The sequence below is a fragment of the Budorcas taxicolor genome, chromosome 12 (assembly GCF_023091745.1).
Source record: "Budorcas taxicolor isolate Tak-1 chromosome 12, Takin1.1, whole genome shotgun sequence".
NCBI lineage: Eukaryota > Metazoa > Chordata > Mammalia > Artiodactyla > Bovidae > Budorcas > Budorcas taxicolor.
In genome coordinates this window covers 69,290,523-69,578,880 of record NC_068921.1, presented here as the reverse complement: position 1 = coordinate 69,578,880, position 288,358 = coordinate 69,290,523, and the positions used below count along the sequence as shown (strand labels likewise).

Sequence of the window (288,358 nt, the reverse complement as noted above, 5' to 3'; positions counted from 1 at the left end):
TCTTCCCAACAGCTACTCTGTGCCCATTAAACAAGAGCTCGCCATCATCCAGCCCCTGGCAACCACCCTTCTCCTTTCTGTCTCGAATCTGACTACTCTAGGACCTCATTTAAGTGACACACACAATATTCATCCTTTTGTGACTTGCTTATTTCACTCAGTGTAATGTCCTCAAGTTCATTCATGTTACAGCAGGTGTCAGAGCTTCCTTCCTTTTTAAGGCCCAATAAATACTGTATTGTATGTAATAAATGAAACCACATTTCGTTTATCCATCCATCTGTCAATGGACAGTTGGTTGCTTTCATATTTTGGCCACTGTGAATATAGCTGCTATGAACACAAGTGTACCAATATCTGCTGGAGTCCCTGCTTTCAGTTCTTTGGAGTATATTCCCAGAAGTGGAATTGCTGAATCATCTGGTAGTTCCATGTGTGTTTCATTTTTGGAGGAAATTTTTAGCTGTTTTATTTATTCTGTATAATATACTATTAGAAAGTGGACCTAAGTTGGAGTTTTCACAAGCTAAGCACTATGTAACTAGGACACAAGGGTTGTCAAGATGATTCATTTCCTCATTCAGCAGATATTTATGAAGTGCTTACTTTGTGCAGGGTATTGTGAACAAGACAGATAAAACCTCTCCTGGAGTGAAATTAGTAAACATGCCTGAAAAGCAAGCACGGGCTCTTGGCTCATAATTGGTACCCCGTAACTGCTCACAGTTTGCTCTCTCCCCTCCCCAACCTACTCCTAGTCACTGCTATCATACAAGCAGCCTCATCTCTACCTTCTTCAAGTGAGATCCCATCCGACTGGTAGATCAGAGAGGGCACCAGGGTCAGATGAACACAGAGCAACCCAGGCAACGTCTCCTCTTGATAAGCGTCGGAGCTGCAGACCGGTAGCATACGTGTTCATGTTATTCCGTTAGAAAAGGAAAGGAAGGAAACAGCTAGAGATCTCTGTCGTCACCTCAAATAAAGCGCTGATGTGCCCCAGACTGGGCTTCCCTAGTGGCTCAGCAGTAAAGAATCACAAAGAGTCTGACACAAGTGACCAATTGAGCGTGCACGCACGGGTCCCAAATACAGTAAGTGCAGTGTTGATCCCGACAGTTGCCTCTTTGGCCACCAGGTGGCGCCATACACAAGTAAGAGGCCATGGCTACCGCGGCACAGGCTCCGCTGCAGGCTTGGATCCCAGGAAGGGCTGGTGGTCCACAGCATGGATCATTAATAGATCCCTTTCCCATTTTAAAATTAAGTTTTCAATGGAACAATTGGGCTGAGATAAAGGGGCACAGAATGAGGAACCGTAGGAAGTGAGTGAAGGCTAAGAACGTGGAGGCAGTGCAGAGCAGAGGCAGGAAATGTAGATTCTGGGATCAAATGGCTCCTTTCCGAGTCCCTACTCGGACTCCCCCACCTTCCTAGCCCCTGGCCTCGGGTATCTTAGTTATAGATTCTCATTGAAAAACTGAGAAGACCGGCTCAGGGTAGGTCATTCAGTGAGGGAAAACATGGAATAATGTTGTGGAGCACCAAGCACAGCATCCAGAACTTAGCAGTCACACAGCACTCATCTGGGGCTGCAACAAGGCAGAAATTCAAGACTGTATTACAGTTGTTAAGGGGAAAACACTAATGCAAATTGCATACACAAAGTGATATCAGTTTTCTCTAATATTTCTCATTTTCCACAAAGGGGAAACAAGAGCCTAATCCACTGAAAGGATACATGCACACTTAGTTGCTCTGAAAGTGAAGTCGCTCAGTCGTGTCCGACTCTTTGCAACCCGTGGACTATAGCCCACCAAGCTACTCCATCCATGGGATTCTCCAGGCAAGAATACTGGAGTGGGTTGCCATTTCCTTCTCCAGGGAATCTTCCCAACCCAGGGATCGAACCCAGGTCTCCCACATTGCAGGCAGATGCTTTTAACCTCTGCACCACCAGGGAAGCCCTTGAGTTGCTCAGTTGTGCCCAACTCTTTGCGACCTCCTGGACTGTAGCCCGCCAGGTTCCTCTGTCCATGGGATTCTCCAGGCAAGAATACTGGAGTGGGTGGCCATTTCCTTCTCCAGGAGATATTCTCGACCGAGGGATCAATCCCGCATCTTCTGCATCTCCTGCCTTGCAGGCAGATTCTTTACTGAGAAGGGCGGACAGGATGAAATGGTTGGATGGTGTCGCCAACTCCATGCACATGAGTCTGAGCAAATTCCAAGAGATAATGAAAGACAAGGAAGCCTGGCGTGCTGCAGTCCATGGGGTTGCAAACAGTCAGACATGACTGAGGGACCGAACGATAACAACATGCTCTTGAAAGTACCCCCTCCCCTCCTTCCTCTCTGTCTCCTTCCATCCTCAGCAACACAGCTGGGAAAGCACTGCCAGGGTGGGGTGTTTTATTTTCCAGGAGCAGACTCCGGTTCCTGACGACTGGGTTTCACTCCTCTCTCCCCAACCAATGTGATACTGATTAATCTCTTTTTAAAAGGAGTAAAGAATTATTGGTGGGGGAGTGTCTTGGGTTATCTGTTTAATGATTTATTTGTTTTGAAGAAGAGGAAAGAAAAGAACTGAGGAAGTTCATGAGTAATGCCTGGCACAACACTATTTTTTCTTTCCTTTCCTTCTTTCTATATGTATATGAAAGCAAATACGCAATCGCCTTCACAGCATGGATCATTAATAGATCCTTTTCTCATTTTAAAATTAAGTTTTCAACGCTTTGGTGCACCATTAACAATGGAACAATTGGGCAGAGATAAAGATTTCTAAGAAAAACTAATGGTTGAATTAGAGCTGTGGTTTTGGAAAGACTTTCCTAGTGGCTCAGTGGTTGACTCCACGCTTCCGCTTCTAGGGGCATGGGTTGATCCCTGGACAGGGAATTAAGATCCCACATGCCTGGAGGTGTGGCCAGAAAAAAAAAGTAACAATGTTTATATTTCAAGATGCTTATTCCAGGGTAAATTCAGTTCAGTTGATCAATCGTGTCTGACCTTTTGAGACCCCGTGGACTGCAGCACGCCAGGCCTCCCTGTCCATCAACCAGCTCCTGGAGTTTACTCAAACTCACGTCCATTGAGTTGATGATGCCATCCAACCATCTCATCCTCCAACCATCTCATCCTCTGTCGTCCCCTTCTCCTCCTGCCTTCAATCTTTCCCAGCATCAGGATCTTTTCAAATGAGTCAGTTCTTCATATCAGGTGTCCAAAGTATTGGGATTCCAAGGTAAAGTAATGAATAAATGTTCTTGGAAATTTTTTTTACTTAATTAGAAATACTACAGCGCCAAGTTGGATGCTAGACGCTTTCTGGTGTGTCTGGTGGAGCCAGTAGAAAAGGGGTATAAAATTACAGTAATTTATATGGAAAAGAAAATAAATCTTCCCCTTCCACACTTTGCCATCATCTCCAAGGGTACTCTGGGTTTTGCCCAAGAATTACCTGGAGGTCAGGGCACAAGTGGATGACAAGCCCTCCGCTCTCTAGTTTGCCCTGTAGCCTGAGGGTCACCTGGAGCCAGAACCCCAAGGCCTCTTTTGGGGGACATGTGTCCCCACCACCACCAGATCACCCAGTAAAGCCCCAAACTACTTCCTCTCCTTCCAGTCCAGCACACCCAGAATCATCTCTCTTACAGAGTTGGTTCAATGAAAACCACACCAGTAACAGCCGGCTGTGTGTGTGTGTGTGTGCACTCAAAATATGTTTTTTGGTTTTTTTTTCTTTAAACAAGGTTTTCTTTAAAAAAAAGAAATGTTACAGGAGAATTTTTTTTCAATTAGTTCTTCATACAGTACAATCCTTTTGTTGAACAAAAGTTACACTGGTAACGAGCATTTACAGAGTGAAAACAGACTCGAGCTTCAGACATAAAAAATGTTAACATTCATTCTAGTTCCGCGATTAGTCGCAGAAATTAAACGTCTGCCCAGATTTACACGATTCAGTAAAAACAACACAGGCTCTCACCGACAGGGCATCTCCCGGGCCTGCGCCCTTCCCGGTGGAGGCCCCGGGCTTCCAGACAGGGCCCGCCTCGGCTCCTGGCGGCCGCCCGCAGCACATGGTCAGTTTTCATCTCCCTTTCTCCTTGGAAGGGACTCAAACCGAGCCACGCGGCTGAAGACAGCAAGTCCGCTCCCCGCAGGGCCCCCGCCCCGGGCTTGGGGGCACACGCTGAGCACACAGTGGCCCCCGGCAACACCCCCAGGTGTCGCCCCCGCAGTCGTCCTGGACCCAGTCCAGGGCCCACCTTGCCTGCCTCGGGCCCGGAGGGGGTCCCCACTGGCTGTGGACCCTCACCCAGCCCCTGAGACTCGGTCGACCTGCGCTGACCAGGGTCCAAAGCCCAGGCTGAGGGTAGGCTCCGCCTAAGTCTGTTCAAGGTCGACCTGCAGAATCACAAGATCCCAGCGCCAGGGGGACGGGGAGCCAGGCTGGCCCCGCACGTACAGTCTGGACCAGGGCATGTGCTTTGGGAGCTGGTGGGGGAGGCTCCCTGTGGGGGCAGGGGACCCCTCTGGGGGTGTGACCTGAGCAAGGCCACCATGTCACTCACCCAACCAGCAAATTAGGAGCAAAGGTAAAAATCACATCTGAAAAATGATACAAAAATAAGAAAAACAGCTTGCTCTCTGTAAAAAATATAATCTTCTGTTTCTTCAAAAAACAACAATCCCAGTGACACCCGGGGATGCGGGACAAGCTGAGGGCCGGTGGGGCCCGTGGTTGGGCCCGTGGTTGGAAGTGTGCTCAGCGGCTCGGCGTGTCCATCCCCGAGGCCTCGGGCCAGTCCTGACGCCTTGCGGGCTTCTGATGCCAGCCTGCGAGGACCCCACTCCCCTCCGCCTGGGGGCGCCCGGGTGCGGGCCGGCCTCTGGGCTCTGCTCTGTGCTGCTGCCAACGCCAGGCAGGCTCAGCACCTCTCAGAACCCGCCTTGGGGGGCCCGGGGCGCCCCCGTCCTTCCTGCTCCAGCCCAGGAGCCCCTCAGCCAGCTGGCCCTGCAGCCTGGGAGCCGGCACGAGCCCCGAAGCCCGGAGCCCCCCAAGCGGCTGTCGTCCTTGGCCTCTCCGCATCCCCCCGAGGCCGATCGCGGGCCCCCGAGCGGCTGGCCGGCATCGTGCTCCCAACACACGCGCGGGGGCCTCTTTGAAGGGCTGGCCCGTTCACGGAGGCTGGCAGGGGTCCCCCTCACACGTCGCGGGCGTCCCTCTCCACGGGCAGGCCCTGCGTGCTCCTCCTATGGCTTTGGTGCAGAAGAGCCGCTGGCACCTGGGACTGGGCAGGGCGGTCTCTGCCCCACCGGGACCGAGGGGGCCCGGCCGTGCCTGGCGGCGGGGCCCGTATGTCATCGTCCTTCCCGGTGGCCCCCGCATCCACGGGACGAGCCCTCGAGAGCCCCGACCCCTGCATGAAGGGGTCTACAAAACGCAGGGTCAACACAATGGAAATCACACATCCGGGGGGATTATTGCAAAAGATCATGAGGATGTCCGATTTTTTTTTCCCACTACCAAACTGTTAAGAGAAAAGAAAAAGAAATCTCCCAGCGGCGTGTGTGTGTGTGTGCACTCAAAATATGTTTTTAAAGGAGATTAACTGAGAACCCTTGAATAAAGGAAAACTGTATTTAATCCTTCCTTCCTTCAAATCACAAATTCCAAATAATGATATTATTGTAAGGGCTTCAAATTCTGGCCAAAACAAATCTCTTGGGGTTTTCAAAATCCTCTTTCACTGGTAATGAAATAAGCCTGTTTACAGAAGGCTGTTGTAGTTCTGTGGGCAGAAGATGGCCGCCTACATGGGTGGAGGCAACAGACAGTCAAGAAACTGTGGGGAGGACGTTTGGACTTGGAAACCGGCTGGAGGAGATGGGGGAGCGTGCAGGCGGTGTCATAATGTTAATAATTACAGGGTTTGGGGAATGCGGATCTGGGCATGCGGCAGTACCCTTACTGACAGGAGGGAAATGGCAGAGAACGAGTTCCAGAGGGGTGTTCAAGGGCTCAGATGAGAACCGAAGTGAGGAGCAGAGAGCGTCTCAGTGGACCCCGTCAGCAGTGGCATCAGATGCCATGGAGAGGCCAGCGCATGAGGACTGAAAATGCCTCCTGGACGTAGAACAGGGAGGTTCCTGGTGATCTCCTCAAGCATGAGTTTTATGGCATCATGGAGAGGCAGGCAGACCCAGACAGGTTACTGAATGAATATATGCTGGAGTAGAAAGAGTAAGAGGACAAGATTTTTTAAAGATGCTTTTCTTGGAAAAGAAACAAAGGGCAGTAACTAGAGAGGGTTGAGAGTTTAAAGGAATTTTTTTTTTTAATTCTTTTTGTTTGTTTGTTTTGCTTTTTGTTGAGATATAGTTGACATATGACATTGTATTAGTTTCAGAGGCTTCCCTGATGGCTCAGTGGGAGAACTGAGAACCCGCCTGCCAATGCAGGAGACGGCGGTTTGATTCCTGATCCAGGAAGATCCCACATTCCTTGGAGCGACTGAGTCCTTGGATCACAACTCCTGAGCCTGTGCTTTAGAGCTCAGTGCCTAGAGTCTGTGCTTCACAGCGAGACAAGCCCACGCACCAGAACTAGAGAGTAGGCCCTGCTCTCCGCAGCTACACAAGAGCCCACACAGCAACGAAGACACAGCATAGCCGAATAAATAAATAAACTTCTTTTAAAAAAAATAAAGAAAAAAACTTCAGTTTCTGGATGCAACATAATGATGTAATGTGTATATATAAGGAAATCAGTCCTGAATATTCATTGGAAGGATTGATGCTGAAGCTGAAACTCCAATACTTTGGCCACCTGATGCAAAGAACTGATTCATTGAAAACAACCCTGATGCTCGGAAAGATTAAGGGCAAGAGGAAATGGGGACGACAGAGGATGAGATGGTTGGATGGCATCACCAATTCAATGGACATGAGTTTGAGTAAATTCCAGGAGTTGGTGATGGACAGGGAGGCCTGGTGTGCTGCAGTCCATAGGGTCGCAAAGAGTCGGACACGACTGAGTGACTGAACTGAATTGAACTAACATCCATCACCACACAGCTTCAATACTGTTTTCTTGTAATGAAAATTTTCAAGACTAAATCTCTTAGCAACTGTCAAATACGCAATACAGTATTGGTAACTATAGTCACCTTAACCATGTTTATTATATCCCCAGGGCTTATTTATCTTATAACTGCAAGTCTGTACCTTCTGACCACCTTCACACCTTTCACCGACGTCCCACCCCCCAACTCCTTGCCTCAGGCCACCACCAATCTGTCCTCGGTGTCTATGAGCTTGATTTTCTGTGTGTTTTTTTTAGATTTCATGTGTAAGGGAAATCATACGATATTTGTCTTTCTCTGTCTGACTTCTTTCACTTACCATAATGCCCTCAAGGTCCAGGTTTTTGTTTTGAAGATGAGAAAAGCAGCTGCATTTATGTTTAAGTGATGATGGGAAAGATTCTGTAAAAAGGAAGCGTTTGATGATGCAGAAGAGAGATTGGGAAAAACTGCAGAAGCCAAGCTTTGAAAAGGCTCAAAGGAATGAGAGTCCCAGTGGGCACATACATGGAGCTATCGGCCTTTGTCGGGGAGTCTGGGGTGCACAGCTTGGGCTCTTTGGCTGGACAAGGGGAGCTGTCAAAGAATCCACATCCCCACAGCCTCACTACAAAGTCAGGGTTAAACCAGCTTCACCCAGAGATATTTATTAGGCCGAGTTATCAGCACAGAAGACACAATACTGTTCATGCTACCAGACCTGCAGGCTCGACCCACTGCCAGTTCTCCAGCCTCTCAGGGTTGGTAGGTTGTGTCTGTGTCCATGTTCCCCATCCCTGACCCAGCAGCCTGGGGCCTGGCCATGTGGTTTGCTCGGGCCAATGAAAGGTGGAGCTGGAGAAGACTCTTGAGAGTCCCTTGGACTGCAAGGAGATCCAACCAGTCAATCCTAAAGGAAATCAACCCCGAATACTCATTGAAAGGACTGATGCTAAAGCTGAAACTCCAATACTTTGGCCACTGGGTGTGAAGAGCTGACTCACTGGAAAAGACCCTGATGCTGGGAAAGATTGAAGGCAGAAGGAGAAAGGGAAGACAGAGGATGAGATGACTGGAAGGCATCACCGATTCAATGGATATGAACTTGGGCAAACTCCGGGAGATGGTGAGGGACAGGGAGGCCTGGTGTGCTGCAGTCCATGGGGTCGCAGAATAAGACAGGACTTGGCGACTGAATAATAACAGTAAAAGGGAAGTAGAAGTGATGTGTGTCATTTCCAAGTAGAAGCTGTAAGATCCTCCCCCTTGGTCCTACCATCATTCTCTGCCCCCTGCCTTGAGACCAGCATATCCCACGAGGGGCTGCTGCCTCAACCTCACGGGATGAAGAAGACCATAGACCAGGGCCTCAGGCAACCTTCGGCTAACATGCCGGGGGAATCAGGACACTGTTACTGTAGCTAAGCTGATACACAGGATCTCCAGCCTACTTTTTTGTATGTGTGCACTAAGTCGCTTCAGTCGTGTCCCACTGTTTGCAACCACATGGACTGTAGCCTGCCACGCTCCTCCATCCATGGAATTCTCCAGGCAAGAATACTGGAGTGGGTTCCCACTCTATAAAGGATTCACTTGGACATCTTTCCCAAGACAACATTCTGCACCCTCTTTCTGATACCAGTTGGTCAGAAATTTCTCTAGGAGAAGGAAATGGCAACCCACTCCAGTATTCTTGCCTGAGAAATCCCATGGACAGAGGAGCCTTGTGGACTTCAGTCCATGGGGTCTCAAAAGAGTCAGACGTGACTCTGTGGCTAAACAGCAACCATGGTATGTCTTCCACGAATTATGTTATGGGATGTCTTCAAGTCCTCACTAAAAGGTACCGAGTCTAACTGTTCCGTAATATTGTTGCCTACTTTATCTGGATGGGGAATGGATCTGTAACTCTACCCCTGGGTTTCACCCTCATAACTGTGAGAAACGTTTGACCCAAGTGGTAGATATCAAGAAACCCCAAAAAGATTGTCAGCATCTCTAGAGAGTTTCTGAGCAGTTTTGCCAAATCCTGCTCTTTTCGTTCACACTGAGCTCCAGCCAGTTCCAGATAATGTCAGATTCATTCTGGCAGCTTTCCACGGCTTTAGCTGAATAAGCAAAGATATGTCAATGGCAATGAGTAATACATCTCGACCTTTGTAACGGACCAAGTTTGTGTTTCCTAAAAAGATGTATTGAAGTCCAAACACCCATTATCGCAGAACATGACCTTATTTGGAAACGAGATAGTTGTGGGTGCAATTAAGGATAAGATGAGGTCATCTTGGGTTTCCCAGATGGCACAGGGGTAAAGAATCCACCTGCCAAGGCAGGAGACGCAGGAGATGTGGGTTAGATCCCTGAGTGGGGAGGATCCCCTGGAGGAGAAAATGGCAATCCATTCTTCTATTCCTCCGTGAAAATTCCATGGCCAGAGGAGCCTGGAGTGCTACAGGCCATGCAGTCACAGAGTCAGACCTGACTGAGTGCACGCGCACACACACACACACACACACAAGGCGGTCACGTTGGAACTGGAGAGGAGAGCTCAACCCAAAATTACTGGTTTCCTCAAAGGGAGGAAACGTGGACACATACAAGCACAGAGGGAAGGTGATGCAGAGAGACACAGGAAGAAGGGACCCTGTGAAGCTGGAGGAGGGACCGGAGTGATTCATCTAAAGGCAAGGAGCATGGAGCTGCCAGAAACCAGACGGCGCGAGAGAGGGGACTTCCCACCAGGCTCCGGAGGGCGCAGGGCCTCGCCGTCACCTAGAGTCCAGACTTCCAGCCTCCAGGGCCAGGGGAAAATAAATTTCCCTTCTTTCTAGCCATCCAAATTTTCCATACAATTTTCAAGCGGGCCTAGGAAACTGATGCCACCTTCATTTATCTGCGAAGACTTTGGTCTCTGCAGTCTGTCGTCCTCCTAAACCTTCAGATCAGTAGGAAGCCCACTCAGAGGGATGCACAGAGAGAGAAAGAGGGGATGGGGAGGTCCAAGGGTGAAAATCCTCCAGGAGATGGGCGGACCCACCATAAACCTCGGGGACCCAAGGGGGGATGTGGAGGCGCTGGAGGGCTTTGAGGTCCTGAGGCTGGGCCCCCTCCCAGCGGACAACACGGCTGTGCATCTGCATGTGTCCTGTGTCCACCTCAGCCCACCTCCCCACGCCCACCTTGCAAGAGGACATGTTATTAACCGTGCTTAGAATGAGAGCTGAAACAGATAAGCATACAGCTAAGATCACACTAATTACACTGAAGTTTTAAAACGTGAATTGCAGACACCATGATTGGGTAGGCAGGGCTGTGTGTATGTCTTGGAGCCCTATATCAAGGTCACGGGTATGGAGCTCTGTACTAATGTTATAGGATAAAAATCTCTGGAACTGACCGAGCCCCATGGTAACTGTTGCCATGAGCCTCATGATCTAAACCAGCCAGTTCCCTTACCCCATATTAGGTAAGATACCCACCCTAGTATCCACCCTATAGTATTCTAAGTGTTCACTGTTCAGTCGTGTCCCACTCTTTGCGATCCCGCGGACTGTAGTCCGCCAGGCCTCTCTCTCCATGGAATTTTCCAGGCAAGAATACTGGAGTAGGTTGCCATTTCTTTCTCCAGGGGATCTTCCTGACTCAAGGATCGAACCTGGGTCTGCCACATTGCATGCAGATTCTTTACCATCGGAGCTACCAGGGAAGCCCAGAGAATACCACCATTCAAGTAGGAATTTTATCTGTCTTGAGACTATGAAAATTGATTCAGTTCAGTTCAGTCGCTCAGTCGTGTCCGACTCTTTGCAACCCCATGAATCGCAGCACGCCAGGCATCCCTGTCCACCACCATCTCCCGGAGTTCACTCAAACTCATGTCCATCGAGTCTGTGATGCCATCCAGCCATCTCATCCTCTGTCATCCCCTTCTCCTCCTCCCAGCATCAGAGTCTTTTCCAATGAGTTAACTCTTCACATGAGGTGGCCAAAGTACTGGAGTTTCAGCTTTAGCATCATTCCTTCCAAAGAAATCCCAGGGCTGATCTCCTTCAGAATAGACTGGTTGGATCTCCTTGCAGTCCAAGGGACTCTCAAGAGTCTTCTCCAGCACCACAGTTCAAAAGCATCAATTCTTCGGCGCTCAGCCTTCTTCACAGTCCAACTCTCACATCCATACATGACCACAGGAAAAACCATAGCCTTGACTAGACAGACCTTAGTCGGCAAAGTAATGTCTCTGCTTTTGAATATACTATCTCGGTTGGTCATAACTTTTCTTTCAAGGAGTAAGCGTCTTTTAATATCATGGCTGCAGTCACCATCTGCAGTGATTTTGGAGCCCCAAAATATAAAGTCTGACACTGTTTCCACTGTTTCCCTATCTATTTCCCATGGAGCTATGGGACCAGATGCCATGATCTTCGTTTTCTGAATGTTGAGCTTTAAGCCAACTTTTTCGCTTTCCTCTTTCACTTTCATCAAGAGGCTTTTTAGTTCCTCTTCACTTTCTGCCATAAGGGTGGTGTCATCTGCATACCTAAGGTTATTGATATTTCTCCCAGCAATCTTGATTCCAGCTTGTGCTTCTTCCAGTCCAGCGTTTCTCATGATGTACTCTGCATAGAAGTTAAATAAGCAGGGTGACAATACACAGCATTGACATACTCCTTTTCCTATTTGGAACCAGTCTGTTGTTCCATGTCCAGTTCTAACTGTTGCTTCCTGACCTGCATACAGATTTCTCAAGAGGCAGGTCAGGTGGTCTGGTATTCCCATCTCTTGAAGAATTTTCCACAGTTTCTTGTGATCCACACAGTCAAAGGCTTTGGCATAGTCAATAAAGCAGAAATAGATGTTTTTCTGGAACTGCTGACTTTTCCAAACTTGCTGGCATATTGAATGCAGCACTTTCACAGCATCATCGTTCAGGATTTGAAATAGCTCAACTGGAATGCCATCACCTCCACTAGCTTTGTTCATAGTGATGCTTTCTAAGGCCCACTTGACTTCACATTCCAAGATGTCTGGTTCTAGATTAGTGATCACATCATCATGATTATCTGGGTCGTGAAGATCTTTTTTGTACAGTTCTTCCGTGTATTCTTGCCACCTCTTCTTAATATCTTCTGCTTCTGTTAGGTCCATACCATTTCTATCCTTTATCGACCTCATGTTTGTATGAGATGTTCCCTTGGTATCTCTAATTTTCTTGGAGAGATCTCTGGTCTTTCCCATTTTGTCGTTTTCCTCTATTTCTTTGCATTGATCGCTGAAGAAGGCTTTCTTATCTCTTCTTGCTATTCTTTGGAACTCTGCATTCAGATGCTTATATCTTTCCTTTTCTCCTTTGCTTTTCGTTTCTCTTCTTTTCACAGCTATTTGTAAAGCCTCCCCAGACAGCCATTTTGCTTTTTTGCATTTGCAAAGGGGCTCTGCTCTCCCTTGAGCCAGCCCCCTGTTCTAACAGCGTCTCCCACTCCAATAAACCTTATTCTCCTCTCATTTTGCCTCATGTCTGGAAATTCTTTTCCAACCCATGCATGGACCACGATATGTGCATATGTGTGTGTGTGTGTGTTTGTGTTTGAAGGCTTGAGGGGAGAAGAAAAGGCCTGAGGGAGTTATTTTAGAGAGTGGGGAAGTGACCTTATTAGTAAGATTTCTTGCTGCTTAAAGTCTATGTGAAATTTGTGATCACATCTCTAATAAGGTCAGTCTGCCCAGGTGGGTGATTCCTCAGGAGTGCCCAGTGGCAGGTGTGGAGCAGGTGGGGCTGCCACGATCTAGGACTTGGTTTTTTCCAGATGATATAGCTGACGGAAGGAGCTGGCATTGTAGATGTTTACCAGAATTTATAATTCTGGGTCGTGGAATTCTGGCTGGACGTGAGATGATGGCATCTGTGGGGAGGGGTCTCCAGGAGGCTGAAGAGTTGTTCCCATGGGGATCCTAGAGCTAATAGGCAGGAAGGGTGGGGGATGATTTGGAGAAGAGGGTGTCTGAATTGTGAGATTCCAGAGGTGTCACACTTGCTGGTGATGACAAGATCCAGGGCTTGGGATTGGAATTGGGTTGCTGAGAAGAACTGAGTGGAGGAAATGGTTCTTGTGAATGGATGGTTATGGAAAGAAGAGGCCAGCATATAAATGCTGATGGAGTTATAGTTGTATCTTAATTGCTAAGTCCAATTCTTTTGAATATGGAGTGAAAAGACTTCCTCTTAAGTGACTGCAGGGCAGGGAGTAGGAAGTTGCTTGAAAGCAGAGAAAAAGTGACTGGGGAGAGTGGGATGGTCTCATGGTCTGGGTGTCAGGGGAGCTGGGATCATTTGCTGTTGCTCAGTCGCTCAGATGTGTCCAACTCTTTGCGACCCCCTGGGCTGCAGCACGCCAGCTTTCCTGTCCTCCACCATCTCCCAGAGGTTGCTCAACTCATGTCCACTGAATCAGTGATGCCATCCAACCATCTCATCCTCTTCTTGGCAAAAAGGAAAAGGAGAAAGGTCTGGAAGGCAAGGACAAAGGCACAAAACCCAACTTGGGATCTGAGATAAGCAGTGTGTGTGTGTGTGTGTGTGTGTGTGTGTGTGAAAATGAAGAGAAACTGCAGAAGCCATTGGGGGAAGCCCCTGTTAGGGAAAGAAGGTGGGAGAAGAGATGGGACTGTAGGGAGCTTCTCTAGACAAAGAGCGGTGTTCCTGGGAACTCAATGGATGTTTGGAGCTATGTACATGAAGAGCTGGATCAATCAGAGCACGTACCGGGCAGTTTGGGGATGACATCGTCATGTCCTGCTCTAGGACATGCTACAGGCTCTAGGAGTGGAGTCCTGACTTCTTTCTAACCTGATTGTTCAAAGATTTTCCTAGAGCCATGGTGGCATCGAGGGGCAGGGATTCCATTCCATCCCAGGGCAGGTGATGAGGAAGACTCCCCCTCCAAGTTTTCTGGGGGACATGGTGGCCAGTTTCCCCTCCAGGTGCCGTGTCCGACTCTTTGCGACCCCATGGACTGTAGCCTATCAGGCTCCTCCATCCATAGGATTTTCCAGACAAGAGTGCTGGAGTGGATTGCCATTTCCTTCTCCAGGGGGTCTTCCCGACCCAGGGATAGAACCTGGGTCTCCCGCATTGCAGGCAGACGCTTTACTGTCTGAGCCACCAGGGAAGCCTCCAGGTGCTGCAGGGAGAAGCCAATTCTGACCCCATATTGGAAACTGTTTGTTTGACTTGCTTTTCATTGCTTTTGTTACTATGCTGCTAAGTAGCTTCAGTCATGTCTGACTCTGTGCAACCCCATAGGCAGCAGCTCACTAGGCTCCCCGTCCCTGGGATTCTCCAGGCAAGAACACTGGAGTGGGTTGCCATTTCCTTCTCCAATGCATGAAAATGAAAAGTGAACGTGAAGTCTCTCAGTCATGTCCCACTACTAGCGACCCCATGGACTGCAGCCCACCAGGCTCCTCCGCCCATGTGATTTTCCAGGCAAGAGCACTGGAGTAGGATCTTAAACAGCTTGTTTCAGAAGACCCTGCCCCTCTGCCTGACCATAAACTAAAGCGCTCTTAGAGCTCTTGGAGAGATAATCTGCCCAGCCCACCTGTGAATAGAAGAGATTAACGCTCGCATTCCAAAGGCTGGCCATCCCCTTGGAGATGTTTTACAAGACTGAAGACCCTTTCATTTCACTTCCCCACTGCCTCTTTCTATTCTGCCTTTTGACTTTAGTTCCTCATTGCTTCTTTCTCTCTGACTCTACAAAACAACCTGGCATCCAGACCCCACAAGATGGTCATTTTGAGGCGCTAACCTGCCAACTTCTCAGTCAGCCAGCTCAACAAGACAAGTCCCTTCCTTGTCTTAACCCCTCGTCTCTCAGATTTATTGACCTGCCTTGAGGCAAACAGAGTGAGCCTGGACTCAATGCTGTCAGTCCCAAGTATACTGCTTTGCTACTTTCTCTCCTTCCCATGGCTGCCGTTGACTGATTGTACAACAATATGAATGTACTTCACACAACTGAACTGTATGCTTAGAAATGGTTTTGATAGTAAATCTCATGTGTTTTACCATCATTAAAAAGATTTAAAAAATCTGTGGAGGTTCTCCCAAAAGCCTAGATTGGGTGATTTACACATGGCAGAGAAAATGCCAAATAGCAGGAAGAAAACAAGTTATAGACCCCCATTCTGTTCACTCAAATCACCTACGTGTCCCACTTGGTAGTTCCTGGTTCAGAGATTATCCAGTTTGAAGCTAGGACACCCACAAAGCCAGATTCTAAGGTCAGAAAGACCAGCATTCAACAGCAAGTATATTTCAAAGAAGTTATTAAGAGTGCTAGCTTTTTTTTTTTTTTTTTTTGTCTTTTGCAAAGATGTCTTTTCTCCCCTGCTTCTTTTTTCAGATCAGGAAAGTTTGCCAAGATAAAATAATCAGGTAATTAAGAACTGGTGTTGTTAACCAGCCACTTCTGTTTTCATTCATAATAAGAGACCTTCCAATTTCCCTATGGAAAAGAGGTCTTGATCGCAATGATAAACCCAGAACATGGAAAGGATAGGATTCACTGAAGTCCCCTTTGGCCTTTGTCCAAGCTGGCTCTGGGAAATTTGGCAAGGCATGGGACATCACTTGGAAAACTCAGATTAGACAAAAAGCCATAGAGGACAGCTCCCTGGGGAAGTGGATCAAATGGATGAAGAACTTGGCCTACAGGGGACAGGGGTACCTGCCAGGGACATTGCCTGCAGATGCTTCCCAAGCCTAGAATGGAGAGAAGAGACTCCCTACAGACCTCTCTAGGGGCTGTGTTTAACTTTGGGTGCTCATCGCTGTGCATTCATTTACAACTATGCTTTTTAAACAGAGATGTAGCAAATTCTTCACTCACCTACCCAAGCAGAGTGGGCCTGGGGCCAAGAGAAGGCTTGTTGTGTCTGCATCACCAGTCCCCTGACTGTTAAGTGAGCCGATGACTGACAGGTGGGGAGGAGGGTGAGATGTATGAGTGGCCCCACAGCGAGTCCTCCCTGCATGAGCCCCCACCTCCTCCCTTCTGTTCCCTCTGGCCTTGTACCTGCCCTTGGATTTTCCCTCCCATCCATTCAGGTCTTCCCAGAGTTCTGTCTCAGAGCTGAAATCTTCCTTAAGCCAACCTCTCTATTGTTTAAAAGCTTATCCCTTGATATTTGAGTGGCTTTACTCAGAAGCACAAGGAGGTGAGGGTGATGATAATAAAGGCTGGAGGGTCTGAGATATTGATTAATTTCTTCTCTCAGCTTCCAAACTAGGGTACGGGGGAATATAATACACAGGAAAGGCAAATATCACAGCATTTTCACCAGGTCCTCTACAACAGTGACGGGGAAGAAAATGTACCTTTGTAGGTCACAACCTCCATGAGGCAGCCCCTCCCACCACTCTGACTGTGTTAGTTGCTCAGTTGTGTCCAACTCTTTGCAACCCAATGGACTGCAGCCCGCCAGGCTCCTCTGTCCATGGAATTCTCCTGGTAAGAATACTGGAGTCGGTAGCCATTCCCTTCTCCAGGGATCTTCCCGACCAGCAATCGAACCTGGGTCTCTGGCATTGCAGGCAGATTTTTTACCATCTGAGCCACCAGAGAGGTGGCACCCTGCCTCAGAATCATATTTCTGATTTTGAGTGTTGAATGGAAAATTATCTTACTAGCTTATTGCATCAGTTCAGTTCAATTCAGTCGCTCAGTCATGTCCGACTCTGCGACCCCATGGACTGCAGCACGCCAGGCTTCCCTATCTGTCACCAACTCCTGGAGCTTGCTCAAACTCATGTTTATCGAGTCGGTGATGCCATCCAACCATCTCATCCTCTGTCGTCCCTTTCTCTTCCTGCCTTCAATCTTCCCCAGCATCAGGGTCTTTTCCAGTGAGTCAGTTCTTCACATCAGGTAGCCAAAGTATTGGAGTTTCAGCTTCAGCATCAGTCCTTGCAATCAGCACTTATTGCATAATCAGTGCTTATTGTATAATAATGACAAAAGAAAAGGAGTGGTGCCTAGATAAGGCTGAAGATCTTTATCTAATGTTTCAAAGGGAAGAAATGAATCATTCTGGAAACTGCCATCATGTAAAATTCCAAAGTGCAGTAGCAAACCAATGGCTTGCGATGATTTTGAAAAGGAAGCAGTGATCACTGAACCGACCTCTCAGGTTCAATAAATAAAAAAATAGAATGCCGAAGTAAATGCATATGCTTTTAAAGACTGATGGATCTGAAGAAAACTGTAGGGAGATCTTGTACAAAGATTTCATCAGGCATCTGACAAAGTTTCCTAAGATGTCCTTGATACAGACATACACAAACATGCACACATATAGATATTTGATTTGGTTAAGGTGATTATGTTAGGGAAAGAACACTGAATGAAACCAACCACTCTGGCCAGGTACCACAGTAACCATTTTCGTGAGTTATTTTATGACAGGAGGTCTTGGTAAGGAACACGAAACTCATAAGCCACCACCAATGGGAAGAATTCAGGAAAGGTCAAAAGGTGATGCCATGTGTCCTAACACCTCCCAGAATCCTTCTCACTGGCATCCATCTTGGCTGAGCAAAGCATGTGCCACCAGGAAGGACATTAAGTCATAACGATTGGCCAACAACCCAGAAACTAATCTCATCACCATAAAACCCAAGACTGTGAGCCTCATGGCAGAGCAGTTCTCCTGGGTCCCCTTACCCTACTGCCCTCTGCCCGGGCACCCTTTCCCAATAAAGCCTCTTGCTTTGTCAGCACATGTGTCTCCTTGGATAATTCGTTTCTGAGTCTTAGACAAGAACCCACTCTCTGGCCCTGGAAGGGGTCCCCCTTCCAGTAACAATTAGCTGACTCAGCTGGGAAAGAACCCTCCTGGCCAATCCAGGAGACACAAGTGATGCGGATTCAATCCCTCGGTCGGGAAGAGCCCTGGAGAAGGAAATGGCAACCCGCTCCAATATTCTCACCTGGGAAATCCCGTGGACAGAGGAGACTGGGGGCTACAGTCCACGGGTTAGAAAACAGGTGGACACATCTGAGCAACTGAACAACTGAGCACGTGCCACAATGGCACAAAGCGCCATTTCATATAAGCAGAGTCATGTGCTATTTGTCTTGTGCCTGGCTTATTTAGCATGTCCTCAGGTTCACCCATGTGCTTACGTGTTTTTGCCTAAGAAGGTGTCCCTGTCCTTCATACATGTAAAGATCCTTTCATTCTCTCCTCAAAAACAAGGTACATTTCCAACAGTCCTCGTCTCTCTCTTGTTTATGTTAGTGTTTATCTAGTTCAGTCACAGTCACTCTGGACTAATCTGTTGCCTAAAGAATAAATCATAAATTTAAATACCATTGAAAATCCTCACATAAATATCATGTACAGAATAACAACGTAGAAAACATGCCTAGCTGCTGTAGATTTTTTCCTATTACCCACTCCATCTTGCCTTTAGCCTCAACCAGAAACTCAGCAGGTTGGGATTGTTTACCTGCTGTTGTGACCTAAATCTTGATTACTGAAGGATCAGAATCCTGCCTTAACTGGATTCATACAGTCATTCTCTTAAGCTTAACTACTGGACTTCAGGGTATGAAGAGGCATTCCAGGGAGCCCCCGGTTTGACCTAGTCTTACCTGCCACCCCAGCCACCGCCGATGTAGTAGCAACCCTACATCCTCTTATAATGGGAATGAATTACTCCAGTCTGTAATTTACCTTCTTCTTTGCATATTGATTTAATGGCAAGGGAAGCCTCCAAAACCAGTTCACCTGGAACCATTGGTAGACTCAGTCTCCCCTCAGAAATGAAGAAAGCCCACTAAAACTGCAGGCGTTAAAAATGCAGGAATGGGAAGCAAATTTTAGGTATACGAGAGCAGCTATTCTAACTTCTGCCACCTGAATCCTGGACCAGAGTCTGACTGTGGGAGAAATATTAATTTCATTTCTGAACCAAAGCATATACCTTATCCTATAGAACAGAACTCCAACTTAACAAGGTGCTTTCAACCAGGGAAAGGAATCTCCCTGGACACGAACAGAGGGAATCCACTTGTAACGGTGACTTAGGGACCTTGGCGTCAAAATCATTGATGTGTTCAAATCCACATGAATGTCCCCGTTTCAATTCTCAGCATCCTAGTGTTTAATTAAGGCCCTATGGTTTATGCCAGAAAAGTAGAGAGACTGCTAAATCAGTTTCTCTTGAAATTCTTCAGCCCAAATCATCCAGATGTGGGTCTCTATCAGTTCTGTGTTTATAAAGGATTAGTGATTTTCCTAGGGCCAGCATCAAAGTTCTTGGGTTCTCTGGTGGCCTGAAAGTGAAAGTGAAAGTGAAGTCGTGTCTGACTCTTTGTGACCCCGTGAACTGAAGCCCACCAGGCTCCTCTGTCCTTGGGATTCTCCAGGAAAGAATACTGGAGTGGTTTGCCATTTCCTTCTCCAGGGGAACTTCCCGACCCAGGGATCGAACCCAGGTCTCCCGCATTGCAGGCAGATGCTTTAACCTCTGAGCCACCAGGGACAGTATTTAATGTTCTGGGTTTGTCATTTTCTCTTTTTAATGCTCTTTGGTATAGTCATGAGCAGTTATCCAACCTCACAGTCCTTGCACCATCATTCCCAAGGAAACGCTAAATACCACAACTGCTCAGTGTCCCATAGCCTTGTCTTTGAAAGGCAGTTCATCCTAGGCAATCACAGGCCATAATTCACACACCTCTTTTGCTGCTTATACCATACCCTACCCTCGTCCTAGTTTCCACTGGCCATATGGTTGTCATTATCCTCTAGCCCCAACAATTTGATGACCAATCTCAGATTCTCATCTTAAGGATCTGGGTGTGTGTGTGTGTGTGTGTGTGTGTGTGTGTGTGTGTGTGTGTGATCCTGTCCTAGTATCAAATATTGCAACAGTCAGTCTCCGGTCCAGAGAAATACGACTCTCAAAAAGCATTCTTCTGCACTGAGGAAGACTGAGTTTAAGACCCAGGTTTCATAAACACAGTGGGTAGGGGAGCATATATAAAGATCCTCCAAGGAGAGAGGGAAATGCTGAATTTTTATGAATAAGGCATGTGCGTACTTGAGTGTTTTGTTTCAAAAATGAAAGTGTGGTGACTCTGCTTGTACTAGAACTAGATGAAGCAGGTCATACTGAAGGGCTTACATGACCATTTTCTTAAACTGAAGGCCAGGGACTTCCCTCATGGTCCAGTGGCTAAGATTTTTGAGCTCCCAATGGAAGGGGCTGGAGTTTGATTCCTGGTCAGGGAACTAGATCCCACACGCTGGAACTAAGACCCAGCACAGTCAGATAAAAAAATAAATACCTGAAGACCAAGGCTCCTTCATGTAAATTTCCCCTGCTCTTTCCATCTCTTCCAGCTTTTGGTACCTCACCCATGATTATTTTTCTGTGAACATATTCTACCACCTCAATGAGATTTCAAGCTCTAATGACACAACCAGAAATTATTTTCTTTCCTAGATGCGTAACCTTAAAACAGTGATGCCTGAAGAGACAGGAAGAGGTGAACTCCTTCACCCTGTCAGTCATCCCTTTGATCTCAGAGAACTAAAATAATCGATTAAAAACATTAAGTAATAGAAGTCACAAAATAGTAAATGATTAGCACAAAGAAAGTCTTAAATGTATTACCAAAATCAAACCAGACAAGGTTTTTTGTTTGAAAAGTGGAAGTCTCAATTTTCATCTATTTTTGTATTTACTCAGTTTCCAATTAATATTGCACAATTGGTCTTCATGTACCCAGTTTCTATTTGCTAAACCATTACACAGATAATTTCCATAACTTAACTCTTGTAATGGCAGAAACAATAAAAATGTTAAATATTAGAGGTAAGGGATCAGTGTCAATTCATTTTACAATTACGGAGTAATGATTTCATTATCTGGGAGAAGAATGCAGAGTTTAAGTTCCAACCCCTTTACATTTTATTCTCAAAGCAATGTAACTGAGCAGATTTGTGTTTGTAGCTAGAAATAGGAGCAAATGAAACCAGAAACATCAGGTGATTTGGCCAAGGTTTCCTCTGCCCATGTGAGAGTCTCTGTGATTTACCTAGACTGATTGGATAGATAGATGCAACTGTCAAATGTGTGTCTGAGGCCTCTAATAGAATAATATATAGTCCCATATGAGATAGATGATGGTAACAGTGTAACTCTAGATATGGGAAGAAGCAACAAGAGGGAATATTTTCCTGGACCAAGAGGCTAGTAAGACAGGTGGTCCAGAGAATTTTGGATACTGTTTTATGGCCTAGTCCAGTAACAGCACATTGAGTGGCCTGTCAACAAAATCTTTGCCAAACCTGAGAATGGACATTCTCAGCACCATGGGATAAAATGGTCTTGAAATGCCCCCCTCAAAATCATGGTCAAGTTTATGAGCCAAAGGGGCTCTGCCAACTGAAGACTGACACTCGCCATCTGCATCTACAAAGATTAAACCATGGCCGCTGCAACTGCTGACTTTCAACGTCCCTGAAAGGAGTCCAGGGTGAAAATCAGGAATGAGGCACTCTGTGCTCTGGGAAAAACTGGCATAACAGGCCTTCAGATAGTTAGATCTTTTCAGGAGAAGATTTTCTGAGTCCCAATTCTTGCATCTTCTCAAACCTAGAGAAACACTGATGTCATTAATGGTGAAATCTGCTTTGGCTATTAAGGAAAAGTTTACAATTAAAAGTCAAAATAGAGTAGTTATGGTTCAGATATCCTGGGAAATAACTAGGTGATGCTATAGGTGTACTTTCAGATTAGACCTTGTATCGCTAAACACTTGAGTTTTCTGAGTCGTGTCAGGCTTGGATGCCACCATTCTCAAAACAATATCTGCTGGCAGCTAGTTAACTGCAACCTTACTTTTTATAAAACTAGGCAACTGGCTACCTGGCTACAAGTCTCCCTGAAGTGCCAGGTCCAGACTGGGTTTCAGGCCTGTTCTAAACAGAAATGAGATTTATTTTGTCTACTAAGTTCCAGTTATCACTCCTCCAACTACTTCTAATTGGGTCTGTTACACCAAAATGGCAGACCAAGGGATTGAGATTTTAATCATACAAGACTCAAATCTAGAACTTGGAACTCAGAAATACTTCCAATTCAGTGTCTATACTCCCAGCTGAGGCAGTCCTATGCTCCATTTTGACAGAAAGTTATCACAGTCATAGTTGCCTAGTTCCCTAAATTAAAACTGAGTAGAACTCTGTGGGGCTCTAGGGTAGAGATCTGTTCTGTGCTCTCCATTTCTTGTCTGTAGGATATAGGCTTCCTTCAGCCTCCTTGAACTTCCCTGAGTTCCAAAGGGTGGATTCAAGCAACTGCTAATCAGGGAAGGGAGGGGATACAGAAACTGGAGAAACAATCAAAGGTTGCTACAGCCTCCAGAGTCCTGGTTCCTACTCAAAGAAATATGCATAACAATGTCTTGGAGCCCCCACCCAGGTGGAGGATGGTAACTTCAGACTGAACACAAGATTCCTGGAGCACAGCTCTGTTGCCTCACCACCAACCAATCAAGAAGGATGACAAACCCTGCAACCCTCACCCCAAATGTTGCCTCCTGTTTCTGGGGACCAGAGATGACCATCCTGTTAGGTCTCCTGTTTGGCCCCTATCTATTTCATCTCTGAGAAGGGCCAACAGTTTCAAACTAAATTGCTGTTATTACAAGGGTGAATGCTGGTTTCAGGCAAAAAAAAAAAAAAAAACAAACCTTGGCTTAGATCTGGTAGAGAGAGACTGCTGCTCTGCCAGGCAGGCCTACGCCCATGCACAGCAGGAAGAAGTTACAGAAAAAAGAGACCTCCGCCCCAATTCCCAAGAAGTATCTTGAGTATGAAGTCTCTCAGCGGGGAGGTGTTAGGGGAAGCACACTGATTGAAACCGCCCACCCTGGCCAGGCACCACAGTAACCATTTGCAAGAGTTGTTTTATGACAAGAGATCCTGATAAGGAATACAGAACTAATAAGCCACCACCAACCGGAAGAGTTCGGGAAAGGTCTAAAGGAGACACCACATGTCCGTCCACTTCCCAGAACCCCTCTCGCTAGCATCCATCTTGGCTGAGCAAGGCATGTGCCACCAGGAAAGACTGAATTAGAATGATTGGCCAAAGACCACCCAGAAACTAATCCCATCACCATAAAACCCGACATTGCGAGCCACGCAGCAGAGCAGTTCTCCTGAGTTCCCTTACCCTACTGCTCTCCACCCGGGTGCCCTTTCCAATAAAATCTCTTGCTCTGTCAGCAGATGTGTCTCCTCGGACAATTCATTTCCGAGTGTTAGACAAGAGCCCAGTTTCGGGCCCTGGAATGGGTCCACCTTCCTGCAACAAGACCACCTGACCTGCCTCCTGAGAAATCTGTATGCAGGTCAGGAAGCAGTTAGAACTGGATATGGAACAACAGACTGTTGCCGAATAGGGAAAGGAGTACGTCTAAGCTGTATATTGTCACCCTGGTTATTTAAATTATATACAGAATACATCATGAGAAATGCTGGGCTGGAAGAAGCACAAGCTGTAGTCAAGATTGCTGGGAGAAATATCAATAACCTCAGATATGCAGGTGACACCACACTTACAGCAGAAAGTGAAGAAGAACTAAAGGGCCTCTTGATGAAAGCGAAAGAGGAGAGCGAAAAAGTTGCCTTAAAGCTCAACATTCAGAAAACTAAGATCATGGCATCTGGTCCCATCACTTCGTGGCAAATAGATAGGGAAACAGTGACATACTTTATTTTGAGGGGCTCCAAAATCACTGCAGATGGTGATTGCAGCTGTGAAATTAAAAGATGCTTGCTCCTTGGAAGGAAAGCTATGACCAACATAGACAGCATAACAAAAAGCAGAGACATTACTTTGCCAACAAAGGTCCATCTAGTCAAAGCTATGGCTTTTCCAGTAGTCATGTATGGATATGAGAGTTGTACTATAAAGAAAACTGAGTGCCAAAAAATTGATGCTTTGAACTGTGGTGTTGGAGAAGATTCTTGACAGTCCCTTGGACTACAAGGAGATCCAACCAGTCCATCCTAAAGGAAATCAGTCCTGAATATTCATTGGAAAAACTGATGTTAAAGCTGAAACTCCAGTGCTTTGGCCATCTGATGCAAAAAAACTGACTCATTTGGAAAGACCCTGATGCTGGGAAAGATTGAAGGCCGAAGGAGAAGGGGACGACAGAGGATGAGATGGTTGGATGGCATCACTGACTTAATAGTCATGAGTTTGAGTAAACTCTTGGAGTTGGTGATGGAGAGGGAGGCTTGGCATGCTGCAGTCCATGGGGTCGCAAAGAGTCGGACATGACTGAGCAACTGAACGGGACTGAGAGGGGCACAGCCATTCCGTTTGATTATAATAACAAAAGCAATAACTAGCAAGTCAAAGAAGCAGTTCCAACATAGAATCAGAATTGGCTTCTTCTCTGCAATGGAAGGACCTAACAATTTTTAATATTAATGCCCTGAATATCAGTTTCAAAAATCCATGAAAGCAAAACCTGATAGAACTGCAAAGAAAAATAGATAAATCCACAATTGTCAGAGATTTCAAATCTTCCAGTAATTGACAGAATATGTAGACAGAAGATCAGCAAGAATACAGCAGATCTGAGCAACATGATTAGCCAATGTGACCTAACTGACAAATTATAGAACCCCACAGGACATTAACCAAGATAGACCATAAAATAAGCCTCAGTGAATTCAAAAGGATTCAAGTCATATCAGAAATATTCTCTGACCATGATGGAACTGAATTAGAAATCAGTAATAAAAAGATATCAGGAAAATCTTCAAATACTTGGAAATAAAAGAGTATACTTTTAAATAAATTTTGGATCAGAGAGGAAATCAAGAGGAAATGAGAAAATATTTTGAGCTGATTGAAAGTGAGAACAGAGTATGTTGGAATTTGTAGAATGCCAGCAAATCAGCCCTTGAGAAGTTACGGCATTATATTAGAATGGAAAAAAGGCCCCAAATAATCAGCCTCAAATTTTTCTTTAAGAAACTAGAAAAAGGGCCTTCCCTAGTGGTTCAGTGGTTAAGAATTTATGCTTCCATTTCCAGGGGCATAGGTTCGATCCTATGATTAGGGAAGTAAGATTCCCCCAAGCTGCAAAGTACACCAAAAAATAAAAATAAAAAAGAAACTAGAAAAGATACAGCAGTCAACCCAAATTAAGGAAGGAAATAATTAAGATCAAAGTATAAGTTGATGAAATAGCAAACAGCAAAACAAGTGTGAAAATGAATCCAAAAGCTGACTCTTTGAGAAGATCAACAAAATTTTTAAATATCTAGTGAAACATTCTTGTGTACCATTTCCAATATCTCATAAATTGTTTCGAGGTCTAGTGAGATAATTTTGTGAAAAATAATAACAAGATATAACTACAGGGAATTTCCTGACAGTCCAGTGATTAAGAATCAGTGCCTTCACTGCCGTGTGAGACCAGGTTCAATCCCTGGTCACAGAACTAGGATCCCATGCAGAGTAGCCAAAAACACAGATATGACTAGAGACTTCCCCGGTGGTCCAGTGGTTAAGTATTGCCCTTCCAATGCAAGGAACAAGGGTTCAATTCCTGGTCAGGGACTTAATATTCCACATACCTTGGGACAAGTAAGCCCATGAGCTGAAGACCCAGTACAACCAAAAAAAAAGTATGACTATAAGATTATAGAGCTTCCCAGGTGGTGCTAGTGGTAAAGAACCCACCTGCCAATGCAGGAGACATAAGAGATGCAGGTTCAATCACTGGGTCAGGAAGATTCCCCTGGAGAAGGGCATGGCAACCCAGTCCAGTATTCTTGCCTGGATAATCCCATGGACAGAGGATCCTAGCAGGCTACATAGAGTCCATAGGGTCACACAGAGTTGGATATGACTGAAGCTACTTAGCATAGTATAGCACAGCATAAGATTATAAGATCATTTCTAAATGTCTATTAGCCTATGGTGCTGCATTTAATTCTGTAAATTGCTTAATGCATTGAAATTGTAGAAACCTGATAGTCAAGGCAAAGTGCATTCATTGGTCAATTCTGTTAGAATTCACAGAACTCGTTCAACAAGGAGAAAAATGGGATGTTTGGCCCCAGAATATGTCCATCTTGTCTCCTTGATGCCAGATCACCTCTGTGGAGATTTCAGAAGAGAAGTCTGTTGCTCCCCATCCCAGAAAACTACAAATGGCAAAGCTAAAGCAAATATCCTACAATCCAAAATGGGATGAGCATTAAACATATCCAGTAAGCTCATACTGCATGATACCATGTGACTGATATAAGAGAACAGATTCTGAAACTAGAGTTCTGTGTTCAAAGTCTAGCTGTGTCCTTCACTTGAAAAACTTTACTTAACCTTCAGGGTTTCACTGTCACTATCTGAATAGTTTAGATAACACTGGATCACAGTGCAAAATATATTTCTAACTATGGGTCCCAGTCCAATATGTTGAAAGCCATTGATGTAGTGGCTAAGAGTCTAAGATCTAGTCAGGTCTTCCACTTGCATCTGAATACTCCTTTGGCAGTTCATGTCATAAACGTTTGGGGAATTTACTCAAGCTCTCCATGCTCAATTTCCTAATCTCTATAAAGGGAAGAATCATAATAACTGACTCAAAGGTTGTGAACTATATTTATAACACAAACTAACTTTTATTAATCACTTAAGTCATTACCAGAGATAGAGTAAATGAGCTTTAGCACAGGAACTTTTTTGCCTCAGTTGGTTGGTAGGTTTCAGCGGGTACTTCCTTCTTTGACGAAAGACTTGAGGATCACAGGGAGTAAGTGTCCCATCAAAGCACTGATCAGCAAAAATACTTCAAACAAGCACACACAAAAAAAATTTTTTAAGGCAACACATTCAATATCTATTCTATAGAAACTAACATCTTTTAAGTTTTGCCCAAAACACACAATGATAACTTGCTGACAAGGACTAAATCTTACATTTACTTTTATCTCTGCAGCTAGCATGATGTTCATATGTAGACTGTTAGTTAAATCCAACTTCAAGAGCTTAAAATACAGCAGTGTCCAGGGCACAGGAAAAGAGTTGGATGTAAAGACTTGCAAGTGAAGTGAAAGTCGCTCAGTCATGTCTGCCTCTTTGCGACCCCATGGACTATACAGTCCATGGAATTCTCCAGGCCAGAATAGTGGAGTGGGTAGCCTTCTCTTCTCCAGGGGATCTTCCCAACCCAGGGACTGAACCCAGGTCTCCTGCATTGCAGGCAGATTCTTTACCAGCTGAGCCACAAGGGAAGCCCAAGAATACTGGAGTGGGTAGCCTATCCCTTCTCCAGGGGATCTTCCTGACCTAGGAATCAAACTGGGGTCTCCTGCATAGCAGGTGGATTCTTTACCAACTGAGTTATCAGGGAAGCCCAAAGAATTGCAAAGGGGGTAATAAACAGACTACTTGCTTAACTAAATTAGGGAGAAGGGAGAAGCATGTGTCAAAGATGACTACTACAGAATTAGGAGGGCAGCTCAGCAAGGGATAGAAAAAGGGAGAGACAGGAAGAGAGACAGAGAGGGAAGGAAAGGTAGAGGGAAAGAGAGGAGGAGAAAGACAAGTTTTTTCAGAATGCCAGCAGGGACTTCCTGGCAGTCCAGTGTTCCCAATGCCAGGCTCCCTGTTCCCAACGCAGGGGGCACAGATTTGACCCCTGGTCGGGGAACTAAGATCCCTAGTCGGGGAACTAAGATCCCTAATGCTACACGATGCAGCCAAAAATTGAAAAAAACACTTTTAAAAAAGAAAGGCCTGCAATACTAATGAGGACAGGCAACGCTACTCAGTACTCTGGAATGGTCTCCATGGGAAAAGAATCTTAAAAGAGTAGGTATATGTATACATATAACCAAATCACTTTGCTATGCACCTAAAATTAGCACAACATTGTAAATCAACTATGCTCCAATAAAAAATTAGAACATTTAAATAATTAAGAAGAATGGCCTGCATTTTGGTGGTAGGAAAGCCAGTTCAGAAGTTTAAGATGTCTACAACAGGGAGGAGAATGCCTGATCTTCTCCTCACAGTGTGAATTGTAAAGTCCAAAAGAAATGACACCTTCTAGCAAGTTAACCACATGGTCTTGCTCCCACAGTTAGGATTCTTACAGGTATCCCGGAGTTTAGGGATAAGCCAGTGCCTGATGCTAGCATCGTTTTGGAAGCATGTTCTCTTGTAAACTTCCTGGAACTTTGGTACTGGCACCTCCAGCACCAAAGGCTGGGATCACTGGGCACCATTATAGAGAGATAATGAAACTACGAGATGGGAGAGGGTACAGGGCACCCAAGGCTCACTTAGCTGAGTAAAGTTTCCAGTCATGTTGACTCAGGGACAAAGTAAGAGCATGGAAACCTGGCAGCAGTCCCCAGCCCAGCCCCCAATTATGAAATCAATGGAGCCTCCCTATGCCAAGTTTCAGCAGGTGCCCCTGGGCAGCCTCTCTTGCGTTCATGAGCAGTTGTGCTCTCTTCATGTGGTTAAGAGGTAAGCTGAAAACACCACATGTCTCTCAGGGGTGTGGTGTTTGTTGTTCTTCCAGGACAACAGCTCCAGGGAAATCTCACTCAAGGGTGGGGAGAACCACTGTCCTGTCAGTGCACTGGGCACCGAGAGAAGTCACTCCAGAGGGGCTTTCCTGGTGCTTCCAGGCAGTTCAGTTCAGTTCAGTTGCTCAGTCGTGTCCGACTCTTTGCGACCCCATGAACCACAGCACGCCAGGCCTCACTGTCCATCACCAACTCCTGGAGTTCACGCAAACCCATGTCCATTGAGTCGGTGATACCATCCAACCATCTCATCTTCTGTCATCCCCCTTCTCCTCCTGCTCTCAATCTTCCCCAGCATCAGGGTTTTTTCCAGTGAGTCAGCTCTTCACATCAGGCGGCCAAAATATTGGAGTTTCAGCTTCAACATCAGTCCTTCCAATGAACACCTAGGACTGATCTCCTATAGGATGGATTGGTTGGATCTCCTTGCAATCCAAGGGACTCTCAAGAGTCTTCTCCAACACCACAGTTCAAAAGCATCAATTTTTCGGCACTCAGCTTTCTTTATAGTCCAACTCTCACATCCATACATGACCACAGGGAAAACCATAGCCTTGACTAGACGGGCGTTTGTTGCAGTGTGGCCCTCTAGTTCCCGTGTCAGTTCAGCTTTCCAGGAACCAGACCAAGGTACTAATCAGTGTGCTGGAGTACTTCCTGCACGTCACACCCCTCTCAAAGTAGAGGTGATAGAAAGGCAAATACATAACACAGCTAGGAGGGCAGGTCTCTGAACCTTCCCACAGAAGGGTGAGGACAGGGGTGTTTTCAGTCAACAGGAGGAATCAGGTTTACTCTGTGGCCCAAGGTTAATCCCAGCCCTGGAGACCTCTCCTGGGCCCCTTTAGTGACTCAGAAATACCTGGCTTTATTTCCAGGCATTTAAGAATTCGCAGTTCATGGAACCTGTAAGACAGTCTTGCTAACATCTTAGAACACTGCTTGTAGTTTACATCCCTATTTATACACTTGATATCAGGCCACAGCTTGTCTTCTGCCTATACTTTGTAGAGGACACGGATTTAAATCTATAACTAAATAAATAAATTTGCATCACTCATACTAAAAAAAAAGGTTGCATCAAAATATTTTTGCTAAGTCATCCTTACCTTTGAATTCTGAAAGGGAACACAAACTACATCTTGACTCAACTTGGTTGTTTCCAAATTCCAAGTCGGATGAGCTCTAGGGCAAAGAATGCACTCTTGTAGCTCAGGGAGTGAGGGCTTGGCCCAGGCGAAAGCCTAACTACTCAGATTCCAATGTACATCTACAATGGTCACAGATGCTATTCAATATACCCCTCCTAGTAAGCTTTTGAGGCTTATCATTTAAAGTCAGACCTTCTTGTTTTTCTCAATTCAGTTTGCAGTCCAAGTTAATAATTGTGAAAGTGAAATCACTCAGTTGTGTCTGATTCTTTGTGACCCCGTGGACTGTAGCCTACCAAGCTCCTCTGTTCATGGGATTCTCCAGGCAAGAATACTGGAGTGGGTTGCCATTTCCTTCTCCAGGGGATCTTCCCCACCCAGGAATTGAACCTGGGTTTCTCGCATCGGAGGCAGACGCTTTAACCTCTGAGCCACCAGGGAAGCCCTTGTCATATTATGCTGAGTGCTAATGTGGTATATATAACAACTGAGAAAGGAATTGGCTTGAAGGTTTCCCATGACTCTAAAAATGCCCAAGTGATCTGACTAGACAAGAGAAATTGGGGCATTGGTCTCGAGCAGAGTTCCTGGGACCTGTGCTGTTCCTAGGTGGATAGGGCTTGATTTCAGCAGCAACACCTAGAGTCAAGGATGTGCCAAAAGGCAATATCTGGAAGGAAACTGAAGTAGAAGACAGACAGTGCCACCCGAGATATCAATCAAAGGGACTAAGAGAAAAGCAGAAAGTGCAGGCCCAATATGAGGTCAGAAACATTCAGAATCAGGCTCAAATAAGAGAGTTCAGGGACCTCCCTGGTGGTCCAGCAGTTTCGACTCAAAAAAAAAACCAAACCAGAGATAGAATGTAACTGAGTGACGGTCCATGCCTTGCCTTGCACTGTTCCCATGGTATTGAGAACTACCCAGGCAGTTGCCTGTGTACAGTTATTAGGGTCTTCTTGGTAGATTCTGTAGTTGCCAAAAGTTGTTAAAAAAAAAAAAGAAAAAAAAAAAGGCTAACTACTCCCCAATAATTTTGCTATATAATTTTTTTAAATTTTTGCTATAGAATTTTAATGAGAGCTGATTTCAGACAGAATTCTGTCACGAGTAGAGTCAGTTATTAGCAAACATTTATGAGCAAGCAAGGGTTTCCCAGGTGGCACAGTGGAAAAGAATCTGCCTGCCAGTGCAGGAGACACAAAAGACGCAAGTTCAATCTCTGGCTCAGAAAGATCCATTGGAGTAGGAAATGGTAGCCCACTCCAGTATTTTTGCCTGGAGAATTCCATGGACAGAGAAGCCTGGCGGGCTAGTGTCTTGAGGTCACAAAGACTCATACACAACTGATTGACTGACCATACACACACACACACATACACAAGCATAAAAACAATTCACATGACTTGTTCTGTAAACTCTGTGAAGTCCTGGCTCCCTGTCCTCATATGTGCTCTAACTGCCCTTATGAAAGGTTTGATTTGAGACTGATACACAGTCTAGAGATAAGACGTAGTTAACCCACTGACATTCAAAATTCTCTGAGGTCATAACTGGGCACACAAGACCATTTTGGAAACATGCCTTGAGATCCAGTCCAAAAGAAGAGGGAGGGGAATCTCTCAAAGTCTTATTTCTACCTTGTTCATGTAAGGTGTGGTTGACAGGATGCCATCTAAAATATTTTAGTATACTCATGTCATTTGAGTGCCACTGAGTCACCAGTGAGGGTCTACATCTACACCCATAAGCCCATTATGAAACATTCATTTCACCAGTAGTTAGAACTCAGGTAAAACTCAGTCCAGTAGTTAGAACTCAGTGCTATCACTGAGGTGGGAACTAAGATCCCACAAGTCATTCTGCATGGCCAAAAAAATAAAATAGAAAGATAAGGTCATACTTGATTAGTGTGGGCCCTAAATCAAGCACTGGTATCCTTAAAAGGAAGCCTCTAATTGCTATATATAGTTCAGCGCTCTCCCTATTATCTGAAGTTATTGTTTGTATTTTCACTTCTTTATATGTTGTCCTCTACTATGCTGGAAAGGACCCTATTTATCTGTTTGTATGTTTTTTTCCTGTATTCCTTTGTGTCTTTAAGAGTGTTTGCTGAATGGTAGAGGCCCAATAAATATTTCTGAAATCAATGAATGAATATGGCTATAGTTTCCTAGGGTTGTTATAATAAATTACCACAAACTGGGTGGTGTGCAACAACCACACCTATAAGAAATAATTCTTTCACAATTCTGGAAGCTAGAAGCAGCACCAGTTCTCAGCGTGAGGGGCAGGGGTAGGGGGTAGAAATATAGATGAAGGTGTTCCCTCTAGGAGGAAGCAAAACCATCAAGTGAAAAAAAGTCTGGTCTGGTTGATGATGGGATAAAACTGGAAGAAAGTCCATGCTGAGGAGGTCAGGACCCTGGGCTCATCAGATCTAATCTAGTGAAACTGATGTAGAGAATTTGCAGCCCCATAGCTCATGCACATGGTTAAGTGCCCTTGATCAGAATCAACTTTGGAGTGGAATGCATGACTTTGTAAAAGGCATTCAGTTAATGCCATAGATGGGGGGCTGGCACTAGCATGGCTCACAAGGAAACCAATTCCAAATCCAGAATGTGTCTATCCCACTACAGACAAGTTGCTGCCCTAATTACACTGCAAAGGTCCAAGGCATCATATTCCAGGAGACAGCTCGGGTGGCTTTATATCTTTTGGTGGTATTGTTAGGTAGTTAGAATAGGAAAAAGGAGTCCAGAATGGCCGTGGCTAAAAGATAAGGAAGGGAAAAGCCAGCAAAAATAGAACAAAGGAAGGTCCGAGGACCAGAGTGAGGACCTCGGGTAAAACAAACAGCAGTCCTGGTTAGCCCAATTTACTTAGGGAAGGCCCAGGGGGAGGAGGAAAAAAACAATAAAAAGAGAGGCCAAAATTGGGCTGGGGGTATCTCTTCTCTTCGTGTCTTTTGGGTCAGCATTTCCTTATGTCTCGAGGAAGTATTTTCCTTTACTTTCTAAATAAAACTGAGTTGTAAGATGGAAATGTAACAGTGGCCTGTCCAAGAGCTGCAACACTGGCCCCTCCAAGGGCTGTAACGCTGGTCCGTCTGGCTCTTCAAATTTTTGTTGCGACAAGACAGAACCGGGGAAATTACACACTCCCCTGACAGTATGGAACCATATTGAGGTTTTGGGGTTGGTTGCTACAGCTGTGGGCAAGCTGGACACTCCATAGTGATAGCAGCCAAGCTAACTTGACGAGAAGGAATCTGTGTTATGGAGTCTAGGCATGGCTTCCATCCCCAGCACCTTCGTCACTTTGTTCATGAACTCATTAAGCATGTCTTAAGGAGGCCGAGCAAAGAGCCGTGGTAGAGTGGAAATACCCGATTTGAAAACACGCTCAGCAGTGAGGGACTCCCAGTGAGCAATCACATGGGACAAAATATTATCTCACTGTGGGATGATGTCAGAGATCCATCCATCCATTCATTCATACGTCTCTTCTCTAGAATTTGTTACAAATCTTCCAACCAGGTACTTCCCTGGTGGCTCAGTGGTAAAGAATCTGCCTGCCGATGCAGGACACATAGGTTTGATCCCTGATCCGGGAAGATCCCACATATCACAGAGCAACTAAGCCCGTGTGCCACAATTACTGAGCCTGTTCTCTCGAGCCCAGGAGCTGCAACTAGTGAGCCCACATGCTGCAACTACTGAAGCCCAAGCACCCTAGAGCTTGTGATCCACAACAAGAGAAACCACTGCAATGAGAAGTCCCCACTTGCCACAACTAGAGAAAAGCCTGCACAGCAAGGAAGACTGCATATGGCCAAAAATAAATAAATAAATAAATCTATTTTTAAAAAATCTTCCAACCATTAATTCCTACAATCTGGCTAAAACTGCAGCCATGATAGATGGATAGATAAACAGACAGATATGTTAGGCAGGTAGAATAGGAAAATGGTGTCCATACTGGTGGTGGCTAAAAGACAAAGAAAGGAAAAGCCCTCAAAAATAGAACAAAGAAAGTTCAGAGGACAGGAGTGAGAGCCTCAGGTAAAGCAAACAGCTCTCCAGGCGAGCCCAGTTTATACAGGGCAGGCCCAGGGGGAGGAGAAAAAACACATAAGAAGAGGAGCCAAAATTGAGCCTCTGGCCTCTCTTTTCTTCCGTCTTTTGGGTCGCCTGCCCTCATGTCTGGAGGATGTATTTTTCTTTGCTTGCCAAATAAAACAGCTGTAACATTGGTCCATCTGTTGCTTCAAATTTTTGCTATAGCAAGACAGAACCAAGGAAATTATACACTCCCCTGACATACAGATAGATAGATAGAGATAGACAGGAAGGAAGGAGGGAAGGAGGTTAGAAGGAAGAGAGGAAGGGGATATACATTCACGTCTGTTCATCTTTCTCAGGCTATGCCTTCTAGGCAAGGTAGGTAATGAAGTGTACAGACCACTCAAAATTTCGCTAACAGGGACTATTTCACATCAGCTTATATAGTTCTATCCCTGAGTGTGGCTGATACACTACAGCAGGTCACTTCTTCCCGAGATAAGCATTTGATGCAAAGACTACTGCTTCCTACTCTGCAGGCGCTATCAGCAGAGTGTTATCAATGCAGTGGACCAAACAGCTACCCTCTGTAATAAGGAGATGATAAAAGTCACTGCAGACTATTGTGGCAAAATGCCTTCTGTCATTTTATGTCATTCTACATCAAGATAAGTCAACTGTCTATTATGTTCCCTGTTTATTGGGTGAGAGCAAAGAAACTGTCCCCTCAATAGCTACATATCAGGTGGCAGGTGCTATGTCGATTTTCTCTAGGAAAGAATTTAATCTAGAACAGTAGCTATTATTAGAGCTACCATGTGATTAATTTTGACTTCCCTGGTGGCTCAGATGGTAAATAATCTGCCTGCATTGCAGGAGACCACTGTTCGACCCCTGGGTTGGGAATCTCCCCTGGGGAAGGAAATGGCAACCCACTCCAGTATTCTTGCCTGGAGAAACCCCATGGATAGAAGAGCCTGGCAGGCTACAGTCCATGGGGTCACAAAGAGTCAGACACGACTGAATGACTAACACTTCACTTTCACTTTCTGATTAATTTTATAATAAGCCACTTACTTTATTCTAGATCTGACTTCTGCACTGTCTAAACTAGAGGAGTAATAATATTTGCCACCTATAGAAGAGTTTTTAATTTTCCAATGGTTGTTCTTCTCTTATTTCATCATAATAGAACCCTTGTTTCCAGCTTGGCACACGGCCCTTCCAGCTAAGAGTGGCCATGAGACTAAATCCCGGCTGACGGAATATAAGTGGAGGAGTTCTGCACTTATAAGATTTAAGGGTATTTGTTGGGGACCTTATCTCACCCTCCTTTACTGCTGCTGCCTATAAAGAGTGTGTAATCACCGGTCCTCCTACAGCTGAGAGGCCATGGGAATGAATGAGATCATCATGGGTGTCAGTACAGAGGATGAAAAGAAAAGTTAGGATGATGAAAAATCAGAAGAGGTGACTAACTATAAGGTAGGCAGAGAACTGAAAGAGTTAAGCCCCAGAAAGCAAGAGAAGAAAGTGATTCAAAGACAGCTGTTCAACAATATTACATAATGCTTACAGGTTGAGTAAAACTTGGAATGAGAAATGATCACCGAATGTGGCAACAAGCAGTTTCCTGGTGACTTTGGGGCTTGTCCACTGTCTTCTCATGATTAAATTCAGATCACACATTTTTGGCAAGAACACCACAGAAATGATGTTGTGCCCTTCTAGAGAAAAAGAACCAACAGAAGATGAAAAAAGATTCATATTTTATGACAAAACAAGAAAAATTTAAATTTCTCTATGCATGTTTGAGCCGCCTCCCTCCCCTTTAGTGTATATCATGCAGACCTCCTTAGGAGACAACCTGCCTTCTTAATCTTATAAAGAGTCAGGATGACCTGCAACTTTGTACCAGCAGATTTGGATTGTGTAACTGTCAATACATCATCTGATAAATTGCCCTTGGCCTCAAACACACACATAACTGTGCATTGATCTCTAATGGGGCAGAAGAGTCCTCATTGTTTTCTAGAAGACTGTCTTCCAGGGTTATAATACCCAAGTTGGCACCAATAGAATTTTCCAGTTCTTTCTTGAATCAACTACTGATCTATGTTTCATTGGCATATACCTATATGTGCATAGACCTTTATAAAGAAGATTATGAAGAGTTGGCTTACATGATTATGAGGGCTGAGAAATCCCACTATCTGCCATCTGCAAACTGGAGACCCAAGAAAGCCAGTAGCGTGATTCAGTCCAAGTTCCAAGAAGGCCTAAGAACCAGAGAAGGCAAAGGTGTAAATATCAGTCCAAGGACCGAGAAGATGAGATGAGACATCCATTCAAGTGGTAAGGTAGGGAAAAAAAAGGAGGGAATTCCTCTGTCTTCTGCCCTGCTTCTATTCAGGCCCTTAACAGGTCAGACGATGGCAACCCACACTGGGGAGGGTAATCTACTTTACAGAGGTCACTTATTCAAATGCTGATCATCCAGAAGTCCTCCACAGACTCACCCAGAAATGTGTAATCTGGGCACTCTGTAGCCAGTCGAGCTGACATCTTATTGGAAATACATGATGTTTCAACATAGTGTTGTTAACTCGATCACAGGTTTCTCCACTATAAATGTCCAGTTTCCCTTTCAACTTACTAAGGGACTTGTGGGGCTGTGTTAATACTTTAAGACTCTGCAGATATCCTGTTTCTCATCTGTTTTTTGCCTATTAATTTTAGCATTTATTCTTACTTGTAATTATTACTACTTTGATGCTTACCACATAGTAATTTTTTAAATTTCTGCCAACCCATCTAATTTATTACTGTAATTAACATAATGTAACTTATTAATATAATATAATTATTAGTGTAATTGAAGAGTCTTCTGCTTACTTCTAAGTGAGAATTGGTAGGACTCTGTCCTGACTACTGGCTGTGTGGTTTCTGGTGATGGTTCATGGTCTCCTTTGTCCAGGAGAAAAATTGGGGGGTGGAAGGAAAGGCACCAGCCTTCTGACCATGAAGAAAAGAATTGACTTTCAGTTCTTCATATTCTTCTCTAAATTTTATGTGATTATGTTTTCATGAACTTAAAAATCACACTTTACAGTAAAATAGACCGTAACATGACTGATGACCTTCTGGGTGACTACATTCATTAAGTCAGAAAGGAAAGAGTGGGAAGAGGGTAGAAATGAAATAAAAATTTCTCATTCAATTTCCTCTGCATGTGAGAAGCAGAGAAAGGACAGACTTCTCAAGCTCAGCGTAAATGATATGATGACCTTTATAAACCCCGGATGCTTTAGATAACCTAACAAAGCCTTTTCATGGACTTGGCTGGAGGCTCAGGAGACCCTGTTGACTCAAGAAAGATGCTTTAATTTGAAAGGGGTTTTGGTTTCTATTTTTCCTTACAAGAGCAGAAAATACAACCTTTCGTCTCCTACAGAAAACTGTACTCTCTTGGTGGAAAAATCAGGGCAGGGTCTTTTATCAGATGAATTCCAACTGTTTTAGGCTTGGCAACTCACTGTTCCTCACAATGCTTCCTTACAAACAGGCACAGGATAGAGAATTATTAGTCTTTGTGTAAAAACCAAAGGGAGGAGGGCACTGCTGTAATAAAAAAGGACACGCTGGCCTCTGCAGACAGGTGGGCTGATGGCTGGAACACTGAATGACTGCAGCTCTCACTGCCGAGGTTTGCTGCCAGGGCGTCACACAAGTTCATTTCAGAGTCCTCTCTCGACTGTCTCGTGGTTTGCTCTCCAAATATCTAGACTCCCCTCATTCAGAATAACCCTGGAAACGCCCTGCCTTCCTGATCTTCAATCAATTCCTTGATCAGACTTTGACCCTACGTAAGTCTTGTATCCACAAACGACAAAGGAGTGAAAATGAATTTTATATCTCACATGTTATCCTTTTGCCCTCTGACTATGAGTATTTCCCGACACAAACAAGACCAGATTGTTTTCTCTGAGCAGCAAGAACATTGAACGAGGCAAATAGAGAGGAGATGGAGGACTGGTTCATGAAAAAAAAGAGGGGGTGGGGATTGAGGTCTGTCCACCCAAATACTAATGCGGTGATCTTAAATCTCTAATCCCATCTGCTCATTCTCAGCTCCACCTCCATCATCCAATCCCAGGTGATAAGTATTTCTCTCTTGGAAGACACAGTCATAGTGAACAAAAGAGCCCTGAATTCACTCCAGCCCAGTGATTCTCAATAAGAAGTTGGCTTCCCCAAGGATATCTGGCAAAATCTGGACACATTTTTAGTTGTCACAACTAAGCGCCAGGTAGGCAAAGACTGCAGAGGTTAAAGACACGGCTACACATCTTACAATGTATAGAATAGCTCCCACCACTGATAATGAATTATCTAATTCAAAATGTCAGTGGTGCTGAGGTTGAGAAAGCCTGCATTCAGTCTCTCTGAAAAACCTCAAAAACTTAACCATGCTCATTTTTTAAAAGGCAACTTGTATCATGTCATGCCATTCCTTAAAACTGTTTAATCTTTCCCATTTTTTCCTGTTAAGATTAACCAAAAAATCCTCCACTCCTTGAACCTGCATGACCTGGCACCCACCCTTCCTCCTTTCTTGTGTTCTGTGCAGTAACCAAACTAACTTTATTCTTGTTTTTCTAGAAAGTGTCGTGTTTCTTCCTACCTCACAGGGTCTTAGCACCTGCTATTCCCTCATATGTCATTTCCTCCCTCTTACCAGCCACTCCCCCCTTACCCTGCTCACTGCAGCCTTCGAATCCTTTAGGAGACCTCAGCTCACAGGTGACTCCATCAGAGACTCCCTCCCTGACCTCTGAGCTGTCAGCAGTCTGAGGTGAGAGGCCCTGTGGGGAGAGAACCCAAGTCACCCCAGCTCTTGCAGCTGTCCCGGCTCAGCCCACGGTGGAAATGAGGCCCGTCTGGACACCCAGTGCCAGCAGGGCCCCCGGCTGTGGGCAGGCCTGTGAGTGAGCCCAGGAGGGCAGCAACAACCCTGCCTCATCAGCCTCACAACTGTGCTGAGTAATGAATAAGTGACCACTGCTTTAGGCCGCTTATGTCTCAGGTTGTTTATGTAGTGACAGACAGCAGATTCATTCTCCCTGGTGTTCCTGAGCTGTGCACTAAGAAAAGCTCCCTGCTACTGTGGGGAATTCCCCCCTCACCTCCTGCTCTGTCCCTTTCACAGGACTGCTCTCAGGACCTGAGTTTCTGAGTCACGGTCCACTTGACAGGATGACGCTCTCTCCCCAGTAGGTCAGTGAGTGTAGTTGGGGAGACTGTTCCCCTTCCCGTCTCACCATCCTGTCCATCAGCTGCCCTGGAACTGCAGCCCTGCACTGGGCCAGGGTGTTCTCCTTTAGTTAACTCAAGAGCTGGAGTAAAGTCAAAAGGGTATTTATTTCACTGCGGAAGGGAAAGGGCTTAAGTTTTTCACAACTTTTCTTTTCCCAGGTTCTGAAAGGGAAATCACATAAACAGTTGGTCATTTAGCAGAAAAGAACCCCTACATGGGAACGCCTCAGGGCAACACCATCCCTCTTGCCCTTGTTTTTTTTACTGAGAGCCCCCTTCCACTCTGTTCACATGAATCTCTGTCTCCTACAGGAGACCAATCTTCATGGGAAAACTTCATCCCCATAAAGGTGTCATCTCCTGAATCAAGCTCCATTCCCCTGCCCAGTCACCAGTCTTGAGTCTAAATTACTCAGTTGAGTGACAGGGGTGTTTCCTGGGGCTCAGGTCAGTAGGGTGGGAGTGTCTGAAGGAGAAATCATCTGATACAGTTGGCTCCTGGCTCTAGTGTGAGCCTGGGTCTCCCAGACAAAGGATTTCCTTCCAAGAATCCCACCTCTAAATACAAAAAACAAACAAAAAAAGAATCCCATCTCGGAGAGGTCCCTGAGTGTCAGGTTCTTGATAGAAGGTCTATAATCCTCACCTGCCTTCTATCAGGAGGGGAGGCATGAATTTCCCAAAGTAAATATCACTTTCAAAGGGGCCGATGCAGACCACACTCGTATCAAGAAATTATTTTCTTAGCTATTCCAGCATGTTTCCCTTCTCTAGTTCTCAAGGAGACTAACACACCATTACTGGGCAGAAGAGGGTTTGATTTCTTTCTGCTTTGTTACTGACCCTCCTGAGTCAGACATCAACAGAGTTCCTTCCACTGTTTCCCACAGAAGAATCAGATGAGATGCACAGCAAAGTTTCAGTCATTGATAAGAAAAGGAGGGGGAGAGTTTACCCTTTAGCACACTCCCCCTGAAGGCAGGCTTCCCTGGTGGCTCAGACAGTAAAGAATCCACCTACAATGCAGGAGACCCTTGTTCAATCCCTAGGATGGGAAGACACGTTGGAGAAGGGAATGATCAGCCCACTCCAATATTCTTACCTGGAGAATCTCATGGACAGAGAAGCTGGGCAGGCTATATATAGCCCATGGGGTTGGAAAGAGTTGGACACGACTGAGCAACTCACACTTTCACTTTCATTCCCCCTGAAGGCACTTGGACTCGCTGCTTTATTTGGTTCCAGTCCGCAAAGAGGCAGTTGGAGCTCTTGTGGGTCAAGCACACGTGTGCACCCGCGGCTTCCCACAGCTCCAAGTTGCACTGCCAGGGGCAGCATCTCTGCACACGGGCCCTGGACACCATCTCGAATCACAGTGCGAGTGCAGTGACTCTGCACATGGCCCCCTCGCTGCCCTATCGAATTACAGTGATGGGTGCAGCGCCTCTGCACACACTTGGCATCCCTAGATGCCAATTTGAATTACAGTGCAGGACCCAATGTTTCTGCATACAGCCCACCAAGCCAAGCTGCAAGCATTTCACACCAGGGACTCTGGTCTGAAGGGCTAGGTACAAAGCCTCTGCTTTGAACAGGAACCTCCTCAAAGCACAAAGGAAAAGAAAAAAGTCTAGATTTTATTTATGACCAGAATCTATGTTTACTCCCTGGGAACTGTTGATGGGCTTTGCAGGTAACATGTCCCTCCTGTGTTTCCCGCCCTGAGGTCGCTGAGGGGGAAGGTCTGGCTCCTGCAGCTTCCTGTGAGTGTGGGGTCCTCAGGACCCTGGGGAGGGGCAGGACTTCTCCCGCCTCCTGGAGACGGGTCAAGGTGGTGGTTACTGTTTTTATGGTGACAGTGCTATGTATGGTTCCCCCAGCCAAGGTCACTGGCCACCCTCTGAGCACAATGATTTCTACACTTACTCTGCTCTTTCAGGCAACACTTTTGTTGCTTTTGGGAAGAGAGGCTTCGGGTCAGAGAGTGGTTCACACCAGTACTCAAGGGGATCTGTTTACCCAGGTTGTCTCCCCACAGGTTGGGGCTCAGGGCCCCTTTCACTCGAGTGTGGTGTCCCCACAGAGTGATCCCCTGGAGCTTCAGGGCAGATGGGTGGTTGGCATCACTAAGTGGGATCCCTTCCTCTTAGGAATAACTCGCCTTGCAGGCTCCAGGCTTGCCATGTTTCTAAGATATTTCTGGTCTCCTGGCCAAAAGGGGTGGAGGGCAGGTTGAGGGAGGGCAGCACATGGTTACCATGGCTTCTCCTACCTGGAGGGCATATTTCAAGGGGGTTAAAGGGTCCCTTCTCTTGGGCTTGGGGAATGGGTCTAACCATACATGAGTTCACATACTGCTTAATTTATCCCTCGGGGCTAACCACATGCTGAGTAATGTGTGTGTGTGTGTGTGTGTGTGTGTGTGTGTGTGTGTGCTCAGCCATTCAGCTATGTCTGACTCTTTTGGGACCCCACAAACTGTAGGCTGCCAGGCTCCTCTGTCCATGGGATTTCCCAGGCAAGAATACTATATTGGGTTGCCATTTCCTTCTCCAGGGGATCTTTCTGACCCAGGCTTTGAACCCTCGTCTCCTCCATTGGCTGGCGGATTGTTTACTACTGAGCCACCAGGGAAGTCCTCGTTGTTGTTGTTCAGTCGCTCAGTGGTGTCCTACTCTTTGCAACCCCATGGACTACAGCATGCCAGGCCTCCCTGTCTTCCACTATTTTCCAGAGATTGCTCAAACTCATGTCCACGGAGTAAGTGATGCCATCCAACCATCTCATCCTCTTTCACCCCCTTCTCCTCTTGCCCTTAATCTTTCCCAGCATCAGGGTCTTTTCAAATAAGTCAGCTCTTTGAATCAGGTGGCCAAAGTACTGGAGTTTCAGCTTCAGCAGCAGTCCTTCCAATGAACATTCAGAACTGATTTCTTTTAGGATTGACTGGTTGGGTATCCTTGCAGTCCAAGGGATTCTTAAGAATCTTCTCCAACACCACAGTTCAAAAGCATCAATTCTTTGGCGCTCAGCTGTCTTTATAGTCCAACTCTCATATCCATACATGATGACTGGAAAAAACATAGCTTTGACTAGATGGACCTTTGTTGACAAAGTAATGTCTCTGCTCTTTAATATGCTGTCTAGGTTGCTCATAACTTCTCTTCCAAGGAGTAAGTGTCTTTTAATTTCATGGCTGCAGTCACCATCTGCAGTGATTTTGGAGTCCCCTGAAATAACGTCTGTCACTGTTTCCACTGTTTCCCCATCTATTTGCCATGAAGTAATGGGACAGATGCCATGATCTTAGTTTTCTGAATGTTGAGCTTTAAGGCAACTTTTTCACTCTCCTCTTTCACTTTCATCAAGAGGCCCTTTAGTTCTTCTTTGCTTTCTGCCAATAAGAGTGGTGTCATCTGCATATCTGAGGTTATTGATATTTTTGCAAGCAATCTTCATTCCAGCTGGTGCTTCATCCAGCCCGGCATTTTGCATGATGTACTCTGCATATAAGTTAAATAAGCAGGGTGACAATATACAGCCTTGACGTACTTCTTTCCCTATTTGGAACCAGTCTGTAGTTCCATGTCCAGTTCTAACTGTTGCTTCCTGACCTGCATACAGATTTCTCAAGAGGCAGGTCCGGTGGTCTGGTATGCCCATCTCTTGAAGAGTTTTCCACAGTTTATTGTAATCCACACAGTCAATGGCTTTGGCATAGTCAATAAAGCAGAAGTAGATGTTTTTTGGAACCCTCTGGCTTTTTCGATGATCCAATGGTGGAGGAGGTAACTTCAGGCTGAACACTAGATTCCCGGAGCACCTCCCTGTTGCCTTACCACCAACCAATCAGAAGAAACCCACACAACCGGCAGTCTTTCCCCCCAGATTTTGCCTACAGAAAATTTCCCCTTAAGAAACCATCCAGGAGTAAGGGTTTTAGAGCACCAGCCACCTGTCCTTCTTGTATTGGTACCTTTATAAGAAAGCTTCTGTCGACTAGAAAGATGCCCAACATGGAGAGTTGTCAGCTAAGTTTTATTTGGGTCAAAATGAGGACTGCAGCCCAGGAGACAGCACCTCAAATAGCTCTGAGAGGCTGCTCCAAAGAGGCAGTGAGGGATTTCCTTCAGGGAATGTCAAAGTTCAGTAGGCAGCAGGCCAGGGCAAATGCTCTTGGCAAGTGCCAATTCATAGTTGACCACAGAAATCCCTCTGTTCTTCAGGAAAATGGAGCTGGGATGAAAAACAGGGATGCTGACCTCCAAACCCCTCCTTTCTCAGTGAATATTCTGCCCCTTATTTGTTTGCCCCTCAGATCCAGCTTGCCAGAGACCCAGGGCCACATATCCTCACCTGTCTGCCTGCTCTCAGCATATCCTTGCTTAAATAAGCTTTCACTTTACTTTCTTAACCTCTCTGCTTTATCTGAGAATTCTTTCGGGGCTAATAAAGAACCTCAAATGTGCCGGCAACACTACCAACCTCCCAGAATCCTCCTCGCTGGAATCCATCTTAGCTGAGTGATGTGTGCACCAGCAGGAAGGAGCCTGAGTCAGAATGATTGGCCAGAGACAACCCAGAAACTAATCCCCTCACCATAAAACCCAAGACTGTGAGTCATGTGGCAGAGCAGTTCTCCTAGGTTCCCTTACCAGCCTACTCTCCACCCGGGCGCCCCTTCCCAATAAATTCTCTTGCATTATCAGCACAAGTGTCTCTTTGGACAGTTCATTTCCAAGTGTTAGACAAGAGCTTGGACCCTGGAAGGGGGTCCTACAACAGTTTCACTTTCTTATTTTTTCCCAAGTGGGAAGTGAGAGTTTTCTACTTCACTCGTAACACAGGCTGATGGCATGGGAATCTCCTCTACAAAGCTGCCAACTCACCTGGCTTCTAGCAGGAGGTAAGGCATTAGCCATACTTGAAGGGGTTTCTATCGTATTGTTAGGTAGTTAGAATAGGGAAAACGAGTACAGAATGGCGGTGGCTAAAAGATAAGGAAGAGAAAAGCGCGCGAAAATAGAACAAAGGAAGGTCCGAGGACCGGAGTGAGGACCTCAGGTAAAACAAACAACACTCCTGGCTGGCCCAATTTGCATAGGACAGGCCCAGGGAGAGAAAAATGTATAGAACTATCATACGGTCCATTCGAGACCTGAGAGCTATAATGCAGTCTGTCCAAGACCCGAGAGCTGTGACACGTCGAGGGGGCTTAATGTCCGTCACTCCCAATCTTTGTTGTGATGAGACAAAAACCGAGGAGCGTACATTCGCCTGACAGTATCCTGTATCCCCTTTACTTTGAGGATGGTGACCACTGGGGACAGAGATCTCCAACTCTCTGCCTCTTGTTCCCAGACCTTTGCTCTCCTCTGACTTGCGTTTCCATCTCTCTTCTGTGGAGGATAACTTGGTTGCCTAAGTCTTCTTGAAGACTGTGCTCTTTTTGCCAGCACCAGTGCCTTCCGTGCTGAAAACTCCAGGAATTCCATTCCTTCCTTCCTTTTGTACTTCGTGTGGTCTCCTATTTCTTCCATGCCAAGTGTCAAAGGAGGAAGGGCTGCACTATAACAAAGGCATTACAGGGGTGCAAAAATGACATCGTGCAGTTATGTAAGAGTGACTGTCTTACAAAAGTTTCCGACACCAGACCATTCCCTTTGTTGCTCCAGAAGACAAGAGGGATTATAAAGATGAATGTGTGACACACGGAATCAGACAACAGGCCCCAAGGACTTCACAAGCTGTTCAAGGGGGCAGAAGATCTCATCTGAAACCATTGAAGGGGAAGAGGAATCCTCGGATACAACAGGCACATAATAGGGAGGAGTTAAGAAGCTGCCAAACAGGATTTAACTCACAAAGAGCTTTAAAGTCCACCTCCGGAGTTTTCCTATCCTACACTGCAGCAAAAGAGGCCAAGCTTTGAAATTACCATGGGAACCTAATTTTGCTTTACAAATGCTGGCTCCTGGCCTGATTTCTGAAGATCAAGTAAACAAAGGTTTTCTTTATCAGCTGAAGTTCTCAGATTCCTATGCTAATAAGTACTATCAATCTAAGCGGGAGACTGATAACCATAAAGAAAGAGAGAGATTTAAAAAATGTATTGAGTATATTCTAAACAAACTAAGACATCCTAGAAGCAAGAAGAAAGTGTTAAGTCACTATTTTACTTTTTGGAGCATTTTTTTAAAATTCAATTGAAATAATGATTGAAGGCAGATTGAATGCTCTATACTTTGGTGGCCCATGAATCAACAGCAGCAGCATCACATGGGAGAATGGAAGAAATACAAGTCCTCAGGAGTCCCCTGGTGGTCCAGCGGTTAAGACTCAGGGCTCTCACTGCCAAGGGCCTAGGTTCAATCCTTGGTTGGGGAATTAAGATCCCATAAACCATGCAGCATGGTTAACAAAACAAAGGAAAGAGAGAGAAAGAAAAAAAAAATACAAGTTCTCAGGCTTCAACCCAAACCTGCTGAACTGTAATCAACATTCTAACAAGATTCCCAGGTCATGTGAACATTAAAGCTTGTGAAGCATTGTGTATGTAACTTTTAAATTATTATACATAATAAAGGCACGTATCTGTTCCTGACAGCATCTTTGGAACAATGCAATTAATACATTTAAATAATACCTATTTCATATAAGATACAACTGATACTGTTAATATTACAAAATTGTTCTTCTTAGATCTTGCATAACTTAGATTTTTTAGATACCCATTTACTTTTACTTTGAAATAATTTATGTGTTAGGAAAATTAGCAAAACCAAGTCACTTTGAATTTTCAGATCTTCATTTTGAAGGAAGATTTAAAAGCTTTTTTTGGCCGCACCCTTGGTTTGTGGGGTTTTTTGTCCCTGACCAGGGATTGAACTTTGGTCCTTGGCAATGAGAGCCTGGAGTCCTAACTACTGGACCGACTAAGTGAGAGTAAAATCAAGGATTCTGAGGGTCTTGAAGTTCAATGAGCAACACCAAGAGCATCATGGTAGGCAGTTGTGTTCAGTTCAGTTCAGTTCAGTGGCTCAGTCGTGTCCAACTCATTGCGACCCCATGAGTTGCAGCATGCCAGGCCTCCCTGTTCATCACCAACTCCCGGAGTTCACTCAGACTCACGTCCATCAAGTCGGTGATGCCATCCAGACATCTCATCCTCTGTCATCCCCTTCTCCTCCTGCCCCCAATCCCTCCCAGCATCAGCCTTTTCCAATGAGTCAACTCTTCTCATGAGGTGGCCAAGGTACTGGAGTTTCAGCTTTAGCATCATTCGTGTGGATCCCCCCCAAAAAAGAGTTGGGGCAGCTCCAAACTTTTCTATCACTTTCTTTGGCAAAGAGAACAAACTCACAGCAGTATTGCAGATCTCAGCATGTGCAGTGATATGTTAGAGCTATTTACAGTGACTTGACTCTTGCGATGGTATTATATGATTCTTTGGTCCAGGCTTCTGAGTCGCTTCCATGAAGAATGAGGACATTTCTGGCACTCAAAGCTCCACATGAGTATTTGCCAGATGTCTGTGCCTGATAGCAGCTCTAAACAGTTTATTCAAAGCCTGGTCTTGTGACTTCCACAGTGTTAGGAACTATTAATATCTTTTTCCATGTAGTTCCTCTAGAGTAGAAGGAATAAAGGGAATTGGGTGTGTGTGTGGTAGGGGTGCGAATAGAGCAGATGGAGAACTGAAACAAGGAGATACACTGCTCTGATTACCAGGATTGGCCAAGATAGCAAAATGATGATGGAGTAAATGGATTTGAGCTCTACATGTAGGTAACTTCAAAGGAAAGTCTACCTCCTGGCAGCACCAATAGGGGCCTGAGCCCAGGAAGCAGTTGCAGGAGGGATCTTCAGACCCACAGCTCTGCTCCTGTAGCATACGCAGGCATCCTTGCCCCCTCACCACACTCTAACTCATAAAAGTCTCCAGGGGTCTGAAGGCTTTTAGACCATTCCGTGACCATTTCACATGGGTATTTCTTCTCAGGTGTATGGTTGCCTCATACTCTTAGGAAGTTCACTCAAGATAACCTGAGGATGCCAAGTCAAGACTGCAACCTATAATACACACGAATACCAATGGCCAGTGGAGATTTCTACCCTGTTCTGTTCTGAGTATGTTATCTGTAGTCTGCATACACTGTATCATATTCGTCGACAGCATCCAAACACTAACGGATTCATCATATCCTGAATGTCCCCCAATAACCCATTTGTTAGTACCGGGCAACCATATCTTCGCTGAATGGGTGGATGTGATGATGGAACTTGGCTTGATTACGAAATAGGAAAAGACTGTCTTTCATCCATTGTGGAGCTATCTCTTTCAGCATGGAGCCTCCCGCTCCCACCTTTCCAGGAAGTTCCCTGAGAAGCCGCCCTCAAAGAGAGGGAGGGAGGAGCATTATACAAATCATGAGGAAGGAGTTGTCTTGCTCAGTGAACCAGGCCACTCCTTCATTTGCAAGATTTAAAGCAACTCCCAAGGAAGCACAATTGAAGATTCTGAGTTCAGTTTTGGGTCATTCAAGTGAGAAAATCTAAGATGAAACTGAAGATTTCCTGGACAAATAAGCTGTAAATTGGGTTTCCCAGGTGGCGCTGGTGGTAAAGAACCCACCTGCCAATGCAGGAGACGTATGAGATGCAGGTTTGATCCCTGGGTTGGGAAGATCCCTTGAACGAGGGCACCGCAACCCACTCCAGTATTCTTGCCTGGAGAATCCCATGGACAGAGGAGCCTGATAGGCTACGGTCCATAGAGTCTCTAAGAATCAAACATGACTGAAGCACCTCAGCAAGCAAGCATGCACAGAATCTATAAATTAGCACCAGTGAAATGAAATTCACTTGTGTATCTGAATTCTGCATGGTGTTATCACATATGGTTATATGACTTAAGCCCTCAGAAAGGGACAGATGATCAGGTTCAGATCTATAAGAAATAGAATCCAACCTACTAAACTGTGAAAAATTCTGAAAGAGATGGGAATGCCAGACCACTTGACCTGCCTCTTGAGAAACCTGTACACAGGTTAGGAAGCAACAGTTAGAACTGGACAGAACAACAGACTGGATTCAAATAGGAAAAGGAGTACGTCAATGCTGTATATTGTCACTCTGCTTATTGAACATATATGCAGAGTACATCATGAGAAATGCTGGACTGGAGAAAGCACAAGCTGGAATCAAGATTGCCGGGAGAAATATCAATAACCTCAAATATGCAGATGACATCACCCTTATGACAGAAAGCAAAGAAGAACTAAAGAGCCTCTTGATGAAAGTGAAAGAGGAGAGTGAAAAAGTTGTCTTAAAGCTCAACATTCAAAAAACTAAGATCACGGCATCCAGTCCCATCACTTCATGGCAAATAGATGGGGAAACCGTGGAAACAGTGGCTGACTTTAGTTTTCTGGATTCCAAAATCACTGCAGATGGGATTGCAGATATGAAATTAAAAGATGTTTACTCCTTGGGAGGAAAGTTATGACCAACCAAGACAGCATATTGAAAAGCAGAGACATTACTTTGTCAACAAATGTCTGTCTAGTTAAGGCTATGGTTTTTCCAGTAGTCATGTATGGATGTGGAGAGTTGGACTATAAAGAGAGCTGAGCACCAAAGAATTGATGCTTTTGAACTGTGGTGTTGAAGGCTCTTAAGAGTCCCTTGTACTGCAAGGAGATCCAACCAGTCCATCCTAAAGGAGATCACTCTTCGGTGTTCATTGGTAGGATTGATGCTGAAGCTGAAACTCCAATACTTTGGCCACCTGATGTGAAGAGCTGACTCATTGGAAAAGACCCTGATGCTGGAAGGGATTGGGGGCAGGGGGAGAAGGGGACGACAGAGTATGAGATGGTTGGATGGCATCACCAACTCAATGGACACGGGTTTGAGTGGACTCTGGGAGTTGGTGATGGACACAGAGGCCTGGCGTGCTGCGGTTCATGGGGTCGCAAAGAGTCAGACATGACTGAGCAACTGAAGTCAGTGAGTACTTAATCAGAGGTAAAAGTTACTACAGGCTTTTGCAAATTCACAGACTGTCCAGTAGGGATAAGAACTAGGATTGAAAGCTATGTCCATCAACAGGAAAAATATGTCTGAAATCCTGCCACCAAGCTAAGCTTGTGAGGATGCCCTTGCTACTGCCCCTGGCCACACTTGCTCCAGACCTTGGACCTTGTTATTAGAACCATGACCCCCACATCTCTGGAAACTGACTGTAGTAGTACTACCTAAGCCAGGTAGATTCCGTCTAGGTTGCTCTCTTGGCATCAGTAGTTCCTAGGTCAAACTCTTGTGTGGGTAAGTTCAATTGACAGAGATTAGGTAGGTATCTGGCCAAGTGGGTAGGAGAGAGGGCATTGCTGGGCATGACCCCTTTCCCCTTCTAACCCAGACCAAATTTTGTTCTGATTTCTATACTCCATACCATCCTGTGATTCAGAAAAGATGAATTCAACCACCTCAGGCATTGAATCTAGACATTTCAGGGATGCCATTGCCTTGCCAGTGGACTTGCGATCCAATTTTAACCAGTAAGATGTGAGGATAAGTCTGTTACAAGTAACATAGATACCAAGACACTCAGTTCTAACTTTAGACGAACAAGAGAAGACAAGGCCCTAAATGTCCTCTGTACCAAAGAGAGCTTCATAATCTCATGTGTTTTGTCAGTGTCCTTTACTCTGTGTGTGTGTGTGTGTGTGTGTGTGTGTGTGTGTGTGTGTGTGATGTATCGGGAGAAAGCTGGCCTGCTCTCACAAGGGGACATGAATAGGAGGGGGATCAGAATAGGGGTGGGATCCTTAGTACCATTTCCCCCCATTTTAGTCATAGTACTTTAGTCTTGAGTGTTTCTGGGATACATGCCAATATCTGGGTCTAAAAAACAGTCATCAGCTTCAAAACATCAAAAGACAACAATAATATTGAAACAGTTATTTAATTAAATATTCATAAAAGACAACTAATGATAACTCCTTTCATTGCCAATTTTAATGTTTATAAAAATGTTAGTGAAAGTGATTTGAAAGGCCTGATTTTTTCACCACACAGGAATTTCTAAACATATACACTGTTTGTAAGGATATCTATGGATAGAGATATTAGAGTCAATCAAGGAAATGTTTTGCTTGTAGCCACAAAATTTCACTTCCCTGGTGGCTCAGATGGTAAAGAATATGTCTCCAATGTGGGAGACCTGGATTCAATTCCTGGGTCCGGAAGATTCCTTAAAGGGGGAAATGGCAATCCATTCCAGTATTCTTGTCTGCAGAATCCCAAGGACGGAGGAGCCAGCTGGGCTAAAGCCCATGGGGTCGCAGAGAGTCAGGCACAACTGAGCAACTTTCACATACACACAAAATTTCAAAGCAAAATCCTTTCCCAAATGATTCCAACATTAAATACCTTCAGTAGGATGTGAGTGCATTTTGCATGGAAACTAATGTGGGGTAGGACTCATGAGAAATGTTCAGAGGCAAGGCCAGTTCTGTGGACATGCAACCAGGACATTAGCACAGGGCCCCTATGTTTAGAAGGTGCTTCCCAGGCGGTGCTAGTGGCAAAGAATCCCCTGTCAATGCAGGAGACTCAAGAGACTTGGGTTTGATCCTTGGGTCAGGAAGATCCCTTGGAGCGGGAAATAGCAACCCACTCCAGTATTCTTGCCTGGAAAATCCCATGGACAGAGGAGCCCAGTGGGCTACAATCCATGAGACTGCAAAGAATCAGACCTGACTGAGCACACCTCTTTAGAAGGGCCCTGAGATTGGTTTAATGATTTGCTGTTGTTATCTTGGAAGTCTTGATAATTTTAAAAAAATGAACCTAGTATTTTCACTTGTCACTGGGCCCTACAAATTGTATAGCTGGTCCAGTCCAGAACTTAATAAGATTTCAAAACATCCCTGGGTGGAGCTATGCATCATTCTAAAACAATAAGGCTATTGCTTCCTTTGCTTGCTGTTTTTAAGTACTGTGTTTAATTCATTTGAAAAATGTATGAGATTTTATAGATTTTAAAAGTTGGAAAAATATTAAACTACATGAAAAGACAAAACTCCCACTAATCAGAGACACGGACCAACATCGGAAGGCATTACAAACAGTGCCAAGAATTTACCAAAAAAATAACAGGTGCCTCAAAATTAAATTCAGACTAAGCACTTCAAAAGGGATTGGCGGCCAAATTGCATCTAGGCTGGGAACCAAGAGTGAACAAACATTTACCTCCACAGATTAAATTTTAAGTTGGCTGCAGGACATTTTCAGCTAGTTCAGATAAAGTTGTGATCTAGTTTGTGTTCACAATCCATCAAAGTGCTGTCTAGACAGAGGATGGCATTTTCTGTTTGGGGAAATCAGGGGAGGAAAAACCTCAGGGCCACATCCTGCTGATATTCAAGGGGACTCAATGGCAGGATAAGGCCCTGAGCATTCACTTCACCCTCCCCTTTCCTCCCACGCCCTGAGAAGTCAAGGGCCAGGTGAGGACACTGCCATTTGTAGACATAAAAGGAAAACTCAATCCAGAGACTGGTGAGTGGAGACACACACTCCCTAGGAGTCCCCAGTGCTCTCCAGACAGGATGAGGGGAGGAGAACCAGCGGGAATGGAGTGGTTCATCAGCTTCCTTGTCATTTTATTCACTAAATAAAATTTATATTAATTTGTTGGCCAATTTTTTTTACCCTATAAATAATATCTTCTCATCATGCAACATTTAAAAAACATAGAAAATAATAGAAGAAACCACCTATAATTTCTTTAAGACAAACTATTATTACATCATTAATACTTAGATATCTTTCCCTCTGGTCTCCCACAGTAATGTATATTTTTACGTTTACTGTTTAAAATATAAGTTCATATTGTACATATATAATTTTGTTTCCTTTTTCCTCTTAAACGGCACAACACAATCAGGATAAATAATGTAAAAACTAAGATGATTCAAATTAAGTCCAGATATATCAGTTATTATAGTAAGTTAATAATGATTAGTTTTACAAAATAAGAGAAAGAAAATATCATGTTGGAGGAATAACAAAAGCCAGACCTGTACTGTTTACCAAAAATGAAACTAAACCAGAAAATCTATCAAGTTGAAAGAAAAAAAAAAAAAAGAACATTATCAGATACCAGGTAATACTAGCTAAAAGAAAGTGGTAGTCATAGTCATATATTATACAAAATATCTTTAATCCATAGCATAAGATCTGAATAAAAATGAAAATATTGCCTATTAAATCTCATAGGATGCAGATAAACTGTACTTATCAAGAGTTACATGTTATCTGTATCTGGGGCACCTGTATTTGGTTATCTGTGTCTATTTTACATCACAGTTGTTCCAAATTCCTTTGTTTTCTTGGCATGTAGTTTTGTTGTTTTTTTAAACACTTAAAAATTTTAAACATTTTTATTGAAGTATAGTTGATGTACAGTGATATTATATGTTACAGGTGTGCAATATACTGATACACAGTCTTTAAAGGTTATACTTTATTTACAGTTATCATAAAACATTAATAGTTTATAAAATAGGGATAGGATACCCATTCCAGTGTTCTTGGGCTTCCCTGGTGGCTCAGACAGTAAGAATCTACCTGCAATATGGGAAACCTGCAATATGGGAATCCCTGGATTGGGAAGATCCCCTGAAGGAGGGCATGGCAAACCACTCCAGTATTCTTGCCTGGAGAATCCCCATGGACAGAGGAGCCTGGCGGGGACAGTCCATGGGGTCGCAAAGAGTTGCACACAACTGAGCAACTAAGCATCACTTATTTTTTTACCTGATAGTTTGTACCTCTTACTTTCCGATTCCTCTGCCCCTGTGTTGCCCCCCTTTCCCTCTCACCACCAGTAACCACTAGTTTGTCCTCTGTATCTGTGAGTCAGCTTTTTTGTTGTTGTTGTTGTTATTGCTGTATTCACTAGTTTGTTGCATTTTTTTAGGTTCCACGTTTAGGTGATATCATGCAGTATTTGTCTTTGTCTGACTAATTTCACTTAGCATAACTGGGCATATGTTATTTTTTTGGCAGGGGCTGTGGGGGATCATATGCTCTTACTGCAGCCCATCTCACTGGCCCCAGCTCCCTCCACACACATATTTTTCATACAGACAGGCATGATCAAAATACTTATATTTGGGTAGTTGCTACAAGATGGTTTCAGAAAAACATACTCCCATTTTTTTCTAGATTAAAGAGATTATTCACTTTAGGCCCTTTGTGTGCATCAAGACACTATTGAAGGAAAGGTAAGTTTCCCAGTCATCCTAGACTCCTTGGTAACCCTCTCCAGAGTGGAAACTATTAAATGTCCGCATACATGCAAGGATGATGTACACTACTGAATAATCTTTGATATTAGATAGAGCAAATAGAGCTTTGCTAAGTCGCATCAGTCGTGTTCGACTCTGTGTGACCCCATAGATGGCAGCCCACCAGGCTCCCCCGTCCCTGGGATTCTCCAGGCAAGAACACTGGAGTGGGTTGCCATGTCCTTCTCCAGTGCATGAAAGTGAAAAGTCAAAGTGAAGTCGTTCAGTTGTGTCCGACCCTCAGCGACCCCATGGACTGCAGCCTACCAGGTTCCTCCATCCTTGGGATTTTCCAGGAAAGAGTACTGGAGTGGGGTGCCATTGCCTTCTCCGAGATAGATCTCTACCTCATTCTTTTTGTTTTCCTGGTATTCCACTGTATTAATATAACCAGTCCTCCATTGATAAGCACACATATATCGTTGCAGCCCTTGCTTTTACAATCAATTTTGTGACATCTTTCTTCAGAGATGTCAACACACAGGCATGATCGTAACTTTAGGATATGTCCCTGAAATACATGGCTGTGTTGAAACACATGTCTCTCAAAATTTTTCCAGATTTATTTTTTCATAAAATGTCACCGAGATGTGTAAAGATGCCTCTTTTGACACTCAAGCCAACACATTTTTTTTTATCTTTTGCACTCTGTAAGGTGAAAAATTGCATCTTATTGTTTTGAGTTTCCCTAATTCTGAGCAAGATATTGAGCATCTTATCTGCGGTTCATAAGAAAATTGCATTTTCTCCCTATGATCAGCCTTGATTTTTTGTTCAGTTTCCAGTTGGGCTGTTAGTATTCTTCTTACTGGTTTATCTGATATCATTGTAAATGAAATGAACAATCCCCTTTATCCCTAGCATAGTGATTGCAATTATCTTGTTTTCCTAGCTTGTCATTTTCACTTATGTGATTTTCGCCATACAACAAACTTCTATTTTTAATAAGTCCATTTTAACAGTCTTGTTCTTCATGGTGTCTTGGTGTCTGTGCTTATGACTTTCTTTTTTAAAAAACTATATTTATTTATTTATTTGGCTGCTCTGGGTCTTAGTTGTGGGATGCAGACTCTTTTAGTTGTAGCTTGTGGGATCTAGTTGCCTGACTAGGGATTGAACCAGGCCCCCTGAGTTGGGAGCATGGATTCTTAGTCACTGGACCGCCAGGGAAGTCCCTGAGTTTATGACTTTTAAAGAAAGTTTTCTCTGAGTCAAGATTATTAGAAAGAGATCACCTATGTTTATTTCTATAACCTTTATAGACTCTGCTTTTAAAATATCTAAGTCTTTGACTCATATATATTAAATTTATATGGTGTAAGGTATGACATATGTACCAAATTTTATCTTTTCCAAATAGCCTATTACTTTAATACTATGTATTATTGCTTCTATTTTTTTCCTTTTTAAATTAAAAAAAAAATATTTTTGGCCTTGCCTTGTGGTATCTTAACTCCCTAACTAGGGATTGAACCCAGTTCCTCAGCAGTGAAAGCACTGAGTCCTATCCACTGGACTGCCAGGGAATTCCAATTTAATGCTATTTATTCAGTCCAGTCTGTTATATTTTATTAATTTGCTGGTGCTAAACTTTAATTATTTTGCATTTATTTTCTAAGTTGTCAATTCATGTTTTTTTTGTTTGTTTTTTAACATTTATTTATTTATTTGGCCGTGCTGGGTCTCAGTTGTGGCATGTTGGATCTAGTTCCCTGACCAGGGATCGAACCCAGGTCCCCTTCACTGGGAGTGTGGAGTCTTAGCCACTGGACCACCAGGGAAGTCCTTCAACTTGTATTGAGTTCCTTTCTACTATGTTATCCTTACCCTTACATACATTTATTCCTTATCCTTATCCTTACGTACATTTATTCCTTAAGTCCTTAGATTTCTTCTCGGAACTTTTGTTTCAGACAAGTCATAGTTGTTTTAATGGATTAGTATTTATCTCAAATTTCTTTTTGGATTCCTGACATGTGCTGTCGGAGATTTCTGATGGAGACTTGGCTCTGTAGGGCAAGCCTACTGCTTAGGTAAACAGGTAGGCTCCATTGTCCAGGGGGAAAGATTATTTACCTTGGAATTATCTCCACTGTTTGGGGGAGAGTCACAATTATGTCAGTGTATGGTGAGTAGGCCTCCTATAACATGAGTTATCTTGCTATAACCTTGACTGTTCAGTTTGGAGCCATATAAACGGCTATGTAATGTGAGTAGTCCCATGTGAGGGAATAAATTTTAACTGGACCTTCTCTTTTGAGTGGCTGCAGACCTCTATTGTGAAGGAAATGGGGGAAGGTGGGTCTGGTCTGAGAGGCAAGAGATCAGGACATATCAGACATAGTCCTTCAGAAGCTGGACAGTATTATGGAAAGTGATGGGGGACTTTCCTGGTGGTACAGTGGATGGGAATCTGCCTGCCAATGCAGGGCACACTGGTTTGGTCCCTGGCTCAGGAAGATCCCACTTGCAGTGGAGCAACTAAGCCAGTGTCCCACAACAACTACTGAGCCCATGAGTTTCAACTACTGAGTCCTCCTGCCTTCAGTCTTTCCCAGAATCAGGGTGGTTTCTAATGAGTCAGTTCTTCGCATCAGGTGGCCAAAGTATTGGAGTTTCAGCAGCAGTGCTTCCAATGAATACTCAGGACTGATTTCGTTTAGAATTGACTAGTTTGATCTCCTTGCAGTCCAAGGGACTCTCAGGAGTCTTCTCCAACACCACAGTTCAAAAGCATCAATTCTTCAGTGCTCTGCTTTCTTTATGGTCCAACCCTCACATCCATACATGATGACTGGAAAAACCATAGCTTTGACTAGATGAATCTTTGTCAGCAAAGTAATGTCTCTGCTTTTTAATACACTGTCTAGATTGGTCATAGCTTTTCTTCCAAGGAGCAAGCATCTTTTAATTTCATGGCTGCAGTCACCATCTGTAATGATTTTGGAGCCCAAGAAAGTAAAGTCTGTCATTGTTTCCATTGTTTCCCCATCTATTTGCCATGAAGTGATGGGACCGGATGCCATGATCTTTGCTTTTTGAATGCAGAGTTTTAAGCCAACTTTTTTACTCTCCTCTTTCACTTCATCAAGAGGCTCTTGAGTTCCTCTTTGCCATAAGGGTGGTGTCATCTGCATATCTGAGGTTATTGATGTTTCTCCCAGCAATCTTGATTCCAGCTTGTGCTTCATCCAGTTCAACATTGCTCATGATGTACTCTTCATATAAGTTACATAAACAGGGTGATAATATACAGCCTTGTCGTAATCCTTTCCCAATTTGGAACCAGTCCGTTGTTCCATGTCTAGTTCTAACTGTTGCTTCTTGACCTGCATACAGGTTTCTCAGGAGGCAGGTAAGGTGGTCTGGTATTCCCATCTCTTGAAGAATTTTCCACAGCTTGTTGTGATTCCCCACAGTTAAAAGCTTTAGTGCAGTCAATGAAGCAGAAATAGATGTTTTTCTGGAAATCTCTTGCTTTTTCTATGATCAAATGGATGTTGGTGTCTGATTCCTTTGCCTTTTCTAAATCCATCTCCCAGTAATTTCTCCAATGCATTTAGCTCCCTACAATTTGCATTTCTGGAAAAAAAAAAAAAAAAACCTAATCTCCTTTTCCTTTGTCTTGTAACTTCTCCATGAATCTGTTTCTTTGTTAAGATGCTATACTTATCCTAAGTTCTAAGGACCCATTTGAGTTAACACTGCATTTCTCTCACATGCATGCATGCTGCACCTGTCAATAAAACTGTCTTTCTCTTGTTTATCTGTCTTCTATGAGTTGACCTTCCAGTGCCCCAGTATTTTGGAAGGGTAGAAGAAAAAGCAACTTTCTCCTCCTCTAATTGGTAAAATGTAAATAACATTGAAATTTACCTTACTAGTTTTTAAGTGTGCTGTTCTGTGGCACTGAATACATTCACATTGCTGTACAACTGTCATCAACATCCATCTCCAGAACTTTCTCATCTTCCCAGACTGAAACCCTGTACTGATTAAAACAGCTCCCCACCCATCCCAAACCCCCATCCTCTGGCAAATACCATTCTACTTCCTGTTTCAAATACTGAAATGGGTTGCTATTCCCTTTTCCAGGGGATCTTCCCGACCCAGAGATCGAACCCAGGTCTCCCACATTGCAGGCAGATTCTTTATCATCTGAACCACCAGGGAAGCCCATTCATAAAAATGAAATTATTGCCAAAGACAAATTCATGTGCCCAACACACAGTGAGGCTAAACAAATGTAAACCAGAGTTTAGAGCAGAGAAAGGTTTACTGCAGGGCCAAGAAACAAGAAGATGGCTTGTGCTGAAAAAACACAAAGTCCCTGATGCATTTCAGAGAGAAGTTTTAGTAGGCAAAATTTGAGGTGAGGGCTGCAGGTGGTATGACTTTCTTCTGATTGGTGGGTGGTGAGGTAATAGGAAGGTGCTCCAGGGATCCTGGGTTCAGCCAGAAGCAGCCATCCTCCACTTGGATGGGGGCCCTAGTTCCCCTAGAAGAACTCAAAGATATTATTTTGTATATTCCTTGAGGAGGAACTGGGCTTCTGCTTTAATCTCTGCCTTAGAGTTTTTTGATTGGTCCTCCTGTATTTTTGCATCCCCTTACTCCCTGAATAGTAACTGTTGCCACCTGCTCTTTGGTATTGAGGAAGGCCTAGGTGGCTGAAGTCTTTTTCCTGCAAATAAGAAATGAGGGACAGGGAAAGGGCCACAGCATCCTGCTCCATTTCAGAGTAGTTGTCATTTGGTGACTTTCAATACATCTGCCCCCCCCCCCCCCAAAAAAAAAACTTCAGGCCACCAAATGGTGGTTTTTTTCCCCCACACTAACCAATTCTCCAGAAACCAACATGTTACTCTCTCCATACATCTCACCCTCTCCTCCCCCTTCCCATGTCCACAAGTCTGTAGTTACTTCTTCTATTTTCTGTTCCTCCTTAGAGCAAAATTTCTCACAGGAGCTGTGTACAACCATTGTCTCCACACTTTCAACACCATTCTCTGCTCCACACATCTTATAGGGTTTCTACCAGTGGTCACGTATGGATGTGAAAGTTGGACTGTGAAGAAGGCTGAGCGCTGAATAATTGATGGTTTTGAACTGTGGTGTTGGAGAAGACTCTTGAGAGTCCTTGGACTGCAAGGATATCCAGCCTATAGATCAGTCCTGGGTGTTCATTGGAAGGACTGATGCTGAAGCTGAAACTCCAATACTTTGGGAACCTGACTCAAAGAGCTGGCTGATTTGAAAAGATCCTGATGCTGGGAGGGATTGGGGGCAGGAGGAGAAGGGGATGACAGAGGATGAGATGGCTGGGTGGCATCACTGACTCGATGGACATGAGTTTGGGTAAACTCTGGGAATTGGTGATGGATAGGGAGTCCTGGCATGCTGCGGTTCATGGGGTCGCAAAGAGTCGGACACAACCGAGCGATTGAACTGACTGAACTGACCACTCTCTTTAAAATACTGCTTTTGCTAAATCAACAAATACCTCATCTTTGCCAGATGTAACTGTTACTCTTCTGTCTTCAAATTACTAACCTCTCAGAAGCCTCTCTCAAGCCAAAATAAAGATTGCAGGGAGACAGATCAACAACCTCAGATACGCAGATAATACACTCAAATGGCAGAAACTGAAGAGGAACTAAAGAGCCTCTTGATGAGGGTGAAAGAGGAAAGTGAAAAAGCTGGCTCGAAACTCAATATTAAAAAAATTAAGATCTTGGTAACCAGTTCCATCACTTTATGGAAAATAGAAGGGGAAAAGTGGAAGCAGTGACAGATTTTATTTTCTTGGGCTCCAAAGTCACTGTGGACAGTTACTGCAGTCATGAAATTAGAAGATGCTTGCTCCTTGAAAGAAAATCTAAGACAAATTTAGATAGTGAATTAAAAAGCAGGTATCACTTTGCCAACAACATTTTGTTAATATTGTAACACAGTGAACTTATTTCCATTATTTACATTGTAATGAACGTCTTCATTCAAAGTTTGGACTCTAAGGATGGAAATTGCTCAGTTGTAAGCTCTATGAGAGAGTTGGACTATAAAGAAAGCTAAGCACTGAAGAATTGATGCTTTTCAACTGTGGTGTTGCAGAAGACTCTTGAGAGTCCCTTGGACTGCAAGGAGATCCAACCAGGCAATCCTAAAGGAAGTTCAGTCCTGAACATTCATTGGAAGGAATGATGTTGAAGCTGAAACTTCCACCTGATGCGAAGAACTGACTCACTGGAAAATACCCTGATGCTAGGAAAGATTGAAGGCAGGAGGAGAAGGGGGTGACAGAGGATGAAATAGTTGGATGGCATCACCAACTTGATGGACATGAGTTTGAGCAAGCTCTGGGAGTTGGTGATGGACAAGGAAGCCTGCCATGCTACAATCCATGGGGCAGCAATTCTTTTTATTTATTTGGCTGTGGTCAGTCTTAGTAGCACAGGTGATAGTTACCTGACCAAGGATCAACCTTGGTCCCCTGCATTGGGAGCTCAGAGTCTCAGCCACTGGACTACCAGGGAAGCACCAGCATACATTTCATTTAGATGCAATTTGCTACTTTTACACCTACAGTTGCCCTGAGAGCTCATATCTAAAAGGAACGAAAGGAAGTCTGTTCAGAAAACAAACAAAAATTGTTTAGTTTATTATGTTTGGGAAGAGTGTTTCTGCTTTTAAATCCCTGAATGTTATATATCTGTGCTGTGCTTAGTCTCTCAGTTGTGTCTGATTCTTTGTGACACCATGGACTGTAGCTGACCAGGCTCCTCTGTCCATGGGATTCTCCAGGCAAGAATACTGGAGTGGGTTGCCATGTACTCCTCCAGGGGATTTTTCCGACCCAGGGATGGAACCCAGGTCTTCTGCGTTGCAGGCAGATTCTTTACCATCTGAGCCTATCTATGACTATCGAAAACAAAGATTAAACATTAACACTATGCAATACCAATTAATTTTATAAATATCTTTCTTACCTCAAGTTGTATTTATTTTGGCTTAATATTTAATAAACAAAATAATTTTTAGTGAAGAAAATACGGAACTGATGACGGTAATTTTAAAGGGATGGAAAGCAGACTATGATGATAACTTTGGTAATGTTATATACTGTATTTTAAAAAGTTGACATGAGAAAAGCTAAGTCTGCCCTTCTAATTTTCTTGATTGGTTTCGGAAAAATATATAATGACATTTTCATCATTATTGAATGATACAAGGTATTTTTATTGTCCCAAAATCCTCTCTGCGCCACTATTCATCCCTCATTCCAATCTCCAACCTCTGGCAACCACTGATCTTTTTATTATCTTTTTATTATCTCCACGGTTTGCATTTTTTGTCATATAGTTAGCATTACACAATATGTAGCCTTTTCAGATGAATTTTCACTAAACAAGTCGCTTCAGTCGTGTCTTATTCTTTGGGCCCTATGGACTGTAGCCCACCAGGTTTCTCTGTTCACGGGATTCTCCAGGCAAGAATACTGTAGTGGGTTGCCTTGCTCTCCTCCAGGGGATCTTCCTGATCCAGAGACTGAACCCACATCTCTTATGTCTCCTGCATTGGCAGGTGGGTTATTTGCCACTTGCACCTCTTTCACTTAGTAGTAAGCATTGTCTCCTCCCTTGCATTCATGGTTTGGTGCATGCATGTCCTTTTTGTGCCAAATAATATTCCATTGTCTGGCTGGGCCAATTTATTTATCCATTCATTTACTGAAGGGCTTCTTGCTTATTCCCAAATTTGGGGAGTTATGAATAAAGCTGCTATAGACATTTCACAGATTCAAAAAAATTCTTTTCATTTAAAATTAAACATATAATGAACCAGCTTACTTCCAACATGCATGCAAACCAGATTGAAGAGGCATCTCCTTTCTTCTACTTCATGCTCTCTCCATGTTTGCATTTAATTGCATTGTTAATGTTAGCATACTATTTTCTCCATTTTCCATTCATTTATTTTAGACAATGCAGGAAAATGAAATAAAACCCCCAAATGGATCAAGAAGTGTCATTACGGTAGAGAGATGGCTGTTTTATGAAAATCAAAAAATTGACTTATAGGCAGAGATGGATGGCTCATACTCAAAAGCTCCAAACTCCCAGATGGTTTTGGGGTCGACATTTCTATAGGCAAAATCTGGGGTGAGGGCTGCAGGGTGAATGACTTTCTTCTGATTGGTTGCTGGTGACCTAACAGAGCAGCACTCCAGGAATCCTGTGCTCAGCCTAAAGTAACCATCTTCCAAGTGGGTGGCGGGGGGGCCTTAGTTCTTATGGAAGAACTCAAAGATATTGTTATGTTTATTCCTTGAGGAGGAACCAGGATCCTGCTTTAATCACTGTATTCTGGTTTCTTCCTGTTTCTATTAGCAACTATTTGAATTTGCTTTTTGGAACAGGGAGGTTTAGAAGTCTGAAGATTGTATCGGACAAATTAGAAATGCGGGATAAAAAAAGAAAGGCTTTTGTGCTCAGGAGGCCCCTGCAGAGTTTTGGTTGGTTACAAACTTATTCAACCTGAATAACTGAAGCTAAAAGCTGGGGTTTTGTTTTTTTTTAAGTATGGGACCGGACTGAAGAGACTTAGCACACGTGCACACATTGTTGATTTACAAAGTTGTGTTAAGTCATTATTGATAACAAACATGGGGAATTATCAAAGTGATCTGTTATCAGCATCAAGAGCTTTGATCTTTCTTTGTTTAGGCTGGAAGGGACCAGAAACTGCTGAGCTGGTAAGAAGGCCACACAAATAACTAAACACTTATTGGGAGTCAAAGTTTCTGTTCATTCAGTCCAAGTTACTCATTCAGTGTATTCTAGACACCCATCCACACACACTGTCCATCCACCAGACCAGGCTGAACTATGCATCCAAATCAGAATTCATCATTTATTGATTTTTAAGACCTTGGACAAGTTCTGTCCTTAAGCCTCATTTGTGAAATGGGATGATAATACGTAATTAGGGCATCCTTATAGCTAGAGTTGGCTTTCCAGGTGACTCAGTGGTAAAGAATGGGCCTGCTGATGCAGGAGACCTGGATCCTGACGATCCCCTGAAGGGAATGGCAACTCACTCCAGTAATCTTGCCTGGGTAAAGCCCATTGACAGAGGAGCCTGGAGGGCCGGCTACAATGTAGGAAGCACAGAGTCAGCCCCACCTTTGCGACTAAACGAAAAAAAAGTCAGGTCAGGTCCTCAGAAATGCGAACCACCTTGATATTTTGTGACATACGTCACTGTTAATCCACTAGGAACTGAGTACATGATGAAAGAAATCATAAGTGAGTCTCTCTCTCTGCAGATTCCCTTTTTCCAATCTAAGCGTGTGCTTCAGTCCTGTCCGACAGTGTACCACGGTAAGGACTGTAGCCCCCCAGGCTTCTCTGTCCGCGGGGATTCTCCGGGCAAGAATACTGGCGAACTGGGGGCAACTGGGTTGCTATGCCCTCCTCCAGAGGATCTCCCCCACCCCGGGATCGAACCCCCATCCCCTGCCCGGTCTCTTAGGCCTCCTGCTTCGGCAGGCAGATTCTTTACCAATAGCGCCACCTGGGAATCCCTCACAATCTAAAAGGGCAGCAAAACGCTCGCAGAGGTCCGTCCCTACACAATGCAGCAACACGAGATGCCAACAGCCTGTCCCCAGTGGCAACATTCACTCATCTTCCAAAATCGTTCTGAGTTCTTCTAATCTTGTTACTTTTCTTTGGCTCTTGACGCTCTGCAAACATAATCTGTGCTAAACCGTGCTGTTGTCCGACGTCAAAGGCTTGGCCGCAGGTCGGAGGACTTCCCAGAGGATCGTAGTTCGGTACCCAGACGACAGGGTGCTTGGAGCTCCAACTGTTCACGCCTTCTGCCAGCTTTTCCAGGATATTTGCAAAACCGCAGTCGAAGGGGCGTTTCCGAGCAACGGGGGGCGGGCATTACGGCGCCTCCCCTCTCCATGTTCTGGGGCGGGTGGGCGGGTACCGGGCTGGGAGCAATAACTAAGGCCGCGTTCGCAGCCAGGTGCGAGCACGTGGCCGCCTAGGCGCTGAGCCCCGTGTGCCGGGCGGTGCGTTTACCCTCCTCCCTTCGCCTAGCACCTTCGCCCTCCTCCGGGCAACCTCAGCCCAGGCCAACTTTAGGCGCCGCCGGCGCCCCCGCTCGCGGCCTGTGGCTCTGGGCTCCCGGCGATCCGGCCGCGGAGCTTTGCCGGCGTCCTCCCGGCGGGCCCGGGAGGCGGCGCGGCCTTGGGAGGCGGGGACCCGGCGGGCCGCAGGCGCTCGGCTTCCGGAAGCCAGTGGTTCTCTGGCTCCCGCTGCGCAGACTGGCGCGGCGGCCTGAAGTCCAGCATCCCGGCCAACACCTCCCGGAGCAGCAGGCGGCACCGACGCCTCAGCGGCCGGATCTCAAACCGCGCTCGCCCCGGCCGGCAAGATGCAACCGGTGTACCCGGAGGTGAAGCCCAACCCGCTGCGGAACGCGAACCTCTGCTCGCGCGTGTTCTTCTGGTGAGCGCCCCGCCTGGGCTGTGATAACCCCGCCACCGTGGGGCGGGTACTGATGCCGCCTTCGCCTTTCGTGGCCAGAGGCGCTTTCCGCTCTCCCTCAGGCCGCCCGGCTTCTTGCCGCCGGTGGGGCCGCCCCGCGCCGGCCGCGTGGTCCCCGCCGGCTGGCCGGCTTGTGGGGGTGTGGGGAGCAGGCCGAGGAGGGGGACGTGGTCGCGGGGTCGCCGGCTATCCCAGTATATTTGCTCGCCGCTCTGGCAGCCTCCGGTTCCTGGAGCAGAGGGAGCAGCTGGAGCCGGAGGCGGAGAACCGAGGCTGCCCAGGGGGAGTCACCGCCCAGCCGGAGAATGGACCGGACCCTCCCCCCACCACCCCGCTGCCCCCCTCCACCCTACCCTTAGCCGGCTTCTCCAATACTGCTCTGGGAATTTGCTCTTCCGAGCTAGAGTTGCACTTTTTTTTCGTTTTTTACCCCCGCTAAGCAAGCAGCTTATGAGCAGCTTCCTTTATGTAATTAGTGCCCTGGACCAATTGTCGTCTTCCAATAATGTCTCCATCTTTAACCATATTCCCTATGGGACATCTGCCGGCCAGTTGAACCCGGCTCTCTGTCTGTGACCGTGTCTCTCTCCCTCCCTTCTTCTGTCTGTGTGTGTCTGGTACCTAATTAAGGCAAATTTGTAATGGGTAAAGAAACAATTTTTATGTAATGAATGGGGACACTATTCTTGAACATGTTTTGCATTTGCCTGGGACACACAGCGACGACTGGAGTATGTCTTTTGACCAACCGCTTTCCCTATTGTGAATATTTATTTACCCTTCCACCTTTGAAGAACACTCTGGGGTTGGGGTACCTGAAGTCTGTGGGGTCTTGTCCAGATCTCTAGCCTTCAGAGAAGCGATTTGTTGTTCCTGTAACGTCAGGCAGGGCAAGGAACTCTCCAAGACAGTTTTTGTGGATTTTAAAAATGTATGCATGGAAATGGAAAGTGAGGACCTCATTGATTGTGGTAGACACCCATTTCCAGTTTTCCTGTGGGAGCAGATGGAGCTATTATCTTTTACAGCTGAAGGTACTGAAGCATAGAGGTTGAGGAAGTTGCCTACATCACATGGTGAGTAAGTGGTGGAGTGGGATCCTGAACTAGGCAGTCTGACTTCTGAGTCTGTGATTCCTGTGTGTGTAACTGTAGTTCTGTTAACTGTTCTGTTTAACCTGTAACTGTTGTAACCTGTGTGTAACTTTCTGTTGGTATGCTTGCTGCTGCTACTGCTAAGTCGCTTCAGACGTGTCTGACTCTGTGCGACCCCATAGACGGGGGCCCATTGTCTCTGGGATTCTCCAGGTAAGAACACTGGAGTGGGTTGCCATTTCCTTCTCCAATGCATGAAAGTGAAAAGCGACAGTGAAGTCGCTCAGTCGTGCTGGACTCTTAGCGACCCCATGGACTGCAGCCTACCAGTTGGTATGCTTACTTGTTCCTAAATGCACAAAGAACGCGATTCCAAACACACCTTTGTTCTTGTAGACAATTCAGGTTCTTGCTGTGGGAGATGATGCATGTGAAACATCTATAATCAAGCTTTAGGGCGGCTTTTCTCAAAGTACAGCTCTCAGACCTGCAGCATCCTCCTCACCTGGGAGCCTGTTGTTCAGTCACTCAGTTGTGTCCGACTGTTTGCAACCCCATGGTGTGGAAGCACACCAGGCTTCCCTGTCCATATTCATCTCCCGCAGTTTGCTCACACTCATGCCCATCGAGTTCGTGATGCCATCCAACCATCTCATCCTCTGTCGTCCCTGTCTCCTCCTGCTTTCAATCTTTCCCAGCATCAGGGTCTTTTCTGATGAGTCAGCTCTTCACATCAGGTGGCCAGAGTATTGAAGCTTCAGCTTCACCATCAGTCCTTCCAGTGGATATTCAGGATTGATTTCCTTTAGGATGGCCTGGATTGATCTTCTTGCAGTCCAGGGGACTCTCAAGAATCTTCTTCAACACCACAGTTCAAAAACATCAGTTCTTTGGTGCTCAATCTTCCTTATGGTCCAACTGTCATATCCATACATGACTACTGGAAAACCATAGCTTTGACTATATATGTGGACTTGGGAGCCTGTTAGAAATGCAGTTTTCCTGCACTCATTCTAGATTAGTTCTGTAAAATTAGAAGCTGTGGATGAGGTTTAAAGAAGCGTTCCAGGTGATTCTGGTGGAAGGTTGATGCTGGCAACTTGCTTAAAAATTTTTTTTTTCTGGCAACTGCTTTAAGCCACTCCTCCCACTGGCATTGTTACTTCAGTATAATCTTTTAAAAAGGGGTCCAGACTTCCCTGGCAGACCAGTGGTTAAGACTCTGCTCTTGTAGTACAGGGGGGTGGCGGGTTCCATCCATGGTGGGGAATGACGATCCCGAGGAGAGGGTGTTCAGAGTTTGCAGACTTAGTTGTTGACCATAATAGCTGTCTTGTATTCAAAGCCTGAAGTACCTTAGTGATTTCCTTCTGTACCCAACTTGACTACCAAGGGAATGATGAACTGAGCCCAGCCAGGAAGTTTTGCCCAGAGAGAAGGCTCACCTTGTAGAGAAAAACCGAGTTTTCATGTTCTCCTTGGGTATATACTTTAAATTTCATCTGCGGTTTAGTGTTTCACAACAGTTTGCAGGTAGGGTATAAGGATATACCCTTTACCAATATGGGTGTTGGTAATTGTTGTGGATTTTATAGAAAAATATACATTTTTTTTCTATTTGTGTAAGAAATTTAAAACTATAAGGCAAGAAAAGAATAAGGATTTGTTTTTATTAGCCAAGTACACTTAACTGATATTTTGATTGTTTCTTAGTCTTTCCCCTAGAAATTTTTATGCACACCTGCTTACCCATATTCATTTTTTGTATAAAACAAAATAGTTTTGAATCTTGAAACCTTCTTAATTTTCTTTGGTTAACATTTAATACAAATCTTCAAAACATGGTATTTAATTGCAATTTATGCAGTCTTTCACTTTTGTTTAGCACAGTTTATTGCTGATTATGATGTGATGAATATCCATGATCTTGTATTGTGGTGCATCTTTCCTTTTTCTATATCCTCAGACATAAAATGACCAGTGAAAGGCCAAATTGTTTTCCATGAGGTCGGACCAATTTGCCCTCTTCACAGCTGTTTGTGAGCTTATTTAAGTGTCAACTTTGAATACCTAAATTAATTCTTCTAGGTCTAAGGTTAATATCAAACAGTCTTTGCTTTTTGGTCCTGCCATGAGGCATCCGGGATCTTAGTTCCCTGGCTGGGGATGGAACCTGTGCTCCTTGGCAGTGGAAGAGTAGAGTCTTAACCACTGGACCCCCGGGAAGTCCGATAATATCAAACATTTTTAATTTCAATTTGTTTGATTTGTAAAAATAGAACCTCTTTTTGGTGCCTATTGACCATTTATTTATTTATTTATCGAATTGTGTATTAATAGATTTTTTTCATATGAGGCATTTATATTTTTGAAATAACTTGTAATAGCACTTATAACTTTACAGATTTTCATTTCTCTGAATTTAGAGGTTTTAAATGTTATTAAGTATATCAAGCTATTTGGTTTCTTGCTTTTATAATATGTCTTTGTAAAATCCCAGCATCATTTAAATCTCTGTAGGCATTTTATTTTAATCTTGTTTCATTTCTAACAATAAAGCCAATTAGAATTTCATTTTTTCCTGAAAGAGCCCATTTTCCTGTCATGGTTTATTGAATAATTCTTGCTCATCCCTGTTATTGAAAATAAGGAGCACAGTTAATGAACTGTGTCCAGCTTGGGGACTGGATTCTCCAGTCTGCTGAGACTCTCCCTGGCGGTGTCCCTGCTGTCCTGCACTTCAGCCCCCTGGGGTGTGCTCTGCATTTCTCAACCACTTTCGTCCAAGAGGCCAGCAGGTTGAGGGTTAGTACAGGACCTATCCACAGAGATGAGGGTTGAGTAGGATCTTGGACCACATTCACTTGTTCCATCAGTCAGTCAGTTCAGTCGCTCAGTTGTGTCTGATTCTTTGTGACCCCATGGACTGCAGCACACCAGGCTTCCCTGTCAATCATCTCCCGCAGTTTGCTCAAACTCATGTTCATCGAGTCTGTGATGCCATCCAACCATCTCATCCTCTGTCGTCCTGCCCTCAGTCTTTCCCAGCATCAGGGTCTTTTCTAATGAGTCAGTTCTTTGGATCAGGTGGCCAGGGTATTGGAGTTTCAGCTTCAGCATCAGTCTTTTCAATGAATATTCAGGACTGATTTCCTTTAGGATGGACTTGTTGGACCTCCTTGCAGTCCAAGGGACTCTCACGAGTCTTCTCCAACACCACAGTTCAAAAGCATCAATTCTTTGGTGCTCAGCTTTCTTTATGGTCCAACTCTCACATCCAAACATGACTACTGAAAAAGACATAGCTTTGACTATATGGACCTTTGTCAGCAAAGTAATGTCTCTGCTTTTTAATATGCTGTGTAGGTTTGTCATAGCTCTTCTTCTAAGGAGTAAGCATCTTTTAATGTCATGGCTGCAGTCACTATCTGCAGTGATTTTTGAGCCCAAGAAAGGCAAGTCTGTCACTGTTTCCATTGTTTCCCCTTCTATTTGCCTTGAAGTGATGGGACCAGGTGCCATGACCTTCATTTTTTGAATGTAGAGTTTTATGCCAGCTTTTTCAGTCTCCTCTTTCACTTTCATCAAGAGGCTCCTGAGTTCCTCTTCGTTTTCTGCCATAAGGGTGGTATCATCTGCATATCTCGGGTTATTGATAGTTCTCCCGGCAATGTTGATTCCAGCTTGTGCTTCATCCAGCTTAGCATTTTGCATGATGTACTCTGCACAGAAGTTAAATAAGCAGGGTGAAAACATACAGCCTTGTCATAATCCTTTCCCAATTTGGAACCAGTCTGTTATTCCATGTCTGGTTCTAACTGTTGCTTCTTGACCTGCATACAGATTTCTCAGTAGGCAGGTAAGGTGGTCTGGTATTCCCATCTCTTGAACTTTCCACAGTGTTTTGTGATCCACACAATCAAAGGCTTTGGTGTAGTCAATAAACAGAAGTAGATGTTCTTCTGGAATTCTCTTGTTCTTTTTGATGATCCAGCGGATGTTGGCAACTTTATCTCTGGTGCCTCTGTTTTCTAAATCCAGCTTGAACACCTGGAAGTTTTCGGTTTGTGTACTGTTCAAGCCTAGCTTGGAGAATTTTGCGCATTACTTTGCTAGCGGGAGAGATAAGTACAGTTGTGCAGTAGTTTGAACAGTCTTTGGTATTGCCTTTCTTTGGGATTGGAATGAAAACTAACCTTTTCCAGTCCTGTGGTCAGTGCTGAGTTTTCCAAATTTGTTGGCACATAGAGTGCAGCACTTTCACAGCATCATCTTTTAGGATTTGAAATAGTTTAGCTGGAATTCCATCACATCCACTAGTGTTGTTCATAATGATGCATCGTAAGGCCCACTTGACTTCACAGTCACAGATGTCTGGCTTTAGGTGAATGATCGCACCATCGTGGTTATCTGGGTCATTAAGATGTTTTTTTTGTGTAGTTCTCCTGTGTATTCTTGCCACCTCTTTTTAATATCTTCTACTTCTGTAGGGTCCATACTGTTTCTGTCCTTTATTGTGCCCATCTTTGCAGGAAATGTCCTCTTAGTGTCTCTAATTTTCTTGAAGAGATCTCTAGTCTTTCCCAGTCTATTGTTTTTCTTCTATTTTTTTTATGATTGATCACTTAGGAAGGTTTTCTTATTTCCATGATATTCTGTGGAACTCTGCATTCAGATGGGCATACATCTTTCCTTTTCTTCTTTGCCTTTCATCCTCTTCTTTTCCCAGCTATTTGTAAGGCATCCTCAGACAACCATTTTGCCTTAAATCGTAATTCCCCTGACACTGACCGCATTTCAGTTAGTGAACTGTCCCCTTGCAAAGGGAGTGTGGTTGTGGAAACTGCCATTGATGTCAAGACAGCCTCTCTAGAGACTCTTGCAGAGAATCTGATGACATGAGGGGGATGTGAACTGGCTGAGTGCTGAGATGGTTTAGGGAGGTTGGTTCTGTTAGGTCCTCAGTAACTATCGATGGTGAATACATCGAAATGTTTAATTTCAAACTAGGATTCTTGGCACCATTTTCAGAATGCCACTTGTATGAATCTTGTTCTTCATTAACAGTCAGAAATCCACATGTTGTTGATGGAGTCTGGGTGAGCTCTCTGGGGCTCTTTCTCTGGCTTTGTTCTGTTCCCCCTTTTTAGATACATATATAATTTTTTAAATTAATTAATTTGGCTAAGTTGGATCTTAGTTGGAGCATATGGACTCTTAGTTTGGGTAGGTGGGATCTAATTTCCTGACCAGGGCTTGAACCTGGGTCCTGTGCATTGGGAGTGTGGAGTCTTAGTCACTGAACCCCAGGGAAGTCCTCTTAGGTGTTTAGTTTGATTACTTTTGGTGATTTTATACGATAACTCCAGCTCCAAGGAAGATGCAGAAGGATCACCCTAAAGGTGTATTAAAGTTTACTACTATGTCTTTGGCTTCCCTCATAGCTCAGTCTGTAAAGAATCTGCCTGCAATGCAGGAGAGGCAGGTTCGATTCCTGGGTTGGAAAGATCCCCTGGAGAAGGAAATGGCAACCCATTCCAGTATTCATGCCTGGAGAATCCCATGGATAGAGGAGCCTGGCAGGCTACAGTCCATGGGGTCCCAAGAGTCAGACAAGACTTAGCGACTAAACTACTACTACTACTGCTACTAAGTCCTTACCATGAAATAAACAGTGTAACAGATTTAACTCCTGTAGTTTATTCTTGATATTGGGGTTTTTATACTCCACATCTGGTCAGCCTGAGAGATGTCGACTAGTATCCGTTCAGATGTGTCAAGTGAATAATTTGCTTTTCTGAGTCATCCACGGGTCCCCCAATGTGTTGACTTCCTTCCCTTTGTTGACCTGAAACAGACTGTCAAGATATTTCTCCCGCAAAGATGGGTTTATGTGGGAACAGCAGAGAATTGCAGTTCAGTGTCTGCAGCCGTGGGAAGCCTCGGGCAAGTCTACAGAGGAGGAGGAAGGAGAACTCTTACAGAGGGACAGAAGACTTGGGAGAGTTATTGTAGTGAACAGAATCCATGGCTTTTCATTAGCTGAATCCTTGCCAGGAAAGGAAGATTGTTACTTCTTGCCACTGGGCTCTGCTATTGTTGCAGGCAGGAGAGCTCCCCCTCCTGGTCTCCCAACTATGTAATTGAGGTTTCTCTGTGTTAATTTTTTACACCTGCGTGTCTTTCTCCCAGACTACACTCCTCTGTGATGTGTGGAACATTTTCATCCTAAATCTTGCCTGTAACGTTTCAGTGTAGCCAGAGAACACTGTCCTTCTTACTATGAGGCTGTTACTACGGGTTTGAGTAACATAAACCTCTTTGAGTGTTTTCGGTAATGAGTTTGATCCCTGGGTCAGGAAGATCCCCTGGAGAAGAGAATGGCTATCCACTCTAGTAGTCTTGCCTGGAGAATTCCATGGACAGGGGAACCTGGCAGGCTACAGTCCATGGGGTTACCAAGAGTTGGACCCAACTGAGCAACTAACATTATCTGTTTAACTTGCCAGCGCTGTTCTTACTAGCGAGTATACAGCAGTTTCTCAGCCCTCAATATGATGACTCACCCTGATGGCCCTAAAATTTGAATGCCTGGCCCCTCCCACTTTATATTATTTATTTTTTGAAATCGATAAATTAAGATCTTTTTGTTGGAGTTTTCAATGTCAAACTCTCAAAAATTAATAGAATGAATAGACAGAAAAATAGAAGGATATAGGAGACCCGAAAAGCACTATGAACCAGTTGAACATGGTTAAGATTTATATAATTTTCACACAGCAGCAGGATGCAAATTCTGTTCATGTTCCCATAGATGATAAATCTCTGCAGTGTCGAGGAGACACTGATACATATCCAGGGTCATGAAACAAGGTGCAGAACTTTCATGGTCTAAAGGTATTGAAATCATACAGAGTCTGTTCCCTTATTACTGTGGAATTATGTTAGAAATCAATATCAAAGGATACTTGAAAATAACTTACATATTTTCAAGATCTGCACCGTTTTCAAGTTCCTCTCAAAGCATGAGAGCAGCTGGCTTGTTCACTCTTGTTGGGACTCAACAAGGTACTGGGGAGGAAGGGGGCTTCCTGTGTGCAGAGATAAATATACTTGGTCCCTGACTCCTTGGATAGTAAACCCTTGTTGCACCTGGTTTTGTCTTCCTTTTACCAAAGCAGTACATTGAAGAGCTCAGAGTTAAGTCAAGGTGACAAGTTCCAGAGTATTGGCTATGACCTCTGTTGCTGTGTGTATTTCCTTACCCGGGGCACACAGAATGCCTGGATTGACTGAGCTTATAAGGGTGATTGAGAGGAAATCTCACATTTGTCAACAGAAAGCTCGTGAACATAAAGTTGCTCACTCAATAAGCTGCTTTTATTTTTCAGACCCTTGTTGGTGTGTTTTGTTGGTGAGGATGTGACAGATTATGTGATAAAACCATCTGGCTACTACTTCTACTTCTTCCCTTTCTGTAAAGAGAGAAAGTTGTCTGTCCTGTTTGTTTTTTTTTTTCCTGTTCAGAGAGGAGGTTTAACAATTCCATTTCCAATTACAGTATTTCCCATCAGTTTTAAAAAACTATTTACAGGAAGCATTATTACACTACTTCTACTTTTAAATGCATTAAACACTTCTAAATATCTAGAAAGACTAGATATTTCATATACAAACTTACTTATCCACTATGTACATGGTACTGTTAAAATTGCACACACGAATAACGGTTATAATTTGTGGTATCTTCTAAATACGACCATTTTGGCCTGAACCATTTCCTACCTCACTTCCTTCTCTCTACCACCAATTGTCCTGTTTTTAAACAGAAATTCAATTCAGTTGCTCAGTCATGTCCAACTCTTTGCGACACCACGGACTGCAACACGCCAGGCTTCCCTGTCCATTACCACCTCCCAGAGCTTGCTCGAAAACCCTGGGAGCTTGCTTAAACAGAAGGGAGATGGCTTAAAACTTAAGCCTGGGCCTGTAGGGGTTGGCATATTGGTGCCACAGATTACACAGGTGGCGTTTATATGAGTTCTGAGCGTTCCTTGAGCAACACAGTTTGTTCACTTGTAAAACATGCACAGGTAAGTGTTTGCTGCATATCAAGCCCTCAATAAATGGGGACAGTGAGGATTACTGCAAAACCCTCCTTCCCTCCCTCTCTTTCAGTGGATTTGGTCTTCTCTACTAGGAGCCACTCAGAAAGTAAGTTGAAGTGTTTTTGAAGGGAAATTCCGCAGGTCCGCCTTCTCATCAGCCCCGTTCCTCAGGAGGGATTCCTTTCCTGTAAAGGGGGGAGACCTTCTTAGAAACCCTTCCAGGAAGGATGAAGTGCAGCCGGAAGGAATCCTGCAGAGCCGCCAGCTCACAGACACAAAAGGGGAATCCGTTGCCTTTGATTTCTGGAACTCGCCTCTTTAGTGAGGGCAGAGCAAAGTGAGGAAGTAGTACCTAGTGCTGAACGTGTGGAAAGGGTGGGCCGGGGCGTGGGTGAGGCTCCTGTGGCTGAGACGGAACTCCACCTGCAAAGCGCGGGTGAACCCGAGGCCGGCCTCGCCGTTCTGTGACTCCCAGTCATCTCCGGCTGATTCTTCTGGAAAGTCTTACTCTGAGAAGTTGGTGGCAGGCGAACGGGGTGGGTGGGGTGTCCACACACTGGTTGAATCCAGCTGGCCCAGAGCCACCCAGACAGCCGCTCTGCGGTTTAAAGCCGCAACGTGGTTTCTCCTGCTCACGTGTTTAGGCTGAATTCTGGCAAGAATGTCAAGGCAGGCAGAGGTGAACGCGAGCGCCGCTGCAGCCCCCTGTATGTGGAAGAACCCACCAGCGCAAGCACGGTGGAGCGTATGGGCCTGAGGGAGGGAGGCCCTCCAGGCTGGTGGCTGCCTCCAGGCAGGAAGTGGTCATCCTCCACACTTCCTGCCTCCTTCGTGCTCACTTCCTCCTGCCTCTTTCTGCTTCCTTCCCCTGCCTTCTGTGTTCTGTTTTATTTTGTAGCTTATTTTTAAACTTCTAAATTTATTTTTAAATGTTTCTATCTTTTGGCTGCGCTGTGAGGAATGTGGAGTTTTTAGTTCCCCGGCCAGGGATTGAACACCTGCCCCCCTGCACTGGAAGTGTGGCATTTCAACCCCTGGACCTCCAGGGAAAGTCCCTCTGTTTTGTTTTTTATCTCTGCCGTCCCTCCCTCCTCAGAAAGTCAGCCCCACTTGGTGGTTTCCACAGAAGTCCACGTGCAGTGAGGTTTGGTGATCTTTGAAGATGTGGGTTGAGGATTATCAGTGGAGGGCCTGGCCTGCCTCCCCTCCATTTCCTCTCTCAGCCCCGCTCCCGCTGAAGTAAGAGGCAGGGTCTCCCCTCATTGTGCGCACAGCCACGCTGAGCACTCCTGGACCCGCTGAGATTTTCGAGAATACCTTGCTACCTTAAGCAGATTCTATACTAGCAGGTGGAACGCTACCACAACCATGATTAACGTTTGTATCGATAAAAGACTGGCCAAGCCCAGCCACTTTCTTGGCCTCCAGCTGAAGAAACTGAGGTGCAGAGAGGTTAAAAAGATACCATGTCCAAAGCAACACAAATCTGTAAATGGGGAGGAGGCTGTTAATTTCAGCTTCAGATGTTGAAAGTCAAGTGCCAAAGACCTTTGGAAGGCAGAGGAGGATGAGTTACATACAGCTCCAAGAGTGGTGTGAGCCAAGAAGAGAACAGGTGGTGCTTGTAAAAAAAAAAGCTATATTGTATCTTCATTTATGCAGAAATTCTCTTAAGTCCATCTCCGAAAGCATATTGCACTGCAAATGATGACTTTATTCCTAAACATTTAACAGTCTGGTGTTGATGTTCAGTCTTAAATTTCTGACGTGTCACCTGGTTCCTAATGGATCTTAACGTTTGACTTGATTGTAGAGCAAAGCAGGGTTTGTGTTTCTTATATCCTGGTCTTTTGACAGGCCAGGATCCTAGTATTCTTGCGCTTGCATCTTTTTATTTTATTTATTTTAAAATTTTTGTTTATTTTGTTTATTTTTGGTTTTTTGGCTGGGCCATGCAGCTTATAGGATCTTCGTTCTCTGACCAGAGATCAAACCCTGGCTCACAGCAGTGAGAGTATGGAGTTGTAACCGCTGGGTCGCTAGGAAATCCCTGCATCTTTTTATTTTGGAATGAAATGATATGGTATGGCAGCCTCCCTTCTGCTCCTCTCCCCCACGAAAGGGTGGGGGGAATACCTTGATTTGATATGAAATCAGATTAATAGTAAAATTTTTGATTGCCTGAAGTTGTAGAGCTATTCTCCATCTCTGTTTTCTAAAAATTGCTCCTTTTGGCCTGTTCTAGGTGCCTCAACTCCTGGTTTGCCCAGGACAGTCCTGATTCACATCCTTTAATCACCCTGTAATTATTAACAGCACCCTGTTTTACTCCTAGCAGTATCTTAGGTTGGATGATAAATAATATGGTCGCTCTAACAGAGCTAAGTTCATATTCCATAAAATATGCTCCTCCCTCTCCAGTGGGTTCAGTTCCTGGGTTGGGAAGATCCCCTGGAGAAGGGAATGGTACCCAGTCCAGTGTTCTTGCCTGGAGATCCCATGGGCAGAGGAGCCTGGCAGGCTACAGTCCCTGGGGTCGCAAAATGCCGGACATGACTGAGCAACTAACACACACACACACACACACACACTCCTGTGGAGTATGGGCAGAAACTGTGGACAGAGTTCAGCTAAACGTTGACGTATCTGAGTAAGGACAAGTGAAATCCTGTTACTGTAACCACTTGAGCAGGTATCCTTCTAAGATAATCCCTGACCTGTGATTTGTACATGAGTGATGGCTGTGAAAGCTGCAAGGAGAGTGTGTGCTCCTGGAGGTGGCACGTGGGCATCTGGGTTGCTTGGTCCCTCCTAGCCGTGGGTCCCAGGGGAATGCACAGAGTCACTGGGGCTGGAGGCACAGTGGTCTCCTGAAGGTGTATGCGAGTCCAGCCAGTGAAGGTGCTTATCTCCGGCTGAGCCAGCTGAACAGAAAGCCAAGACGAGGGCACTTTGAGCAGCCAGGCACCAGGGAAGCCCTGGGTCAGGTGGAGAGGCTGGCAGTTCCCCAGATGACCTGCACCTTCACTGTCTTAGGTAGCTAAGATGATAGACTGGTTACAGTGCTTTTGCAGTGGGCTGGAGGAAGAATAGGCCAAGGGTTCCGAGGGGCGTGGGGGCTCCCTTGGGCTCAGCCAAGGCTGAGGAACCCTCTGCCCTGTTGGAAGGACCCCATGTCTGAGGTGAGGCTCAGTAAGTGACTTTGAACTCTGTGCTGACTGTCCTGGCTGGTAACCAGCTGTGTGATCTCAATCTTGGTCCAGATCCAGTCTGAGCCAGTTTCTTTATTCGCCCAATTGAACATGTTAGCATTAGCCCGTGGGTGGATGGAAAAGAGATATTAGATGTCAGCCACCTTTGCTGCTTTCCTCAGGGACCTCAAGCCCAGCTACTATCTCTCCCAGGTTCCCAGGTTCTCTCCCTTCTACAGGACATTCTTTTATGCTCTCTATTGCTCAAGAGGCAAACACTTAGCATCTCAGGATTTTTCTTGAAGTGCTTTAGGCCTTTGGGCTTCTGCCCTGCTGTTCCTTTGGCTTGGAACATGATGAACCACTTGTCCTTTGGGTCTTGGTCCTCACCTGGCCTCCTTGGTGAGCTGTGTTCTTCACTCTGTCTAAAGTGGCCACCCCCACCCTCAGTCGTGTCTCCCTGTTTTATTTTCTGTTTGGTTATTATCATTGTTCTTGATGCTAAAGCTGAAACTCCAGTACTTTGGCCACTTCATGCGAAGACTTGACTCACTGGAAAAGACTCTGATGCTGGGAGGGATTGGGGGCAGGAGGAGAAGGGGACGACAGAGGATGAGATGGCTGGAATGGCATCACTGACTTGACGGACGTGAGTCTGAGTGAACTCCGGGAGTTGGTGATGGAGAGGGAGGCCTGGCGTGCTGTGATTCATGGGGTCACAAAGAGTTGGACACGACTGAGCGACTGAATGGAACTGACCTGTCTTTATAATTTGATTATCATCCCTCTTCTCAAATGTGAACTCTGTAAAAAAAAAAAAAAAAAAAGACCCTGTCTAAGGTCTAGAACCTAGGAAAGTGTCTTACTTAATGGGTGATGAAGATTAATTTGAATTAATGTTATAATTCTGGTTTCCCTATAGTCCTATGGTTGAGATTCCTAGTGAAAAGCTTGTGGGTTGCATCCTTTTTTATTAATAAAGGGGTCAGGCATATCCTATGGCTTGAGGGCTACTTCCCAGGGGATTGAGGGAGAAAGGTCTCATCTGGATATGCCTGTCTTGACGATGGCATTCAGCTCACGGGCTGGTTTAGGGCTGGGAGACAGGACGGCCTGGAGCCAAGGTGACACTTCAGTTCAGTCGACTCTTTGCGACCCCATGGACTGCAGCACACTAGGCCTCCCCGTCCATTACCAGCTCCTGGAGTTTACTCAAACTCATGTCCATTGAGTCACAGGCCATCCATAAAGAATCTCCTGCAGAGCATTCTCCCTGCTGACAAAACCTGTTTCTGTTTTCGGTTGCTTTTTTCCCACCTCTGCAAGCTTTTGTACTAATAGGAACCATTTTTTTAAAAGCAAATGGGAGAATGTACCAAAATTATTAAGGAAGCTGTTTTAGCCTGTCCTCAGATTCTCTACGGAGTTTTCTCTCTCTCTACTTAACTTCCAATCAAATAAGCCCTTTAATAATAGATCACATACAGAGAGGCTTTTCAAAAGATGTTTTTGTTCTTTCTGAATACGCAGTTACCTATTCAAGCTGAGGGTTGTTATGTTCGTAATTGACCTATAATGCTTCAAAGAATGAACTGGTTTAGCTGGAATTTTCCTAAAGTCTGTCCTGTTGACTTTGTATTGCCCAGACAGAAAGTATATGATTTATAATTAGCCTTCCCCCTTTAACTCTGAGTAATAGGCAGAAAGACTATTAGATTTTTAAATTGGTGTTAAATTTTGAACCGCTGTTCTCAATATTGTGTAAAGAATTCCACATTGTCAGTCTGGAGTCTCTGCTGAGAGAGACGAATTGCCTAGAAGACAGACAGACAGGATAGTCTTAAAGAAAGACTGACTTGGTGAGGAAGAGTGGTTTTATAGTCAAAGCCAGTGTAGGCGCTGGGGGTTTTTCCATCACACCCTCTGCCTCAGGGCTGTTGAGCCTTGTCTGTTTTGTTTATGGAGCTTAAGCAATCTTTCAGTTATTAGCTAGTGGTTAATTACCAGAAATATGAACTCAAATCACTGTTAGTTTTTTTTAACCATTTGCATTTTCTCCTAATCATGTAGGTTGGAGACATAGAAATTCAGTGGAAAGGTAGGCTCAACTACTTTACTAGTTATTCTGTTTACTTGGAGGAAAATCAAATTTGTGTTATCAGCTGCGCTTCTTTTCAAACCTCATACCATTTGCCACAAAATATTTTGGATTGTAGGGCAGTGTCGGCCAGGGGCTGAAGTCTGTCAGTGTTCTGCCTTAAATATTAAAAATCAGTTGCAAAAAATATAAATAAATAAAAATTAGTTGCCATACTGTATCGTTCAGTGGTAAAGGATCTGCCTGCCAATGTAAGAGATGCACGTTTGATCCCTGGGTTGGGAAGACCCCCTGGAGGAGGGAATGGCAAACCACTCTAGTATTCTTGCCTAGGAAATCCCATGAACAGAGGAGCCTGGTGGACTAGTCCACGGGGTCTCAGAGTCAGCCATGACTGAGTGAATTAGCAGGTCAGGTCATCTTATAGAAGCATCTGATGCTCATGCCTGAGGAGAAAGACGCTTGGGCAGAAACATGAGGAGCTGAAGTAGGTTGTTAAGAAAACTCTGGAGCCAGTTGGAAGAGGCATTGGAGAGAGCAAGGGGGTCCATGGTGCTGCACCAGAGTCCTCTACCCTCCCAGTGGAACGCAAGGAAATGCATCAGATGCTGCCTCAGTGAACCGGGTGCCTTTTTTGTCAACTTACTGCGTTTTCAGTGACTCTGGGGAATTGAAGGCACAACTTGAGTCTGATAGGTGGACCTGAAGAGTCATGACCCCAGGGGAAGGGACCAGGAACAAAAAAAAGTAGTAACAGAGGGTGTTATTCAGGACTTCACGGCTGAGCCAAGTTGACAGCTACAGAGAGTCTGCGCAAGACAAAATTGCACCCTGAAATTCACTCCTGTGTTGAAGGGGGCCCTTGTTTGTCCCTTCTGAATGAATCATCAGAGAATGAGAATGTCTAAAAATCTGAACTATGCTGTAAGGAGACTTTGGGAGATAGAAGTTTGGAAGTTTGGGGGAAGCTCCAAATAAGTGTTCTGAATAAATTGTATTTGAAATAGAGATAAGGAATTGGAATTGATGCATCTTCTTGGGTTTTTTTTTTTTTTTTTGATGGCAGAGTGTCTGTTTTTCTTCTCCTTTTGGGTGACATAAGATCAGTGGGGTCACATATGAGGCATAGGTTTGTTTTTGTGTTAAGTATTTTGTGCAAGAATGTAGTTCTGCCCAGAATAGACTGTGCAATATGTATTAGGGGATTTGGGGAAATGAAAACAGTAAAGACAGCTTGTGACCTCATGGGGCTTGAACCCTTCACTGAAAGTAGAGAGGGTTCATTTAGATTTCTTATTTAGCTGAAATTTGTGGCAATTCCAATAGCAGAAGGTTTTTCCTAAGTACACGAACAGTGTGAGATGTTGTCTCAGGTCCCTGATATTAAGCAGTCTGCACCTCTTTGAGGTCATCCAATAATTTAGATTTCTCATGCACCCCAATTCGGGCTTCCCAGGTAGCTGAGTGAGTAGTAAAGCATCTCTGCCTGCAAGTGCAGGAGACACAGGTTTGATTCCTGGGTCGGGAAGATCCCCTGGAAGAGGACATGGAAACCGACTCCAGTATTCTTGCCTGGAGAATCCCATGGACAGAGGAGTCTGGTGGGCTACACTCAGTCCATGGGGTCGCAAAGAGTTGGACCTGACTAAGTGACTGTACCTACACACCCATGAATGCCAACTCAGATGGGTTTTTTTTAGGCTTTGTGAGCAGAGGCTTGCGATGAGAGTTCTTGGGGATAGCTGAGGGAAAGCATTGGAGCTTCCTGAATACTACCCAGGCTTTGGTTTAATGGTGATTTTAGGTTGAGGGAATCCTGTTCCCTTCTTCTGGTTTCATGCAAAGCCATGTCATGTTCTGTGCCCTGTTTCTCTTAGTGCTAATATCTGTTGCAAAGGAACATGTTGCAAAGGAACATGAAGTTAAGTAAGCTTCACCTTAAACCTCAAAGAAATTCCATTGCAAACTGGAGCTATCGTGGGAGTTATTGCTAAGTTCTCATCTGCTTCTTGCAAAATTTTGGACAAACAAGGTGATATTTATATGCAGGTCCTATAAACCCCAGACTGCTAGGATGTCTAGGGCTGAGGTGATGCAAATATTTGCCCAGGTTTTATACAGACAGACAGTCTGTTAACCATAGCTGTGGTCTCAGAGAGTAAACAACTTCCACATGAACTTCTGTGCGAGACTGGCATGGCTGGTGGGGCCCGTGTGTGCCCCTTTTGTCCTCTCCTCCTTGGTCAGCTGTCAGTGTTGTGTGCTCTGGAGATCTCACTGTTGACAGCCCTGTCCTCTGACTCAGGGTGGCAGATACGGTTTTTAGTAGAACCCAGCCAACTGCTATCACGTTGCACATTCTAAAGCAATCTGTCTGCAGCTGTCTCTGAATTCACTTGCTAGCTGCACTTTGAGACCAGAATTAATTATAGGGCTGAGTTAAATTCTGTCATGGGTCAGGAGAGAAAGGCCAGCTGGCTATTTCTGGTTGGGTCTATTTTGGCGTGTCTTTTACCGCTCATCATTGGACTGCCATCTCTGAGGCATCAGAAAGGAGAACCTCTCCGGTTGGTGGCTCCGCAGACCAGCAGTATTGCCGTCACCTGGAGCTTGGGCAAAATGTATTCTCAGGTCCTGCCACAGGCTTAGTGAATCAGAATCTGTATTTGACCAAGGTTTCCAGGTGATTCAAATCCATGGGACTAGGCCAGGCTCCTCTTGTCTTCTGCTTCATTGAAGCAGGTTCTGAGGGTGGAAGAGGAGAGTGTGGAGAAGGTGTGCTCATGGTTTTCAGGTCTGTGTCCGGTGTGTGAGTCATACACAGCCCTTTTATCTCCCCCATCACATGGTCTCACCTAGCTTCAGGGGGCCTGAGAAAGAGTCAGACCGTGTAACCAGGAGTAAGTAAAGGAAGGATCAGACTCAGAAATGGGCAAAGCAGTGGATTAGCTGAGCTACGCTGTGGATGGAGTTCAGCTGTAAACATTATGCCCAGCTTTCTTTTTGTTACTCCTATTATTTTTTTTCTTAACTCATTATACTAAAAGATTTTTTTAAAATTATGCTCATTGCTGATGAGAGGAAAAGATTAATTTTATTTCTAAGCTCATATAACATCAATATTATTGTTGGGTGACTCACTTTCATAGAGGAAATAACCCAACATCTACGATTGATGTAAGATGTGGATTTCCCCCTAGTCTTCTCTTCCCTGTCATGATGGAAAATGGCAAGCATATATACAAAGCAGAGGGAGCACCCGTCTGAGTGTCAGCAAGGAGACCGCCTCATGGCAAATCTTGATTCAACTCACTTCTGACTCACTTCCTGTCCTAAACATGAACTGTCTTTTTTTTTTCTTGGCAAGTCTGATGAATAAAGAATGCTGTTATGGGTTGCACTGTGTCCCTGTAAAACTTATGTGTTGAAACCCAAGTGCCCAGGACCTCAGAAAGTGACTGTTGTTTGGACATTGGGCCTTCAAAGAGGTGATTAGGTGAAAATTAAGATGCTAGTGTGGGCGCTAATCCAGTATCACTGGTGTCCTTGTAAGAAGACAACTATTGGGCGCTAGTGATGAATACGCACAGAGGAAAAGGGCCTGTGAAGATCCACAGGGGGTGGCCGTCTGTAAACCAAGGGGAGAGACCTCTGAGGACACCAACTCGGCCAGCGCCTTCGTCTTGGGACTTTTAGCCTCCAGAACTGTGAGCAGCTTCCATAATTTTAAGTCACATAGTCTGTGGCGTTTGTTGTAGCAGCTCTAGAAAACTAATATAGATGGTATACGGAATACAAATGGTACACCTACCGTTGCTGTGTTTCTTTTCCTTTTTAAAGGAAGAGCCCTGTAACCTACTTTTCTTAATAAGTCTTTGTACACATTTGTTTTTTCCTACAAGTCTTTGTAGGAAAGGGTCAATATGATTATATACACTCCTACAGACCTGCTACGTTATCACATTGTATATCATCTCACTTCACATTTTTGTTTTTGCTCTGTGTCATACAACAGGCACAGAATATTATAAAAACGAAGCCATAGCTTTAGAGAATTATTATAAACCTAATACCTTGTAAGTTAACCAGATCATGAAAGAAGGTTCTGCCAGCTCCACTTCCTACCCTCCAGTATTCTATTCCAGTCACAAGCCCTTCCCTTTTCCTCAAAAAGAAAAATCAGCTTCCAACTCTTCAGAGCCTATATTTCTTTAAACTTTTCATCAATGTATCTAATGTATTTTTTTTTGTTTTTGAGTTTTAATTAGTCTGCATGCTATGGGTTCACATTCTGCTTCTTTTTGGAATGCAGTGTAATTTAATACAGCAACACCTTTTGGTAACTAACACAGATCCTATGTTTTAAAAATAGCTCTAAAATATTCTAGCATGTTAACATAATTTAGCAATATATCTGTTGTGGGGCACTTGCAATTTGGCTACTTTCTAAGGAAATCTTTCCAGTATAGTCATCATATCTGGACTGATTCTTTAATTCTGAACCATATAACCCATTCATCCTGAAACTACAGATGAAAATACATATTTCCGCCCCCAGGTGCTGGTCTGCACTGGGGAGGGAAAGTGCTGGCCTTCTCTCCCAAGCTTCAGAGCTTAGCTCTGTGGAGTAATGTCTAAAAGTTAAATGTCTGAGGCAAAGGATACACTGGCTTTGTATTAATAGTTTTAATGAAACCTATCTGGGTGGTTTTAAAGAAAAACTGGATCAATTTGAAATATGCCAATCTTGTAATTGGGTCTATGTTGACTTTGGAGGGAAAAATAAAATTGGGTCTGGCATGGTACCTTCGAATTATTCTGATTCCTAGCAAGGCTGATGTTTCCCCAGCACCGATTACTGTTGGGTTTGCTGAACAGGTTGACTGTTGCTGTCTCTGTTGTGGCCCCTTGGGCTTCCCTGTTGGCTCAGTGGTAAAGGATCTGCCTGCCATTGCAGGAGATGACCCCTGGGGACTCAATCTCTGGGTCAGGAAGATCCCCTGGAGACAGAAGTGACAACCCACTCCAGTATTCTTGCCTGGGAAATCCCATGGACAGCCTTGCGGGCTACAGTCCGTGGGGTCACAAGGAGTCGGACACGACTGAGCGACTCAATAAATGGGGCTCCTTAGCAGTGAGGCAGGTCCCAGTTTGTGACTCCTGACTCAAGTCCTGCCTTCTTCTTACTAGTGTGGCCCCAGGTGCTTGGAATTCGTTCCTCGAAAGCTTTTCTCCTACCTCCTGCCAGTTACTGATGTCCATTTCCACGGTTGTGTGGCGGCTTAGACCTCTTTCACTCCTGAGCTAGTGGTCAGTGGTGGCCGGACTGGTAGACATGAGGGGTCACCAGTGACGGAGCCCTGTGCATCCCCTTTCAGTAGCTGGTCTGCTAGGCAGTATTTTGAATCCTCTGCCCATCCTTTCCTCAGGCATCTGCCACAGGTAGATTCTAAGGTGAGGGAGAGATCTTTGACTTAACCCATTGTAAGCTTTCTCGGGCCAGGTGCCTCAAAGCATGAGTTTTTGCTTCTAGTCAGTCATTTAACTGACCTTGGCATCTTGGGCCTGTTTCCCTCTCTGGGGCTCTTGGACTGCACTAGGTTTCTCCAAAGAGGGTTCTAGCTTTCACCTCCTATGATCTTAATAATCGTTTACCACCACCAATCTTTCCTAGAAAGACAGTTCTCCGTGTGGTTCATGACCAAATCCATGAGGAATGCTTGCTTAAAACGCAGATTCTTCGTCTCCACCCCAGATCTGGGGAGTCGGAACCCCAGTGAATGGGGTCTGTGTTTATTTTGAAGAAGCTTCTCAGGTGATTTCATTGTAGATTAAAATGTGGGAAGTCTATCCTAGAGCCTGTGGCCACCAGGCAAGCGGAGGGAGCTCTTAAAACATTCCTCGTCTCTTCCTTCAGAGTTGGCAGAAGTGTTCATAGTGACAGAAATAGGTCTAGGCCTACAGTTGTGTATCAGCTGAGGGAAGGACAGGGAGGTTGTGGGAGATTGAGGTGGTCAAAGCAGGGGGAGCCAGTTGGTAAGCGGACCTCTTGGCCAGCAGAACGTTTCTTGAGGTGTGAGCTGATAATGTGGGATCGTAAGCTGTAGGGAAGAGTCCCCCTTATGCTGAAGTCTGGCCCCAACTCCATGGAGCCGACCCAAGCCTCACAAGTGAAGGGCGTGGTCCTCCACAAGACTGCCCTCTCATCAGAAACCAGCTCTCAGTCCCAAGGTCCCCAGGACACCCTCACTTTTGACCAACTGGCCACAAATTTAGGGGTTCCCACCACCCCCTCCTTTTAATTAATTCATCAAAACAACCGAACACTGTTGTGTTATGGCAAACATATTCAAATTGGAAGGCTGAGGTTTGAGAGGGTCCCAGTCTCTAGGCTTCCTTGTCTTACCCCGGTGGAAACAGGTCGTGTCACCCTCCCAGCACATCAGTGTGCCTCCGAGATTTGGAATCCAGAGTTTCTACTGGGGATTCATTATGTATGCATCACGAAATGGACCACTGGCTATGTGATTGATCTTGTCTTCAGACCCCCTCTATGAAGGTCAGACTGAAAGCATGTGACTCACAGGCGCAGCCTTCTAATCCCATGGTTGGTCTTGCTGGTATGGCGAGCCCTCATCTTGAGTCATCTGTTAGCATAACCTTTAGGGGCCCAGGCATGAGTCACCTTGTTAGCAAAAATCATCGGAGTTTACACTAATGTTACTTGGAAAATTCCATGGACTTAGAGGAATGAGGACAAGTAGCAGTCACAGTCTTTTTTTTTTTTCTTTTTAGCTTTATTGAAGTAACTTGACAAAATTGTAAGATATTTGCTTTACAGTTTGAGTTGATAAATGTATGCAAGGTGGAAAGATTCCATCAAGTTAACTAATATTGATACATTCATCACCCCATGGTTACTTTTTTGGGTGAAAACATGTTATTTCTACTTTCTTAGCAAATTTCAGTTGTACAATCCACTGTTAGCAACTGTATTCACCATGTTCAATATTAGACTCTCAGACCTTATTCATCTTAGAACTTGAAAGTATGTATACTTTTACCAGCTTTCCCTTTTTATTCCCAGCCTTCCTCCAAGCCCCTGGCAACCACTTTTCTTTTGTTTCTTTAAGTTTGACTTAAAAAAAAGATTCTGCATGCAGTATTTGTCTTTCTCTGACTTATTTCACAAAGAAAACATAATGCCTTCTAGGTGCATCCATGTTGTCACAGATAACAGGATTCCTTTTTTAAAGGCTGAATAATATTCCATTGTTTTTATGTGTGTTGGAGTGTGTGTGTGTATATGTGCGCACATATGCATGCATGCCTATACATGTATATTAGTGTCACAGTTTCTTTATCCATTCATTTGTCACTGGACGTGTAGGTTGTTTCCTTGCCTTGAGTGTTGTGGCTAATGCTGTAGTGAGCATGGGAGTACAGGCATCTCTTTGAGATAAAGATTTCATTTCTTTGGATGTTTACCCCAAAGTAGAATTGCTGGCCTGTATGGTAGTTCTCTATTTTTGACTTTTTGCGGAACCTGCGTACTATTTTCCATAGTGGCTACACCAGTGTACATTCCCACCAACGGTGTATGAGGGTTCCCTTTCCTTTATATACACTCTAACACTTACTTCTCGTCTGTTTTGGTGACAGCCATTCTAACCAGTGTGAGGTGATATCTCAAGGTGGTTTTGATTTGTATTTTCCTAGTGATAGGTGATATTAAGCATCTTTTCATGGGTCTGTTGGCCATCTTTTTACTTTCTTTGGAAAAAATGTCTATTCAGATCCTTCACCTGTTTTTTAATCAAGTTTTTTGTTTGTTTGATATAAGTATAGCTACTCTGCTTTTTTTTGATTTCTGTTTGCATAAAATATCTTTTTCCATTCTTACATTTTTAGGTTGTGTAAGCTGCAGTGACTCTTTTACAGACAACATAAGGATGGGTCTTGTTTTTTATCCATTCAGGTACTGTCTTTTGATTGGAGAATTTAGTCTATTTACATTTATAGGAATTATTTATAGATGTGGGCTTACTGTTGCTAGTTGGTTAATTGCTTTCTGGTTGTTTATGCTTTGTACCTCATTCTCTCACCTTCTTTGTGATTTGATGCTTTCCTGTAGTATCCCTCTGACTGCACACATAACCAGTTTACCCATATAGGCTGTTTTAGGCCCAGGTTCCTGTGTTGTATTTAGTTGTCATATCTCTTTAGTATACTTCAATATGGAATAACTCCAGTCGCTCATGTCCTTGATATTTTTGAAGAATACAGACCATTATGGTATAGACTGTTCTTCAATTTGGGTTTGTCTGATATTTCTTCATAGCAGGAATACTGAGAGAATACAGTACTCCGTAAATCTTATGCACCTGCTATCCACTTGCCTCATTTCTGGATGGTAACTTTTGTCACTTGATTAAGATGGTGTTTGCCAGGTTTCTGCGTGTATTAAATAATTTATCAGCTGAAGCCACTCCCCTCTGCAATGTCATTAGAATATAGTAATGCAGTTGATTTTTTTTTTGGTCTATCCTACAAACCTGACATAATAGTATTGTCTTCAGTCATTGAAAAAGTAGAAAGTAAAAAATTGAAAAAGTAGAAAGTTGGACTTTTTACTCTTGTAAAACTATGTGTATTTGTTACTTCTCTATCTGTTTTTCCCCTCTTTTGTTAGCTGTTTGCATCATTACTAACAGTTCAATGAGCCATCTATTTCTTACATTTTGTTTTAATGAGGATGAACATAATGTGTCTTTTGCTGGTGAGCAGAGTTGCTCATGGATATAGTTTTTTATACATTATTATATAGAACATATATTACAGAGTTTTTAACATATCACTGGCATGCTGATCTTAAGGAATTTAATTAAGAATTAATTTGAGGGCTTCTGGTGGTCCAGCAGTTAAGAATCTGTCTGCCGGTGTTGGGGACATGGGTTCGATCCCTGGTTTGGGACGATTCCATCTACATGCCGTGGAGCAACGAGGCTCATATGCCACAACTCTTGAGCCACTGTGGCAGCTACTGAAACCCATGTGCCTGGAGCCTGTGCTGTGCCACCAGAGAGGCCCAGGTACACAGTGAAAAGTAGCCCCTGCCAGCCACAACTAGGGAAAGCCAGTGTGTAGCAACGAAGACCCACTACAACCAAACTAATGTTTAAAAAAAAGAAATTAATTTGATATAGAGTTACTATTTCAGTTTATTTTACATAGGATAATAAAATAAGTTGCAGTGTTTTTTAATTGATTTGACTTCCTAGGGTTAACTAGTAATAGGATGTTGAATTTTAAACTGATTGTTGATTCACCTGGGTTATCTCTATGGTAGTCTGGTAGAGCTCCAGAATTAGGACCAAGCAGAAGACAACCAGGATTAGTGTTACTATAGGAGAGTAAAGCTTCGACATCAAGTTGAATCTGATTTATTTCAGTGAAGCTACATGAATTAATGAAGTAATTATATTGGTCACATCTACTTAATATTTCAGATTCAATGCCTTCAAAAGCAAGGAGAGTCTACAAAATGGCTTAAAAGATTCCACAATTTCCTGTTACTTTTCCTTGTGGCTCAGCTGGTAAAGAATCTGTCTGCAGTGCAAGAGACCTGAGTTCTATTCTTAGGTAGGGAAGATTTCCTGGAGAAGGGCATGGCAACCCAATCCAGTATTCTTGCCTGGGGAATCCCGTAGACAGAGGAGTCTGGCAGGCGACAGTACATAGGGTCACACAGAATCATAAACAACTGAAGCGATGAAGCATGCATGCACAAAGAGGGGACTTCCGTGGGAGTCCAGTGGTTAAGACGCGAAACTTCAAATGCAGGGGGCATGGGTGTGGTCTCTGGTCAGGGAACTAAGCTATCTACCCCACATGCCATGCAGTGTGGTTAAAAAAAAACACAAAACCCCAAAACCCCATAGAACCTCAGATTTGTTATTGGTTGAAGCCAAAAGAGCAGTAATGACTTCACCTCCCTTCATCCTGTTATACTCCATGCAAATACTTCTCGTGGGTTTTATTTTTCTGGAAAGCTTCTTTCCTTGTCCTCTCGTCTCCTTAGTGAATGCCAAGTGATTCTTCTGGACTTGAGTCGAGCTTTGTTCTCCTGGAAATATTCCCTAACCTCCCTCTAGCAAATGGTTCCCAGACCTGGCTGATGACTGGAACTATCTAGTGGGGTCTTTAAGAAGACCACCCGTTAAGTTCCATCTTGGCTCATTCTGATTCATTCATTTGGGATGGGGCTCTGGATACCTGTTGGTCTTTATTTAAAACTAACCCAGTCTGAGCTTGCGATTTTCACTTCACTGTGGTTGGGACTGTTGGTATAAATACCAGAAGTGTGTCAAAGCACACTCTATGGCAGGGTCTCAAACTTGAGCCAGCATCAGCATCATCTGGAAGGCTTGGTATAGTATGGATGGCTGAGCCTTACTCAGCGTAGGTCATAGTTGGGACTGAGAATTTGTTTTTCTAATGAAGAGTTACAGGATGCTAATCTTGCTACTCTGGGGACCACAGTTTGAGAACCTGTTCTGTACAGAAGATGCTTAAGCTGGGGGGTTGATCCTTTTATCCCTACTGCAAAAGCCAAGAAGCAGATCCTGTGTGCATAGCTCAAAACCTCACTTGCCACTTCATATCTTATTATGTTAATGTTGATCCCTTGTTCCCCAGGCTTAACTGCTGGAGGACAATTGAAAAGTGTTAGTTGCTCAGTTGTGTCCGACTCTTTGCAACCCTATGGACTGTAGCCCACCAGGCTCCTCTGTTCATGGAATTTTCCAGGCAAGAATACTGGAGTGGGTTGCAGTTTCCTTCTGCAGAGGATCTTCCCTACCCTGGGGTCGAACTCCAGTCTCCTTCATTGCAGCCTGATTCTTTATCATCTGAGCCACTACAAATAGTGATGTGTTTATATCATAATCCCTGATTTGTTGGCTAAGGGCCTCCTGCAAGTATCCTGTGGCTACTTTCTGGGGCTACTCCCTGGGGCCAACCTTTGAAGAAAAGTTGTACCCCTTTTCCAGAAAGACAGGCTGGGGCAGTCGTTCTGATCCAGATTTTGCTACCCAGGCCTTGTCACTGTAGGTTGTCACAGTTTGGGGTGAGGAGATACTACTGGCATCTGGAGGAAATAGCCCTGGGATAGTGCTCACCCTCTTACAAAGCACAGAAATGCCTCCCACAACAAAGAACCATGGAGCCTGAGATGTCAGCATTGCTGAGCTGGAGAACTCCTGCCTTAGAGGAAATGGTTCTAGTGAGGTGGTTGGTTTAGCTGGCTAGTTGTGTTTGACTCTTGCAAATCCATGGACTAGCCTCCTGTGTCGATGGGATTTGCCAGGCAAGAATACTGGAGTGGGTTGCCATTTCCTCCTTTGGGGATCTTCCTGACACAGGGATCGAACCAAGGTCTCCAGCATTGCTGTTGGATTCTTTACCCCCTGAGCCACCAGCGTCTTACTGTGAGATCTTTCTGCGTGCCTCTCACCTGTCCCTCGCTCCAGCCCTTGCTGACCCAGGTCTCCCTATTTCTGTAGCCCCTCTGCCTCACCAGCCCTGCCCAGGCTGGGCCACAAAAGCCTCCAGTAAGTAATCAGGGCTGGCAGAAGCTGCAGGGAACATTAACCAGTGGTTAATAATTCGCCACAGCTAAAAGTGCTTTAAAATGCATAATTTGCTCAACAATAAATGACTTACTTGAGTGGGTTGAGGGCACGTGAATGGTTAAACTGGCCTCGGCTGACCTACACATTCCCCTCTCATCAAGAGATGTAGACAGCGTGTGTGAGTGCTCTTCGCCGCTGTTTCTCCACCAGAGGGTCATCCATTCTTTTACTCTGCCGAGTTCTGAGTGACCCACTCAGTGCCAGGCCTAGTGAATTGCCAGGGATTGACTGGGTGCTGCCCTCGAGGAGCTCTTATTCCAGCGAGGAGAGGGACAAAATAAATAAGTGCGTTATTTTTTTCTCTCAACAACAAATAGATTGCAGTAAATGGGTAAAAAGAAAGCTGGAAGAAGGAAATAGAAAAGCTGGATCTGCTTTTGTAGTCAAGGCAGTCCAGGCCTTTCTGTGGAGGCAGCAATTGGCCTGAGACCTGGGAAAGAAAAGGTGTTAAGTAATCATGGGGAAAATGAGTAAAAAAGAGTCTATTCCCAGGAAAGGGCCCAGCAGTCAGGAGCCAGGCGGGCTCTTGGAAACACAACAGGTCAGCGTGGCTGGAACGCTGCATGACACGGCTGGACACTGAGCAAGGTGGGGTGGTGAAAACCTATAAAGGTCATAGCATGTCTTTGCTAATCTTTCCTTTCATTCAGTATTGGTTTTCTTTCTTTCTTTATTTTTTTAAATTATTTTTTAAAATTTATTTATTTTAATAGGAGGCTAATTACTTTGCAGTATTGCAGTGGTTTTTGCCATACACTGACATGAATCCGCCACGGGTATGCATGTGTTCCCCATCCTGAACCCCCCTCCCACCACCCTCCCCACCCCATCCCTCAGGGTCATCCCAGTGCACCAGCCCTGAGCACCCTGTCTGGTTTTCTTTTTCTTTTTTTCAATGCCCCACAAGTTACTGTGATTTCTGGGAAGATGTGCCAATGTTTCTGGGGCTTTGTGTACTCCTAGGGCATCCATGAACCCTCCTGAGAGTGTGGGCCCGCCCAGAGGGGCATTGCCCTTTATAGTTAAAGTACTTGGCTTCTTTTACATGTCACTTCCTTCTCACTCTGGAAAACAGCTGACCTGGAGTGGCCTCCTAGTGTGAGCTGGGGAGGGACGAAAGCCCTCAGAGGAGGTTACCATGTGGCTCACTGTTCACTGAGCTTCACTGTGTCCCAGGGGCCGTGCTGGTCACGGAGTATGTGAAACGTCTGTGAGGCTGTCTGCCCTCGAGGGAGCCCCAGTCTGTTGTGCAGATGGTGGCCCTACGGGCGTTGTGCGCGCAGCGGACACCTGTCCACACCAGTGTTCAGACATAACATTGCAACCCATTAGAGCAGCTGGAAATTAATCAGTTTCAACTGGTATTTCCTTCTTTTTAAAAACAATTTTAAAAATTTGTGGTAAGATATACAACATGATATGTACCACTGTAACCATTTTCAAGGGTACCCTTGAGTGGCAGCAATGATGTTTCACCCCTGTGCAGCTGTCATCAACGTCCACAGGATTCTTTTCATTGGTAACGATGGAATGTACCTATTACTGCAACTACTCATTGCCCTCGCCTGACCCCCTGGTGGTCACCATTCCTGCTGTCTCTCTCATTTTGACTCTTCTGGATACGGCATATAAGTTGAATCATACGGTGTGCTCAGTGTGATGGCTTATTTCACTTAGCATAATATCCTCAAGTTTCAACTATGTTGTAGCCTGTGTCAGAATTTCCTTTTTTCAAGGTTCTGGAATATTCCAACATGGGCTTCCCTGGTGGCTCAGTGGTAAGGAATCCACACCTGCCGATGCAGGCGACCCAGGTTCGATCCCTGGGTCAGGAAGATCCCCTGGAGAAGGAAATGGCAACCCACTCAGTATTCTTGCCTGGAGAATCCCATGGACAGAGGAGCCTGGCAGGCTGCAGTCCAGGAGGTAGCAAAGGAGTCAGATACGACTTGGCTACTAATGAACAAAACAATACTCTAATGTACATGTGTCACGTACCACAAAATGTGTACCACCTTTTGGTACATTCTTTCATCATTGTCCTCTTGGGTCACTTTCACCTTTTGGATACTGTGAGTAATGCTTCTGTCATTATAGGTATACCACCTGGCATTTCTTTTGTAATGAAGTAGGGTAGAATAGAAAATATCAGGGGAAATGTGCCCATAGCATGGGCAGACCCAGAGCACTGATGAAGCCCGAGGTACAGCTTCGCGAGCTCTATGAGCCTACGTTAAGCTAAATACACCAATGTTTATTTCCTACAGACGGATATACTTTGAGCAATCCGTGAAAAGCATCAAGATGACTCTCAGTTCTGTACCCTTGGACGAGGCGGGTCCTTTTAACTAAGAAAATGTGACTTCATGTTCATATATATTTAATTCAGCTTCTGGAATGGTTCTTTGACCTAAATAAGGTAGTTTCTTTCCTATGCTTTGTGGTTTCTCAAATCCCAATGAAGAGCCATCAAAGGCTTGCTTGGGTAGGCAGTCATACTCCTTACTGTCAGCGGGGATACCTGGAACTTGGAACCAAAGCTCTGTTATTCCTCATGGGGGGAGAAGCTGAATAGTTTGGAAGGGAGCGCATTATTGGAACAGGCCCTGAAAGCCTGATATTCAGAGGTAAGTCAGCACCAGGCACTCAGGAGCTCAGGGGGACTTTGGTGATGACGGGAGTCCTGTGTCTAGTGGTGGCCTTTCATGCTGCACTAAGTAGATAAGGTTGATCACCTGCTGGATGTGAGGTCCCTTACTTGTTAGTTCCAACCAGCACTGTTTTAAGCCCTTCAAAACCTTGGGAGGTGGCCAGCGTGAGTAATATTTTACTTGTGATTTCTTGTTTTATTCTCAGTGTTAACTGAATTGTGTCCAAATGTGTCAAAATATATATATATATATATATTTTTTTTTTTTTTTTTTTGAGAAGGGGATTAGGGTAGTTACCCATGCACGATAGTTGTAGATTCTCGGTGTTGGTTATAGTGTGGGAAAAAGTGTTGGGAAGGTATGTGGTGATAAGACAAAGGACACTATGAAGATGCCAAAGGCATGGATTAGCCAGTGGCAAAAAAAGGGAGACAAGAAGGCCAGGGATGAAATAGAAAAGGCCTGGAAGCTGTGAGGCAGGAAGGTTTTGCTAGCCTCACGAGCTGGGAGGACCCTGGTGGGCCCCAGGACAGAGGGTGTGCAGGGAACTGGAGAACCTTGGGGAGGGAGGGTACGCAGCCTGTACTATCACTTAGCTTAGTGCAAGGATGAGAAAATGGATTCTGAGCAAGTTTTAAGAAATGAGGAAAGTTAAAGAAGAAAGTTAAAGAGCCTCTTGATGAAAGTGGAAGAGGAGAGTGAAAAAGTTGGTTTAGAGCTCAACATTCAGAAAACCAAGAACATGGCATCTGGTCACATCACTTCATGGCAAATAAATGGGGAAACAGTGGAAACAGTGATAGACTTTATTTTGGGGGGCTCGAAAATCACTGCAGCCATGAAATTAAAAGATGCTTACTCCTTGGAAGAAAAGTCGTGAGCAACCTAGATAGCGTATTGAAAAGCAGAGACATTACTTTGCCAACAAAGGTCCGTCTAGTCAAAGCTATGGTTTTTCCATTAGCAATGTATGGATGTGAGAGTTGGACTATAAAGAAAGCTGAGTGCTGAAGAATTGATGCTTTTGAACTGTGGTGTTGGAGAAGACTCTTGAGAGTCCCTTGGACTGCAAGGAGAACCAACCAGTCCATCCTAAAAGAAAACAACCCTGACTGTTCATTGGAAGGACTAATGTTGAAGCTGAAACTCCAATTCTTTGGTTACCTTATGTGAAGAACTGACCCATTTGAAAAGACCCTGATACTGGGAAAGATTGAAGGTGGGAGGAGAAGGGGACGACAGAGGATGAGATGGTTGGATGGCTGACTCAATGGTTGGTGATGGACAGGGAGGCCTGACATGCTGCGGTCCATGGGGTCACAAAGAGTTGAACATGACTGAGGAACTGAACTGAAAGAAGAAAGGAGAGAAGGTTCTAGCTTGAGCATTGCCACTCAAGTATGGCTAATTGGATTTGGCCGAGGGCCACTCAGGCAAAGCCAGGGTGATGACCTGTTTTGAAGATAGCTCACCAGCAGCGTGGGTGTTCTGATCCCATTCTGGATGGGTTCCAGTGTTGTCTGTGCCAGGCGCTGTGGCACGCGAGGCTCATGGAGAGTCCATGCAGTGGGTGAGTAGTCATTGCCCTGAAGGAGGTGTGCCCTCTGGGACAGTGAGGAGGAGATGCTGCTGCTGGGTGGAGATGCTGGTGGGAGGGGAGGAACGGGTATCCTGCAGGGGAGGACCGCTCTTGGAGGAACTGGCTTGGAGGGAGGGCTTACTTGGCAGTGATGGGATTGTTGAGCAAATGCTGTCAGTGACAAATTGGAGTCAGGGTGTGAATTGACTCAGGTCTCCCTGTCTAGCTCTTTTGTTCAGGTGGGGACACATACTTTAGCCTCCTGTCAGTCAGCACACCTTGTGATGGTAGTGAAAACCTTCACCCCTTGATGGTACCCAGAGGGCTTGGCTTGGCCTTCTGAGATGTGAGGTGGTGAAGGGCTTGGTTAGGGTCCTTAAATCAAGAACTGTGGGGAAAGAAATCTGCCTAGTTGAGCACCGTCATCTCTTTTTTGCTGGGGCTTACATGGGAATTACTCAAGAGCGTTGCCGTGATGGCTGTTCTTTGTCTGACTGGAGTTGGTTGTGTTCAGAGCATCACTGACCATTTTAGTTGATCCCTCAGCAGCCCAGGTGAGTGTTGTTATCTCCAGATGTTATCCCCATTTGCTGGAGGCCGATGTGGAGAAGTTCTGTGGCTAGTTGAAGCTCCTGCAACCAGAATGTGATACAGTATCATTACATTAAACAAACTTGTGATAAATGCATGCAACATAAAATTTTGCCATCTTCACCATTTTAAAGCATACGGTTCAGTAGTGTGAAATACATTCACATTGTTTTCCGGTTTCCAGAACTCTCTTCATCCTACATTCTTGTGTAATTAAACAATAACTACCCACTCCCATCCTGCCCTTGGCAACCATCGGGCCTCTTGGTTTCTCCCTGAATTTAAGTTCTTCCTGTGAGTGGAATCCTGCAGTATTTGTCCTTTGTGACCACGCTATTTTACACTCCCACCAGCAGTGTGCAAGGGTTCCAGTTTCTCCACATCCTTCCCAACACTTATTTTATTCCACTCTCCTCCCACCTTCCCCTCCTTTCCTTCTAATAGCCATCCTAATACATGTGAGGTCGCATCTCACTGTAATTTTCATTTGCATTTCCCTGACGATTAGTGATATTGAGACGCTTACCCCTGGCAAGCAGAGTTTTAAAGAGGGCCTTTCAGGGTTACGTCCCAGTGCTAATTCCCTGAGCATTTTCTGTAGGGAATGCTGCTGCTGCTAAGTCGCTTTAGTCGTATCCGACTCTGTGCGACCCCATAGACAGCAGCCCACCAGGCTCCCCTGTCCCTGGGATTCTCCAGGCAAGAATACTGGAGTGGGTTGCCATTTCCTTCTCCAATGCATGAAAGTGAAAAGTGAAAGTGAAGTTGCTCAGTCACATCCGACTCTTGGCTACCCCATGGACTGCAGCCTACCAGGCTCCTCCACCCATGGGATTTTCCAGGCAGGAGTACTGGAGTTGGGGTGCCATCGCCTTCTCCGTGTAGGGAATGACTGTAGGTTAAAGGGCCAAGCATGTTTCAAACTTGTGTAGTGGTGATGCTCACAGAACTATACCTTTGTTTTGGAAGTATATTGAGACCTAGAGATATTAAGGGTTATGGAGAAGCTAACTGGAGGGGATGAAGTGGAGTGAGGCCATAGTTGAGATCTGGGGTCTTCAGGACCACTGCTGGGACTGGAATCCTGGACTGGGGTTCATTAGAAATGCCAGGGGGCCAGGGTGAGCAACACCTGAAGCTCAGTCTTTCTTATGGCTTCTTTGATAATTCAAAGACATTTCATTTATTCAACAAAGAATTCTTGAGCATCTCTTCACCTGTATTCTAGGAATAGCGCAATAAATAAGAGAAATGTGGTCTCTGCTTTCATGGGTGATTATCATCTGGCTTTGGAAATTTCCTTACCCTGTCAAAATCAGTAGATGATATTCATCTTTGGGCTGTCTTTGCATATTAATCATTATCATTTAAATGATGCATAATTGGTTTGAATAAGGTTTTTTAGTCTTTTGTACAGTTACTGTTTTTTTCCATCAATAATAAGTAATTTGTAGAGGGATAATTTGAGACTGTAAATATCATGATTCACATTAAACTTTAACACTAGTTTTAACTTCCATTGACCATTTTCTGACTATTGTTCCCTCTATATTTGTTTCTGTTCTAGAATGGAGGCTTTCCCTTCTCCTATTTATGAAGCAGTAAAGAGTCATAGATTTTTTTTCATTATTTAATGGGTTATCACTCATTGACACTTAGTTAATATTCCAGTATCTCAGATTTGGCTAGCAAGAGCACCTCAAGCTGGCTTCTTTGTTCTTTGGACACATCCTTATGATTCCTTGAGCTGTTGTCCCTGGCTTATCTTTCGATGCCTGTTGGTCTCAGCCTATCAGTAGTGATGCTGTTGCTGGGAATGCCTGGGGCTCTGCACACCTGGGCCCATTCTCGTTACAGCAGCCCCCACAGACATTTTCCCCATTGGAGCCCATGCTGTGGCTGGACTTGTCCTTGTGGTTCTTGATTATGACCGTCAGGGAACTTTGAAATGGCAAAGTTTATTATGCACATGTCCTGGAGGGTACACGGCGTGCCTGGGGCCACAGCAAGGTCCTAGGGAGAGAGCGAGATGGATCATGAGCGAACCTGGACCTGTGCTTCTGCCTTGTTGGGGTCAATGGCTGGGTACCTGGGGTTTCCAGTCACTATCTGCTGGTGATTAAAGACATGAGTGAGAATTAAAGTACAGGAATGGAGAAATAAGCAGTCTGTTATCAGAAATAAGATGGTCTGTTAGATCAATCAGAGCTTTCTGAAAAAGGGAACTTCAGGAGTGGGGTGGCCTGGCTCCTTGTCTAGTTGTGTAAGTGGCCTGTGTTTATTCCAGTTGAAGTCTCCAAAGTGGGTGTCTCTAAAGCATAATGTCAGGCGCTTGCATTAGGATCAAAAAAAGCTAATTGTCAGCTGCTAATACATATTGTCAGCTGCTAATATTTTAGTACTTCCCTGGTGGCTCAGTGGTAAAGAATCTACCTGCCAATGCAAGAGACTCAGGTTTGATCCCTGGGTTGGGAAGATTCCCTGAAGAAGGGAATGGCAACCACCCCAGTATTCTCCCTGGAGAATCCCATGGACAGAGGAGCCTGGTGGACTATAGTCTATGGGATCACAGAGAGTCAGACATGACTGAGCGACTAACAGTACCTATTGCAGTAACATTGGAATCAGCCATTGCTTCAGGGAACCCTGGTTCCTCTTAGAAAGAATATTAAAAAGCAAAGGTCTGGGTGAGGGGGCCCAAGAGGCACAAACTTCAGGTGTAAATAAGTCATGGAGACATTCAGCATGGTGACTATTATTGCTAATAAGGTGACACATTTGAAAGTTGCTGAGAGTTGTCCTTAGAAGTTCGTATCAGAAAAGAACAAATCGTAATAATGTATGTTAAAAAAGCAAAACACCAAGATCTGGGGCTTTGAATGATTTTTGGTACCAGTGTGTCATTGTTTCCAGGGTCTCTCACCGTGTAGAGTTAGGGACTTTGTATATATGTGTCTGTGTTTTTCGCCATATTTCTATATATTTAAAACTGAAGGTGACAGTGTTAGTCTTTCAGTTGTGTCTGACTTTTTCTGACCCCCCCCCCCCCCCCCCCAGCCCATGGACTGTAGCCCATCAGACTCCTGTCCATGGAATTCTCCAGGCAAGAAAACTGGAGTGGGTATTCTGTCAGGATTCCCTTCTCCAGGGGATCTTCCCGACCTAGGAATCAAACCTGAGTCTTCCTCATTGCAGGTGGATTCTGAGCCACCTGGGAACCTATTTCTGTAGACGTCTTTTTAAAAACAAACGAACAACAAAGCCTGTCAGAGTAGGATTCTGATTAGACAAAGATGCGTAGTTTGGATATATATCATTCTCCGTTTCTCTTAATTTTTCACAGGTGGCTAAACCCCTTGTTTAAAATTGGTCACAAACGGAGACTAGAAGAAGATGACATGTACTCAGTGCTTCCAGAAGATCGCTCCCAGCACCTTGGAGAAGAGCTGCAAGGGTGAGCACAGACAGCAGGGAGAAGGGGAGGGGCAGTGAGAATTTCCACGTGTGGCTGAAGGTGTGTGTGGGGGGGGCTCTTTGCCTTCCTCTGGGTTCTTCTGAGCCTCCTCTCCTGACACTGCACACTCACCCCCTCAGGCTGACCCTGAGCTTACCCCACATTGAAGGGCTGACCCCTGTGCGTTTGTGGACATGGAGGGAGCCCACAGTCATGGCCCTGCAGGCCGATCTCTGTCCCTGGAGGTGGGGTCCCTGGAGGGGAGGGGTTCTGCCCTCTTGAGCTGCTCATGGTGCGGAGAACTTGGCAGGAACTTGTTTCCCAAGACTGGGCCTCTCCCCTCAAGGTGTGTTTTTGTGGTGCTTCAGTCTGTACCGCTCATCTTTCAGGAGCCCTGTGAGCAACTTGTCCGCATCCGTGGGGCAGCCACAGAGCGCCCTGTGGTAAAGGCTTATCTTCCACTCTGCCCCTCCCCTATTTTCCCTATGGTGGACACCTGTTCTTTATTGTGTTTGTTTCTCATCGCAGGTACTGGGATCAAGAGGTTTTGAAAGCTGAGAAAGATGCACGGGAGCCTTCTTTAACAAAAGCAATCATAAAGTGTTACTGGAAATCCTATGTAGTTTTGGGAATTTTTACATTAATTGAGGTAAAAGCTTTTACATACAGTGCATTGCTTTTCAGGGTATGTAGTTCAGTACTGAGATGGATGAGACCTGTGGGGAGAGAGGTCAGAGGATACAATGTGTTTATGAAACCTTGTCTGTGATGTAGCTCAGTGCTTGATTTATCTTTAGAATAGACAGATGCTTAAACTACTGGACAGATGCTTAAACTACTGGACCTCCGGGGATTATTATTTTCCTTTTAACTGATTAAAACAGTGTTATGGAAGGATGACACTGAAAAGGAGAATTTTGTGCCATGTTAGAGTGTTCTTGGTGTTCAGTATGAATGCTAAGAGTGGTCCTTGATCAAAAGAAGATCCTACAGCCTCAAAGAATGTGTACCCTGTGGTTTTGAGGAAGTAAACTTGGATCCGAGCCCAGAATGCATGCGTGTGCACTCAGTTGCTGAGTCATGTCTGACTCTTTGGGGAAACTTTGGCCTAGTAGCCCGCCAGGCGCCTGTGTCCATGGAATTCTCCAGGCAAGAGTACTAGAGTGAGTTGCCGTTTCCTTCTCGGGGGATCTTCCTGACCCAGGAGTCGAACCCACATCTCTTGCATTACAGGCAGATTCTTTACCACTGAGCCACTTGGGAAGCCTTGAGCCTAAAAGACATTTTACAGGCGCTCAGCAAATGATTGTTAACTTGCCCAGGTCACATCTGATAAATGGTTTCCTAAGAAGGGATTGTCGCCTCTCCTCTTCCTGTGGAACAGAACCCAGGGCCCTGTATCTGGCAGGAGCTGCCAGAGCTTCCAAGAGCACCGTCTTCCCCGGGAGGGTGCCCCCTCCCTGTGGGCCCCGTCACCCAGGTCAGATCCCCACTGTGGGGAGGAGCTCCAGCTTCACCATGAATTCTGTGCACCTTCCATGCTCTTTTCTGTCCGTGACTGGGGCTGGTCTGCTGGTTGAAGGGGGATTCTGGTAGCCTGACATTGGCAGAGGGTTGTGGAAGGGATGTGCAGGGCAAACCAGAGTAGAAAGTCATTAGGTCAGTGACTTCCGTGACCCTAAAAATCCTGGGTCAAGATCCTCCAGTGAGACAGTTCATCTGGGGACACAGTGCCGTCAGCCCCCTGTTCTGGCTGAGCCTGCTAGGGGTCTGCTGCAGACCCCCCTTAGTGGCTCATGCTCTCCGTGGTCCCTTGGGACTGCCTTAGGGACACGGGCGGCCTGTGAGTGTGTGAGGGCAGGAGGGGTGGAAGCATTTTAGGTGGAGAAGGTGTGAGTTCTCCTCAGTCCATCGTGTTGGGGTGAGGTGATGGGCAAGGTGGCAGGTGGGCAGCGTGGCTCCTGTTTAAAGGGTGTGTTGTACTGAAGGGCACTGCGGGCAGTGGGCAATTGTATAGAAAAAGTCCACCCCACACAACTGGAGAGACAGAATCTGTCAGCTCCCAGGTAACCGGGTGGTCCTGGGAGGTGTAATTCTTGATGACCAAAGGTGGGTTGGCCTTTGCTACAAGTAAATGAGCTTGTGACTGTTCTGATGATTTAAGTTCTAAACATCCATCCACGCTGTTATGAAACCATTCCAGATCGGCTCCTTGAGTTGGACCAGGGGAAAGACGGTAGGTCATGGATAGTGGCTATGTTAGGACATTGATAATCCGCACAGAGGTGGAATCTTCTATATTGATTTTTTACTACATGTGCCAAGTTGCTTGCTGAAAGCTGACATCCCGTTGAACCTGGGAATGCATCTGTTCAGTGAGAGTGAGAACCCCAGGTCAGTTACCGGAGTGTGGAGCAGTTCTCCTGTTCTCGTGTCTGAATACACTTTCCCACATGGAGGGTGTGTCCTAGGCCCGAGGTCTTAGGGTGGGAACCAGCCAATCCCTGGGAGGGTAGCAGATTAATCAGGTGAAACTGGGCTTTCTCCCAGGAGGGAGGTTTCTTGATCTTGCTGTGTTGAGACCTTGGTGGTTTAAACATGAAACTAGACAGTGGCCTGTATTCCCTTGGTGACTGTTCCTATATTCCTAGGTGACTGGCATACAGTGCTAACTCCAAATCTGTGTCCTTAGGACACTGGTAGAACTGGTAGAACTCTTAGTTCTGATGCATTGGAATTCAGGGACTTCAGGGCCATTGAAGCTCAAGAAGTAAACCTTGAATTTTTTTTTTGTTGTTGTTGCCGGCAGTCAAAAAAAGTTTGAAATCCAGCACAAACACTCCTCTTTTCCTTGACTTGGCTTTTGACACACTGCTGTTTTGGAGAAATTAGAAAACATTTCTTCCGACGAAGCTAGTAAGGATCTGATTTTAGAACACATTTTCAGGTACTCTTGGGTTTTAAGTGATTAAAGCTATTGAGAAAAGTGCAATGAATATTAAATAATTGATTTTATGAATCACCTTTCCATTTTTTGATCTATCTATGCTGCTTGCTGGTCTTTGTTAGATACTGGAAGATCTAAACTCAGCCCAGGATTCTCTAAAATGTGAACATGTTTCCTGTGTGACCTGCAGCCCTCTTTTGGTTCATCTGGTGCACAGAGTGCTGCATGGATCATCCATGATTCCCACGCAGTGTGCTCTGATCAGCCACAACACAGGCAGGGCCTTCCCTTGAACTACCGGGCAGCAGCACCAGTGGGAAGAGGCAGGGTGATGCCAGTCCAGGGCGAGGCATTTAGGGTTAGGATTTCAAAACCATGAAACTTTCTCTCCTGTAAGTATTAGGAGTGACTTTAGGGTTCGAGGAGCTCTTGGAGGCTGATGCTAATTAGAACAGAACAGAATAGCCAATGAGATCCCAGCACGCCTGGCCTCTGTGTGTACCTTCTTGGGGACTGCGGGTGGGGAGGACAGGTCTCTGCCTGCCCAGGGCCCTCAGGGTGGAAAGGAGGAGCCTGAAACCTCTGCCTGGACCAGAGACACAGAGACCATCTTCCTAGGTCATCAGGGCTTCGCTCTGAGAGGTGAAGTCTCCACTGCTGGTGTGTAAGTGGGGTGACCTCAGAGAGCCATAGTCAGTTCACGCAGTCCCTTCCCCTGAGAGGGGAGGAGTGGCCAGGGCTTCTCTTTCTGGGAATCTTAGAAATGGCCTGGCCTTGTCCTGTCACTTGGTCTTTGTTCAAGGCCATTTTTGCTGGTTGCCTCTGTGTTAGGTGGAAGCTGTAGGAACACGCACAGATTTGTGTATGTTTTCACTTTGGAGCTCAGCTGATGGGCAGGAAGTAACCAGAATCCTCTGCGTCCCACAGTGGGCTTTGTGCCTCAACTCAGGGTTGGTTCCCCAAGAGCTGAGTGATCTTTGCATTTATTTCCCAACCCTCCTTCCATGTGTCCCTCACTTCTGCTCCACCCAGGAGTCTGAGGAGTGGCTGCTGCTGGCAAAGAAACTGTGGGCCTGGAGTAACCCCTGAGGACCACACAGCAAGAGAGAGGAGGGAGGGGGCCTTGAGCAAAGCGAGACAGGAACCTGCAGAGCAGACCTGCTGTGTGCGCCCTGCAGGTTCTTAAGAGCATCGTGAAAGTCGCACAGTCGTGTCTGACTCTGCGACCCCACGGACTATACAGTCCATGGAATTCTCCAGGCCAGAATACTGGAGTGGATAGCCTTTCCATTCTCCAGGGGATCTTCCCAACCAAGGGATCAAACACAGGTCTCCCACACTGCAGGTAGATTGCTTACCAGCTGAGCCACAAGGAAAGCCCATTAATACTGGATTGGGTAGCCGGTCCCTTCTCCAGCGGGTCTTCCCGACCCAGAAATTGAACCAGAGTCTCCTACATTGCATGCCGATTCTTTACCAACTGAGCTATCAGGGAAGCCCCTCTTAAGAGCATAGCGCTAGCCATTACGTGTTAGTAATATCCACAGTGATGACCTTGAGGCACAAATGAGGGGAATGCTTTTCAATCGTTTTCATTTTTAAAAGCCTATGTTAATTTTTATTATAACAATTAAATTTTTTTTCAATTTCAGAATGGTAGACGTACAGTATTAGTTTCATGTATATAACATGGTGATTAAACATTTCTGTACGTTACAGAATGCTCACCCTATTAAGTCTAGTTACCCTCTATCACCATACAGAGCTATTCCAATATTATTGACTGTAGTTTCTATGCTGTACATTACATTCTCTTGCCTTTTTTATTTTACACCTGTAAGATTGTACCATTTAATTTCCATCACCTATTCCACACATCCCCTCAATCTGTTTTCTGTTTGAAGTCAGGAAGTAGGTAACTCATTTTTACAAGACTGCATTTATAATGGATCAGATTTCAAAAATCTGGCTAGAACTAATATTTTTCATTACTGTCCATAAGAGTGAGCTTTTATGAATGCCTTTTTCTCAAGAGTTCTGGTTCTGCTATGATCACCTGTGAGCAGTGACGATTTGTCCAAGCTCTTTGTGAAACCAGCCTCTGCTGTTAAGAATACAATAGGTCTCTTCCTGGAAGTTTTGTACAGTAAAGTGATCGTAGCTTATATTTGTTTTGATGCTAGTTTCAGAGCACTCTGAGCTGTTGTAACTTATTTAGTTATCCCAGGATTCCCCCAAGGGAGGCAAGGCAGGTATTTCCATTGTTGAGGACCTGGGGGTGCAGGAGGGCCCAAGAGGGGCCTGGGGCCATGTGACCCGCAGGTGGCCGACCTGGTTTTTGAAGGACAGTGTTTTAATTCCTAGACCAGTATTCTCTGTGTTCTGTCCTGAGATTTCCTCTCCTTACACAGCCTCCACTGAAGAGTCACAGGTTTAGTTGCTAAGTCGTGTTGTACTCTTGCAACCACATGGACTGTAGCCCTGTAGGCTCCTCTGTCCATGGGATTTCCCAGGCAAGACTGGAGGGGTTGCCATTTCCTTCTCCAGGGGAGTGAACACAGGTCTCCTGCATGGTAGGCGGATTCTTAACTGATTGAGCCACCAGATCACAGAGCCAAGACTTTTTTCTGACAACAGCTTTGTACTCCTCTTTCTGCTGCTTCCTGCAGTGTGGGGTTTTCTTTTTCCCTGAAGATTTTAAGGAACATTTCAAAAATAGAAGACTAGAACAAGGTAGCAGAATCCATTACCCTAGAATCTGCGTTTTTGGAGTAAAGACAATTTTGAGCTGCCTGTTTTTTGAGAAGTAGACACAGGAAGGAAATCTCCATTTGTAAGGGCTTCTTCTGCTCTGTACCTGAAAGAGAATGTTGGCCCTGAAACACAAAAGCTTTTTGTCAGTGGAGAATGGATTTGCATAATGAATCCAACTCTTTCTTGCTTTGTTTACTCTGGGTTGCCTATTAACCTCTCCTGAGCCCCCCCTCCTGCACCCCACCCTTTAGCTGGAATGTCAGGACTTGGGTTCATATGGGTTTTTCTTGGAAGTATGATAGATCTCATGGAATTCTAATTAAAACCCTTTGTGGTCCTTGTAAATCATTCACAACAGGTCTGTCATCCCCCCAGGCTTAGCTGCCTTGACAGTGTAGGACAGGAGGATCGCAGATGCTTACTTGAGGTTAGTTTCTGCATCCAGAATCTTCCAGGGAGAGAGGACTTCAGTCTCCATCCCTAATTTGTTGTGAGTTTTGGGGGGCTTTCCTGAAAGCTCAGTTGGTAAAGAATCAGCCTGCAATGCTGGAGACCCCAGTTTGATTACTGGGTTGGGAAGATCTGCTGGAGAAGGGATTGGCTACCTTCTCCAGTATTCTTGGGTTTCCCTTGTAACTCAGCTGGTAAAGAATCTGCCTGCAGTGAGGGAGACCTGGGTTTGATCCCTAAGTTGGGAAAATCCCCTGGAGAAGGGAACGGCTGGTCCCACTCCAGTGTTCTGGCCTGAAGAATTCATGGACTCTATAGTCCATGGGGCCGAAAAGGGGCAGACACGACTGAGCAACTTTAACTCACTCAAACCAGTTTCTAGGGGCCGGGCCTCAGTGCTCTCAGCTCCTCTCGAGTGATGCACCCAGGATGAGGTCCAAAACTGATAGACCGGAACAATTTCCCCAGATTCACTGCTTTCCCTCTTAGCTCTGGATCTTTCTCAAGTCTAACATTGTCATCTCTTCTCCGGTTTCTAAAGATTAGCTGCCTGTTCATTTTCCCATAAGTTCACCCGCTTATTTCCTTCTCTGTTCGATGGTTTCTAGTTCCTGTGTTTTTTTTTTTTTCCCTCATGAATCAGAGATAACAGTTGGGCAACAAATGTTTAAAGCAGCACATGTGGAATCATAGATGAGGAACTACCCACTGGGGAATTTCTAGCATAAAGCTGTGTAAGAAGTTCCCCTAAAAACAAGAGATAGGGTCACATGGGAGGTGTTCTCCGGAGGCTGAATACCAAGGACTCCACCAAGCAATATCTGCCTCAGGGACTCGAATCTTGAACCATGGGGTATTGTGGTATTATATTGGGATCTTGTAAAAATCCTTTTTGGCTTTGCAGTTGTGAAGAATTCTTGTGAAGGAATAAAAACTATCTTCTCAGTTGGTTTGTGGAGTTGTAGTTTGGGTGTCAAATATGAAGGGATTATAGGAGTAATTTTGACCTTGTTCCTGTTTATCTGGAAAGTTTTCATTTGGCTACTTTCAACTTTGATACTGAATGTTTTCTCAGTTGTTTTATTTCTCACTCAGTTGAGGGTTAGGGTCAAGAACAGACAGAAGTGTGGACACTTTGGGTCATGGACCAGATATACTGCTTAATGAGACTGTTTGATCAACTGAGTTATTCAAGTGGTGGCCTCAGTGAAAAAAATCAAGGTGCTAAGGCAGTAGTGATCCTTATTTTACAAAAACTCATTTTTGCTGAATTTGTTACTTCTGTTGGTATTCTCTTTGGTGGGTTTTCAATGTTAGGCTCAAGTGGAGAGCTGAGTCACAGACGACAGGGATTCCAGAGCTAATCATAAGTTTTAGGAAAGTTTGGGATGGCGGCTGTTACCACTGGTGCAGAGCTCCAGGTTTGTAGGCTGCAGCTGTGGACTGCTCTGGGTCATACCTGGCCTGGGACTGCCTTTGTGTACAGTTTGACATTCTTGCTTCTCTGTGTAAGCCTTCTTCAGACTTCTATCTCAGTAAACTATAAACAGTGTGTTTTGCAATATACGATGTGAGGGGCCTTTTAAATAAGCTCTTCATGCCCCTTGGGATGAATCATGGGACTTGCTGGAAATGTAACGAGCCTTCGTGTTTTTGGGAAATCTTACTCTCATGATCATCTTACTCATAAATATTCAGCTAAACAGCATTCACCTTCTTTTCCCTACTAGATGAAACCTTCCATGACCTTGTGGAAGGCAAGGCAGTCAGTGAATGTGTGGGTTTGTGTATGCGGAGCAAGACATGAGTGTTGGGCTTCCGTGTTGCATTCCTTTGAAAAACGGAGACAGCTTTCTGTGAATAATCTGATCAGGCATTAGTTGACTGAGCAGAAAATATGTGTTAGTTTTGTTTGCTGATTGAAGTATTTGATTCTCCTTGCCTTCCTCCTGCATGTGGCTTCTTCGGCTTTGGACAGACAGACAGAGTTATCAAAAGCAAACCCATCAATTATTTACCCTGTCTATATTATTAAGGAGGGATTGCTTAAAAGGAAAAACTGAATTCTGGAAAGATTTCCAAACTTTTGGCATTTTGTCCTTGGAGAATTCTGGAGGAAACGATGTCGAGGGCCAAGGTGTTTACTTTTGGTGACTTGGACTTCTTGAGTGTTTGGTTTTCTTGGTGAGAGAGAAGGGGACCTTCAAGGGGCGACAAGGGGGCAGAAGTAGGTTGTGGGGTGGAGTGTCCGTTTGGCAGAGTGGGCAAGTGTTGCAGTTTTTTTGACGTTAGCTTTGGGAAAGAAAATTGTCTTCCCTGTGCCATACTTAAGATATAAGTCCTAATGCTTCCCATTGGTTTAGAATTGTAGTTTTTGCCTTGGGGAAAAGAAGATTGGTAATATGTATTCTAAACCAGTACCTGTAGTGTTTGGCAGATGAAGAACCATGGATGACATCATTTTTTTAGCTTGGTGTCTGCTGTATTTAATTTTTGGCTCCAAGGAATATCCCAGCTTCTGGGGTGAAGAGACAGTGATACAGTGTACCCTGGGGCTGGGATCCTGGGAACCTCCCAAGCCTGCTTTCTTTGAGAAACTCCAACAGAAGCTGGACTCCATTCTCTTGATCCCTATATGTGTAGAGTTGAGGGTCGGAAAGAGGGGATCTGTGTTCATGCCAATGTCTCAGTTCATAAAGGCTCTTGATGAGTTGTTGTTGTTTTTGTTTTAATATTTATTTATTTGGCTTCTGCAGCAGGTCTCAGTTGTGGTATATAGGATCTTTAGTTGTTCAGACTCTTAGTTGTGGGATCTTTTTCTTTGACCAGGGATCGAACCTGAGCCCCCTGCATTGGGAACATGTGGTCTTAGCCACTGGATCACCAGGGTAGTCCCTCTTGATGAGTTTTTGATGTATTTGTGGGGAGGCTGACGATCTCCCTGTCTTACTCCTGTGCCGTTGTCTTCAGCTTCGCCTCCATAAAGGCTCTTAAAGCTGACAGATGGCAAGAATGGTCCTCCTGTGTGTGAATGACCTTGAATTTCTGCTGGGCTGGGACACTGAGAATACAGGGGACCAGGAGCAGGCTGCCAAAAGGGCTTGTTCATATGGAAACAAATTTCTTGCCTTTCTTATGCTCTTCTGAAGCCAGGAGTCACTTGGTATTTTGCCAAATGTGTTCTAAAGCACTGGTTATAATATTTATTGAGCATCCACAATGTACTAATCACAGTGTACTAAGGCTTTATTGTATTTATCACATTTTTGCTTAGGTTAAAACTGTTGTCTGCTTGTCTTATAGAAGATAGTGGATCCGTGGATTTTTTCTTTAGGTTAACTAGGAATGTTGCATTTTGTCAAGATGCCTTTTTAACAAGTAATAATAAAAGTAAAGCATGTGTTAAGAAAACCTGGTTTGGGGCTTCCCAGGCGGTGCTAGTGGTGAAGAACCCGCCTGCCAATGCAGGAGACCTAAGAGACCTGGGTTCGATCCCTGGGTCGGGAAAATCCCCTGGAAAAGCACATAGCAACCCATGGCCTGGAGAATCCCATGCACAGAGGAGCCTGGCGGGCTACAGTACATGGGGTCGCAAAGAGTTGGACATGACTGAAGCAACTTAGCACCCACGAATCCAATTAGCTTCAATCTTCCAACTAGATTTTATGATTTAAGGTTTGAGGGCTGAATAAAGTCTTTACTCTGTCGACTGAAAAAAAGAAAAAAAAACCCAACAAACCAAAGCCTAAAAGAAAACCTGATTTGGCTTGTATGTCTAATGAAGATTTTTTAAAATTTGTTTTTAGGAAAGTACCAGAGTAGTTCAGCCCATAATTTTGGGGAAAATTATTGGTTATTTTGAAAACTACGATCCCTCTGATTCTGCTGCTTTGTACGAAGCCCATGGCTATGCCGGGGTGCTGAGCGCCTGCACGCTTGTCTTGGCCATTCTGCACCACTTGTATTTCTACCACGTCCAGTGTGCGGGGATGAGGCTGAGAGTAGCCATGTGCCACATGATTTACCGCAAGGTAAGTGTCACTCGGGACCAAAGTGTGTACCTCTCGTGAAGTACCAGAAGCATGTTGGAGAGGTTCTCTGTCAACTACAGATTTTTTAACTAGTGAAAATCGTGAGTCACTGTTGTACACATGTAACATATAACATTGCACATCAAGTATTCTTCAGTAAAAAAGTAAGACACATTGTACCCAAGAAGAGCATTTTCTTTTAATGATTATGCTCATTTACACTATGCTACGGAAGTTTGCTCTTTGCATCCAGCTGATATTGTTTAAGAAAACGTTAGGAAAACATAATGAAGAGATTTGTATTGAGATCAGGTCAGTACAGCTTTTGATAATGTTTATTCACAGGCTCTTCTATACTATTCAGTAAATTTATAAAGAAGTCTATAAGCATCAGAGATTTGAAGTTAAATGTTTTCATGCCGAAATCACATAGTGGTATTAATGGAAATTTTGTTGTTCTGAAAACCTTTATTTACACAAAGTTGTATTTACTAGAAAGCTTCTGTAGTTGGATCTATAAAATAAAATCTAGGAGAAAAGAATGTATTTGAGAAAGGGAAGGCTTATTTTTTTCAAACCGATGTAATCGTATTCATTATAATTATGTTTACTAAAATATAAATGGAATCCATGCCACATATAGACACACTCATTGTGTTATATAGTTGTGATTGTTCATAACAGTAGTAAAGACAATAGATGTTTGTATAAAACTTGAAAATTTTCATTGTTTTTAGTAATTTTGGAAAGAATTTGTTGGTTGCCATTCATTTTTTCATAATAGATTTCCTTTTTTTCTTTAGTAAGCATTATAGCAGTTTTAGTATGACCTGGTTTGATGTTTTTAGTGCTTTTGTGCTGAGAAATACCCATAAAATTACTCCATAGGTTACCCTGGTCTTTACTGTAAAGGGAGTGAGGATTTCAGGTGGATTTATAGAGAAATTGCCAGTGTCAGGAGCTGAAGTGCCCTTTATAAACTTGATCCTGGTATCTCTGCCCTGTTTACTTTTCTAAGAACTTTCATTTGACTGTATTATATACTTTGAAATTTACTGAGATAGCAGACACACACAAAAAGGACAACAACATTGTCAATGTGTTAAGTGGCTTTACTATAGTAAATTTTGTATCAGAGGGTCACATTGTACACCTTAAATATATACAATTTGTATTACAAAACAATTAAAATTGTGATTGAAGTCTAAAGCCAAACAGTTTAAATTGAAATTATCACTTCTTTCATCTACTTGCTACAAATTTTAGACTTCTGCTTCCTGGGGGTACATTTGTTGGCAAAATGTGACTTGTCTCCTTATTCTCCCTTGAGCGGAGTCTTGTTAATCTCAGGGGCCTGGCATCTCACTGTCTGTATTTCGCTGCAGCATCTGAGCCAGTTTCCTCCTGGGTGATGTGGAAATGGCCGTGGTGCCCCTACACTCTGGTCAGGGCTCTTCCTTTTCTACCATCAATCACGTTCCTTGATATTCTATGATACCGTCTACTATTTAAGAGATAGACACTCTGATTCCCAAAATTTGGCTAGATGTTTGTCTTTCCAGATCATGCTTAGCTCCCGTAAATAAATAGGAAATTTCACCAGACCCACATTGTAAAAATCTTTTGTTAGGTCTAATGGTTCAGTGAAATAAAGCTCTCTCTTTGCTGCACAGGTGAGCCAGGGTCCACCTGTTTTCTTCCTCTTGGCACTGACATTTTGGAACATTGCCTTTGGGAAATCCGATCTGGCCCTGGCACGTTTGCTTAGATGAATGTAAACATCTCCCAAAGCCATTAATTTGCTGGCTTGATTAGGCTAAGAGAATTGTCCCTTTACGAAGTCAGGGATTGTTGGGGTAAACCACAGACATAACCAGAAATTCCAGAAACGTGAGAAAGAACTGTTTCCTCCTGCACAGCCTTGCACCTAGGATCCCACTGGGGTGGAAAAATTCAACACTTCTTCGCAGGTTACCGGCGGACTGATTCCTTAGAGCAAAAGCTGGTGCTTCTGAACAGCTCTGAAAGGCCCCTTGGAACGGTTGTGGTTCATGCTCAGGCCCCACCTCCTGATCTCTGGTCCTGGAAAGAAATCAGCTTGGGTGTTATAAATTGTTGCTAAGTCACAGTTGTAACTTTGATCCTTTGGGATATATCCTATATAAGGGTGACTTATTTATTTACCTTTTGACTGCTTTGGTAAAATGACTTTTGATCATTGCTACAATTTTTTAAAAAATTGTAGTAAAATATACACAACATCCAGTTTACCATTTTAACTTCTTTTTTAAAAATTAATATATTTATTTGGCTGCACCAGGTCTTAGTTGCAGCATGTGTGATCTAGTTTCCTAACCAGGGTTCATTGGGAGCGCATAGTTAATAGCTACTGCACCACCAGGGAAGCCCCCATTTTGACATTAGGTTCATTCACGTTTTTGTTGCAGCCATCAATGCTATTCATCTTCAGAACTTCTTCAGCATCCCAGACTGAAACTCTGTATCCATTAAACACTGACTCCCCAGCCCCTCACCACCATTCTATTGCTCTGAATTTAATGACTCTACATGACTCAGGTGTCAGAATTCAATTTCTTTTAAAGGCTGAATAACATTCCATTACAGATCTATACAACATTCTGTGCATCCTTTCATCTGTTATTGGACATTTTGGCTGTTCCTACATTTTGGCTGTTGTGAATAATGCTGCTGTGAACGTGGGTGTACCAGTATTTGTTCAAGTCTGTGCTTTCAGTTCTTTTGAGTGCATCCCCAGAAAGTTGAATTGCTATATATACTATATGCTAATTTTATCTTTAGTATTTTAAGGAACTTCCAGACTCTATTTTATTGTGATGACATTATTTTACATTCACACTTGATCATTGATCTTTCTGTTTGACTTGAGGACTAAATGAAAAGTTTTTATGAACATGACATTTCATTTGGATTAGTGACTCCAGTTGGTGGTCTGTTGAAGCAGCTCAGGGTGTCTATTCAGATTCCTCAGATCTCTGGGGCATTTTTTTTTCGAACTTCTTACCAAATCCTGGGATTATGCAACATGGGTTGTGTGTTTTTGTGAAGTCAGCTAACTGGCATTAAGAACACAGATCCGTCAAAGGAATAGTGTTTTAAACTTTGTTGCATCTATCCATTCACTGAAACTACTAGTACTGTACCTTTAAAGGAATGATGCTTTGTACCAAAAAGAGAAAGATGTAGTACATTGAAAGGTAATACCTTAAAGTTGGTCATGTATGGATGTGAGAGGTGGACTGTGAAGGAGGCTGAGCACCAAAGAATTGATGCTTTTGAGCTGTGGTGTTGGAGAAGACTCTTGAGAGTCCCTTGGACTGCAAGGAGATCCAACCAGTCCATTCTGAAGGAGATCAACCCTGGGATTTCTTTGGAAGGAATGATGCTAAAGCTGAAACTCCAGTACTTTGGCCACCTCATGCGAAGAGCTGACTCATTGAAATCGACTCTGATGCTGGGAGGGATTGGGGGCAGGAGGAGAAGGGGATGACAGAGGATGAGATGGCTGGATGGCATCACTGACTTGATGGACATGAGTCTGAGTGAACTCTGGGAGTTGGTGATGGACAGGGAGGCCTGGCGTGCTGCGATTCACGGGGTCGCAAAGAGTCGGACACGACTGAGCAACTGAATTGAATGGGGCCGGATGACATGATCTTAGTTTTCTTAGTGTTTAGTCTTAAGCTGGCTCTTTCCCTCTCGTCCTTCACCTTCATGAAGAGGTTCTTTACTTCCTCTTCACTTTCTGCCATTACAGTGGTATCATCTGCATGTCTAAGGTTGTTGATGTTTCTCCCTCCTATCTTGATTCCAGCTTGTAACTCATCCAGCCAAGTGTTTCTCATGATGTGCTCAGCATATAGATTAAATGAACAGGGTTTAAACCTTATACTGTCTCATTTTAGAAAATTGCCGGGAGTCCCTGGTGATATTCCCAGCATGAGTCACTTATCACCTTTACAGTGAGACCAGTGTCTTAATTCCTGTCTGTTTATGGTTGGAACACAGAAGAAGTACTCCCCCAGCTTCAAATCTCAAAGGGTAATAACTCCCCAAGCTTAGAGCGTGGGAGGTGGATCTGGAATGGGGAAAGATGAAAACTTAAAGCAAGCTGAGCCTGCATTGAAGATAGTTGTCCAGCCCAAGTCAGTAGTGACAATGTCTCTTCCATTTGCCAGTCCTGTCCTTGTCTTCATGCCTGAATGCTATGGATGTTTAGACCTGGAGCAGGTAGCATGACAGTGTCACTAATCAGTATGGTGTAATCCTATGGCTCAGAGATTTTAAGAAGCATGCTTTCCCACAATGAGTCCTGATAATGGGATGGTTTGCTTCCAGTGCCAGGTAAAGCCAGAGCAGACAGTCAGGGAGGTCACTGAGTGTTCTCTGCTGCCTGTTACCCAGGGCAGATTTACCTGCAGAATCTGATCAGTTTGCCAGACTTCTTAATGTGACTGATATCTCATCCTAATTCTCTTTAGTGTTTGTTACCCAAAGGGTGGTTTGCAGGAGATATTCGTCATTCGTTGCTTCAGCTTCTAAGATGATTTGATTCCCTGCAAACATCCCAATTTCCCTTTATCTTCTGTTGTAGATCTGTAGGGCTTTCCTGCAGGCTCCATGGTAAAGAACCCACCTGCCAGTGCAGGACGGGTTCAGTTCCTGGGTAGGGAAGATTCCCTGAAGAAATGACAACCCACTCCAGTATTCTTGACTGGGAAATCCCATGGACAGAGAAGCCTGGCAGGCTGTAGTCCTAGGGGTACAGTCCATGGGGGTACTTGACATAGTGTTTGAAAAACAAAAGTATTCCTGAATATTCGTATATTCTGTATTTAGAAATTTGCCTACTCGCTAACATTTATATGTAATTCTAAAAATCATTCTAAATTTTACTTATAATTCTAAAAATCATTTAAAAAATTGGGATACTTTCCTGGTCTTCTGCCCATGTTGATACAGTCCCTTAAATTTCTTGTCATCTGACGTGCATATTCCCAGTGGGGTGGAATGTATTTCTGCTTTCATACTGTGGAACAGATGGCATCTTCGTGGTCTGCTTGGTGCCTTGCTTCTCATATTTTTGTTCTTCTCGGGGGGAGTTTGCAGCTTAAGAGTGCTGAAGTGTTGTCTGGTGTTCCTATGCAGAGAACTGTGATGTGTCCCGCGGGGAAATATGTGTGTCGGTGAGCCTGGTTCAGGTAGTGTTCTGGTGCTGCTGGCTGTGTTTGTGTGAGGCCAGTGTTTGTGAATTACCAATGGCAATTAAATAAGGTTAAATAGAAAGATAACACAAAAGAAGGTCATCTAAGTGTGGAGCAGTTGATGAAGATGTTTTTACTAAAGGCTGGCAGAACCCTAGCCCTGTAGTTCCCTTAGGAACAATTAGTACTCACTCAGGTTCCTGTTGTTGTTTACTCTGTAAGTCCTGTCCAACTCTTTGTGACCCTGTGGACTGTAGCCCACCAGGCTCCTCTGTCTGTGTGATTTCCCAGGCAAGAATACTGCAGTGGGTTGCCATTTCTTTCTCCAGGGGATCTTCCTGACTCACAGATCGAAATCTTCTGCATTGACAGGTGGATTCTTGACTGCTGATCCACCAACAAAGCCCTAATTCACCTTTGTAGTGACCATAGAGTATGACTGCTGATATTCATACAGTACAACTCAGGGAGGTTGTTTCTATACATTAGCATCCTGCTTAAAGAAATATTCGTACTTACCTTAGATCCGTTTTCAGTTTTCATCTAAGCAGTGTAGTTCTAGTTTCAGAAGTTTGTAATTTGGGGGGACTTACATGCTCCTTGTATCCACACCATTTCTATTTCATGGTTTCAGGTAACCATCATCTGTCTCAGTGAAGGACTCCTTCTCTTTCCTTTAATCCTGTCTCTTAAGACCCCTTCCTTCTCCGGATCCTTTCCCATCTCTTTTATAGACACTGCTTCAGTTCAGTTATGTTTTAAGATCAGTGATCAGGACAGCAGGCATCCTTTCTCCTGGAGCCTGAACTGGAAGGAAGTAGGTGCTCTTTCAGGGTGCCGGGAGTGGCCAAACTTGCAAACTCCTGGATAAATGAAGCCTGACTTTAAAAACAATCTGTGTACCGAGTGTGCTAAGTATGAGAAGGGAAGGTTCACCCCCTGCAGCACCTCCCTCTTCATCCACCCTTCCTGTTTTCCTCTCTCTGAGTTTGCTCCTTGGATTGTGGAAAGAACATGATAGAAAGTTTTGTTGCTGAATCAGCCACGTGATATCGTGTTCATAGTTCCAGAACTTTTTGTCTTTTATTTAAAACAATTCTGTTTCAATATAGACACTATGTTGCTTTAAATTTGGCCTGGACTTGGGGGTTTCCCTGGTGGCTCAGACAGTAAAGAATTTGCCTGTAATGCGGGAGACCTGGGTTTGATCCCTGGGTTGGGAAAATCCCCTGGAGAAAGGTGTGGGAACTCACTCCAGTATTCTTGCTTGGAGAATTCCATGGACTGTGGAGCTTGGCAGCCTACAGTCCATGGGGTCACCAAGAGTTGTACTCGACTGAATGACTAATGTTTATTTTACATGTGGAATGACAGATATTCAACTGATTTGGGTTATGAAACAGCGATTTCTTATGGTCAATCTAATATCTTTTTTATGAGTTTGCAGTTATATTTCTAAGAGACTAGGATGTTGAGTATTGTTCAAGTGAGACAGTGTGGTATTTATGAAAATACAATGACTCTCTTATAGCATCTGATACCTTGTTTGGACTTTATCTTCTAATGGTATTTTCTAACTTCCAGACAAAATTAGAATGTGCTAGTAATGTTTCTTGCACTGTTTAGCAGTTTTAAAAAATATTTTCCCCCTTTATTTCTGATATAAAATCGCATTTTGTGAAGAGTTAATCTCCTCAAGGAGCCTTTGGGTAAAGATTTACTTTTCTGGTGGCAGGAGATTGAGCAAAGCAGGTTAACGAAGGAGAGGCTGTTTGGTTTAAACAGCTTTGCTCAAAGGATATGTTTCTGTTGCTTGAGAATAAAGGGTATCAATTGTATACTGTCTACCATCTGGTAACTACCTGCTATGTGGGGTTCAGTGCAAACTGGAAGGGAAGACTTAGCTCCACGGTTCCCAAAATGCTGCACTAAGATTCATGAAAATTTAAAAACACTGATACCCGAGCCTTCTCTGCAGAAATCCATTTTAATGGCTTGGGGAGGTGGGTGGATTTTATTTATTTCTGGCCACATGAACTGTGGGATCTTAGTTAATCATGGAGTCTCAACCACTGGGATAGCGGTGTTATGTTTTGTTTTTGGCATGGGGGAGTTTTAAAAGGTACCAGGTGATAGTGATAGGCCTCAAATGCATTTTTAGCTTAGTTTCTTTCTAGTATCTTATAACCAAGATCTTCTAATACATTGCAGTAGCATGTGCATTAGATGTTTAACGTTTCTCGGTGCAGATGCCCTTTTGAAATTGCAGCTATAAACCTGAAGGATGGCGGCCATTCTGTAGTTCTCCCGTGGCTCAGATTCTAAGCTGGGCATCTCCTGTGCACTGAGTGATCAGGTTCTTGAATCAGGTGCACAAGTATTTGCTAGACGACAGTGTGGCAGGTCAGATAGGAGAGAGACTGGGAGTCTAGACTCTGAGTGAAGTCAGACCCGAGATCCAGTCTTGATTTCGCTGTCTGCTGAACTGTGAGTGAGTGGAATCCACTTCTCAGAGCCTCAGTGTCCTGAGTTTAAACACTGAAGGAGAGAACATATGCTTCCTGAGGTTTTTGTGAGCACTGGTTTTGCAGAGGACCTGTTAAGAGTCATGTATTCAGTATAGGAGGGTGGAGTGTCATACACACAACAAGACTCAGTAGTTTGAGTGCTGTTGTATGAATCACAGTTTTCCTGTTTGTAGACATTAGCCTGAGGCTAACTGCTTTGAGCCTACATTTCCTCATTTGTGATAGTACCCAACTCTTATGGTTGTAGAGAGGATTAAATGAGCCAATCTGTGTAAAGCATTTAACGAAGTGCCTGGTATTTAGCTAGTGTTCACACATTCCTGTCATCTTGATTACTGGCAGTCAGTCCCAGAAGGCTAGAATACCTACAATTAGACGAAATAGAAATATGGGTGTTAAGTGGTAGACAAGTGTACAGACTTAATGATTTAGGAGAGGACCCCTTCAATGGGTGGAGTGATGTGCGCATGTCTGTTATTCTGTGTCAGTGTATATGCCTGCAGGGGGCCAGTCCATGCATGGAGCAGTGTTCCAGTAGAAAGCCAAAATGATTTATTCAGGGAATTATAGAAGCACAGTTGGCGTAGCAGGAGGCTCCAACATACATCTAGAAAGGAACATTGGGACCAGAGTCTTGATCATGAGCTGAAGGCTGTTGGAGTTACTGAGCTGGTGAAGGGGAACCCTTGGAAATTTTGATTAAGGTAGTAAATGATCAGAGTAGTGATTTAGGAAAATACAATGGAAAATACAATGGAAGGCTGTTGTGTGTGGGTACATGTGAAGTTGTGAGTCAGCTGAAAAAATGATTGGAAAGGACATCACGTCTGGCTATTCATTCCTTCATTTCATTCTTACTATTTTGCCCATTTAGTGAAGAGTTTAGTGAGAGTGGTGGGTCACTGAAAGAAAAGAATAATGTCTTATTTCATCTCATATGTGAATTGATGTAGTACAGTACATGTTAGACAAAATAGCAAAATGAATTAGTTGTGGACCTTTTAATGCATTACAGTATTCATCAGAGATGGAGAAAAGAAAGGATTCAGCTCGCAGGGGTTTATTATAGAAGGGGAGAAAAGTATTGGTTAGGAAATCCTAGTTCTGATAGGAATCCACAAAGGCAGTCTGCCCTGAAACTTCGGCTGTTTCTTAAGCTTCGCTGGTTTGCTTACCATTATTTCAAAATTTGGGAGGAAATACCCCAAACACCAACATCCTGTAATGGCAGGCATCATTTTTGTAGATTCTTTTCCAGTCTTTATCCAGCGACACATAGTAATGGACTCACTGTGTTCGCTAGTCCTAGGGTGAAAGATGTTTGTGTTCATGGCCTTACATGGAATGTCTTTTTGATCCATGTTTTTTTCTTGGCTGCCTATGCCAAAGGTACCCCAGACAGCATTTATTTTGTTGCAGTTGTTTGGGAGACCGAGTTTGGTAGCACACTGTTCCACTTGAGCTGTGCCCGTCCCATAGTGACAATATGTGTACCCCTGGAGGTGGGCTGTGTTTAATAGGTTTTTACTAGGTAACCAGTCTGGAAAGCTAATTGCTAATCCCTGCTTTCTTTCAAAAATTCCTCAGCAACAACAAAATTCCTATACCCTTCCATCAAAAGTTACTGTAACTAAACACCTAAGTTTGGGTATGTACTGTGTGTGCTGCGTGTACTCAGCTGTGTCTGACGGTTGGCAACCCCGTGGGCTGTAGCTGGCCCGGCTCCTCTGTCCATGGGATTCTCCAGACAAGAATACTGGAGTGGGTTGCCATTTCCTATTCCAGGTGGGGAGCTTCTCTACACAGGGATCAAACCCAGGTCTCCTGCATCTCCCTTCATTGTAGGCAGATTCTTCACTATCTGAACCATCAGGGAAGCCCTCTTAGGCTTTGAAAGTCAAAGTCAAAGTTGCTCAGTCATGTCTGACTCTTTGTGACCCCATGGACTGTACAGGGCCAGAATACTAGATGGGTAGTCTTTCCTTTCTCCAGGGGATCTTCCCAACCCAGGGAACTCGGGTCTCCCGCAGATTCTTTACCACCTGAGCCACTAGGGAAGCCCAGGAATACTGGAGTGGCTAGCCTATCCCTTCTCCAGCAGATCTTCCCGACCCAGGAATTGAACTGGGGTCTTCTGCATTGCAGGTGGATTCTTTACCAACTGAGCTATTCGTCTTTTCCAAGACAAGACTAGAGTATCTCTGTTTTAAGAGGCGGGTTTCTAAATCTCAGGCTTCCCTGGTGGCTCAGATGGTAAAGAGTTTGCCTGCGGTGTGGGAGACCTAAGTTTGATCCCTGGGATGGGAAGATTCCCCTGGAGAAGGAAATGGCAACCCACTCCAGTATCCTTGCCTGGAAAATTACATGGAAGGAGGAGCCTGGCAGTCTACAGTCAGACACAACTGAAGAGACTTAGCAATGCACCTCCCACTTGAACATCCCTCCCACCTCCCACCCCTTTATGTTTGAGTTCCCCCAAGTCACAAAGCAAATTCCCATTTGTTACCTTTACATATGGTAATGTCAGTTTCCTGCTACACTTCCATATAGCCCAACTACTCCTCCCTGCAGCCTGCATCTTATGGCCTATGGGATCTTAGTTCCCTGACCAGGGATTGAACCCAGGCCCCCTGCATTGGGAGGATGGAGTCTTAGCCCCTGGACCAGGGAAGTCCTTCCCTTAGCATTTTTTAAGGAAGGGGCCTGGAAATCTGTATTTGTTTAACCTGTGCCCCAGGGATTCTTAATCATGGAGAAAGTTTAGGAAACTACTGGCGAATGGTGAAGGGACCAGCAGACCAGGTCGGGCTGGTGGAGATGTGGTGTCTCCCTGGAAAGGGAACGAACAGCATGTATATTCTTTTCTCCTTTCCCTGGGGTTTGTGATGCAATCATGACTCATACCTATTTTTAAACATTCTAATTTTTTTTTCTACCTGTGTTTCACGTCTCCTTCATTCTTCAAAATATTTCACTGCGTTTACAGTTTTTGATTGGTGGTTATTTTGGTCTTCAGAGGTCACTGTTGTTTAAATTGTTTCAAACAGTCAAAACATAAAATTGACTAGGTTTGCCGTTTTCAAGTCTACAGTTGAGTCAGTGGTATTAAGTCCATTCACACTGTTGGGCAGGCATCACCACCAAGCATCATCAGGTCTCTGCCTCGTGAGTGGCAGCTTTCCATTTTACTTTCTATCTGAATCTATTCGTCTGTTCGAGGAACCTCACATATGTGGAATCGTCCTTGGATGGCTGGCTTATTACTTTGTCCTCAAAGCTAGGTTAGCTTTTTTTGAAAGGGTAGAGGTCATACATGTACTCAGTATTTATTGGAAACAATTTAATGTTCAGCCCAGCCCTCAGCTGTGGTGATGACTTTGAGTTAGTCATGGAGGAAAAGGAAGGCATTTCAGAGAGACTGGCATCCTCTCCGGGTGCCATTCTGAGCAATCAGCTCTGCCTTGGTTCTGTTTTGAAGCCTTCATCCCCTGCTTACTTCTCCCTCTGGGACTCATTAGCTGAACTAACTAGGCCGTTTTCTTTGCTTGTGACCTCTGGGAATTTATAGCTCTGGATACCATCTGGTATTTTATATGCTCCACTCCAGTGAGTGGGAGAAGGTGGGTTTTAGGGACATGGAACTGGGTAAAGAGTGTGTAAAGATGGCTTTCTGGGAGGAGCTTGTGCTCTTGGCTCTCTGCATTTTTCTCCTAATTGCTTCACATCTGCATCAGTAAGAGAAATTGAGGCATCGCTGCTCTCAGTATGTTTGGTTGTAAAACTGTATATTGAAAACATTATTTAGGGAGCATCTCCTACTTTTGTCATTTTGTTTTTCTTTTCTGCTGCACAGATTTCATTTTCTGAAAGCTTCCAAGGGAAGGGTAATGCAGCTAGTTCTGTGACATTATAAAAGTGAGCACCATTGATTACTTTAGGTTTATTGATTGTCCTCAATCAAATTCAACACTTTGCTACGTAGAAAACATTAGGAAAAAGGAAAAACCCTTACCGAATATTACCATTTTGACAAATTCTCAGTGAAATGATTTACCCTCAGTGAGTTTAGAGTGGGTATGTTGTTTTCCCTTTGTATTCTTTTGATCTGAAAGGACACATACTAACAATAAAATAATTGGAAAAATGGTTCTCAGTTTAGTTGCTGTAAAAGACAGCATATGGCCCCACGTATAAATTCTTACTACTGAATATTCCATTTGAGAAGATAGATTATTAATTTTTAGGTGTAGGGAAACATGATTCATTAAAGGAAAATGTTGATAGAAGTCTCCCCTGCCTCCCTTTGGGGTCATGGTTGATTTGTATTCTCATTAAGACTGTCTTCTCTTGCTGAGCCCTAAATGTATATTTATGCATGTTCTTGGATCTCCTCTCTCTTCATTGTGGAGTTTTCCACCCTTTCTGTGGTTTTCCTCTTTTCTGTTGCCCTAGCTCACCTTGATCCCGACCAGGGTTCTTGGTCTTCCCCAAGGAAAGAGAAATTGCCTAGAGGCCCCAAAAGAAATTCAGGCAAGGTTGTACTGGGGCTCCTGCACTGGTTGTAGGATGTAAAACCCGTTCTCTTGTTCCCTCCCCAAGTGAGGAGGGCAAGTTCATTCCTTAAATGGGGTGAGGGTTGTGGTGGGTCAGGGATCAGGCTGGAGGGGTAGTTTCAGTCAGTTCAGTTCAGTCGCTCAGTCGTGTCTGACTCTTTGCGACCCCATGAATCACAGCACGCCAGGCCTCCCTGTCCATTACCAACTCCCGGAGTTCACACAGACTCGCGTCCATCAAGTCCGTGATGCCATCCAGCCATCTCATCCTCAGTCGTCCCCTTCTCCTCCTGCATCCCTCCCAGCATCAGTCTTCTCCAATGAGTCAACTCTTCACATGAGGTGGCCAAAGTACTGGAGTTTCAGCTTTAGCATCAGTCCTTCCAAAGAAATCCCAAGGCTGATCTCCTTCAGAATGGACTGGTTGGATCTCCTTGCCTCCTAAGGGACTCTTAAGAGTCTTCTCCAACACCACAGTTCAAAAGCATCAATTCTTCGGCACTCAGCTTTCGTCACAGTCCAACTCTTGCATCCATACATGACCACTGGAAAAACCGTAGCCTTAGGTGGTTTGCAAATCCCTTTGTGGTATTGAGTGTGGGGGAGGGGCGCATTGTTTTTGCCACACCTTTGGTTTAGGTCCCAGCTCTTTAGAAATGGCAGTTGGTTCTTTTTGTCTTTTTTGTATCTTTTGGTCCAGAATTTGCCCCAACTGCACATGAGCACAGTTGTTTTTAGTCCCATATAGTTTCTTTGTATTTTGTAGCTCTAGGAGGGATGTGTCCAGGTGTGAGCTCTGCCCCCTTGCCATAAAAGTTCCCTGATCCCAGGCGGGGGGCAGGGGAGTTCCCAGGGTATCATCTCAGTGACTCAAAGCCCTTCGAGAGGATGAGGTCTGAGAATATGCAGAAACTCCTCCTGAGGGGTTCACATCCTTAGCCTGACCTCAGGGTGGTATCAGCGGCTTCCACCCACCAGTGGCACTTTACTTTAAGTGTTAGTTGCCCAGTTGTGTCCGACTCTTTGCAACTCCATGGACTGTAGCCCACCAGTCTCCTCTGTCCCTGGGATTTTCCAGGCAGGAATACTGGAGTGGGTTGCCATTCCCTTCTACCAGGGGATCTTCCCAGCTCTGGGATGGAATTGCAGGATTACTTTTTGAGCCACCGGGAGAGCCTGGGTTGCTTGGAGTCCACATTTTGGTTTTCATGCTCAGATGCTCACTTGTCAGCTATACGTGGTGTTCTGGTGCCTCCAGGAGGTGCTGTGGATTTAGACGAAAGCTAAAGGTACTTGCAGGAGCTAATTGCCACATCCTTCAAAGCTTGTAGAGAGCTGAGTAGGTTGTGCTGGTTTGCGAGCCAGCCATGGAAAATCAGGCCAGCAAGAAGAAAAAGGCAGCGGAGTTGTGAGATGGGAGAACAGCAGGTGGTTGATCTTGTATTGACTTTGTTTTTTTTTTCCTGCAGTGAGTTTTTTTTAATCTACACAACCATAGAGGCAATGTGATTAGTTTTATGGCAGTCTCATTAGTTTAATAGTCACCCATTATGGTCATGCTGGTGAAAGATATTAGGCAGTTTCTGCGTCCTCCCCTCAAAAGCAGAGATGAATGGCTTTAGATTATGCAATCATGGAAGCAGGTATGACAGCAACTCTAGGCAACACTCTGGAAAAAATACAGCAGTATTCTATTTCAGGTGAGCTAAATGTACACTCACCCTAGTTACCTGTTGGAATAATTCCCATTATCTGACATGCTCAATTCTAGGGGCAGGGCCATGAATCAGGAAATAAGCCAAATGCAAAATAAGTGACCACAGTCTGAGTCTGCTTTCTATTCTGAGTCCTTTAGGTTCTTACTCTGCTACTCTGATTCACTTATGATATTATGATGCCAAAACCTAGTTTAGAAATAGCAGTAGGTAATGGTGAGCTAGTCAGTTGAAGGGATAACCTGATGGCAGGGGAAAAGATATAATTGTAATATATGAAAAACCCAAAAACCTTGGTCATTTGGAGCATTCCGTGGGACAGAAGCGCTTCTATGCACTGAGGGTCATCGGCACTGGAAAAAAGTCTTGCTGGTGATGAGGAGAGTGCAGCATTAAAATGGTCAACTGAGTTCTCGTCTTTGGTTTTAAAGGCTGACTGCAGCAGAGTTTGGGGGAAGATGCTGTTCAAATGAACATTGGATTCTTAAAGGGTTAGTACTTCTCACTAGTCTGGAAAACTCAATTCATGTGCAAAGAACATTCTTTTCTCCTCCTTTGATGGTGATATTTGTGTGTCCATATGTGGGTTATGGAGTTTCACATCTGATTCAAAACAGTTGAGAAAGGAGACGTTTATTTTTCAAATGGAATGACTAATAGTTCTTAAACTATATTTTTTAAAAAGTTGAACAAAATTTATGTTTTGGCCTAGATTATCAGTTCAGTTCAGTCACTCAGTCGTGTCCGACTCTTTGTGACTCCATGAACCTCAGCACACCAGGCCTCCCTGTCCATCACCAACTGTCGGAGTCCACCCAAACCCATGTCTATTGAGTCGGTGATGCCATCCAACCAACTCATCCTCTGTCGTCCCCTTCTCCCACCTTCAATCTTTCCCAGCATCAGGGTCTTTTCAAATGAGTCAGCTCTTCGCATCAGGTGGCCAAAATATTGGAGTTTCAGTTTCAACATCAGTCCTACCGATGAACACCCAGGACTGATCTCCTTTAGGATGGATTGGTTGGATCTCCTTGCAGTCCAAGGGACTCAAGAGTCTTCTCCAACACCACAGTTCAAAAGCATCAATTCTTAGGCGCTCAGATTTCTTCACATCCCAACTCTTGCATCCATACATGACCACTGGAAAAACCATAGCCTTGACGGACCTTAGTCGGCAAAGTAATGTCTCTGCTTTTGAATATGCTATCTAGGGTTGGTCATAACTTTTCTTCCAAGGAGTAAGCGTCTTTTAATTTCATGGCTGCAGTCACCATCTGCAGTGATTTTGGAGCCCAGAAAAATAAAGTCAGCCACTGTTTCCACTGTTTCCCCATCTATTTGCCATGAAGTGATGGGACCGGATGCCATGATTTTAGTTTTCTGAGTGTTTTCAGAAAACCAACCTTTTCACTCTCCTCTTTCACTTTCATCATAGAGTTCTCTTAATTGTCCCATATGTAATTTCTCTACTCCCTATCCTCCACCTCCGCATAAATAGATCCCTGCTTCGATGGAATGAATACTCCACAATTCATAGTATTGTTCTTAATGGCCATGTGAATTCTAGAATAATCAGTAATTAGATATTTAGATTGTTTTCTAATTTTTAGTAATTTGACATTTAGATCATTTCCAGATTTATATATTAACAAATAGCAGTGCAAATGAACCTGATTAAAGCCAAACCTTTCGAGACATCCTTAATTTCTCAGGGTGTGTGCATTGCAGAACTTTTGATATGCCAGGTTTCCTTCGAGAGTTAACTGCTTATATTCTCTTTGGTGAAATGAAATGTTCCTACACAGCTGCCAAACTTGGATGTCATATTTTGAGTATATTTGATTATTAGCAAATTTTCATTAACATTCTGTGTTTCTTTTTTAGTGAATTTCCTGTACATATCCTTTGTCTCTTAAAAAAAATTGGTAGGCTTTTATAATTGTTAATATTTAGAAGTTCTTGATTTATTAAAAGTTAACAACTTATTAATTAACTTAACTAATTTAGGGTCTGACTTATACAGCAGATTTGTTCCAGTTGGTTTGCCTTTTATTGTTCTCATGGTAGAACTATTTTGCTTCCACAAGGAAAACAAATTTAACCAAATATTGATAATATCCCCTTGTAACATGTTAAGTAAATATAGAACTAAAATAATAGCATTAATTTGTATGTTGTTTTCTCTAAACTGGATGTGAACTGTTTTTACTATAACCTATAGATGCGGGTTCGATCCCTGGGTTGGAAAGACCCCTGGAGGAGGGAATGGTAACCCACATCAGTATTCTTGCCTGGAGAATTCCTTGGAAAGAGGAGCCTGACACGCTACAGTCCATAGGGTTGCAAAGAGTCGGACACGACTGATGCAACTGAGCACGCATGCACACACTTTATTAGAACTGAAGATTAATTTTCTATAATTAATGGGCAGCAGTGTGTGGACCGAAGAAAAAACAGTACCTAGGAGTTGAGAATTAAGTTTTATTTGGTGGGCCCGGAAAATCCCATGGACAGAGGAGCCTGGTGGACTATAGTCCACAGGGTCGCAGAGTTGGGCACAGCGGAGTGACTAAAAAACAACAAGCCTTGGATTAGATGATATTGAGTTTTGTTCTGATACGGAATTCCTGTTAGATCGGTTCTGTTAGTCTGTCTGAGGCAGTTATTTCCATTTTGAACTTCGTCCAAGTACATGGTTCTTACTCTAGTTTGTAAGTCATGTTGTTCCTGACAGCTGAAGTGGATGTCTGAGCTGTTTATTAGGAAGATTTTCTTGTCGTGGGGTAGAATCTGCTGTCTCCTGGCACTGAGTGACCTCATTGAGGCCCCGTGGAGTCTGCCTCTGTTCACATACAGTGAGGTTTGGGCAAAGCCCCTTGGGAAATCCCCACAATATGTTCTGGACTTATCCTCTGCTCTTCCTACCCAAATGACAGCTGTTTCTGCAACTTACAACATCCATTTCTTCCTCTTCAGTTCAGTGACACTTGACCTCTGCTTGGGCACAATATACCCCCAGGGAGAAAACAAGCCAGTCACAGGGCACACTTCTTCCCGGGGGTCACAGTCCTGCACTGCTGGTCTTTCACTGCCTGAAAACAGGTGCTTCGTATATTTTGTCCAGCTTCATAGTTTTGCAATGGAGGGCAAGTCCAATACCCTTTATTCGTTCATGGTTGGAAGCATAAATCTGGACAGATTTGCTTGTAAGTCATGTCTTCGTTGTTAATAATACTACTGTCGCATCATGTTCTGTTTTTTTTATCCTGTGTAGCATCTCAGTGATTCTCTTGTGACCGATTCTTGATTTCTGTGTTGGCTGCAGTGTTATAATTGCTTCATGTTAACTTTTGTTCCAAAACCAGCCTTTTGGTCCATTGATTCCCATTAGGTGGATTTTTTTGTTTTTCCCTTTGATGATCAGTTTAAAGTCAGAATTGGTGTGCAGTTCTGCCTTCTTTTAGTTGTTAAAATTAGGGATCAAATATCTACTTCTTCAAAACATGTGTTTTCTGCATGAAAAATTATCATTTATTTGTATGTAAAATTGCCTTTAAAAAGTAAATAGGAACCTTTTAATATATCTGTTTATATTTTGCCCATGTCCAAATTCATCCAAACAAGAACAAAAACAAGACAGGGTTGGGGGCTTTGTTTCTGTCTGTTTGCTGTCCTTGTGGACGTGGCTGTCACCACATTGAGGGGTTGAAGGACAAACGTGGGTCCCTAGAACCCCGCTGTCAGGGGTCACACTCCTCAACCTGACATAGCTCAAGACCCCATCAAAACGTGCTCTGTTGTGTTACGTTCCAGGAGTGACTTGGTATCACCACAGAAATCCAATTCTGTATCTCTTTCATTTCAGGCCCTTCGCTTGAGTAACTCGGCCATGGGGAAGACCACCACAGGCCAGATAGTCAACCTGCTGTCCAATGACGTGAACAAGTTTGATCAGGTAAGCTGCCCAAGGGATCCTCTTCCATTTTCCATCCTTCTCACTGCGTTCAGCTTATTGGGATGCCAGATTCTAGAGCCAGGGTTCTGTTGAGGACATAAGACAAGAGTTCTCTTTATCTAGCTCATTTCCTCTGTGTGCAACTTAGATATAATCATGTGTATTGCTCTGTAGAAAAGAATTTTGTTTTTCTGACATTGTATACAACATGCTTCAGTAATAGACTGATAGCAGAGTTCTTGCCCAGCTTGGTTACTGTCCCCGTTGGTTAGGGGTCCTTCTGGCGTGGCCCTTCTTGGCACATGATATCAGTTTGCTGCTTGAACTGTCTTCCTCCTTTCTAGGTGATGAAGGCCTGGTGGGCAGGGGTTGTTCTTTCCCCTGTGCCCTGTTCAGTGCCTGCTGCATAGGGAGCCTGTGAGGAGTAATGCCAACTGGGTGGTCCCTAGCCAGAGGCAACCTACTCTCCACTGTCCCATTGCAATCTTTTTTTACGCTTTATGAATAGATCACACTACCCAGGGCATTGTAGCTTCTAGTCAAATCTATATTGCATTAGACACTTCTCTTTCAGTTATTCATTCATCAAACATGAGCAGAGGCCCCTACTCAGTTTCAGGGGTGCATAAGATTTAGGTTCTGCCCTGGAGAAGCCACAGCCTGTTAGGGAGGAACATACACAAATGATTACTGGAGAGTGTGGGGGAAATAGACTTTCCTGGGGTGCCGGGCAGCTGGAGGGACACAAGGACTGAATTCTGAAATGGACAGGGTTTGGGGAAACCTCGAGGTCACCTCCGGGGTAGACAAAATTAAAATCTTCCAGGGGCTGCCAGTCAGCTTCTTCCAGGACATTCCTGCAGCTGACCTTGTGCTGCCCTGGAACAGCAGCATCTCGGGCAGATGCTTAGATTTCTGCTTTAGCAGGCTTAAAACCCACTGCGATCATTTCTGTTTCAGTCCCCATCTGTTCTTTGACAGGAGATTGTTTTAAATTGTGTCCTTATAGGTTTTGTTTTTGTATAGTCCTAAGAAGGCTTTGTCTTTTTCTTTTAAGGTAACGATATTCTTGCACTTTCTGTGGGCAGGGCCACTGCAGGCTATCGTAGTGACCGCCCTGCTCTGGATGGAAATAGGAATATCATGTCTTGCTGGGATGGCGGTTCTCATTATTCTCCTGCCTTTGCAAAGCTGCATCGGGAAGTTGTTTTCGTCACTCCGGTAAGACAAACACTGGTTTAAAAAATTGCTAATATGTAATTGATTAACATCGACCATCTGCTTGGAGTCGTTTGCTGGCTCCTCCAGGCACCAAACCTGAATAAGTGGAGTGTCCTTCAGCAGAATGTACCTTAAATGTTATTTAAACTTTATTAAATAGTAATAACCTTAGAGGCCCAGTTCCAGATGCATATATTTTTGTTATGCTTGTGCTAGAGCCATTTTCAGGTGTGTATGCGTTGTACGTATCTTGTTTTTAATACTACGTTATAAGCACCCAAAGAGCGAAAACAATCTTAAATATGACTTTGTAAAGTACCACAGTCCCAGCAGCGTTTGTGATAGAAAAGAGACTGGTGGTTAAGGGCCTAATGGTGATAAATTAGAGCTTGGAGGTGGGTCATTGTCCAGGTTGTCAGGTGATGGAGATCTTGTGCTATTTGAAGCACGTTAAAGTTTTTTTTGTGTGTATACATTTTCACGTGGTGTTTTTCTCTCCTTGGAATTTCATTTCCTACCTTTGCTGTGGAAAGCTGGGTTCCTCATCCTTCAAGGCCCTGTTCTAATGCTACCAGGTCTCTGAAGCTTTTCTTGCTGTCCTTTCCCAGTGCCATTTTAACAACCCCATCTTTTCTGCTCCCCAGCACTTTACTCCTATTTTATTACATCACCAACACTGTCTTCCTGTTAGGTTTGGGTGTCTTTCTGACTTCTCTACCCAACCACGACCTCCTTGGGCAGGTGGTTTGTATCTGACTCATTTCAGGTCTTCCTTAGCCAATACTGTGAAGTTCTCCAGGTTACTTCTTGAAGTGGGCTGAATGGTTGACTCCCTAATTGAAGTCTTCCTCCGTCTGTGCTTTGAGTAGGACCTGCCTGTGTTGTCAGCTTAGGAGAGCTGTAGGGAATCAGTTGATCCCTGGTGCTTGGCTGTGCCCCTGCTGCTGTCGGTAAGAAAATTCTTGCTGTGGTCACTAAGGCTCGTCTCTCATGTCTGTCCCCTTAGGAGTAAGACCGCAGCCTTCACAGACACCAGGATCAGGACCATGAATGAAGTTATAACTGGCATCAGAATAATAAAAATGTATGCTTGGGAAAAGTCTTTTGCAGACCTTATCACCAATTTGAGAAGGTAAGTTTTTGTACATACATGTATTTTCTGGTTTATTTCATATTTACTGAGTGGTTTAGAAGTCTTACCAAGTTTTCAGATTAAGGTGAGCTTAAATACTCTTTAGTTCACCTTTATTACATGTGGCAGGAGGTTAAGTCGAATAGGAGAGGTATCATTTGAGTAAAGGAATAGATATATATGCTTCTTATAGAAATTAAAACAATATTTCTTAATACTGTATATCCCAAATGAGCAATGCTTTAAGATGTTAGCATTTAAAATGATGTTTAAACTGAAACTGTAACTTATATAGCACAGATGGGGAGATTATAGAGGTTGAGTGTACATGTATCAGGCCAGATTTTATGAATCAGTTTTTTTTTTCTTTAATTAATTGATTTTTTATTGAAGGATAATTGCTTTACAGAATTTTGCTGTTTTCTGTTAAGCCTCGACATGAATTAGCCATGAAAATTGAAGTCGCTCAGTCGTGTCTGACTCTTTGCGACCCCATGGACTATAGCCTATCAAGCTCCTCTGTCCATGGGATTTTCCAGGCAACAGTACTAGAGTGGATTGCCATTTCCTTCTCCAATGAATCAGTATTATTCCAAACAGAGCCATAAAAATATTTTTTTATGCTTTGCGTTGTTTATAGAATTTTTTTCCATCTTTCCTTTACACCTCTGATGAGTGTTTGTACCCCAGCACAGGGTGCTTAGAGTTCCCTGGCTGCTCCCGTCACCTCTACCTTTGCACCTTTGTGAGCGCCCCTCCCTCTGCTGGGGATGCACTCTCATCTTCCTTCTTCTCTGGCCTCCACCAGCCCTGACTGACTCCAGCTCAGGTTCTCAAGTTCCTCGACCCTGTGACCTGCTCTGATGCCACTGCTCTGAGTTAACATGCCTTTGCTCTTTGTTTCTCTGCTCCCTGCCTCTATCTGTTGTCTTGGTGTCTCTCAGTTTTGGGGTTGCTTATTCTCTTTCCTCCGATTTCATGAGCTCCTGGTGGGGACGGGCTTTGTCTTTTTGTCATCAGTGAAGAACTCAGCCCAGGACTTGTTACAAATGCTGGTTGAATGGAAGTTCAAACCTTGTCTAACTGACCCAAAATGTTTAAAAGTGTGATATCAAGACTCCATTTATTTGGAAGAGTGAAGTAGTGATGAAGCATGTGGTCCTTGTCTCGGGCAGAGCCCCTGGGTATGCAGTGTCTCCAGGATGTGAGGGATGGATTATCTTAATCTGTGTCTACTCCCTAGAAAGGGACCACTCACACAGGGCACAGAATTCATGTCTTGGATGTGGATGCTTCTTTTAAAACCTATTTCCTACACTTTTTTTTCCAGGAAGGAAATTTCCAAGATTCTGAGAAGTTCCTACCTTAGAGGAATGAATTTGGCATCATTTTTTGTTGCGAGCAAAATCATCGTTTTCGTCACCTTTACCACCTACGTCCTCCTTGGCAACGTGATCACAGCCAGCCGTGTGTTTGTGGCGGTGTCGTTGTACGGGGCTGTGCGGTTGACAGTCACCCTCTTCTTCCCTTCGGCTGTTGAGAAGGTGTCAGAAGCATTCGTCAGCATCCGAAGAATCAAGGTTTGCTGACACATAACTTTATTATGTTGTAGGTGGATTTTGTGTCTTTTTTTTTTTTTTTTTGCCTCTTTTTGTTTGGTGTAAATGTGTTCCAGTTAGCTGAGGTTTAGTGCCATGGGTGGCAGTCATTCCAAAATGTCTCAGTACTCCCCTGCCTTCTGATACAGCTGCTGCTGCCGCTAAGTTGATTCAGTCGTGTCCGACTCTGTGCGACCCCATGGACAGCAGCCCACGAGACTCTGTCACTGGGATTCTCCAGGCAAGAGTACTGGAGTGGGTTGCCATTTCCTTTTCCAGTGCATGTATGCATGAAAAGTTGCTTCAGTTGTGTCCGACTCTGTGCGACCCCTTGGACAGCAGCCCTCCAGGCTCCTCTGTCCATGGAATTCTCCAGGCAAGAGCACTGGAGTTGCCATTTAGAGTGGATTGTAAATATCATATGATCCCTGCTCAGTTATAGGTGGTAGTATGAGTCGCAGGGGTACAGGCTGTTGATGACGCAGGATGATTAAGTTGTTTGAAAGTAGGAGAAGCAAACAGATTGCATCTCCTGTGCTGCTTTGAATGACTAGGTAGTGACTGTGCTCAGTCCTGGCATGAATAGGATTCCTGTCTGGTCCGGGAGGGGAGGAACTTGCTGAGAGATCCCTGCTTCTTGGGCAGAAAGAGTGGCCTCAGATTCATTTAGTTCTTTGTATCGAAAATAGATTCTTTTCCTCCATAGATGTTTCACTTGATTTCTGAGCTTCCCCTTTTGATTTGCCTCTTTGTCTCTGCCCTTTTCCTGTTGCTGCTTAATCCTCTCTAGTTGCCCTCTTCCTTTCAAACTTGTGATTCCAACATACCCACAATCTGTCCTGATCTCTTTTTAAAAAGTGTCTTTAAATTGCCAGAGATGAATAATTTCCACCACCAAGATAAGACCCTGTAGATATTTAAGGATTTGTGTTTTTATGAATCAGTCAAAAATGAAGATGAATTGGCTCTGTGAGGCAGCCTGGGCATGAACTTAAGTGTTTGGGCTTTATAAAAGATCTAATTTGTTTTGTTCCCATGTCTCCACAGTGACGGTTGGCCAATAATAGATCTCTAGTGAAATTAGCTTTGGCTGTGGTTTTGATTTTATGTTTTGGTCTTGCCATAAAAGCTGAGATATTTTATGAAGTTTCTGTAGTATAAAAAACCATTGCACCTAAAACAAGTCAGTCATATGAGGTCAGTTCTGGTCCCCTGAGTTTATCTTTCTTTCTGATGGGGTTTCTAGCAACACTGTTAAGGAATGGTCCATGCAGTTCAATCAAATTTCCTTCTGCTTTCACATCTTGAAGCAGAACATTTAGAAATGGATTTGGACCATAGTAATGTTCTCAATGACACGGTGACCTGTCCAGATGGAAGCTTTACATGTGTGTTGTGTTGCTGTGGCTTTGTTATTGTTGCCGCCAGGGCTCCCTGTGTGGTCCAGGATCTCTTAAACCCTGTACACATCATCTGATTTTATCTTGACGGCAATTGAATGAGATAAACATTAGTATCCCTACTTTACAGATAAGTTCCTGTGTAACGGGTAAAATAGCTCACCCATCCTCACGCAGCTTTCAGATGACAGAACTAGGATTCTGCCCAAAGCCTGATTTCTTTTTTTTTAAAACCACTGTTAACAGTACCTTGTTCATACTTTCTGGCATGTGGAATGGTGGAATCTCTTGGCTCACTCTGTTGGGCCCCCTGGGTCACCTTCTTCTCTGTCCTTGATTTAAGTAAATGCTGCTAAACCTCCAGCAGCCCTGTGACACTCTCCCAGCACTTTCATTCACCCTGATCTAGGGCTTCCATCTATATGCATGGCCAGCTCCGCACTGCCCAGCCCCCCACTGCCCAGCATCATGTCAGGTAGAGTGATGCTGACTCCCTGGGAGCCTTCAAAGTCCTGGGCTGCTTTGAGTTTTAGGGCTGGCAAGTCTCCCGGAAGGAGAAGAACAAGAACTTGGTTCCTTCTCTCTCACTTGCATATGTTCATGCCCAATTAGAAGATCAAAAGGGCAACAGGAGTGGAAGAAAAGGTCAGCTGAGTTTACTGACCCAAGTGGTCAGAACTGGGCAGGGTTTGACCACAGATGGGCTGGAGGCATGGTGGCCATGTAGAGTTTAGAACAAGGTGTGGTATTGAGTCCTGCTGCCCCAGTGCCTCCTGTAGGCTGGTACTCCATAGCCTGGGTGGTCATCTCCCAGGATTTCCACTCAGGTCATGTCTGGGAGCCGTAGGAGGAGGAAACCCACCAACCCTGCCCACCTTGGAGCGGGTGCAGTGGTCCCTTTATTTTTCTCTTAGTAGTAAAAGGGGACTGAAGGCCTTGGCATTGTGCTACTGCAATAGGATTATAAATATCTTGTCTTCACTTAAAAGTACCAAAAGTCTTCAGTGTCATGTGTCTCGGAGGTTAATAGTTTTCAGAACGCTGTGTAGGTTTTCCCTTTGTAGCCACTGGGAAGTCAGTCTTTTTGGCTGCAGTTCTGACGATACTTTCCTGCATGACCTGTTCTGGGTCTGCACTTCATGGCTCTAATGGGCATTTAATTCCAGCTTTTTCATCAACCTGAGCCCTGGGGAAAAAAAAATGCAGCCAGCACTTTTGGCTCCTTTTCAAGCTGGTCATGTGTTGGAATCTCATTTAACTTCTGGAAGATTATACTGTCTTTCCCCACTCAGACCTATTATTTGTGGGCAAATGCTCAATAAATTTAATTCTTCAATTGAGGCATAATTTTTCCTTTTTTTAAGTCAGTTTTTTTTTGAAAGAGAGGAATTTCTAGTTGACAGTACACACACTGAATATTGAGTTTTTTGGTAACACGCTTAAGCTAAAATTTTAATTTCTGTCTAGACAAGTTGGATAATATACACGTACAACCTTTTGCTTGTTGCTATGTGAACTCAAACTGTGTAAGGCTGTAGCCCTGCAGTCAGTGAACAGTCAAATCCATGCAGCCACTACATGGTACAGCCTCTTCCTTTAGCTAATGCCCATGATGGGCTGACTTTGTGCAGGGCTCAGTCTTAGTTGAAGGTGGACAGTGTAAGTGCATGAAGGCATAGTATCTCCCCTCTATATGATTTTCTATCCCTTTGGAGATTCAAAGGTGGGGAGGATGGTGGCAGCCTCAGGGCTCTGAGCTGGTTCCCAGGAGGATTAGCATTTGAGATGGGCTGGAAGGGTGGATGAGATTAGTACTCAGGGCATCTAGGCAGAGGCCGCTTGGGGACTGTGGACTTAGGTGCTGGTGGGACATTGTGGGTGTTTAAATGTGGTGGACACGTTCAGTCGGGCTGTAAAGAGATCAAGAGGGACTTGTGTTGAGGTAGGGTCAGTGGTGGTGGGGAGGGCTGGGGAAAGAACCAGCAAAAGGAAAAATATATATCAGTATTTGAAATTAATGAATAGTGAGTGAGATGCTTAAATTATGTTTCAAGAGGAATGGAGAATTGGCAGAGAGAGAAGCTGTGTCAGAACAGGCGAGAGCTGGTACATGGCTGACGATAGGAGAGGTGGCGTGGAGCGAGAACTCAGCCTGTGGTGGTTGAGAGTCTGCAGAGGCCTGGTGAGCCCACCGTCCGTCCGTCCTTCCTCCTGCTGGACATGGGCTCAGGGCGGGGAGGAGTATCCGTGCCCTGGATCCAGGTTCTCCGTGAACCTGGATGGGAGGAGGAGGGAACAAGGGGATTGTGACTCCCACCAGCTGGTCTCTGGAGAGATGCAAGGACCTCTTCTTCCTTTTCCTGCACAGAAGCAGGTTTTTATGTTGTTTTTCCCAGTTCTTCTTTTGAAGTTGAAGGTGCAAACACATTTGTAGCTTTGTGGCATGAGGATGTCAAGGACTTGAAGGCTGTTCGTGATGTTTAGCAGAGAAGGTCCCTGCTCATGTGGTGGTCTGTTTCTCAAACGTCCTCACGTCAGTTGTCATCTGTTTTGGTGGGGATTCGGTTTGCCTCTCAGTCTTAGAATTACCCATCCATCCTGCTTAAAATTTGCTTACAATTACCGAAGTTGCTTACAAGGGTATTTTGTTTTTCTCTCATGCAAGAGTCCTTTTAAGTCTCTGTATGGATTTCCTGGGGCTGCCATAAAAAGTACCCCAAACTTAGTGGCTTAAAGCCACAGAATTATGTTGTTTCACAGCCTTGGAGCCTAAAAGTCTGAAATCAAGGTGTCAGCAGAGTCAGGATCCCCCTGAATCCTACAAGGGTAACTCATTTCCTCTCCTCTGTTGGCTTTGGAGTTTGCAGGCAAACCTTGGAGCTCCTTGACTTGTGACCGCCATCACTCCAGCCTCTGTCTCCATAACCACATGGTTATTTTCTGTCTCCGTGTCTCTCTTCTTATAAGGACACCAATCTTACTGGGTCCAGTACGCACCCTATCCACTGTGAGCTCACCTTAATTGATTACATCTGCAACAACTCTATTTCCAAATAAAGTCGTGTTTTGAAGTATTTGGGGTTTAAGACCTTTTGATATTATTTGAGTGGGGGGTTACAATCCTCCCCAGACCAGAGCTCTGATGGAACAAAGGTGTTTTAATCAACATGGTGTGGGCATATATACTGTCTTACAAGGTAGTTATTCTCAGCAAAGATAAAGATGAAAATTCCAGACTTACAAAACATAGGCAATCCATATTAGAGAGAGAGAGTTGTAAACAATCACTTTTACCACATGGTTCACAAGAAGGAAGAGGGTTCTTATCACTGTATAGAAAAACTAATGAAGGAAATGCCTGGATTGTTCAGCCGCCTGGAGAGGCTTGCCTCTCCTCTTAAATCCTGAATATTCAGGAATTGGGAAGGAGCAGAGAATCCCTGACAGATCCAAAACAGCACACAGGAAGCCTCCTGTTAAATGCTTCCTGACAATGTAATATACTTTATTGTATGTTATTATAATAATATGTGTGTATATATAATATAGTTTATTATTGTTATAATAATGTGTATATATGTGTATATATGTGTGTATATATATACATATACTTCATTGTATGTTATTATAATAGTGTATAATATTGTATATATTATCTAGTTTGTTCTAGTGTAAACTACACATTACGTACAGTTGGCATAGCAGTATGTAGGCTGCATAAAGTTTTTTTATTGCAGATTCCAAGGAAGCAATTCTTCTTGTTTATTTGTTCCTACAGTTTAAATAATCTGATCTGTGTGTTTCCTTCTTCTGTAGAACTTCCTGTTACTTGATGAGATAACACAGCTACACTCTCAATTGCCATCAGATGGTAAAATGATCGTGAATATTGAAGATTTCACTGCTTTTTGGGATAAGGTAGCAAACCTTCTATTATAAGATCTTGACTGCTGAAAGGTTTATTGGAGAATGTTGAGGTTTTATATGTGGCATAAATGTGATTTATTTATTTACTGAAAGTATGTTATAAAAATTCTCAATGAGGAATAAGGTTTGCATGTGATGGAGATTCAGTTTAAAGTCAGCCTAAGACATTTGACATGTTGCTCTCAAGAGAACTATTAACCCATTTGGAACTGAAAGTACATATGTTTGTAATGGTAGAATTTGCAGCATTGGAGAGAAAATGCCTCAGTGTGATATGGGTTAACCAGCAAATATACAACCAGTCATTAAAGCCAGCAGGTTTTTGGGAACCAGTGTACATTTTTTGCCTTGATGTTGTCAGACCATCACTGCAGCCTAGTAAGACCACGCTTGCATGCTCTGCCCTGTCTGACTCTTTGCAACCACATGGACTGTAGCCCTCCAGGCTCTTTTGTCCATGGGATTTCCTAGACAAGAATACTGGAGTGGCTTGCCATTTCCTACTCCAGGAGATCTTCCTGACTCAGGGTTTGAACCCTTGTCTCCTGCATTGCAGACATATTCTTTACTGCTGAGTTAGGTTTTTTGCTGTGAGTTAGGCTGGGGGCTCCCCCATCCTAAGCTTCTGCATGGTTCTGGCTACTTTGTTGGCAGCCAGGGGCCGGGAGGAGACAGCAGGTGGGCATGGTGAGCACCAGTGATTGCCAGTTGAAGGACTGCAGTGTGTGGAAGCTGACAGGGAGAACTGGAGATTTTCCAGCACTTGGTTTATTTATGAAATAAAGGGCTTCCCTTGTGGCTCAGCTGGTAGAGAGTCCGCCTGCAGTGAGAGAGACCTGGGTTCAGTTCCTTGGGTTGGGAAGATCCCCTGGGGAATGGAATGGCTACTCACTCCTGTATTCTGGCCTGGAGAATTCCATGGACTGTATAATCCATGGGGTTGCAAGAGTTGGACACGACTGAGCAACTTTCACTTTAACTTAAAAAAAAAAAAACAACCAGAAAAACAATAGGGACCCCTCTCAAACTTGTACATGCGGTGCCTCCCCTTTACCAGGGACTGAAAGAGAGTGTCCCACCTCCATGGTTCCATAGTTCGCTGTGCACATCCTCCTGCACTGGTTTGGCAGAGTCTTTACCAACTGAGCTATCAGGGAATTAATCAGAGTGTAGAATAGTAGGATAAATAGAACCCATGGTTCAGGAGAAGGAGTTCCATGCAGGGAATTACTTATGCAGACAGTGGAGGAGCCTCTCTGTTGGTGGTATTGGGGACCGCTGTGAAAGTGTCCAAACCCTGTAGACTCATGTGTTTTCCTGCCTGTGACACTACATATCATGCCTCTTGAGTGTGTGACACTACGTATTATACCACTACTTCAGATTCAGTAGCTGCCTCTGCACCTACAAAACAGTAGTATATTTCCAAATAAATAATAATATACCCCTATAGCTTTTGCACATGGAAATTCAAACAAGGTGACTTTTCCAACCTGATAGTTGCTCCTATTTTCCCTCTTATTTTGGTATTTCTCATCATAATACAGTTAAAGCATTTATGAAAAGCAGCATTAAAATTCCATTATAAGGGCTACTATGTAAATGCTAACATTACCAAATATATCTTGTTCCAAACTATGCAGCATTTTAAAGTGAACTCTTTTGCTCTTAGTCCAAAGAAGTTAATAGCATGTTCTGATACTTCTGTGCAATTTGAATTACAGTACATCACAGCCTTCTGGCCTTGCCTAGGGAAGGATCGTGTCCCTTGCTGGGGTCATTAGTAATTAGGGGCTGTCAGGTTAGGTCATAGGTGAGAGAGCCCTTGGCAGAGGGGAGGGACACAGACATTTTAGATTTAGAGAGAAGCTGAGTCTGACTGAAACTCCTGCTGGGCTGGGAGGCTGGAGGAAGACATGAGCTTTGTAACCTGCTCCCCTCCATAACCAGCCGGGCAGGTGGGGGAATATCTCAGAATCTGGGTATCATTCATGAAACCTAAGTAGGGCTCAGCGGATGATGCTTATTGAGCCAGCATTTCCTGAGCCTGGATAACCAAGAGGGGAGGGGACCCAGCAGCAGTGAGCAGTCCAGTGCTGCCGCCTTCTGGGCACAACAGAGCAGTGCCCAATCCCGAAGCCTGAACAGGGAGGGAATTCAGTGTCTGGCCCTGACAGACCGTGAGGGTTGGTGACAGGGAGCTGATGTTTGTAAGTGGTTCACTATTTTTAGTCTTAGCTGAGTGAAAAATAGTAAAATAGAAGCCCTAAATGTGAGAGAAGAATAAAGAATTGGAGGGTGCTTTAAAAATGTTTCTTATGTATTAAAATCTAGCCTCTTATTGATAGCTTTGTAATTCCTATGAAACCTGGGGCTAGTATTTTAGTAATGAAAAGCCTCAAGCCCAAACAGGAAGGGAAGTCCATGATTTTTGCCCTGACCAACTGAAGGGCTGCAACAGGAGGCTATGCTTGTGTATTTTGTCCACAGACTCATGAACCGTTGTGAGAGGAAAATAATGAAGTATTTCTTTTTTTTTTTTAATTAATTTTATTGGAGTATAGTTGTCTTACAATGCTGTGTTAGTGAAGTATTTTTGAGTGAAAAATAATTACAGAATCCAGGGGTCAATTAAAAAGAAAGGCGTGAAAACATGTCTCTTTTAAAATCTAGGACTAGTTACTTTGATGATTATAAATAATTATTTTTTTTTTTTTTAGTAAGTGAATGTGTCTATAGTTGGTTCAATTTTTTCCAGAGAAGTTTTTCATTTAGAACATTATCTTTTATTAGTCTTTTGGGTATTTTATGTAATGACATTTAACTACTTTAAAAAAAATTAGCAGTGAAGAATACAGTATATGTAATGACACACATATACACCCTTAAGTTTGTTCATGAACATGACCTGTGATTGGCATGATGAATACTTTGTTTTTCTCCTTTGTGTTGGATAGTTGACCATCACAGGTAATTCCCTGGTTTGTTTGTACTTTTACAGTAGAAGTACTTTATTCTCTCTGTTTAGCATGTAAGAGGTATACAATTGAGGCATTATCACTGACCCATGATATTATACTTAATCCCCTTTTCTTGGTTTTGTTTTGTTTTTGGTGTGAAAACTACAGCTCTGTTTAAATTGGAGCCTTGACTGCCATTTATGTGACTTTATTTACCAAGAGCAACTATATCATATAAAATGCTCTGCTGCTTGCTGAGCATTAGTAAGACTCATTCTTTACCAAGTGAAAATATAGAGGTGAGAGGAGATATCAAACTATTAGTAGAGGAGCAGGCATGATGCGTACGTATTCTGCCACCTTGTGGACAATACTGAAGTTGACATAACCAAGGGCTATAATGAAAATTCACAATTGATTTAAAAACCTCCCATACTGGATATTCAATTAAGTATATTATTGTAGTAAGTTAGTGTGCAACGTGCAGGTACATACTGAACACGTGACTTGTCATTTCAGTCCTTAAATCCTGTCGGGAACAGTGTCGTAGGGAAATCTGGTAAAAAGAGGGAGCCTTCCTAAAGGCAAACTAATGCTGTTTCAAAGATATCTGGGGATAAAAGGCCCCCAGGGCTCAGTATCTTAAAACAGGAAGGAGGAAAATATGGGTTATATTAGCATATCAATGATATATTATTTTCTCCACTTTTAAGAGTTCCTTGTGTTATTTTAATGAGATGAACAAAATTTTCTAAACTTATATTTGCAGGCATCAGACACCCCAACCCTACAAGGCCTTTCCTTTACTGTCAGACCTGGTGAGCTGTTAGCTGTGGTTGGACCTGTGGGAGCAGGAAAGGTAAGTTGTGACGCCTTTTGTCAGCCTGATGCACCTGATGTAACTGCCCCTGTTAAATTCTCAGAGTAGAGCCCAGAGCTGTGTATAATCACTTTGAATTGAGGGTGCCTAGAACAGTGTTGGCTGGATGAATCTGGATAAATACACACTGCTTTCCTTCTTGGTGCTTCACATTGCACATTTGGAAACTGCTTGTCAGGCTTTTGACTTGTCAGTGAAGGAAATTATTGTTCTGACGGCTGTTCAGGACAGAATGAGATAGAGGGGTCTTCTTTTTGTGACTGTTGTCCCTCCAGGGAGACTGAAGGTTGGAAAGGCTCTTCTGGGAATTCTGAGCATTTCCTCACATGACATGACTTGGTCCCGTCCATGCCCAGGGTAGTGAATGTATAGCCACGTGCTGGAGCTAAAGGTACAGATGAGCGCAAGACTCCAACATTTCTGCCCTGCAGAGGCAACCAAGTTCCGGGGGACACAGATTATTTCAGCCCAGTGTGGCTGGGACACACGGACACACCACTTCTGTGTGGTAGACAAGATTTGAATGATATGTGCACATGAACCGCATCTGAAAGAACAAAGCACAGAGTTCTAAATGAGGGATATGCACATGAAGGGTGATGAGTTCCTATACGATGGACTTTTTTGAAACATGACTCCAGAGGTGTTTTTTGTTTTGTTTTTTTTTAAAATAATCATCTTTGGATATGTTAGTCACAGAAAGCTTGTTAAGAACAAATATTTGATAAGTAAAGGATGCCTGGGATTCAGGGACAGCTGAATTAAACATGAGATACATGAACCATCCATCCTGCTGGGCTGTTTTGTTGGTTAAGGATGTTAAACATTCTTAATTAGTCTTTGCTGAGTTTAGCGTTTCATTTGGGAGAAACTATTGGGCAGTTTAGGTTGTTATGCTGTGCTGAGTCGCTCAGTCATGTCCGACTCTTTGCTACCCCGTGGACGGTAGCCCGCCAGGCTCCTCTGTCCATGGGGATTCTCCAGGCAAGAATACTGGAGTGGGTTGCCATGCCCTCCTCCAGGGGATCTTCCCCAACCAGGCATGGAACCCAGGTCTTCTGCATTGCAGGTGGATTCTTTACTGCCTGAGTCACCAGGGAAGCCTGTTTAGGTTGTTTTAGTATTATATTAATAATCATGTTACTTATCAACTGAATATATTCATTCATTAGTTTATATAGACCAATAGTGTCATTTCTTTTTTTTTTTCCTGCAACTGCCAGAACTGTACTTTATCCTGTTCTAAATTAAAGGGTTCTATCATTTATCAAGCACCCGGGTGGGGTCGGCTGTGCTGCGGGGCGTGTTCCGTCCTGAGTGCACCCTGTTCATGCGTGTGTGTTGCCCTCTGTTTCAGTCGTCACTGTTAAGCGCTGTGCTGGGGGAGCTGCCCCCGAGCCAGGGGCAGGTCAGCGTGCACGGGAGGATCGCGTATGTTTCTCAGCAGCCCTGGGTGTTCTCAGGAACTGTGAGGAGTAACATTTTATTTGGGAAGAAATATGAAAAGGAACGATATGAAAAAGTAATAAAGGCTTGTGCTTTGAAAAAGGTGAGTAATGACTTTTGAGTTGCATATGCTCAGATTTCAAATGACGATCCTGTTGGTTTAAGCTACAAGGTCTGTTAGAAGATCTTTTCTGTTGCTTAATACTTGAAGCTGGTTTTCTCATGAACATTCACACACATATGCTACTGTTTGAATTCTGATGTCGTAACAACACAGAATGCCTGTTTTGGGGTGGGGATTGTTTCGTCTTTTGCCGTTTTATTCACTTTTACTTCTCTTTTAGTGCACAATTACAAAACTTTGTAAAAATAGCGCTGTGTAATGAACCCTCGCGTCCCCACCCCCAAGTTCGCCCCGGATCAGATGGTGGCCAGCCTTGCTGCAGCTCCACTCCTGCCCTCTGCCTGCCCCACCCCCACCCCAGACTATTCTGGAGCAGATTCTAGACCTCAGATTAGTTCGTCAGTAAATATTTCATTAGTTTTTCTCTCAGAGACTGAAAAGAGACCACATTATTTTACCTGAAAAACAACTCAAATTCCTGACTGTCATCAGCTTTCTCATCAGCGCTTATGTGTTATTGATCAGCTCACTGGAAACCTCCTTCACCGTTGTTGGAATCCACATGAGATCTGTCTCCTGCACTTGGTTGATGCCGCCTTGGTCCCTTTCAGTCTCTAGGTTTTCCTCTCCACTTTGCTTTTCCTTAGTAATTAAAGAAAAAGGACTCCTTTACCATTTCTTCTTAATACAGCCTATTTTCACAGGAGGAGAGATTGTTTTCAGAAACGGTATTGTGTTTCACAGAAAATGGAAATCGAAACATTTTACTGTACATGGAGATTTAGTAAATAAAATTAGGGAATCAGTTATGCAAACTGGGCTTACCTAGTAGGAGAGTATATTGATAATTTAATGGAAGGAAAGGAAAAAAGGTAAATACTGACTAGGTGCTATGTTAGTTTCTTCGGTTATAAAAATCAGGGAATAATAGCATTAAAGGGCTCCCCATGGGTCAGTTCAGTGCAGTCTGGACATCCGACTGTTCTTTTATACTGGGAGGAAAAAGGCTGGACTGCCTTTCAAAGGTGTGGGAGTGAAGACCTGTGAGGAAATAGTTATTGTGGTTGAACAGTGGCTTGAACATCATAGAGTAGTATTTGATGATTTTGTGGACGTAAGAAATTGTTTGCTTTTATTTTTCTATTTCTTTCTCCTGAGTTGTTTTAAATACATTTTTCATTTGCAGAAATGATGTAGGGTTGGCAGGATTGAGGTAGCTTTTTAAAAATATATTATAAGGAAAGGGGAAATGCAAATGTAAAGTAGTAAGAACGCCTCTGTGCATGCTAAGCCTCCTCAGTCATGGCTGGCTGTGACCCAGTGAACTGGACCCACCAGGCTCCTCTGTCCATGGGGTCCTCTAGGCAAGAATACTGCAGCAGGTTTTCATTTCCTCTTCCAGGAGATCTTCCCAACCTATGGGTCAAACCTGCATATCTTGAGTCTCCTGCATTGACACGTAGATTCTTTACCACTGAGACACCTGGAAAGTCTCAGTAAGAACAATAGCTTCCATTTATTTAGAGTTGCGTCCAGATCATCTCTGTCATTCCCATGCAAGCATACATAAAAAGGCGTATGAGTTATTAATGTTTTACCAGTGTTTTCTATGTTGTTGATAAAACTGAAGCTTGGAGAGGTAAAACACCCCATCTCTACGTTTGCAGTTCAGGTTCAGATCCACGATGGTCAATGCTTTGCTGCAGCCTCTTGGGGTGATTGGACCAGTAATGTGAGGGAGTGTCCTGGGGGCTTCACACACCTTTGGGGCTGCATGTGTAACAGACTCTGGTAGGAAGGAGCCCTGCAGAACTGGGCTGCCCAGTGATGTATGTGATGTGACGTTTATAAACATCAACTGCCCTCCTGTTCTCTGCGTGGTCAGAGCATGGAGGCAGGGCCCCTCGTGCCCATTCGCTCCTTGGCAGGAAGGGAGCCGAGTCCCTCCCCCGATTTTGTCACTCGGCTGCTGTCACTTTGGACATGTCCTGTTACCTGTCTGGGCATCTCACATTTCTGCAGCAAAACGGGGACATTGGGTCAGAGTGTTTCCAAGAGGTTTTGCTGCTGCTCTGAAATGTCAATTATGACTCTGATTACCAAGGGGACAACCAGGTCGGCACAACAGCTGGGAACCACTTAATGCATTTTTGCAGCCTCTGCTTATCTCCTTTTGGAATGCGTATTTCAGTGGATGGACATAAGATAGTCATAGAGAATAGAGGTGCCCTGGGGGTGTTTTTACTTGTACAGACATACTGCATGTGTAGTAGAGGGAAAAAAAAAAAAGTGTGTCCTCCGGAGAGCGTCATCTTGGATTGTAATTTGAGGTGTCTGTTTCCTTTAAAATGAGGGAGGTACAGGTTTATTGCAGTAAGCATGGCAACTTTTGTAAAATGGAAACCTACCAGGTTTTCAGTAAATACATGCATACAAACTAAATACATACATACGAACAAAAATATTTCTAACAGGTGACCCCCTCCCCCCACCTGGAAAATAAAACAGGAAAAAGGAGCATTTCGTGTATCACATGCATTAATAACAACTAGACACATGATAACTAGATCTAATTGAAGCAAGCGTTTTAAGTTCATTGAGCTGCAAACATTTCTGTAATAAAACATGAAGTAATCACATTTGGCAACATGGAATTAAGCTGATGCAGTATTCGAAGTGACATTATAATGAGTTACACCACACAATTCAGGGAACAAGCCAATAATGTTTGGTCAACTGGAGGGGTCGAGCTTAAACGACAAGGCTTAAGAGTCATAAGGCTCGGGGATTGAGTTTGTTTCTCTGTTCAGGAGGGAAAAAAATCATGTGATTTTTGGCTTCTTTTCTGAACCTCACAAGGTCTCAGTTTCATCGTCTTTAAAATGGAAATCGTAGTGCTCTGCCATCAGCGAAATGGAGTTACAGGTGTGATGAAAGTCAGGGTCCTCCTGCTTTGACTCAGGAATCCAGCCTTCCTCTGATGGAAACTCAGCAGTCTGCTCCATGCAGTTTCTACACCAAGAAGCCAGCATCCCTGAAGGGCCCTCCATATGCTCCTGGCTGATGGCATCAAACCAACGAGCCATTTCCTAGTTTCCCTGTAGTTGGTGTGTCTGTTCTTCATGGGAAATTGGTTTTAAGAAATAAATAAATAAAAACTTCTTGTCTGTGGGAGGCATTGTATTATATGCTGAACTCAGACTTTTCCCCCTTTTACCTAATCAGAAAATGGTGGCTGGGAAATTAGGCTGACTTGGATTTTTACTTCAAATCCTGTGAAATGCTTTTCCCATTTGTGGCTGGCCCATAAATAGTTTGCAGAGTCAACAGCCTACTCAGAGTCCTGCTACCAGACTCAGAGAGAGCCTTTCTTGGGGCCCATCTGTGCTAAATGGAAGAGTGGATTTAACTGCCTTTTCCAGAGCATGGTTGAGATTGCTGTGCTACAGCGTGGTGCTGTTTTGTGAAGGAAACCAAAGCAACATAAAATCTAGGCATTAAAAACTGGAACAGTTTGCAGGGGATGTCACCAGTAAAGCAGAGACCAAGTAAACTGTGTGTGTGTGTGTTTAGGGCTGGGAATGTATCTTAAACTGGCTTATTGTATCTCCAGAAAATCAAAAGCAAGAATTAAAGTAAAACAGTGATGAATTTTCACAACAGAGCAATTGCTGCCTTTCACTGGATGCACCCCTGTTAAGCTTCCAGTGAGCAGGGAACCTGTGTGTGTGTGTGTGTGTGTGTGTGTGTGTGTGCGCGCCTGTGGCTTTCAGGGAGGGTGATGATGGAGACAGTCTCTCTCTTCTCCTTGTGGTCATGTGCCTTACATGCTGTGATCCACTCGGTGAATGGGGTCTCAGTGTTTGTTTGAAGAGAAAGTAAGCCTCATTCACCAGTAGCAAGTTATAATCAGTCCATGTCCTTTCTCCATTTATGGAGGGTGTTCATACACTTTAGGTTCTGACAGCATCCTTGAGTTTAGTGACTGTTGTTTCTGCAGCACATTTTATAGAAGAAGAAGTTGAGACTTAGAAGGTCAGAAAGCTGCTTATCCTGGCGGCTTCACTGTGCCATTTCTGTTCTTCCCAAATTTGCTAAAGTACAGAGAAGCTCCGGCTTCATTTGCAGAAAAGTCCTGCTGTGTGTTCTAGGATGATGCCTGAGGGGTTTAGTGGATAACAAACTCTATGAACTCTGCTTGCTATGGCAGCATCACTTGAGTTATAGGCAGTCTACGTAAGCCCCCCTCCCTACCTCCCACTGATCTGCTCACACCCACTCTGTGAGCCGTGCCCTCCTGACCCCAGTGTGGACTCGCTTCCCTCCTTTGCTCTCTGTTGCCCTGAGCAGGCTTTCTTTTCCTTCTCATCCTCAGTACTTACATGCAGGTTAATTTTCCATATCGTTTGTCTCATACCATGGAAAGAAACTCTAGGGACTTTGTTTCTTCATCCCTGAATTCACTGTGCAGAGAACAATGCCTGGAATAGAATCGATCCTCAATAAATACTTCTTGTTATCATGGTCAAATTCATAAATGCAGTGAAAACCTATGGAATCAGAACAAATGAGGTTTTTGTAATATTCAAGATTATCATATAGTCATTATGAAATATACTCATTGCTGTTCATACAATATTTATATGTAGAACTAAGGCTAAAAGGTTAGGATGGCAGGAGGAGAACACATTTTAAATCTTTTTCTTTTTTCCCTTTTCTGTCTCCATGTAGGATTTACAGCTTCTGGAGGATGGAGATCTAACTATGATAGGAGACCGGGGAACCACACTGAGTGGAGGGCAGAAAGCCCGGGTCAACCTTGCAAGGTGAATGGGGTTTCAGTTGCCATCCTGCCCCTCCTCCTCTGCGGCTCCTGGTGGATGTGAGCATGCAGATCCCACTCACTGGGTGGGCCTGTGTGAAGCAGGGTCCTGGTCCCTTCCCTGGGCTCCTGGAATGAACATGGAGTTGTTGGACACCACTGTGATTCAGAGACAAGACCCAGGGAGTGTGAGGTGTTTTATCCTGATGTCTCTCTATGTTCCTAGAGCCGTGTATCAGGATGCCGACATCTACCTCCTGGACGATCCGCTCAGCGCAGTGGACGCAGAAGTCAGCAGGCACTTGTTTGAACTGTGAGTTTGCTCCTGTTTCCTATTACTTCTGCTTTCCAAGAACCGATCAGGGAAAAGAGCTCAGGAAAGGCTTTGTGCTTCAAGAGACTCAGCTGGCTCTGCCCTGGTGTCCCTCTCCCCTTCATTCTGCAGAAGATCCATCGTAGAGAAATTTTGATCATGATGAGGTCAGGATAGGAAAATACAGAAGGTCCTTCCAAGGTGTGGAGGACAGTGGAGTCTGTCTTTAGGGAGTGAGGAATAGCTGGCTGATTTCCTCCTGCTACTTGCAGTAGAAAACTGGACACTGTAGATGGATTCAGACCCCTGAAATAAGGAGGAAGATTTACAGTTTTTAAATCAGAGAGTGGGACTCAGTAATCTGGTACTTGGCTGCCAATCTATTTTCTTCATCTTTTTTTTTTTAAGACACGTTAGAAGTGATGTTTTCAGTACTGACATAGGGCTTCTGTGGAAAGACCTTGTTGATGCTTATTATTCTGTAGGTTCAGAAATTCTTAATAACGTATCGAATCTGAGAATGATTTCTTGCACCTCAGAATGTCTTCAGTCATTGCACATTGCTTCATGGATACTTAAACCCACAATGTATGGGTAAGTTGATTGTGAAACTAGGTATCTAGAAGGAGAAGGCAATGGCAGCCCTCTCCTGTACTCTTGCCTAGAAAATCCTATGGACGGAGGAGCCTGGTGGGCTGCAGTCCATGGGGTCGCTAAGAGTCAGACATGACTGAGCGACTTCCCTTTCAGTTTTCACTTTCATGCATTGGAGAAGGAAATGGCAACCCACTCCAGTGCTCTTGCCTGGAGAATCCCAGGGATGGGGGAGCCTGGTGGGCTGCTGTCTATGGGGTCGCACAGAGTCGGACATGACTGAAGCGGCTTAGCAGCAGCAGGTATTTAGAATCTGGCTGAACTCCTGACTCTCATGTTGTGTTTCTGGAATTTGTTGTTCTTGTCTGTTGTTGAATTTGTTGCTCTTGTTTGGCCACTGAACCTCTGAAGTAGAACAACTCTGGTTTTCTGTGTATGTGTCCAAGTCACGCTAACCGAGGCCTCTGGTGGAGTTTAGACTGACCTCTTTGAAAGCTTCATGAACTCACTTTTTCTGAAACAGTATCTGCATCTTCCCCATGGTTAGTTAGTTCCCTTGCTGCTGTTCACCTTGTTAAAGCCAATGAGCTTTCCAGCTGCACTTATTAATGCCCTGCTGTATGCACTGAGTTTAATTCCCTTACAGATGTTACTGTACAAAACCTCTTAGTTTATAAGGAGGACAGTGCGCCAGGAGAGGGAAAGGACCCGCACTGGGCAGAAAAAGGAGAGTTGGATGCTCAGCTCTCATTCCTGCCTCTGAGGAACCTGTCTTCTTGGCCTCTGATAGCATCCACCTTCCTGTGTCCTCACGTGGGCTTTCCTCTGTTCACATGCCCTGCCCTTCTGTGTTAGGCTCCTTTTCTTCTGGAGATACAAGTCAGATTGGATTAGACCTGGTGTCGTTAGGGGTAACAATTATGTCTTTAGAGGCCTTATCACCGAATTCTCAGGTGTCCGCATTTGAATTGGCGGGGAAATGATTGATTTACAGCAGAGCCAGAACTGCAAAGTAGAGAGGCTTCGGCAGAGTCTGCAGATGTGAGAGAGAGAGATGTGTGCGGAGCGCTGAGCTCTGGATACGAGGACCTGGGATTCCACATCCACTAAGCAGGATCATGGGGCAGGTTCTACCAAAGTCTGTGTGTAGCTAGTGCTTAGTTTGGGATGATGAAAACACTCTGGAGACAGACGGTGTTGATGTTTACACAGCAGTGTGAATGGGCTTAATACCACTGAGCTGTATGCTTAAAGATAGGCAAAGTGGTAAATTTCATGTTATGTACTGATATGTTTTATTTACCACAATAAAAAGGGACTTCCCTTGTAGTCAGTAGAGAATTCACCTGCAATGCAGGAGGCCCGGGTTCGATCCCTGGCTTGGGAAGATCCCTTGGAGAAGGAAACGACACCGCACTCCAGAATTCTTGCCTGGAAAATCCCGTGGACAGAGGAGCCTGGCAGGCTACAGTCTGTGGGGTCGCAAGAGTCAGACATGACTTAGTGACTAAACCACCACCACCACCACCACGATAAAAAGTGCAAAGAAGCATTAAATTGTTCAGAACAGGAGAGCAGGGCCTGTGGCATTGCTCCCAGCTGTGTGGTCTCATCCGGCTTTCCCACCCTTTCCTGATTGTGACCTGATGGATTTTCCCATAGAGAAGTGCCTTGTCATCGGTTTGGTAACAGGGTGCAAGTGCTGTAAGCTTCATTTGCCATTCCTCACTCCTGGAATCATGGCAGTTCAGCCTGTCCGTTCCTCTTGTACTTATCACAGAAGTTCTCAAAAGTTCTCCTTCAAACAGAGCAGTTTTTTTTTTATAGCTCTTGGGTTTAATGACCTTGGATGTACACTTGATAGAAGCAAGCTTGTTTGGATTGTTGTTTGCCAATCAGAACCACATTCTCTGGGGAAACTTAGGGCAGGGAGCACGAATGCAATTTAGGAAATCACTCAGCAGCAACTGAGGATGTTCTCAACGAGTTAGAAAATTGGATGGAACAACATGCTATGAGAGATGGTGGTCGTGTCAGAGCTTAGTAATGGGGAGTGTTTTCTATTAAATGTAAGTGACTCACACTTCTTGCCATTAACAGTTTCCTCTAGTCTTGAATCTATATCCAAGGTGATTCAGGTTCATGAGTTTTACAACTTTATGCTCTGAGCATAGTGGGTTCTATCAGCTAAGGAGGAGCCTTAGATGAACTGATGCAGTCCTAGCTGTGTCCTGCTGTGGATCCTGATGTGTTTCAACCCCACGTTGCCAGACCCCTGTAACCCTAACCAGGTCTTCATGTCTGTCCTGATCGGATTCTCATGCTGCTGTCTCCGCAGCTCACCCTCCCGCTCCAGCCCTTCACAGACAACCCCACCCCCACCCCCACCCGTTCAGGAAGCAGCTCCAGGTCCTCAAACAGAGAACAGGCTTCTTTGGTGTCTGCCCGCCTCAGCCTTTCCAGCTCGTCCCCACACCCACTCGGTGTCCAGCTGTGCTGGCTCTGTGGGGGTCCTTTCTCACCCCTGTCTGTCTGTTCACACTGGTCCCTCTGTCCTAGAGCCAGGGAGCAGTGTGCCAGGACCCAGAAGGAAGGCCGAAGGCGGCCCTGCCACTCCCTCCCGCTCCTCCAGGGGGCGCCTGTGCCCTTTGTCTTCCCACAGCCCTCAGTGGGTGCACTTGACCATTTATGAGTCCCCTCACCCTCCATGCGCTGTGAATGCAGGAAGGCGCCTCAGCCCTGCGTGTTCAGTTCCAGGACCCCTGCACCTGCTGTGTCTTCTTCCAGGATGTTTCCCCAGAGAGTCTCAGGGCTCCCTTGTTTCCCTGTCTAAGACAGCAGCCCCTCTTGCTTTCCCGCAGAGCACACATCACAGCCGCATAGAGCATTTCCTATACTCATTCAGCGACCCCCCTGTATGCAGTGCTGAGAATTCTTTGCTGTCTTGACCTGTGGGTGTATCCATGGCATTCGGGACAGTTCCTGGTACCTCACCAAAGTTTGTTGATTGAATGAATGAAGATAGGGACTCTCTTTTTGTTCATATTTGATCTACTCTACTACGGGATTTGTCCGTTCTTAACACAGCTCTTGTATAGGAATAATTTTAAAGAATTTATCGCTGAGTCAATTTTTTTGATATGTCTTAGAAATCTTTGCTCTTAAAAACTTGGAAGATTATTTTTCTAGAGATTCAGAATAAAAGTCTTATTTAGGAATACATTCCTAGCCATCAAAACTGATCACTTTATTGTGCTTATTTATATTACCTCATCTGTGATGGAATGTCAGGAAGGAAACCTTTTAAAATTTGTGGTTAGCACCATCATGGACCTACCAGCCCATCTGCCTTCAATGATTAATAGCAGGTAATTTTTGAATGTAGCAGAAAATTCCATTGAAACCTGAAAAGGTATGCTTGGTCAAGAAATTTAGCACGAAAGCTGAACTAAGATTTGTCAGAAGGTAAAAATAAATCTTCTTTAACTTAATGAAGTGATGGCATATGTGTCTATATCCCCGGTCTTCTGATCACAGGTCCAGTGTCCCCTTAGGACTTTTCTGTCCTGTGTCCAAAGCACATGACAGTTCGTGGTTAGAGAGGAGTAGAGAAGGGGGCTGACATTCACTGAGCGGATTGGTGGTTTGATTTCTTAGAACATGTGAGTGGGTTGTCATTGGCGTGGTTTTGAGATGAAGAACGTGAGGTTGAGTCGCTCATCTGACATCAGGCTCATGAGAGGGACTGAGCTGCAGCCTGCTGCCTCCAGACGCTCCATCTGACTCACTCACAGGCTGAGCTCTGGCCCAGATTCCTGAGTTTTGCTCTGCAAGGGCCTCAGGCTCCCAGAGTACCTGCCTGGAGCCCTGCCCGTGGTCAGCAGGGCCCATTCGTTTTCACATTGAGGGAGTTTTCAGTGCAACTGAAGTAAGATTTACTTCCCGGACAGGACTGGGAATGTTGTAGAGACTAATAAAGGCCACACTTGTATTCATTTTCCGTCTAATGTTACTTAGGAAGAAATATCTATGGAAGGGAGTATGGCTAAGGTTATTGAGAAGATATGACTTTTAGGGTGGTTAATATGTACTTTATAAAGCAACATCTAAGAAACTAAGGAATATGTATGTATATTCCTGTGACATCAGTCACTTCTCTCATTCTCAACATAACAATAAAATAATTACTATTTTAATTTAGTCAACTTTTGAAATGTCAATATTGCTCCACTGTTTTTCATCATGAAATATGTAAATAATTGTTAAGATCAGCTTTAGGAAAAACAACTTAGCAGCTGATGCATGTTTAGCTAGACTGGTTTGATTCAGACTTGTTGCTGAATAATTTGAAGTCCTAGTTGAATTCATCACTTTGTACTTAATTTGTATTTTTATTCATATGAGTATTTGAACTACAGATCTTTGCTGTCTTGTCTTTGTCTCATTATGTTTTCAAAATGTATGCTCACAATTTGGCTGACTTCCACTAATGTGTTTTTGCATTCTGTCCCTTTTTCATTTGTAGGTGTATTTGTCAAGCCTTGCACGAGAAGATCAAAATCTTAGTGACTCATCAGTTGCAGTACCTAAAAGCTGCAAGTCAGATTCTGATATTAAAAGATGTAAGTAATTTCTAGAAGTCTCTGGAATTGCTAGCACTGCGGTGTGTTGAAGGCCAGGCTGTTCTGCAGGTCATTCTGCTTGGATTTGTGGCAAAGCCCTCTTAGCTTTCAGTTTTTTGCCTTCTTCTTACTACCCGGATCTCTTTCTGTGTCTGATACATGCGGGAGCCTATGCAGAAGGAGAATAAGGCCCTGCCTACGTGGGGCTTGTTTTGAGAAGACAACCTCAGGTTTAGTATTGAGTTGGCCAAAAAGTTTGATCAATTTTAAGCAACAGTAGAAGACTTATTTATCATTGTCACTGAGAACTTTATTGAGGAATATATTCACTTTTTGAACTTTTTGGCCAACTCAATACTGTCAGAACGACCAGTTGTCTACTGGTGAACACACCTGGATGAGTTGGGGACCGCCCTTACAGTTGATTTGATACCTCCCTCACAGCAGAGAGGGGATGGCTGCCCCCCGGAAGTGTTAATACTTGGTTGTTGAGTAAAATTGCTGTCTTTGTGCCACTAGTGTTTCTGAATGCATCTTACTAAGTAGAAAGTTGTATGCAGCTTTCCCTAAATAAGGTAGATGCAGTTTGTCTCCCAGGTGAGGACAAGATATACAGTATATCCTGAATCGTTTCCTTGTTCTGCAGTATTAAATGGTCCCCAAAGGCTTCACTGGGTTTCTCCCAGAGAGGGGGGGGTCCTACCCAGGATGCTGGGCCACCTGACTTGCCTTAACCAGAGCTGCCCTCCTTTGTTTTGTTTTGCATCCTGGGATTTTTTCCTCATATTTTGTTCACCACTGAGTGAATCAGCTGAGTTTTGTTTCACATGGTGAAAAAGAAGAAATCCTCTGCAGCTTATTTTATGTAACTTTGTAAATGAGGGACACTGCAATGGTGTGTCACACAGTGTTCCAAGAAGATGAGTAGACTGGCTGTAGCTTAAGCAGTTGCCTGATTTGGGGAAGATGGGCCGCTTGTGATGGGTTGTGCCTATGTTATCCTCGGATTTAAGTGCTTTGCTTCTGGCTTAGGTTTTTGATTGTGGCATACCAAGGAATTAGAGCATCCCGGTCTTATGACCTCCTTGTTTAGGTAGATTTTCTGGGGGAATACTGAATTTTCATTCGAGAACTTCCTGAGTTTGTGGGGAGGTGTTAAAGACTATGAAGACATAACTCTTGGATTCTTGTGCAGGATCATTTTCTTCAGGCCCTGTCCTAGTCAGACACGTGGTACTGTGGCAGTGGGCAGCAGAGACTTGTCTAGTGACCCTTACCTACACAGGCGTGCCAGTGCCCACCTCTGTGCCAACAAATTTCTTTCCCCAAATATCCTCCCCATGGACTTTAAAAAATTTTCTTTTTGTCTCATGAGGCTTCTCTAACTTTCCATGTTGTCTTAAGAGATTGTGCTGATCCTCCCACCAAATTCTGTATTTCGTGCTTTCCTAAGTGCCCAGCGGACTCCATCTTTAACACATGAGCACACATTTCTTTCATGTTCCCAAACCTTACACAGGGTTTGGCAGAGAGCACAGTGCTCACTTCTGTTCTAGTTGAACTGAACTTGATTTGTCCACCAGAAATTCAGACCTCAGGATCATTTTCTTACAAACATCATAATTTAATATCGGTTTACTTCTCTTGATTAGTGCTTAACCATTAGCTTCTTAGGTGGCACTAGTCGTAAAGAACCTGCCTGCCAATGCAGGAGACATAAGAGACACAGGTTTGATTCCTGGGTGGGAAAGATCCCCTGGAGGAGGAAAAAGCAACCCACTCCAGTATTCTTGCCTGGAGAATCCCATGGACAGAGGAGCCTGGCGGGCTATACAGTTCATAGGGTAGCATAGTGTTGGACACGGTTAAAGTGCTTTAGCATGCATAACACGCATGTATGCACGATAGGTTAGTATTATCAAATGAAAATCCATTCCTCTCAAATTTTTAAAAAATCATTTGTTTGAAATAAAACAAAGATGAATATTTTTAATTATAGATGGTACAATTCACAAAGAAGATAGATATCATAAATGATTAGACACCTTAACCACAAACTCTCAAATTCTTTATTGCTGTTTTAGGGCAAAATGGTGCAAAAGGGGACTTACACTGAGTTCCTGAAATCCGGGATAGATTTTGGTTCCCTTTTAAAGAAGGAGAATGAGGAGGCTGAATCATCTCCGGTTCCAGGAACTCCCACCCTGAGGAATCGTACCTTTTCCGAGTCTTCGGTTTGGTCTCAACAGTCTTCCAGACCCTCCTTGAAAGAGGCCACTCCAGAGGGCCCAGACGTGAGTTTCTCATCCTGCAGCACGCCCGGGTCTGTCGCTCTTGGTGGCCTCATGGACCTTCAGTCTGCTCTGTTAATGACATCTCTTTGTTCCAAAGAAGACACCAAATTTCCACGGCCTTGTTCCATGAAATTGGTAGAATTAGAACAGCATGCAGGGAGCCAGCCTGATTCGGCTTCTCCTTTTTGGTGTAGGATGGAGACAAGTCCTGTTTGCACTGCTATGGCTTGCATGATGTATGTGGTATTGACAGGGGAACTCTTGATGTTACCATAGTTAATTGTATGTGCTCTGGTGGACCCCGGCTTCCCTTATTCATCCAGATGGTTAATTTCCAGAATCCCTCATTCCTAGCCTGCTATGACTTCATTAAATCAGCTGCTTTTGCTTTATGTTGGAATATTCTGACATTGCAGGTGACTGATGGCATTGTTTTGCTTCATCATCAGATGGTCTGTGACAGGACACCTCTGTCACAAAGGAGCAAAGCACTGGACACACAGCAGACACTTTGGAATTTGTTCCTATTTTCCTTTCTTATTTTTCAAGATGTAGAACAAATTAGTGGGTGGGGCTTCAGGGGGCGGGGTTAGGGTTATGGTACCCCCTTTATGTTGTTATCTCGCATATACAGTAGGCAGCAAACCTTTGGCCCATGTGACTGTGTAATATATTCTAAATCCTACAGACAGATACAGACAACTGCACTAGGTCTCCTTTAAAATCACCTAGCAGTTTTCTCAGTATCCAGACTCTCATTGTCCATACCCGGGATTCTGGCTGATTCACAAGAGTCTTGTATTCACAAGAGTCTGTCAAGTTCCACACTCAGGAACCACTCTGTTGTCATTGAGAGGCACACATAAATTACATGGATACTTATATATCATTTCACGTATTATTTTGGAGAAAACATTGGCATTTATGCTTTAATCAGGTATTTTGTACATGTGCGGTTAATCATGCTGTTTATTTAAGCAAAGCCACCTGAAAATGAGTAGCATTTTGCAGATGACATTTCCTTTTTTCTGATAGATTTCTAGAGTTGGCATGGCTGGGTAAATGCACGCATGGTTTGTCTCAGTGTTTCCACACTCTTCTCTCTCTGTAGGATCTTGCCCTCCTACCAGCATATGAGTTGTGTCTATTTCACCGCAGCTTTGCAGTGGAGGTTATTGTTGATTTAGGGTTCATTATTTAAATATTTATCTCTCTCTGCCTTTCCTTCCAAGACCGAGAATATACAGGTCACCCTAACTGAGGAGACCCGTTCGGAAGGAAAAGTTGGTTTTAAGGCTTATAAGAATTACTTCACAGCTGGTGCTCACTGGTTTATCATCATTTTCCTCATTCTAGTAAACCTTGCAGCTCAGGTAAGGAAGGATTTTTATTTTTATTTTTTTCCATGGAAAAACACCGTCTTGTTTATTTGATTAAACAAAAATAAAATAAGGTACAAAGGAATAATTTTTACTTTGATTTGTGCCCTAAGGCTGATATTTTTAATACTATTTATACTGTGTTTACCTTACTGTAATATTATTATTTTTTAATATGTGAATTAAGAGATTTATTTCAAATAACTGGCTCATGAGATTGTGGGATCTGTCTGAGTAAATCTGAAATGAGAAAGGCAGGCCTGCAGGCTGGAACCTCAGGCAGGAGCTGAACCTGCTGTCTTGAGGCAGAATTTCTTCCTCCTCCAAGAAGCCTCAGGTTTTGCTCTTAAGATCTTCGACCGAGTGGACGAGGCCACCGCAGTGTTGAGGGTGACCTCCTGTAAGTTCTGATGATGGATGTGACCCTCACCCACAAAATACCTTTACAGGAACATCTGAACTAGTGTTTTGTTGAATCACTGGAGACTGGTATGGCCAAACTGACACAGAAAACTGGCCGCCACAGTACCTATTAAGCTTTTATCCTTTGAAAAATCCTGACATGTAAATAAATACTGTGTTTTGCAGTCCACTGGGATTTGCATTGAAGAGTGTTATATGTGCAAAGCAAAATAAGTGAAGCTTGGTGGTGGCGTGTGTACATGACAGATTCTAGAAATAAACAATGTCTTTTAGAGATATTAAAATGTAGCATGCCGTCCCCTGACCTGTGGTCATCTGGGGTGTGGGGCTTGGCACAGACCTGAACCCAAAGGACCATCTCCATTTTCTGGAGCCTTTCTATCCCCCATCCTTGTGAGCGAGGTGTGAGGCTCAGTGATGTCAGTGTGTGAATGACTGTTGTTTCCTGCTCCAGGTTGCCTACGTCCTGCAGGATTGGTGGCTTTCATACTGGTGAGTGATTCCTGGTCTGACCCAAAGTGTTGTGAAATCTACACGAACCTCGCTTTTCCACAGAGTCGGTGGGGAAGGAGGGGGCTTGTACAGCCTCTTATTCTGACTCTCACGTAGTTTCCCTGAAGAAAAAGTAAAGATCCTGCTGGTGGCGTGTGACCCTCCCGTGATCCTTAGCAGCTTCCTCACAGACAGTTCACAGAGCTGAAAGTCATGATTCAAATTGAAATTTTTTTACGGTAGAGAAACACAGGGCCCTGTGAGCTGGGAAACACTTTGCAGCATAAATCCTGTCTCCTACATCAAGGATAATTTTTTTTTTGTATTTACCTAATTGTATCTATCGTGTAATCTTTTTTCTTCCCTGTTCCCTAGGGCCAATCAACAGAGTGCCCTGAATGTCACTGTCAATGGACAAGGAAATGTAACTGAGAAGCTCGATCTGAACTGGTACTTAGGAATTTACTCAGGTAAAGTTGAGTCATCTGGTCTATTATCCGAGAGTCTGAGTCGCTTACAATGAGCCCATGTGAGCAACTAGAGCTTCCAGGAGTAATTCAGTAATGTCTTAACAGATTAAGTTTCTGAGCCAGCCGCATTTATTCTGTGAATTAATTAGAATAATTATTTTAAAAATCTGCTAGAAGAAAAGAGGTTGAATGAAGACTTTTAATTTGCTCTGTACTGGATTTTGGAAGTTAAACCAGCATTGCATATTGAGAAAATCAGCCACTGGAAATATGTGGCCATTGTCTATTCTAATAGGTTGCTTTAGCTAAATCTTATATCATTTTATGGATGTGTGAGGGGATTAGAAACAGATCCCCACCTTATGGTTCAGATTGTTGCAGTTCTTTCTGAATGAAACTTGGCTTTTATTGACCTTGGTTGAAATCCTCTGGCAGCCAGGGTCCCAAATAAAAGCATTACTGCCTCGCAGGTGTGCAAACTCTCCTTCGCCACAGTGCTCATCTCTTGGGCTTTACTAATTACTTAAGGCAGAAGCTAAACAGGGAGAAATCCAGTGTGTGGGCATTAGGGTGCCTTCTTCTTTCCTGAGATCACAGTGTTATTATGTCCATAACTGTGTGATTAATTTAACATCTGGCTTGCCTACTAATATCAACACAGCTCTTTGTTTTCACACCAGTGCCTAGAATATACGTGGCATTGCATACTTTTAAAAGGAAATCCTCATCTAAAATTTTGAATATTCACACAGGAAATATACAAGCTTTCTGCAAAGATAGAGTGAGTTATCCTTGTAAGAACCCACTCATTGAAATTTTCTATGTATTTTGTTGATCTTTTGCTAAGAACTCTAAATCCATTAGCTATTTACCTTCTGAATTGGTGGACTATGGGGGCTTGAAGGAGGAAGGTGGGGGGTTTATATTATATACTCATATAGGATGGTGGGCTAAGGCAATTGCCTGTTGATGGAGCCGAGGAATTTGAATAGCTTTCAGAATTTAAATACTGAAATTTAAATTTCAGAATTTAAGTGTCTCATCAGAAGGGAATAAAGTACTTAATGGAATATTTATTACAGAAGTTATCCCCCCTCTGTTTAGCATTGTGAGTTCAAAAGATGTTGGGAGGGTATTCTAATTTTTATATGCATAGTGGTACTCATTTCTATCATTAACAAAATGTAATTTAAATGCTGATGTTCATTTATATTTATAATTTGTATTTTCCTACACTTCAGTTAGATTTTTTGCTTGCAAGTTTATGTGGTATTTTTATACTCTTTAAAGCTACTTGGGTTTGTCTATAAGGACATGATAGTATTTCTTCTGTTTCCTATTCATTAACATGCCGATACCAAAGCTTTTCACCATTTTAGATTATGAGACGTTGTAATTATTAAGAATTGAAATGTGAAGAAGACTAACAACTTTTAAAAATTCTTCTGAGTTTTATTGAAACTTATAATTGGATTAGGAAATACTGGAATGAAATTTTATTTTACACTTCATTTCTTTCCCCCTCATGAAGTTTATATTTAATGAGAGGAAAATAGTGTTTTTTGTTTTCTTCTTTTTAAAATGTATGTCATGAATGAGTTAAACTCTTCTAGAATCCAGATACTTGATGGGGTAAGGATATAATATCTTTATAAGCTGCTTGGCATGGCTTAGCCTTCTTGAATCAAAGGCAGAGATCTTGGGAATAATGATGTTTCTTTATTTCAGGGTTAACTGCATCCACTGTCCTGTTTGGCATCGCCAGATCTCTGTTGGTATTCTTTGTCCTTGTTAGTTCTTCACAAACTTTGCACAACCAAATGTTCGAGTCCATTTTGAGAGCTCCAGTACTGTTCTTCGACAGAAATCCAATAGGTAAGTCAGACACCAGATTTTAACAGTAAGTGTGTCTTGTTATCGTACTTAATTAACACCTGATTCCTTTTTTTTAAATTTAATTCTTTTTAGCACCAAAAACATTTTGTATTGGGATATAGCCAGTTAACAACGTTGTGATGATTTCAGGTGAATAGTGAAGGAACTTGTAAATATGTCTTGTTATCATACTTAATGCCTGATTACTTTTTTTAATGTTATTTTTTCTAACATCAAAAACATTTTGTATTGGGGTATAGCCAATTAACGGAGAAGGCAATGGCACCCCACTCCAGTACTCTTGCCTGGAAAATCCCATGGATGGAGGAGCCTGGTAGGCTGCACTCCATGGGGTCGCTAAGTTGGACATGACTGAGCAGCTTCACTTTCACCTTTCGCTTTCACGCATTGGAGAAGGAAATGGAACCCACTCCAGTGTTCTTGCCTGGAGAATCCCAGGGACGGGGGAGCTTGGTGGGCTGCCATCTATGGGGTTGCACAGAGTCGGACACGACTGAAGTGACTTAGCAATAGCCAATTAACAGTGTTGTGATAATTTCAGGTGAACAGTGAAGGAATTCAGCCACACATATACATGTATCCATTCCCTGCCAGTGCCTGATTACTTTTGACATTTGAATTGCTTGGAAGAAAATCTCTGTGCATATCGATCCATTTTGTACAAAAAAACTTTGCTGATATTTTTGTTCCACCATGGTATATCTGAATATAAGGGCATATAAACTTTTATTCCACTTTTGTATGAGTGCGAAAATATAGATGTGTGCTCACTTTGCAGAATGCTTTAAGAGCTGATTCGTGTGGCAAATGAACCTCTCTACATTCAATGCAAACATATTTACATAGTTTGTGCTTGTTGCTAAAACACAAGCGGTGTTACATATTTTAGCTTGGTCTCTACTCAAACCTTGTTACACTGAATCTCTACTCAAGACAGGCTATGGGGCTTTTTCTTTCATTACCCATGCATATCTAGGATCATAGCACTTTGGCTTGTGCCCAGAGTATGAGATTTACCTAAAATGGTAATGAATAATTAATGAACATCCAAGATTAATTTAATGTAGATATCCTCTTCAATTAAAATAACTGTATAGCTTATAGTGGAGTTTTGGTAACATGTAAGAGGCTTTGTGGTATATACGTAGTAGGTGGATGCTCAGTAGTAAGTTTCTCAGTATGCGTGTCCTGGGAGGTTTCCCAGTGTTTGGTTACTCCACCTTGAGGCCTTCAACCTGTCTTACTTCAGAATGTAGCCTCCTGAGCTATGTTTCCATGAAGAGGTGGTTCATCAGTGGATGGGTTCACTCTGTCTAGTTGACTAGACTTGTGCTGAGGCCTGGGGTGACTTTGTTTTTGCAGGTGATGATTGACAGGACTTGTTGAGGCAGGGAGGTGGGCTACAGAAAGGACAGAAGTAGCCTTGGCCTGGCCATCAGCTAGCCATGTGACCAAGGCCAAAGGAAGGTAGATCTATTGGGCAGGCAGATCTCAAGGGAGGATGTTGTCGGTCTTGGTTTTGAAGTGTGGTTTGTGGAGCCAACTGCCTGGGTTCAATCCTGGTGCTAGTTACTAATGGTCAAATTTTAATTAATACTTATATGTTGGTTACTCTGTGTCTCAGTTTTATCTGGAAAATGAGATGCTATTCCCATACTTGCCGGAATGTCGATACTGTTAGAATTATGCAGGTGAGTACATTCACAGCGTTTAGATCGAAGTCAGGGCCTTATGATTCTTCGAGTCAATGATCACATGCTATGTGGGCACTTCGTCTCCTGTGAAATGGGAATAACTGCTGCCCTTCCTGTATCACTGTGTGAGGATTAAATGAGGCTGTTGGTACAGCGTCTTGTGTAGATTTATCCAGCACATGTTTCATCCAAGCACTGGGTGGAGCACAGGATGGTATGCTGCAGAGGCCTGTACAGATCTCATCTTACTATAAAGCTGTGGAGACAAAGTAATTGGAGGAGTCCGTGCTGTTATGGTTGTGGTGTTGCTCCACTTTTCAGTTAATGTGAAAATTACAGTCATAACGTTGGAAGCATGAACAACCCCTGTAGGCTTCTCCAGATGCTGGTTAATTAATTATTTAGGGATTTGGGCCCAAGCATAAATCTTCAAATCACTCATCTTACTGCAGCTGGCACACTAGGTTGTATCTTGTCTCCCTGTCCTGTGACTATTAACAGGACCTGATTCCTTCAAGAAAATAGAAGCCCAAATAGTTCTCCAAAGACAGGCCTGCCTTGCCCCAAAGGTTTAGGAGCTACGATGTATTTATTTACTCTGTTAGTAGAGTAAAACTTTTTTTTAATGAAAAATTTTAAGTGATGAATTTTAAATAATTGTTTGAATAAAAATTTTTTATACTTTTTATACTTGTTTTATCTTGCTCTTCTTTGGAAAAACAAGTAATGTGTAAGAATTATGCCTCATAGTTGAGATTATTGATTATGTGGACCCTAATAGTTATAATATTTTTTTTAAAAATCCCCTTCTACAGCAGACAGACTGACTTGCTCAACTTTTTGCTTCTGTTTTGATTTTTTATTTCTTGGCATGTGGGGTCTTGCTTGGCTCCCTGATCAAGGATCAAACCCACAACCCTTGTATTGGAAGATGAAGTTTCAACCCCTGGACTGCCAGGCAGTCCCTCAACTTCTAAGTTACCTTAAATATCTGGGTTTAATTCAACAATGTTCCCAGCATAAAATTGTGGGTGATTTGATTTCTTTCTGTTTCCCCTGTAGCATGTAGTGATCACGAAGTGTGTATCTTTCCAGGATATCCTAGGGGGTCAGTACATTTCCTATGATTTCAGGATCCTGACAGCCACCCAGAGTTAGAAAAGTGATGAAAGGAAGGGCTTTGGGCTTGGGATGGTGAAGTTGGAAACTCAGAGAGAGGCCCATCGGGTCTGCGCCTTCCCCAGTCTGCCTGGATTTGTACTCACCTCACCAGAGTTCCCTTGTTTCTACTTGTCTCCAAGCCCACTTGTGCCAGTGGGTTCTCAATGACCCTGAACTGGATGGTCACAAGGCCTTGTACATTCATTCATTGGTGGGCCCACTCTAAATGTTCTGTTTCCATTCTGATGCTTCATCCCAGATCTTCATGAGTTTTGCTAGACACTAGAGAAGTAACTGGTTGTAACTGCACTGGGTGTGCTAAGAACCAGGGTTCCATGGGAAGTTGCTGAAAACACCAGTTGCTCAACCAAATTCGCAAGTTCCCTTACTTTCATTGTATTTATCGTATTCTATGAAGGAAGGACGCGTCAGCCTAGAAAGTGCGTGGTTTCTCTGCCTACAGTTTAACATTCCAGCAGTGCTCCTGTGGCTACTTTTTATTTTGAACGTATGTTTAGATGCACAAGCTTTACTTTGTTCATATAATGTGATCCTTCATTGCCTACTGGAGTTTTATTATCTGTGTGTGGCCTTAGAATGGCAAAACCAGGTTTCATTTTTTCCTTTTCTCTTCCTTTTCCCTCCCGTCATCTCACCCATCTCTCTGTTTCACTTTCTTCCTTTGACGTATTTTGGTAATGGTGTGTGAGTGCTAAGTCGCTTCAGTCCTGGCCGACTCTTTGCAACCCTATTAACTGTAACCCGCCAGGCTCCCATGTCCATGGGATTCTCCAGGCAGGAATACTGGAGTTGGTTGTCATGCTCTTCTCCAGGGGATTCCCCTGACCCAGGGATCGAACCTACTTCTTCTAAGTCTTCTGGTACCACCTGGGACACCCCTCGGTAATGGTATTATATGTTGACTTATTTAGTTCTTAAGTTTTTTAAAAAACTAATTTTATTTATTTAGTTATTTTTGGCTGTGCTGAGTCTTTGTTACTGCTTGTGGGCTTTCTCTAGTTACAGCTTGTGGGAGCTCCTCTTCCTTGTGTTGCACAGGCTGCTTTTTGCAGTGGCTTCTGTTGTTATGGAGCACAGACTATTAAGCCTGGGCTCAGGAGTCGCAGCCAACGGCTTGGTTGCTCCGAGGCATGTGGGATCTTCCTGGACCAGGGATCAAACCAGTGTCCCCTGAATTGCAAGGTGGACTCTTAACCTCTAGACCACCAAGGAAGCCTCATTAAGTGTTTTTTGAGGTCATATTTTTAATGAATGGACTATATTTATATATTTTTAATGTGTGCTTATTTATGAATATTTTTTTTGCTGCACCACGTGGCATGTGGGATGTTAGTTCCCTGATCAGGCATCGAAGCCACGCCCCCCTGCATTGGAAGGTGGATTCTTAACCACTTGACCACCAGGGAAGTCCCACTTGCTGTGTGTGCTTATTAAAGAGCTACAAGTTTTCAGGAGCCAGAGCAGACATTTCTTGCATGTTTTGATTACAGCTGGGTTTGAATAGTACCTTTTGGGCATGAGGGCCGCGTTCCTGTGCTTTTTGTCATGTCCACATCTTCCTAGCCAACCTTTGTTTTCTGTCTCTGAAGTCAACGTTGACTTGCATCAGATCTTCATACTCGGGTAACACAAATCGCAAGTCAACAGTAAGTCATTTTGAAATTCAGAGACGATTTCTGTTAAAAACCCAGATTTTGTTTCCCTTGTGAGGACAAAATTTGTTTTATTTTCTAGATCTGGCACAAGAGGGCAGCATGATCTACATTATTTCAGGGATATACTATAAAGGGCACCTTAAACTGCAAAATCTGGTTGTTTTTATCCTAAAGCTTTCTTGGAAATTCTATTTTTATGGCCTGAGGCTCTGTATTCTGTAGTGTTACAGTTTTTAAAAGCATTGTTGAGGTTCATTAAGTCTGAAACATTAAACTCTTTTGCTGTCCTGAAATAACTAGCAATTCAAAGATGGTATTTGGATTTCTTAATTTATATGGTTTACCCTAGTAACTGAAATAGGCCGCTGCTGACAAGTTTACTGGATTTTATTTTCATTCCTAAAGAGTAGAATATGATCAGTTGTGTGGAGGATATTATGATCAAGCACTTTTAATCCACGCAGTCAGAGTTCACAGAAACATTTTATCTTTATCAAGTGTCTAAAGTTTCACCCTTTTATTTGGAGACAAGATGAGAAGATAGTTGTCCTGTTTGTTCCTGCCTAATTATTATGGCAAAACACTTGGCTTAGAGCTTTGCGTGTAATGGATTCCAGATAGATATTTGTTGATTTCCTTTCTATTGGCTAATTTGGCTTTAAGACACTGAGCCACAGTGTCGGTAGATGTGTATCTTCTCTGAGGAAAATGCAGTCAGTTGGGTTGTGGCTAGTATGTTTGTTTCACACGACTGACTTTTGTGCTCTGTGTGTGTGTGTGTGTGTGTTAGTTATTCAGTGTTTAAAAAGTACAAATTTATATATATATATTTTTTAGTAGATGAAGTTAAGTTAGAGCTAATGCACTGTAAAAAAATTCACTAATTTCTTTTGTTATTTTTATTCTTCTGGTAGTACTACAGTTTTGGAGTACTTGTAACTTAGAACAGAGAAGGCAATGGCAACCCACTCCAGTACTCTTGCCTGGAAAATCCCATGGATGGAGGAGCCTGTTAGGCAGCAGTCCATGGGGTTGCTAAGAGTCGGGCAAGACTGAGCAACTTCACTTTCACTTTTCACTTTCATGCATTGGAGAAGGAAATGGCAACCCACTCCAGTATTCTTGCCTGGAGAATCCCAGGGACAGAAGAGCCTAGTGGGCTGCCGTCTATGGGGTCGCACAGAGTCAGACATGACTGAAGTGACTTAGAAACAGCAGCAGCAGCAGCAGCAGTACTACGGTTTAAGAGAAGACATATTATTTTATCTTCCATGATGAAAAATCTGGAATTGCCCTAAGTATTAATATTTCTTACTTGACTGCGTGGGAGATGAGGCTCTGTAAATTTCACCCATGTAAAATACCGAGAACGAGGAATTGAGTTTGGGGCAAGGAGGAGGAGGGGTGGTCGTGGTTTAAATGATTGCTGTTTCTTAAATCTGGAAAGGGACTCATTAGCCTCCACTTCAAGTTGCTGATGAACTCATGAAGTAGTGGAAAGTAAATTGAAAGCAACGTGCTGAGCTTTTTGTACTATTGAGAATAACCATTTTGCTATAGTATTTATAAACTCACTTGTCAACGGACTGTTGCCTTGCTAGGAAAAAGAGTCATTGGTAGAAAAGAAGAATAATTGTAGGGATCCATGTCTGTTTATTCAGTGCAAATGACCACTGAGGTTTGTGCTAAATGCATATTCTTAACAAGGATAATATTCCAGCACTGTCAAAATTACCTTGACGATAATAGGCCTGTTAAATTATAGCTCTATAAGTTAGGCGGTAAGATGGCTCTGCTTAGCGCACATGAATCTATGCCTGTTCGCACAAGTGATTCTGCTGAGCAGGTAGCGTGTTAGAACAAGAAATACTGGTCCTAAAACCTCTGATTTATGGTAGGTGTTGTTTTGACACAACATCGTTCAGACGATTTACAAGGCAAGGCTTCGTGTTAAAATATTTCACCAGTGTCATCATTCGTCACGACATAAATATTCAGTAGTGATGCTGGAAAATTGGTAATACACCCATTCATGCCAAATCACTCGCTATGTTTCCTTTCAAGTGAGATCTGTTGTGGATATGGTTTAAAGAAACTACGAGTTTTCTTCCTTGAGAGCAGATGAGCTGTAAGAAATTGAGAATAAGAATAATAACTTTCTGACAGCTTTCCTGGACTCAGTCTTGCCTAGGTTGCTTTGAATTCTGGCTTCAGTCCTTCAGTTCCCCTCTCCCCCTCTTTTTCTTTCCTTTCTTTGCTTAATGCACATAGTAAAGAACATATTTCTATGTACATTAGTTACAGAGGCTTTTTGTCTTCAAAGGAAGAGGTTAGTCATCATCTGAAAAGCTTTGTTGCAAAACAAAAACACACATTTCCCCTTTCAGTTTTCCTTGTTATTTTTTAACAAATGTGAGTGACTATAAGGGGAATAACACAAAAGATCGCATCAATCATAGTGAATCTCAATGACCACATAAATATTATTTTTTCAGGTTTGAATGAAATAGCAAATAATAGTCTGAAGTAGGTGTGGTAATTAAATCCTGTTGGCTTGTGACATATTGAAAATATGTTTTTCACATAACAATTGCTGTATGTACTTAAAGTCTTATCAGGGTGATATTAAGTCATATTTTATGGGAGTTGCTGTGTTACTGCTCACAGTATCATAAAAGCCTTTGTTAGGTGTTTAAATAGTTACATAGTTACATATATTTGATTGCTATTGTTATTTTGTCAGTAATCTTTATAAAGGTAATTGTTATAGTGCTTGTCTACTCCTGGTAAATATTGCACCATTTTGGTGTACATTTTTAATCTGTTAGTGTTCTGGTTACTCATTCATTTTTTTGTCAGTAATAATCATACATGGAAATATTGATAACTTAGTAACAGAGAAAGCACTGTAGTTCTCTAATAAAATGTTAAAAAAATAAGATTTGAGAAGCTCGTACTGGGTTCAGAGTGCTAGTCCTAATTGTTGTTGTTTATTCACAAAGTGCTGGCTGACTCTTTGCAACCCCATGGACTGTAGCCCTCTGTCCATGGAATTCTCCAGGCAAGAAGACCGGAGTGTGGAGCCACTTGTTCCTCTAGGGGATCTTTCTGACCTAGGGATTGAACCCTCATCTCCTCCACTGCAGGCCGGTTTTTAAAACCACCGCACCACCTCAGCGGATCATAAGGATGACATTTTATTTGATTGCACTAATACTTCCTAATATTATAGTATACATAGATTGTATGTATACATACATACTTCATTTTAATATATGTATTGTCTCAGCCTTCAGCTAAATCAGAGCCAGGCAATGTATGGCCTCAGGACTTCACTGTTATATTCCAGATTCTGGCATAAGTGTTCTCAGTTATTTGCCATTACCTTATGGGATGTGTGAATTAATAGTACAGTTATCCCTTGACATATTTGGTGGTATCCACGACCCCTGTGGATACCAACGTCTGAAAATGCCTAGTGTCACTTATATAACCTCTGTACATCCTCCCATATACTTCAAATTGCTTACAAGCAAATTCAAGTTTTCCTTTCAGGAATTTTTTTTCCAAATATTTTTGACCAATGGTTGGTTGAATTCAAAAACCCATGGGTAGGAAGTATATTCAAATAGTGCTATCTATTGCCACCCCCCAGATCTCTCTCTCTCACACACACACACACACACACACACACACACACACACACACACAATTACTTCAACCTTTAGCTGTTTGTAACAGAAAATACCACAAAGTAGCCCTTATGACATAGTTCATCTTTTCAGTACATCATTTCAAGAAAAATTGGCATAATTCTTTGAGGTCAGAGTCAACATCAATAAACACTGAGAAGCATATCAATTTGTTGTATTGAAAATTCTGAGTGGTTCTGCTTTATGACCCAAATCCTTCCCCTCAAAGATTTAATGTAAGATTGATATGTGGCACCCTAAGGCAGAGTTTGATTTTCATTTTCTGTTTTTTTTTTTGAAAATGTATTTACTTATCTGTTTATCTTTGGTCATGCTGGGTCTTCATTGCTTGCTGCACGGGCTTTTCTCTAGTTGAGGTTCACGGGCTTCTCATTGTGGCTTCTCTTGTTGCAGAGCTCGGACTAAGGTTGTACGGGCTCAAGAGTTGTGGCTCCAGGGCTGGAGAGCCCAAGCTCAATGGTTGGGCCACACCCATCAGGTTGCTTGCTCTGACTTAGTTCCTCTGAGCCATGTGGGATCTTCCCAGATCAGAGATCGAACCTGTGTTCCGCAGGAAACCCAGGTTTCCTTCTTTACCATCCAGCCACCAGGGAATCCCTTGATTTTCATTTTCTAACTGAAGACTTCATGTTCTGTTACCGTTTCTTCCCTGCTCCCCACCCCTCTCGCCTTTAGTTTTTAAACATTATTATTATTTGCCATCAAGAAAATGGAAAAAATCCAAATATTAATAATATTGAGCCAGTGATGCTTATTTCACAGTTGTGTTTTCAATCTCAGTTTTATAATGCTTATCACAATTACAAGTAAAGTATTATTTAGGTGACTATGTATTGACTGTCTCTTATCTTAGCCTTGTGCGCTGTGCCCTCCTGAGTATATGGTGTTTCTGGGAAAGCCTCCACTTCCAGGATTGGGCAACTTTAGCTGTTTAGTAAGGATTTGTTGAGTGGATAGAAGAAAGAGGGTTCAGGAATGTGTTCGAAAGTCTCCATGCTGTGATCTCAAACAACAGTGGAACTTTACAGACTTACAAGTGAATTAGAGCTGTTTTTTCCTTCACACTTGTTGTTTACATTAAATTCAATTTTTATAGTTTATTTTCAAAGGTTGAGCTTGTAATATATTTTTATATGGTGGACTTTATTTCTGTTATTTGGTGGCATAAAGAATAAACCTTGTTTATTTGGAAAGTGCAGTTCATGAAACCAGACTATACAAGTTTCCAAGTTCCCCTAATGCCAGTCAGTCATGGAACTGAAGCTGTCCAACACTTAATATGTTTGGTGGTGCTTTAAAAACGAACCTTGGCACTTATATGGGTTAACTATTTTGATGCCTGGTAGTTTTTGCCTTATAAATTACAGTCCCTTAAGAAGTAAAGAGGTAGAATTCATCCATCATAAAAAAAATCAGTAGGGATTATTAAACTGTTACTAGATAGGAAGCTGAGATGTCAAGATGTCCCAGTTCTGCTGGGAACATAGCTTTGCAAGCGTTGGGCCAGTCACTTAACTTTTCACTGGGGCTTTTTTACTCATCAAGCATTTATTGCTCATTTGCTGGTTATCAGTTGTGGTCTCAAACACTGGAAGAAAAAGTACTGTCTTCTAGGCCTTTTTCTCATGTAAGTAATTGTTGACAGTGAAGTGTTGTTGATTTTTCTTTTAGATCTAGTACCAATATTCTATTATTCCATAAAGAAAAGATTCAGATTCAGAATTTAATACAACTGTAGATTGGAGCTCAATCCACATATAAACAAAACATTGATGCTTCCATGCATAGCTCTATATGATATGGTAATCACAGAACTGGTTATCCTTGATTTCATAAAACTTCCAAAAACTGTTTTCCTGGAACTTTAAACAAGCATTGTTTTCAAACCATTGGGAATGTGAGGACGTTAGGAAATAAAAGTAAGTGATTCTTTATTTAAGGTGACTAACTTACTAACGCACAGTAGACTGATCCTGGCTTCTAAGGAGACTCTTTGACAATTTGGAAATGATTCTAAAGGGACTGCTTGGGTGGTATGCACATCTCTTAAAGTGTTTTAGGGAAAAAAGAGGGAAGCCAGTGTTGCCCTTTATGAATATGTACTCACAGCTCTCTTTGGGCTTGTTACAAGTGTGTTACAAATGCTTTGACAGTAGGCGGAACATAAGCAATGATGTTTTCTCCATAAGTAATGTTATTATGAAATTAACTATGATCTGTTGAGTGTTCTTTTCCTTCTTGGTAGACAGGATTATTCTGTTTAAAATTTCCCCCTCATTTAGATAGAAAGTCTCTCTGACAAGCTTCAAAGTACACATTGAGTGGAAGTTTATTAAAATACTGTGGTTAAATGGAAAGCTATCATAAAATTAAGTTCTCTGTTCTGGAAATATTTTCCTTTCATTTTGCAAGTGCATTTTAATAGATTGTATCACACAGGGAAATGTTTCAATCTCTTTAACACCTGGAAAGTCTATTTTAGACTTGTCACGTGTTTAAGAGCCTTTATCCCTGCTATTACTCCAAATACAGTCATGCTTCTGCTGATGGGAAAGTCCTGCCTCCAGGTCTGCTGTTGGGAGAGAGCAGGGCTACAGAGTGGCGTGCTGATAACACATCAGTGAAAACCAGAGTGTCTGCCCTGGGTGATTTTCAGCCTCAGTTCCTGGTTTGCAGGATGTTAAAGTCAATAATTAGTGAAGGATTCCTCTCTGAACTTGAAGTGGATATTTCAGTGAAGTGTTCTTTGGACTCAGTCCCTGATTTTATTCCTTACTCTGTGTGAGGCATAAAATGAAAATGTATAGAGATTTTTAAGGGTGTGGTAAGAAAAACAGCATCCATGTCTTTTGGTTCTACGCAAAGATATTTGAACAGTGTGTGTGGATTTGTCCTTAAATATGTTTTTGTATATGAATAATTCCATCCATCTAGGTCAGCAATGCTGCATGGAAATGTAGTCAAGATCATGGAATACTTTTTTTTTCTCATTAGCTTCAAATATTTAAAAATAGAATAAGAAGAAATAGTTGCTTCCCTCTATGGAGTCATTATTTTTAGAATTTTTTTCACTTTTAAGTTTGTCAGACTGATCTGGGCTCATAAAATTTATTTCCTATGGTAGAACTATAAATCTATAATTCGTCCTTTTTGGAGAATAAAGTGGCAATAATATCTTAAAATTATATCTCATGCTAATATAAATCTTCACTCTCTTTTCCTTTTTACTTAGCATAAAAATGAAAAAGTTGTCAAATATGGCTTAATGAGTTTCACCAATGGGTTGTCCTGTAGACAGACGTATTTCTTATTGGTGCCAACTTTGAAATGTTAGTCTTGACATAATCCTGTAAATAGAAGGGAAACAAACACATAATTCAAGATGATGAGTAATCAGTATTGCTAGAAAATTGTTCTTCCTTGACTTCAAGATTAAATAAACAGTTGTTGACAGAAATGGCTGTGGTAATAGAATGCAGCACCTGTGTAATCTGGACAGGCAGTGGTCTATCAGAGAAGCTGCTGTTTTGGGGTTTTTTTCCTTAAGTAAATTGTCAAGCCTTTTAGGTAAGTAGATTTCACTCTTACATTCAGTTCAGTTCACTCTTTGCGACCCCATGAATCGCAGCACGCCAGGCCTCCCTGTCTATCACCAACTCCTGGAGTTCACTCAGACCGACGTCCATCGACTCTGTGATGCCATCCAGCCATCTCATCCTCTGTCATCCCCTTCCCCTCCCACCCCCGATCCCTCCCAGCATCAGAGCCTTTTCCAATGAGTCAACTCTTTGCAGGACGTGGGCAAAGTACTGGAGTTTCAGCTTTAGCATCATTCCTTCCAAAGAACACCCAGGGCTGATCTCCTTTAGGATGGACTGGTTGGATCTCCTTGCAGTCCAAGGGACGCTCAAGAGTATTCTCCAACACCACAGTTAGAAAGCATCAATTCTTTGACCCTCAGCTTTCTTCACAGTCCAACTCTCGCATCCGTACATGACCACTGGAAAAACCATAGCCTTGACTAGATGGACCTTTGTTGGCGAAGGAATGTCTCTGCTTTTGAATATGCTATCTAGGTTGGTCATAACTTTTCTTCCAAGGAGTAAGTGTCTTTTAATTTCATTGTTGCAGTCACCATTAGGGATTTCTAAAATTTGAGTGATGGTGGTTTAATACCCCTTGATATCTAATTTTCTACCCATTCACATCTCCTTTACTATTTAATCTCCTATACTAGCCTTCAGGTGTATCTCTTGTTTCTTGTTATAACCAAGTCACTAACCTAAGGTTAGGGTGTGAAATTTTGGGTGACCCAGTGAGTACCTTATAGGCTTTAGATAAACAATGAGTATTCTTTTTTTAAAATATATAGGTCATCTTTTGGAGAAGGCAGTGGTATCCCACTCCAATACTGTTGCCTGGAAAATCCCATGGACGGAGGAGCCTGGTGGGCTGCAGTCCATAGGGTCGCTAAAGAGTCACACACGACTGAGCAACTTAATTTCACTTTCACTTTTCACTTTCATGCATTGGAGAAGGAAATGGCAACCCACTCCAGTGTACTTGCCTGGAGAATCCCAGGGACGGCGGAGCCTGGTAGGCTGCTGTCTATGGGGTCGCACAGAGTCAGGCACAACTGAAGCGACTTAGCAGCCCCAGCCGAGCAGCAGCAGGTCATCTTTTCTCTCCCTGCTAATTCTTCTGTCCGTTTTTCATTTGATGTCAGATGAGAGAACTGTGTCACCAGTAGAAAATTTAAAGCTCTTAATGGACAGGGAGTTGGGATGTAGGTGGAGATGTTAGAACTGAGCTTTCAGAGAGCTGTGCCAGTCATTTAGCTGGCACAGTCAAGTTCCTTTGGATTGGACCATAATTGTCTTAAGCAGCATTGACACGTGTGTGTGTGTGAAAGAAAGAGAGAGAGAGTGTAAGAGATGTGAAATTTAAGATTTGAAAATTAACCGTGAATAAAGTGATGTTGGACATATCAACACCACACTGAGTTGTTTTCTTTTATTTTCCATTAGTGGTTTTGACCACTATAATTTGGGACCCAAGGTGCCCAGTGGTAAAGAGAACAGACTTTGGAATCAACCAATCTGAATGAATGTGAATCCAGCCTGACCACAGACAGACCTTTGTCTGGTGATTTAGTCTTTTTTGTTACATGCTGGGGATGATTGTATAATAATAGTCACAAGGTTTTTTTATATGTGTGAGAATTAAGAGACTTAGTATATGTAGAGCATTCATTTCATAGGAATGAACCATAGGACTAAGTCATGCAAGTTTGTGATTTTTCTTTTTCTCTTTTTCTTCCTCCTACAAAATCCAAGGGAATACATTAATTGTGATAAAATCGTGGGAAAGGATGTGTGTATCTTCCCAGATACAAGGAAAAATATATAAATGATCAAACTAATAACCTGCAAAATAGAATCAATAGCATGTTTTTTTTGTTTGTTTGTTTGTTAGCTTGTTTTGTTTTTGTTTTCATAGGGCCTAAGTTTCATTTCTGAGTTCATTTTAATTTGGTTTCAGAGCGGGAGCTGAGTTTACATATAAATGCCAAACATCTGGATTTTTGTGTTTGTTTGAAAATGATATGGCTGAAGTTTATTACAGAAGTCTATTGTGTAATTAGAAATACAGTTTGAAGTTTTATAAAATAAGTTCTATTTAAATGGAACATTGTAATTCTTCCAGGGAATAGCTGTACTTCTTAGGAGCAGCAAGAACTTATTTTTTATTTTTTTAAGAAATGCAGTAACTGGTCAAAATGTATTCACCTTTTTCAAAAAGCATGAAAAATGACAAATTTCACATGTGAAAGTTAAAGTTGACCTAAGGCAGTTTTAGATTGTCAGGCCTTCAAATTTTATTCATGGGATGTTTTTAGGAACATTTCGTGGTTTGTTCACTCCAGTTAATTCCAGGCAGTCTTCCTGCATTTCTATCAGATGGACATTTTGATACTTCACAACTTCTTCTTGCACAAAATAATAATGCAAGTAGCATGGGATGCAAATGAGAATCGCCTATTAGATCGTTAAAAATGTAGATTATATATTTATTGCAGATAAAGGTATAACAAATGCAATAGAACAAACACAGCTTTCTTATAAATGGGCTTCCCTTGTGGCTCAGCTGGTAAAAAAAAATCAGCCTGCAATGCGGTTCGATCCCTGGGTTGGGAAGATCCTCTGGTGAAGGAAAAGGCTACCCACGCCAGTATTCTGGCCTGGAGTCTTCCATGGACTGTATAGTCCATGGTGTCACAAAGACTCAGACACAACTGAGCGACTTTCACTTTCAGTTCTTATAAATATTTCCCAGTTATTGTTAAGAAAGTAACCATGTAAATACCACAACTTACTGGCTGGGTATAGTGGCATTGAAGTAGTTAAAGAAATAGCATAGTTTTGAGTGGAGAGACCTTAGTGAAGACCGTGTACTTACTTGATTAACACCTGGATGCCAGGTAGCTGTAAGCACCTACCTTTCCTGAGTCTTGGGATTCAGCCTCAGTCACGTCTGAGAGGCTTTGCAACTCTGAAATTCAACTGTTCTTTCATCCTGCAGAATTTGCTAAGAAATAATTCAATGAAAAAGAAAACCGAAAGTAAGTTGTAAGAAGTTCAGAGTCTTTGTGATACACCGCCTAATGTTTCAGAGATCTGTTGCATGACAGAGTTTTGATCTGTTGGCAGGTATAATCTTGTTCCCTATCATATTGATCAGCCTGGAGTATGATAAATTTGAACCATTGCTCTTTGTATTGTCAATACAGGGCCATGTTGTAAATTTATATGACAGTTTAAACTTGTTAAAATACTGTACTTCCATTGTTTCATTTTTAATAGCAACCAAACACAAGAAATCTTTTGCAGTCTCTTGCTTCTACCGCCATCGTTTTTCTTACCTTCTTGCCGAATCCTCTAGTTAACTGTTCCCATTGGTTTTTATGTGGAAACCATAGAGCTCTGGTGCCTACAGTTGAAAATGAAGAACCAGTTTGACCCAAATCATTACTCATCATACAGTTACATAACTCAACATTTTAAAAGCATCTTTATATGCTAGCGTGCTGGAAATTTCACATGAAGTAACCAGATAATGTATTCTGAAATCTCCACGGGCATTTTCAAAAGGTTCAGCACCCATACCGACATATTATGTATTACCCAATAATGGCAGCTCTCTGGTGGAGATGAAATTATGTTTAGCACAGAATTTCTTATGAAATGAATATGGACGTTATTAGAAACTGTTTAAAAAATTTGCACGATCTGGATAATCCACACAAACAGGTATTTCAGTGTGTATGAAAAATGGATATGTGTCTCTGAATGTGTCTGTGTGTATGTATTTCTTTGACCTTCATGTTCCTCATGTATTTCTTTGACCTTCATGTTCCTCATTTTGTTTATCTAGCTTTTACATCAGCTTCTTGCTTTGGTCAATTTTCAAAAGAATTTAGCATTTGAAAATGAATTAGACCCAGCATGGGGATGGGAGGTGGATATTTCATCTTCAAGGAAGATCACTATTTCTGAAAACTAGATGATCATTTTTTTGCCTGTTCTCTTGGCCCTAATTTTTAAGACTTCTCCTAGTGCCTTGTCATGACTTCTGAAAAAGTTACATTTGTGGTACAATATTGTATAAGTTTGAAGTATTGATTTGATTGATGCATTGATTTATACATTTATATTGCTATATGATTGCTCTGATTGTATTAGGTAACTAACACCTGTGGCATCACATAATTATTCTCATGTTGGGAATGAGTAAGATCTAGTCTCATCAGATTTAATGTTTCTAGTACAGTTTTGTTGTCTCATCGCTGTACTGGATGTTATGTCTCCAGGGCTTATTTATTGACCAACTGCAAATATAGACCTTTAGACACCTCATTTTATTGTCTGGTTTTAAGAATTATAGATTCCACATATAAGAGCTATCACACAGTGTTTCTTTTTCCATGTCTGACTTCACTTAGCATAATTTCCTCAAAGTCCATCCATGTTCTTGCAAATGGCACAATTATCTTTTTTCCCATGGCTGAATGATATTCCACTGTGTGTGTGTGTATTTATCTATACATACATTCATCTGTTGGTAGACTCTTTGAGTTGTTACCATATCTTAATTACTGCAGTAGAAACAGGAGTGCACATATCTCTTCCTGTTTCATTTCTGTATCCTGTTGCATTTCTGTCTTACTGAAGTTTTTGTGATTTTATAACTGCTTATAAGTTAAGGAAATGTCTGCTCTGCAATTCATATTATGTGCTATTATAAGAGAATATGTGGGATCTTGGTATCATAGTAAGCTCTTCTTTGGCATTTAACCCCCTTCTAGGAGTAAAAACAGCTTTATGTGAGGTTTTTGTTTTTTTTAACCTAACTTAGGGAGTAAAAGAGTTCTCTAATCCTATCATATTAGAAATGCTGTTAAACATCCCATGATGTCTTTAATAATTTGCATAAAGATAAAACTCCCTTTAAGGAGGGTATTTTGGAAATGTTGTATTATTTTTAATTGGGCTCATGTTGATTTTAAATGGGAGAATAATATGGTCAGAAGACTTAGTAAGTGGAGTAGAAAGAATGGAGGTCTGAGAAGGTTTCTATAGGGAGAGCCACAGAACATGACTCCCTATGTTTCAGAAGCTCTTCTGTAGATGTAAAGACATCAGGGCGATAGATGGCTGGGTGACTTCTCGCATTGGTTTAGTTTATTTAGGTAAACCCTGTTACTAACATGCCTCAGTACCAGGAGCTTAGAGTTTATGATAAGAGCAGCCGGGAGCCATAGATGTATCAAATCCCATAGATGTATGAAATCCCACTTAAAACCACCATTTCTCTTTCTTTTATTCTGGCTTTGGCACCTGGTTCGATTTTATGCCCCATCCTCATGCCCCTACCCACCAAATTTATGGTGACTGGAAAGACAGAGATTCTTTCATTGTTTTACTGTCTGTGTCATCATAGTTTGGCAGTGATGTTAGTGCTTTGCTTTCTTACTTGTTTTACTGCCTGATACAGAAGTGAAAAAATTTGTGGAAAGTTTCAGAAAAATAGTGTCTAGAAATTTCTTTTTTTTTTTTGTCTCTATAAGGCTCAGTATTTTACAGTGAGAGTTTTGTTTCTGCTAATTCAACTCTTGCTTATTCTCCTTATCTCAAGTAGTAAAACTATAGGACCTAATCCTAAAAGTCACCTTTTTGTTTTTTGCTATAAGCTTAGGTTTATAACCTATAAGTTTCACTGTTTCCTCTGTTCCTAGGAAGCCTGTTTCTAGTATCATTTGTGTTTTGCAGAAATATGATTTTTGAACTCTTGGGGGCTTGGCAGGCTCCCTGGGTATTAGTTGGACCAGTATCTTCTTTGTTAAAGGGCTAAAGAGACTCAGTGGCCTGGGCCCAGTCCCTGGTCGTTGGTTCCCCCGGTCACTGCCCAGACTCAGAAACATACTAAGATTTATTGATCAAAAAATGTCATTAATTCTGCCCCCTCTCCCCCATTATATGCAGTTTAGTGAAAGACTGAGTCGGGGGCTTGTGTTCTCTGTCTTCACATGTTCACGTTGCACTTCAGGGCAGTCTTGCACTTTCAAAACTTTTTCTTTCCTTTACTGAGGGTACAGACAAGTTACGGAAAAACAATTGACTGGTGAAGACTGCTTCTAGAAGAAAGACCTGGGTAAAAAGTGAATTTTTTAAAAAAATTATCCTAGAAAATCCAAGGATAAGGAATGATGTGTTTTGATCTAAGAAAAGTGAAACGTTCTTTTGGTCTGTTCTCTACGCACTTTCTGATGACTATTTCACAGCATTTGAAGGCGAGATCCATTAGGCCTTGGGCCTCCTTCCTGGCAGCCTCCAAGTTGTAATGTTGCGGTGAATTAAAGCTCTCTTGGTCCTTTCTGATGAAAATATTAGCAGTTTCAGAATTGAGACTAGTGGATCTATTCAGCTCTGAGGAGACCTGTCAGCAGTGGGCAATGGGACTTTTCATCTGAGGCCTGTGACCCCAAGAGATGAGGATCCCGCAGTGATTTCTCTTCATTATGAACACACGCCAGCATTATTTAATGCAGCCAAGTTTTGAATGCTGGTTAAGGAACACGGTTTAAGGTCTTGGTCTCAAAGGACTTTGATGTCCTGTGGAAGCCTGATTTTCCCCTAATATGCATGAACAGCTTGTGCAGTATAGCTCTTGGGAGATGAATATTTGTTCGTGTAGGTTACAATAGCAGACATACCCTGAGAGTTATGGGGATGTCAGGCAGAATATGTATTTTGATGGAAAAGAAGGACTAGTATGGGAAAATTAGCCGTGGAAATCCATAAATACCAAGCCAAGAATATTCCAGCCGATGTGTCAGTTGGATTTTACTAGAAATGAGAGACTGATACTTCTGCAGATTTTCGTAATAGAGAATTTTTTTTTTAAGTTCAGCGGAATGATGACTTTATAGATTTTAAACCTTTTCCCCCTTACATAGAAATTTCACCTTTCCTTAGTTTCTAGAGTTTTCTGTTCAAAGAATGCATGAGAAACCTTTGTTCTATGGACTGTCCCTTAAGAAATGTATGGTCTTCCCAGGTGGCTCAGTGGTAATAAAAGGATCTATTTGACCCAAGAGATGCAGCTTCGATCCCTGGTTTGGGAAGATCCCCAGGGAAGAGGGAATGGCAACCCATACCATTATTCTTGACTAGGAAATCCTACGGGCAGGGGAGCCTAGCGGGCTGCAGTCCAAGGGGTCATAGAATCGGACACCACTTAGTGACTGAACACTGGCATGAATAAATGTATACCAACTTTAGTGGACAGTACTCTGTGGCAGTCTTTGGTAGCCCGGATTACTGAGAGGGTTTGCTGTTCATATTGTTCACTTGTGCAGCGAGGAAAGGTTCAGTTTCTCATCAGGTTTTACTACACCTGCAAATTCTTTGGCCATCTGTAGCCTGTCCTTAGACTAGTTTTGTTGCCTCTCCTTTGAGGCTGTAGAAGATCTGTAGTCTGCCCTTTCTTCTGAAGGAGATCAGAGAATGGAGGAAAGGCAGAGCCTGAGGGTGTATCCATCCTGAGGGCTGGGCAGAGCGCCCTGAGCTGGTGAGAGGGCACTGGGCTGGTTTTGACGTCTGAGTTTTTTAGTGGCTGACTTCACCGAGAGGAGACACTTTGAAAGGAGAGCCCGAGGCAGACTGAGGTAGCAGAACCATTCAGAGTGGCATCAGGAAAGAGGGGGAGCGGGAATAATTGAGGCGATAGAGAATTCAGCTTTGCTGGTGGATTGTAGAGCAGATCAGAATGAGCGCTAGAGGCGAGGATGTCAGCATGGAGTTTTCCATCTGGATTGTTGCCAGCTTCACTCCAGGGGATGCTGTGCCAATTGCGGAAGCACATGTTTGTATAGATGTGATTAACCCCTCAGAGGCTTGGCACCAAAATCTTTCCCTTTTAGAACAGCTACCGAGTTGAGAAGTTGGCTACAATCTAAGTGGGGAATCACAATTGAATGCAACCTTTGGACTTTAAATATCTTGAAGCTGCTCGGAAGGAACTTAGAATGACAGGCGTTCTAAGTCCTCTTTTCTTTGTTGAGTTTAAACAATTTCCATAGATCTTGTTCTCCATGAGACGGAGGCAGACAGGCACCATATACATGAGACTTGTCTCTGGGAGCACATGACCTCATGTAGCGGGTGCAAATGAGGTGCCAGGCAGTCCTTAGACTAGTTGCGTTGTTCAGGCACTGTTGGGAGAGGGAGCGGCTAGGGAGGCAGGGGGCGGGATTCCTGGAGCTGGAGGTATCTCTCTGCCTAGCCATCATGTTTTTGTCACAGGGACAAGCTCCTGTCAGTGTTGCAGCTGCAGCGTAAAGAAGGTGTAGCATTCCTCTTCTTTTGAATTTGACCGATGACTGTCCCTGTGTCCCCAAACCCACCTGTCACATCCTCTTTCATCAGTCCTTTGGGTGGTCAGTGTCAACCTGCCTCAACATTGCCCTCAGTTCTCATAATAAGATTCACATACTATCTCTTCTTTAGTGCCAATCTATAAGCACTATGCATCTTTTTTTTTTTTTTAATCCATCTGTTGTGATAAGGGCTCCATACGTATTTCTCAAATCATGCATGGTGTCATCCAAACTTGTGTGTTTTCTGCTGGATACATTAGTAATTGTGGAAGAAGCTGTGATTGGCTGTATAGGGCCAAAGATGCTCAGCGTGTGCCCGGAGACCTGAGCAGATTTCAGGAGAGGCTGCTGTTGGATGACAGGACAGTGCAGAGAATGAGTTGGGGTTAAGGACATGGGACCTGGAAACCAGGGAGGGAAGGCTGCCTGTCTGGAGTTGTGTCACTGTGGGCAGGATGGAGGGAGCAGAACCAGGCCAGGCTGGGAAGGCTTTCGACTCTGTCCTGAGATTGGTAGGGTCTGGTTGGTGAGAGGACTGATCGTACACCTTTCTGGCTTTCGAAAGGTCTGTCACGTTGTGGAACCTCGTAGTGGGGTAGATTGGGAATTTGGGGGCATTCTCATTTCTTAAATGGTGCTTTCCTGCGGGTTCAGTGGCAAAGAATCCACCTGCCAGCGCAGGAGACCTGGGTTCGATCCCTAGGTTGGAAAGATCTGGAGGAGGAAATGGCAACCCACTATGGTATTCTTGCCTGAATATTCGTTGGACAGAGGAGCCTGGCGGGCCACACACAGTTCTTTTTTTAAAACTTTCCCAACTCTCTTACTCCTATTTCACACTTAACCACATGGTTTGTGGTCATTTGATTATTCGTTTTTAATTTAATTTTATCAGGCACAACCATGGCAAATTCTATATTCTCACTGTTTATTATTGTTCTGAGGGCCTCATAAAGAGGAAAAAAACCTATTTATTTTAGTATCCTTTTAACACAGAAAATTATTGTATAATGAGTAATTTGTAAAATCTGTGCAAACTTCGCGTCAAACTCAAGTGAGATTACTGTATTGCCTGGATTTATTTTTGTAGTTTTAGGTAATGACTGTTGTTTTATACCCTTCCATGATGAGTTATTAAAAAAGTAAATTTTGGTCCCATCTTCTTTCTGGGCTAGTAGTGAAGTTCCTTCTTTTGTAGCTATAGAACATCAGAAACTCTCCTTTCCCCATGACATACAGACTTCAGCTTTCTGAAACTTTTGTCATGTCAGAGGGGGGTTTAATCGTACGGAAAGAATAGGACATTTTTCCATAAAAATAAAAACACTGTTCAGTGGGGGTTTTTTCTCTGCTACCCGCACCCCTCGTCCCTGAAAAAAAAAAAAACAACAAAACTTTGGTGGTTAATCAGGGTTCCAGATGTTTGTATGTATTTATTTATTTCGATATTTATAGTGTTTGCTGTCAAGCCATTTGCCTCCCTGGGTGCATTCCAGAAATTTTAAAAACATACATGGCAAAGCCACAAAGATCAAAGACCTGTGTCTTAGGAACTCTTTGTAGCACTTTAGGCCTGTCCCTAAGAAGATTTCTGTGAAAAGAGCCACAGAAGAGCTCTTACTGTCCAGGTCACATCTTGAGGAATGTTCTGGATGGGGACCAAGCACCTGGTGAAGAATCCATCCAGAGTAGGGTTCTTCCTCTCTACTCAGTGAGGGGCCTTTGCTTGAAACCTCCCTGCAGCACACAGCCTTCCGTCGCTCATTAGGACACCTCCTGCCTCTTCTATTTTCACATTTTATCACTGGTCTTTCTGTAATTTCTTCCTTTAAAACACAGGGAATAACTGTTTTTCCACCTCCTATAAAAGTATGGGTTTCATTTTCTGTATGACTTTTAAAACACGTAATATCTACCATCTCAATGGGAAACAATAGGAATTTTGTAGTAACCGTACTGCCTTCGTGACTAATACCTCTGAGAGAGAGGGTGCCTTCAGGAGTTGAGACCGGATAGAGAAGCAGCCGAGCTTCCCAGGTGGGGCTAGTGGTAAAGAACCCACCTGCCAGTGCAGGAGACGTGAGATATGGATTCAGTCCCTGGGCGGGAAGATACCCTGGAGGAGGGTATGGCAACCCCCTCCAGTATCCTTGCCTGGAAAATCCCACAGACAGAGGAGCCTGGTGGGCTACAGTCCATGGGGTTGCAAAGAGTCGGACACAGACTGAAGTGACTGAGCCCAGGACAGGGAAACTGCAGAGGCAGGAGTCGTAGAACCATTCTTGTGTTCTGAGTAACAGAGTCTCAGACACTAAAGGCCTTCTTTGAAGTTCTTTTCTGAATGTTTTAAAAGATCATGGATTTAGCTTATGGGGTTATTGAACAATAGATACTTTCTTGCTTAGGCCTCCTTACCGCTGATCTCTTCCGGGTGGTAGTTAAGCTGGAAAGAGAAGTGGGAGGATGAGGCAGGCAGTCCTGTGACATGACAGCCTTGAAAAGAAACCTCTCGTACCTTTATACCTGCTCTGAAGATGCAGCAATCGCTACAGAGCAAACCAGGCAAGGTATAAACTTGACCTTAAAATCAAACTCTGGGTTTTACCCGTCTAGAAATCTGTGGTGCTTTCCTCACTAGCTCGGGAAGCTTCTGCCAATAGCAGCATGCGACTTGCCAAGCAGATAAGGTGCTGGCAGGTTGGGCCTCACGCCTCTTGCTCTTGGGCGCTCCGTGTCCCTCCTTACCTTTCCAGGTGTTTGACTCTGCCCTTCCTTTTTCTCTCCAGCATGTCCACCTCCCTTAGGTGAGAGAGTTGAAAGAAACTGCCTTCAAGCGTAGTAAGCTTAGCACAGATTGCGTGGAATTCTACATCTTCTCCAGGTTGGCCTGTTTGGAGAGGAACTTTTTCACTTAGGGGCTGGATCTCCTCTTAGAAATCCAGCCTTGTCAACAGTAACTTCAAGAATATAACTTGGCTTAGGTTTCCCACGCTGCCAGTTCATGCCGAGTATGCCCTCAGTAACTAGCTGGCTGCTTAATTCGGTTACCCAGCCCTTTTGGTCTGTTTTCAATTTGAGACCTTTCCTGATAATAAAAGCCTTGTTATTTAGTCATTTCAGTCATGTCCAACTCTTTGAGACCCCAAGTACTGTAGCCCAGCAGGCTCCTATAGTTCTCCAAGCAAGAATACTGGAGCGGGTTGCAATTTCCTTCTCCAGGGAATCTTCCCGACCCACGGATTGAACCTGCATCTCCTACACTGGCAGGTGGATTCTTCACCACCAGAGAAGCCTTAATAATAATAATAAAAGCCTTGCTGTCCCTTAAATATTTGTAAAATCATTAGCTCACTTTTTCTATTTAATGAGTTTCACATTAAATTTTGTGTGAAAAGTCACAGTTTACCAACAGTTTATAAAATCCTTTGTTTCAGTTTTGCTAAATGTATTTTAAAGCACAGGATGAAAGCTACAGATGCTTTCATACTTAGTATTCTTTCACCCATGGGAACTGGTGGTTTTGTTTTTCAATAGAATTTTCATATTTTATGTATGTGAGACCTGTAATGGCTTCAGATTGCTGTTTACTATTAGATCTCCACAATTGCATGCAGTAGGTATGGGTAGTTTTATGCCTAATGACCGAAAATAACTGTGAAAATATTTTCTCTTTCTAATTGAATGCTGGCAACATCTTGATTTTTCCAACAAGAGTTAAGAGTATTATTAGAAGTTTATCTTATCCTGAATGATAAGAGTTCAGGGGAGAAACTTTGGTGTTGAGTTTGTGGAATTCTATTCCCATGCTCCTCATTTAATTTTCTTTGGTTCTGACATCACTGTTCCCTTTTACTTTGTCTAAGGGTCTATATTAAATGTCATGTGAGCAAAATAGAAACCTTTTAAAATGGTTAGAACGATGTCCGCTAAGTCATCATGTCTGCCAAGTTCTCCTGAGGCTTATTCAGAGGTTTTCAGTTTTTGCATAAGGGCAAAGATATTGACAGTTGTGTTTATGTGTGGTATCCAGAGTTTAGAAACAAGCAGACCTGTATTCTGAAAGAGAGGCCCCACATTCCATGAGTCTTCCCTGCATGGCATTCTCTTCTGCTTTTGTAGCTTCCTTTTTGGTCCCTTTCTTCAACTCCCCCGAAACGTTTTTTTTTCCGAGGGTCCTTTATTCCTGCCCACCAAACTTCAAGGCTCCTTTCCATCATTTAAATGGATTCCCGGTTATCCTTACTTTAATATAAGTTCTTAGATGCTTGCTTCTAGCATATTCTGTGGGGTTTTTTTCTTCTTTAAACTCCAGGCTCGCCCATCCTTGCCACCCTTGATCTAATGATACATCTTTTGTTATTCTTGTTGTTGTTCAGTTTATAAATCACCTCTGACTCTTTGCTACACTGTGGACTGTAGCACTCCAGGCTCCTCTGTCCTCTCCCCCTCATATCCCAGAGTTTGTTCAAATTCATGTTCATTCTGTCAGTGATGCTATTAACCATCTCATCCTCTGCTGCCCCCTTCTCCTTTTGCCTTCAGTCTTTCCCAGCATCAGAATCTTTTCCAGTGAGCTGTCTCTTCACATCAGGTGGCCAGAGTATTGGAGCTTCAGTGATAGTCCTTCCAGTGAATATTCAGGATTGATTTCCTTTAGGATTGGCTGGTTTGATCTCCTTACAGTCCCAGGATATATCTACCTTTGCTTTTAATTGCAGGAGAAACATGCCCTGAAAGGACAGGGAATGTAAACACTCACTGTCATCTTCCATTTAGATCCACTTTGGATTTATTTTGGTGTTTGCCCCCTTAGCCTTCTGTTCTTTTTATAACCTCCTTTACCTTCTTTCTGAATGTTGAGCTTTAAGCCAACTTTTTCACTCTCCTCTTTCTCTTTCATCAAGAGGCTTTTTAGTTTCTCTTCACTTTCTGCCATAAGGGTGGTGTCATCTGAATATCTGAGGTTATTGATGTTTGTCCCAGCAATCTTGATTCCAGCTTGTGCTTCTTCCAGCCCAGCGTTTCTCATGATGTACTCTGCATATAAGTTAAATAAGCAGGGTGACAATATATGGCCTTGACGTACTCCTTTTCCTATTTGGAACCAGTCTGTTGTTCCATGTCCAGTTCTAACTGTTGCTTCCTGACCTGCATATAGCTGGGGAAACAGTGAAAACAGTGTCAGACTTTATTTTGGGGGGCTCCAAAATCACTGCAGATGGTGATTGCAGGTATGAAGTTAAAAGACGCTTATTCCTTGGAAGGAAAGTTATGACCAACCTAGATAGCATATTCAAAAGCAGAGACCTTACTTTGTCAACAAAGGTCCATCTAGTCAAGGCTATGGCTTTTCCAGTAGTCATGTATGGAGGTGAGAGCTGGACTGTAAAGAAAGCTGAGCGCCGAAGAACTGATGCTTTTGAACTGTGGTGTTGGAGAAGACTCTTGAGAGTCCCATAGGACTGCAAGGAGATCCAACCAGTCCATTCTAAAGGAGATCAGTCCTGGGATTTCTTTGGAAGGAATGATGCTCAAGCTGAGGCTCCAGTACTTTGGCCACCTCATGCGAAGAGTTGACTCATTGGAAAAGACTTTGATGCTGTGAGGGATTGGGGGCAGGAGAAGAAGGGGACGACAGAGGATGAGATGGCTGGATGGCATTAGTGACTCGATGGACATGAGTTTGAGTAAACTCAGAGTTGGTGATGAACAGGGAGGCCTGGCGTGCTGTAGTCCATGGGGTTGCAAAGAGTCGGACATGACTGAGCGACTGAACTGACTGACTGACTTTCTTGAGTAAATCGTAGGAGGTGGATTGGGATATCATTCCTCTGTGGCCGCAAGCCTGCGTCCCACCCCCCAAAAGAGCTGGACAACAGGTCCCTGGAAAGAGGGTGCCCTGGTGTGTCAAGTGCAGGTTTCCTTGTCGCTAGTCTCCTCCTTTTAATCCAACACTTGAAAATTAGATAAAATGCAAAACGTGTTTAGATTTATTTACAGTTTTGTTGGGGCTTCCCTCGTGGCTCAGAAAATAAAGAACCTACTGCAGTGCAGGGTTCAATCCCTAGATTGGAAAGATCCTTTGGAGAAGGGAATGGCTGTGCACTCCAGTATTCTTGCCTGGACAATCCCTCGAACAGAAGAGCCTGGTGGGCTATAGTCCACAGGGTCACAAAAGAGTCAGACATGATTGAGCAACTAACACTTTCAATTTTAACAGTTTTGTTAAAAATCCCTCCTGACAGACTTTGTGTAACAAGTCTCTTTAAGTAGTAAATTAATTTAGGTGGCAAGCACCCCACCTGAAAGTTGTTATATGCTGACAGTTTAGATGAATGGATATTATAATCAGCACATTTCTGCCCTATGATAATGTGTCTGTTTGCAAGAGTCTACAAACGTGATAATATTTCATCAGTTTGGGGCACAGAATAAGAAGAAGAAAAATGGCATAGTTTCTTATTTGTATTTATAGGATGCCGATATGAAGCTGAAAATGCTGCCTGGCAGGTTACATGGCTAAATACACAGGAAGAAAGATAAGAAGCCTGCAGACTTTTATTCTCGGCACGGGGTAGGGGGGAGACAGGGTCCAAACCAATAACTGTCAACTGTGTTGGAGGGACATTCTCCATGGCGACCATATATTTTTTAACCTTCAACTCACCATTTCCCTGAGGAATGTAGCATATTTTTAATGACTATTGATTTGATGATTGGGTTACAATGTACTTTATTTAGTGCCGGACCGTTTCTCTCCTGTCAGCACTTTAATACGGATAAGTCTACACTTTTGGGCACCACTTTGAAAGGCTGTAAAATTGCTTATATTTGCAGGAATATTTGTTTTCCTATGGTATGGTATATTTATATGCAGACATAGTGTGACCTTCCCCCCTCACACCCCTGTTACAAAATCATTATCTGTTGTAGTTTACGTGAGAAATAAACACATGAAGGGCTGTTACTGCTGTGTCCTGTTAAAGCAACATAAATAAAAATGTGGGTTTTATGTCTGAGGGATCATGAAAATAGATTTAATAATTTAATTATAAGTCAAATTTTTAATGCTTTAATCACTTTTTCTTTGCTAATGTGTTACAACTTTGCAGTTGTGGACTCATGTATTTTTTGAAATAATAAGTATGCAGTATATCCTTCATTCATTGTAATGGTGTCCAAGTGAATTTGATATTTTATATGCAGTGAGGCCCAGTAAAAGTGCATCTTTATTTTGTTTGTATCACTCAATTTATGAGCAGAATTAGAATATATTCTGCTAATAAGATTTACATGAAATTTCTAAAAATTCTTATGAAAAACAGTGTCACAAGTATTTATCTTTGGTCAGTTATCATAAATTCAGTCTGGAGGTTCAGATAATATATATATGTGTGTGTGCATGTAAGTTCAGTTCAGTCGCTCAGTCATGTCCGACTCTGTGTGACCCCATGAATCGCAGCATGCCAGGCCTCCCTGTCCATCGCCAACTCCCGGAGTTCACTCAGACTCGTGTCGATCGAGTCAGTGATGCTATCCAGCCATCTCAACCTCTGTCGTCCCCTTTTCCTCCTGCCCCCAATCCCTCCCAGTATCAGAGTCTTTTCCAATGAGTCAACTCTTCGCATGAGGTGGCCAAAGTACTGGAGTTTCAGCTTAAGCATCATTCCTTCCAAAGAAATCCCAGGGCTGATCTCCTTCAGAATGGACTGGTTGGATCCTTGCAGTCCAAGGGACTCTCAAGAGTCTTCTCCAACACCACAGTTCAAAAGCATCAATGCTTTGGAGCTGAGCTTTCTTCACAGTCCAACTCTCACATCCATACATGACCAGAGGAAATACCATAGCCTTGACTAGATGGACCTTAGTCAGCAAAGTAATGTCTCTGCTTTTGAATATGCTATCTAGGTTGGTCATAACTTTTCTTCCAAGGGATAAGCGTCTTTTAATTTCATGGCTGCAGTCATGATTTGCAGTGATTTTGGAGCCCCCCAAAATAAAGTCTGACACTGTTTCCACTGTTTCCCCATCTTATTTGCCATGAAGTGATGGGACTGGATGCCATGATCTTCATTTTCTGAATGTTGAGCTTTAAGCCAACTTTTTAACTCTCCACTTTCACTTTCATCAAGAGGCTTTTGAGTTCCTCTTCACTTTCTGACATAAGGGTGTTGTCATGTGCATATCTGAGATTATTGATATTTCTCCCAGCAATCTTGATTCCAGCTTGTGTTTCTTCCAGTCCAGCGTTTTTCATGATGTAGTCTGCATAGAAGTTATATGGGTGACAATATACAGCTTTGACATACTCCTTTTCCTATTTGGAACCAGTCTGTTGTTCCATGTCCAGTTCTAACTGTTGCTTCTTGATTTCTCAAGAGATCTCAAGAGGCAGGTTAGGTGGTCTGGTATTCCCATCTCTTTCAGAATTTTCCACAGTTTCGTTTGATCCACACAGTCAAAGGCTTTGGCATAGTCAATAAAGGAGAAAAAGATGTTTTTCTGGAACTCTCTTGCTTTTTCCATGATCCAGCAGATGTTGGCCATTTGATCTCTGGTTCTTCTGCCTTTTCTAAAACCAGCTTGAACATCAGGAAGTTCACGGTGCACGTATTGCTGAAGCCTGGCTTGGAGAATTTTGAGCATTACTTTACTAGCATGTGAGATGAGTACAATTGTGCAGTAGTTTGAGCATTCTTTGGTACTGCCTTTCTTTGGGATTGGAATGAAAACTGACCTTTTCCAGTCCTGTGGCCACTGCTGAGTTTTCCAAATTTGCTGGCATATTGAGTGCAGCACTTTCACTGCATCATCATACAGGATTTGAAACAGCTCAACTGGAATTCCATCACCTCCACTAGCTTTGTTTGTAGTGATGCTTTCTAAGGCCAACTTGACTTCATATTCGAGGATGTCTGGCTCTAGATGAGTGATCACAACATCGTGATTATCTGGGTCATGAAGATCTTTTCTGTACAGTTCTTCTGTGTATTCTTGCCAACTCTTCTTAATATCTTCTTCTGTTAGGTCCATACCATTTCTGTCCTTTATTGAGTCCATCTTTGCATGAAATGTTCCCTTGGTATCTCTAATTTTCTTGAAGAGATCTCTAGTCTTTCCCATTCTATTGTTTTCCTCTATTTCTTTGCATTGAGGAAGGCTTTCTTATCTCTTCTTGCTATTGTTTGGAACTCTGCATTCAGATGCTTATATCTTTACTTTTCTCCTTTGTTTTTTGCCTCTGTTCTTTTCTCAGCTATATTTAAGGCCTCCCCAGACAGCCATTTTGCTTTTTTGCATTTCTTTTCCATGGGGATGGTGTTGATCCCTATATGTATATATAAAATCTTTCAAAATAGTTTTTATGAGACTTTAGTTCCCCTTCTAAGAATACTATCTAGTATATATTTTGTTATTAAATAAAAATATTTTATTCATTCAGTTTCAAAAATATTTTTTAATTATTTATTTTTGTTTGCAATGAGTCTTTGTTGCTACACATGGGCTTTCTCTAATTGCGATATGCAGGCTTGTCATTGAGGTGTCTTCTCTTGTGGAGCTTGATCTGAGGGTACACAGCCTCAGTAATTGTGGTACATGGGCTTTGTTGTTGCATAGCATGTGGGTTCTTCCTGACCTGGGATTGAATCCATGTCCCCCGCATTGACAGGCGGATGCTTAACCACTGGACAACCAGGGAAGTCCCACTTATTTTTAAAGCATGATAAAATATTTAATAAAGCTGCCCTAAGAACCCTTCTCTAAAGAGGCAAGTAGAATTTTACAGCATTATAAAAGCCCTTTTCAACCCACTTTCAATTAATTTTGAAGGGCAAAAATTATGCATTGAATAAATAGCAGCGTTACTGAAACTATGAAATGCTTATAGTGCTAGTGTAGGCAAAACCCCCAGCAAACATGGAGCAATGTCCATTTCTTTGATATTTTCTCCATGGGAAGGATCTTGCAGAAAGGTAATAGCGTCCACCTAAGAAACCCAGGGAAAAGTCAAACTTAAAATGGCTCTCTGAGTTTAATGAGTGGTTGTGTGCTTTAAATTACAAGGATGCAAATGGATAAGGAAGTGCAGAAATCCACAAATATTCTTCCTGGACAGTTATATGTATCCAGGGGGTTGTTTTTTGGTATTTTATGGTGAGCAGTATGATGCCAAAGGAGAAAAAGATCATAGCTTGCTTTTGCTTGCTGGAAGGTAGGGTCTTATAGTCCTTTCCTTGCTTAGAGTGAACAGACATCTTCAGAACTTTGTCAGCTATCCAGCTGTTTTCCATTGGGAAGAAGGGAGTTGGCTCTCCTTGGTATTGAGCACAGAACCGATGGAAGACTCACAGATGCCCTGCTGCCCAGGAGCAGCCCAGCACATCCAGAAGCATGCAAATTGAGCTGCCTGCTAAGTGGAGAAGGAAAGAATATCATGCACAGGCAGTTGATGTCTTTTTATGGGAGAACAAAAGAGTTTCGATTCTTTCACTTGGAGTTCAGCCTGGCCATTGTGTGGCAGAGGAGGCTTAATGAATCATTGTTTAACTAAGATCCTGCCAAGTGTTTGACCATTAAATAGCCTGCATGTGTATAGAGTTCTTCTCTGACAGACTCTTATTTGACTGTGATTAATTGGCATTGAATTGGTATTTAATTACCTCCCCAGAAATCTAAGAATAGTTTGTGTTCTGATTAAGTTATTTGATGTATAAACCTTCCTGGCGCTGGGAAGTCAGCTGTGTCCTTGCTGTGTACCTGTTTCAGTGCTGACGGGCGACCTCTGGTTGCTCAAAGCCGAGGGACTGTCTCAAAGTATCAAAACCCAATATGGATTGGAATTTCAGTTTCTCTTTCAATGGCAAAAGTTTTAGGAATCAAAATACAGCATGTAAAGGTTTTCTTTTATGTTGAAGTTCTTTTTTAAGATATTCATTAAGTTCATGGTTTAAGAATCCCCATATTCATATTCATTTTGCATATTTTATGCAAATGTATCAGCTTCCTCACTGCATAATGTGTTACTGTGTACATCCACCTGAGATGTCCAAGGGTAGAGATCCCACCTACTGGACACACCAAAAATGAAAGGACTCTTTGCTACCCCATGGACTGCAGCCTTCCAGGCTTCTTTGTCCATGGGGATTCTCCGGCTAGAATACTGGAATGGGATGCCATGCTCTCCTCCAGGGATCGAACCCAGGTCTCCCTCGTTGCAAGCAGATTCTTTACCACCTGAGCTTCCAGAGAAGCCTGATGAAGAGACACTAGGGGCCGATTCTGGTTCAGGTGTCACTGTCCTTAGAGAAGAGATGATATCTGAACCAGTGGGAAATGACCGTTCTGGGGAATAGTGTTCCAAATATAAGGGGGGCAGGTGCAAGCTACAGGAATGAAGAGAGGTATTAAAAAATAGTGATATCCCAGAAACCAGCACCTAGGATGATTTTTCTTTTCAAAAAAAGTCATTACAGGGATTAGTTGCCACAGAAGAAGTCAAGATGAATGACGATGGAGGAAAAGACACTGGTTTTAGAAACCAGATGATATGTGTAAAGAGGGTGGCAGCTGGACTGGAAGAAGGGTTTGTGGGATATTTGAATAGCCCACAATTTAATGTGAGGAATGTTTGACCAAGAGGGAATGTGTCTCCTATGCTCCCTCCCACCCCATTTTCCTCTTTGGCCTCTACACGACTAGCAGGATCTTAGTTCCCTCAGTAAGGACTGAACCTGTGCCCTTGGCTGTGAAAGCCTAGGGTTCTAACCAGTAGACCACCAGAGAATTCCCATCCAAAAGCTTTTTATAACTCACAGTACACTATGTAGAATTATAACTTTTTGAGCAGTGTTTCCACTTCTTACAGCTTTTATCTAATTTTTAAAGGAAGGAATACAGTAGTGAAAATGATTTTTCTCTTTTCCCTCTTTCTTAGAAAGAAAATTGAAGTGCAGTTGATGTACAATGTTGTATTAGTTTTAGATGTATAGCAAAGCGATGCGGTTATTCATATATATGTATATCCGTAGTTTTCCAGATTCTTTTCCATTACAGGTTATTACAGGACATCAAATGTAGCTCCCTCTGCTATTCAGTAGTTCTTTGTTGCTTATTTTCTATATAGTATGTATCTGTTAATCCCAAACTCCTAGTCTATCCCTTTCCCGCTTCCCTATGGTAACCATGAGGTTATCTTCTATATAGGTCTGTGGGTCTACTTCTATTTTATAAATAAGTTTATTTGTGTAATTTTTTAATCCCCTTGTTTTTAACAGTGTTCTTCATTTGTGTGTTTCATTTTCCTCCCCATCAAAGGCCCATGCTCTCACATTTAATACAACCCAACCACATTTGTGTAACACCTGTTGGGGGTTCCCAGAAATTAAAATGTTGCACTGGAGATAGACTGAGATCAGATTTGGGTGTTGGTTGATCCCACTCCAGCTCACCTTCAGTCACTTTACATGCGGTGGGTTGTGGGAGGAACCATTGTCTTCAAGTTTAGTCATGTCCTCACACCAAATGTTTTGCTGTCACATTTCTGAGCACTACAAGTTCTTGTACGCATATTGGAGAGAGAAGGGTTGATTTTGCATTCTGGATGGCAACTTCCTGATTCGTGGCTTTGAAGAAGTGGGATGTCCCTGCTTAGATGACTTTATTAACAGATCTTTTGACCTTTGTTTCTGTGGGTGCACGTTTCCCAGGCGAGACTGCTCCGTGTTTTAACTCCCCAGTTCTCATTCTTAGGGAAGTATGAGAGGAAAACTGTGCATTTTGTCCTGAAACATGGTCAAGGTGCAGTGTGCCAGGAAAAAAGACCTTGGAGGCAAAGTGGTGTGTTTCTGTGATTGGAGGAGTCCTGTGATGCGTGCTGTCCTGTCCCCTCAGAATTGACATTTCTGAATTGTCTACACCCCGCTTTGGCCACCCCACGTCCTGTGGTTCATGGTTTATGTATCTATATATGTATGTATGTGAAAGTTGCTCAGTTGTGTCCGACTCTGCAACCACATGGACTACAGCCTGCCAGGCTCCTCTATCTGTTGGTTTTTCCAGGCAAGAATACTAGAGTGCATTGTCATTTCCTCCCAAGGGGATCTTCCCGACCCAGGGATCAAACCCGGGTCTCCTGCATTGCAGGCAAACTCTTTACCATCTAAGCTACCAGGGAAGCCCAGTTAATGGATTAAGAATCCCCAGTAATCATGAAAGCTTCTTTTAATTTCATGGCTGCAGTCACCATCTGCAGTGATTGCTTAGGCAATGTAAAAAACATTTTACATCTACTTACTGTAGAAGAACATTCATGGCGACTGCAACAGGTGGTTCCTGGGGCAATATGTTAGGTGTATCCACTCCTTCAAGGTCAGTGCCCTGCCATAGTTAACATCAGGTGATGGGACTTGTCCTGTGTCATAGGATAGCATGAGGCTTGGAGAGGGTTCTCAAGCCCTGAATTTTCCTAATCAGTTATGCTTTTCTTAGACTGTCTGGTTTGTTCATTCTTTCACGTGTTTATTCACTTCTTAATGCATTCATTGAATCTTCAGTAACTGTGCAGTTTAATTTAGAGGTGGAGATATTAACCATTAATTATGGTTAGCCAGGAGAGAATTCCAAGGACCTCGTCTGTTTTAATGTTCAAAGCATTCAGCAGCCAGTGGAGCATTAGCCAGTCAGAAGGGGCCGGGCTGTCAGAGGCCAGTCTGGCTTTCACCATTCATACTAGCTTAACACCAGCCCTGCCTGTAATTTTATTGACTCATTCTTTTTTTTTTTCCAATTTATTTATTTTTAACTGCAGGATAATTGCTTTACAATGTTGTGTTCCTTTCCATTATACATCAACATGAATCAGCCATTCTTATTAGTAGATACTTAATAGAGTTTTTAGATGTGTCTGCTAAAATAGCTCTATGTCGTAGATGTGATGACATGAATTTTCTCAGTCTCTGCAACCCTGGATGCAAGTCTTGACCTGTTTTATAACTGAATGTCAGTGAGTTAATTTCCTTTTGTGTCTAAGCCTAAGCTGCCTCTTCTGTAAAATGGGGAGAACATCACTCTCAAGAGTTCTGATGAGATGATTCATCCGTGGTTTCTGGCACTTTTTGGTGCTCATCTGGTGGTGGTGGTGTTCTAGAAACCAAGCAGGGGTGACCAGCAGGCACGATCTCAAGGGAAAAATGCTGCCCAAGCTCTGGTGTGTACCACAGGCATGCTGATGAGTCTGTGCAGGGTTTGTCTTTGAGAACAGTGGCCGAGACAGAATTGGTCCTCAGCCGCCTTCTGGGAGCGCTCAGACTGTCACTCGCCTGGGTCACTCGTGTAAGTTGGTCCTCCATCCTCTCTGCACCCAGCCTTCTCCTCAGGTCGTCCTTCTCACAACCATGGCTTTGAACAGAGAAGTCGGGCTTCTTTTTGACTGAAGGGTATTTTTCAGCGGAGGCCCCCTAACACTGGACTCGTCCTCCACTCCTGTTCACACTCAACTCTCTCCTATCTTAGCACTCCTAAGGGCGTGCCCTTTCCATCAAAGAGGCAAATATTTGCCCTTTCTCACCCCTCAGTCCGCACACATGTCATTCCTCCCACCTGGACAAACTCCACTCTCCATCAATCCAGCGCCTGCCCTCCCCCCGTGCGCTCAGGTTGTGTTTCTTCCATGAAAAGTTGTTAGCCTAACCCTGCAGTCACCCGCTCTGGTGTCACCAGCTGCAGCTGTGACTCCATCCTCGCTGCCTGCGCTCTGCTTGCTCCCGCTGTCCCGCGTCCCTCTAACTGCTGTGTCCCCTCCTGTGTATCCCACGAGCCTGCACAGCATTAGACGACAAAGTGCCCCCACGGACACCAAACAAAAAGCTGGGTCAAGATTTTAAATCCAAATAGCAAACTCTCTTGTTTCTAGATTCTGCCAACGTTAAAAAGTTGTGTTTTTCCGATGAAGAAGTCATAAAATTTAAGCTATATCTTTAACTTTTTTTTTGATGTGTATATTCCTGAGGTTGGGATTGCTACTTTGAGAAGTTTAAAAATGACTAGGTGGGCCACAAAACCGGTGAGAATGGGTGGGAAAATTGCCCATCTGATGTTAATGGTCCTAAAGCAGAACTGATGGAGAGCCCATTGAAGTGTGGCCTGGGAAAGAGCAGGAAAGGCTGCTTGGAGGAAATGCAGACTTTCTATCTCCCCCAGCACTCCTGAATCAGAGTCTGCATTTTCCCAAGTGGGCCCTCCTGCAGCACCCGGTGGGCTTTGCCAGGTGACATGACGTCTCACCTTGGTGGTTGGGCAACTGTTTACTCACCCGGCATTGTGACTTAATTCTTTCACCAGCACGAGCCCCCTTAATCCTGAGACTCGCCTTCTAAAGCAGGCAAGTTGTTACTGGGGCCTACAAAGGTATCATGAAAAGACAGTTTCTGGGTCTGTATTTCCTAAGGGTGAGATATGAAAGTTGAGGCCCAGCCTGTGAAGGTCTGGCGTGGCCGAGCGCAGCAGCCTCCAGCTACTGTTGTGGGCACACCTGCGCTTCCTGTGAGCCAGGCTCCTTGAGGAGGAAAGCAGAGCAGGCTCATCCCAGCAGTGGAAAGCCAGCCCCGGCTCATTCACCGTCCAGCTGTGACTGGTGTGAATGGCCTCAGGAGAAAGTCACCTGTGACTGCGGTCAGGAAGTGTAGGTAGAGGTCCCTCATCTTACCTCCAGGCTGGCTTCCTGGAGTCTTTATTACAAAAGAAATTCAGGGGCATTAAGAAACACACTTCTCTCGAGCTACTATCTCAGAATAGGCTCTGCGTGTGTGTGTGTGCACATGGATACCTCTCTCTGTACATTGTGTGTGAGTGTGCAAGTGCATGTAAGTGTGTACATGCATACCTCTGTGTATCACTTCAATTTCTTTGACTGTAATCATTAAAAAGACCAGAAATTAGTTCTCCTCTTCCAATCCTGCAGCCTTTAGGATATCCTGTTTGGGTGGATTCTGAGAGGGGAAATAGAAGCAATGATAAGAAGTGATCATTAGTTACCAAGTAATATTTCTGTTTTCTGCCTCCATCCCTCTGGTCTTCTTGGATGCTGAAGCGTGAGCTGTGTGTTTGCCACACAGCTTATCATTCCTATAATAAATGCTTAGCTTGAAATTGAAAGAACCCCCAATTTCCCAAAATGTAAGGTGCTTTTGCACCATCCTGGAGGCTAAAAAGTTGAGGACAGGTTGTAATTACTGTTTTAAAAAAAACAGTATCACTTAGCAAAAATTAATTCTGGTAGCATAGTTAATGTAACAATTAGGATTATTAGTTTTTATGTATTTTGTAATTTACCAAGGTAGCACTTGAATCCTTAAATAGTATGAACAGAAAAGGAGGGAATATTCTACAATCCTCCAACTCTTCCTGATATTCTCTATTGGTAATATATTTTTTCATCACTGACACTACCTTATTTCATGTGAATCCCTAATCTATTAAATACATATGCATTTAAAATGCTATTATGATTTGTCCATGAATTGTTTCTCTTAAAGGGCTTGCCTGGGGAAATAAGTAATTTCTTGTGTCCTGTTCTTGCAGGAAGGATTTTAAATCGTTTTTCCAAAGACATTGGGCATATGGATGACTTGCTGCCGCTGACATTTCTTGATTTCATCCAGGTAATGTTTAACAGTCCTGTTAGAGTTCTCCCAGGGAAGAGCAGAGTACCTTTTTCTCAACGCGTTTTCTCAGGGGCTGAGGGTGGGTATTTTAGCCTGGTGATGTGTCCTGTTATCTTAAATAAAAGCCATGTTTCTGAGAGAAAGGTGTGGCTGTGACTGGGAGACTAAGTAAGTTAACATGAGTAACACCTGGGGCAGGAGTGGCTACACGGTCACGGCAAGGTTGGTCTGAAGCAGCGACATGCAGGGTAAGTGGTTCTCCCGCTGCCTTCCAGGTGTCTGTTCTGGATTCCCTTTACTGTGTGTGCATTTCATAATATAGAAATAATCACCTCTCTCGGAAAGATAGCCTCGATTAACTAAATTATGCATTGTGTTACCACAAAGGACAAATATTTACTGCACCTTTTTTTAATAAAGCCAGGTGTGGTTACTTACAAAGAAAAGATTAGTAATAATAAGGTGAAAATAATACTTTAACAAGGACAATAGAGAGCAGTTATGGAAGATACAAAGCCTTTAAAAGCAAGTACCTTTAAGCCAATAATTTGAGTATGGGATCAAAGTCATCTCAGAAAATGTCTTTTTTTGTTTGTGTAGTCAGCTTTTCTTTTACATGTTGATTGCTGTATCTTAAGGTGTCTCTCTCTCTTTTTTTTTTTTAAAATCCTATAATCCCACAGAAATACCTTCTCCCCAGCCTCCAGTCAACTTCGAGGTTCCAAAGAATGGTGTTAGGTCATCTCAGTTGTCATCTGCTTATTCAGTACGGTTGTTCATTGGGATTTTTTCCTGTTGTTTTTTCCCTCTCTGCTTTTCACTTATTCAAGCTACAGGGACCTTGTCAAGCGTTTATTTTGGATTTATCAAATGTATAGAATTTATCAAAAGCTGTATATTTTCGAAAATCCCAGCTGCTGCTGCTAATAATTCCTGGGTTTAAACCCTTTTCACTTTCTCTAATTGCCAGCTAACAGGATCCCATTTTAAGGCCAGGAAGGAGAGAAATGTTGTGGTGAGGATGTGATATTATGGCTTGGTGCTGATGCTCCCAACTTCCCAGTTTTATGTCAGTGTTCAAATGCTCTCTAAATCAAAACTTAGGCTCTCTTCAGGAGCCATTGCTATAAAAGGAGTCCAAAGTACTTAATTTGGAAAGCTAGCTATGTCAGAAAAATCAGTACTTTGTCTGAAATTATTCTAGGCATTCCTGTTAAGTCACAAACAATGTGTCAGTGAATATCTGGCTGTAAAGGTGTAGCCTATGGGAGAAACCTTCCACTCTCAACCAATGTGCAGTAGGCTGTGATTTAGAGGCAAAGTAGTTTTTTACTGCAAAGATGTCTGATTCTGCTCCCTACCCACCCCCCTACCACCCTCAGCCCCACTGCTTTTGCAAACTTATATGTTTGAGTTCTACCGGGCTACATAATTTATCCTCAGAAGCAATTTTTTACCAAAAGAATCCCGTGTTGTGAGGGTGATTGTTGATTCTCTGAGAAGATTTGGTGGAAGGTTCTGTGTCTTTGCTTCTGCTAGCCGGGCCAAGGTTGGGTTTCCGGAGCCGAATGGCCCACTGTGTGCTTCACACGTGGTTAATTAGCCCTCATAATGATAATGCACCACGTATATTTGTATGACTTAGAGAGGAACAGGGATGGATGCCACCTGCTGTCTGCGTCCAACATTCTCAGTAGTGTGAGGAGAAGATTCTAGTCTCACTGTTCTTCCTTTTAACCTGAGAGACACGGGTCTCACTTAATCTTGATGGAACACACCATTGTTAAATACCAGTAGTCCCAATTAGCTGATTTCTTGAATCTAACAGCAATGGTAAATCTCTGTATTATTGTCTCCAAGAAAGGAGTTTTTTGTATGAACGATGACTCAGTTATCAATTATGATAAAGATCTGTTGTCACTTGTTTTGTTTGCAGGTGTCTTTAATAAGGCTGCCGTAATCCCTTCAGGAAGAAATATTTTCTCCTTTTAAAAATAGTATTAGCTAAATATAAAAGCCCTGATCCCTGCCATTGTTGTTGATTCTTTGAGGGACATTTCCCAACATTCATTGTTTAAATGGTTGTCAGGAGGAATCAAGTGAAACTTAATAAACAATGCAGTAACTGGTTCATCGTACTTTGTGTGCCGAAGCCTTTCTCCAGAGGATTTGCATTCGATGAGTGGGCTTTTGACGAGGTATCACTGGGATCATTTTGAAGTATTTGGGCCTGTTGCTGTATTAGCGAGAGAAGATTTTTATTAAAGCCAGAAAAATAAAGTTAACCTGACCTCAATGAAAGGCCAACAAAAATAAAAATGTAAATTGATTTTTCTTTTTTTAAGTTGGGTAGGACTCTGTAATGATGAAAAGAACTCCGTGGTGTGATCTGGGACTCTTAATGGAATCATGTAAACTTAAAATAAACACTATTATGGTAAGCACATAGAATGAAAACTAATTTTCCAAATCAAATACATTATATTCAATTCATTTTCCCCAATCAACCAAATGTTTAAAACCTGTTAGTTATAACAGCAATCTTCTGGAAATTAATTAGAAGCCTATTAGCTCTGCTAGCTGAGCCAAATGAAATGGGTTGCTTGTTACATTTCTAAATAGGCTTCTGAATTAAAGCAAAAGAAGGTCAAAATGACAATCAGCTTGACTCACCTTATGACTTTTCTTAAGTTGATCTAGGTTTGTTGTTTTTTATTTTTTTAGGGAATTGTTTGATTTTTTTGAATGGACATTTTATCCACTTTGACTTATCCTCAGTATTATCTCAGTGACCAGTAACATCCTCTAAAGTGCATGGGAATCTGAAATGGAAGGTCTCTTGTCTGGCCCATCAGCTTGTCTAAAGAGTTTTGTCATCACCCTTCTTAACTGAGATTGAAAATTTCCTGTCTGCCTTTGATTTTAATGTCCTTAGCAAAACCTGCTGCCAACCTCAGGAGAAGCTGGGTTTTAATACCTCTCATCGGATTCTTAGGGTAAGGATCTTAGTGACTAGCAGCTCCTCCTGTGCTCAGGGAAGCTCACACAACACCAGTCCTCTTAAACCCATCAGCTGAGTTTAGAAAGGGTTGGGAATTTCCATATCAAGAAGTTAACCTTGGTTTTATCTTGTGGTCCTTCCTGATCTACATGTCATCTCTGATGCTTGAGCCAGAAAGAACTTGGCAGGATTTATAGCAAGAAATAGAATGCAAATCAAAATTCAAAGCTAAGATATCTTTCCACTTTTGAAATGTTCAGACCAACACTGACATGTTTAACGTTTGTTTCTTACTGATAAGCATGTGATAATACCTTGCAGGAGAATTAAAATCAAATAGATATAGAAATAATGTAATTACACTTATCCATGGGAATTTTTTAATCCAGAGCTTGTGTGCTTCATCACTTCTTCTCTAAGACAATGACAGTTTTGTTGGTCTTGAAAGTAAGAGTTCAGAAAATAGACCATTGGGTTGTAGTATAATTGAGTCTGCTGCTGGTGAATTGGGGAAAGAAAATGGAGAACAGAATCCTCATCAAGTGTTAGGAAAGGTAATTCTCCAGTGAGGAAGTCAGAAGGCAAATTTTATCATTCAGTTCACTAACAAAGTGACTAAGATGAGAAAATGCTATTTAAACTGTGAACCAGTTTGCTGGGCAGATAGAAACTATTTCCTTAACTTTGTCCCTTGGACTTCAATTTGAATTTGTGTGAACATTTATGGGTTTTGGTTTATTTTTTGTTTCATTTTTAGTTTTAGTGAGTGATCCATATCCATGCTGATGAGTGACACAGCTCATTTTAAAACGAGTGTCCTTCACAACTGTCTGGCATTCCCATGAGAATTCCAGAGGAACCATGGGGTAATGTGTGGGATTTGGGAACCTGAGTTGACACAGGTATGGAATAAGAGTGAATGAACAGAAACCAATTTTTGGCTGCCAAGGCCTTCTGGAGGGAAGGCCAGAAGTGAGGGAAGTTTTTGGATGTATCATAGGAAATAAATAATTTATACAAAATGACGACAGTCTGTAGGTTACCTCAGGGTTGCCGTGGGCTTATCAGATAAGTTAGCCAGTGGCTGGCAGCATGAATCTGGTTTATCAAGGTGTTGTTGAAACTCGTTCGTTTGTTTGTTTTTTCGAAAATCATAATAGCTTTGAGTACTAACAGTATTTTTAAAAACCAAGTCATTTATCAAGCCAGAACTTGGTGTTCTTCCCTCATTAAAACTAAATATCTCACATGTGAGAGAATTCAACATGGAAGGAATTCTTTGAAGAAGGGTTTGACTTTCAGAATATACTGAATTTGAATAAATACAAACAAAATACTGGCCCATTAAAATTCACATTCTTGTGTATGACTGATATTTTTAATAGCACAATGTAAATACAAGCAACATAAATATAGCCACTCATTTTCTTAACAGTGATTAGTTAATAATGGTACATACATACATAATATTTACAATGTTTCTATAGTATTTAATTTTAAATTTAAATTTTATTTAGGATTGAATAATTCTTAGTGATTAATGATTCCAATAATGGTTAATCATTCCAATAATACAGTATATTTATAACATTTGATGGGCAGTTATATTCTTCAGTTTGCACTGAACAGTATTTGTATTGTTCTGTTTGCAACTAGATATATAATAATGATAAACATTGAAGTTTTTTTCATAAATGAGTTCTTCCTATTACATATCTGATGTGAAAATTTGTAGTTCTTTCAACATTTTTCTTTCCTACAACATATCTTCCATTTTGGTTCGTTTTCAGCAGTCTTTTATTGGACTTCTATGTGCTAGGGATGTGGAATGGAAAAAGTAAAGCCTTTGTCTTCACTCACTGGGTGTGCTCCATGTGGTAGGCACAGGCAGGGCTTGGAATGTGGACGAAGGGAAGTGAAAGTCGCTAAGTTGTTTCTGACTGTTTGCGATCCCATGGACTATACAGTCTATGGAATTCTCCAGGCCAGAATGCTGGAATGGGTAGCCTTTCCCTTCTCCAGGGGAGCTTCCCAACCTTGGGATCAAACCCTGGTCTCCCGCATTGCAGGCAGATTCTTTACCAGCTGAGCCATGGAGGTGAATGAAACTAATTCCCGTCTTCCATGGTGAGACAGACAGTCATCAAGTACAGTACTGTTTGATGCATTACTGTGAGAGTGTACTATTTAGGAGAATGGATAAGGCTTTATTTGCATGTGAGGCAAATGTGATTTCCACACTCAGATCTTCCTTGATGTGTTTGGACCTCAAGTTGGAGGTATCCTGTGCTTAATTGGAAGTAACAGAGAAACCTGGAATGAGTGTGGCACCTGAATATCTGTCACTGAGCATAGCCACTGAGTCTGTGAAGAAGGACAAGTTTTCCCAGAGAGAGTGATGATTTTCAGGGCTGAACCTCAGAAGCTTATGGAAGTATTGATGGGGTGGGGATTGGGGTTGTGCTGGGTGATATATTCCTCTTTCCCTTCAACAAGCAAGGATTAGAGTTGAAGCCTTAGGGTACAAAGCCCTTCCCTCATGAGTCTTCTCCAGCCCCCCAAGGAGAGGGAGTCCTCCAGGAATTCATCACTTGCATAAGGAAGTCCTGGAAGGCAAACTAGATGGGTTGGGGGCTGGAGGCAGTTCCTTGTCCTGGGTCAGGAAGTGGGTGGAGCTTCAAGGAGTGACCTTTGATCCCAGATGAGACCCCTGTGGATGGTGGGCTTGGAGGTGTGGCTGGAAGCCAAGTGCCCAATGGGAAGCAGTCTTTTCTTTCAGTCACCAGCTGAGAGTAGGTATGACAAGAAGTGTGAAGTGGATTATTCAGTTTTCTTTTTAAAGGATGAAGTTAGTGCCAAGTGTGCTCAGGCTTATTTTTGATGATTATGCTCATCCTTGGGTATATTTGGTAAACCTTGAAAGATACTTGATAATTTTCATTTTTATTACTTCTAAAGTATATATACTTTTTCTTGTCTTATTCCTTCTCACTCCCTAAAGAGAATTTATTTACTATTTTGTAATTATATGAAAGACCTGCTTTGTTTTATTTCTTTGTTTCTTATGTCTTTGCCTCTTGAACACTGTTGAATAGATTAACCTGCCCACAATTCTCTAAGACCAGCAGACACCTTTGTTTTTTTCCTTCAAATCTCCGAATGTTTGCTTATTTAGGAATCAAGTGTACTTTCTTCAATGAAATACAGACTAATATATCATAGAAAGGTATTAGAATTTCATAGATGACAGTACTTATCTAAACTGTTAAATTGTGAATTCCAAGTGCAAGAGTTGTTTGTCTGGCAAGTTGGATATTCTGGGTGGTCTTAATAAAGGCTTTGCTTGAATAGGAAATATGTTAATGAGATAGCAGATGCATGGGAGTGAGGGATGAATTGGAGAAATAAAGGAGAATTCTGTGCTGAGAGTTTCACAGTTGACATAGACGTTCTCGATGAATGACACGTTACAGATGGGATTTATACAGAGACACTCTGACCTGATACATATACATGTTGATAAATTATACCAAAACATTAAGATTCTGAATTACTCTAGCGTTGGCCAACTATTTAGATGGCAGCAGTTAAGGGAGCATCTTCTGAAACCCTGCCTGGGGAGTTGGGGATGGCTTCTAGAACCTTATTTAGGGATGGAGGAGGCACAAAGGGCAGGGAACCTCACTCCTGGGATGTTGGTGGCGCCGGCATAGCATAAATAGTTGGATTGTGAAGTTGGAGATCAGTCATTGGAGGAGATAAAGATGGAGAGGCCCAACAGGGGTCAGGACATAGGATGACTTGTGTCATCAGCACAGGAATTTGGTTTGGAATGTTGGTAGAATGTTGGGGTTTTGACAAGGTAGGGAAGACAAGAAGAGGCACTGGTTTGTCCAAGTTCATCTTTGGAACAGCCAGATCATAATGTCAGGTGTGGCTGATGAAAACCCTCCGTTCTTAATTGGGATTCTACACTGCAATGCAGTCTGTTCCCTCATGTGATGGCAGTGTTATCCTCATATCCTAATAGAGGGGTAGTCACAGGTTTATACACTGCTAGTTTGATTCTTCAGTTACCTGTCCAGTGAAATTATAGTTACCCACTGTTCATTACAAAGGAAGAGGAAGTCAGCATGAGAAAACCCAGTTGCCGAAGTCTATTCAGTATGATTCTGATGATGTGAGAATCTTGAAAATGTTTTTTTTTTCGAAGAGTTCTTAAATCTCTGGGAAAATCTTGATGTTTTCATGATCTGAGGGTATATTGAATCCTATACAGATTTTGTGTTAACTGGTAATCACTCATGATGCCAAGAGCTTTAAGTGCTGGAGTGGGGAACCCCACAGTCTGCCTTTCCAGTCTTGAATCCTAGGTCTCTCTCTTTTTCCCAAAAAGCTGTACTTTCCTTCTCCATAAAATAGAGATAATATGACCAATTTCAGAAAATTTGTTTGATAGATATAATGGAGTCAATAAAATTCTTGGTGTAATATCTAACTACATGTTAAATGATAAATAATGGCTAGTTTTTTTTAATGCCACATTTTTTTATTAAGTTAAATTTATTTTAATTGGAGGCTAATTACTTTATAATATAGTATTGGTTTTGCCATACATCAACATGAATCTGCCATGGGTGTACATGTGTTCCCCATCCTGAACCCCCCTCCCACCTCCCTCCCCGTACCATCCCTCTGGGTCCTCCCAGTGCACCAGCCCCAAGCATCCTCTATCCTGCATTGAACCTAGACTGGCGATTCTTTTCTTATATGATATTATACATGTTTCAATGCCATTCTCCCAAATCATCCCACCCTCTCCCTCTCCCACAGAGTCCAAAAGACTGTTCTATACATCTGTGTCTCTTTTGCTGTCTGGCATACAGGGTTATATATATTTTTTAATGAGGAAAAATATTCCAATAATGCATTATGTTGCACTATAGTAATTGTCACAGTTTCCAGGCCCGTGTGTATCACCATGTGAATGTGTATCACACACAGTGTTTCTAGGTTTGCAATTCCTGAAGATTTTAATGGATTTTTAAACGTTTTGGCTGCACTCTGAAGCCTGTGGGATCTTAATGCCCTGATCAGGAATTGAACCCATACCCCCTGCATTGGAATCGAGGAAATCTTAACCACTAGACTACGAAAGTGAAAGGTAGTGTTAATTGCTCAATTGTGTCCAACTCTTTGCGGGTCCCATAGATTGTATCGCCTCTTCTGTTCCTCTGTCCATGGAATTCTCCAGGCAAGAATACAGGAGTGGATAGACATTCCCTTGTGCAGGTCATCTTCCTGACCCAGGGAATGAACCCAGGTCTCTTGCGTGGCAGGCAGATTCTTTTCTGTCTGAGCCACTAGGAAAACCCCACTGGACTACCAGGAGAGTCCCTAATGGACACTTCCTAATGTAGGCTCACTGGGTTGGGGGCCAGTGGGGAATAGAGCTAAATATTTCTGTAGAATTTCTGAAGCTTCAAGATCTCAGGTAACATGTAGTAAGGAATCTCAATTATTCCTAAACTCTTTCCATTAAAGACCTGGGTTTGATCCCTGGGTTGGGAAGATCCCCTGGAGAAGGGAAAGGCTACTCACTCCAGTATTCTGGCCTGGAGAATTCCATGGACTGTATAGTTTATGGGATCACAAAGAGTCAGACACGACTGAGCAACTTTCACACACACTCCCTTCGATTAAAAGGAGGGAACACAAACACATTTTCAAGAAGTCCTCCAATAGCAGAATATGTGGAAATGACCAGTAAGAATTTATGCATATTAATAAAGCTTGAATTTATGCAGACTAAAAAATTGGGAGACTGCTCTGAGCATGCAAACTTGCATGCAGCTAAGTGCTGTAATTTATTGAGGAAAGCTGAATTGCCAAACCTGTCCTCACACTCCTGATTCTCTCCCTGCCGCTCCCCACTCCACCAAAAAAAACCCACAACAACAGCTCGGCTGGGCTCAAATAACTGACTCTTCACGTCCTTTCATGGACACAAAGGGCTTATCCTGAGGCCTCTTGAAACACCAATGCCGGCCCTGGTGAGACCACCAGGGACCTTGTCATTTCCTCCTCAGCACACACACAACGCACTGACTGCAGTTTTATGAAGTGAAAATGCCCCCATAAAAGAAAAAGTGAAGGAGGTGTCCTCAGTCATTGCTTTCCAGAGAGGGGAGCGCAGAAGAACAGGCTACTGCATCTGGATATTGAGAACAAAGCCTGAGACTCAGCATAATAGGCTGGGTCACTTGCTTTTATAAAAGCAAAGAGTGGAACTGCCTTTACTTGTCTTGGTACCACTGACCCTTGCATTTCATTGTGTAGAGATGTCAGGGAAAGTGTGTAGAAAGCATTCCAGCCCCTTTCACTGAACAATGACTTTGTCATTTTGAGCTTTTCTGTGGTGTGTTGACCCCTTCCCCCAACCCCTCCCTCAAATCCCGGTTGGACAAAAGAGATCGTTAGTTAGGCAGCCTTGCCCTGTTTGAAAGATCTCTGTTTTTCGGACTCTTTAAAAGTAAACTCATTCATTTGAACTGAGTCACAGCATTTTCACGCTTTTAAAATCAACAAAAGCGTTTTAGTTAGGAATTTGCAGGGATCAAATATTCCCTGGAAATGCTAGTCCCAGAGATTTATGCACACTGCCAACTTTAAGTGGGTTTCCTTATTAATAGAAAGGAGAATCAATGATATTGGTTACTGGAAATATTTACAAACACTTGACCCTTGGGTTTCTGATATCAAGGTAATACACTTCACATAAGCCCACTCATATGCTCTGTTTACCTTTCTTTTTAAAGAAAGATGAGATGGTTGGGTTTTTTCCCAGCATAATAGCACACTTAGAAATCAGCACCGTCAGCATCAGCCTGGTGACAGTTAATCAGCGGGGACCTTCTTAGGCTGGCAACCAAGTGTTGCATTTGGTATGTCCCAGCATGTGTGCTCCAGTGATAATGTTTATAGTTTAACAAGAAGCTAATTAAGACCTAAAGAAAAAAATAAGGACCCCATTTTTTTCAAACCTGGTGGTGTTTAGAGCATAAAATTTTACATTATAGCATCATTGGATGATGTCCATTCAAAAACTACAGCTGTTATTCACAATACTTTCTCTCCCTGCCATCTTGTATGTTTAGAAATGATCAAACATCAAATACTTACTCAGGTTGAGGGCCATATGCTGTTTTGTTTTTTTTTTAAATTATTTTTGTTTGAATTGGTTCTTCATTGCTACGCACGGGCTTTTTTAGGCCCATCGAGCAGAGGCCGCTCTTTAGTTGGGGTGCTCAGGTTTATCATGCTATGGAGCACAAGGGCTTCAGTAGTTGTGGTACTTGGACTTAGTTGCTCCTTAGCATGTGGTATCTTCCCCGACCAGGGATTGAACCCCTGCATTGGCAGGCTGATTCTTATCCACTGCACCAGGGAAGTCCTCCATATTCTATTCTTGGGTACATTTATTCAATTCTGTCTTAGCAAAATTCTGTCTTAACAAAATGAAGAGCGGGTGTGCTGAAAAACTTTCTTAATTTTTGTTTTTTGTTAAAACCCTGTACTTAGCATTTTATGTGTGGATATATTGCTTCAATCTGTTATGGAACATGATTTATTGTAGTCTACTTATCTTGTGGTTGTTCTCTGCTTGTGAGTTTCAGGGTGCATTTGTTTCTTGCAACTCTTGCTTTGGGTCTGTTGATTTAGCCTTCCTTTGATTAGCACACAAAACCAGATTTCGAGCATTCTCATCACCTCCAAAAATCTCTCCTGGCTCTCTGGAGTAAATTTCCACACCCGATGGTTGTGCTAAATTGCTGTCAGCCTGTGTCAGTTTTCCTGCTTTTGTGCTCCTAAAATAAATGGAATGAACACAGTACAGGTTTTTCTGCACTGCCTTCTTTTGCTTAACATGTTTTCAAGATTTTCAAGACCTACCCGTGTTGTGGCATGTTTCAGTGGTTCTTTTCTTTCTTACTCCTTTCTGAGTCATTCTATTGTATGAAGATGCCACAATTTATGTATCCATTCTCTAGTTGATGGACATTTGTGTTGTGTGTAGCTTTTAGCAGGGAACCTTCTCTAAGAAGTGTTTATATGGCCATAGGTTATCATTCCTCTCCATGGAATGCGTATGTATGGGTGGAATTGCTCAGTCATAAGGTAAGCGTTTGTTAACTTAAAATTACCATAAAACTTTTCAAGATTGTTGCACCCTTTTTACACACCCACCAGCAATATACGGGAGTTCTGGTTGTTCCACACCTTTGCAATTTTTGCAACACATAATATTATCAGGCTTTGTGTCTAGTCTTTCTGTGCATGACTACTCTCATTGTGGTATCAATTTGCATTTTCCTGATGATTAATGATAGAGTTCTTTTTCATGCCTGCTTACTGGTCATTTTTTTTCCCAGTTATGCTAGCGACATTTATTTACAACATCTTTATGGATTGAATTGGCACCTGATTCAAAATCATTTGACTCTGTGTAGTCAAGTCTGAGTTTGTATACTTTATTTATTTGGCATATTTTATTTTGTTCCACTGAATTGTTTATCCTTCTACCAATACCGCAGTCTTAGTTATTGTATGTGTTAGTAAGACTTGATGTCTTCTGGTTTAATTCCTCTAACTCAGTACTTCTTCGAGATTGTTTGTATCATTCTAGATCACTTACTTTTCTGTATAAATTTTAGAAACCTTTAAATTTGTTTTCAAAGAAAGCCTTCTGGAATTTTGATTAATATTTCCTTTTATCTGTAGGTTGGTTTGAGGAGTGTCTGAGGTCAGTTATATATTTGACTTACTGAGGTCATCTTTAATTTTAGAAGTGTTTTTTAGTTTTTATAAGTCTTATAATGCTTTGGTTGACTTCATTCCTGAATATTTGATGTCTTTCAATTGTATTTATGGAATGGTTTTTAAGATCACTTTCCACTTCCTTGTTGCTACTGTATAGAAATATAATGACTTGCTTGTGAATCTACTTTGCATTTCTTGGACTTAGTTTTGCTTTTTTAATTATATAGAATTTTCTATATCCACAATCATGTCAGTTTTACTTCTTCACTTACAATATTTATTAGTTTTATTTCCTTGCTGTGGCAGAGGTTTGAGTAAAATGTTGAAAAGAATGATAAATCCTTGCACTATTAAGGCAAAACTATTACAGTATTTTTCCATCAAGAATGATGTTAACTACAGTTTTTTAGGTAGATTGAATATTTCCCTTAATTCCTAAATTCCTGAGAATTTTACTATTTTTAAAAATCAAGACTAGGTCTTGAAATTTGGCCAGTATTTTTTCTAAATTTGTTGAGATAATCATATGATTATTCACCATTAATTTTTAAATGTGATAAATTATACCAAGTCATATTTGCAGGTTAAATTAACCTTATATTGCTTAAATAAACTACAGCTGGTCATAATGTGTAACCTATTTTTTTCTTTTCATATCACTGTATGCAATTTGTTAATATTTTGTCAAGAATATTTTCATTTCTTCATGAGTTATATTGGTTTATACTTCTCTTGGAATGTTTTGCCAGTTTTTAGTGTCAAAGTTATGCAGACCTCATAAAAATACATGAGAAATGTATCTTTTTGTTAATGTATTTTCTTTTTTTCATTTTTTGCCTTATCTCAAGCTTGTGGGAATCTCAGTTCCCTGACCCGGGATTGAACCCCAGGTCATGGCAGTGAAAGCCTGGAATCCTAACCACTGAGCTAGCAGGGTCAGTTTATGTGTCAGTTTGGCCAGGCGGCTTTCCACAGTTACTCAGTCAAAAAGTAGTCAAGCGGTTACTGTGTAGATATTATGTGAAAATGATTAAAGTGCATAATCAGTTCACTTAAGTAAGGAATCCTATCTTAGATAGTCTTGGTGGGCCTAATTCAGTCGGTTGAAAGGGCTTAAGAGCTAAGGCTTCTGTGAATAGAAAGAAATTCTGCCTGTGTGAACAGTATTGGCTCCTGCCCAAAAGTTCCAGCCTATCGCTTATAACAGCCAGCCCTGTGGATTTCTGACTTACCTAGCCAAGTTTGATTGTGAAACATTACTTTTTTGTGTTGTTAGAGTCAGTTTATTGGTGTATCCTTTAGTGTTCTTAAGACAGTTTGGATTATAATTTTTGTTTCTTTTAATGTTTTTGTCTGGTTTTTACATTATGATAATGCTGGACTCAAATTCCCTGGATGAATTTGGTAAAACTTTCTTCACAATCTACTCGTGAAGCTCTCTGGGCCTAATGTCTTTTTGTGTGTGGAGAGAGGGAAATACACAGCATCTAAGCACATCCTTAGTTACAGCCTTCAAATTTTTATATCTGTAGATTTTTATTTTATGTCAGAATACTTTAATTTTATTGCAATTGTGAATTGGATGATACTTCCAATGTGTTACTGAACTTCCAAATATTAATGATACAATAGTTAACCTTTTTGTTACTGATTCCTTGTTAAATCCACTTAGGTCAGAATATATTCTGCACTCTTTATGTCCATTAAAGTTTGTTGATACTTGCTTTATAGTATAGGATATAGAATTGAAAAGAACATCTAATTACTACCTTATTGTATATATCTTGACTAGGTTAATGATGTTTTAAAAATATTTTATATCTCCTATGATTTTTTTTTTTAAAACTTGTTTATCCTATTCAGTTTTTGAGGTATGTAAGTTTAAATCTCCTACTATGGGTATGGCATTGTGTATTTCTACTAAGCTTTGTCAGATTTTGCCTTACATATTATTGAGCTATGTTATTAGGCTCATGTAAATTTGGATTGGGGAAAAAAACTATTGGATAAAATTGACCCTTTATAAATTTTGAAATTTATTTATCTTTTAATTGAAGGAGAATTGCTTTACAAAATTTTGTTGTTTTGACCATTTATTCTTATGAAATGTTTTTCTTTATTTCCAGCAGTCTATCCTAACTTCATGTTAGATAGATACTCCAGCTTTCTTTTATTTAGTTTTTTTATGAGGTACCTTGCTCAACATTTTATTTCCACTTTTATGTGGATTATTTTTAAGGTGTGCCTTTTAATTACTTAATTATTATATTTATTTTTATAAATTCATTTATTTTTTAAATGTAAGATAATTGCTTTACAGAATTTTGTTGTTTTCTGTCAAACCCACATGAATCAGCCATGGGTATACATATATACCTTCCCTTTTGAACCTTCCTCCCTCTCCCGCCCCATCCCACCCCTCTAGGTTGATACAGAGCCCCTGTTTGAGTTCCCTGAGATACACAGCAAATTCTTGTTGTCTATCTGTTTTACATATGGTAACGTAAGTTTCCATGTTACTTTCTCCATACCTCTCACCCTCTTCTTCCCTCTCCCCATGTCCATAAGTCTATTCTCCATGTCTGTTTCTCCACTGCTGCCCTGCAAAAGATTCTTCAGTACCATTTTTCTTGAGTACCATTTTTCTAGATTCCATATATATGCATTAGTAAGTGATACTTGTCTCTCTCTTTCTGACTTACTTCACTCAGTATAGTAGGCTCTAGGTTTATCCATCTCATTAGAACTGACTCAGATTTTGAATTACTTTATTTTTAGCTGTGCTGAGTCTTCGTTGCTGAGCTGCCTTTTCTCTGCTTGCGATGAGCAGGGGCTACTTTCTAATTGCAGTGCGCAGAGTTCCTGTTGTGGTTTTTCTTTTTGTGGAGCCCGGGCTTCAGGGCATGTGGGCTTCAGCAGTTGTGTTAAGGTGGCCCTTTTTAAAATAGCAACTAGATGGACTCTGTGTCTTGAATTTCATAATTAGCTCAGACCCTGAGAAAGGTTAGACAGGAAGCTATTGATCATTGAGATTTGCTGAACACAAAGGAAGGGAAAAGTGCACTGTGTTTTCCTAATGGTTTCTGTTGTGTTGGTTCAGGAATTGTAAACCAAATCTCACCATTTATTCTTCAGAAGAGCTAGCTGTGACTCAGGATTAAGGGCTACCTGAAGAATTACACAGGTTTCACAGCCAGGGTGGATGCCTCAGAAAAGATCTGAGGTAGTCAAATTAGGGATGAAAGGGATGGTTAATGAATCCTAAGGACAGCACACGTTTAGAAAACTTAATACTAGAGTGTGTATGGATCTCATCATACAGATAAGACACACCAACTCCCATCATTTTCTGATTTAACAGAATTAATTGGGTTGGATGAGGTCAAGAGAAACAAGTGATAAACGAAGGGTCTGGAACCAAACCAGAGCTGGTCTCTAAACTCCCGTGAACATTCAAGATACCGTCTCCACTTAACACCTGCAGACTCAATATTAACTCTAGGTCAGTATTAGATTTAGGACCTTACACTGAAGAGCTTTCCTCGTTTTTCCCTTTACTAATGTTTATCTTGTGTTTCAAGGGTACTGAATATTGATTCATAGAAATTACATTTTATTTCTTAGTACTTGGAGAGTTTTGTGCAGCCTGTTCAAGATTTTAAAACAAGTATCTTGTGTTATCCTAGCAGCACAATTGGTGAGATAGTCATTTCATTGAAAGGTGATTTTTTTATCTCATATGTTTCCAGAACAAATAGAATCACTCCTACACCCACGTCAGCAGACACCTTATTGATCAAAACTCGGCAGCATTTGTTTCTTTCCATAAATCAAAAGAAACTTGTGCCAAGAGATGAATCTTGTTTATGGCATTTGAGTCATATCTCCCATTATAAATCAGTAGAAGTTTAAGGCAGGGAGGATGATTTGTACTTATCACAACTTAGAACAAAATTCTTAAGAATCTGACAGGAAAATTCAAAGGTTTGAGAGTCTTCTGAGGTGTTAGCCGTCATAATGATCCTGATTTTATTTTTTAATACTGTACACAGATAATAAAAGTAATGTCTACTTATTAAGGGACTTTATGATTAAATACATATTTCACATTGTGCCTAATATGAGCATGAGCGAGAGAGTTCAAATAAGCATGTAGTGAGCCAAAAGTATGGATGGCATATTTATTTGCATAAAATAAGAAGAATACATTTTTACTGCTGTTTATAGAAAACATGTTCTTTGGCACAAGCTTCACAAAGACTAGCAGGAATAGAATCCTGTGGAATTAAGTTGAAAGTAAAATGTTGGTAGATACCTAGGAATTCCTACAGGACTGTAAGCAATTTGGAATTTAAATGCTAAACAGGCAAACAGGCCCTCATATTTAAAACTGTGCTTGTGAAAGGAATACGTTATATCTGCAATATTAGAATATAGTGTTAATTGTAGGCATAGAGAATTCCTGGGGAAACTTTAACCCAAATGTATATATTGAACTTAGAAAACGTAGTCTCATTTTGTGTTCTTGGGGTTTATGTATTTATGACAATTAAATTGGGTTGTTTTTTATGCTTATGAAACATTTATTATTTAAACAGTATTTATTAAAATATGTAAGTGTCTCTTAAACAGTATTTATTAAAATGTGTAGCATTCATTTTTTTAAGACCTTTTCCTGATCTGTCTGCTGTTTGAGGTGAGCAGGCTCTGATGCCCTAATTAACTAGTAAACATGGACTGGTGCCTGCATGGAAGAGACCCGTGTAACCCTAAGAAATTCAACAGAAATAGAAAATTCAGATAAACGGGAGAAAATATAAAAGGGGAAGATATTTAGATCTTAACTTTTTTATTATGAATTTTATATGTATGTGGGATACCGTCGCAGGCAGAAATTAAAAGGACAGGCTTGGAGTCAAAATCAATGAATTCTCTGACTTTGAGCAAATTACTAAACCTCACTGAATTTGTAAAACAGGAATCTCCTATTCAGATTTGATATGATAATGAAATTATATAATGCCTGTAAAATACTGGAGAGGTGGCACCGATTGCAAGCCTTATGAATTATCTATTGATAATTTGAGGCTGAGGTAGCACTTAATTGGTAGTCAACTGAATCTAGGAAATGGTGGAATTTCTTCAGTGAAATGAGAAAATTTACCATGTGCACTAGGAATAAAGTAGTTATTTCAGTTTTCACATTTTTTGAATGGTTTTTTGCACAAAGCCATTAACATTTTTTCAGAAAGCATTACTTTCTTTTCCTTTCTCTCCTGTGTTTGTGTACTTAGTTAACAATTTACTTAGATGCCACTGTGTTTTTGTCAGAAACAGCTGCTGTCCAGAGACAGCATCCATTCAGAGGTGCTCATCAGATTTCCCTTCCACAGGTGGTAGTGACAGGATCCTCAGTTTTAGTCATCTTGATGTCCTAACCAGGCTGCTTGCTCCAAGAAGGCTGACCTGGGGGTGGAGACCATTGAATTTCCGGGGATTCACAAGATTGCAAATACTAGCTTTTTTCCTTAATCTCAACTACCAATTCATACTGCATGGAATAGAAAATATCACTCATTTTGATTCATAAGCGCACCACTTTTTCCCTTCAGTTAAGTTCAGTCACTCAGTTGTGTCTGACTCTGCGACCCCATGAATCGCAGGATGCCAGTTCTCCCTGTCCATCACCAACTGCCGGAGTTCACTCAAACTCATGTCCATCGAGTCAGTGATGCCATCCAGCCATCTCATCCTCTGTCGTCCCCTTCTCCTCCTGCCCCCAATCCCTGCCAGCATCAGAGTCTTTTCCAATGAGTCAACTCTTCGCATGAGGTGGCCAAAGTACTGGAGTTTCAGCTTTAGCATCATTCCTTCCAAAGAACACCCATAGCTTTGACTAGACGGGCCTTAGTCGGCAAAGTAATGTCTCTGCTTTTGAATACGCTATCTAGGTTGGTCATAGCTTTTCTTCCAAGGAGTAAGTGTCTTTTAATTTCATTGCTGCAGTCACCATCTGCAGTGATTTTGGAGCCCCCAAAAATAAAGTCTGACACTGTTTCCACTATTTCCCCATCTATTTCCCATGAAGTGATGGGGCCGGATGCCATGATCTTCGTTTTCTGAATGTTGAGCTTTAAGTCAACTTTTTCATTCTCCACTTTCACTTTCATCAAGAGGCTTTTTAGCTCCTCTTCACTTTCTGCCATAAGGGTGGTGTCATCTGCATACCTGAGGTTATTGATATTTCTCCCAGCAATCTTGATTCCAGCTTGTATTTCTTCCAGTCCAGCATTTCTCATGATGTACTCTGCATAGAAGTTAAATAAGCAGGGTGACAATATACAGCCTTGACGTACTTCTTTTCCTGTTTGGCACCTGTCTATTGTTCCTTGGTCTCCCATAAATGCTTAACAGTTTTACAACAGTTAAGTCTTCACACAAAAGCTTGAAGGAGAGAGGACATGGAATGAGAAACGTTATGTCTCCAAAAAAAAAACGTTGGCTTGCCTCCATTTCCCTAAGGTTATCAGTCTTGGGAATGCCTATAGTTGGAAATACAGAGAGGACAGAAATTATAGTAGGCATGAGGTTTAGTTGTCATATTATTGGAAATGTGCCTCTTTAAACAAAATAGACCTCACGTTCGATATTCTCTGTCGCCAGAGAAAAGCCACAGTCATCATTCCATTTAGGAAATGCTCTGCAAGCGCTGTGATAGGTCCTTGGTTAGTACAAAGCGGTTCCTGTCCTTACAGTGAATTTTCTCACAGGGTCCGGCTTCATGGGATTGTGAAGATTCTTTGGGCCCATTAATCTATTAACACACTATCCCCCCCTCTCCTGGTTCCATGCATCTAGAACAGAATGAAGGAAGTTAGAATTTATGTTTGTTATATATGAAATGGTAAGCACTTTATAAACATTATTTCGTTTAATTCCCATCACCATGTTTTTATGTTGGTATATCTCAGTTTTTGCTCAGATTAAGAGTGTTGGAGTGTCTTACCCTTCTTGGTAGTATTTGAGAAGGTTAGCCCCAAACTCTGTCTGAGATGGCACAGTACCCGGGTAATGGATTTTGCTTTCCGGGTGTAGGTTATCATTGGCTGCGAAGAAAAGAATCACTCCTTATTGTCCACAATGAGCATATTCTTTCAGGTGAAAAACTGGATCAAATAGTTGTTTGAAATGGACACTTTGAATCTTTAGCATAATGAAAGGAAGTTGGCTGTAGGTTTGGGGGAAGATTAAATTTATCACAGTCACTCACACCAAGACTCCCCCTGGCTCTGTGCCTTATGCTTTGCATTCAACATCAAGTTGATTTTGCTCTCCATCTATAGAATGAGGGAATGCTGTTACTCAGTAGGGTTACTGTGATAAATAATGAGTTAATACATGTGATGCTTTGAATGTACAGACCAATGTGCAGTTAGCACTCCTAAACAGTCACAACGGACAGACAACCAAGAAAGAAGAATTCCAGCTTTCAAAGGTCAATATTTGAATGTTTCTTCCGTTTCTGAACTCAGAATTTGTAACCAACCACTTCTTTGTCTCTCCATGTATAGCTGACGTTTCTGTTTTCGTTATCTGTGATAGGATGACAGCTGACTGTCTCATGAAAGTTTCTGTTTTGTGAGCCTCAGATATTCTCATATTTTCCAAATGGTACTGCCTGCGCTTTAGGGCTACTTAGTTGCTCAAAAGAGCTTATACCTAGAAACTTCGTACTTAGCCCAGTGTTTTACACACGGTAAGTGTACAGTAAACACCACGAGGACCACCTTTTTCCAACATATCCTTTGAGGAAAAGGAGTTTAATCCTAACAAAACAACCCATTAAATTTTATTTTTTAGTAGAATGCTGGATAAACAGGCCCTTGTATCTATATTTTCTCTTTCAGACATTTCTACAAGTGATTGGTGTGGTGGGCGTGGCAGTGGCAGTGATTCCTTGGATTGCCATACCCCTCGTTCCTCTTGGCATTGTTTTCTTTGTCCTCCGGCGGTATTTCTTAGAAACATCGCGAGATGTCAAACGCCTAGAATCTACAAGTGAGTACCGGGGCTCTCAAGTCGGGATGTCATTGCAGACTGACTTCCATTTATGATAATTAACCAGAACCCTGAAATCCTGCAGATTCTGTCTTGGAATTTCTCACCAAGTCTACATTTGGTAATTGCATATTAGGGGCTTATGAGTCAGTGTGGCCCTTAAGGCACATGGAGCTGGTAGTGTGTTAGTTTCAGCTTTGCATTATAGCGCAAGGAGAACGAATGTGCGCACCATGAGGATCGGGGCCGATTTTGTCTTGCTCATCACATACTTCGTGACATAGACCAGCCACTCAGTACAAGGAAAATAGTGCATCATTTTTCTAAAAAGGAAAATAGTGCATCATGTTACGAGTAATAATCTTTTTCAAGAGATGCAAAGGTAACAAAGTGATGTCCTGCTGATATTAATACAACACAGGATATTAATACAATTCATCCCTGACAGAGGTCACAGGTTATAGTCTTCCTATGAAAAAAACAGCTTACAGCCTTACTCACAATCGAAATGAGAACCGTAGGGGGTCCTCACTGCCCAGCAGCCTGCAGCCCACCTGTTCCCTGATGGTCAGGATCCTCACCCTGGTGCTTGTGGTCAGTGTGCTCTTAGAGAAGATGGCAGGAAACGAATGACCAGTCATGTGACAGCAGGCCCAAAGCCCACATGAAATCACTCAAAAGCGAATGGCCACTGAAGCCATGTCAGAAGATACAAGAGTGATTTGAGTGTGACATGCCACAGTGACCGCCAAATTCCCTGGGTATCCAGCAGGGCAATTATAAGAACATCAATCAGTTTCCCAGAGCGGAATATGCCTTAATTCACGGGTCCTGTGGTCACAAGGGCAGTATAGCACCAGGTTCTCTGTGACCTGCCCAGAGACTCCTGGTGCAGGTGCAGGGATGATGCTGAGAGACGGCAGACTGTCCGCTCACCTCAGTTATCTCACCCCTTCCCTCTGCCAGCCCTTAAGTTTCTAATGTTATGGTGGTAACAACACAAAGCTCATAAAAATTCAGTGCGGTGAGGACTCTTATGGAGGATTACATTTAAAAATGATAATCAGAAATTAGTGAATTATGACTTCTACCTGGAGGGATGGCAGAGAAGAGTAGGGAAGGAGGCAAGATTGAGGGGGACCTTGATGAATGAGTTAGTACAGAAATGTGTTATCTAAATACAGGTCCAAATTAAATTTGGTCAAAGATGACTTTGAAGGGAATCTGTTATATGTGGGTCGTGAAAGTGAAGCTTGGCATGAGAAGTGATTTGAGGGTCACAGTAGGTACTTTGCCAGGCAGTCACCAAGAAGCCCTGGGTGTGCCCCTTCGGAAGGTAAATGACCGGCCAAGCACAGGAAACAGTTGACTTCCTCGCATCCAGCCTCCCTGATTTTCTCTGTCGTGTGTCTGTCTCTGCTTCCCCAGCTCGGAGCCCAGTGTTTTCCCACTTATCGTCTTCTCTCCAAGGCCTCTGGACCATCCGGGCCTACAAAGCTGAACAGAGGTTTCAGGAACTGTTCGACTCACACCAGGACTTGCACTCAGGTCTGTAGAATACTGGAAATGATTTCAAAGGATGGGATATGCTGCCTTCTGAGGCCTGACCTCCCTCTCAGGTGGCCTTGCTGGCCCGCACCGCTCTCTATGCCGCTTTTCCTCTCACTCTGTAAACCTGCCTCCCCCAGCCCTTCCTCTCAGCACCCTGTGTGTGCTCCCCTCTTCCCTGTCACCCCCTGCTTTTCCTCCTCCTACTGCCTTGCATTGTCCAACTGTCACCACATCCTATGCCTTTGGCCCTTTAAGAAGGATGTCTACGAACTTAAAAAACACAGTCTCTGTTGCAACTACTCATCTTTGCTATTATAGCACTAAGGCAGGCAAAAAGAATACATCAACAAATGGCTGTGACTATCTCCGAATAAAACTTTATTTAGAAAAGCAAGCTGTGTCCATTCTTGGCCCACAGGCCGTTAGTTTGTGGACTCTTTTCAGAGCATGCTGTATTTGGTCATTCGTGTCCCTCTCTTTGCAACCCCATGGACTGCAGCACGCCAGGCTTCGCTGTCCTCCACTGTCTCCAGGAGTTTTCTCAAACTCATGTCCTTTGAGTCGGTGATGCTATCTAAGCATCTCATCCTTGAAGAGCCTTAAGGAAAATAATTTCTCCATTATTAGATAGGGCATCCAGAATTTCCTCTTCGTTAGTAAAATCCTGGTCCAACTGATGAAATGACATTTGGAAAGCCACATGCAGATACTGTTATCTGATGGTCCTTCAAATACTGGCTCCTAAGAATTAACACTATGTGGGGCCCTGTAGTAAGTGCAGATGGTGCTGGAAACAGTGCCAGGTATGCTCCATGCCAGCATAGACTTGGGAACAGTCAACTTTGTGAGAGGATAAGCCTCACTTGGAGCCCAGTACCATAAGACACACAACGATGGGGCCATTTTTGTATGTTAATTATTAGGATCATATTTCTCTTTATAACCTGTGGCTTGAAGTTTCCAGTGCCTGCTTCCCACAAGGCTCCTGGAGTGATTCCTGTGTTCCCATACGTTGTCATGTCAGAAGCTAGCCTGTTGCAATCCTCAAGGTGCTTGAGCCTATAACTTTGCTGTCCTACCCTGTGTAAAAATCTTCTGTAGTTCACCTGCACAGAAGACCCCGTCCCAATTCAAAGCAGCCTACATGATATCTCTGGTTATTCATTCTGCTTATTTCTGTCCTCAAACCCAGAGGCTTGGTTCTTGTTTCTGACGACGTCCCGATGGTTCGCTGTGCGTCTGGATGCCATCTGTGCTGTGTTTGTCATTGTTGTTGCCTTTGGGTCCCTGATTCTGGCAAAAAGTAAGTGCATCACTGTAGTTTGATTGCAGTTACAGCTTCATTTGCAGTTATTAATTTACCTTATTGTCCCTTTGTCTAATATACGGTTTCGTACTAATGAATTGTGTTAAAGTGTTTGCACCATGTGATACTGCAGTGTGGCCCCTGTAGAGGAGTCACTTGTGTCTTGCTGAGGCTTTTGGTGAGACTTCTTGATGTGATCTTTGATCCCTTTAATCTGTCTTCAGTGGGATGAAGTCAGCCTAGCAACTGACCTTCTGAACTTTACTGCTAGCATTTTAGCTTGGGAAGAGAGGAATAAGTTTGCTGTTAAGCTTTTTGTCCAGCTTGTGGCTTTAGGACTGCTCAGATCTCTTGGTTATAGATGCCTGGTGTACTGCAGTGAGAAACATTCTCTGCAGGGAAGAACGCCATCCTCACTGCTGTGTGGGTACCAGATGAGCGGATGGTGTGGGTGTGCATGGCATACATTCACCATCCCTATTGTGAATTACTATTCCATAGTAACAACACTGAATCACTGGTTTAAATAATGGAACAACAAGAGCAGTATTTTGGATTTAAAAGCACTGGCTCTTAGAACCAATTGACTTGTTTTTTCGTGGTTTCCAACTGTGGCTGCATTGCACGTAAAAAGTGAAATTACATGATGATCCTTGAAACCATAGTGACGAAAGTCTGCATGGTGACGTGTTTCCTTCCCTACATCATAACTGTCAAGAGTATGTCAACCCTGTCAGGCAGGATTAATAAGCTCTTTTAATAGTTTTCTGTGTTCATAGTGGTTTTTTTTCTTGTGGTTTTTTTTTTTTTTAACTTTTCTTTCATGCTCTCTATCAACAGTCAGTAAAAGTATAAGTAACACTATCTATGTGCCAGTGATTTAAATATTATAGAGAAGTCTAGGCACAGTGATGGATGGAGCCCAGCTCAGGGTTAACAATGGGATTGAAATGTTTCCTTTCTTCTTCCTCATTTAGCTTTGGATGCTGGGCAGGTTGGCCTGGCGCTGTCCTACGCCCTCACGCTCATGGGGATGTTCCAGTGGTGCGTCAGGCAAAGTGCCGAAGTTGAAAATATGGTGATGTTACCTTTTAGCCTTTTCCTTAACGTTAAATGACATAAAGGCAATTATGTAAAAAAAAAAAAAAAAAAAAAACCTCTTAAAACTGTTTTTTACATCATAGCTAACAGGGTTTATTAGATCCTTCCAGCATCTGTTTAACATTTATTTAAAATAAAATAAACACATCTTTTCTCAGTCTTATGTATGCCACGTCAGCTGGTTTTATATTCATCACAAGCTGTCTTCAAATTTAATACATGCCTCTGTAGGAGGGAGTTTCTGACATCCTGCAGAAGATACAGCTTATTTCTTAGAGGCTTGTTTACATTTGTTATTTAATAGTTTAAGAATTTAGTATTTTGAGGTTTATTTGTTCAATTAATTTAATTATTCCCCACCATCTCCATTTTAGAATGTCTCCTTGTATGTGTTGAATGCCTGAACTTACTGATGGTCCTTCTTTTGGAAAGTACTATCAAAGGTGTCAAATTATGTTTGTTTAGGAGGCCTTAGTCAATACTTAAATTGCTTCCTTTTTTGAATATTTTCATTTTCTCCTAAAGAGAGAAAAATGATGAAACTGAAATTTGTCTATTTCACTCTCTAATAGAATAGAAAGTAGCTAATGATTAAAATGAGGTGTAATGACCATCCAGTTCTACTCATCTACAACAGATGATCCTTCTATAACAAAATATTAGTAATAATGATTTCTGTCCACACATACTGTTTTCATTGACAAGGTTTTCTATTTTAAAAAATTTATGTATGAAAATTGGGTCACTTAGAGTAGTTAATTTCTCTAGGTCATTCAGTCTTGATACAATGTTGAACATGGTAGCCGTAATAAATGTGTTACGAGACAATGAAAAGTTACCCATCATCAGTATGCTCTTTAAATTAGCACTTCTGTCTTTTGTAGATGTAGTGCTTCTGTCCTTTGTGGATACTAAGACCTGAGATACTCTTAACTATAGAAATGCAGATATAAAGATACAAAAGCAGAAGTTTCATTTATCACCTGACCTCCATTACGAAGACCCTCTGTTCCTAACTCGTGTGTTGTCCTATGTTTCAGATGATTTCAGTAGAAAGGGTGATCGAGTATACAGATCTGGAAAAAGAAGCGCCCTGGGAATCCCAGAAACGCCCGCCGCCGTCCTGGCCCCATGAAGGGGTGATCATCTTTGACAATGTGAACTTCTCGTACAGCCTAGATGGGCCTCTGGTATTGAAGCACCTGACAGCACTCATTAAATCAAGAGAAAAGGTTTGTTTCAGCCACTTCCTTCTGTAATAGTTTACCTGTGAACATTTAGCCCCGCGTCTGCTGTGGGATTCCTGAGCGGTGTGTCGGGGGCAGTCTTTTCATCCTATGTGCATGAAGATTCGATCGGTCTGTCGGTGGGAACCAGGGCAGGCTCTTGGAAAGGAGACTTAGTGAGAGTCGACAAGGCGGTAGGAACCTCTTCCCTGCCTGCCTTGGCCCCGCCTGCCCCTCGAGCTTCAGGTTCTAATGTTCACATCCTCCTGGTTGTCTGTGGGCTCTCCCGAAGCTTGCTGTCCTCCCAGCCCCCACTGCACATGCTGCCCTCTATCTCAGAGACCCTTCCCCTCGGCACTGCCCGGTGAACGGCTCCTCATTTTCTGAGCTGACTCTAGCGCGTCTGCTTCTGCAAGACGCTCAATTCTTCCTCAGTGTCTTGTCTAAAGAAAGTGACAGGCGAATGGATAAGCAAATGTGGTGTATCCTCACAGTGAAACATTCAGCCTGAAAAAGGAAGAACATCCCGATCTCAGGACATCAGGTGAAATGATAATAAGGCAGATGCAAAAGAAACCAGTACTGTAGGATTCCACTTACTTGAGATTTCCTAGAGTACTGAGATCCATAAAGAAGGAAAATCGGATGGTGGTTGCCATGACCTGAGCGAGGGGAATTGGTGGTGGTTGTATGATGCATACAGAGTTAGTTTCAGTTTTACAAGGGGGAAAATATTCAGGAGGGACAACAAAGTGAACGTGCTTAACACTAAACTGTCCACGTAAAAATGGCTAAGTTGGTAAGTGTTACGTTATCTGTATTTTACCACAGTTAATTGATGCCATCTTTGACACGCTTTGTAATTCGGCGTCTGTATCTCACAGATCCCTAAGGCTTCTTAAAGATCAGAGAGCATCTTATTTTCATCTCTGTTCCCCCACAAAATTGTATTTTTCAGGGCACACAGGGTGTGCTGAGAGCCTCCCCGCTGGGAAAGTGAATGAGTAACACATAGTTGTGAACAACCAGTAACCAAAACACACACACACAGCACAACTGCGTAAATAACCTATTACCTCTCATGTTAAATACTTGGTATTTAACTGCTCCTTAAAACTCTTCCCACCACAGACCCATCTAGTGGACTGGAGCTGTAATTTAATGAATGATACCCTTGTGACGTGAAAGAGTATTCAATTTAACGCCCAAATGATATGCAGGGAGAAGCCTCAGTCAGTCTCACAGCAAAAACTGGCTGATAGGTTGGGAAGGAAGTGAGGTTTGCTTGCTTGCAGACATTGTGTCCTCCATATTTCCTGTTGTATATATATTTCTGTTAATTTACCCATCTTAAGTTCCCCCCAAACCCATAAAATATGAATTATCTAAGAAACTGCAATACAACTACATGCATTCTTCCATCTTAAAATCCCTGGATCATAGGTCTATCCGAGCTTCTAAAATGTATGTAGGAAAATTGAGTCTGGAGAGTGAATTAAAAACTGCAATAACGTGACTTTTGATCTGTGTCTCAGTCCACTGTGAGTATCACTGTTAGCTTCATTTCTGTGTTTGGAGATGACCCTCGGGCAGTGTGTTTATGAAGTCATTTCACTCTGCCTGTGTACATCCCAGGTTTCCCCTCATGCTCACCTGTTGCAGCCCCTGTCACTCCAGGACACCCCTTTGGTGTTGGATTTGATTGAGAGCTGGGAGGTGCGGGGGATGTGGGAGTGAGCCAGCCTAGCACAACTGGGGCTTTCATTCTCTTTCTCTCATTTTCTCTGCTGTCCCTATTCCCAGAAGTAAATGGGAAAAATTAATAGGTATTATGCTGGTTTCTAATTCATAGAAGAAATAGGAAGTAAAAATGAAGAACCAAAATGAAGTAAATAGCACCGTAGACTTCCTGAGTAGATTCTGAACACGGGCTGCATTTTTCATTTAGATGATTTTGTGGTTGATTTGATCATTTTAGAAAGTACTGGGCCATTTTAAAGCGTTTTCCAGCTCTAGAGATAGATTGATTTTGGTTTGTTATTTTTTTCTTGCGCTGAGCTATTACTTGAATAATACATTTTTAGAGATGCTTACTAGACCTTGCTATAATGTGCAAAAATATTAGTTTCCTAGCCTTTCTCCTTTTTACATAATATATCCTCAGCAAACCCTCCCCTCACTCCCAGATTGTCCCAGCTTCCTAATTCCTTGCAACTCAGACTGTGTTGCCAGGGCCACAGCACCTACAACACCTGGGAGCCTCTCAGAAATGCAGAGTCTCAGGCCCAAAGAGACCTCTTTTCTCAGCATTGCATTTGAGCAAGACCTCTGTAGAGAATTTCTCTGAATGTCTTTGGTTTCAGGCATGTAAATTTCACTGACACTGGTGGCACTCTCCATGGGCAATTTGTAAAACCCATTGGTGACCTGGGAAAGACTTTCAGATGATAGTTTTGATAAGTGAACGGTAGAGATAGCCTGGTCTGGGCTTTATTTGAGTTGTTCTGTTCTTACCTCTCCTCGCTGGACTGTTGAAGTTGCATTCCTGTGGCCCTGAGCAGCCCTTAGTGTCCCTGCCATATCTTGGCCATATACCCAAAGTCTACAAATATCCCAGTTTACACAGGTGCATCAGTTTTAGTATAGCTGATATTAATAGCATGGGCTTCCCTGGTGACTCAGTAAAGAAACTGCCTGCAAGGCAGGAGACCCCGGTTCAGTTCCCGAGTTGGGAAAATCCCCTGGAGAATGAAATGGCAACCCACTCCAGTACTCTTGCCTGGAGAATCCCATGGTCAGGGGAGTCTGGCAGGCTACAGCCCATGAGGTCACAACAGGAAAACACAACTTAGCAACTAAACCACCACCAATATGAGTAGCATAGAAGTGTACAAACATTTTCATAGACATAGTTCTCACCTGTATTGTGTTTTGTGTTGATTTCCATATTAAAACACCCAGAAATGCAGGCATACCTGGTTTTATTGTGTTTCAAAGTGCTGTTTCTTTGGGGGTTCTGTTTTTTCACAAATGGAATGTTTGTGGCAACTCTGTATTAAGCACGAGCAGCAACACCATTTTTCCTATAGCATTTACTCACTTCATATCTCTGTCACATTTTGGTAATTCTTGAAATACTTCAAATCTTTTCATTGTAATTATATTTGTCACGGTGATCTGTATTCAGTGTTCTTGAAGTTACTCCAACCCGAAGAGGGATCAGGTGATGGTTAACATTTTTTAGAGGAAGAAAAATTCAGAGGAAGAAAAATATCCGTATGACTTATATTCCCATTATTGTGGTGGTCTGGAACGAAATCTGCATGTTCAAAATCTACATGTGAAACACAGAACACATACACACATTCTCTAGGACCTGCCTAGATGCAGAAAGTGTCCCATCTATATTATATAAATCAGGATTTATCATATCATACAAAATAGGTACAAAGAAAAGCCACTTTTCTTTCTGCTAATGCGTCTAAATTTTTGAAATTGAATTATTGTCTTTACAGACTTAAGGTTTGAAACTTTGGAAGTATTTAAGGAGAAAATAAATCAAGTTACCGTAGTATAATCGGTGCTAAGAGTGGTTTGGTTCTTCCCTGTTTTTAAAATTTATTTACTAGTGAGTGGAAAGCACGTCCCCCTCTGTGTGAGTGTGAGCTTGGTGGTGAGGGAGATGATGGTGAAGACAAAACACAAACATCACTAAAGCCAACTTCAGAAGGCCGCAGAGGGGAGTACTGCTGATCACAAGTTGCTGGTGCTGGCTATGCCCTCTGGGCTTGGCTGATATCGTGGACTTCCCAGGTGGTGCTAGTTGTAAAGAATCCACCTGTCAGTGATAGAAATGAAGAGATGCCGGTTTGACCCCTGAGTTGGGAAGATCCTCTGGAGGAGGAAATGGCAATCCACTCCAGTATTCTTGCCTGGAGAATCCCATGGACAGAGGAGCCTGGCAGGCTACAGAGTGTCAGACACGACAGAAGTGACTTAGCACACATGAAAGTGTATCGTATGCCCCACCAGGGAATTTGTAGTTTGCCACCTGATTGGTAAAAAAGACCAATTTCTGCATACATGTTTGAATTCGGACAACTAACCAGTTTTTACAATAAAATTTTACTCCTGATCTGCATTTTCCGTGCATTATATTGAATCTTTGATCTTATTGTTAATGCACTTAATTTCTGTTTGCTTAGATTTTAATAAGTTGGCTGATACTTGACACATATCTTTCCAGGGTTTAATTATAAGTATTAATTGGTTTGTAAAATGTCTTTTGAAGTGCTGAGATGAAAGATCCCATATAAATAGAAAGTGTTGTTTGTGTTGTTGTTTTTGTTGACCTCATTATGTGTGTTTTGTCTACCTGGCTACTGCCTTTTAAGACACTGAGACTAGCATTTTAAAATTTTAAGATGTTTCCTTTCAAGACAAGTCATTAGTAAGGTATTTATTATCTGGAAGTGATTTAGTTTGTCTACGAAAGAATACGTCCTCTTATCTGAAAGAAATCTGGAAATCTGAATAATTGTTTGTATGTAAGACTTCTGACTTGACTTGTTGACATATCTGCAAAATTGCTCACATAATTCTCAATGTTGGAAATATCTAGACACTAGGAATACAACTAATGTAAAAGCTGAATTCTAATGGAACACTTGGAAAGCTTCTGACTTTTTACTGATTGTGGACTGATTCTGTTCTTTGAACCAGGGGTCTTCACCATGGCACATTTGTCAATGTCTGTCATTTTTGGTTTCCACCACCTGACGTGTGCTTCTGTCATCAAATGGGTAGTCTCCATGGCTACTGGTATCCATCCTACAGTTCTCAGGACAGCTTCCCTTCCCCAGCAAAGAATTACCTGAGCCCAAATCTCAACAGTGCCACAGTTGAGGAACTAGAGAGACTACACTCAGTAGAACTTTTAGAATTCATCTTAAGCAACCAGGGTTTTTCCTAGGTTTGCTGCATATTGTTAGTTCTTAATCCCTCCTGGATCTCTTTACAGGTTGGCATTGTGGGAAGAACAGGAGCTGGAAAAAGTTCTCTCATCGCTGCCCTTTTTAGATTGTCGGAGCCTGAAGGTAAAATCTGGATTGATAAGATCTTGACAACTGAAATTGGTCTTCATGATTTAAGGAAGAAAATGTCAATTATACCTCAGGTATGCACATCAGAGCATTTTCACATGTTCCTTTTATACACCATCTAAGTTTAATTTCTTTTGATTTGTTGGTTTTAGTTGGATGAAAGTGTTGATTCTTTTTCCCCCAGTAGAGCATATTTTTAAGTACAGGGATTTTCACAGATACTTTCTCGGGTATCAGGGTTTTTTGTTAGTTTGTTTCTTTTGTGTGTGTGTGGTTTAATAACTTTTCCAGATAAGATTTCTGAATTTAAGCTTCTTCAGGTACTTCTATTTTGACCACTGATAACCACATAATTCTGAGAAATCAATTATAAGTGGTTTAACATATGAAAGGTTTCTTTCAGGAAAAACCGGCATCTTAATTTAAGTGTCTTAATGATGGAATTTTGCTATAAGAAATAAGCTGCATCTTTAGAGTTGAAGGCTTTCTGTGAAAGTGTAGGACTTTGAGAATTACAGTGTGTATAGATGGACTGGGCAAAGTTTTAGAAATTAGCCGTTAGTAAGTGGTTTTAACCAGGCATTCAGTACAGAATAGTGAGGAAAAGCACAGGACATGGAATTCCATTTCCTCTCCCTTACAAGGCAGCTCACAGTACCAACTCCTCGAGCTGCTGTGAGGACTAAATAGGTCAGTGCGTGTGGATCGATTCACATAGGCCCAGTGCATGGCTTCTGTGTTGGTGGAACATTGAATTAACCATCTCTTCCTGGTTTCTGATTCTTCCTTTTTTTTTTAACTTCTTAAATATGTATGAGTTTTAAGGAGTGCTTGATTATTTGCATAGTAGCCGCTCTTGTCATTCCTTATGTTTCATCCACGTAAAATAATGCAGAGGATGTCTGTTGATCAGTTACTATCCTCCATGTATATAGCCAAGGACAACATAGACTCTGTGCCTTCATCTTTAATCCTGCCCTCTGCTATGATAAACTTGCTGGTTTTATTTTTTTATCTTTGGTGTTTTAAAAAAATTCTCTACAATCATCTGACCATCAAGGAATGCTGAGAAAAATAGATACCTTTAAGAGAACCATAGAAAAGAGAGATTAAGAGCCAGGCAAATGTGCTTCCTGGAATGCGGGTATAATGAGCCCTGAAATGTTATTAGGAAGCATATAGAACGTGGCACCCAAAGGAAGGAGAGCATAGACTTGTGTCTCATGATTGTTCAACTGTTGTTCCCTACCCCTGTCCTTTAAAATACCTGGAATTAGTATAAGCACTTTTGGAATCAAGATATTGTTTTTAGACCACAGTGAAATGCCACCTCATACCTCTAAAGATGTCAACAATTTTTAAGGAAAAAAAAGAACCAAGTGTTCACAAGGATGTGCAGAAATTAGAATCCTTGTGCATTGCTGCTGTGTGTGCATGCTAAGTCACTTCAGTCATGTCCAATTCCATGTGATGCTATGGACTGCAGCCTGCCAGGCTTCTCTGTCCATGGGATTCTGGACAGGAATACTGGAGTGGGTTGCCATGCCCTCCTCCAAGGGATCTTCCCAACCCAGGGATTGAACCTGCATCTCTTAAGTCTCCTGCATTTGCAGGTGGATTCTTACCTGAAGTACTTAGAGCAGTCTGTTCTTGGTGGCTGACTTGGTGATTAATGTAGAAAATAAATGTTTCTGGATTCCCATTTTTAAGTTTTGATTTTACCCATCTCTGCTGCTGCTAAGTCACTTCAGTCGTGTCCGACTCTGTGCGAGCCCACAGACGGCAGCCCACCAGGCTCCCCCATCCCTGGGATTCTCTAGGCAAGAACACTGGAGTGGGTTGCCATTTCCTTCTCCAATGCATGAAAGTGAAAAGTGAAAGTGAAGTCACTCAGTCGTGCCCGACTCTTAGCGACCCCGTGGACTGCAGCCTACCAGGCTCCTCCATCCATTTGATTTTCCAGGCAAGAGTACTGGAGTAGGGTGCCATTACCCATCTCTGAAATGGGCCAAATGAGGTTAGTTCTAAGACATAACGGGTGTGTCTATAAAGTACTTTTATGTCCTTGGATAAAAGGATTGAGAAACCGTGCCCTGTATTACTTTTAATGCTTCTTAATAAGAAAAGGTTGTATGCTTGTATACATAAAAGAACAGTATAAATAAAGAAATAACGTTAGATGATTCTTGGCTCTGCCAGTAATGTTTTGGAAGCACATCTGAGCAAAGACTAAACATCCCTTGACATCACCACGTTTTGGTTCTGTTCCATCAGTTTCCACCCTACGTTTGAGCATGCTCTGTGTACACACTCCAGGGAGCGTGCTTACAAAACAGCTAAGCTTTGTATCCATGTAGATAATGATCACTAACCATTGTAAACACAGAACTTTATTTTTTCACTCTCTATGTCTTTGTTTCTGAGGCGCAATGCTATTTGATAAAAGAGAATGTTTGTGTAAAGTGTCCCAGATTATTCAGGAGGCAGCCAGGGATAGGGCATAGACTGTCAACATGAGCCACTTTTTAATTCCTGCTCTGTCTCATGTGACTGTAGGGCCTTGAGGATGTCACTTGTCTGGAGGTCCAGCGTCCTGGTCCTTGAACCACATCTAGAAACTAATGTGACACAGATTTGTTGTGAGATATGACTAAGGACTTTCCCGGTGGTTCAGTGGCTAAGACTCTGCTCTCAGTGCAGGGGGCTCAGGTTCAATCCCCATTCAAGAAACTAGGTTCCACATGGCATAACAAAAACCAGGTGCAGCCAAACAAGTAAGTTAAACAAATACTTTCTAAAAATATGTGGGGTTCCCTGGTGGCTCAGATAGTAAAGAATCTTTCAGCCATGCGGGAGACCTTGGTTCAATCCCTGGGTTGGAAAGATCCCCTGGAGAAGGAGATGGCTACCCACCCAGTATCCTTGCCTGGAGAATCACGTGGACAGAGGAGCCTGATGGGTACAATCCGTGGGGTCGCAGAGAGTTGGACATGACTGAGTGACTAACACTAAAAATGTAACTTAGATCCCATGGCTGATTCTTGGGACCAGTCAGTCAACAGTAATTATAAGTATTCTTAAGAATGAAGGCACTGACCTTTCAGGTGTCATTTCTAAAAGACTAACACATTTTGGGAAGGCTTTGCTCTTTCTTTTCATGTTTTTATAGTCCTTGGTGATTTTCAGTACTTTTATTGCTTATAACGTAAACCACATTGCTTATAGAAATTTAAACAGTGAAGCAAAATTAAAAGCAACGCAGTAGAGTTTTAGGGAAAAGCATAACTGAAAAATTGATGTAATGTCTTTTCTCCAAGGAGCAAGAAGAAAGAATATCACTATTTCTCTTGGTTGTTGGCTCCCCTTCCACCAAATTTGTTCCTGACCGTCACCCTGTACCCCAGTCATACTTTTCCGTCGCCCACGAAGACCTCTGGCATTTTTCTCAATGCTTTCCACATTCTTGACAGCTGTCTTGTTTTCCTTGAAGACATGACTTCTGTCCCTCATTTCTGTTGCTCTAGTTTTTATTGCAGCCCCTGACAACTTACACAGTATTAATAATAATTCCTAACACTTGTGGAATTCTTAACACATGTTTGCCTCTTTCCCTACCCTCTCTTCCTTAATCCTCATAATTCTCTTATTATCCTTATCTGTCAGATTTGATAACTGAGGCACTAAGAGCTTAACCCACTTAGCAAGTAAGCAGCAGAGCCTGAATTTCCTTTGTATTTTTTGGTGATTCCCAACTCCAGAACCTGAGCAGCTGATCACCCTGTGAGGACTTCAGTACCATGTTGACTGTCATCCACAGTAGAACTGCTTTGTAACATGAAATCTCATGTCCGCACTTGCACACACACACAATTTTTTTTAAACATTATTACTCTGTATGCTGGTTTTTACTCTCCATTCTTCTAATTAGCTTTGCTCTTCTTGTAAGTGGACTTTAAAACCATCTAGGATATCCATTCTGTCCCAGCTGACATAAAAGATAAAATGACAGTCACAAGGCACAAAATTGACTTTCTGATCCATTGACTGAGCTTGCAGTTGGATAGATCCTGCCCCTCCCTGTCCCCCATTGGGCTGGTCTCCTGGTCAGTGTTAGCATCACTGTTGTTCCAGCTTTGCACATCAGCCTTGCACCATTAGCCCCAGTTGCCAGTAAGGAAACTTGAGTCTTAATAGGTTACCCCAAGTATAATCGCTAATACGAGCCTCTTTGGATGATTCTTTGTACCTAGAGAAAATGGCACAAGAAAATTTATGGCACAAGGAAAATGTTTTCTCTTGAAGAGGGATTCCATGTGAATTCAGTGTTTATGATGGTAGCCCAGAAGTCGGCACAGATCAGCAGCCATCATCTTAATTATGATTAGATTCATTTCTTATATTTAATAGTTTTTCTCTCTATCAAAGCAAAAGCTTGGTATTTTTTAAACAGCCCCCTCTGCTCTTTTGGTATTTCTGTTCCTTGTGTTTTCTTCAGTAAGTTGAAGAAGATGAACCAGAGCTACCTCATTGACTTCTCCATGGTTTTCTGGTTTTCTTTCCCTTTTTATCTTGTTGAGAATTAAACTGAAAGAGAGGAGTTGGATATGCTGTTACTAGTAAAGAAATACAACTGGATTCTAGCCTAAAGTAGTCAGTCACCCTTTGTTCCTGACACTGAAGTCTTCTTGGAACTGCTCCCTGGAGCCCCTGAAAGAGGACTTTACATGACTTAAATTCTTCTTTCTTTGTTGGCAAACAGTGTCCTTTTCTTCTGAATATGGATGATGATTAGTTCCTTCAGAGGCTACAGGATCTAAAAAAAAAATGATGAGGGTACCAAAATTTAAAGTGACTTCAGGTGCTTCTCTTATTCTTGAAACAGGGAGATGAGTTTCCTCTTATGAAAAGTCCTCAGATTAGAAAGGAGAACAGAGCTTTAGGACACCAGGAAACAGCGGCAGTAGATACTTTTTTAAAAAATTGAAGTATAGTTGATTTATGGAGCTTCCCTGGTGGCTCAGTGGTAAAGAATCCGCCTGCCAGTGTAGGAGATGCCGGTTCAATCACTAGGTTGCAGAGATCCCCAGGAGCAGGAGATGGCAACCCACTCCAGCATTCTTGCCTAGAGAGTTCCATGGGCAGGGTAGCTTGGCAAGTTACAGTCTGTGGGGTCGTGAAATAGTCAGACACGATTTAGTGATTAAACCACAACAATTGTTAATTTACAGTGTTGTCTTAATTTCTTAGTAGTAGCTACTCATGATAGTCCTAGTTTAGGACTGAAATGATTGTCCTTTATTTGCCTTGTTTGTAACCATTTGTACACTTTTTGTCTTGGTCCTAGGTCATTTTAAGCATTAGAAGGTTAGTAGGTAGGGTTTCTTTGCAGGATTGTTATCCTACAAAGATAACAGTCTTTTCTTCCAGCAGCCTGTACTAAAGGTCCCTTAAGACTGCCGTACAGTCCTCCGGTTGTGTCGAGGGATTATCAATTTACCAAACTAAATGCTGTGATTCAGCGTGGCCATTTTTGGGTCACACACCTAATATGAACTCATGTCATATTCATAACAAAGCAAAAAATTACTATTGAATATGGCACAAAGGATGACAACTGACTTTAAACGTTGATGAAAAACAGATTGGAAACCAATGCTTCATTTAAAATTCTACGTTGTACAAGAGTGTTTGTTCTTCAACTGTACTGTGGCAGCTACTTTTTATTAAAGTGAAAGAAAAAGAAAGAAAGTGAAGTCGCTCAGTCGTGTCCGACTCTTTGCAACCCCATGGACTGTAGCCTACCAGGCTCCTGTCCAAGGGATTTTCCGGGCAATAGTACAGGAATGGATTGCCATTTCCTTCTCTAGGGGATCTTATTAAGTGAGGTTTAATTTTGTGTCTTCAGAAAAAAGACTCTTAGCCTAATAAATGTTAGTGTATATTTATATGAAGCTTGTAGGTCCTACCATAAATCTCTACACTGAAGTGTTCTCCCTGCAGAACAGTTTTACAACACTTATTTATATGATTATTAACTTTGTTGGTTATAAGTGAGTGCTTTAATAATAATATCTGTCAGAAAAGATCATTAATTCGACCCTTGTCTGCCCTTGGAGTATGTGTCTACTGTGAACACTGTTGTTACCTTTTGAAGCTAATATAATGGTTTCGTATTTGGTGGATGAAAGTAGAGTGAGTAGAAACCAAAATGAACACCACACATAAAATATATTGACATACTAAAACAGACACTGTTCACAAATTGCCCGCTGTCTTTATAGCTTCAATCGGTTAGTGTTCTGGTACATCATTCTTTTCATTCCACAAGTTTTGATGGAAATTTTACTGATTTTGAAATATTTTTTTGACATGTCATAGCAAACAGAAATATTCTTATGTACAAAACAATTGTTTTTCATCCATTGCTGCTGAATAAACAATAGATGCTGCCAAGTATATCCTCTGAGAGGAATAGTATGGACTTAGGTGAACACCCTTATAGCATTGTGAGATAGTTAATTTCTTTTCTTTTTGTGACAATCAACAGTGGATTGGTGATAATTAGCAGAACCCCCCTGAGGCCAATAGCGTGTCTGAGAGTTCCATTTAACACTTAGCGTAAATCAACTACAGGCCTTGGTCAAGGGTTCAGAAGTGAAGGATCCTTCTTTCTGCAAAGAATCTCATTTTAGTCCCCTAATATTTGGAGAGACTCATTCACTTTAACAAGATTTCCAAAGAGAAGTTGTTGAAGGAAGTGACAGTGGAGTGAGGCCCTTGTTATAAAATCTGTGATTGAACTTCAAATGCAGTCCCCTTTCCTTTTCTCCTAAACCACCCAAACCATCATTCCCAAACTTATTGGTCCTGTGGGACCCTTCATTGCTCAAGGAAGGAAGGTAGGTCTGTCTTTTTGTAAAGAAAAATAAAGTATTTATTCATTCTATTTGGCTGTGCCATGGCTTTGTTGCAGCACACAGGATCCTTAGTTGCAACATGTGAGATTCTAGTTCCCAGACCAGGGATTGAATGACCCCCTGAATTGGGAGCTCTGAGTCTTGGCCACTGGTCCACCAGGCACTTGCAAAAAGTCTTGTCTTTCAAAACCAATTTATTCCATAGATTAGCTTAAGTAATGACTCTAGAGTATAATATGAAAAGTAGGTCACTTCATCAAAACAAACATCTCTTGGGACTGCCCTAGTGGGCCTGGGGTAAAGAATCTGTCTTAAAATGCAGGGGACGTGGTTTCAATCTGCAGTTTAGTAACTAGCATCCCATATGGCTTGGAGCAGCTAAGCCCTCATGCCACGTGACACAGCAAAGGTCCCAAAACCTTGTTATTAATGATTATAATGAATGTTGGGCTTGTTTGAATTTAAATTATTTTCTGTAAGCATTTGTGTAAGATAAAAATAGTTTACAGAAATAACAGTTCCTATTTTGTGATATATAGGAACCTGTTTTATTCACTGGAACAATGAGGAAGAATCTGGATCCCTTCAATGAGCATTCAGATGAGGAACTGTGGAATGCCTTAGAAGAGGTAATTTATGTAATGTAATTAACATCTTAACGTCAGTTCCTATGTATGTGCATTTATAGCATTGCAGGTAATTAATGGGATCCTATCAGTTTAACAGACTTTGTTTACCTCCTAGGAGAATGTTGATGACATAGGTGCGTTTAAAATGTGTGTATTGATTGATAATGAAAACCGGCAGTAAAATGCCTCATACTTTTTGGCTTTTTCCCTAGAACCCAAAGCAACTAGATAACATGGTTTTGTCCTTAGCAGAGCACTGAACTAGAAGTTAACATTAGGGGGTCAAATTCTACTAGTGACCTAGTGAATTAATATCCTAACTACCCTGCAATATGCTACTGGAGATCAGTGGAGAAATAACTCCAGAAAGAATGAAGGGATGGAGCCAAAGCAAAAACAACACCCAGTTGTGAATGTGACTGGTGATAGAAGCAAGGTCTGATGCTGTAAAGAGCAATATTGCATAGGAACCTGGAATGTTAGGTCCATGAATCAAGGCAAATTGGAAGTGGTCAAACAGGAGATGGCAAGAGTGAACGTCGACATTCTAGGAATCAGCGAACTAAAGTGGACTGGACTGGGTGAATTTAACTCAGATGACCATTTTATCTACTACTGTGGGCAAGAATCCCTTAGAAGAAATGGAGTAGCCCTCATAGTCAACAAAAGAGTCCAAAATGCAGTACTTGGAAACAATCTCAAAAACGACAGAATGATCTCTGTTCGTTTAATATTGTGGTAATCCAAGTCTGTGCCCCTTCCAGTAATGTTGAAGAAGCTGAAGTTGAACAGTTCTATGAAGACCTACAAGAACTTCTAGAACTAACACCCATAAAACATGTCTGGAATGCAAAAGTAGGAAGTCAAGAAACACTTGGAGTAACAGGCAAATTTGGCCTTAGAGGACAGAATGAAGCAGGGCAAAGGCTAAGAAAGTTTTGCCAAGAGAACGCACTGGTCATAGCAAACACCCTCTTCCAACAACACAAGAGAAGACTCTACACATGGACATCACTAGATGGTCAACACCGAAATCACATCAATTACATTCTTTGCAGCCAGAAATGGAGAAGCTCTATGCAGTCAACAAAAACAAGACCAGGAGCTGACTGTGGCTCAGATCATGAACTCCTTATTGCCAAATTCAGACTTAAATTGAAGAAAGTAGGGAAAACCTAGTGGTATGACCATTCAAGTATGACCTAGGTCAAATTCCTTATGATTATACAGTGGAAGTGAGATATGGATTGCCATGAAATGATGGGACCAGCTGCCATGATCTTAGTTTTCTGAATGTTGAACTTTGAAGCCAACTTTTCCACTCTCCTCTTTGACTGTCATCAACAGGCGCTCTAGGTCTTCTTCACTTTCTGCCGTAAGAGTGGTGTCATCTGCATATCTGAGGTTATTGCTATTTCTCCTGGTAATCTTGATTCCAGCTTGTGCTTCCTCCTGCCCAGTGAAAGAGGAGAGTGAAAAAGTTGGCTTAAAGCTCAACATTCAGAAAACTAAGATCATGGCAGCCAGTCCCATCACTTCATGGCAAATAGATGGGGAAACAGTTGGAACCGTGACAGACTTTATGTTTTGGGGCTGTAAAATCACTGCAGATGGTGATTGCAGCCATGAAATTAAAAGACGCATACTCCTTGGAAGGAAAGTTATGACCAACTTAGCATATTAAAAAACAGAGACATTTATTTTCCAAAAAAGGTCCATCTAGTCAGGGCTATGGTTTTGCCAGTAGTCATGTATGGGTATGAGATTTGCATTATAAAGGAAGCTGAGCATCGAAGAATTCATGCTTTTGAGCTGTGGTGTTGAAAAAGACTCTTGAGAGTCCCTTGAACTGCAAGGAGATCCAACCAGTCCATCCTAAAGGAGACCAGTCCTGGGTGTTCATTGGAAGGACTGATGTTGAAGCTGAAACTCCAATACTTTGGCCCCCTGATGCGAAGAGCTGACTCATTTGAAAAGACCCTGATGCTGGGAAAGGTTGAAGGCAGGAGGAGAAGGGAATGACAGAGGATGAGATGGTTGCATGGTGTCACTGACTCTATGGACATAAGTTTGGGTGGACTGTGGGAGCTGGTGACAGACAGGGAGGCCTGGCGTGCGGCAGTCCACGAGGTCGCAAAGAGTCGGACACAACTGAGCGACTGAACTGAACCCTGCAACATTCATTTTATTCCTCTTTTCTTGATTATTAACTGAAAGATAGATGAAATCATGGTAATAAAATGCTGCAAAGTTTCAGAAAACTTTTTGCAGAATGGTAAATCACACATTTGGATTGTGATAATTATTTATTGGGAGTCATGTCATTTTAATGCTGCAACATGAATACAGGTAACAGAAGAAGCCTGGTGCTTTTGCTCAGTTTTTATATGGATAGGTTCATTTCTAGAAGATTTTCTATTATTTGTGTTTGACTTTATACCACTTCCTTGATTTTCCTTACCCTTGCATGAAGAAGATTTTGACTATTAGGGTGCTAATGGTTTGTATATTTTAATAATAATTATTTTGTATATTTGCCCTAGTTCTAAAGTTGATAAGCTACTTATGGCAGAAACTCTTTCTAGCTTTCTAAATCATATAGAGGTTCTTAATACCTCATGTGACCTAGCCTCAATTTTTTGCTTTTAAAAAGTAAGCGCTTAATAGTTACTGAATAGTTGCTTGATCTCTTAATTTCAGAAAAGTGTGGTTTATTTCCTTTAAAAAAATCGTATTTTTGTCATTGTTGTACAAATCTCAGTGACCAATTGCTTACATTGTGTTTTGAATGTATACCTTTTGTCATTTAGTGTCACTCTTCCAAGCTCTGAAATCTGCAATTTATACAGATTGGATTTGACTCTGAGCATTTTGATTCTGAGGTGTCACAATTTCCTGCCAGGAATTCTAGTTTCTGAAAGCAGATTATCTTTGGCAGTCGAATTTTTTTTCTTTTTAATTTTGTAATACTGGTTAATCTTGTAACAATAGATTAAACAGTATCCACTCCCATAGGCTGGGGAAATAAAATGTTATGTTGTGTCTTGTGTTTCACAAGATTTTCATTCACTATGAAACTTTCATGACTTTGAAGTTAAACAGCCTTGAGTGGCCTAGTAGTATAGTGTTAAACTTGGGTAAGAAGCCTCCTGAATAGGCTTACGGGTTACAGCTGTACAGTTAGTCATTGTTTGAATTTTTTTTTTAAACTTTCAGACCTTCCAATATGAATTCTTCATAGGATTATGTCTTTAGAGAACCATACTTCCTGCAGGAATTAAAAACTTTTTTTTTTTTCCCTCTGTAGAGTACTGACTCCACTGCAGAATGTAGTTTGGGAAACTTGAGTCAGCCATAAAGATCCCGTTTAGATCACAATGAGAGAAATAGCTTCATTTTTTGAGAGACTTTCTGAAGTAGTCCCTAGGGGAGGTTCCCAGTAGGTGTCCTGTGGCAGGATTGGTCACGAGACTTTTGTGTCCTTCACTGACTGCACTGTCGTCCTTGCTGATATGAAGGCACTCTCCCCATCACTTGGCTGTACATGTAAGATATGTAAGGCGTCCTGATGACCTCAAAGCACTGATGTCTCAGAGGCTTGCCGCCTTTAGTAGCAGTTCCTTCAGGAAAGTGTCCTTCTTTCTGTATCCACAGGTGCAACTGAAGGAAGCCATCGAAGATCTCCCTGGTAAAATGGATACCGAATTAGCAGAATCCGGATCAAACTTTAGCGTTGGACAGAGACAACTGGTGTGCCTTGCCAGGGCTATCCTCAGGAAAAATCGGATATTGATTATTGACGAAGCCACAGCCAATGTGGATCCAAGGTACAGAGCTTTGGCCCATGAAATTGAAATGTGAAATTTAAATGTGGTGAAAGGAAAAAAAAAGTAATGTTGCTGAGAAATGTTCTAAGTGCTCTCTTTTGCCCACATTTGTCTCTTGATCACATTAATTTTAGAAAACAGAGAAAGAAACCAAAATGTGTTAAAGTTGTTATGAGGCATCCTAAGAGAGCTTCATTTCTAATCCAGCTCCTGATAGTTTCAGGAAGTTTCTAAGGAAGACTGTTTTACACTGTTTTACAAAAAGTCTTTTTTCTACTCAGTTTTTGATGAGCAAGATTATGTCTTAAAGTATTGATTTTTAAATGTCTTATGAAATTATTATATGGTAATTTTTTCTGAAGTCTGCTCTTTCTGTCTTTCCTGAACTAATAACTTCAACTTCTTTGTTTCTAGAACCGATGAGTTAATACAAAAAAAAATCCGTGAGAAATTTGCCCACTGCACAGTGCTAACCATAGCACACAGATTGAATACTATCATTGATAGTGACAAGATAATGGTAAGACCTCTCCTGTGTTACTTCAATTATTTCCATTTATGTTCCATTTTTCAATGTCTCTTTCCATGTAAAATAGTAATGTCCAATTAGTTACTTTTTGCTCTTATTCTTGACAGTAACTCAAGTATGGACCCACACTTTTAGAATGTGCTATTAAATAATATATCTAGTAACATCATATTTTCATATTAAAAGTTTATTGGAATTGTTATTTTTCATTGAGATGAAAAACCAGAAAAATAATTCAAATGCTAGGCAAGGCTTCAAATTTCACTGTTCAAGAACAGTCATTTCCCCTATGTCACACAGATTTTTTTTCCTGGATTTTTGGATTCCCTTAATCATAAAATTAGCCTTTTATTTAGACTGCCTAGAAGTTGTCAGGTTAGATTGCAGAATATCTCAGCTTTTGGAATATTCACAAGATTTCCTGAGGGGAGTCTTTGAGAAAAGGCCTAGTGAGAAAAACAAAGCATTTCAACAAATAGCATTTAATTTAGGAAATCTTTTACATAGGAATTGGAGGCATGGAAAAATAAAAGATACACTGTGCTAATGATGTTAGTTAGCAATTATCTAGGTTAGATCTCCAGACATTGCTCTCATAATATTGCCCTCTCTAAAATTGGTGGTTTAGGCTAAGGTGGTAGCAATGGAAATGGTGAGATGGTTGGATTTGGGATCGAGAAGGACATGGAGCCAAGTGGACTGTGTAATGGATTGAACATGGGATCTGAGGAAAGAGAGAGAGGAGTCGATGTTGGTGTCTAGGTATGGAGACTGAGCATCTGGGTGAATGGGGAAGACGGAGAGGAAGGGAAACGCAAGAATTCTCTTTGAAGCCTCTCACCTTTGCAATGACTGGACTTGTTTTCCGTGGTTGACCTTGCCCTTCACTGTGGAGCTCCCCTTCCCACTCCTGTGTTGGTTGACCTTCAGTTTAGGGCTCCTGGTTGGGTCATCAGTGATGTGACTGGAGGTCCCATGCGGAAATGTCAACTTGGCCACTTACTTACATCTTGGTCTGAGCTGGTGGCAGTTGCTGACTCCTCTGGTAGGCACGGCAGGATTAGACTTCATGGAACCTAAGAGATGCACGTACTGCAGCTTCAGAGGTGGGGTATTGTCCTCTGAGCTCCACCCACCCCAGATTTAAACCTTGTCTCTTGTTCTAGAACTTCTGATTACCAGTCAACTTGTCAATTTGGCAAAAAAGAAACACCATAAATAATGTTCTTTCTCAAAGCTTTCATTTTCGAGACAGTTTTTTTCTTGTGTGATTTAGAAATATAGGCATACTTTGCTTAACTGTGCTTTGCAGATGTTGTAGTTTTTACAGATTGATGGTCTGTGGCAACCCTAAGTCGAGAAAGTCTATCGAGTCCATTTTCCAATTGCATGTGCTTATTGCTCCATGTCTCTGTGTCACCTTTTGGTAACTTTCAGCACTATTTCACATTCACTACTTTCACTATCATATTTGTTATGGTGATCTGTGATCACTTATCTTTGATATTAGTAGTCTCTCTTGCTGAAGGCCCTGATGATGGTTAGCAAGTTTTGGGCAATGAAATATTTTTAAATTAAGGCAGACTTAATCCTGTTGCAGGCTTGCTAGGCTACAGTGTAGTGTGAACATAGCTTCTATACACCCTGGGAAACCAGAATATTTGAGTGCCTCACTTTATCGTGATATTCACATCTTCATCGTGTTCTAGAAATGAATTCATTCATTCTAGAGAATGAATTCAGAGAATTCATCCTAAAAATGAATTCTCTGAGGGATGCCCCCACCTGTGTCCTTTGCAGAAAGTATTCCTTTCCAGAAAGTATACTTTCTGGAAGTTTTCCAGGAGGTGTTCCTAAAGGTTTAATGTAGACATAAAGACAAGTCAATCTGCTAGAAAGCCCAGTGCTCCAGAGAGCGGGCGGCCAGCCTCAGTCGGGGAGGGCCTGGGGAAGCGACAGATGCCGATGAAGGGCAGAGCCAAGTCGTGTAATTACAAGCGCTTACGGTATAAGAATCACATTTTGTTGCACTGGTGAATACTTCTGTACAAAGACGGATGGATATGGTTTTGTTTAATATAAGTACATCAAGCAGAAGGCTTGTTGGGAAACAACTGTGACCTAATTAATAGCTTTGTTTATGTGTTGACTCTCCAAAGGGATTTACCCAGTTTTGGTTCATTAAGCACCATTAATGTGTTAGGCTAAGAATTCTATTTTACAAAGATGTTCTCTCAATTTTAAGTTTATTAAACATGATGGAGTCATAATGACAGCTAATGTAATCTTCCTTACTTTCTCTGTTGTCGAAAAACAGTGGAGCAAGACAGACAAATGAGAAATCCCCTTTCTTCTACAACTCAGCACTATCTCTACATTAAAGGCCCCTTCCTGTACTGTTTAGGATTAGCTGGTTGCTTGTGACCTGTTTTGTCTTCAGCCAGTAGCACAGCTTTTCCCTCCAATCCTTACACAGTCCAGTCTTCAGATCACCCCAGATTCTCCCTGGTAACATGAGCAAAGTTGGCATATGAAAATCTGCTCTTGGCCTATCGGTATTGTTTCCCATGTTAAATATTTTCAGTGTCTGCAGTTAGAGAATTTTTTGGAAATCTATGATGACGGACCAAAAACAAGAGCCGATAAACTCAGATCCCACCTCTTCTGTTTGTAGGCAATCTTACGGTTTTTATATTCTTTGTTTTTCTTCATCAATTCAAGCTTTGTTTTAGTAAGGTTTTCCTAGTAACTGAAAACCTGGAACTATTGTCGCATGTCCACTTGGATTTGTCACTGCCCCGCCCCACACACACAAAAACTGCCCTTATGCACAATCATTACATTGCTAAAACTTTTAAGGGTCAAATAGATCTTTCTACCTTTTATATTGTTAATCCTATTACTTTTTTTCTGCCTTTCCCTGTTTTAGATATTCAGCAGTGCTGAGAACTACTATCTCAGTGGCATGTGTTTTAGACAATATGAAAGAAAATGGAAAGATTTAGTTTTCGTTCAAATTTGAATAAAGTAGAAAGTTAGAAAAATATTAATATTAGTGATTTCCACTGAAAAATATATAGTTCTTATAGCCAGAGAACTCATTTCTACCAACTCAGAGGTGGTGATTTTTAAAAGTTGTGGCTTTTGAAGAATGTGAAGCTCTTCATTGTATGAAGTAATTTGATATGTATACTTAGTCTCTGGCGTGAGAGAGACCTATGTTTTAAAATTGCATCTTTTTCCTTCAACATCAGGAAGAATGGTTATGCTCTATAACGCTATACTTAAGTAAAATTACACATTCAGGGCATATAAATTGGCATGTCAAATTATAGGACATTTTAATAATTATGTAGATGTAACAGATTCATTTATTTTTAAACTCTTTTGTGAGGCCTGCTCTTAGCAGGGATTCCCAGTAGTAAACAAAAGTTTAACAGGAAAATGGCCATTATGAGACTTAATAAAATGTTTGCGATTAAATACCCTGGGACAGAGTTAACTGCAATACCTAGGTGTGGAAAAACAACCTGTGTCCTGCTTAGCATCTCAGCGTATTCTCTGAAGATGCATTTACTCTAAATATGACCTAAATGAAGAACTAAGTACCACTTAACATCAGAACTGTTTTCCTAGGTACGTCATTTGGGCCAATGGCTTCAGACTCTTCCTTCCCTCTGAAACCATTAAGCAAAGCCACTAATAAGCAGAAAGGCAAAGTTAATAGCCCCTTCCTCTACCTTTCAGTTTCTAATTAGTGGACATATTAATGAGCAGTAAAATGCCCGAAAGGCCAGCAGCTGAAGAAAGAACAAGAAGCAAGGAGAGATAATTTGCGACAACAAATTCCGATGCTCAGGAATTCAGATTGGTCTGTCCTCGTGTGCTGTGCATGCAGTGACCGCTGGAATTTGGAGCTGTTTCTTAATTGCTTCTTTAGTCTCATCCAAAGATAGAAAATTGGATTTCTAGAGATTTGTTTCTGTGCTGAGCAATTCAGCTAAAGCTGTTGAGGTAGCAGCTCTTTTTGCCAGCCTTTCACTCAGAGCAATAAGCTACAGCCAAAGTCAGCACCTGAAATATTCCATGAACCCAAGGAAATTCCAGAAGCATTTGATTTTTGTCCCCCAATGTTGCTCGGGTTCTGTGAAACCAACGTGGAGTTAATTAATTTGCTGTCAGGTCACTGCCATCAGTTTATATGACATCAACCTACTTTGTAGCTAGATTGAGTTTGATTTTCTTGAATGAAGAAATACAGATACAACTCTGTGTATCTGTATAAACAGCCTTCAAAGCTCAGAGTCTGAGAGCTAGAAGCACTTACTAATGATAACAACCCCATGGGGCAGAATATAATATGCCGAGTGCAAGTAATCATAGTCTGAAACTTTCATTTTCTTCCTTTAACATTATAATAATAAAAGGTCGGGTTAGGCCTTTGTCTGCCTAGTAAAACAGGGTAATCAAACCGTTTAAACACCAGCCAGTGCTACCACCCAAATAGATTCTCTGTTCTCCCTGTCCTATCCCTTTCCGAAATATTGTCTGCATTATAATATGTTACTGCAAAACATTGTGTGCTAATGCTTTCTTTCTGCTGATCTACAGGTTTTGGATTCAGGGAGACTGAAAGAATATGATGAGCCGTATGTTTTGCTGCAAAATAGAGACAGCCTGTTTTATAAGATGGTGCAACAACTGGGCAAGGCCGAGGCCGCTGCCCTCACTGAAACAGCAAAACAGGTGAGCCCACTGCAGGGAGTTGTAATTAAAGTTCGTCTCCAAGGTTCACTCCTCAAGTGCTCTGGCACCAGGGGTCTGGTAACAAGCACTCTGTACCCTTTTCAATTACAAGCCTCCAGAGACAAAGCTTCATGACTAGGTCTTAAGAATACTTTTGAGGTGGAAGGCAGGGCTGCTGAGACTCTACAGCAGAGGTGGGGGAGGGGTCAGGATGTGCGCACACAAGTGAGATTTCGGGTTGAACTGGCCACACGTTGGACTCTGGGTTCAGATTTTCAGCGAACACAGAATAGTTTCATTTTGCAGACCCTTTACATTCATTCTGATTGGTGCTCAGCACATTTGTGATGCAAGTGCTGTTGAGGAATATCCTGGAAATTTGAGCGTTGGAGGAGAAAAAAAAAAGGAATGTTGTTTATCAGTCTAGAAAGATTTAGCAGGGAAATGTGTGGATCACTTCTGTTTTCTAATCTGTAAGGGAAACTCCTCCATAGTCCTCCACAGTATGTCACTTTCTTCCTGATTCTTCAGTGTTTAGAATTAAGTCCATTTGCCCCGCCACCACCACCCCCCCCCCACCTCCCCACCCTATGCTTCCTTTTCCTTCTAGAAGATAAAATTGTCATCAGGATAAGTCAGGATTCACAGTGCCTTCACAATGTGGACTGAGTTCTCTGTCGTTGTTTTATCTCATTCATCCTCTTGGAAATGAAGACCACTACCTGAGCAGGGTCACCAAGCTGGCTAAAGAGTTTTGGGACAACAGAGACTGTGTTCTGAACTTTTCCTACTTACTTATATTGTATGCAAATATAGAGAAGCTGTACTCAGAGCGCTATATTTTCTTATCCCTGAAATTTCACGTCACGAAACACTTTCATCCACTAGAATGTCTCCCAGTTAGAACTTCCTGCTAAGATCCCATCATCCTTCTGGGATTCCCTGTGTAATCTCGTCACGAAACAGCCAGAAATCTCACTTTCTTTCACTTTCTACAGAAAGACATAAATACATATCCTGATTCCCATCCCAGTTGAGTATTTTCTTGACATCATTTCTGCATATATACCTGGTCCTCGTAAGAGAACAGGCTGTCAGATTGTCAACTTTTAATATGTAAAAGCATCAGAAATCAATACACACTTCGGAACTGTTACACCAAGAGGATTAGCCTGAATCAACAAGCTTTTTACTCTAACAGAATTCAGTCATTGGAAAACAAAATTCAACATCCGCGAAAGGGTTCTTCCAAGTCACGTTTTCTTCACTTCGTTGATTATCTGAAAATGTTGGTACAGGCAAGCTGAATCACTGTCTGATGGACACTTTTAGATGACCCATGAAATAGTAAAGAAAGTACCTGTTAGCTATAAAGTTGAATGGTGCATTAGTTTGCTAGGATTGCCATAGGAGAAGCACAGAGTAGGCAACTTAACAGAAACATATTTTTCACAGCCCTGGGGGCTGGAAGTCTGAGGTCAAGGTGTCGGCAGGGGAGGCTTCCCCTGAGGTCTCTCTCCTTGGTTTGGGGACACCATCTTCTCTCTGTGTCTCACATGGTCTTCCCTCTGTGTGCCTGTGTCCTGATCTCTTCTTATAAGGACTGCAGTCTGGGGGTTAGGACCCACCTGTATGACTTCATTATAACTGAATCACCCCTTTAAAGACCCTGCCTCCAAATAAAATGACATTCTGGGGGACTGGTGGATTTAGGACTTCAACATGTAAAATTGGAGAGGACCCAGTTCATCACATAACAAAGGATTACTGCCTGTCATTCATTTTCTTCTGTGATGAAGCAGACCTGATTGAGGGTCTGTTTTTGTTTTTCTTTTTCTCGTTTTGTTTTTTGAAGTTTCTGTGTTCCCTGTATGTGTAACAGAAATTATCTATTCATGTTATTACCAGATAAGAACCCAAAAGTTATGAAACGTCATATCCTAGATCTAGGAGCCTGGACCAGTCTGAATAGATGGAGTTGGCACTTGGCAGCCATGTAGCCTTGTGTCCCCCCAGGTCTCTGAGCCTCAGGTCCTCCTCACCTGTGTGTAGGGCAGGGATTACAGCCCTGCCAGCTTCTTCCCTTTTTACAGGGATCAGATGAGAGAGCAGATGCTTAAACGCTATGAAAATACAGAGTGTTTTGTAATATAAAAGTGGGATCACTTTTTTAAAGGATGTATATTGAACCGTTACCTCCCAACAATAAGAACATGTGCCCACAGTTATTCTGAGTAGCATCAGAAAATAATTAAATTTTATTTTTAATAATCAGTTTTAAAAGAAATGATATATCTAATGCTACAAAATTCAAAAATCTTACATTTTAAAATCTTACGTTTTAAAATTTTATTTATAAAATCACTTCGTAAATTAAAAAGTCACTTTACCATTCCTGTCATTACAGGGCTCATCCCCCAGGGTGGAGCCCCAGTACCATTTTTGACTATTCTGTTGACTTGTTCTATGTACTAGTAAGAACTTGTGCATATGTGGCCTTCCTGTTTTTAAGCACAATGATAACTGTTCCTTTTTTCACTTAATATTACTATCTATGAGTATAGTTATCTCATTCTTTTAATGGCTAAAAAGTATTTATGGTTTTTCTTTTTTTTTTTTTTTTGCTTTCTCTTTTCTAAACTTATTTTTAATTAAAGGATAATTGCTTTACAGTATTGTGTTGGTTTCTCCAGAATATCAACATGAATGAGCCATAGGTATACATAGGTCTCCTCCCTCTTGAGCCTCCCTCCCACCTCCCTCCCCACCCCACCCCTCTAGGTTGTTACAGATCCCCAATTTTCCATTCACTACTTTATCTTCTCTTTCACTTCGTCATGTTTCATCTTTTGTTACTATTGCATGTTTTCTTGTACTCAGAAATCTGTTGTTTAGAGGTTAATTATCCTACTACATTTTCTTTTAATATATTATTTTTTTCATAATATTTGTCTGTCCAGTGAGTATTTCTTTCATCCATCATGTGCTTATCCTATTCCTTTTCCCTTTTTTTTTGTTTTGTTTTACAAACTGTATTACCTTTTTATTATTATTCTTACTACTCACTTTTTAATTCTGTTATTTTAAGACCATATATTTGCTGGATAGTTGTGGCTAGTGCTTCATTTCAGACTTGAGGGAGTTCCCTGTGCTTTTAACATAGAAGCACTCCTCATGACCCAAATTAAGATTGAGCATGTGTGTGCTAGAGAGAAACTGAGAATACATAGTCATTTAGCCTGAACTTTTCCCTAACCTATAGAGTTGGGCAGCTACAATGCTGATTGCAGTTCAGAATCTCTCTTGTCCTGGGACCTCACCTTTGCTTTAGGCAAAGACAGCGATTCTCTATGATTCCTTATTGGCACCTTGGAATTCACCAGGCAGTTGGAGATCTGCTGTCCCATCAGTTCTCAGATCTGCTCTCTTTAGGTACCTTCTGTCTGGCTGGCTGCAGCCCATTGGGTCCAGTTGCATAAGGCAGTTCATTCAGATATTTTGTCATTTGTGATTTCAGATCATTCCTGATTTCATCATATATTGGGCTTACTTGTTAATCTCCAGTGTCCTTGCTGCTGAGAGTGATTTCTGAGAGGATAAGAGAGGAAATCCAAAATTCTGTTAAATGAAGAAATCCTCTCTAATTCTCCAGATAACTTTGATAATACACCTGCCAGGAAGTGTACTAATATTAGACCTGACTTAAAGATGAGGAGTTAGAGGGTAGCTGAGGTTAAACTAGGGCCGTGCAGTTCAGTGAGAATGAATGGACAGTCTTGACTCATAACTCTACATTTTTGAACCATCCGTTGCTGACCTTTAGCCATGCATGGGAGAGTTTATAGCTTTGTTTACAAGTTGGAGTTGAAATACTGTTTCAGCCTACATTGGACCTATAATGAACCAAACCAGAGTAGGACATGAAAAGTCTCAAGAAACCCAACTCACTGGTCTTACGTTTTGCTTACCCTGAATTGAACTTTTTTGGCATTGTGTCTTTTTAATCTTCATTAAAACCATTTTGAGCTGGTAGTATTTTTCCTCAGATGAAGAAATTGAGGCAGAAGGGCCTAAGTAACTTGTCAAAGTCACAGGTTAGAAAGTGTTAAGTCTTTTAATTACCTTTCTGCCTCCTGAAAGTGAAAGTCGTTCTGTTGTGTCTGACTCTTTGTGACCCCATGGACTATACAGTCCATGGAATTCTCCAGGTCAGAATACCGGAGTGGGTAGCCTTTCCCTTCTCCAGGGGATCTTCAAAACCCAGGAATCGAGCCCAGGTCTCCTGCATCGAAGGCAGATTCCTTACCATCTGAGCCACCAGGGAAGCCCAAGAATACTGGAGTGGGTAGCCTTTCCCTTCTCCAGGGGATCTTCAAAACCCAGGAGTTGAACCAGGATCTCCTGCATTGCAGGAGGATCCTTTACCAGCTGAACTATGAGGGAAGCCCGGGATTACTGCCTCTTGGGTTACTATATTTATTGATTCAACTGTGTGTTAACTGTAAGCCTGTCCCACTGTAACGATAAAATCAAAAGATTCACCAAGGGACTCCTAGATGTTTTGTTTTCATTGTTCAAACCAGATGCTGCTGCTACTTTCCGTGGGCTAAGGGGCCATGTCTCTGAGCGCCATCGTAATCACACCCAACATTTAGCTCACCCTCTTTTCATCCTGCAGTTTGTAGCTATCAATTAGTTCATATGAGGTAGGTCGTTGTCTCATTTCACAAATCAGGCAGCCGATGTGGAGAGAGCTTAAGTGATTTTTCCAGGGTCAGCAGTGGTCCCAGGAGAGAGAGAGAGGGTGAGGCTTTTCCATCCCAGGCTCAGCCCATCCACGAGGACTCTGCTAACAATCGTTCAATCATCTCAACTCCCTTCATAACCCACCCTGTGAAAAAGATGGTTTCTCTCACTCCTACTGTGAGTGTGGGCTCCACCAGGGTAACAGATGAGAGAAAAGTCAAATCAAAGAGGTTATGCACACAGGCAACTTCTTTTCATTTAGTTTCAAGTATTTTAGACCATGAAATGAAGACCATTTTGGTTAAAACTTGCTAATAATAAAATTTTTTAATAAAAAATGACATTGACAAGTCATTTGAAAAGAACCAGTTGATGGGGTGGTGTATCAAGCATTAGAAATTGAAACTAATTTCCTTTGAGGGAGCACTGCTTTTAGTTTTACTAACAGTATTGTACATAAATATATAACAACTCAAGTATGACAATTTTTTTTTTAATTGAGGAGGAAGATGAAATGCAGTTAGCTGCCGCGGCCCACCCCCCCGCCGCCACCCAAGACCCTTACTTTTCGATGCTTACATTATAATGGAAATAGGTTCAGATTTTACCCAGTGGGGTCCAAGCATTCTTGGAGAATTTATTTTTCTCCTCATGTGACATTTTAATATACAGCATTTCATATGCAGTGTGGTTTTGAGATTAGCAAGTATGCAAGCAATAAGAGAAAAAGTACAGCTAATAAGAAAGTAGGTGTCTCAGAGCTTTTCTGTTTCAACTATGAAGCCTACTATCTCTCATGATAACTTTGTTGACAGCATCCTTAGAGTGAGGTTTTGTAAGAATCATGTGTCTAAGCAACCCAGCACGTGACGAGTCAGCCTCAGATAGATGGTGCATTTTCTGTTTTAAAGACTTAAACAAAACTTTTCACATTCTTCCTTGGAGGAAAAAAATTACTTTTGAAGCTCTTTTTCACCTAAACACATTTGGAGATAAGAGCTCACAAGTCTTGACATTATTTCATTTTGTTATGTGTATCCGTCAAGGAACCAAGATACGATACAGCTACTAAAAAGTGATGATTGTGGAACAGAGAAACTTGACAGCATTTCATTTCCTTTGTGTTCTGATTATACATTTATCAGAAAACCTGTATCTCTTCCAGTTCAGCTAGAAATTGGTAGAATTCAAGAACTCAAAGGCCTGGCAAAGAACTGTCGTATTATTTGGTATCATCTTACGTTTTAGAGAAGTTGCTTGGTTGAGTCATTGTTAAAGCTTTTGATTCTCTTTTCATTCTTGGGACCCACTATCCACAGATCACATTTCTATAGGCCCTATAACTGCTTTGCCGCACAAATTAAACGCCAGGATATTTCATACATATACGCCAGCATTTCAATGCTTGTCAATCAGAGTTTATAAAATATAGGGATTACAACCTGATATTAACATCCAAATCGATTGTGCTCATTTTATGTGTGGAAATGAGAAAGCCCCGTGCAGACGCTAGATTTCCCAGCCTCTTTGTCACCCTGTTTTTAATTTATCTCCAGGCTTTGAGCCAGTAAGATGATTTTGCTTATCAATTTAATGTACTGATAAAGCATATCTGTGGATCAGAATGATCAGAACTGTAGTGGATCTACAGGTTGTTTGGCATTAAGCCCAGCCCCACTGAGGGGTTTAATGGGGGCTACTTCCTCCACAGAATAAATACATCCCTGGTTTTTAATATTGTGTCTCCACTAGTGATATGATTGCTTCATATGAAAAGTGGACAGAGAAATGCGCTACCTTAGGGAGGAGGACTTGAAAACTTTTAAACATGTTTTTATACCTGTCCTTTTTTTAGGTGTACTTCAAGAGGAATTATCCAGATATTACTCACAATGGCCATGTGGTTAAGAACGCTTCCAGTGGACAGCCCTCAGCCTTAACGATTTTTGAGACAGCACTGTGATTCTACCATGACATCAAGTCTGTTCCAGAGGCATTTTTCCAATAGTTTTTGCACTGTGTAAACTACATTTTACTTATTTTTATACCAGCAGCAGATATTTACACATAGAATATGTTAGTCTATTTGGGTTTTTCCTGCAACTTCACCCAGTGGTTTCAGGCTCCTAACAAAATTATTATTGTTATTTATATGTTAATAGTATTTTTGTCTTATCTAAATCAGAGGTACAGGCCACCAATAAAAGCTGTCTACCAGGTTTCGTGCCTTAAAGAGACTCCAGAGCCAAAGCACATTTTCTAAGGTGTAAGACAAAGTTGTCATAGATGTTTTTTCTGTCCCCAGACTACATATTCCTTTCCAGTTATATCAGGGATTCTGTTTACTTGAAGACTTTGTGAAAGTTGCCATTTTGCCTTACCACTTTCTTTAACATAAGTAGGATCCACTATTCCCCACCAAAGACCTCTAGTTAAGCTAGTACAAAATAGGGAAAACAAAAAATACACTTTAGTTGAAATTACAATAGGAGGCATTACGTAGGAGAGCCCCTCCTCCCCACCCCCCAAGGTAAATGAAGGTCAGTATTTCATTATATCTTCTAAAAGAGATGGAAAAGAAAGGAATGCTTTCAGAAAATTGCCATTCTATGGGGCTTTGATAATGACAGACATGTGAGTGATCATTGATCAGCTTCTAGAGTCCATGGCTCTGACTTGATATACCTGTTGCAGTTTTAGCTTCAGCTTGGTGATGTTTCTAAAAGGCCATGCTGTTAGCTGAAATTCCTGAGTATGTAGTGGTGATTTCATCTGGATTTCTCATGACGACTGACCCTGCTGACATAAGCCTTTTGGTTTCGCCATCATTGAAATGTTGTCTAAATAGGATAGAAAGAGAGAACTAGAAAGTGAGAAAAATAGAAAGCCGTTGCCTACGTTGACTGTGTTTATGCCCTGTGCTCTCAGGATGCATCAGGAAGGTTCATGTTCATGAGCCTGCCCAGGTTAGTTTACTTCTGACCACTAATTGCACTTTGTCTAGGTCTTTCAGATCAGTAGATCAACAAACCAGAATACTTCTAGGGCCTGCAGTACTTGATTTGAGCTGTAGGTCCTTAGCTTTTCTCCATGGTGGTGGGTATGGTGTATTGAGTTCAAGTTACTAAAGTTACTGCCCTAGTTTTAAGTGTACTTTCATGACCTCTCAATAACCACCCTCAAATTGCATATATATATATATATATATATATATATATGTGCCGTCTGATAGCTGGTATTTGGACTCTTTACCAGAGAGAAACAGATATTTCATAGAATCAAGCCTTAAAAACCACATACTCGGCAAACTACCCAAATACATTGAGTGTAGTTTGTATTTAGAAATAATACGGTTAATGTTTAGTCCAATAATTATGTAGTAGTCATGGTTCTTATTTCAGGAGACTGAAATGACAACAAGGATAATATTGAGGTTTGTTAAAATAGTGGAAATATTTGAAATGTATATGTATGTGTTTATTTGGTCTTTAGAGGTTTTTGTTTTTTTTTTTTTAATCTTAAAGGCAGTTAAATGTTTCTATTTTATTTCTTTTTTAATGGCATTATAGACTTTTTCAATGAAACAAAATTTAGTTGAAATAAATGTTTTCATCTCCAAAGATCTGTGTTTTCGTTTTTAGAGGTCTGACTCATGTCCTTCCTATTGAAAGCTAGTGTGTTTCCTTAAGATCCATTCCGACTCTTCTAGGTTAAAAGTACACCAGATGCTCTATGCAGAGGTGGGTGTCACTGATTGAAACAATTGCTACTGAATGAAGTAAGCTCAGCTGTACCCTTTCCATTAAGGGAAAGTCATAGCTTATGTCCCAGGATTGAATCAAGTATTAAATTGTTGGAGTTTGGGGGCTTTTGATTTTTGCTCCAAACTAACAAGAAACCTCTAATGCTGCTACATTTAAAGTGCCTACAGGATATATGTCCTCAAAGTGTGGTCATTAGGCCAGCAGCAGCAGCATCACCTGGGAACTTGTTAGAAATGCTGATTCTTGTGTCCCATATGTACTGAATCAGAAACACTAGTGATGGGGACCAGTGGTCCCCAGTTGCCTTAACAAGGCCTAAGGGTGATTGTGATGCAGTCCAACATCTGAGAACCAGTAACACGAAATAAAGAACTCCTAAAACTCATTAAGAAAAACACAGAAAGCCCAATTAGAGAAATGGACGAGAGACTCAAATAGGCCCTTCACAGAAGAGAATATCCACATGGCCAAGAACTGCGTAAGGGCTCAGTCTCATTAGTTACCCAGGAAATGCAAATGAAAACCTCAACGAGATACCGCTAAACACCCAGTAGAGAGCTAAGATTAAAAAGTTTGAGAATAAGAATTGAGTGCCGATGAAGCAGTGGGAACTCTTGTGCACTGCTGCATGTACAAAAAAGTATATGTTGGCAAAAAACTTCGGAAAACAATTTGACAGCATTTACTCATACTGCGCGCCCTCAGATCCATTAATTCTGCTCCAAACACATACACTTTTTCAAGGATGTTCTTAGAAACCTAGTTCCTAGTAGCCGCAAACTAGACATTACCCACATTCTCATGAACAGCAGAAGGAAAATGGGCTGTGATGTAATAGAATATCCCCCAGCAATGATAGCAGTTGAAAATCAACCATACAGGTGCAACACAAACTTAGGCCTGACCCCAAAGAAAATGTATGATTCCCTTTACACAAGGTTCAGACATAGTTACAATCAAATCACAGTGTTCAAAGTCAGCTTCTGAGTTACTTAAAATATTCCCTTGTTGGGGGCAGGGCTTAGGTGGGTATTGGTTGGGCTCTTCATTTATTTTCCTTACTTCTCTGTTGCATGTCATAATTCACAATTGAGTTAGCTAAAAAAAGTTCTCGGCCCCATTTTTCTTGTAGAATCTCATTCAAATGCAGCGGTCCGATCATTTAAAGGTGAATAATCTATACCTGAGGAGTTATTTTTGCTGAGTTGTTAAAATATGAACTCTGCACAAGGGTTGTCTTCTAGCCCATAGCAAATGGCTTCATGTGAAGCTCTCGGTACCAACATCTGTATCTTGTCTAAACAACCAAAATAAATCCTACTTCATCTCTCCAATTCTGTCCAAATCATTCTAGATTTTATTTTTTTTAACCACTTATTGAGGTATGATTGACATAGCAAAAGTTGTACATATTAAATGGAAACAACTTGAAGAGTTTGAAGATAGTACACTCAATGAAATCCACCTCACCGTCTATGCCGTAAACATATCGATCACCACCGAAAGTTTCCTCCCACCCTCCTTTTTAACCCCCACTAGTAGGAAAGATGCTAACTGCTTTCAATGCTTTCAATGCTTTCTAGTGCTAACTGCTTTCAATAAAGGCATAAATATGTTTTCTGAAGAAACAATTGAAGTCAATTCCACAAGGCAGTGATATAGACTAAGTATTATGATCTGGTGAGTTAAATGTTAATATGTACCTTTACATAAAAATTGATGAAAATCTGGGTTTTTCTTTCGGATACTTTGCCTAGATATATTAGAAGCCTCTCTCTGAGTATTTGTTTCATATCGAATTCTGAGAAGTTTAATGGTGTTCATCATCTTAGGACTTGAGTGTGTTAGATTTAGCACCTGGGTTTGTAAGTCAAACTTTCACTATGATTCTATTTTGTAGTGTTTTCTCAACACATCTTCACCTAGAAATGTGTATGACATTCTGGATACCACATCTCAAGAGAAAATTTCTTTGTAATTTCACTAATGTATTTCAGGGAACAGATGAACTTTTATTAAAAGCAAGGAAATCTTTCACTTGGAATGAGGAAAACTTGAGAAAGTTCAAATTCAAAACAAAATTCCAAAATCCATGTTTGTATAATCAACCCCATTTAGTCTCCAAATGACCGAATTCTCCAAAGTTCATTTATTGAAACTGAATAAGTACAGTATGTGTCACTAAAGGAAATTGATTCATTTCAGTTGCTCAGTCGTGTCCACCTCTTTGTGACCCCATGGACTGCAGCACACCAGGCCTCCCTGTCCATCACCAACTCCTGGAGTTTACTCGAATTCATCTCCATTGAGTCAGTGATGCCATCCAACCATCTTATCCTCTGTCGTCCCCTTCTGCTCCTGCCTTCAATCTTTCCCAGCATCAGGGTCTTTTCCAATGAGTCAGTTCTTCGCATCAGGTGGCCAAAGTATTGGAGTTTCAACTTCAGCGTCAGTCCTTCTGATGAATATTTAGGGCTGATTTCCTTGAGGATTGACTGGTTTGATCTCCTAGCACTCCAAGAGACTTCAATAGTCTTCACCAAAACCACAGTTCAAAAGCATCAATTCTTTGGTGCTCAGCTTTCTCTATAGTCCAACTCTCACATCCATACATGACTATTGGAAAAACCAGAGCTTTGACTAGACAGACCTTTGTTGCAAAGTAATGTCTCTGCTTTTTAATATGCAGTCTAGGTTGATCATAGCTTTTCTTCCAAGGAGCAAGTGTCTTTAATTTCGTGGCTGCAGTCACCATCGGCAGTGATTTTGGAGGCCCCCAAAATAAAGTCTCACTGTCTCCATTGTTTCCCCTTCTATTTGCCATGAAATGATGGGACCGGATCCCATGATCTTAGTTTTCTGAATGTCGAGTTTTAACCCAACTTTTTCACTCTCCTCTTTCACTTCAGTCAAAGAAGCTCTTTATTTCTTCACTTTCTGCTGTAAGGGTGGTGTCATCTGCATATCTGAGATTATTGATATTTCTCCTGGCAGTCTTTATTCCAGCTTGTGATTCTTCCAGCCCAGCATTTAGTATGATCTATTCTACATATAAGTTAAATAAGCAGGGTCACAATATGCAGCCTTGACATACTCCTTTCCCGATTTGGAACCAGTCTGTTGTTCCATGTCCAGTTCTAATTGTTGTTTCTTGATCTGCATACAGATTTCTCAGGAGGCAGGTCAGATCTTCTGGTATTCCATCTCTTTAAGAATTTGCCACAATTTGTTGTGATCCACACAGTCAAAGGCTTTGATGTAGTCAATAAAGCAGAAGTAGATGTTTTTCTGGAAGTCCTGCTTTTTTGATGATCCAGTGGATGTTTGTAATTTGATCTCTGGTTCCTCTGCCTTTTCTAAATCCAGCTTGAACATCTGAAAGTTCATGGGTCACATACTGTTGAAGCCTGGCTTGCAGAAGCCTGGCTAGCATTACTTTACTAGAGTGTGAGATGAGTGCAATTGTGCGGTAGTTTGAGCATTCTTTGGTGTTGCCTTTTTGGGGGATTGGAATGAAAACTGACCTTTTCCATTCCTGTGGCCACCACTGAGTTTTTCAAATTTGCTGGCATGTTGAATGCAGCACTTTTACAGCATCATCATATTTGAAATAGCTCAATTGGAATTCCATCACCTCCACTAGCTTTGTTCATAGTGATTCTTCCTAAGGCTCACTTGACTTCTCATTCCAGGATGTCTGGCTGTAGGTGAGTGACCACACCATCATGGTTATCTGGGTCATGAAGATCTTTCTTATAGTTCTGTGTATTCTTGCCACCTGTTCTTAATATCTTCTGCTTCTGTTAAGTCCATACCATTTCTGTCCTTTATTGTGCCCATTTTTGCATGAAATGTTCCCTCGGTATCTCTTATTTTCTTGAAGAAATCTCTAGTCTATCCCATTTTATATCCTCCACTAAAAAGTTACAGACTTCATCATCCCTCAAAAACAATTTTTTAAAAAAAACGTTGCCTCAAATTTCAGTAAATTCATAGATTAATATTCACAAACTACGTGGCATATGTGCTTTCATCCTTATCAAGTTAAGAATTTTGAGCCAAAGAGGGACCACATGACACACAAAGTCCTTGTTTCCACCTCTCTGTATTCTATTTTGGGATTTTAAAATGTTATAAGTATGTAAATATCCAATAATTGTCAAATAAAAATCCTCCCCAAATACTGGGATTTTTTTTGATACTGGTTGCCGATTGGTTCTCTGGGATGCACTCAGATGGAGTTTAGTGCTGGGATGTTTATTAGCGGCACCCATGATATCACCACTGGTGGAATCAGAAGGGATAGAGCAGAGGGAAAAATTGAGCTGGAACACCAGCCAGGTGACCTTAGATGTCCCCATGGGGGCTCTGAAGAGAAGATGGCTCTTCAGGGTTGTCCTGACACGTCCAATAACCAGGGCTTTATACCTCCACCTGGATGGGTCATTGCACAGAGGCTGCCCCCAGAGGGGCTGGTGGTTTAAGGTTGCCCACTGGCAGCACTTCCAGCAGCTTGACATCGACTCCTTGAAGGGAGGTCAGGACAGCACATGTCCCCCCTCAGCATGTGTCACAGCTCCAGTAGTTGGTGATTAGGATGTACAGTCACAGAAAACTGCTGGTGACTTAACATTTAAGTCAAAATGATGACTTAGTCATTCCCCTCAATACCATGTGGTCTAAAAAACAGAAGCTCCATCTAGGGGAGATATCCTCATTCTCTAGGGTCAGCCCAGTTGTCACCTCTTCAAAGAAGTCACCTTGAGATCAATCATCATCCTAGGTAACTCAGATTTCTATAATACCCTGAGCACCTCTCATTTGTTAAACTGAACCATGCTTGGCTAGTGTCCTGTTGTCACCATCTTGAGATACTTATTTTTTAAACACAGGACTTTGTTCTATTCCGTTTTGCTCTGGGTCCTGTAAGTTATGTAGCTTTCGCTGACTATGAGTATTCATACATGGTCTGTCTTCTCACTAAGCCACATGAGAAAAAGACTTGGAACTGTGCCCTATTCGTTTTTTTAATTACATCTTTCAGCTCTGTGTGTGTCACATAGGGGGTGTGGTGCCTAGTAAATGTTTGCTGGATGAATAGATTACTGAGAATAAGTCTTCTCAACTTCATGATTTTGAAATTCTAAGGTAGCCTAGGATAACAGAGAAGCCCTGGCTTTGAAATCAGTCACACTGATCTGTCAGGTCTTTCTCTACTGCTCACTAGCAGCTTGGGTGTCCAAAGAATGTACTGTCCAGAGTGGAACACTTGAGAGTTAAAGGAAAGCAGTAACCAGCAAAGGTGCCAGGACAATAAACTGGCATCATCCTTGACAAAATGGGCTCTGGTCCCCTTATATCCATATAGCCATAGTTACATGCTTGGCTAAGTGTTTCCACCTCTTTGAATCTCACTTTCTTCATCTGGGAAATGAATCCAGTTCCTGCCCTTGGACCATTGCTTTGGTTGGGATGATGGAGGGACCAAGAGCATCCAAAGACACACGGTGGACTCATGACCTTGGTGATTCCTAACCACCAGGAGAGGAGAGCAAGATGAGTGTGGATGAAGGAGGTTTGTAGACTATTTGAGGAGGTCCTCATCTGATGGCCTAAACCAGACTGTTCCTCCTTCACGTGTAGTTAAAATGACAAGCACACAGGGAGGAGCACAGGCTCTGGAGCCAGCCTTCCAGGGACAGATACCGGCTCCTCTGGACCCTGACTGGCTTTGGATTCAAGTTCTGCTGATATTCGTGGGTTCTTAAGGTTCGGAACCCCACAGTGCCTCAGTTTCTTTGTAACGTTGAGATGGGAGTAGTATGGTTCTCAGAGGGTTATTGCCAAGATTAAATATGGCGGTGACACTCACAGTGTGGCTTGTGGGCTAATGTTAGTCCACAACCTGTTTGTAACCAGGTTAGAAGTAAGTACAGGGATTTTAAGAAAGCTAGACACTCAACAACCATCTTCTATTGCTGTGACAGCCACTCTTGGGATGGCTGGGATCTTGAACAGGCCAGAGACCAGCGTGTCACACCTGCAGGGGAGGTGCACGTGGCTGAGCCGCACACCAGTCATGCACACTGGGGTCATTGATTAGTTTGCAATGTAATGAAAATATGAATAAAACTGATTCTTAACCCCAGACAGTTGAGAAACTCTCTATCAACACTATTGTCTTTATTCATCGTTTTCATGATATTTATGTTTAAAATTAGACCATATAAACTCAAAAGGCCCCACTATACATTAAAAATTCTTTTTTTAAGTTTTTGTTTTGTGTTGGCACATAGCCTGTTAACAATGTTGTGATAGTTTCACAGTGAAGGAACTCAGTAGTACACATACATGTATCCATTCTCCCCCAAAGCCCGCTCCCATGCAGCCTGCCAAAGAACATCGAGCAGTCCCATGTGCTATACAGTAGGTCCTTGTTGGTTATCCATTTTAAATATAGCAGAGTGTACATATCTCGCCCAAACTCCTTAACTATCCTTTCCCCCTATCCTTCCCCCACCCTGGCAATCAGTTCGTTTTCTAAGTCTGTGAGTCTCTGATTTGTAAGTTCGTTTGTATCATTTCTTTTTGGATTCCACATATAAGGGTCATATGACATTTCTCCTTCTCTGTCTGACTTACTTCACTCAATGTGACAATCTCTAGGTCATCCATGTTCAGTCCAGTTTAGTTCAGTTCAGTCGCTCAGTCGTGTCCGACTCTTTGCGACCCCATGAATCGCAGCACGCCAGGCCTCCCTGTCCATCACCAACTCCCGGAGTTCACTCAGACTCACTTCCATCGAGTCCGTGATGCCATCCAGCCATCTCATCCTCTGTTGTCCCCTTCTCCTCCTGCCCCCAATCCCTCCCAGCATTAGAGTCTTTTCCAATGAGTCAACTCTTCGCATGACGTGGCCAAAGTACTGGAGTTTCAGCTTTAGCATCATTCCTTCCAAAGAAATCCCAGGGCTGATCTCCTTCAGAATGGACTGGTCGGATCTCCTTGTAGTCCAAGGGACTCTCAAGAGTCTTCTCCAACACCACAGTTCAAAAGCATCAATTCTTCAGTACTCAGTCTTCTTCATAGTCCAACTCTCACATCCATACATGACCACAGGAAAAACCATAGCCTTGACTAGACAGACCTTAGTCGGCAAAGTAATGTCTCTGCTTTTGAATATGCTGTCTAGGTTGCTCATAACTTTTCTTCCAAGGAGTAAGCGTCTTTTAATTTCATGGCTGCAGTCACCATCTGCAGTGATTTTGGAGCCCCCAAAATAAAATCTGACACTGTCTCCACTGTTTCCCCATCTATTCCCCATGAAGTAATGGGGACCAGATGCCATGATCTTGGTTTTCTGAATGTTGAGCTTTAAGCCAACTTTTTCACTCTGTACTTTCACTTTCATCAAGAGGCTTTTTAGTTCCTCTTCACTTTCTGCCATAAGGGGGGTGTCATCTGCATATCTCAGGTTATTGATATTTCTCCCAGCAATCTTGATTCTGGCTTGTGTTTCTTCCAGCCCAGCGTTTCTCATGATGTACTCTGCATATAAGTTAAATAAGTAGGGTGACAATATGCATCCATGTTGCACATTAGCAATATTTTTAACAGCATTAAAAAGTTAAATTCCTGCTCAACATTAGGAAGGCTGTTTTCCTTAAGTGTGTTTGTTGAGTGTGTTTGTACCCATTCTATTAGTGAATGAGTAGCATGCTCCTGATGAAGACAGTACTTGGAAACACAGCTGCTGCTGCTGCTAAGTCACTTCAGTCATGTCCAACTCTGTGCAACCCCAGAGATGGCAGCCCACCAGGCTCCCCCATCCCTGGGATTCTCCAGGCAAGAACACTGGAGTGGGTTGCCATTTCCTTCTCCAATGCATGAAAGTGAAAAGTGAAAGTGAAGTCGCTCAGTTGTGTCCGACTGTTAGCAACCCCATGGACTACAGCCTACCATGCTCCTCGGTCCATGGGATTTTCCAGGCGAGAGTACTGGAGTGGGTTGCCATTGCCTTCTCCTGGAAACACAGCAGGCCCCTTTAAAAGCCTTTCGGAAAACACAGGACTTTATGTGTAAGCTGTTGATTTTTCTTTAAAAACAGAAAGAATATGGATTAAAAAGCTCTTGCTTTTTAAATCTAATGTTCTAAAGGAAATTCACCTCACTTTACTTTCAAAAAACTGAAACAGCAGTCTATGTGTTGAAAAATCTGAGAGAAATATATATTTATTTGAATTCAGAACTGAAAATAGAACATTAATAGAAGAAATAACATGCCTCAGCCCTGTAAGACCTCCATCTATACTCCAGGCCCATCTAACTCGCCTCAGGGGTCAACACTGGAATTTGTATGATTTTTCAAGAAGCAAGATCAAGACTTAGATACACCAAGAATGCTTTATGGAAAGCTTACTTTGGACAGTTCTGATTAAATTTATTCTTTCACTCAGCAACTAAATTCATGCTCCTAAAACTAGCCAACTTACAATTATCCATCCCAATAGGTAGAAGCTTTGAGCATTCCAAAACAGTGTTTGATCCATAAGTTATTTAACTTTGGAGTACATTATGTGAAAAACATTTTTTAAATTAAATTTTACAGACTACCTAAACAAAAATTAATATGTCTCTGAGACAAAGTTTATATCATGTTAGAAGTGTTGTAAGTAAGAAAGAAACAGTCGACAGAGGATTGAGAACTTTAAAACTTTACATCTTATGATGACAACAAATATTTTTTTGGCATGCAGAATCCTAGTTCCCCAACTAGGAATAGAACCTGTGCCCCCTGTGGTAGAAGTTCAGAGTCTTAACAACTGGACCACCAGGGAATTCCCTAACACAATGATTTTAAAAAAAAATCCAAGAGTTTATAATACTTTTACTAAAATATAAGATAGAGAGATAGAAAAATGTGAATGGAAAGGTCTTTTTTTCAGTAGAATGCCAACTAACAAATGTAAAAAAGTGTTTGACAGATAAAGTACCATATAGCAGTCATTGCTGTCATAAGTAATTCTGATAAAATTCAGCAGTTGTCTGATGAATACAGAGTGATGTTTGAGGGATGGAAGAGACAGGGAATTTTCATAGACTGATTTCCCAGAGTAATTAGTTAATAAAAGAGTCATTGTCTCGTTAAAGTAGAAAAATCGGGCAGACAGCACCCTAACCAAGTAACCAGAGTTAATTTTATCAGTAAGGGACCAACAGACACCCTTGACTCTTGATATGTAAAGTAATGACAACAGAATCATTGCTATGGTATTCCTACACCCACCTCCAATATATATAAAAAACAAAGCCTAAATTAAATAAGGGTTCAGTTCAATTCAGTTCAGTTCAGTCACTCAGCCATGTCTGACTCTTTGCGACCCCATGAACCGCAGCATGCCAGGCCTCCCTGTCCATCACCAACTCCCAGAGTTCACCCAAACCCGTGTCCATTGAGTTGGTGATGCCATCCAATCATCTCATCGTCCCCTTCTCCTGTCCTCAATCTTTCCCAGCATCAGGGTCTTTTCAAATGAGTCAGCTCTTTGCATCAGGTGACCAAAGTACTGGAGTTTCAGCTTCAACATCAGTCCTTCTAATGAACACCCAGGACTGATCTCCTTTAGGATGGACTAGTTGAATGGTCTTGCAGTCCAAGGGACTCTCAAGAGTCTTCTCCAACACCACAGTTCAAAAGCATCAATTCTTTAGCACTCAGCTTTCTTTATAGTCCAGCTCTCACATCCATACATGACTACTGGAAAAACCATAGCCTTGACTAGATGGACCTTTGTTGACAAAGTAATGTCTCTGCTTTTGAATATGCTACCTAGGTTGGTCATAACTTTTCTTCCAAGAAGTAAGCATCTTTTAATTTCATGGCTGCAGTCACCATCTGCAGTGATTTTAGAGCCCCCCAAAATAAAGTCTGACACTGTTTCCACTGTTTCCCCATCTATTTCCCGTGAAGTGATGGATGAGACCAGATGCCATGATCTTAGTTTTCTGAATGTTGAGCTTTAAGCCAACTTTTTCGCTCTCCTCTTACACATTCATCAAGAGGGTCTTTAGTTCTTCTTCACTTTCTGCCATAAGGGTGGTGTTAGCTGCATATCTGAGGTTATTGATGTTTTTCCCAGCAATCTTGACTCCAGCTTGTTTCTTCCAGCCCAGCATTTCTCATGATGTACTACTCTTCATATAAGTTAAATAAGCAGGGTGACAATATACAGCCTTGATGTACTCCTTTTCCTATTTGGAACCAGTCTGTTGTTCCATGTCCAGTTCTAACTGTTGCTTCCTGACCTGCATACGGATTTCTCAAGAGGCAGGTCAGGTGGTCTGGTATTCCCATCTCTTTCAGAATTTTCCACAGTTGATTGTGATCCACACAGTCAAAGGCTTTGGCATAGTCAATAAAGGAGAAATAGTTGTTTTTCTAGAACTGTCTTGCTTTTTCAATGATGTAGTGGACGTTGGCAATTTGATCTCTGGTTCCTCTGCCCTTTCTAAATCCAGCTTGAACATCTGGAAGTTCACAGTTCACATATTGCTTTGTGAGCATTACTTTACTAGTATGAGTGCAATTGTGCGGTAGTTTGAGTATTCTTTGGCATTGCCTTTCTTTGGGATTGGAATGAAAACTGACCTCTTCCAGTCCTGTGCCCACTGCTGAGTTTCAAATTTGCTGGCATATTGAGTGCAGCACTTTCACAGCATCATCTTTTAGGATTTGAACTAGCTCAACTGAAATTCCATCACCTCCACTAGCTTTGTTCGTAGTGATGCTTCCTAAGGCCCACTTGACATCTCATTCCAGGATGTCTGGCTCTAGGTGAGTGATCACACTGTTGTGATTATCTGGGTCATGAAGATCTTTTTTGTACAGTTCTTCTGTGTTTTATGTATGAACAATATCTTATCCACCTTCACAGAAGCTCCTGGCTTCAATATCCCCACACCATCAGGACACACTTAGGACAGATAATCATTCATTTCTAAAACTTTGAAAACTTATTTAATAAATACATACATATCACTGTGAAAGAGTTAAGAAAACCCAGTGATACACACCAACTACTTTGTCATTGCAGCTCAGGAACAGCCACATAATGGTCCTATATGATCTAGTTTTCGCTGATAATTTTGGCTTCCAAATAACACAATGGGTCTAGATATGCTGACACATGTCTCTTGGGGAGGCACCTAAGATCAGTCATCAGGCAACAAGAAAAGTTAGGCAAATTTCCCTGAAAAAGTTGGTGGTTTTCCATATTGTATGAATGTTCCAGCTTCTCATTTACATGTGTAGGGGTAAAAATGCAGATGATAATTGGGAACCTGAGACAATTACTTCTTTGGGTGGAATTGGACTTTCAGGTGTTTCTACAGCAGCTGGGCGCCAAGGTGAGGACTGGTAGGTAAACTGTATCAACAAGCCAGCCCAGCCCTGATGCCTATGGCTGGACCTCAATATAGCCAATCCACAAAGGAGAACTAGCTACTTGTAGATGGCTGTTTGTCCTCTTTCTTGCTTTCTCACCTTGGTTTCCTCTCCTTCTAATTGGAACAGGACTCCTGACTATTAGTCTTTTGGGTGGAGGCAGTAGAGTCTTTTTAGGAACAAGTTCTATGTTGGAGTCAGCAATAATTAACCCTACCTGATAAAGATATCACTATGTTGATTTCATCAGAGCCAGGAGCCTCTCTTCAAGGCTAGTTTTTGAGGAGATAGACCAGGTAGCTGCCCAAGCATTGCGATTTCTGGAGCCCTGGGGAAGACCTTCTATACAAACTATGTTTTCCACTGATGCTTAAAGGGTTATCATTGTTGATTCATTCAGGTGGATACCTTTCCTTGAGGTTCTTTCAGAACTGAGATCCCGTAGTCTCATGACTAAGTATAAAACATTAAGTCTTTGACACTTTAACTCAAGTGAGTTTTCCATATCGCTTTCTCTCTAATAGAAGAAGCAGTGGACACCACCCATAGTTTGTAAGGGTGGGTGTTTGTGATCCACCTGGAAGGGAAGAACGCATCCTCATTAAGTATGACAGGGAACTTGACCAGTAAAGATATTTTAACAACCAGGTTGCCCAATAATATAAAATCACAATAAGGAAATTGTCAATACCCTGGATAACACATAGGCAATCGAATTCAGCTTCATTTTGGGCATCCAGAGAGAAAAATTTGAGCACCACCCACCCTTTATGCATGCTTGCATGTGTGCTCAGTCACTTCAGTCATGTCGAACTCTTTGCCACCCTATGGACTGTAGCCTTCCAGGCTCCTCTGTCCGTGGGATTCTCCAGGCAAGAATACTGGAGTGGGTTGCCAAGCCCTCCTCCAGGTAATCTTCCTGATGTAGGGATCAAACCTGAGTCTCCTATGTCTCCTGCATTGGGAGATGGGTTCTTTATCACTACTACCACATGAGAAGCCCTTCAGCCTTGCCTATTTAATCAAACTATCACTCAAATTTGCCCTGGGGCAGAATTGGTTGAAGGATCTTGAAGGCTTTGGCTTGGAGTTCATCATTCTGGGAAAAAGAAAGTTGAAGAACCAGACTTGCTTAGTATGGAGAGGGCTAGCCGGCTTAGGTACCAAAGGAGTTACTGAGGGCAGCTGGTCTCACTCATCAGAGCCTGGCTAAATGTGACATCTGGGCCATAGAAGAATAGCCAGTGTTGGTGGGGAAAATGAATGGCTTTCATACTGAGTGTTAGTTGAACAAGCTGATGCTTGTTTCATGCAAACAAATGTCACCTACATCTCAATAACAAAAAATTCAGATTAAACTTTTAGAAAACTGAATGGAGACAATGTATTTATGGGCCAAGTGTGCTATGTTATACCAACACTTTTTCTGTTTGTTTGTTTTTTTCCCTCTGCTTTACTGTAGGAAGTTTCTATTGCTGGTAGGGCTTGCTGCTGATATTTTCTGGACCAGAACAGGAGCACAAATAGAGGCCCACATATTATATGTCTAAATAGGTAGAACTATAAATCAACCTGACAGAGTGTTCAATAATGTGTTATCCTCCCACCTTGATAATCCTTCCCAACTACCTGGAAGGCTATATTCGAATTGGCTTGATTCAAATTTCGAATTCTTGAATTCTCAGAGTTCTTACTGAAACATGGAGGTGTGGGGCAAGCAGGCCCATGCCCACAGCCCACACCTAAAAGAGCCTTACTCACAGTAGTAGAGACACCCCAGATGGTACAGGCATGTTCTGTCCACCCTTCCCTACCCTGAAAAATGGGCCCTTCCAGGCCCAGGAGTACTCACACCTGTGGTGTTGCATGGTGCTATCAACCTTGGGCGGATGGAACAGGCCCATGCATGTTCTCGATGTGGGCTGGGGTCATTTGGGCTGGCCATTCTGGGATCCTGGATACCCTGAGTATCTACATTAGTCCTTCTGGATCTTTAGGTGCCAGTAATCCCCCTGGGGATCTTGTGAGGCTGCAGACTCTTATTAATATGCTATGGTCAGAGGGCAGGCCAGGGAGCCTGCATGTCTCACCAGCGTCCAGGTGATGCTGATGCTGCTGGTCTGTGGACCACACTTTTGTCAAGCGAGCATCTGGAGGAGAGGGCTCTGAACACATGTGTCCTCTTGGTTCTCAGAAGTTTCACCCCATGTATACTGGGGAGGGGATGTCAGAGGAGGGTTAGACTGGGGTCCTCTAAAGTGTGAGGCTTGGGGCAGAGGCCTCTTGCCCTGCTCTAAGGGCAGTCTAGTCCCTTCTTTGCCCACGTCCCGATGCATCCATGGGCTCTGTTCCCACACTGCAGGCACTGGTCCTTCCCTACCAGCTCTGCCACCGCAGCCCTTTGATCTCCCACCCACTCTTCCCAAGTCAAGTTTCTTTTGGCTCCTTTTTCTGCGGTGTTCCCACTCCCTCCCTGGATTTTCTCTTATGCCAGGAAACAAATGTAAAAATAACATTTCAAAAATATTGAAAATTAATGCTGATGAAATCATGGTTTTGTTTTATTGGGATGTAAGCAGGCAGTAACAACAACCAGAGATACAACCTCTCCAGCGCCTGGCTGTTTTCCTGAACAGAATCCTACTGCTCACCCATTACCTGAAATCGGGATTTTCAAACACAAATGTTTGCTGGATCAGAGCAGACTGGACTTTTCTCCGGTATTTTTATTTTGACAAGGCTGAGAAAGCTGCTCTCTTGCCATCTGATGGAATCAAATAGGCTGCTAAAAATAACCCCTGCAAGTTTCTATCACAAACAGGGAAACACCTCTCCTGCTCCTTGCCTGTTACCCTGTTGATGAAGCTTAATCCTTCGACTTGTATTCAAGTATTTGCACTGGTTTTGGGTTCTTTTCTTTTTTCCAAGGCTGCTTTTCACTATTGATCTGAGTTATTTGAACAGGTGGCTTTGCACCACCTACGCTAATGGCAGGCTTTTGTCTGCTTTGAGACTGCGCAGGGAGGCATTTAAGGCAGAAACGTTTCTTTCTTGCTAAACTATTCACAGCTGTCCTGATAACCACCTGTGGGGAACTAAGGCACCATTCCAGAGAGGTCTTCCCCTAAGTGGACACACGCTCAGCCAGGCAGAGGCCCCGAGAACGGCGAGCAGGCAGGAGTTCACCTTCTCTCTCCTCCAGCTCATGTGACAAGCAGCTCGGCCGCTGAGTCCTGTGTCCGAGGGCTGGATGCACCCCCAGCCCCGCTCTGTCCGGAAGCGTGTGGACATTAGGGACCCCTGAGGGACAAGTTTGGGGGTCTTCGCTGGATCTGGTCGGTGGCCCGGTGTAGGTGGGCGCACAAAGCCTCTGGAGGCCACAGCAGACCACGGCCGCCGGCCTGAGCCCGCTTCCCCGATTCCTCGGTCCGGGGCGCTTCGGGCGGGAGCCTGGGGCGCGGGCCGGAGCTGCGCTAGTGCGCTTGGCGGGCGATCACAGGCTGGCGCCCGGGACGCTGCGCGCGCTCCCTGGCCGCACATCACAGGCGCCGGGAGCCCGCCTGCTGCCTGGAACGCGATCAGAGGCCGGGCCTCCGGATCCCGCAGGCGGGGCGAGGCGCGCACGGGCCGCAGGGGACGGCGATCGCGGGCGGGTTCCCACGGGGACGTCCGGGGCTGAGCGAGGGCTTCTCCCGGCTTCCCGCAGGGTGTCCTCCTGGTGGGAAAGCGGTGTGAGGAAGGGAGGTGAGTCCTCGGCTCTCCCGGAAAAAGGGAGGCCGGGGCTTACTGGCCCCAGGAGGGGCCGTGTAGACGCTGCATAGGTAGTCACCGAGTGATAGGTTTTTCTAGAACATTGTTTTTGGCGGGGGATATGGGGGCGAGGGGGGGCGTCTACACTATTAGTTACCTGGTCAAAAGAAAAGAAAGAATAAAATGTACATGGAATAGACACTGCCGGCTTGGATGTAGTTTAAAGGGAGTTGGTCCTGCCCGCAAAGGTACCTGTGATGGTGCCCAGTGGTTCTCACCTGGAGCCACTCCTCACCTGCGCGCTGTAGGTGGGCAGCGGTGTGTGTGTGTGGTGCCTATGTGCGCTCGCACGTGTGCACGTGAGTGTGCCTGTGTAGACACATTCATACACACACACACACAATTACAGATAATCTTCTGAGTGGCAAGGAAGCGGGAGTGCCTAGCGCTCTTCACCTCTATAGATGGCCCTATCCTTATCTCTAGGAGAGGCGGAGGTCAACTGGCAGCTCTGGGAATATAAGGGTTCCCATCCAGTGGACCACCCGTAAGAGGACCCTCATCCTCTGACCATAGTGACTGTTTCAGAGACTAGCAGTGGCCTGAGGCCTGAACCAATCAGCATATGATGAGCTGAGTGGCAGGGAGGGCATATAGGACACCAGGAAGAATAAAAGCAAAATCACAGGAGTATGAGATGCACTGTCTGTAAGAAACATGAGACATTCTGAAGCCAGAAACACAGTGTACTCTGTTGAAGGTGGTAGTGATGAGGCTGGAAGACAGGTTTAAGAGTGTGTTACTAAGAGTCCTAACTGGCACTGCACAAGAATTTCTCTGACGGGGAAAATTTGGGGTGTCACTATGGAGAAGGGACTGAAATAGAGAAGAACATTGGAAGCTGATTGAGAGGTGGATGTAGCGGCTAGGGAAGAAACTCTGTAGGTCTGGGGAGCTCCAAGACATTCTAGAAACTGAGAGGCCTTCCATGTCACTTGGACAAATGTGGTCTTGGGATAGAATTCATTTTACTTATCTTCTTCACAGTGGCTGAAAATGTATTCCAGAGCAGAGAGACAGAAAGGAAGGAGGTTTCTAAACTTTTCTTAAACCACGGGATAATGAAAAATTATACCATATTGAGGGGTTTTCCCTGATGGCTCAGATGGTAAAGAATCTGCCTACAATGCAGGAGACTCTGGTTCAATTCCTGGGTGGAGGACATCCCCTGGAGGAGGGCATGGCAACCCACTCCAGTATTCTTGCCTGGAGAATCCCCATGGACAGAGGAGCCTGGCGGCCTACAGTCCATGGGGTTTCGAAGAGTTGGACATGACTGAGCGACTAAGCATATACCATATGGAAAGAACATTATCAGGAACGCAAAGGTGTCTCAAATTAAACACATGAAATTATCAAAATTTGATTGATATGGTAGTTTAAAAGTGGGTTTATTGAGGTATGCTGTGCTGTGCTGTCGCTTCAGTTGTGTCCAACTCTGTGCAACCCTATGGACTACAGCCTTCCAGGCTCTTCTCTCTGTGGGACTCTTCAGGCCAGAATACTGGAGTGGGTTGCCACACCCTCCTCCAGGGGATCTTCCCAACCCAGAGATTGAACTGCACAAGAACTGCAGAGTTCTCGTGCCTCTTGCACTGCAGGCAGATTCTTTACTGCTGAGCCACCAGGGAAGCCCTTACTGAGGTATACTTTATGAAAAAGGGCTTCCCTGGTGGCTCAGCTGATAGAGAAGCTGCCTGCAATGAGGGAGACCTGGGTTTGATCCCTGGGTTGGGAAGATCCCCTGGTGAAGGGAAAGGCTACCCACTCCAGTATTCTGGACTGGAGAACTCCACGGACTATACGGTGTTGCAAGGAGTCGAACACAACTGAGTGACTTTCACTTTCACTTTCTTTTATGAAAAAGAAAATTTATCAATGTTAAGTGTGCAGTATGATGAGTTTTAAAGTGTATATAGTCACATGTGCTGTGTGCTGTCCTTAATCACTTAGTTGTGTCCGACTCTTTGTGACCCCATGAACTGTAGCCCGCCAGGCTCCTCTGTCTATGGAGATTCTCCAGGTAAGAATACTGCTGTGGGTTGCCATGTCCTTATTCAGGGGATCTTCCTAACCCAGGGATTGAACCCACGTCTCCCACATTGCAGGCAGATTCTTTACCATCTGAGCCATGAGGGAAGACCCAAGAATACTCGAATGGGTAGTCTATCTCTTCTCCAGGGGATCTTCCTGACCCAGGAATTGAACCATGCATTGCAGGTGGATTCTTTACCAGCTAAGCTACAAGGGAAGCCCATATAGTTACATAACCAATATATGTAACATTTCCATCACCCCACAATTCCCTCATGTCCCTTTGAAGTCAGTCTCCCTGCACCTCCAACCCTTGGCCACTACTGATAAGGTTTCTGTCCCTGTGGTGTTTCCTTTCTGGTATATCATACACATGAAATCATACCATTTGTAGTTTTTTGAATCTGGTTTCTTTCACTTAGCAAAGTGCTGTTGAAGTGCATCTATGCTGTGGCATTTATCAGTAGCTAGTTCTTTGTTATGCCCATGTGATATTGCACTGTATGGATGTATCACAATTTGTTTTTCCATTCACCCATTGACAGACATTTGGATTGTGTAAGGGGCTAAAAATACATCTGTATTCTAATCCTTTGATACTGTGAAAATTAATGTGGCAAAAGATGTGATTAAGTAAGATTCTCCAGAAGAGTAATTCATCCAGGTGGATCCTAAGTGCTGTCACATGTATCCTTGTAAGAGAGACTCAGAGACTTTAGAGATAGACAAATGGAGAAGAGGTGACATGAGGGTGGAGCAGAGAGAGATGCAGCCAGGAGCCAAGGAAAGCCAACAGCCTCTGGAAGATGGAAGAGGAAGGATTCTTTGCTAGAGCCTGCAGAGGGGATGTGATTCTGCCTGCACCCTGAATCTGGACTTCAGGGCTCCAGAACTGTAAGAGAATAAATTTCTTCTGTGCTAAGAAATGAATGAGAATTCCGTATTCCTCGCATCCTCACCAACACTTGGTATTGTCGGCCTTTTCAGTTTTAGCCATTCTAGTGGGTGTGTCATGGTATCTCATTTGGTTTTAATTTCATATCCTTAATGACTAGTAATGTTCAGCATCTTTTTATCTGTTCATTTGCCATGCATATTTTCTTTCAGTGAGATACTTTTTCAAATATTTTGCTCGATTTTTAATGAATTGTCTTTCATTACAGATAACTTAGATACTTTTAATGTATACTATGGCTTCCCTGGTGGCTCAGAAGGTAAAGAATCTGCCTGCAATATGGGAGTCCTGGGTTCAGTCCCTGGGTTGGGAAGATCCCCTGGAGAAGGGAATGGCTGGCCCATTCCAGTGCTCTGGCCTGGAGAATTCCATGGACAGAGAAGTCTGGCAGGCTACAGTTCATGGGGTCACAAAGAGTCGGACACGACTGAGCGACTTTCAGTTCACATGTACTATAACTTATACAAATATGATTTTATTTTATTGAGAACAAGATCCCCTGGGATCAAACCCATGTCTTTTACATCCCCTGCACTGGCAGACAGGTTCTTTATCACTAGTGCTACCTGGAAAGCCTGTATAAAGAACAAAACATCTTTCAGTTTATACTTTGCATTATAACTCAACATACTGAATACATCTTTAACAAACTCTATTTTATATCTTTCCCTTTATCAGGTATTAACATTTGGAACAATAGGGCTGAGTCAGACTTCATATCGGGTGCAACATCAACTCTCTTCATCTATTCTGTTTTTGTTGGAACACAGAGGGTGTTGTGGCAAAGGGGTGAAGAACACAAACGGCATGTTTTGCAATATTTGGGCATCTTTGCAATGAGCTGCTCCAAAAATCATTAATGATTTCATCTTGGATAGCTCTCCTTCCAGTTTTTCAGGATCTGAAGGCTGAAATTATTCATCTTCATTCTGAATTGTTCAACTTTTTGTTTGTTCAGAGCTACAAGATTGACTTTTTGTTTAAAACTGCCATCTTTCTCACCAGTCCAGGTTCGATGCATGAGACAGGGTGCTCAGGGCTGGTGCACTGGGATGACCCTGAGGGATGGGATGGGGAGGGAGGTGGGAGGGGGGTTCAGAATGGGAAACACATGTACACCCATGGCTGATTCATGTCAACGTGGGGCAAAAACCACCACAATATTGTAAAGTAATTAGCCTCCAATTAAAATAAATTAATTAATTTTTAAAAAACTGCCATCTTTCAGGTTCATCCATGAGAGAAGTAGAATAGAATGTTGTAGAATAGATGTAGAATCGAATTATTCAAGTAGAATAAATGTAATATACAAGGAACATTGATACTCTCAGAAATGTGTGCTGAGGTTATAGGACTAATGACAGGCTGGTGACCGTTGAGTAGACATCATCCTGCTTACTTGTCCACAGGCATTGTACATGAACGCTCCAGGTGCCCATCTTCCTGGTCTCCCTCGTCTTCACTTTCACTTTCCCCTTTCTCTAGTAAGTAGCATTTAGCCGCAAATTTATCAACATCTAGAATAATCTGATTTGGCTATTCGGTTGTACACTGTGTATTACTTCAACTAGTGTGGAAAAGAACAAATGGCCATGAAATATGGTGAAGTGTTTCCAGTGGAGAGCAAACTATGGGGAGGAATTTACATGCCGCTTTAAAGGAAAAAATTTTAAATGAGAAGCAACATGGCAGAGAGTCGAGAATGAGCTGTGATCTTGATTAAAACCATTTTCAACAAGGACATACCTGTTTTTGGTTTTCTTTGGTAGCACTGTGGGGCATGTGGGATCTTAATTCCCTGGGCAGTGAAAATACTGGAGTCTTGACCTCTGAACCACCAGGGAATTCCCTAGACACCCCTGTTTTGTATTGCAGTTGTTTGAAAACTGGTCATGGTAATAGAACTGGGCTCCTTGGAGATAGGGCTAATTCTCTGGTCGGGACATAGTATATACAGGATGAGCCTGGAGTGTCTTGAAGTAACTGAAAGAAAGGCAGTACACAGAAAGAAAACAAGGGGGCTGCAGAGATGGACACATGAACCAACCTGAAAGATCTCTCAGTGGCCAAACCTGCAACAATTTGAATGACAAAATCAATGTTGGCTTATATCTTAAGGATAAAGTACAAAATAAAAATCCATGGGTCCACAGTGAAGGAAATGAATGGTTGAATAAAAAGTAAGGGAGGAAGAGAGAAATATACTACAGAAGAATTCAGAATTGTTTAGGTAGATATCCCCCCTAAAGGAGATGGAGCTTAACTCCCACTCTTTGAGTATGGGCTGTGCCTAGTGACCTCCTTCCAAAGAGATTATGGAAAGGAGAGTGGAGAAAAAGTGGGAAACACCACTTCTGCCACGTGATCAAGATGAGTGTTATCAGTGGTAAGTCATGTTTCTAGCGTATACTCTTTACCTGATGTGATGACAATGGCCCTCCACCTCTGTGGCCTTCGTCCCCAACACATACAATCCCAGTATAACCAAAACATCAGACAAACTATCATTGAAGAACATTATATAAACTACCTGACCAGTACATCTCGAAGTGGTCAAAGTCATCAAAAACAAGTGAAGCTTGAGAAACTGTTGGAGGCCAAAGAAATCTAGGGAAACATGACTTCTAAATGTAACAAGGTATCCTGGATGGATCCTGGAACAGAAAAGGGGAACTGGGGAGAAAAAACAGTGCAATTCGAATGAAGTATGGAGTTTACTTAATTGTAATGTACTCATGTCGGTTCCTTAGTTGTAACTAGTATATACCATAGTAAGGTAAAAGGTTAACAACAGGGAAAACTAAATCTGAGAAATCTTTTCTATACATCTAAAACTATTCAAAAATAAGTGTTTTATTTAAAAAGGAAAAAATATAAAACAGCTGGTCATGAAAATGGATATGTTTATTATAGAGCCTGAGGTTATAAAAAACTATAGCTACCATGAATAAAATGAAGTGGTGGTCAATTAAATTTTAGCATAGATTAGATCTAAAATAAAGATCATTTTATTATCTTGTTATTAAAAGCTCTGTTATTTAAAAAACACAGTGAGATTGTTTATTTTTCTTTCACAGAAATTAGTTAAATTTATCAATAAATATTTGCCAATTTTCACCAATATACATTACCTAATTTCTGGGCCTATCACTGTTAGCAGTCTCACTCCATTACCCGGACTTTATTTCCCTTCTTATAAAGAACTTTACTTACATTCTTTTATTGAGGTTAGAGGGATAGAGTTATGAACTGAATGTTTGTGTCCCCCTCAAAATTCATATCTTGATGCCCCAACCCCAATTTTGGGGGTCCTTTGGGAAGTGATTAGAGCATGAGGGTGGGGTCCTCAAGCTGAGATTAGCGCCCTTATAAGAAGAGATACCAGAGATTGCCTATCACCTCCCTCCCCTTCCCCTTCTTCCCTCCCTCTATTCCTTCTCTTTCCCTGGCTCTCCCAGCACCTGCCTTCAGAGGACACAGCAAGAAGACAGTCATCTGACTTACTGTGTTAGTATGATAATCTCTAAGTCCATCCATGTTTCTGCAAATGGCATTATTTCACATTTTGTACTTTATTCACGCCCCATCAATGCACTAACAGTGTGCTGTTTATAGAGACAGTAAAATCCCCTTAAGCAAAGGCCACATTTTATGAATATTCATTGCTCCTTGGAAGCAATGTGTTTCCCCAGATTAAGTGCTCAGTAGACATTAGCTAGCACTTTTTGACAAAGTGGAAAGATACGCATAGTTTGTGATCAATTATGAATGTAACTGGGCTTCTTTGGTGGCTCAGACAGTAAAGAGTCTGCCTACAATGCAGGAGATCCTGGTTCTATCCCTGGGTTGGGAAGATGCCCTGGAGAAGGAAATGCCTCCCGCTCCAGTATTCTTTCCTCGAGAATTGCATGGACTATAGCCTGCCAGGCTCCTCAGTTACACTCCTCATGAGTTATACTCGTCATGAGTGTAACTATGCTAATTTGCCCAGTTGATCAGTGATGCTCAACATTATGAAGTCTGATGCCCTGAGAGTCACTTAAACCCTCCCCGGAAATTGATTGAGTCATCAATTTGGCCCCCAAATCACTGATCTCTGAAATGGTAGTTTCCCTTGCTTTTGGCCTTCATAACAAAATCAGATTGAGTATGTGGCATTTCCATCAGTTCAGCAATGGCCCAAACAATCCAAATCAGCCGACTGTGGGAACAGTACTTATTATGATGACAGCAGGGAAAATTGGTATGTGTCAACTTTTTTTCAAGGCCACGCCCTCCACCCACTGGGCATTTGAGGACAGAGTTATAGTGCAGACTCTCTTGGCAAGCCTTTGTTCAAACTTTCTAGAGCTCATTTTTTCTAACCATTCAGGCAGATGAGGACTCAGCACATTCAGAGGGGAAATTTTAAGAAATTTTCCTTCTGAGTCCTTTCTGGAAAATATGAAGTTATGCAATTCTTTCAGAAAATAGTTCCCTAGGGAGCCATTGTTTTTGAGAACCTGCTCAAATTCCCTGAAACTGCACTAGAGGATAAGTTTGTATGAAATCATGCAGGACCCCTCAGCCCATTTTTCTGTGCATCTTGCCAGAGAACAGATCCATGACGTGTTCTCAACTTGGGGACTTTTTATATTCCATGGAAGGGCCCTCTCGGAGACCCTTTCTTCCACTTGTTGTTGTTGCTGCTGTTGTTCAATTGCTAAGTTATGTATGACTCTTTGCGACCCCATGGACCACAGCATTTCAGGTTTCCCTGTCCTCACTATCTCCTGGAGTTTGCTCAGATTCATGTCCATTGAGTCAGGGATGCTATCTAACTATCTCATCCTCTGCTGCCCCCTTCTCTTTTTGCCTTCAATCTTTTCCCAGCATCAGGGTCTTTTCCAATGAGTCGATTCTTCGCATCAGGTGGCCAAAGTATTGTAGCTTCAGCTTCAGCATCAGTCCTTTTAATGAATAGTCAGGGCTTATTTCCTTTAGGATTGACTGATTTGATCTCCTTGCCGTCCAAGGGACACAAGAGTCTTCTCCAGCACCACAGTTCAAAAGCATCAGTTCTTCAGTGCTCTGCTTTCTTTATGGTTCAACTCTCACATCTGTACATGACTACTGGAAAAACCACAGCTTTGACTATATGGACATTTGTCAGCAAAGTGATGTCTCTGTTTTTTAACACACTGTCTTGGTTTGTCATATGTTTGTCAAATGTTTCTTCCATTTGGCAAGACATAAACACAGGCATTTGATTATGACTTATTATCAGCAAAACAGACGTCAATGTGGAAGAAACTCAGAGATTACTTGACAACCACACCAAATTTCTCTTTCTGTGTCTTCCTAAAGAGTGTAGATTACACAGGAAAAAAAAAGTAAATCCAAGAACAGGCTTGAGTAGCCTCTAGTTCCCTATGGAAAATATGCAAACAGACTCTAGTATAATACAAAAGAGCAAAACAATTAACGTTGTACACAGTAAGTTTTTCACAGAAAACCTGAAAACTGGAAATTTCTCAGCCAAATTGTAGCAGGAGGGAGAAATTGTAGTGAAACATCAAGCACCACAAAGCCCCAAAGACTCATATTCAAAAGCACATGGTTTGTGGGAAAGGCAAATACGGAGTGGTGAATAAGGTATTCCGAGTGAACACTTGAAGTATATCAGCATGTGTATCTAAATTCCTTAATTACTGTGTTCAAAGGAGCAAATATTAAGGTGCCATAACTGTCTCCCAAATATTTACTTTAGGGATAAATCTTTCCATGCTTGCTTTTAATCCTTAGGCAGTTTTCAGAGAGGAAAAAAAATCAGATGAAATCCATCCAGCCATGTCTAATTATGCGAAAGAAGGAAATAATACACTTTTCTTAATAAAAAGAAAGAAATTACAATTGACTCCACCTTCCTTTGATGAATATGATGTCTTTCATTTTGCCTCTGTGTGTGAAGTTTTTGGTGATGTATTTCTGATATGTAACTTTCTACAGATGAAGGTCCAGAAGATCTCTTTCTTCAGCAAGCTCCTGGGGGGTGATTGACCAGAGAAGGCAGACAGAGCTATAGAATAAACTCACTCACTCATTCATTCATCCCTATATATAACACTTTAAATGGATGAGCACTTTAAGTAGTGACACTCTAAGCCACCTCTCCTGCAGTGTCCAGAGGCTTGGTGGGTAAGCGTAAAATAGGACTTAGACTTTGACAAGGGAGGATCTTGAGGGTCATTGCTGATCATTAAATTAATCTACTATAGAGGACTTCTAAAATGGAATACTGCAGGTAAGCCACAGGTTCAATTGAGAATCCCAGGATTCCTCAATTCTAGCTGTACAAAAGGATTACCTGAGAAGCTTTTCCAAAAGCTGGACACTCCCCCCACCGACCCCCACCTCACACCCTCCCCAAATCTGGCTCAAAGTTTCAGGGGTGAACTGGGCTGAGTCACTTTTAAAAGCTCTTAGTGCTTCATGCTGGTGTATGGCAGAAATGAAACCAATGTTGTAAAGCAATTATCCTTCAGTTAAAAATAAATAAAAGCTCTTGGTGAATCTGATATGTCACCAGGGTTAAGAATCACCAACCCAAAACCAATTAGAACGTTCAATAATGAACCAAAATTGGTAGATTTAAGTTTAAGAAATTACTCAGTAAACATGTTTCTGGTGATACTGTCAGTATTCTGGCAGTTTCAGAATCTCTGGGACAAGCAAAGGGTGACACAGGAGACAGGAAACGCTGTAGGATTCCCCTGATTCTACCTCTCACTGGCACCTGCCTTTGACAAGATATCTCTTTTTTTGTTTGTTTGTTTAATGTTTTTTCACATTGTTTTGCAACTCTCAGCACCATCCATCTCCTGAATGTTTCACCTTCCTAAACTGAAACTCTGCCCCCATTAAATACTAATTCCCCATTCCCTCTCCCCACCCCTCTGTCCCCCTACCCCCAGTAGGGACCCATGTACTTTCTGACTCTGTGGATTTGACTATTCTAGGTACCTTGTATAAGGGGAATCAAACAGTGCTTGTCTGCACCTAATGCATATCAGAATGCATTTGTAATAAGGTTAACTTGATACATGTCCTACAAACATTGTGTCTTCTTTTTTTATCCCCTGTACTATAGAGTAGGTTCCCATTAGTACTTTATACCTGGTGGTGTGTGTATGTCAGTCCCAGTCTCCCCACTTATCCCACCCTCTTTTCCCCCCTTGGTGTTCGTACATTTGTTCTCCAGGTCTTTGCCTCCATTTTTGCTTTGCAGATAGGTTCGTCTGTCCAAGGTACTTCGTTACACCCGTATTACCCCCAAACAGGAAAAATACCACACAAGGTTTTATGAGGAAATCATATGGTCAACACAGTGTTTAGCACTGTGTCTCCTTCTTACCAAGTGTGGGACATTGAAAAATGACCACCCCCCCGACCAAATGTATTCAAGGCACATTCTTGGAGTCTGTGAACATCATCTTGTCTGCAAAAAGGGTCTTTGCCATTTTGATTCAGGATCTTGAGATGGACAGATCATCGTGGGTTATCCAGGTAAGCCTTAAATTGTGTGACAAGTGTCCTTATAAGAGAGACAACGGGGTGGGGGGACACTGAGAGAGGACTCGCAGAGGAGAGGGTGCACGCAGAGGGCAGTGCACGTGCCGACAGAGGCCTGACTGGAGTGCCGTGGCTCCAAGCCCAGGAACCCCGCTCAGAGAGCGGACTCCCCCAGAGCCCACAGAACCCACCCTGCCACACCTTTGTTTTGGACTCTGACCTCTTGAACTGCAAGAGAATACATTTCTGTCTTTTTAAGCCCCCAGGTTGGTGGTAATTTTTTCCAGCAGCCCTAGCAAATGAACACAGCAAGAATTCAGTGAATGCGGCCTTGTTTCACAGTCAGGATGGGATAGAAAGCTCTGGAAAGGAAGTGGTGAGGATCATTTCCAGGCAGAAGCAAAGCCTGTTGCTGGTGGGTCTAAAGATGTTTCTGGAGCAGAACGAAGACTCAAACACAGAGAACAAACCGTGCAGAGAGGAGGAAGCTGGAAGTTCTTCTCCAGGCTTTCTGCCACAAGGTGATGGGGAAGCGATGCTGAGGTGTGACCCACAGTGAGCTATGTGTATGTGACATATTCACCAGAGGGGCTTAACGCCGAATGTGCCAAGTGACGGTGAGGATCCTGGGCTACTGAAACAGCTCTGGGTACTAAAACTGGAAACCGTATTCTCTTATAAAGTTAAACATACATCTAACACGTAAGCTAGCCATTCCACTTCTAGATATTTACCCACAAGAAATGAAAATATATGTTCACACAAAGACTTTTCCTGAATTTACATAGCAACTTAATTGTAATACCCCCCACATGAAAACAACCTCGATGTCCATCAGCAGAAGAAGAAATAAACAAAATGATGCCCATTCATACAATAAAATACTGATTATCAATAAAAATCAGTATTTTTTATACTGACTGGGCTTGCCTTGTGGTTCAGCTGGTAAAGTGTCCGCCTGCAATGTGGGAGACCTGGGTTTGATCCCTGGGTTGGGAAGATCCCCTGGAGAAGGGAAAGGCTACCCACTCTAGTATTCTGGCCTGGAGAATTCCATGGACTGTGTAGTCCATGAGGTTGCAAAGAGTCAGACACAACTGAGCAACTTTCACTTCACTTCACTTCATCAATAAAAAAGGAGACAGCTACTACCCTTAATAACTTGAATGAATATCAAAGCCTTTGCCTGAGAACTAAACTACTTCATTCATGTCCAACTTTTTGCGACCCTATGTACTGTAGGAGTACGTCAAGGCTGTATATTGTCACCCTGCTTATTTAACTTATATGCAGAGTACATCATGAGAAATGCTGGACTGGAAGAAACACAAGCTGGAATCAAGATTGCCGGGAGAAATATCAATAACCTCAGATATGCAGATGACACCACCCTTATGGCAGAAAGGGAAGAGGAGCTAAAAAACCTCTTGATGAAAGTGAAAGAGGAGAGCAAAAAAGTTGGCTTAAAGCTCAACATTCAGAAAACGAAGATCATGGCATCTGGTCCCATCACTTCATGGGAAATAGATGGGGAAACAGAGGAAACAGTGTCAGACTTTATTTTTTTGGGCTCCAAAATCACTGCAAACCGTGACTGCAGCCATGAAATTAAAAGACGCTTACTCCTTGGAAGAAAAGTTATGACCAACCTAGATAGTATATTCAAAAGCAGAGACATTACTTTGCCAACTAAGGTCCATCTAGTCCAGGCTATGGTTTTTCCTGTGGTCATGTATGGATGTGAGAGTTGGACTGTGAGGAAGGCTGAGTGCCGAAGAATTGATGCTTTTGAACTGTGGTGTTGGAGAAGACTCTTGAGAGTCCCTTGGACTACAAGGAGATCTAACCAGTCCATTCTGAAGATCAACCCTGGGATTTCTTTGGAAGGAATGATGCTAAAGCTGAAGCTCCAGTACTTTGGCCACGTCATGCGAAGAGTTGACTCATTGGAAAAGAGTCTGATGGTGGGAGGGATTGGGGGCAGGAGGAGAAGGGGACGACTGAGGATGAGATGGCATCATGGACTCAATGGACATGAGTTTGGGTGAACTCCAGGAATTGGTGATGAACAGGGAGGCCTGGTGTGCTGCGATTCATGGGGTTGCAAAGAGTCGGACACGACTAAGCAACTGAACTGAACTGAACTGATTACTGTAGCCCATCAGACTCCTCTGTCCATAGGATTGCCCGTGCAAGAATACTGGAGTGGTTTGCCATGCCCTCCTCCAGGGGATCTTCCTGACCCAGGAATCGAATTTGCATCTTTTATATCTCCTGCATTGGCAGGTGGCTTCTTTACCACTAGTGCCACCTGGGAAGCTCATCAAAGCCATTATGCTGAGTTAAAAAGACAAGATACAGAAGAGTATATAAACAGTGTATTATTCCAATTATATCAATGTTTAGAAAATGAAAACATTTTTTATGAATGAAAAATCTATAATGACAGAAAGCAGATGGATGGTTGCCTGAGGATATGGTGAAGGATTTAGAGGGAGCTGGGAGGGGTCACACGAAAAGCGGCACAAAGAAACTTTGGGAGTGATATTTCCCCATAAAATCTAAAATATGGCACTAATAAACTTGTCTATAAAACAGAAGCAGACACACAGACATAGATAACAGCCTTGTGGTTGCCAAGGTAGGGGGAGGGAGAGGGATTGACTGGGAGTTTGGAGTTAGTTGATGCAAATGATTACATTTAGACTAGATAAACAACAAAGTCCTATTGTATAGCACAGGGAAATATATCCAGTCTGCTGTTATAAAACATAATGGAAAAGAATATAAAAAAAGAATGTATATATGTATATAACTGAGTCGCTTGCTATATAGCCGATTTGCCCAACATTGTAAATCAACTGTACTTCAATTTAAAAAAATAGAAAACTTTGGGAGGGATGGAAATATTGATGTCTTAGAAGTGGTTGTGATTTCTTGGTTGTACAAATCTGTCAAAACTGTTCCAAATGCATATTTTTAAAATGTGTACTTGATTTCGTATTAACTCAGGCTCAGTAACGATGCTACAAAAGAAATTTCAACACCCACCTCTGGGAGAGCAAGTAGACCAATGGGAAAGCCATTGAGAATCCAAAACTTGAGAGAATTTAGAATTGACTGACAGGAGTGATGGAAGGAAAGGAGTTCTGGGGCAGCATCATCAGAGCCTTAATGAAAGGTGATGTTTTGTAGTGTTTCATGGTAATGATCTGAATGAGTGAGCAGTGCTTGAGCCACAGGATTACCCCATTTCAATCAGGCTCTCATTTCTTAGGTCAGGAGCCTTCCTGGGTATTGTTCAAGTCTGCTCTCTGGTGCTTGCAGAGGATCCTTGTTATTGGTTTGTCTCATCTGGGAGATGCTCTCTGATGTCCCTGTTAATTGCTCCTCTTTTCCAGGGCTCAAGCTGCACGCAGGTACGGAGAGTTCTCCCAACTCCCTGACCTGGGTTCCCCATGAAAGCAAGCCCAGAGGAGAGCAAACTGCACACTCACTCCAATTTCTTCAGGGGATGGCTTGCTCTTGTCTGTGTCTGAGGTATCTTCTGCTCCAAAAATGTCTTCAGACCCACTGCAGAAAGCCTTTGAATATGGCAGAGCAGTTGTCACATTTTCACTTTAAAATGGGATATGCTGAAAAAGAAAGTTGAGAAGTATTGGAAAGTGGGAATAAAGGAAAACATTTCTTGCCCTTGTTGTTGTTCAGTTGCTCAGTCGTGTCCTACTCTTTGCGACCCCATGAACTGCAGCACGCCAGGCTTCCCTGTCCTTCACCATCTCCCAGTTTGCTCAAACTCATGTTCATTGAGTCAGTGATGCCACCCAACCACTTCATCCTCTCACCCCTTTTTCCTGCCCTCAATCTTTCCCACCATCAGTGTCTTTTCCAATGAACTGGTTCCTCACCTCAGGTGGCCAAAGTATTGGAGCTTCAGCATCAGCCCTTCCAATGAATATTCAGGCTTGATTTCCTCTAGGATTGACTGGTTTGATCTCTTTGCAGTCCAAGGGACCCTCAAGAGTCTTCTTCAGCACCACAGATGGAAAGCATCAATTCTTTGGCGCCCAGCCTTCCTTATGGTCCAACTCTCACATCTGTACTTGCTACTACCACCACTCAAATATACACCCCAAATAACTTTCATTATTTCTAACTTTTTTCTATTTAAAGACTTTTTTAAAAAAGCAATTATCATTTTGCTACATACACAGCCTTACTTTCTGTTTCTTCCTTTATCATTACTTCTTGGTCACTTTTCTTACTCATCTTATTAATATCTGCAATTAAAACTTCAGGCTTGGAAAGGCTCCTCTGAATTACATGGAGATCACTGGATTTGTTCCATACGTAACAACTTTAAATTTGCAAGATTGTACGCCTCCGAAAATAATAGGAGAGACTCCTGCCTGGCTGTCTGGAGCCCGATAAACAACTTCATTAATTAAAAGGTGCAAGTCATTAGCATATGTTACTGCTATTACTCTGTACTTTAATGTAATTTACATTTGCTTCGTTATGCCAGGTTAAACTTTCTGCTGCTTCTGAGCCTTCTTTCTTTTTTTAACCAGCAGCTTCTCTTTCATGTTTACTGAATAGTGTCATGAGCAGGATTAATCTCTTTATTTCTATACGAGAGCAAATCCAACCTTAATAATTTAATCACTACTTATAGAAATTTAAGATGCAGAGTAAATAACACTTCAAAAGAAAAGTATTAGTATCTAGAAATATAAAATCAATACAGGCAGATAACTACTTCACTAATACTCCCAAATGATGTTGCTACATAGTGGTCAAAAATTTCATCTAAAATATCACATCATGGCTAGAACAATAACAACAAAACAGAATATTAAAAAATATAAGAATATAACTTACAAAATGACGGTGTTTGTGGTGTTCCTCAACAGAAAAAAAAATAGGAAGAAGGGGGAAACAAAATAAAAATACATTTTACCAAAATGTTTTATAAATTTTAATTATCACTTGATAAATTAATTCTAGTTTGCTAAAAATGTAAACTATCTTCCTAAAATGGAATTAAAACTAGAAGAAAAATATGATCATCTCATTTCCCTTTAGTCTTCAGTTTGCTTTTTATGAAAGGTAGAAGCTTTGGAAAACTGAACTCGTTAAATTACTATGAAAGTCTATACACTCCTTTCAATCTTGGAAAAATTTTGTTAGCAGAATCTTAAGATTACCAATTTATATTTTATATAAGTTCAGTAAACTTTAAATAAAAATCCTCTAAACTTTGCCAACTGAGTTCTAATCTATAAAGAAAATTATATTTGAGATGATTTAAATGACCAGAAACTATATGTCTATTGATTTTTTAAGATGTTAAGAAAAAATGAAGTATTCCTGTCATTCTGTGGATTTGTTAATGTCTTTATTTGCTGCAAAAATGCATGCTATGTCTCATTCAACTACTGACGGTACCTTAGGGTAGGAATTCATTCAATCAAGAGAGCCACGGATCAATAGAAAGTGGGAACCCCATTCATTTAGCTTATCCTTTCAACATCCTACTGAGTGCTCCCTATGTGCCAGTACACAGGAGGAAAATGCTTAATTACGAAATCTTAGATCACAATCAGATGCTCCTGAAAATCACCACAAAGCCTTCCTAGACCCACTTGCTCCTAGTCCCTACATCTCAGAAACAATCCTGGCAATTGCTTTCACAAACGTAACATATCTCTCCATATAAATCATCAATAATTATTTATGAAAGTGAAAGTGAAAGTTAGTCACACAGTCATGTCCGACTCTTTGTCATCTCATGGATTGAAGCCTGCCCCGCTCCTCTCTCCATGGAATTCTCCAGGGAAGAGTACTGAAGTGGGTTGTCATTTCCTTCTCCAGGGGATCTTCCCGACCTGGGGATCAAACCCAGGTCTCCTGCACTGCAGGCAGATTCTTTACCAACTGAGAAGGAAATGGCAACCCACTCCAGTATCTTTGCTTGGAAAATCCCATGGATGGAGGAACCTGGTAGGTTACAGTCCAAGGAGTCGCGAAGAGTCGGACACGACTGAGCGATTTCACTTTCACTTTCTTTACCAACTGAGCCACTAGGGAAGCCCCAAGGACTGCCCTTCTCCAGGAGATCTTCCTGACCCAGGGATCGAGCCCAGGTCTCCCGCATTGCAGGCGGATTCTTTATCATCTGAGTCACCAGGGAAGTTTTTTCATTATTTATGGAGAGCCTCTTGAGTGAGTGAAAGTCGCTCAGTCGTGTCTGACTCTTAGCGACCCCATGGACTATATACAGTCTATGGAATTCTCCAGGCCAGAATGCTGGAGTGGGGAGCCTTTCCCTTCTCCAAGGGATCTTCCTAACACAGGGATGCAACCCAGGTCTCCTGCATTGCAGGCAGATTCTTTACCAGCTGAGCCACAAGGGAAGCCCATGAGAGCCTTTTATGTACAGACAATGCATAGATAAATATGGTAAATGCTCCATCAGATAGCTTACACCTAGCAGGAAAAGAGGCAGTGTTCCAAAACATTAGTTTTATGTCTTATTACTACTTGTTTCTGGAAAAGGAAATGGCAACCCACTCCAGTATTCTTGCCTGAAGAATCCCAAGGACAGAGGAGCCTGATGGGCTACAGTCCTTAGAGTCACAGAGAGTCAGACATGACTGCGTGACTAACAGTTTCACTTTCACACTACTAATTACAGGAGGGGAAGGGCTTCCCTTGTGGCTCAGGTGGTAAAGAATCCGCCTGCAATACAGGAGACCTGGGTTCGATTCCTGGGTTGGAAAGATCCCCTGGAGAAGGGAAAGGCTACCCACTCTAGTATTCTGGCCTGGAGAATTCCATGGGCTGTATAGTCCTTGGGGTCCCAAAGAGTTAAACACGACTGAGCAACTTTCACTTTCACTTTGGGAGTGGAAGACCTAAGTGTGTACAGACCCCACCGGAGCTCACGTGGGGAAGAAATTACTTCTGTTCGGGGGCTGGCTCAGAGTTGTTAGATTTTCTTTCTTTTCTGCTGCAATGTAAGGGCAGGTGTGTGTGTCTTAATTGAATCCTTAAGAATGACTGCATACCCAACAGACACTAGGTGCTCAAGAATATTTGTCTAATGAATGAATGACTCAACATTTGACTTAAAGATTAGGATCTGGTCCCATTGCTGATGAAGCAAGTGGCTGGAGAGGAAGTCCAGGTGCAACTCAACTTCAGGTTTCCAGGTTGAATTCCAAAGGGTATATAACGTGAGGTCTGCAATAGACAAGTCCCTAAATCACAAAGGCTTAGTATGATAGTGTTTGATTTCTCTTTCAGGTCAGCACGTATATGGGTAGGGCAGTCCTCCTTCCTGGTTTTGTAGCTTCATTGTTTGGAATATGGGCTTCCCAGGTGACTCAGTGGTAAAAGAATCCTCTTGCCGATGCAGGAGACACACGTTAGATCCCTGGGCTGGGAAGATGCCCTGGAGAAGGAAATGGCAACCAGCTCCAGTATTCTTGCCTGGAGCATCCCATGGACAGAGGAGCCTGATGGGCTACAGTACCTGGGGTCACAAAGAGTCAGACATGACTGAACATGCAGGTTTGGAATACACTCCAAGGTGGCCAGAGAAGAGGAAGAGAGGAATGGAAGAACCACCTGAGTCTTACCTGCCTTGGTCTTCATGCTCAGTTAATTAGGATTAATCATGTGTCTGGAAGAGAGGCTGGGAAAGTGGAGAAGGACCCAGAGTATTCAGGAGCACAACCTCCTTGCCACTTAAGTCTACATTTATTTGAATATCGCATCTTGTGCATATGTGTGTGCACATGTGTGTATGTCTGTGTGCGTGTCTGTGTGGGGGTAATTTTCATTTGCTCCCAATTGCTCTGCATTTGTGCTAAGTCACTTCATTTGGGTCCAACTCTTTGCGACCCTGTTATAGCCCACAAGGCTCCTCTGTTCATGGGGATTCTCCAGGCAAGAACTCTGCAGTGGGTTGCCATGCCTTCCTCCAGGGGATCTTCCTGACCTAAGGATTGAACCCTCAACTCTTATGTATCCTGCATTGGCAGGCGGGTTCTTTACCACTAGTGCAATCTGGGAAGCCCCCATTTCCTCTAGCCGTTTCTAAATCATAGGTCAAAACCCTTACCTAGTTTGTCACTCCCACAAAGTAAAATGCTTTATCCTATCCAGCTGCTTATGAAATGCAGGTGTTAACAAGGATTATGTTCAGATTGAATTTTATTCATAAATAGAAGAGAGATTTTCTATTATAATTTATTTGATTAAAATATCTTTGAGTTGGAAAATCCAACTTAAAGGGATTTGCATTTGGAGCTGATCAGCAGGGAATTCTGGCTAATAGTTATATCCAATCAACCTTTCTAGGCCTCAGTTAATTCATCTGAGAAATGGGGTTGTGATATTCGTTTATGAGATTCTGGGTTTCTTCAAATAATCCTAATGCTTTCTTCCAGGTTGAACCATGTAATGACTAAATATTTGATTTTTATGCTGCTGAAATGAAAAACGGAGTCCAGTCTTGAAAATTCCCTGGGCAGACAAAACCAGTTTAGTCAAGTAAATAAAGCTTCATTTAACTTATTTAACTTGAACAGGATCACTTTTTCACGTATGCCTCTGGAGATTATAAGCAAAACTTGAGCTGTTTCCCAAGTTGATATGAGGTAACCACTGAAAATTCTAATATTCGAACCAATCACATAGAAGAATAAACAGTCCCTGTTTTCTCACTATCTAAGCTGCTTGATAACGACATGTTTTATCAAACTGAGCCTCATTTCATGTTTTGATTTGAGTGCTTTGGCTTGCAAACTGTCTTTTTGGTGTATACACATAAACTTTTACTAATTACTACTCTGGCAATTCACTGGCTTTACTTCAGCTTTTGCTAAATGTTTGATAATACATGACTCCTAACCATGTAAAAACAACTGGCAAGATGATACGGAATTCATGGAAGAGTATAGATAAATGTGGCAGATACATAGACTGAGTGGTGTGTGGGAGGTACATGGTTTTTGACAGTTTCCTCTGTTTTTTAAACATTGATTTTTTCTTATTTCCTCTGAGTTGTGTTAGTAAGAGGAGTAATGGGTGAATGCTTAATTGTTTGAAAAGAAAAAAAGGATTAGGTAACTATTTATCTGGAATTTAAACTCAAAACACAGGAATTGGCCAACCTGAATTCCCTCCAGATTTGAATTAGGCATGATTAGCTGAGTATCTGGAGAAGGCAATGGCACCGCACTCCAGTACTCTTGCCTGAAAAATCCCATGGACGGAGGAGCCTGGTGGGCTGCAGTCCATGAGGTCACTAAGAGTCGGACATGACTGAGCGACTGCACTTTCAATTTTCACTTTCATGCATTGGAGAAGGAAATGGCAACCCATTCCAGTGTTCTTGCCTGGAGAATCCCAGGGACGGCGGAGCCTGGTGGGCTGCCATCTATGGGGTCGCACAGAGTTGGACACCACTCAAGTGACTTAGCAGCAGCAGCAGCAGCTGAGTATCAGAAAAAGGATATACAAATGAATGAAATCTCATTTAAGTTTTTTGAAAATCCTAGAATCTCAGTTTTTGGACACAGGGTTAGTATGCAGTTAACATGAAATTTTGGTGACAAAATGCCCCATTATCAAGAGAAGCTATCAGAAAAAGCCCAGACAACTGAGAGACTTGCCTCCAGTCACTGCACAAGTACATTTGTCTCAACCAGTAGCTCTCTGTATGCTGGTAGTTTGGGCTTCCCTGGTGGCTCAGCGGTAAAAGAATCCATCTGGAATGCAGGAGGTGCAGGAGATTCAGGTTCCATCCCTGGGTCAGGAAGATCCCCTGGAGGAGGAAATGGCAGCCCACTGTGGTATTTTTGCCTGAACAGTCCCATGGACAGAGGAGCCTGGCTGGCTACAGGCTATGGGGTCGCAAAGAGTCAGACATGACTGAGTGGCTGAGCACATCTAAGTAGTTTTCCAACTTCAGGGTGAATCTGAATCACACAGGTGCTGGGGTGGGGAGACCCCAACCCCGGAATTCTGATTCTGCAAATCTGAGGTGAGACCTGAGGATCTGCATTTCTAACACATGATGCCAATGCTGCTGGTCTGAGGACTAAACCTTGAGAACCAGAGTTTTAGATCTTTTCTGGAGAAGAGATTTAATGAGGGTAACAATAAGAAACTGTGCAAGAGATAAATGTTTCTGGATGTCATATCCAGGGTGTACCTGGCCCTGGTCACTCGCCTGGCCATAGTAGAGCCCACTCAATATTTCTTGCTAATTTAATATCTGCAATGAAAATGGGTGAAAGGGAAGGTTGGCAATTGTATTGCTTGTGGATAGAGTCAAATGAGGAGACGGCTTCACTTTCTAGTTATTTCATGGAATTTGGGGTCCGAGAGGGATGTTAAAAATTCTTTGAAGGAACACAAGGCTTTGGGAAGGATGCACCATGAGAGAGACAACCCAGGCTCAGCTTGATCCATTTGGTTTATTAATGGGGGGAGAGAGAGAGCTGCTGACATGGTTCCCACAGTCAACACATTTGCATTGACTGGTCAGCCTTCTGTAGGATGATTTTCAAATATATCTGGAAGCAAACTTGTGAGACTTGTATAGAGACTCTTTCATGTGTCCAAGTCAAATATACCTGGTTTGAGATTTCCCTGATGGTACAGTGGATAAGAATCCATCTGCCAGTTCAGGGGACACAGGTTCGATTCCTGATCCAGGAAGATTCCCTATGCCACGGACAACTAAGCCTGTGCATCTTGAGCCCACGCTCCACTGCACTGAGAAGTCTGTACACCACAATGAAGGGTAGCCCATGCTTGCTGCAACTACAGAAAAGCAACAGACCCAGAGAAGCCAAAAATAAATAAAAATAAAAATAGAAGCAATATTGTAACAAATTCAATAAAGATTTAAATATACACCTGGTCTGGGAGTGAAAGATGAATAATTGAGATAAGTTTGTCCAAGGAATTTTGTAGCAATAAGTTACTTAGCGAAAGGAGAGACTCTCTTCCAGGTTGCTAATTAAGTCTTTATGCCTAGAGGAATCTTCGATCTGGTTTATAAGCGAGTCTCTTTTTACTGTAAACAAATAGAGCTACTTAGTAATTTTTAATAATAGAGTTTCTGTATATACAATACCACTTTTAAGTTTGATATCGCATTACACAAGTGCCTTGTAAAGTGTGTCATAAATGCCCAAATTATAAGGAATGTGGAAATCCTAATGCAGCCTTGCAAATCAGGATGAAAATAAATCAGGCCATGGGATTTTCCAGGCAAGAGTACTGGAGTGGGTTGCCATTTCGTTCTCCAGAGGATCTTCCCGACCCTGGGATCGAACCCGGATCTCCCACATTGTAGGCAGATGCTTTACCCTCTGAGCCACCAGGGAAGCCCAAATCAGGCCACAGGAAGTTTAAATCACCCTGCCACCCACTAGGAGGTGCACATATAATAAAATGATAAAAACTTTATTATTTTCTATCTGCCTGACCTAAGTTGTTACTCTCCAAAAGCTCAGTGGGCACATGTTAAGAAGCTAGGCAAGAGTATACCCACAAATTACTTTTTTTTAGGAAAG

General features: G+C 42.6%; 1 protein-coding gene and 1 long non-coding RNA gene across 3 annotated transcripts; one reads left to right on the top strand and one right to left on the bottom strand.

Moving 5' to 3' along the window:
* Positions 1-26,834: 26,834 nt before the first annotated feature.
* On the bottom strand, positions 26,835-38,887 carry LOC128057486 (uncharacterized). The gene is made up of 4 exons (XR_008200320.1): positions 38,696-38,887; positions 36,123-36,218; positions 35,516-35,666; positions 26,835-26,971 (listed from the first exon to the last, which is right to left on the bottom strand). It is a non-coding gene; the product is annotated as an uncharacterized LOC128057486 (long non-coding RNA).
* Positions 38,888-64,046: 25,159 nt separating this feature from the next.
* Positions 64,047-250,752, top strand: ABCC4 (ATP binding cassette subfamily C member 4). Of its 2 annotated transcripts, XM_052650310.1 has the most exons (31): positions 64,047-64,135; positions 98,523-98,633; positions 99,162-99,282; positions 108,591-108,815; positions 126,720-126,809; positions 127,867-128,030; positions 129,037-129,162; positions 130,493-130,742; positions 135,977-136,078; positions 139,817-139,906; positions 141,285-141,476; positions 146,229-146,323; positions 146,546-146,632; positions 151,752-151,848; positions 153,933-154,142; positions 155,375-155,515; positions 156,399-156,436; positions 156,812-156,906; positions 158,635-158,781; positions 195,563-195,642; positions 215,374-215,524; positions 216,953-217,072; positions 218,268-218,378; positions 219,359-219,459; positions 220,523-220,714; positions 225,729-225,884; positions 233,267-233,356; positions 237,011-237,183; positions 237,598-237,703; positions 242,324-242,458; positions 249,060-250,752. In XM_052650310.1, the coding sequence occupies exons 1-31, from the start codon at positions 64,062-64,064 to the stop codon at positions 249,165-249,167; spliced, it is 3,978 nt and encodes a 1,325-aa protein (XP_052506270.1). In that variant the 5' UTR covers positions 64,047-64,061; the 3' UTR covers positions 249,168-250,752. The 2 variants fall into 2 exon arrangements, with proteins under 2 accessions (XP_052506270.1, XP_052506269.1); XM_052650309.1 differs by lacking the exon at positions 108,591-108,815 and having other exon boundaries at positions 64,062-64,135.
* Positions 250,753-288,358: the final 37,606 nt, after the last annotated feature.

Bases quoted from the DNA above. Each gene is read 5' to 3' on its own strand.
- ABCC4 (XM_052650310.1), top strand. From the start codon at position 64,062: ATGCAACCGGTGTACCCGGAGGTGAAGCCCAACCCGCTGCGGAACGCG. The intron at 99,283-108,590 runs GTAAAAGCTTTT...ATTTGTTTTTAG, and splicing joins GAATTTTTACATTAATTGAG to GAAAGTACCAGAGTAGTTCA. The intron at 218,379-219,358 runs GTAAGTGCATCA...TTCCTCATTTAG, and splicing joins GTCCCTGATTCTGGCAAAAA to CTTTGGATGCTGGGCAGGTT.